Source organism: Anastrepha obliqua, chromosome 3, assembly GCF_027943255.1.
Source record: "Anastrepha obliqua isolate idAnaObli1 chromosome 3, idAnaObli1_1.0, whole genome shotgun sequence".
NCBI classification, from domain to species: domain Eukaryota; kingdom Metazoa; phylum Arthropoda; class Insecta; order Diptera; family Tephritidae; genus Anastrepha; species Anastrepha obliqua.
In genome coordinates this window covers 38,477,745-38,736,927 of record NC_072894.1, presented here as the reverse complement: position 1 = coordinate 38,736,927, position 259,183 = coordinate 38,477,745, and the positions used below count along the sequence as shown (strand labels likewise).

The window sequence follows — 259,183 nt, the reverse complement described above, 5'->3', positions numbered from 1 at the left end:
AAGCAACTGTCATAAATGAACATATCTTGGCAACGCGCGAATAGCGCGGGCCTAAAATTTGATGTGTTTGTGAGACAGTGAGTTATACCAGTCGAATGAGCCATAGCCATGCTCACTACCGGCGAATCTTGCTCGATAACTTTGTAGTTGCTTTCGCGTGCAAATTTTTCGTCAAGCTAGCCGAACAGAGAGATAGCGAGCAAAGAAGTGGAGAAAAGAAGAGCCCTAATGTTTTTGAACAGTGTTATTATTACAGCAATAATGATTAGTTAATGTGCACACGCCTGCTCATTAACACAAATACACACACACAAACATACATACACACATGTGGACACATATTCTTTGAGACAATGAAATATGTAGGCTTACTCTTGGGAAAATTGAAAGTTCTAAATCGATTGAGAAATAAAAAAGCGAAGTACATAAAGAAATCTAAAAAAATTAAGGCGTTGACTTGAAGTTATGGCTTAATAACCAGCACATGTTAGTCTTAGAAAATAACTTTATATACCCTTTAACCTATATATGTATGTATTTGTATAAATACCCAAGCGCAAATGAACAATATCCCCATATACTCGTAATATTTACGTGTTGAAAATTGAAACCAAATGAAAACAAAATGTATGTATATATACCTATATATGTATGAGACAGTACTAAACCAATTACTTTACAACCAACTGACAATGAGTATGTGTAGGTATGTGTGTCCTACATGTGCTACAAGCTATGAACGTATGACCTAATGCAATCCTATTAGCAAAAAATAAAAAATAAAACACAACAAAAAACTAAAAAAAAAAAAAATACGATAGAACTCGCTAACTAAAACTTTATTTCAATTCATTTCATGCAAATACCAAAGCAGTTGCAGTAAGTAGGCATATAAAGCGTTTGAAAAATTAATAAATAAATTTAAATAAAATAAAAAATGTTAACTGAGATGTATTTGCTGTAACTGTTTACAGATTTGTATGAATTGATATTTCTGCACACATACATACACCAAATATATACGGATAAAAGTATTTTAAATCACTTTTATAGCACCAACCATGGCTTGAATGTACATATACTATTTTATATAACGAAAAAAAAAAATGCATTAAAAATAGAAACGAAAACGAAACAGTACTGTAGTAGCATAAAATAGTAAAATAAAAAATAAACTCTCTTACACTGTTGTAAAAAGATTAAAAAGATATAAAAAATGTCATGTTTAAAAACAAGTGAAGTAAGTAGAATATTTCACAATGAATACTAGATGAATATATAGACAAAAAAAGTCCTGTAAAAAGGAATCTCTGGACTAAATAAAACTGCCTACACATATACAAATAAAGAAAAAAAAAATTATAAAGTACTAGAAAAAAAATTATAATAATAATAAAGATTTATGGTAATATATGAGATTTATAAATTTTAGTATGTGTACAAACAAGTAGTAAATCCAGAACCCTACACAAATGAATACGTAATAACATTCATCTGCAAAAGTATGATTGGAGAAGAGCAAACGAAAGAAATTACTACTGCCGCCGAAAAAAATGTCTACTCACATTCGGAGAAATGTTATACAGCGCTGAGCAGCATCGCATAGGCGGCTAGGAAATGTCCGTGAAGCGAATAGAAGAGGCCATTTTCATCAGCATCATCACATCACTACTACTACTACTACTTGATATATCACGAATTCCAATGACGTAGTTACAGTTTTACAGTGTTACAGTGCTACGGTGCTACATAAATATGTGTAAGTAAGCCAGAACTGGAAAAAAGTTTAACTAACTAAGAAATAAAAAATTAAACACTATAAGTACAGAAAAACATGAGTAGGAGCAAAACTTCGCAACTAAACACATATTTACGTATATGTAATATAAAACTATAAGTTTTACAATAAAATAGAAATAATGTGTATACATACATAGTTATTGAAATACGAAAAAGTAACATTTTAGTAATTTATTTCAATTCTTTGTTATTATTATTGTCCAACCGTGCTTTGTTTTTTTTTGTTTTTTTTTTTTGTAACAGAAATTAGAGCTCGTTTCGCCGAAACATTCAATCACTTAGTTCTGAATTTTAATTAAAAGTAATTTTCCTATTTACGTGTAAATAGAAATGTGAATAATTTCATTGTTTCGAGTCTGTTCTTACCATCCAACTTTAATGCCCCAATTCCCATGTAATTGTTGCTTTATCAAAACTCATAAACTCTCCGTCAGAACGATGTTAACCAAACATTATTGACTTAGTAGAAAATATGCTGTTAACAGTAAAAGCCGCACTACATAAAAATGTATGCGTTTTTGAAGAGATGATTTCAGGCGCCACCAGTGACTATCTAGCAAAATAATACTCTAAATTTAAGTTTTGTATTGGAAATCAAATATACTTAAATTCCTTTCTCCTCAATAATTATAATAAGTATATATTTTCTGTAATAAATATTCTATTTTCATTGTAACTTAGATAAACATTTCTAAATTTAATAATTCGACTAAGTAAATTATATTTTGCGTATAACTTAGCAAACTGTTTCATTTGACCTTTACGCATTTATAATTTGCAAGGATTAGTATGCATATTAACTATTTCTCGAAGTCAGCGTGTAATCACAATTTTGCGGCTGTCTGTATTTGACTAAAAGCTTGGCTAAAAAGCGTGAAACTAGGTTTGTTTAGGTGAGGTTTTTATGGTTTTAGAATAACCAACTCATTTAGACCATGTGGGTCAGTTGTAGTACCACTGTGTCTCACGAGAACCTTAGTGTTTATTTATCATGGAACCATTTACACGCCCTTATGAAGCATAATATAGATTTTATACCAATACCGGATAGTTCCATGGGAGAGTCAAAATAATATTCCTAGCTAAAGCGCGGTAATTACAGAGGAAGTGTTCTACTGTTTCGTCCTCTTCCTCTTGACTCTATGAGCAAGTCGATGTTGATATGAATGATGTATGGTGTACTATCATACAATTCTTCTTTCTAAACGCTTCTAGATATATCGTTCAAATATCTATCACATCGAGAAGTCCAATATTCAATCACTCTGTTTCTCCTTAATGCTTCTGCAGAGCAAATTCCCAAGTTGTATTGCCCTTTCGGAAAACTAAGCAAAGCAGACTAGCGGAGGGATGATTATAGCCTCAAATTCGTTCGGAATAAATTCGATTGTTTAGCAACATTAACTTCATAATAAATAAACGATTTGGTAGGTGCCACCAAAACAAAATTGCCAGAGCAAAAACCTATCAGAAAACCGTATTCATATGTAAAAGGAGTCAAAAATAATGGAAGAGGAACTATCAATACGAATTAAGGAGTGTAAACAGGCCAAATTATAATTGCAACTTACTGAGACCAGTTAACCCTAGATCACTAAATTGAAATTAGTGCTACTAACCACTCGACAGACTACAAATAAAGAGCAAACATATTTTTATATTTCGCTCTGTATTTCAAACAAATGAGTGTAAATTAATAGAAGTATTGTAGTTTTTCCATTTAACTATTTATGAAAGTTCTGTAAAGTGGTTTGACGAGAATATATCGAATTCGGAAAACTGTAGGCGGGTTTGGTTTATGAGATGAATGTTTAGTGATCCAAGTTTTAAAAATCGGACTACTTGGAATTATTTTATTGGGGCATATCACAAAATATAATTATTATTATTTTTAAACACGCTCATGCAACGGAATCCCCGCATAGAAATATTTCAGGGCTAAAATTTTCAATATTTTCTATTGAACGGACAAATGACGGAGGAAACAATGGAAATGATTCAAAAAGTAAATTTAAAATTTCAAAAAATCCAATATGGTTTTACTGCGGCATTTAAATGTTTTTTCCAAAGTGGACGGGGCTTAGGTGCCACTCTCGCCCAAGTACTGCATGTAATAATCAACTTTTCAGAGCCTATTTATTTATTTTACTATTCTATTTCACTTTATTTTTTTAATCGAAGTAGCATGAGGCTTTTTTCGGACTCAGGTTCTTTTGCCTTCATATTGATGATCTCACATAGACCAGAGAATTGGTTTCTAGTGTTGTCAAGGAAATGGAAGATTGGTAGGCGAAGGCTTCATGTGATTGATGGGTGGTGCGCAGAATGTGCTTATATTTTACAAGAGAGAATTATTGGCTTTAGTGGGGTCATAGTCTTCTTGGTTGAAGTTTCATTCCTGGTATTAGTCTAATTTTTAGGTTTCTGTGCTCTAGTAGGCACATGACATGCTCATTGCTGCTGCTCTTTACTGTTTCAGTGACTCTGTCCTTGCCGAAGTGGTGGTGATTATCGTCATTTCTTATGTACCAATTTGCGTTTGTTATTGTTCTTAGTATCTTAGATTGACTTTTCCGTATAATTTGAGGTTTAGTTTACTGACAGTCCCCCATATTTCTAGTGCGTATGCCCATGACGATCTTATTATTGATTTATGCATTAATTTAGCGTATAAAGTTCCATATATTAATATAAATAATTTAAAATTCGGTAGTGAATTATTCGTTTAGGGCAACCGTAATGAAGAAATATGCTACTTGAAAAGTTATACATAAGTTTCTTATACATTTTATTGCACATACATACAGAGTTATACACATTTGGGTAACTTTTGCTACATGTAAGTTGTAAATATAAGAAGTTTTTTATATACGCTTAGCCAAATTTAGTATAATGCGACATTGAGGTGGCGCAACAACTGTACATAGATTACGTTAAAAATAGTTATTTGGAAAATTTGTAGATAAATAAGCATTTATGTTTAAGCAGTTATCCCAAATGCGCTTGTATATTTATTAAGAATGTTGAGTAACTTCACTTTTATAGCGGTCGTTTTGCACAAATACATATGCGTACGTAATGAAATCTACTTATTTACAACACAGATGTATGCAGGTACTTAATAATAGACCTAAATGCAAGTTCGCAGTGAGAAATATGTTAGGGATCCGAACTTCAGTGGAAACAATAAATGCACCTACATATTCACGCTATAATTTTATCTTTCATGAGTTTTGGAGAACTTTGGGAACTATCTGAAAATTAATTTTTTGATACTTCGTTTTTATGTACAAGTAGGTCAAATTTTGAACCTTTAGCGGCCAGTAAAATTATTTTGTATATCTTTTAAGTACATGCAGGAGCGGCAATTACTTTAAAATCGAAGAAATTCTAAAAAAACCAACAACACTTACACAAATTTCGTAAATTTAAATAAAAATCGCAGTAAGATTTAATAAGCAATACCTTCGATTAACTTTTTTATGATAGATTTGATGTTAAGAGAACAAGATTTTGATTATAGGATGCGGTAAATATACTTTCTGAAAATGTACAGTTTGCGATAATAAAAACATAACGCACCAAGGATAAGGCTATCTCTAATTTTAAACAAAAAAAAAAAAAAAAACAGGCTTCCTTTAAAGACCACGAGTGTTTTAGTTGAAGAAGCGGAATAGAAAAATTTTACAAGAATTGCATAATACATACATTTTGTATATTGAAACACTCACACATTTATTTAAATTAATTTATCCAAACAAACCGTCAACACGGCGCCAGAAATGCTACTTGAAACATCAAAAGACAGTAATTGTGGATATTGCAAGAAGTTATATTCATACAAAGAGTAGTTAATCGAAATACGCAAATACTAACAAAAATAATAAAAACCACTTAAAAAATGAAGTGTTTGATATAACAAAAAACAATATTAGGTTATGTGGTTTCTTCCGAGTAGGTCGAAAAATAACCAACAAAAAAAAAACACTTTTGCATGCAAACTAGCAACCCAGTCGCTTTGCAAATACATACACAAATACATATGTACTACACATCTAATTACCGCTTATATGTACGATATGAAAACCTTAAACCAAATATTACGCCGGTACTCGAGCTGTTCCACAATATAATCCATACTAAGGAAAAGAGAGTAAAATTGTTAATATTAAAAAAAAAAAAATTAAATTAAGGATAGTTATGAAAATAGTGAAATTGGTGATAAAATTTGTTTATTATACATATGATAAGTAACATATAAGATATTAAATTAGATTATAAGTGAAAATCAATTAAAAAGTTTATTAAAATGAAATTTTTAGATAAAAAGAAGTGAGTAATGGAAAACAAAAACACAAACGCTTAGACATTTCACAAAATTAACAAAAATTGTGGAAAACATTTTATTACAAGTAAATTGCAACAGCGATGGAAAAAATCAAATATATGTAAGAACAAAGCACGCAGCTCATCGGTTTCGGAGCCCTGTTTCTAAAGCATTTTTCATATTTTAATAGAAGTACTTGTTTTAGGGAAATAAAACTTCAGTAAATTTATTTTACTCAAACCATTCAACTAGTTTGAGGGTATTTACAAATTATTTAAAAAAAAAAAAAATTAAATTCTTTGAGAATATTTTTATGTTCTTTAATAAAAAAAAAAATAAAAATTTTTGTTGAAATTATTTTTACTGTTTTACATTTTTTACTCGTATTTAATTAACAAATCTTTTTTTTCAATTTTTTCATATTTACTTTTACTGTTTTTTATTTTTTTACTGTTTAAATTGAGTTAATATTTAATTAGCACATTTTTTTATTTAAATTTTTTTCATATTTACTTTTCTTTTTAAGAACAAATGTTTTTTTCTGAATAAAAATAAAATACGTTTTTTTATCAATGTAAGATTAACAGTTTTTTAGAAATAATATAATAAATATAATACAAGTTTGGACAAGTTTGAAAGGAAAGAAAAATATTATTTTTTTATATTAAAAAAAATGAAACGATAAGTTTTGTTATTTTCACAATTTGCTTTAATAAGACATTTTTTTTCTTTTATAATACCAAGAGTTTTTATAAAAAATTAAAACAAATACGCTACATTTTTTTCCAAAATCGAGGTTTATTTAACCTATCACCTGTCAATTTTATTTATCTCCTGTCCTTACCAAACCATTCATTTACATACATATATGGAATTAAAAATTCTAAACAAAAATATTCTTCTAATTTATATATTTTTTAGTGTTTTCAGAAGAGCGAGACCCGCTTTTTATGTTTTACGTATATGATTTTGAGTTTCAAGTTCATGCGAGATGAACCTTTCAAAACAAGCATTTAAATTTGAGCTTCAAAAATATAGGTTAAAATTTCGAGCTCAAGTTTCAGAGTTCAAGAAATGCTGTCTCAAACAACTGTGAGCTTGCACTCACAAAATAGATCTAAGTCTGATGTTTAACTATCGGGTGTTCTTAGCTGCAGGATATCGATAGAGATAACTATGGTTTGTCAGCTGAGAATCTGCAAGTCCTCATGAATTGTTTATTGCCAAACCAAATTCCAATTGCTTCCAAATTGTGGAAATTTACTTTGACAAAAAAAAAACATCTGTGCGCAAACTTCACAAACTACTTCGTCGATTTTAAGACTGTTTTACACGCTGGCAGCATCATCGGTTCTTATTTATTTCGAAGTGAGGAGATGCCGTTATGGTCAATGGTGGGCGCTATCGAGCGATGTTGACTCAATTTTTATTGTTAAAAATTAATCAGCTAATTATGGAGGACATTTGGCTCGAACAAGACTGCGCAACTTGCCGTACAGTGCACTTAACAATTTATATATTGCAATATTGAAGCAATATTGAAGCGACATATGAATTGGATTCCAGATTACCTTGTAACTCGTAACAGCGGTGGACATATACCGGATATCAAATTCGAAAAATAAATGCCATAAAATGTACTACCAGATTATAATAAAACAAAACTCATGCCAAAAATATTTCTAATCTTTATTACCATTTTGAAATCGTAAGGTTTTAAAAATCACCCGATACATATGCGTATTGTTCAGAAATTCACCGTCACAGGATACGAAGCGTTGGAACAAGTTTAAGAATTGGTGCTCGAATTATTTATAAATATCAAATCGAGCATTAGTTCCCTTTTCATGCATACAGGCCACTGCATACGATGAAGTAACTCTTCGTCAATGTATAAGCATAGCATTATGAATATGTATGGTATATATAGTAAAGAGTGATCAATTTAGAGGAGTTCTAAATTGAAATAAAATAATGAAAATTCGAATTGATTGCGCAATCTTTATTATTTTTGCGTAGAACCATTCATGACATTTATTTTTTAAAGATAATTCCTTTCAAATGTTGACCGTAACTGCGCTATAATATGGCCATAAATTTTGAATGACTCGCTGAAGGACTTCGGTCGGTATCTCGTGAATAACTTTAGTATTGTTGGTTTCCAACGCCTTAACCGAAAATGGTTTATCCAAAAAGCTTTTGGACTTTACATACTCCCACAAACAAAGGCCCAAAGGTATGATATCACATCGATCTTGGTGGCCAATGCACTGGCCCGAGACGAGAAATAAATTCTTCACCGAAACGACGATGCCGTAAAACCATTGTTTCACAGGGACTGTATAGCAAGTAGCTTCGTCTTGTTCCGACATTGGTTCCAATATTGTGGAGATTAAAAAGACTCGTCTTTGAAGAAATATGGGTCCATAATTCCTCCAACGCAGAGACCGCACGAAACGATTGTTTTCAATAGATGGAATGGCTGTTCTTGAATGGGTTTGACTCTTGAGCCCAAATACGGCAATTTTGCTTATTGACATAGCCATTAAGTCAGAAATGGCTATAAGCCATAATTTGGCGTGAGCGCGCGATGAACACTTTTCACAGAGCGTCGATTTTTGTAATAAAATTGTACGACTTTTAAACGTGGTTGAGGCTTAAATCCTTCCATGATGAAATGTCAATGAAAACTGAAAGTAATGATTCACTTAGTTTGACAGTACTCGCGCGTGATCTGTCGAAAAGCAAGGAGAAAAGTACCTCCAATCTGATCACCCTTTATAACTATTTATTTACGTTTGTTTTCTTGATGATGTCAGCCGGAGCTAACTTTTATTTATTACAAAAAAGGAGGTGAGGTAAGGTTGGCATACATGTAAAAGTTTTGCTGTGATAATTGTTTCACTTTAGTTTATTTACATATAATTTAGTACTAAAATATTATAAGACTATTCCGACTTGAAAATTCATCCAAACTTGTTTCCCATAAAACTTAATAAATATATATTTTAATAACGTATTTACTTATGAATTTATTTACTTAATTTATTTAATAATTCGTCTTTTATTTCCACATTTTTCTAAAGTTTTACAAAATTACATGTAAGAAAAAACGGATATTAGAGCATTTCTGGGGTCTTGATTTAGATAAAAGCTCCAACGGTTTTACAAGCAAAATTATATACATATAAATAATACAAAAAATATATTTATCGTCAAGTAAATGCTATATTACATATATAGCTATATTATAGCATGTATACATACGTACATAAATACATATATTAATTATGTGCAATAACAAAAAAAAAAATGTATAAAAAAATGAACCAACTGTAAGCTATAGGTTACACTAGAAGTAATAAGTATTATTAATAAATATGATTACAGACACAATGAAATTCTAAAGAAACTAGCAATGTAAGGCCGCAGTTATATAAGCCCCATGTGAGAGTAAAACTAAGCAAAAAATTAATAGAAAATAAACTCCAAAAATAAATTAATTAAATGATGTTAGATATTTTAAAATGCACGAATGTTTTAATAAAACTATAACAACACATAAAAATAAAGAAAATTAATGCAATTTAATAAAAAGAACAAAAAAAGAAACAAAAAACATGAAGTCACAACTTAAGCGACTCAAGTTATCTTTGAGGCGTTTTTAATGAGAAACGCCTGACGCTTAGTACATTGCATAGGTACTTGTTAAAGTTGAGTAAGAGAGTTTGAGAACATGCACAGCCATAGGAGAAGAAATGTCGGGCTCTAGAGAGTAAAATAATGCAAAAACTGAAAAATAAAATAAAAAACTTAAAAATGAATTTATAAATAGAGATTATTGCCGGCGAAAAAGAAAACTAGCAAAATTTCATTCTATTACCTATGTACATACACTTTATGCAACAGACAGACAGACACGCTGACTTACACACAGCCAATGATAGGCCAGTAAAAAATAAATAAATAAACAAACAAACAAAACATTTATGGTTGTATGCTAATATACTTTGTTTCTTTTTATATGCATATTGCAGCAAAATAATTAAGAAATATACGTATGTGCAATTATTTATTTATTTGAACAAGAACTCAAATCATACTTAAGTTTACATCAAACAAAATATATCAAACTTGAATTGACTTAGCATTAAACTTAAATGAAACTACAATTAATCAAACTTAGCAAAAATATGTGAGTAATAGAAAAAAATTCAACAAGTGATATTTCAAAATAAGGTTTGTTTTTCTTAATTAATTTTGGTAATTAAAATTACGACCATTTTTTGTTTCGACAGCTTCTTTAGTTCAACTCTTTATTTACTTTGAAATCGCAGGCACTTAGACTATTGCACATATTTACACATTGTATCTCGGTTTGTCCCTCACATTTCAACCAAGTAAGATAGATGAAGCTAATGTACCTAAAAAAATCCTCTTCCGGAGGAACGAAGGAAAGGTGTTAATCACACCTCACCCAGTGCCGCTAGGTTCTTATAATATGCTCTAACACTCTGACACTTGGCTATATGGGAAGTTACTCTAATAACACATTTACCACATGAGATGTTACGATCTCAAATACCCTGCGAATACTTTCCCAGAAGCAAATATGTACATACATACATATGTATCGAACAACACATAATGGAAAGCTTCGGCCTTCAGCATCAAGCAAATGCCATACAGAGCCTAATCTTCAACCATAATAAATCCAGTGATTAAGTCAGAAATCTCGCTTGCTCAAGTTAAACACAAATTTGACTCGGAGTAAGTCAGGAGCGCCTAGGAACATTTAAGATTGCCGCCAGGAGCCAAGACCTTCTCTGTAATGGTAGTATTTCTATGAAAATAGGCAGATTTTTAAAAAAATTCCAAATGATATTGAATAACTCTTTGTATGAGAGCTGCTAACAAAAGCTAAAGGTGTTTATTTATGGCATTGCTGCTTGTCAAAGTTAATCGACACCCCAAATATTATATTTTCAATTTAGGTTAAGTACTTGTTTGCTCCCTTCTGCCATGATCAGGAAAGATGCACGGTTAGTTCCTGATTTTAGCATTTCTTTTACGTCTTTCGATTCTCTGAAAAATGGCAAGAGTTTTCTTGTTTAATAAACCTTAAAAATTCAAGGCCAACTACCCACTTAGGTAAAAGGCTTAGCCATCAGAGCCGCTGGATATGTAAGATCAGAGCATACTTACCTTTTTAGTGTTGCTTCAGTATTTGCAATAAGTATTTAATTCTAAATAATACAACTGTAAGAAGTCAAAATCACCAATTAATTTTCATTTTATTCTTATACAACTGGATTAATTTGATACTTCGCATAACTAGGCCTGTGAAAAAGTTTAAAACCACCCTGCCGTCTTGAAATAAACTTTATTAACTTAAAAATTTAGTGAATCACCCGATAGCAGATTGGCTACAATCAGGAGAGAGTTGACGAGATATTGTGGAGAAGTGGATAAAAAATTATTAGATATAATAAGCACACTTCGTAAGGTAGTAATTTTTGGGCAAGTTTTCCTGTTTTATAACTCACTGACCTCAGATTTCTGACTCTGCATAAACAACTTATTTTTCCAAATTGGGATCTGTGCTTAAAAACCCCCATCCACGGTGGCCACCGAAAGTTATAATATAAATTTATATATATATAATTGGCGTTTACACTCTTTTTGGGTGTTTGGCTGAGCTCTTCCTTCTATTTTTGACGTGCGTCTTTATGTTGTTTCACAAATGGAGGAACCTACAATTTTAGGCTTTCCATGACAGAAATACACTCAAAATTGCACCCAATGCCCCCTACCTGCGAGATTACTGTTTAGGGATGCTATCTCTTAGTGAAGATATGAAAAAAATACTGACACTCTGTACAGTTTGCGCCGTATGTTAAAGAGGATATACCTTTGCAAGTAATATTATTCCCACAGGAGAATGTAAGACCACAAACGTCTGCTTATAATCAAAACTGGTTAAGATATTAAGACTTGAAATTCACTCTCATGTCCGGAGCTTAATATTCCAGAGGATTGCTGAATAGTTTTAGTTGAATATACAGCGGCAAATTTTAACCGACGTGTGGAAGGGAATGACCCAAAAAAAAGGGTGCAAGTTTAGTAAATTTCATTCAGCAACGAATAAAATCGTGTTCGAAGCAAAATTACTTTATTTTAAATAATACAAAAAAGATAAAGTTACTGATAATCGAACGCGCTTGCTATCATTATTGGAGTCAGTCGGCGTTGCTTTGGAGTTAAGATTGCAGGCGAAAAGTTCGTTTTATTTTGTATGCTGTCTCGGGCAGTAAAAGAACCACCAGTATTTCAGCTGATTAGTCCGCTTTACGCTTCTTACTTGAACGAATACGTGCTTAGGACTAAAATTATTAAGTATCCATTTGTTCTAGGATTCAACTACCTATCAATAGAAGTATAATACTTCCCAGCTATGCAACTAGTCAGTAATACACTAGATTATGTCTTTAGAATATCAACCAGTTTTGAAGTGGATCCGCCTGGTTATGCTTCGTCTTACAAATATAAGTTGAACAGTTGATATGGTCTCGTATGTTAAAGTTTCAAGGAGAATTTTAATAAACTGTACTCAACTCCACTAGTGGGAGACAGCTCAATGCTAATTTAAATGAAAGACATAATAACTTCCTGCTTTAACTATAGTCTGGAGAATGCTGGAGGTGGTAATATTTAAGTAAATTATTTTTTGAGTTATTTTGGACACATTTTAGAAGAGATAACATCTCTCCTAGTCATAATCAAACTGTTAAAAAATTCTTAAACCGTTGGTAAATAAAATTTCCGGCTCTCCTATCGTCTTGTAGCTTCAACAGAAGTCGTTGTGGCGAATTTTCAGCTTTATCGCATGTCTCATTAAACATTTCGCTGTGTTTTAGATAAATACTACACTATATACTTCGATTGATAGACTACAAGGTACATTCAGCAACTGGATTAAGCTGATGCTTCCCATTTCAATTCAAACGGGCTATTCGGGACATATTCTTCGATTTCGATGTAACTCAAGTATGTTGCTCTCTGGTCAAAATAATGAGACACGCATTTTTTTTTCAAGATTTATCGGAAATTTTGTTTTTCGGCTCAAAATCGAATTTTTTTATTTTATAAGAAATTTTTTTTCTTTTTAATTGCTCATAACTTAGTCAATAATAAATCGATTTTAATGATTTTGGGTTCAAAATGATCGTCATTACTTGCACGAGCGACTTTATGTACAAACTATAGCAAAAAAGTAATTGAAAATTTTTTATTTTGCAAAAAACAAAAAGGGCGAAACAGGTTTTAACTAAAAAACTCATTATTCAAAAACAACTGATTTTAGCAACTAGGAATTCAGCACAATTGAAGTTTGAGGTGTCCTCTTGATTTGGAAAAAGTTAAAAAAACATGAACTTTTTGAAATATTGAATTTCGAAAAAATTTCGCACTTTTTGTTGTTTTGCAAAATAAAAAATTTTCAACTCCTTTTCTGCTACTGTTTGTACATGAAGTCGCTCGTGCAAGTAATGACGATCATTTGTACTAAGTTATAAGCAGCTAAAAAAAAATATTCTTATTTAATTAAAAAAAATCGATTTTGAGCCGAAAAGCAAAATTGCCGATAATATTGCGGTGTCTAGACATCAGATCAATCACTAATGTACTCGTACAAATGGAGTTATTGTAGTTTGCACTATAAAATGTAAAGCCTTTCTTTCTGCAGTTATCATGTACTTCATATACTTAAAGATTCCTATAGATCTGAAAATAGGAGGTGTAATTATGCCGAAAGTTATGTTAGGGATTTATAGAAATTTTACTGGTGTTTTCAACTCTCATAATATTGTAATTACTTAGTTGCCATTTTATCTCAAGCATACCACAGCATCGATACTTTATGTGCGGAGTTGGATATCAGTAAAGCGGTAAAGAACCAACGACAGTTTAAATGCGAGTAATTAGTTCATATTTCTACCCCACATAGTTACATATTTAAAAGTCCCGGACTTTCGACGGAAGTGAATAAAAAATGTATTCTACATAAATTCATAACCTCAAAAATGCGTCTATAAGATATCGCTTCGAAGTCAGAGTATACTACGAGTTGGACTCTGCTACATCTCACACTGTACAGTTATTTTCCTAGTTTTCTTGTATACTGAGAAGATCGAGAAAGATAACGAGCGCACTGGGAAAAATTATTCCTAAAGTATAATGTCTCAAATTTTTTTTAAATGTTTTTTGATTTTATTATTAAATCATGATTTATATTTGTAAATATTTTTATTAGTGACAATACAAACAAAGTCACTATTAATTTATATCATCTGCATAGGAAGCTTTGACTCCAAGCACACCATAAATTGTTTATCACTTTCCAACTTTTAAATTATATAAAATCAAACAATATTAAATACACTAAAAAATAGACCAATTAATGAAAGAAAAATTGTTCAAAGTGAGATATGTTTATACACTTTTAGAAAATATTTGATCAAGGATCACAATTTTCGACTGCATTAATTCATTATAAAACTCCAAAATATTAGAATATTTAGTTAAAAAAAAACACATACACATACAAAAAATATGCACTAATACCGTAGTGTATATTTTTAATTGGACAAATGTAGATATATATGTACATATACATATATGTACGTAAGTGTTAAAATAAATCTAACAAACGTTGCGAAATTTGCAACACAGTTGAAAATAAAAAATACCGAATTGAAACAAAAGTAACAAAATTTAATTAAAATTAATTACTAAATAACTAAGAACTGTTCATTTGTCGATTGTGCGTTGATGAATGCAGTTGAATAACTAAAAACATATATACATACATACAAATATAAGTTGATAACGGGAAATGCATAACTTATGCAAAATTGTGAAACTTAAAAGTGTAAGAAAAAAATAACAAAAAAGTGAAAAAAATAAATAAATAAAAGCTAAATTATTGACTTAATGTAAACTAAATAAAAAATTATTCACAAAAATGCCCTCGGTAAAATTTAATGAATAAAAATAAACTGAAATAAACGTATTTCTAAAAAAAAACAGCATACAACTTTATGTCAGAACGAAAAAACGTAAATATTTCATAAATCAATTGACAAGAGTATGAAGTGAAATAAAACTTATGTAAAAATTAAAAAAAATAATTTACGCACTCTTTTTTCTCAATGCCAGCCAATCGTAAGTATACGAATATATTAAATTGATTTTCAAGGGGGTAGTGCAATCTTTCAGCTTTTGTTGCGGTTGTTATTATTCATAAATCATTACCTATAACTCTACTTGAGTGACAGTTCTTGGCCGGATCTACGTATGTACATACATAAGTGTGGGTCGAGCTAATAACGTAGAACAGACTGTCGAGAGAACGATGCCGTATCGACCAAATTAATGAGCTGCTTTAGAAATCATTACGTATTGTTTTATATATCTATAAGTACAGTGTGGACCAAATAAGACCTACTAATGTTAAATACAAATAACTTTTGCAATAATCATTTATTTTGGTTAATTGTTTTAATACATTGAATATATTTTATGGAAATTATGTATGAAATATTACATCAGACAAATGTCCACCATTTTTCTCGATACAAAGATTGGCTCTTTTTACGAGTAACGCGTTTTCCATTACACCACATAATGTTTCTGGTTGAAGGCTCAGTATTTCGTCTCGAATATTTTGCTTCAGCTGTCTAATAGTCTCTAGTTTATTAAGATACACTTTGTCTTTTACATATCTTCATAAAAAGAAATCGGGCGCAGTCAAATCTGGCGAACGAGGTGGCCAAGGGAAAGCTGAACTTTTGGAAATCAGACGTTCGCAAAAAATTTCACGCAACAGGTCCGTGGTTTGCCTAGCAGTATGCGCAGTTGCTCCATCTTGTTGAAACCACAAGTTAGGATACTGCTCAATCAATGTTCTGTAAGAAGCTCCTGAAATCGATTGCGGCGTTCCATCCTCATTTTCGAAGAAATATGGACCGATATCTCTAGTGGCCATAACACCGCACCAAACAGTACATTTAGATGGGTACAACTGATGTTGGTTTGTTGCCCTTGGATTTTCAGAGCCCCAGAATCTACAGCTTTGGTTGTTAACATAACCATTTAAATGGAAATGCGCTTCATCCGACATCAAAACATTATTTGCCGATATTTACGCTGCGTTAAAACAATTGATCGTTGACAAGAATAGAAAAACTCGATAATTTTAACGCGTTGTGTTGTACTGTAGTGTTCCATAATAAATTTCCAACAATTCAATTATAAGCTACAAAACGAGAAAAATAAATATGTCAAAAAATAAAAAAGTTATTAGTGTTTAACATTAGTAGGTCTTATTTGGCCCACCTTGCACAATATACTTGTATATGTCCACAATACTATCGGATGTTTTTTAGCTGCATGAGAACGAACAATATCGGAAACTATGATTGGACAACTGAAAATGGCAAACTTTATTGAAATTTCTATTTAGTAAGGTTTCACAATATGCGGCCACCGTACCCGAATGGATTGGTGCATGATTACCATTCGGAATTGAGAGAGAGAACGTCGGTTCGAATCTCGGTGAAAGATCAAAATTAAGAAAAAGTTTTTTTTAATAGCGGTCGCCCCTCGGCAGGCAATGGCAAACCTCCGAGTGTATTTCTGCCATGAAAAAGCTCTTCATAAAATCATTTACCGTTCGGAGTCGGCTTGAAACTGTAGGTCCCTCCATTTGTGGAACAACATCAAGACGCCACAAATAGGAGGAGGAGCTCGGCCAAACACCCAAAAAGGGTGTACGCGCCAATTATATATATATATATATATATATAAGGTTTCGCAATTCATCATCAATCCTTTATTGCCAGAAAAAATTCCAATTGCTTCCAAATTGTGGAAATTTATTAAAAAAAATTCTCTTCGTCAAATTCATAGAGCAGTGGCGGCATCATAGGTATTTATTTACTTCGAAATGAGGAAGGTGAATGGTGAAAGATATCAAGCCAAGCTCACTGAATTTTTGTTCTTAAAACTTAATCAGCTAAACATCGAGGACATTTGATTCGAACAAGATCGCGCAACTTTTAACACAGCACGCTTAACAACCAATTTATTGCAATATTCAAGCCACCATTGACACTATGCGGCCGAAATTGTACTGTTCGAATGGGCCATGCAACTCGATGGAGCATAATCAATGAAATTATCTACTAGATTATTGGAAAAACAAAAATCAATTAAAAAAATATTTCTGTTTTGTATTATCATTTTAAGTTCTCAGCTTAAAAAGAAACACCCGATATAAAGGAAAGTTTGGCATACTTGGCAAAAAAATTGTAATTAAATTGTTAACATTTTCGTGCGTTTTTCACAATTTTCGACGTGGATTAACTAAAATCATCACACGGTAAGCAAGCGTCATACCTTAGCAGCGTGAAAAACTGGTGCAATTAATTTTGTCGTGGTTGCTGTTTGCCCGCCGGTGAATGCCGGGAATGTCGTCCAAAGTCAGTTGTTGTGCCAGAAAAGTTGTTGTGTAAAAATTCGAAGTATTCAGCGCGAACCAATTTTTTCATGTGCAAATGTTCCTGTAAAACTGTACTCCTATAAATATCTTATTTCCTAATCTAAGGGTACGATATGAATGGGCCACTATTATCATACGATTTGAGCGGTTGAATTTCCACTTCCGCCTTCCTAAGCAGATGCATGCATAATGCGTTCAGCCTAAAAAGTTCAAAAAGCTCTCAGATTTATAGAAAGTTATTTGTCATTGCTTATATCGCATTAAGCTTCTCAAAAAATATTGAAAGCTCATGGTATATAAGTCCTAATATCAGTGAAGCAAACTTAGTGCCAAGTTTTATTACAGTTAACATGCCGCTGAGCTTTCATACAAGTGAAGCATTACTAAGCTAAAAATTTCTAAAAAGCGTGGTTACAAGAACAAAATACTGGTTTGACTAATGCTAACACAACTTACTAGTGTTTGAAGAAAACCTTGCAAAAGCTCATTGTGTCCGCCTAAAAAGCTCTTGAGCCAGTGAGATTATTTAAATTTTGACTTTTGAAAATTGTACACTGCAAAATGGAATGCTAAAACTTGGATGGTAAGCAAATTAAATAAATTCCATTTCTTCAGCTGAATACAAAGGGTAGTCCGTTCGCTATATCATTCGGTTTATTCGACGCAAATTATGACCCATTTTTTCATCTTAACCTAACCTTAACCTTAACCTTTTTATTTTCTCAGGTTCTTAATTTGTACTAAATTGGAGATAATTTTCTTTATTATTAATAAAGATGCCACCTTTTTTTCTTTTTTGAAACTTGTCATTATATAAAAGTGGATGTGGTTATTCACCGGTTTCACTCGATTTCAATAACAAACTACCTTGGACAAGGAGTGATATGAGTACCAAGTGAAATATGTTAAAGATTGGTTGAGTTATCGTGCAAACGAACGGACAGACAATGCTAAGTCCGATTTCTCACATCATAATCTTAATGGGCGAGTCGTGTTAGGTAATTTAGGGCATTATTATTTAGATAATTTCTAATTATTTTGATTACTTGCCAATAAATTAACCATTTTCGCAATATTAGATTTTAAAAATAATTAAGAGAAGGTGTTGTTTATTTGTACGTCCACTGTTTTAAATGCTAGTTCAAGAGCCCGATTTTTTCCATTTTTAGTTAAATGATATATAATACATCGGCGGAAAATCGCCCAACACGCAAACCACTTGTCCTAGTTATGCCCTTCGCAAACAAACTAAACATTATATTCCTAAAATCATGAACACATCTCCGAGACGAGTGTACTAACATATAAAAAAAATTATAATTGAAAGTCGAATGAACATAGTCCGCGAAAATTTAAAATTTACTTTATTTTTTGAACACCCTTCGTACTCTACTACTCTTAGTGGTTTTCGCAAGTGGTGGCAAAATTTCCGTTTATTAACTTTGTTGCTTTTTCTTATTTTCTCAAGAGAGTTATCGCTTATGCTCTTATTTTGTATTGATGGCTTATGATCAAGGTTAATAGGTTATAAGATTTGGCGATTTGCAGCAATGTGAGAGTAACTTCGGCTGCAAAGTCATATGGGATTCGACAGAGAAATTATCACCCTCATTTCACGCGTGTTCTTACATCGTTGTTGAAGTGGTAACGAAGTAACATAAGTAAGGAGCTGCGTTGATTCTATCTTGCAATCAGCAACACAATCTCAGCTTTGTCGTAAACAAACCGTTACCACATCCCCTGTTACATCAGCAAATCAGCTGATTTCTTCAAAATCGCTAATATCCGAATAAAGGACTGAAGTTGGCTACACTTTCTGAACTATTTCCACCGCGGCTTGTGATAATCAATTTTATTAATGAATGCAATGAATGAGAGCAGGGATATCTTTGTACAGATAAGCAAAAAGGCAAATAAATTGTATGATCTTGTGATTCCAAATACTCGAATCGGATCAAGAAACATATTATATTAATATCAGCTACTATGAATATTGCCAGATTCGCAATATGTATGCCATTAGTACATACAGGGTGCATATAGTATTTGAAAATTAGCCACATCCCGAAACCATTATTTTTCTTTTCACTCTTTTTCAGATAAGACCTAGAGGACTACAGCTTAACTGAAGAAATAAAGGGACATTCAGTTATCTTCGCTGTGTGTTCACTGATTTTATTACATACAATTGGTTCTTACATCCTATATTGGCCATTTGGCCGAGCTACTCTTTTAATTTGTGGTGTGCACTTTCAAGTTTTTCTACAAATAGGGAGACCTACAGGTTTGAGCCTATTCCGAACGGAAAATGGTTTTTTATGAAGAACATTTCCATGGCAGAAATACTTGTATACACGAAGGATTTGCCATTGCCTGCGGAGAGGTGACCGCTATTAGAAAAGTATTTTTCTGTGATTTGGTGTTTCATAAATTAGGTTAAAGTGGTTATCTAATGGGACATACTCAGGCTTATTACCATTATGATGCCGCGCGGAGAACTTGTCCTTACCTCTCCTAAAACCAAAAAGTTTAGAATACTCCTGATTTCCGCAAAACTGAAATCTTCTAATTCATTGAAAAACTGTCTACGTAGAATAGTAAGCATACGTCTGGATAGAGCAGGACAATGGCACAGAAGGAACCATTTCTTTCTCTTTCTCATCTAGACAGCTTCTGCAGAAGATATGTATTTGCAACCCATCCTCTGGGCGTGCCTACCTATTAGGCATGCACAGAGATCATACCGCTAGAAATCTCTAATTTTCTAAGACAAAAATACCAAGACATATTAGCGCAGGGGCAGATTGCTATGTTCCAATTCTACAGATGTTTCTATTGACACGCACTCGAAGTTTCCAGCTATTCTTATAGTTTTAGTTATTGTGAGCAACAAAGGGCATGCCATGTCACCAAACTTCTTTGCTCAAAGATTTCGAGTGAATTCTGCTGCATATATCCAGATTCTAATGACAGTAGTGAAACCCTGAATTGATGGTGTACGCTGAGACAGTCCATACATCTCATAAACCATTTCTTGAAAGGTGTGTAGAAAGGGTAATGGATGGGTTTGCTTTTGTGAAAAAACTAAGAACGTGTTAGAGATATCCGAAAAATATTAACGTAATGTCACTTCGTTGCTCTCCGAACAACGACAGATTTGACGAATGTATGAATATGAGTGAAATTATAGGCAGATTTCGAATACTCCCGTGACGTGGCAGCCGGAGTAATCTGTCATCCTTGATTAACACCGTTATTGGTGAATATGAATATGATTCGTGCATATAAATTTGATTTGTGCATGCCTAACCTGATCTCTGCAACCCAAAGGAGGCCTTCCTCTTCCTCTGCTACCACAAGCTGGTACCGCATCAAATACTTCGTTCCACCGTTTGCGATATTCGCCGTTGCCAACGTGCAAAGGTCCAAAAATCTTAAGCAGAATCCATCTCTCAAACACTCCAAACGTCGCTTCATCGGATGTTGTCATCGTCCAAGCTTCTACGCCTTACGTTAGGACGGGCATGATGAGAGCCTTCTAGAGTGTTAGTTTTGGTCGTCCAGAGAGGACTTTACTACTCAGTTGCCTACTTAGTCCAAAGTAGCACTTGTTGGCAAGACGTTCCGTATGATGCTCTCCAACATCAGGTTAAAGAAGTCACACGACAGCGAGTCACCCTGTCTGAAACCTCGTTTGGTATAAAACGGCTCGGAGAGGTCCTTTCCAATACTGACGGCGCTGGTGGTGTTGAGCAACGTCCTCTTGCATAGCCGTATTAGTTTAGTTGCGATACCAAATTCAGACATCGCGGCATACAGATAACATTCAGGCATTGCGGCATACAGATAACAGCATCACCCATCGTATCACATTAAAAATGACTTGCCCATATTTTTTTTACTCGTACTATTACTACGGTTTTACGTATCTATTAACAACCTGTGTATAATCCTTAAAAAGTGAAACACAGCTAATAATATTCTTTTATAAATTTAGCATTTATTTATTTTCTTTATTCTTTATTAGTTTCTCTGTTTTGTAGTTTATTATTATTGTTTATAATCATTATTGTAATTTTATTATTATAATTTAAAATTAATATATATATATAAAGTTTACGACAACAATATGCACCACCTCATTCCACAGTTTTGTTTTTCGAAAAACGTCTTAATAAATATATTTAAATCTAAATATATATCAAGTTTCAACTAAGCATCAAATAAAATTTTTGTATAAATTTTAACTACACACATATTTTAATCAAATATTTGTTTAATTGCCTTTTATATTATATATTTCTCATTTATAGTAATTTAGTATAAAAAAATAAGAACACACATCTTATTTCTACGAGTGTACGCTTAGAAGCAGACATTATGAGCTCGTATTTTGGTATTATGGTAAATATAAATATGCCATTGTCCACTTGATGTCTGTTTTAATTCCGGTTTTGATTATTGTTTTCTTGCGGCGCTTCATTTCTCCTAAAGCAGCAGTTTTGATTCAAGCAGTTTTATTTTGACATGGTTAAAGACGGTGACACATTTTTATTTTTTTATTGTTTATTTTTTAGTTGCATTTTGATTTAGCTGAGTTTCTTCACATTGTCATCCATTGATATAATTTAAATTCAACACAAGTTGGGTTAAGCTTCAAAAGACATTACTCGTACATGCCATTTTCAGTGGACTCACATATGTTGGATGCTGACCATTACTGTGAGTTGAAAGTACTCAATATGTCATATATGCAAATCTTATTTAAATGAACACACAACTCATTTGGAAGTTCAAGTTTAACAGTGAAATAAAATTGAATTGGAAAAGTAATAGTGTTTCATTTTATTCATTTACTTATTATTTAATTTTAATCTGTAAATTTTGATATGACTTAAGCATTTTAACTATGTGGATAGTACAATATTATTACCTAATAAATATCGTTTTAATTTGGCTTTATTCGGTCTGCACTTTTAATGCTTTTATGTAATAATAATATTTAAACTAGGGGACTAGGAAATATTTTTTACAGCACTGTTATTCTTAATTGTCTAGAAATTTATGTACTTATTTACTTTTAATAAATCTATAACTATAAATGCTTGTTACTCATTTTTAAAACATTTATATATTTTTTTGTTTTCTTTTTCTATTTTATTTTTGTTACTTTTATTATCGATATTAAGTTTTTTTCTTTAACACGGAAGTTATAGTTTGATGTAGTTTTTGATTTTACGTATTATTTTACTGAGAGAAATCAAAATAATTTAAAGTTAACAAAAGACACATGTCTAACTAAGTTACTTTTTTCTTGATTTGAAAAGTCTTATATATCATAACTAAAAATAATTAATCGAAAACACTTTGCTCATGAAAATATGTATGCTGCAGATGTCCGCTGTGCTGTTTGAACTACGTCAAATGGGTATATCTACCAAAATTGTTAATTTTGTCGCAAATATATACCGAAATACTAAAATGGCTGTGGGGACACGGCAAGAAGTGTCTGATTAATTTGAGACACAGGAGCGAAATACAGGTGTTTGTTATCATCCACTTATTTGCGGTGTACTTAAACGTGCTACAACACTTTTTGGAAAACGCCATAATAGTTGAAAATATTAAATCAAGGTAATCCCAGGGTCAAACAAGCTATGATACATACAGGGCTGCCCATATTCGACGGACCCATCTGGTAACCCTGAATCTTTTGACAGAGACGTCAGATCGCTTAATGACATATCGCGTTGGAAGCGTCAGCCCAAGCAGATTTTTACCATGGAACAGTACACGCCACGCGAGCGCTCCAAAATTGTTGAAATTTACATTCAACAAAAGAAGTCAATTGTGAAAAGAAGAAAAAGAAGAAGAAAAGAAGAAAATTGTGCCAAAAAATGCCAATTATTAGTCGAAAGCGTGTGAAGCAGTTCTGGTTTCAACAAGACGGCGCTCCACCACACACAGCTCGCACCACAATCGATTTTTTGAAGAAATTGTTTCCTCGTCGTTTGATGTCGAAAAATGGCGATTTTGACTGGCCACCGCGTTCGTCCGCCTTAACGTCACCTGACTTCTTTTTGTGAGGATATTTAAAATCAAAGGTTTATATTAATAAGCCAAAGACCATAGAAGAGCTCAAGAACAATATCCGTGAGGAAATAGCCGCTATTTCAGCCGAAATGTTAGCTAAAACTATGGAAAATGCTGCAAAACGGGCACAATACGCCGTACAGGCTCAAGGCGGCCATTTGAGAGGTATCATATTCAAAAAGTGATGTCAACAAATCTACTTGAACCAAATAAAATGATTATTATCGTCAACATCAAAAAAATTGTGTTTTTCTTCATAGACTAAAAAAATACTGCACCGGATGGAATATGGAAGTTAATCCAAGTGAATCGACAACTATAATTTTTAGAAAAGGCGGCCGGATATCGCAATTAGAAGAGTGTTGGCACAATGGGGAAGATGTAAGAGTTTTGGTGGCATATCGCTATTTTGGGTATCATGCTTGCACCATAAATAACAGTCAGAAAATATTTTGAAGTTAGAAGAAGCGCAGCCAAGGCAAGCATAAATTGCAACTGGAGGGCTTTTTTTTGCTAAATCGTCCGTATCGCTAAAATATAAACGGAAACTTTTTCAAGCTGTCTGCCTATCCATAAAATCTTATGCTGCTCAAGTGTGGGGTTATATATTATCGAATGAGGTCTACAAATTGCAAAATTATGTATTTCATAAAACAGATCCTAAGTTACTAGATTTCCCGCTAATTTTGCTGGAAGCAGCTGAAGAAAGCCACTTTTTTACATTGGGTCTTCATATGAAATATAGTTTGAAAAGTTTATATAAATACAAAGAAAGCAGACTTTCGCATAAATTGTGGCAGTGTGAGATACGAAGAAACATTTTCTAGTATAAAAATTTAAATGAAATGGCCTTTGAATTCGGATTAACTTTCGACGAATGCATTAATAGGGCGCAGTGGCGCAGCCGTTGCATACAGTTGCTGTCAGAATCAAAGGCCAAACACACCAGAAAAAATAGCGAAAAGGCACTTACTTGCGAGTGCACCACGCATATACAAGTACTTAGACCAAAAAAATGTTTGGTTCATTCTACATAAAAGAAGGAATTCAGATTTAAGATATCTCAATGATTTTGAAATGACGATGTGGCCTGCTTATGTTAAATGCCAATGAATTCGAAACCTTTTCAAAACTGTGCAGCCTCTATAATCTAAACGAAGAAGAAAATGTGAAGCATTTTATTGAGGACTTTTATTGACACTCGCAGATTTTAGAAATATTTGTTTATACAAATCAGAGTTCACAAAAGGAACTTATAAACGCATTAAATGGAGAAAACGATGAAAATTTGGAGAAAAATGTGAGGTTTCTGTATTCAGCTTAACGCTATAGAAATTATTTGAGAGCGGAGTTTAACTAATTGGGTATTTTATTTATATTTATATGTATAAGGAAAGTCACAGGCCACAAATTGTCATGCCTTATGAAGATATATATTTATTTTATAAACAAAACGAATTGTAAAGATTTTTTTAATTTCTCATTTGGCTGTAAATGATTATTAACCGTATGAAAGACAAAAAAAAAATACCTGGTGAAAATGGCATTACCGCTGAACTGTTTAAACCTCTAAACCAGGATAGAGTAGCAGTGATACTCAAGTTCATACCACGACTATATCTGAGGAATGGCTGGTAAAAAATTTTGTGGTATCATACTACTCAGCATCTGCTACAAATTATTGTCGAGTTTGCTGGCGAACCGCCTTTGATGTGTGGCGCAGAATATACTGGGAGAGTATCGTGTGATTTTGCTCCGGTCACTCTACAACTAATTAGAACTTTAATCTTATGCACACTCTTGAAAGGTGATACGAGTACAACAACGATGTGCACTTCATAGTTTTCAAACAAGCTTTTGATAGCGTCCTTAGAACCAAAATTTTGACCGACAAAGCGCGCCAGTCGTTTCTTTCTCGTACTAACTGGCGCCAGTTGGACACACCAAATGAAGCCAAGTCCTCCTCCACCTGATCCTTCCAACAGAAAGGAGACTTTCCTCTTCCTCTGCTACCACCAGTTGGTACCGCATCGAATACTTTCAGTGCCGGGGCGCTTTTTCTAGGATTGCGACATTTAAAAAAAAGTGAGTTCTGACTTTACTGAATTAGTTGATAACTACACCAGCATTTGGGTATTATTCTGTGCAAGATTTGTCTAAAAACAGTCTCCACAACACTTGAGTTTTTACAAAACTATCCTGGTTGGTTTTCGTAGATTATGACATCGAAACCGCAGTTACTTCCTATTTGAGCTTTGCGCCTTTGCGCCGTCTTCTTCATCTAATTTAATGGTATAAAATTTTTAAGATCAATTGAACAATGCTTGAAAGCATTGAAGTGCTTATAAACTACATCTGCCCGTATTGCAAGCGAAATAAACGAGGTATTTAATATCTTAGTTACTGCCATCTACAGCATCAATCAAAATAAATTATTTAAATGCATAAATTATACTTAATTGCTTAAAACTATGAAATGAACATAATAATGAAAATTATTAAAGCGAAAAAAAATATGATTTAGTAGACCAAATCCATACGTATGTATTCATGTGTGCGCCATTTCATATTAATGTATAATATGTATGTAAAAACTATATAATCTGTCAATGGCAATCATTACATACACACAACTATAACTAACGAGGACTGCAAATGTATACGTGTTTTATTTATTTATTTATTTTCTTTTTAGTACGCACTTATTTACTTTTTCACGAATTATTTATGCATTTTGCAAGAATTTCGCATTTGTTTGTTAATACTTACGTTACGATATTTTTTGCATATAATAATTAAAAATTGTTAATGTTCAGTCATTTCAATGCAATTAATTGCAGTTTTCATTTAACCTAAATGTTAATGTGTGTGTGTGTGTGTATACATATGCGTGTATGTGTATGAGTACGCTTACATTCGTATGTTGGTAATGTTCACGAGCGCATTTTTTACCTTTGTTCAGTTAACTTATTTATTTTATAAATATATGTATGTACGCACATATGTAAATGTGCTCGTTTTTATGCGTGGCAGCATTTCTGCCGTTATTTATAAATAATCAAATTGCCAGCAACACAAGACATACTTATATGTACTCGTATGGGTGATTATACGTACAGGTGTAAGTACATCTGCAATGCTGTTTAAAACGTTGCCTAGTTTGCGGCGTACAATTATTTAGTTACATTCAGGTTTCTTGACAGTAATGTGCGTTTTAGTTTCTAATACAGACATCCAAACGCAAACGCATAGTCGTGACATACTCATGTGACTGCTTGCATTTAGCAATTTTCTTATAGTTTTCTGGTAGTTGCCTTTAGCTTCCGTTTTCTTATATTTGCTATATCAACGCTTCCAAGCTGGCAGCATCACTTAAAATTTAATTCTTTTATAAGATTTCATTATTTTATTATTACATTTCTTAATTTTTTTATTTTTCACTTATTTCTTTATTTTTCAATTAATGTACCGTTTAATTTACTCTCACTGTTGATTTAATAATTTATATCTATGATTACTACCTAAGTCTTAACCAATATACATACATAACCGTAAGTGTGTTGTATGTACGTGTATACGTGTGGGTGTATATAAACACTTCTCACATTTTGTTCCTTATATTCGTTTAGTTTAAATTGTGTAAGTTGCTCGTGTAGTAGTGAACTAATTTGCACTTGCAACGCGTTTTTGTGCTGCAGTGAGCTGCTCCGCATTTCATGTAAGTGTAGGCGTGTATGCATATCCACGAATGCTTTTCTTGATCAAAAGTGAGAAATAAATTTAGAAAGAACATTTGTTTTATTATCATGTCAGTTAGACAGGCAAACGATTCAAATTCTAAGTGAATACCAATAGAAAGCAGTTAAGACAAAGTTCGCAAAGAGTTAGCATTGTTTGTCTGGCTGCATTGAGATAAGATGCAATAATTGCGCTAGTCTAACTTAGTTAGGTTAAGATATTTTAACGCACGCTTACATACTTTTAGGGTGTTTGACCGCGCTCCTCCTACTATTCCGAGGCTATAATAACGATGACTGACGCCATAGTTTTAAGCTGACTCAAATATTTTTGTGAAGAGGATTTTTTCATGGCAGGAAGCTTTTCTTGGCGACTGCTGTTAGAAAACACTTTTCATGCACGAAGGTTCGAATATACCATCGCTAAGAATATTTTCTGACAATGTCAAAATGTGATTTCGTCTTGTATATAAATATATAATTGCCGCGTACACCCTTTTTGGGTGTTTGGCCGAGCTCTTCCTCCTATTTGCGGCGTGCGTCTTGATGTTGTTCCGCAAATGAAGGACCCTAGAATTTCAAGCCGACTCCGAACGGCAGAAATAAACTCGAAGGTTTGCCATTGTCTGCCGAAGGGTGACCGCTATTAGAAAAATGTTTTTCCTAATTTTGATATTTGACCGAGAATCGAACGTACGTTCTCTCTGTGAATTCCGAATGGTAATCACGCACCAACCCATTCGTCTACAGCGTCCGGTTTAGTATTACGACTTTTAAAATTTGCGATTCACGAACGAGCTATGTTTGAAAATTATTAAAAATTCGTGCCAAAACTCTGAGTCAAAAGCTGTGAATTTAAGAGCGTTTATTCCAATTTTCCGTAACAGCAGACAGGCTGTGTGTATTCGAGTGAACAAATACGAGTCAGTACATTCACTTTTCAATATTTTTGTAATAGCGAGAAGGCCTCCTCTGCGCTGGAAATATCAAATGGAGATGGATTTAGCTTCATTTGGTGTGTCCAACTCGCGCTGGTTAGTACGCGAAAGAAAAGATTGGCGCGCTTTCTTAAACTCGGCTTAAGCCGTTTAAATGTTCCAGAAGAAGAAGAGACAACGCGTGAGTTGAATTACTGAAAATGTCACAACTCCAATTACATATGTATATAAACTTACACCCCTTGTTGGGTGCTAGGTCGCGTGCGGAAAGATCTACAGTTTTATGCCGCCTCCGAACAGCAGATGGTGGTTTTTATGAGGAAACATTTTAAGGCAGAAATACGCTCGGCGGTTTGTCATTGTCTGCGGGGAAGGAACACCTGTTGGGAAATACCTTTTTCTATCACCTGACGTTCCAGGCACATAGTGGGTTTTGAACCCGAATATCACCGAATCGTAGTCACGCATCAAACCATTAAGTTACGGTGGCCGCTACAACTCTAACTGTTTCAGTTTAAAATAAGCCAATCAGTCGGTTTTACGACATTGAGCGCGAAATTGAAAGATCTTTGCCTACCAAATAAAATCTGCTCAATTAGGAAGACTTTCTGATTATTTGAACTACCGAAACTTCTCCGATTGAGCTCTGTAAAATCTAAAATCTGTGTTATTTTATATATATACATAAATATTCCCGTGGTTTTTAGGTGAATCATAGGATCTCAAATATACGTGATAAACTTTTTAACTAAAACCAAATGTGGTACAGAAAATGTGTGGTAAGAGGTCTTGTATGTTACAAATCTTGCTTCGCAATGCTTCGTCATTCAAACACGAAATTTGAAATTTTTCTTATTTATTATCAGTATTATCATAATTTTTAAAGTGAGTTCAATGTTGCTCAATCTGTGTAAAAAAATTAAAAAATAATTTAGTTTTAATCTGCTTTCGTGTATACATAAATAGCTTTATAAAGTATACACAAATATGTTCAAAAGTTCTTTAGCATGCATTGTTTTATTTTACAAGTTGCACAAAATCTTGAAGAACATTGAAGTAATTTTTAATTTTATGTTTCAAGTGTTTCAAAGGTGACAATTTAAAATGGATACTTTTTTATGCTTCCTTCACATGCTGCTTTTATTTGATGATCAGATGTCCATATCGTATATTTTTATGTAACAGATTCAGATTGGTTTATTTAAAGGGAGATACAAACAAACACTTTGTGTTTTGTTTAAGTGGATAGAGTTATTTAGTGGCTCTATATTTCGCAAAAATAATTTGCCTTATGTAATTATTATATGATATAAAGAAAGTGGGACTATCGTGGGCATACTGGCAGACCACAATTTGCTAGCGGCACACGCATAGGAGATAGGGACTTCAAACAATCATATCTGCAGTTTTTGCAATGAAATGGAAGAGAGGGAAACTTTAGAACACCTTCTATGTTCGTACTCTGCATTAGCTAGAATACGAATGAAATGCTTAGGAGCTTCAAAATATGAGAAGATTGAATGTGTCTCAAGGTAAGAGCTTCAGCGTGTACTAATACTCGCAAAATACGCAGAGTACCACAAAGGGCCAATAGGTCTTTGTGATGGCTTTCAGCTAGCCAGGCCAACCTATCCTAACCTAATTAGTACCTATATTATTCTGAATATGAACCGAATGGGGTCATAATTACCACAACTCGTTTACAGCGCCAGCTAGCGAGTCTGTTTTTGTCAAAAGCATTGCCTTTCCGAACCCTGGACCATAATTACGATTTAGATAAATATGCAGTGCAAAAATTCTTTCGCACCCTGGTTAATGGCTTAGGAATTTATAAACTACAAAAAAAGTTCATATTTAGGATATAAATTAAGAATTCATAGATTTTGTGAATCTTGAGTTAGAAATGAAATTTTGAAGATCATTCTAACGAGCTGAAGGAAAATTAAAAAAATTCAGGCTTACTACAAGGTGGCTCAAAATTAATCATCCAATTTTGGGTTTTGAATAACATTTTTACTAAATAAAAAAAAATATTTTGAGTGATGGAAATCTTAATTTTGACCATAACCGGCTCCACTGCTTGATACTGCAGCTGTTTTGTTCACAACTATCAAAAATGCTTGACGTACGACGTCATTTTCAAGTATTATAAATTTTCCATAGGGGGATTAATTTTGCGCCCACCGACAACTGAGCTCGAGTATCTGGAAGCACTGTTCTGCTTTATATATTTTTAAATTGCAATAAATAAGTGTATTTTTAATGTTTACTGCTTTCGTATAACCTTGAAGCAGCAACTTCCAACTGATCTTTTATTTTTTATTTTGCAATTTTTATTATTTTCGTGAAAATTTGATAAAAATAATGATGTACCTTAACTCTTCCCACACAAACAGAACATTTCTAATGCGTTTTATAAAAGTCGTATGTACGTACTTCGTATATCGATATTTCACAAGCAAAAAATGATTTCGGCCTTTTGCCTTTTCTCAAAAGCTAAGCTTATAAGATGTGCTGTAGAATAAACTTATGAATTTGTTTTTCATTCAACACGAAAATTTGAAATGCTTATACGATTTGCCTTTGTAAAAGGCAAACGCTCAAATAATTACGCGCTACGCCTGATTATTTCATAGACTGCAGGCCAGTCTCTGTCACCTAACCTGTGTGTGTAAAATTAGTTTCTTTGCATTTATGTATGTGTGTGTGTATACGTATGTTGTTGGTTAGCGCACTTACTTATCATCATATGAGTTATTGCTAGCTTAATATGTGTACATATGTATGTGTGTAGGTATGCATGTTTACTTAGGTAAAACATTTATTTTATTTTCACTCTTATTGTTACAACTACACATACACACAACTTAGTGTTTTTTGCTCTTTTTCTGTTAATTATGTGTTGCTGTATTTTGTTTTTGTTTTTAGCTACCGCTATTAAATTTACTTAAGTACGACGTACATACATATATTTGTGTATATGTATATGTTTATTTGGCATAGGGATGATTTACATCGGGATTTCGCATTAGCGTACTATTCTGGCTGCCCGGCATTGTTGTGGCATTTTGATCATGATTGCTCAATATCTTTTCCGTCTCCTGCCGGCTATTGGCCATTATGCGGCGTATTGTTGGTGCGCAGGGTGTACGTCAAAGGCGCGATTCCTGCGCATGCTCATGTCAAACCTGACTGTGCGCATTCATGTGCATTGTTTCAGCCTCGGCTGCGGCACTCAATTGTCCAGCTGGATAATACTGCAAAGAGGCACAATTGAGGTACTGTTTGAACATTAATACAGGGTGTAAGCTAATGGTATTAATATTAAGAAAATATATTATTGTTATTAAAATATTTTAAAATCCAGTTTATGATTGCTTGTAATTGTTAAAATAAAAAATTAGATTACTTTCAATTTCTGCGTATGTACAGTCACTCACTCAGTACTCACACATTATATGATACATACGCATTTTTTTTGTAAAGTTTCTTATATTTCATTATAGTTTGCGAAATTGGGAAAAAAGAGTATGAGGATATTTTACTTATTTCGCTTTGTTTAATTTCTCAACATAAAATACGAAAAAATGTTTACTCATTTCATTTCAAATGCAAAAAACGAAAACATAGAAAACGAAACTCAACTCGCAGCCTAATTGATACAGTTAAGCACAGATATATGCGAAATACTCGATATACTAAAATGGAGCCGCAAAAGAAGACGAGATGGGATCCACAGAATGACCGACGATCGGTTGGCAAGACTGGTGATGATCGGGAAACCAAGCACTATACGCCTGCGAGGAAGACCACGGGGATCAGCATCCGATCATTAATAACAGTGATTTTTATATTGTATATTAATATGTATATAGGATTTTGTTAGAAACAGGATAATAATCTTAAATAAAGATGAAGAAAAAGAAGAAAAATAGCAACTATTTATTTTGAATTTTTAAAATTTTAAGGTATGTAATATAGTATTCTGTTGGGTATCCTTTATCATCAATTTCAGCTTAAAGTCTACGTGGCATGGGGTCAACCATTTTTTTGTGTATTCTGGACAAATTCCCTTCCAGTCGTAAAGAATATCGCCTTGTTAAGATTGGATTTGTTATGGATGCCATATTTTCTTATATTTGTCTTCAAAATGTGCACTGGGTCTAATACCCTAGACTGCAGTTAGTTAAGGGAACGAAAGTTATTGGATTTGCAGATTGCATAGTACTAGTGATGGTGGTCAAATTTATAAGAAATTAAACAGAAATTACAATCTGAAGTAGAAATTCGTGGTTGGGAGAAGCAGGCTGTCTTGATAAGCTGTAGGAACATTAAAGAAGTGGCTATTTTAAATATTGGTGGTCGCGAAATAAATTTTAAATCGGACTTACTGTGACTAGGCATCATATTCGATGTGAACCTGACATTCAAAAAGCACAGAAAGTACGAAAACTCAAAAAGCTGCGTATGCACTGATAAGGGTCATTTTGAGAGGTCCCAAATAATAACATAATCAAGTGTATGTAAGTATCATGGACATCTGCAACATAGCGTCTTCCTATATGAGGCATAAATCTGGTATCTTAAAAAACGTGAAGTTAGGCCACTGTATCGATTCTGCGCTGTTAAAGTATACACCACGTTCCAAAAAACCTTTGAAGAAGCAGCACTCGGGTTCGGTTGCCTTTGTCTCATTGATATACTGCAAAATGGCAAACAGTACAAAAACCGATAGCAAAAGCGTTGGGTCTCGCACATAGCAATTGGCAAATGTATCTTTTGATTACTTTTATGACGAGGAAAGTGGATTTCCACCTGACCCAAATTCAGACAGGATATGAAGGCTTTAAAATTTAAACACGAGTACGACCTGTACTGTACCTTCTGTGAAGAGAAATTTGTTCAACGCGGCTAATACTGTTTATTGTCCATACGATGCTTGCAACCGAAAGAAACGAATCAAGTATTAAGGCGTATAGGCCATTTGGGGTAGAAAACCTTGTGGATTTGTTTGTACTTATTTATTAAAAATTAGTTGCAAGTAAAATTTAGAACTAATAATTTAAAAGGGAAACTACGCCTTCAGGCTTTTGTCCTAATTAAATGGCGTATATGGAAATAAATATTTGGCAGATGTTTATTCCTTCAACCCTTTCGCGATATTGCCATATGGCAACAGTAAATCTTTGCATTTTTAGATTTTTGAGGCATTTTGGGCAAATGTTTTCAACAATTTTTGAATAAAGTATATAGAAAAATGTTCAGTCTGTTATTTGGCATATAAATATTTTTTCGCTCGCAGCTTTAAAAGCTGTGCTAATTTTTAAAACTAAGCTTGTTGCCATATGGCAAAAAATTTCTCGTAAGGTGTTAACTTGCATTAGATTGCAGAGGAAGTTTATTTGCGATTGAAACCAATACAAAACATTTGTTGCCAACATTAAAAAAAAACACAAAAAAAATATAAAAAGATATGTATTTGTATTATTATTGGTCCTAAAATAAATACTCAGACAAAAATTTGGATTTTTTGGATGGCGCAATAAAAAGATGTAGCGAAAGGGTTAAATTTGAATATTAAAGCATTCCTTTTAATATTCCGTATTTCAGAGTCGCTATAGATGTTTGAGATGTGCCATCATAACAGCTAATAAAACGTTGCATTTTAAAGGTGTCTTTTATGCACTAAAGAATTGACGGTATTCCCAAATAGTTTGATCAGAAGAATGGACGAAGACTCGGCGCATAAAATTGAACAGTACCAAGTCAGTTCATGTAAACTTCACCCAATAAAAAAGTAAATCACTATCCAGTAGTACTGCTAGCAATACCACATGCAAACACTACAAAATACCTTGGCATAACGTTCGACCCTAAACTTTGATGGAAGTAGCAAAACTTAAACGGCATTAAATCCATCTGCGGTTAAAAAGAATGAAATGGCTAATTCGACGAAGATCAAAGTCTCCATATAAATGATGATTAAATAAGGGCCGATGTTGAATGTGAACCACACAAAAAACTTGATGTTTATTTGCATTTGATTTAAGATCGAGCAACACGTTAAAGTTATTCAGGCTTATTATGAAAACAGGCGTTCAAATCAATATGCACATCGCGCACTTCATCTTCAGTAATGAGGCACATTTTCACCTCAGTGGATTCGTCAATAAGCAGAATTGTCGCATTTGAGCGAATGGTAATCCAAGAGTGATTGCCGCAAAATCAATGCACCCACAAAGAGTGACTGTTTGGTGCGGTTTATGGGCCGGCGGCATCATTGGGCCGTATTTTTTCCAAAATGAGACCGGTCAGGCTATTACTGTGAATAGTGTTCGCTATCGTGAGATGATAACGAAATTTGTATGGCCGGAATTGGAAGATATGGATGTGGACGATATGTGGTTTCAACAGGACGGTGCCACTTGTCACACAGCTAACGAAACAATGGTTCTTTTGCACGAAAACTTTGATGGCCGAATAATTTCACGTCGCGGCGATGTCAATTGGCCGCCAAGATCATGTGATTTGACACCGTTGGACTTCTTTCTTTGAGGTTATTTGAAAGAAAAGGTGTACGTCGATAAGCCAGCAACAATTCAAGAGCTAAAGGATGAGATGATTCGGCACATTAACGGCATAGAACCTCAATTATGTCTCAGCGTCATCGAAAATTTGAACCATCGGATGGAGGTGTGCTGCCGAGGCCGCGGCGGCCATTTGACCAATATTTTGTTCTATACGTAATTCAGCTATACCAGTATTATCATAATAAAGAGAAATGACAATAATTTCTTAAAAAAATTGTATTTTATTCAAAATCAACACCGGCCCTTGAAACTTAACCACCCTTTATATTAATGCAGTGTATACTAATTATAAAACCTGTGCGGTCCTATGGTGCGCAATTAGGTCATATAAATATACTTCATCGATATCAGTTTAAAAACCATTCAGATATTCTCAACCCAACCTGTTTCGTTCTCAATGGCGATATTCACCGTAACCTCAAAATCTCTACGGTCGTTGAAGAAATTAAAAAAAGCAAACAGAAGCTCACTCCATGAGGCTTCAACAACTCGCTAGTTTATTTGTACTTAGTTGCAGTGCCAACAAATATTACAGAATTACTGCGGCATAGCGCTGGTGGATCTCTTGTTATGAGATGTCCATGAGTTAAGATTGAAATCGCGAAAGAACTTCCATCCTATTTGATATCAACAGAATACCATTCCAGCCATGTTTTTTTCCAGATTTGTACTTCTTCAAAAAGTGTTTCCTTTTCACGTCCTCTTTGTGCTGTTTGTGATGTAAGCGCTGGTTATGAATATGCCATCTATTAATCTTTAGTTAGCTAATTATACTTCAATCGAGAGAAAATTGGGCAGTTGTTATTTCCATGACAAGCACAATTCTAACTTAGCAGTGCCCTGCGGAATAGCTCCGAGAATTTCATAGAGCAGCAATAGACCACTGCCCATCCGAGAAGTAATAACTCAAGGCAGTTTCACGAAAAGGAAAAGTTGGGTTTATTGTGCAGTGAGCCGAAAAGTAGGTCCCACACTTTCGGCTTTCAATGTTTTGTGCCACTTCTGAAGCAAGAAAAATATTAACGAACAACAAAAAACATCCTCAAATATGAAAGCCTTCCTCAGTTCAGTTTAAAAAAATGTACATTACATTTCTTCGAATGCCTATCTAAAGCAGATTCTATTCACTCTCCAAGTTAAAGCATTTCGTCGGCGCTTTACATTGCCTATGCGAAATCTGGAATTAATCAGCACCAACACAGCTACCAAAAGCTGTTCTTCTACCAACCATATTAAAACAAGCCACTATATGCATACATACATACATCATTACATACCAAATACCTGCTCTAACATGTAATTAGAACTCAAATATTGAACAACTACTCTTGGCTATACATGCAACAAATTTGTACGTACGGCGCTGCATTATCACCATTAAGTAGAAATGCTGTAGGGTTGTGTGAAATATGAAGCAAATGAAGTAAGGTGTAGATATCATTGGGAGATTACTTGCTTTGCTTCATATGCATGTGCATAGAGGTTCGATCATGAGTACATGCAGTCAGGGATGTATGCGGCTATGTATTCGTCGCTTACTGCTAGTCAACTTATTAATATGTAATGTGGGCTCTCTGAATATACCACACTGTGCTTTTAATGGCGTGGTGAAAATTCATATTAATTTCAGTAATAGAAAACAGTTTGCTTCATAAGACATACATATGTAAGTACAGGGTGTTTCGGTAAGATGTGGCATTTGAGAACTTTGAATAGCTTTGAACAGATGCTCGACTTGTTTCTTCTATGTATAGCCTATTCAAAATTTCTATGAAGTACAATGTTGACCATGTAGCGGAACGAACAGAAGTTGTGTAAATTTGTTTAGAAATTAACTCAACAATAACAAGATTTTTGGAATAGACTTATCATGAGTGGTGAGGCACATTTCATATCAAGGAGAGGGGTAAATAAACAAAATTGGCGGCCATGAACATTATCCATAGTCACTCAATCGTGACCGATATCGGTCCATGATCACCGAATTGTCAAAGAAATATCGGTAATTGTTCATTTAAAAAGCGCGCGTTACAGATACGTCTAAATTTTTTTTTTTTTTTGCTGGAATGTTGGTACAACTATCCTCTATAGTGACGCAGAGTTTGAGCGTGCTCTGTCAATTAGCTTGTTTTGGGCATTTAATTATATTAGCCAACCGCAGGTGTGCTCTGCGGTTTTCCCTATGGGTAAAAATATCGCACAGAGAACGAGATTTCGTACGCGGAGTCTTTGAAAATGTTGCAGAAAACCTGAGGCGAGTGTGCTTTATCAAACACGCAAAGCACGGCTCTACGATTGGTATGTATAAGGTTTTTGTAGAGGGCCGAGGAGTCGTGGAAGATTTGCCTTGATCTGGCCGCCCATCAACGTTTTCAACGGATTAAAACGTTTTCAACGAATGAAGTCAAGAAAATGGTGATGGAAAAGCATCATTTAAATTTAAAAGAGGTAGTTCGTGACCTTAGCTTGTCTCACGAATCAATTCGCAGCATTTTACACCATCATTTGGGCATGAGCCGCGTGGCTGCTCAACTCGTTCCAAGAGAGTTGAATTTCAAAAAATGCATCGGAAGAAGTTGGTTGAAGACATGCTTGAGCAAGTGAATTCGGACCCAACGTTTATACAGGACCCAACGTAACAGGTGATGAGACATGGGGATATGAGTTTGACATGCAAACCAGCCAGGCGGCTGAATGACGCTATCCACATGAGCCGAAACCACGTCCATGTCGGTCAATAATGAAAGTCATGCTACTCGTTTTCTTTGATTATTATGGTTTTGTGCACTCAGAATGCAATTCGAATGCTTCTACGGTAAATAAAAAATATAATATAATTTAGAAGTTATGCGACATTTGAGAGAGAATGTGGGTAGGAAACGATTCAATTTGTGGAAAGAAAACTCATGGATCTTGCACCATGATAGTGCACCGCTTCACAAGGCTCATTTTGTGAACACTTTTTTGACCAAAAACTCGACAAATATAATCGAAGAACCACCGTATTCATCGGAATTAGCCCCCTGTGACTTTTTCCTTTTTCAAAAACTTAAACTGCGAACGTCGCTTTCAGTCGATAGATTAGTCTATTAAGTAGTATTCGCTGAAGGAGCTAAAGAATATCTCTTCAAACGCGTTTAAAAGGTGCTTTGAGACTAATCGTTGGCTTATGTGTATTGCTTCGAATGGAGACTATGTAGAGGACGAAAAAATAAATTTTAATGATTAAACAATTATTTTGCGCTTTATTGAATAATTCTCGGTAATTTTTTGACAGAGTTAACAGCGTTGTGCTTTAGATTTGTTGTTATTTGTTGTTGGCGATATCGTTAGGCTTAGCCAAAATAGTATAGTAGCAATATTATCCCGCCCGCCATTGTGATCTGAGCGATTGTTTACTGGATCCGATTTACTTTACTTAAAGAGCCCACATCCAAAACTTCATCACTATTAAAGCTATGCAAATTTTGCGGCGGCGGTGCAATACTAGGAGTCTGTAATGATAAGTCATTTAATGATGTTACCGGTGATGTTGCCGGTTGCAACTGATGTCTTATGATTGTGGCACGTTCTTATTTTGTAAAGAAATCACTTTCGACTTCACTATGAGTCGCTTCTCTGTTCAGTCCAGTTCAAATCTTAGGGGTCTTTTCTGAAAGTGTCACTTTCTTGGCAGTTAAGTAACGGCTACGCTTTATAGCTGCACGTACCGAAAAGTCAGCTACAAATATCTGAATAGATCCACGTAGTTGCTGAATTGGGTAAATCAACAAGCACATTTGGTTGAAGTGCCGCGGTGCCGAAATAAGTAAATGCAGCACTTTTGAGGAGTAAGTTCTCTTTGCGGACGGAGAGTAAGTTCTCTTTCTACACGAGATTCTAAAATAAATACGAAAAATTCCATGGCCTTGCTTCTTGATAAATAAGCAAACGAAGATCGTCCTTGCTTTTGATGGCATTTACTCTTTTGACTTGATGGTATTTACTCACGAAAATGTTCCTTTTGCGACTTGTCTCCAAAAACTATGATTCCGACTTATCTCCTCGCTCACCCGATTTCGGATTTCCTCCCATGGGGCTATTTTGAGGGAAAATTGTACATTAATATACCTAGCAGACCTGATTCTTTGAAAGCTAATATTCAAGGGGAATCGTCGCCAGAACCAGAAGTGCCCCAAATTGTTATGAAAAAATGCGAGTTGCTCCAATATTGTTTGGGTCCCGGCCCAATAATTTGCATTATACCGAATAAAATTTTAACCGCAGCATATCGAAATTGTTGCACCCTGTAAATGTGTACAAATTTGTATATGGGTAAAATCACCCATCACCTTTGCTCTTTGCCCTCGCCCCCTCTCATGGTAGTTGTGTGCACAAGCTCACTGTGGTATAAGTAGTATTTACTGGGCGAGGATGATACACCAAAATACATAGTAGACAAACGTGGTAACCAAGCGACAGATATGCCCATGCTCGTCATTAGTTTAACGTTGCATCCACTGCCGCAGCCGTGATCGTGCCAGAAAGCAAGGCTGGTATTAATGAAAGCGATGATTATTCAACCATGCGAAGTATGAAAGCAAACAGGCGCACCAGGTTACAAGTGCAAACACATACATATGTACATCCTACTTCTACATACCCGTTCATGCACATTTCGTTGGCTCAACTGCACTGAAGCATTCATGCGAAAGTGTGCAGCAGACTTGTGCCAACGTATGTAAATGTATGCGTGCGAGTGGTCGCTTTTCCTCGTTTTATCTTGGTGGCTGTATTGCCACTGCCATTGCCAAAGACGAGGTGTGCATGTATGTGTATGTTCCTAAATAGCTGCTGAATAAGCTAGAACACCATACGTATGTGCATTGTTGCTGATTTGTTTGTATTTGTCAGTTGCTCATTTGACTGTCAGCCATATCTTACTTTATATGCAAACTTAGATGTTAGTGGGTTAGGCACCCACAGCCGACTGTAGAGCAATCTAGTAATACTGCCTCGCTGTAGGCAGGTTGTGGTCGCAAACGAGAAGATGATTCCGTATTTGAATCCCAATTATGGAGAATGGTTAAATGTATACGGACTGGCACTGCTTTGCACCTTTCAGTGGATATGGGGTTGTGTGTACAATCTCTGTCAGAAAAAAGGAACCACGATTATTCTGAATTATAAAAGATATATGTATATGAAAGTATGCACACAACCACGAGTCGCAATTACTCAATAAGCCGAGTAGTCTCCATTGTTGTCGAGTATAGCTTGGCATCTTCTTTATGCTTTGAACCAGATTTTCTACATAGCTAGTCGACAAACAAGAGTAGATTTTGCGAAATTGACGCACGAGTTGCTTTCAGTCATGGACTGGCCTTCCAGCAAGATGCGTTATTATAATTTCCCACACATTTTTACTGGGGTTGGCGTCTGGGGACTGAGAAGGTCAGTCCAATTTCTTGTTTTGTTGTTTCTTAATGTGTTTTTCTGAGAGCAGTGGTTTTGATGATGTGGGACAGTAGGATATGTTCCCCTACTTCAGTCGACGTTCGATGATGGTGATACTCACATCTATTTCATTTTTAGCAAGAACTGATCATGCTTAGCGTAGTCACAAAAAAAGGGTCCCGCTTAAAAAGTTTTATACTGCTTTTTTATCGTCACTCGCTTCAAGCCGCGCTCGGAAAAGCGCACTCAACATTTTTGTACTCCTTATACCGTTGATTCCACATCACAACAAAGTTTTTTGATTTTTAATCACTTTTGCAGCCGCGGCGTAAGATAATTTCGGCCCTTTCAAATGCGTGTATAAAAATACCGCCTCAAAACAATTCGCGTATTTCTCACCCATTTTGGTTTGGTTGCGTTTACGGGAAAGTTTCGAACGACACTAATTTGAGTTAGCACTGGCGTCGTAGCCCTTGAGTGGGACTATTACGCAGAAAAAAGCCGAACGAAGTATATCTTGAAGTTACAAGAAAAAACCGGTTATTTTATTTTAACACAGACTGTATACTTTCGCGCAACTGAAATTTGGTTTTAGGGTGGTTTTTTATAAAACCCCCTCAATATTTAAATATATCCGAGAAGTAAATATTTATGGGGTTTCTTGAAATACGTTAAGATAAACGTCAAAATAGACACACACATACAGGAGCATTACCACATACTAGGTTGTTCAATAATTTTGCGGTAGATTGTTCATAGGTATGAATGTATGCAAAGTTCAATTTGATTCTTTCAACTAATTCTTCGTTTACAAGAAAATATATGAGCAAATGTGCAAAGTCTTTAAGAACTTTTCGCCATCATTAGTACAATAGAAAGATGGGTTGCTGTATTTAAACGTCATTGCACAAGCCTTCAAGACGATCCACGATCCACGTCAAGGGCGTCAAAAAAACAAGAAAACCAGAAAAGCTAGAAAAAATATTGGATATCGTATTGGAAAACTATCGAGTGACTGAAGGAGATTTAGGAGAAGCCCGAAGCATCTCATTGGACAGTGAAAGCAATATTTTTTCACTAAAGTTTGGATTTCAGAAAGCAGCATGCACAATGGGTGTCGCATTCGCTAACAATGGAACAAATGAAAATTCGAATGCGACTTTCTCTGCAAAATTTGGAGTGTTTTCGAAAGGATAAAGTAGATTTTGGGCGTCAATCCATCACTATGGGCAAGATTTAATGATTCTAAATTGAAACAAGAGGCTAAAGAGTTCGTGTCCAGAAATCGATCAAGAAGGTGTTACCACCAGGAAGGAATTTGTTTGTACATTACTTACAATCTGGTAAAGAAATAAATTCTGTATGTTATTGTAACCTTTTAGACTAGCTGAACGAAAAAAAATCTTGAAAAAAGAACCAGTTTGCAAAAGAAAAACATTATTTCCCATCAGGACAAAGCACCGCGTTACAAGAGCATTTTCGACTTGATTGAATTAAAGTTCACCAGATTTGGATCCTTGCGATTTCCTTCTGGTCCAGACTTAAAAAAACTCAAGCGATGGGATGGGAAAAAAGAAACACGTTAAAAACCAAAAATTAAACGCAAATTCCAGTGGAAAATATAAAAACATTGTTAAATAAAAATATAAATAGTAATACAAATTGTTTAGTAATAAAAAACCTTCTCTTTGATTTCAACTCGTAGCTTGCTTTCAGCACGTTTTTTCTTCCACCTAAATCTCTATAGATGTAAATATGTGCTCATGATACATTCTGAGTCGTCGTATGTAGTAGTGGAAACTATCTTGATGCTTTCTATTTCAATTCAACCGGGCTATTCGGGTCATGTTCTTCGATTTCGATGTAACTGAAATATGTTGCTCTCTGGTCAAAATAACACGTATTTTTTTGTTCGCCCGAAAAAAATTTTTTCAAGAGTTATCGGCAATTTTGTTTTTCGCCTCAAACTCGATTTTTTTTTATTATATAAGAAACAAATTTTTTTAAATGCCCATAATTTAGTCAAAAATTAACCGATTTTAATAATTCTGGGTTCAAAATGATCGTAATTACTTACAATTGCAAAAAAGTAGTTGAAAATTTTTTATTTAGCAAAACAGAAAAAAAATTTAAATTTTTTCGAAATTCAATATTTCAAAAAGTGTATTTTTTTTTATAACTTTTTTCAAATCAAAAGGACATCTCAAACTTTAATTGAGCTGAATGCCTAGTAGCTAAAAGGAGTTGTTCTTGAGTGATGCATTTTTGAGTAAAAATCCTGTTTCGCACTTTTTGTTTTTTGCAAAATAAAACATTTTCAACTACTCTTTTGCAATTGTTTCTGCATGAAGTCGCTCGAGTAAGTAATTACGATTATTTTGAACCCAGAATCATTCAAATCGGCTTATTTTTGACAAATTATGGGCGTTTAAAAAAATTTTTTTCTTATATAATTAAAAAAAATCGAGTTTGAGCCGAAAAACAAAATTGCCGATAACTCTTGAAAAAAATTTTTTTCGGGCGAACAAAAAAATACGTATCTCATTATTTTGACCAGAGAGCAACATATTTCAGTTACATCGAAATCGAAGAACATGACCCGAATAGCCCGGTTGAATTGAAATGGAAAGCATCTCTTTCATTATCATACATTCTTATTGGAAGAGTTGATAAAATAGTTCTTAAATTAAATACATACGGCAGTATGTCGTTTCGGCAGATCGTAGTGGCTTTGATGTTGGGACTGATTCTAACCTTTTTTCGGACTTTTTGTCGCAAAGATGTAGTTACATTCAAACTTCCTCAAAATCTCTTTCTAATTGATGGCTATAAAAATTAACACTTTGAGCCCAGCGTGTCCCACCGGTGGACATTTATGTTTTGACATTTATCATTGAAATAAAATTAGTTCGGTCTCAGAACTTGGACTTTGTAATTTGGTCTGCCAAAGCCTAAAAAATAGTGAATTATATTTAGGTAAGAAAAATTCATTATAGGATATAAAAAGTAAGAAATATATTATATATTTTAGATAAATATATTTTATTTTGCTTATAGAGCATTACAAAAAAAAATTTCTGAACGAAAACAAGTCCAATTCAAAATATAACTATCCCAAAAATTCATTTTAGGACTTAAAAAGTAAGATATATATTATATAAAAAAACAGATGTATAACTATTCCAAAGCTATTGAGAAAAAAAAATAAATTTAATAATGATTTATCTGTGGCTTTGAAAACACACTAAACACATGCTTCTTCACATTGCTCACAAATTGTGTTCATCCTTTTGGCATTTTTCGCGCATACGCCGCGTTGTGTTTCTTTGACATTGCTTTATAGCATGTAAAACATCTCTTTGTGGTCACTCTCTTTTGACCCTCCACTTCTTTTAATATGTGTCTTTGGGGATCGCTAGATGTCCATGGTCGTATCATATGCGCATCTGAATTTAAAAGGCCTGAAACAATTATTTCCTTGAATCGCGTTATATTCATCCTCTTTCCATTCAATGTATTAAATAGATGTAAGGCGTTTCCATTTGTGGTAGCAGTTATAAGATGGAACGTTTATAACAGTTTACTGTGAGGCAACAGTAGGGAGCATACGCTGCCATCTAATCTGGTAAGTCGATAAATGTTTTACCTTTGTTGTAGTCTAACACTACAGCTGGTTAGATGCATTCTCTTCCTTTGTGCAAAAAAGTTGTAAACGAATCGTTATGTTTTGTAATATAGTAAGCGTCTGTCTTTCCACTTAAGTACTATTGTTTTATTTTCATTCTGTTGGCAAATTATTTCGCCCTTTTTTAATGCTGGTTTTATTACTTCTGGAGAATTCTGTTTTCGATTGGCTTTTAGATCTCCAACGAGATGGGTCTTAATTTGAATCATCTTGTCTGCTAACGAAACACTTGTATACCAATTGTCAGTGAAGAGAGTTCTTCCTGAATTTAAGAGTCTATCCATATCAGCTCAGTTACAACTGTCTCCGAAATTGGTGTATCGTCCTGTTTCACTGTGCCTGTATAGACTTTGAATGACCGGGTGTAATCTCCTGCTACATAAAGTTTAAAAACTTTAGTGCCGTACCTATGCCGCTTATTAGGTATGTATTGCCGGAAATGTATTCTTCTACGGAATGGAATGTTACTGTCGTCAATACATACGACATTTTCTTAAACGTGCACCTCTTTGAACTTGGACTGGAGCATATTTAGAACGTCAGATATTGTGCGAAGACGATCATTTGCTTGGCTCTCGATATCAGAAGTATGAAACGTGGTTAATAAATGTTCCAATCTTTTTCTGCTCATGAATGTAGGAATTTAATTTTTATACAGCATATTCCTGGACCAATAATCCGTTAGTGGTGGTACTTGAAGTAGGTCCATCCAAACAATAATCTACCCATTTTCTAGCTTTTTTGTCTGTGATCTATTGGAGGAGTTTTCTGCTGCAATAATATGTTGCGCAGCAACAGATATAAAATAGTTAAAAAAATCTGCAGGAGTTTTTCCAGTTAAGGCGTCAGCAACATCAGGACTCACACCTGTACACATCGGAGACTCAGCAAACGTCAATCGATCTCCACCAACAGGCCCCCATGTTGGACTAATTATCAAGTTTGCAAGAGGAACTTCTTCGTCAGGATCTTCATCCAAGTCCATTGCTACATCTACATCACTATCTTCGAAATCTTCTCCAGAACTTTCAGAATATGGCTTAAAGTCATTATCAACAAATGAATCAACAGAAAATCCTGTAATTTCGTCTACACTCGATTTTCCGAGCTCGGCAGCAATGTCATCACGTGTTAACAGTTTTCTAGACATCTTAAATTAAATCTGTAAAACAAATAAATGAAAAAAAAAAAAATATAAAAATAAAAAAGATAAATACATAAAAATATAAAATTAGAGTATGTCCACTGGTGGCCACTTGGGTCCAATATGTATATTGACATTCTGGGACAACGTGACCACGGTGGTCACAAAAAGAAATAGGAAGCAAACAACAAAAATACATTTGGCTTATCAAAAATGAATATCACAAAGTCACCCTAATTGCAAAGAATCAATAAAACTATGTAAACAAATTTTGGTCCCAGCTTGTCAACGAAAGCACAACCCTTTGTCAGCACGCGGTCCATCGGTGCGGAAAAAAATGACCACGGGGCTCAAAGTGTTAAAATTTTATAACTTTACCTGTTACCGTGAAAATGTATTGCAAGCCAAGAGCTTTACTTGGTGATTGAGAAGAAATGAATCTAAGAATAATTAATCCAGGATTATGAGCATCAACGCTTGGTATTTCAGAAATCATACGCCTGGGTTTTTTAAATAATGCCTTTACTTTCAGTTTGCTTCTCAGTGTGGCTGACAAAGTAATGCCGATGGTATCGATAGTGCGTGTTATTTTATGACATATCAACAGTTTTGTGACTATTGATACTATCGTTACAGATTTGTTTAGTTTTTTCAAGCCTATTGACATACATTTTTGAATGCATGCATCCAAAGCCAGATGATCATCAGCTTATTTATTGGAAGGAATATTTATTTATATTTGTAATTAGCGTTTATTCTGATTGTTTCGCCGCGCCTCTCCCCCTAATTGTGTCCGATTCCGAACCGAAGATATTTTTATGAGAAGCTTTGTCATGGCAGAAATAGACTCACAGGTTTGCCATTGTCTAGAGGAGACCACTATTATCGCTTTGCTGTTTCTTGCACGGATACTCCAGCCTACGCACTTCCGAACGGTAATCACGCACCAACCCGTTCGGCTACGGCGGGCATTCGAGGAAAGTTATAGAAGTTATGCACTACAATGATTCTGAAGATGTTATAGCTTTATCAGCACGTCAACAACTATTGATGATTTTAACTATCGCTAGTTTGACAGCTCTACTTCCCAGCATCATTGAATAAAGTATTTTGAGGTATAACTCTGAAGCACTTTGACTGATTATAGGATAGCAAGGAATCAACATTCAAACAACATTTTTACAGTGGCAACCAAAACCCAAAATCCCTTTAATAAGTGAGCTCCCTTTAATAAGTAAGCTCAGCAGCTGAATGCAAGAGTACCGTTAATGCCCCAGGCAAAATGTGGCATGCACACAATGCAGTTGCATTGCATCCTGCAAGTATGCTACCATGCTGAGAATTAAATACTCAACGTAACGATCCCTAAAGTGCACTGAATGTCAGATTTGTTGCTTGGCTACTTTGATTCCTTTTGTTCGTATCGAATTTTCACCAATACAGCTGCAGCGGTACGCTTGCAGCATGTTGACGACTTTATAAATGCGATTACTGTTGTGCTAATGAGATTGCGCAAAAATGGCAGACTTTTAAAACTTTTTTTTTTTTTTTTTCTGTACTCACACATTTCGCCTGCCTATTTCGGCAGTATCAACCATTGCGTAGCTCGGCTATTCTCGTTTTAAATTTAACTGGTTAATGAATTTTCCCTTTCACATTGAGATTTTGATAGCTTGGTATTTTTGCAAAAGCATTCATTATCAAATAATCTCAATTGGGAAGAAACCGGTGAACACCACAATTAAGTCATAAATAAAAATAGGTATTACAAATCAGGAAATAAGTAAGGAAGTGCAAACTTCGGTGCGTTCTAAACTTTATACTTAATATCTATGCATATTTCAGTAAAATTAAATTTGGGTTGGTTGGATTCCACACGGGCAGATGCAAATTTAATCGTAGCATATAAAACGTGGGCGTAGTATTTCTTTGATGTCAACAGTATATCTGTCAGATCGAAATAAGATGGCCAGCAATATATGTTATAATTTTAGACGCTTTTTATTAAACAGGCATTTATCCAAAAATATGCGTGGCACCGCTCATTTTTCGAGATTTTAATTCCGTTGTATTTATTTTTCAGGTTCATCGTTTCTAGCAAATTTGAGTAATTTTGCTTTAATTATAACAGAGATATTGCGCTTTTTCTTTCTTCATAATTACCTTTATGTAGCAGGTGGGCGTGGCTATTGACCAATTTTACCCATTTCCAATACCAATCCACCTTGGAGAAATATTATCAAGAATTCCAAGCCTAAAGATTCGCCTAAATGTTGTCTTAAAATAAAACATGTAAAAACTTAGATTCTCTCCAGTTTCATTAGTATGTTTAAAATTATATGTATATATATATATATATATATATACAATTAGTTGCGTGCGTGTTGAATGGAGGGACCTACAGTTTTAAGCCGACTCCGAACAGCAAATATTTTTTATGAGGAGCTTTTCCATGGCAGAAATAAACTCGGAGGTTTGCCATTGCCTACCTGGGAAAAATTAAATCATCTAAATATCCACCATGAGTACGTGAATTGTGGGCATAAATGGTTAACCGTGTAGAACTTCGGGATGAATAGTATTTGGTCTTCTAGTACTATTTTCGAGAGAAAGAGTATCTTGAAAGTTTTTTATCAAACTTTGAATTGTTGATTTGAATTTGAAGATCATTTCTACCAAAAAAAAAAAAAAACAAATTTTGTGATATGTTGCTCCTAAATGGTCGATCATTTCCATAGTATTGAAAAATGTCACAGATGACATAAAAACAGACTTGGCTAAATCAACGGACGGACTGGCAGGCATATCGAAATCAACCCTTTTTTTATTTAAAGGTGCTCCAATAAGCATTTTGCATACGAATGGGACTGAACAAATTAAATGCATCTTCCACCAAATTCTGTTAAAGGAATCAAACATCTAAGTGCTGGTTTTGATGTGTGTTTTACATTTCCAAGTCACATAGATGTATTCTATCTAAGCGTACTCCGTAATTTGCTATTCACCGCTTTTGTCAGAGGCGAACTATTAATATGGAGGATGATACCATATGTAGGAGTCCACGTAAGTAGGAAAAGTCACTAATTGCCATTCACTTGGAAGTGACCAGGAAGATTCTTCTACACATGATTCAAGCAGCTCACAACGTCCGGGATTAGCCCACGTATCCTCTGGGTAGCTTCCGAACACCCGGAAGTATTCCAGGATAGCTGGTTGTGCGCTGGGTTTGGGATCCGCCACTTAAAAATCCCCCAAATGAAAACAGCAACAAACCCTCGGATAAGAACTTCCTATACCGGTGACGACCCGTGCAAATGAACCAAGGACTATGATTTGAGGGCACTTGGGCACTTTCCTTAATGGCGAAGGTGCTTCTGCACGGCTGGTTGATGTCCTCGTGAGAGTAACGGCTGACATCATTGCCTTTCAAGAGATGCGATGGATGGGGCAAGGCAAGAAAAACATAGGATCTTGCGACGTTTACTATAGCTGCCATGTAAAGAAGCCCAAATTCGGTGTCGGATTTGTTATGGGAGAGAGACTTCGTCACGAAGTACTGTCGTTTAATCCGGTGGACGAGCGCTTCGCAATAATTCGCATCGAATCGACCGATTTTCTAACATCGATAGAAGAGAACGACGATGCGACCATTCAAGACTTCAACGCCCCGAACAAGAGAGCAAACTGCGTGTATAATACCCGAATTACTAGTTCTCTTTATGAGCTCCATGACAGCTTGAATTCTATTTAACTTATCTTAATAATGCTTCTCTACTCAATTAAGCTGTGCATTGTAGTTTAATTTAACTTTTTGTTAACGATACTTTTGAAGTAAGCTTAAAAAAGTAAACAATCAGATTTGTATAGTTAACTAGAAAGTTGTGATTAATATTAATATTAGATATACCTTTGCTTTCAAATTTTTTATGTTTTTCTATACTATAATTATGTATCCTAGAATCGCCCGCGGTCGATCCTTCAACGAATAACAATCCTCACTCTTAGTAGCAGCTTTTACCCAGTTTCGATTGAACTATACATATCATAAAATGGGACTGTATAATAGCTATGAGATATAATAGTTGTAAGATTTTGAAAATTCTATTGGTTCATGAGATTTAAGTTTGTTTGGGAGGTGGCATGCCCCCTTTTCCAATACCTGATGCGTCTACCTGTGTGAATTTTCAAAAAGAAATTTCATAAAGCAATTTCAGTACCACAGCATAAACGCTTTCAGAGAAAATCCATAAGTATATTGAACTTCAGTTTGTATCTAAAATTTTTCACCATATGACAGGTATTGGCAATTTGCATAAAAGTAATTTAAATTTTCAGTTCAATTATTTTTTGGAACACCCTCTATACTAAACGTGCACCCAAAATCACACTTTTACATACAAACATGTACATACATATATATTCCTTGAGTTATTCACAAACAATTTTCTCGCAGCATACCAACGCACATCCACAGTAAATCGTATATTAATTATGTATGTATGTTATTATGTATTATCGAATGTGCCAATTCAGATGGTAACCAACACATTGTTAACTTACCCCAACGCGTCCATTATCGTATTCTCTGCTCGCTTGAATAGTCAATTTCGCTTTGGAATGCATGGCATCTGTTAGAGAATTTCTTTGATGTGAACCACCACCGGACGCTGAACTTAACATGGAGCCATTCGCCTTTTGCGCTGACGTTTTGCTACGAAAGCAAAACTCAATGATAGCCACAAAAACGGCCACTAAGAGGCCACCAATCAATATATAAAATATGCCAGCTACATTACTCAACGACAATTCACTGCGCGATGTCTCTTGATTGTCCTTGTTGAGGTTGCATTCCGTTTTGTCATACCACCATTTATTGCGTAGCTTTATCAATTCACCATTTTCTTTCAGCGATAATACAGCCAAATTAATCGGATCTCTGTGTGGATTGATATTAAAGCAAATAAATTTATATAATATACGAATGCGAAAAGTTGGTCAATGGTTAACGTTGAAATCATTCAGTTGGTCAGCAGTTGGCAGTTGGCCAGTTCAATTGTGAGGTTGTTTCGTATGAAAAAGTTTACACGAGGTCAGTGGGATCAAAGAAATCGGTTGGTTAGTTGTTTTGCAATGTTTTTCAGTTATGATGATTTAGTTTTTTTTTTTTTTTGTGTTTTTATTGTACACATTTGAGTTCCAAGCAGCGACGGACGACGAGCGTTCATGTTGATATTCGTGTTGTTGTATAAAGTTGCATGTCCATATTATTTCAATCGACAGCAGTAGAGAACGAGAAAACAGAAAACAACATAATGAATAACCAGAATAAGCAAGCAGACAAGGTTTAATTGCGCTGAAAATGTCGGGTGTTAAATTATGAGCAGTTTCGTTGAAAGGTTGGGAGGTTACATTTGCATATGGAGATCTGCCTACGTACATATATTTACCTACACGCATTTTCTGGTTTGTAGAGTTTCAGACAAGCATTGCCGAGCAGACAAGCATTTATTACACATCATATAGTGTATACCTTTATGCACATACATGTGTGCTTATATATGAAAAAGGAAAATTTTAATAAAGAAATTCCTATGGGAGATTGTGAGTATTGTACATTGCTATTGGCCGTTGCTGGCAGCCACCTATGCATACATATTAGGGCGGGTCGATTTAAAGATCGCTCATTGCTCTGTGAAAATCGTATTCTAGGGATCAAAATAAGAAACTTTGCCGAAGGAACCATACCTCTAAAACGTATTCTGATGTCCCCCAATTTGGGTCGAACGAAAAATCCCACTTTGACCCATTTAGAGTGCTCCAATCGAGTCCAAATGTATGACCGAACCCCACTAACTTTGGATGGCCGATCCACCCATGCCAGTGGCACAGCCCCTGGAACTCCCCTGGGGGTTCCCCATACAATCATATCAAAATATCACCATTTTTGGCCTTTACATGAGAAAAGAAACTAAAAAGGTCGACCCAAATTGGGGGACATCAGAATTCGTTTTAGAGGTATGATTCCTTCGGCAAAGTTTCTTATTTTGATCCCTAGAATATGATTTTTACAGAGTAATGGGCGATTTTTTTGCCTCCCCACAAAAGACCCTAAAAGTTCGACCCAAATTGGGGGACATCAGAATTCGTTTTAGAGGTATGGTTCCTTCGGCAAAGTTTCTTATTTTGATCCCTAGAATATGATTTTCACAGAGCAATGGGCGATTTTTTTGCCTCCTCACAAATCGACCCGGCCTAATATATATGTATAGTTACGCCAAAAGATACGCTTGACGAAGGCGTCTGTCTGTCTTACTACATATGTATGGGCACCCCATTCTTTCCTGCGTACAAAAAAGTGTCTAAAAATATACATACGACATATGATAAATTTGGGGATATATTTCACAACTTTAAAAAAGCGTGTAATAGTCTAGACAGCCGGCGGCGCTAATCGGGATTACCGGCATTGTTAATTTTGATTAAAATAGTAGTGTGAAAGACGGTTGTTACGCGGATTAATGAACAGCTGATTTGCTTGTTGGAAAGTTTTGCCAGTAAAAGGTGGACCGCAGGCAACAAATCTGGGTATTAGATGCCGTGGCACTAAGAAATAATTATTCATTTAAAAAATTAATTAATTTGAAATTTCTCCAATTTTCTTTTTCTCCGAAATATCAAATCTATTAAAGTAATTTCGAACGTTTTAGTGCAAACTAGCATTGCATTCAGTCTTTCTTGTTATTCTCTTTAAAAGTTTCATTATTTTTCATTCACAATAAATATTAGCTGTCATTTTTCTGCAATGTTGCCATGAAAAATTCCGCTAATGCGCTTAAATCAGGAGAATTAAGTTTAGTTATCAATCGGCATGTGGTGCACTTAATTCCTGAGATAACTCCGAAGGGAATGAAAGAAACGCCAATGAATAAGTAATAAAACCGCTTTAGTTTTATACAAAAATTGTGAATATATTTTTTTAAGAGGAATGGAATACTAAATGGAACTTTATTAAAGATGGTAGCGCTCACATAAGACGAAAAGTCCATATATTCAATTATTAACAAATCATTATCAATCGAACTAAGAATTTTCGTTTCCCTTTTGAGCAAAATTTACATACAAACGAAGGGACATTGACACGAAGTGAAAAGTCAAACTACGTTCAGCAAGCATTTTAGTTCATAAACTGGTACTTGATGGAGGCAGTTATACTAGTTCCAGAGTGACCGGAATTGGACCAGTAGCAAAGTGACAAAGCAGAGTTACTATAGAGCTGGAGCTATGAATGCATACAAATGTTTTAAATGTTATTATCTGCTATTTTTGTCCAGCATGAACTGGTTCAATGCTAATGCAGAGGCTGACTATATGGGTTGTTCGCTAGATGGTAATATGATGATGAATGGGCTGACCATTGACATTTCGTATACCAATATAAAAAAGTAGGCATCAACTTTAGCTGCAAAGAAAACTGGTAGTAAGATAGCTCAGAACTGGTAGGTTGAGTCGCAAGAGCGCTTTGGACACGCTATAGCTATGATATATTACTGCGGTACTATCACTCTTGCACTCATATAAATGGCGGAAGAACTTCGTATGCTCCTAGTCGCTTTTCATCTCTACTACATCCGCTTCTGTTATAGGGAATAATACTATGCTTCTATACACTCACCTCAATGGCGATCCGATGGGAGTTGCGATGCCAAATCCTTTCGTATCCAGATTACGGCCGACTTTCATCGTATCGCAGGGTTCCCTAGCATTCACGTATTCATTCTTTGGTGATTCCATCAGTAGCGCATATTTGCCTTTCGATGTTCGCACGCGTCGTATGCCTTCATCGTATGTGCTCACAAAGACATGCTTGCGCGAATTCATGTACTCCCACATTTTGTTATGTAAGCCGATTTGGGATCTCTGAAAAAAAAAAACACACACACACAGACGTAGTAATTCATTATAAATACATTATGTTTACAAATATATGCACATACATACATATATACAAGCACCTAGATGGTATTAAATATATTATACGTATGCAGGATGTACGTGCGTTTGCAAGTGTGTATAACGGCGTGCTCTTAAAATGCTCCTATACCCCTATTCACGCATGCAAAGATTTCATAGGCTCGTTGCTTAGCGTGTGGGGTGGCAGAATGGTTGCTGAAAATTGCTTTCGTGACGCCATTGCTTTTGCTAAAAAGGACTGCTGTTGTAAAGAATTTGTGAATGAATCTTGAAAGTTTTCGTGGACCAAAGAGCAACTCACTTGTGGCATCACGAAAATATTTAAATATTTTCGGAGAATTTTAATAAATCGCACAACAATTGTGTGTGGGGGGGGGGGGTGAAATTTTTCAAAAGCCGTTATATGAGCGAACCTTCTATGATGTAGGAAATTCAATTAAATTAATAAATTTTCTACTACGATAAAATATGTGAAATCGTCGCAAATAGATTGCAACCGAAGTTACACACACACAAATATAAAAATTTGTGGAAAATATGATTCAGTGTATGACAGTATGTACGTGCATGAAGCAAGCCCATTTTATTGATGGAATTTATTAGAATTCATTCGATATTTTTATAAAACTTTTTTGATTGTGATGACTAAAATTCTTCTAAATTCTTTTAGGAATATGCAAAATATGTAGCAATTTCTGTATATCTTTGCTCCAGCATTTAACAACCACGCACTTTAGGTTAGAGTAGAGGATGAAGAAGGCTATTGCTGATATTGGAATGAAGAAAAGTTTGCAGAGCAAAATAGAAGGTGCAGACACCAAATATTATGCACAAAATTGATTATTTGTTGAAGCGTACTTTTTTAGCAGAATCTTTTTAGGTTTTGAAAGACGTATTACTGGTTTTCGCAGTGACTCTGCAACCACACAGCAATAATTTGAATTACTTAAGGGGTTATATACCTTGTGTTGGACTAAAAAATCGAAATTTTATGCCATATTTTAAAAGTACATCATACTAAAAATATAGATTGAAAAAATAATAAAGATCGGAGCATTAGAACGAAAATTACAGACCGTGGAAGCGCGCGACCTTTCTTGGAACGAGGCTTAGCGCAAAAATTTAGACGCGATTATCTCGAAGTCGTGTTTTTTGAAAATCACCGTCGCGGTGATCATTATTCATCAAAAACAATTTGACCGATTTGCATAAACTTTTTTTTAATTATTCGAAGTTACAACCTCGTAAATCTGAATGTTTCCCTTTTTATAAATATTTGCATAGTTCGCTGGAATTAATTTTTTTTAATTTTTCAAGCCCTCAAGAATCGTTTTTGGTGCAAAGCGGTTTTCATATCGAGACAATTTTTTTTTGGGTGAATAAACCTTTCAGATTCACTAAAAAACATTTTTCTACAATAATCATTCAATATTTTTGATTTCAGTTAAGCTCCTCATGCCCTACCGTGATCACCGCAAGACTCTTCTTCTTCGGCGTTTCGGGGGAGGGGCGATATCAACAATAAATAGTAACATTTTTTAAAATAAAAACATCAAAATGTATTCTTCGATAGTTACCCTTCAGTATGATATATGCCCCATTTGAATAAAAGTTCTAAAACATATTAAAAAAAATTATGACAATTGTTGATTTTTTCGGGTTTACAAGGTATATAACCCTTTAAACAGTCAAAATGAAGACAAAGAAACATTTTCGCACCGAATATGTATGTGAAGTTCCTGCCAAATAGCAAAAGAGCAATCAGAGTGTGGCTCAGCAAATCCCTGGAAAATGAAATAAAGTAAACCATCTAAGGCAAAATATACTTATATTGGGTATAGGAATAAGTTTCCGCCGTCGTAAAAGAGGTGTCGGTACTGATACTATTTTTGTTTTCGCTCTAATAATATACTGGTGATTTGAAGCTGTATTGAATATGTGAGGTCTCGATAGCAGTAGTTGACATTCATTTGAAGCGTAAAGATCCTTTTTTATCTGACGCCAAAAATGTCGACGTTCAGGTAACTGGGTGCTACATCAATTGAAGGAGAGGTATATCGAGAGACGTTTGGTGACGTGTGAGATGCTTCTTGAATGGTAGAAAATGTATGGTTTTCTGCATTGCATCGTCACTTGCGATGAAAAACGGATCTATTGTGAAAACTCTAAGCAGCGAAAATGTTGGAGCCTGCTAGGTGAACCAGGTCCATCGACAGCGAAAAAAAATATTCATCTGGCGGGATCAGAAGGGTTTCATTTATTATGAACTCTTTAAATCATCTAAAACCATCACTGTCGATCGTTACCGATTGCGGCTAATGCGTTTGAATCAAGCTTTCAAAGAAAAGTAGTCGGATGGGACGGTAGATATGACAAATTGATTTTGCTGCATGGCAACGCCAAGTCGCACGGCGCTTAACCGGTCCAGAAATATTTAGAGTAACTGAATTGGAAAATTTTGCCCCACCCGCCGCATTCCCTAGACAATGCACCATCGGACTACCATCTGTTGCGATTAATGCAGTCAGTCCTTATTGGAGAACGCTTCCTTTCATACGAGATGGAGTAAAGCTGTAGCTTCCCATGTCACATATCATGTATTATTTATGGTAATTGTTTAAATAATTCGTAACTTTGACTAAGAAAGGGCGGAAACTTATTCCCAATGCCATGACATTTGTTTATTTATTTTTTTCAAATGGTGATCGCACCTGCGCTGTAATTCGGCCATCTGCAAATACCAATTTGCAATGACTCGCTGGAGGACTTCGGTCATTATATTGTGCATAACTTTAATAATGTTGACTTTGAATGGCTCAATCAAAGATGTTTTATCCACAAAGCAATTAGAATTTAAATAATCCATAAATAAAATTCCAAAAGTGTGATTTCACATGATTTTGGTGGCCGAGAGATAAATTGCTCACCGAAATGACGACATAGGACATCCATTGTTTCACGGGATGTATGGCAAGTGGTGCCGTCTTGTTGGAACCAAATATTGTAAAGATCCGGGGTTTAAATTTCAAGTATCAAAAAGTGGCGTATCATGGCACGATAGCATTCGAAATTCACTATTACATTGGCGCCAGCCTCATCTTTGAAGAAGTATGGGCCGATGATTTCTCCTGTCAATAGGCCGTACCAAAGGTTGTTTCCATTGAATGTGATGAAAGAAAGAGTGCGTAAGTTAAGGAAACATAAACTTATTTCAACGTTTTCTCTGTATTTTTTGCATTACAAATATTAAAGATTGCAAAAAGTTAGCTGCACTTCTATTGTGTATACCTATTCGTATTTCCCGGTAGAAGTATTCAGTACTTTTCCAAAAAAATGCTTCGACTTCATCAAATACTGAACTGCCATGCACAGTTATTGCAGCAAAGTTCGAGTAACAACAACAATTTAAAAGGCTCCACATAAGGGTGAAGGCTGGGCAATCGACTGTGTCTACAAAAAAAAAACAACTGTAAATCAACAAGCATCAAACTGAAACTGGCTACAAAGTCATTGACGATATTGACGATTGAGTGACGTGCAGTACAATTATTTTTGACAGTCCACAACTGAAAATGCAACCGATTGCAGCGCTATCAATGAGCCAATTTGCCGATTTTACAGAAGAGCCTAGCTATTAACTAACAAGCCTTGCAGTGAATGCAAGTGAATGCATATGTAGAAACCAATAAGACACAATTTTGGAGTATATGGCTAGAGGTTGAATACGTGCAATTGGATGGGAAAAATTTTTCACCCTTCACCAGAAAGTATCCCGTAAGTGATCTCTTGCTTCGGTCAAGTAAATTCTGGGTAACTGGTAAGCGTTCGTCGCCTGTTGTGTTGGTGCACAAAATGCGGCTGCATGACAGCGTCTGTGTTTGTGTGTGCAGGAGCTTGACTCAGTTGACACAGGTATTTCTAGCTTCCTTAGACTATGAAAATATGCATTGCTTTGTAGCGGGTTAGCGAATGCTGTATCAAAACGCTCTTAGAAATCTGCATACCTTGAACTTCGAGAGAAAGTATAAGGTGGACAAGTGGACATTTAATTAAAAAAAAAAAACTCTTAAGTTTCGGCAAATATACAAAGCTGGCTTGAGAGAAGTAAAATACCAATAATTTCGAAAAATTTTAAGAAATTTAAGCACAAAATATTTTTTGGAAAAATTAAATTTTTTCATTTGAACATTTAAAATGGTTGCCCTTAGCGGAATCAATGGAATCACGTTACCGTTCAATGCTATATTATAAGTAAATGTTGCGAAAGAACGTCAAAAGATGTATGCAAGAAATAAAGAGGAGAGCAATATTCAGTATTTGGCAACACAATAGAACTAAATATACTATATTAATTTTCAGTCAAATGAGTTACTTAACCTTTGGTAAAGATATTATTCAAGAAAAAATATAAAATACTTAAAAAAAAATTGCGTCTCGTGCCCTGATCAAGTGCCACAGGGAAAACAATGATTGAAGCAATGTAGAGAGTCAACTTAGGTGACGTGCTGAAACATCGCAGAAAAGTCTAAATTTATTTATTCTGAAAGATGCACGTTTGAAAAAGAAACCATAGCCAATAATAGTTGGAATGCCATCATAAAAATTTAGAACAACCGGCATTTGTCTACGGTTCGAGGATGCGCACACTACTGCTGCTTCATGGAAGTTTTTGAATCTGTTTGATCGTTATTGATATAAAAATTTGGGCTTTCAATTTTAATTTTTTTCTTAACGAGGTGTAAAAGCAATCGAAAGCCTTAGTTAGTGTGGGGTTTTAACGCCACTAAGCAGCACTAAACAAAATTTTAATTGAAATAGGAGTCCATGAAGTGACACATCGTAGCAATTAAAGTTTTTAATACTTCCCTTTATTCTGGTCGATTTTGTACAATAAAGACAAAAAATATGCTGCTTCAGACAACATAATTTCGTTTCTACTCATCTAAATGCATGGATGTCCTGATTAGATACACATTTTAAAAATGCTCCTTACCTCTGTAGTCAACGGTCTCCAAGAAAATCATAGTTCAGTGTTCGCTGTATGAAAATATTTACATGTATGTGTGTACGAATAGTGCTACTACCAAATACAAATTCCTAATGAGCCACTTGAATCTACCATAGGTACTTGCATCATGTTGCAAGCTACATAATGCCAATTATATACCATTCAACACTAACACAGCTGTAATCTCACTGCCTTCTCCACATACCATTGCTGCTTTCACATGCCTCTGCTGTATAACCAATGTATGCACTTTATATGGGCCACGCCATTTGCCTGTCAATCCACAACCAATTCAGCTAGTTTGCTGCTGTCTATCTCAGCTTGTCTGGCGCATTGTCATTTGTACTGAAAACGAGGCTCAGCTCACTTTCAACGAGTCTTATAATTCATATTTTTTTGCAACGTTATTGATTTCAGGCAATTACACATCATGACAGCGTAAATCAATCAAATAAACATTTTGTTACTGGAATGTTCACAACAGAGAATGAGAAGCTGGAATTTTAAATTTATTTTTTGAAAATTCTGCAAAAAGTGGTATCGTCATGGTAATATGAGTGAATAGCAGTTTGCAGCCAAAATGAGGAATATTACAACTCGTATGTGGAAAGCTTTTGAAAAATTACTCAAACGTGTTGGAATATCAAAGCAGGCAAATGAATCAGTGGTAGAATTCAATTATAAAACATTGGTAGATATGTACGAAGGCATAATTTCTTTTATTCTTTTATTATACTTGCTCACACTTGTATACAAGAGGACATAATGTAGGGTCCTGATTGAATTTAGCATTTCCTTATTTTTTTCGGTTTGTATTTTCTTGATATATCAAATTTAAGAATTTAATGGAAATGCATTATCTAATGTGAATATGTCGCTTTTTATCAGATCACAAGGAAAAGTTATAGTACAAATATATTCATGTCGAAATTCAAAATGGTGCAAAATTAATCACCATAACGACCAACATATTTGACACTTACGAGCTAAATAGCTACAGTATACAAACAAACAAGCAATGGGGCGCGCAAAGCTCAAATTAAAGATTTACTTCACTTAAATTAAATTTTTTATTTAGTAAAAAATGTGATACAAAAACTAAACTGGATGATTAATTTTGCTCCACCTTGTATCTACGCTTTTACTTTTTAGTATATGTATAATCAAGTATATTCATTAAAGCTTACATGAGTAAATCTTTATTTAGGTCATGCACTTATGGACCTTTCAAAAGTGGCGTTTGAATGTCAGTAGTGAATAATTCCTAGACTATAACTTTTTTCATGTCGTCTCTTACATGTTTTAATTTAAAGTAGATAGATGTACAGTTTAACGAAGTTATTATCAAAATGGTCCTTGTTTAAAAACAACATATTATAAAATTCGTTACATTTTTTTGGTGGAAATAATTGTTCCTGAATCAGTCGATAATTCAAAGATTGGTGAACAAGTTTCCAGAAACTGGTTCACTTGAGCATGAAAAAAATACTTGCAGACCAAAAACTAGTTGCTGTAGCGCAAGGTGTTGCTGAACAACCTTAACCAACACCTGAACGTTCTCAACAATTAGACATTCATAAATTGGCAGTTTGCCGGATTTTGGCGGATGTAATTTTTGGCACAAAATTATTAGGAGACATATTGTGAATAGAAATAGTGAAACCTGACAGAATCTTAATGATCACATGTTTTATTTTAAAATAACATCTAGGCGCTTCTTTAGAACGACCCTTTACTTATGCGAGGGGAGATCAAATTTCTTAGGTGTGCTCATAATATTTCCCTAATTTGGGTTCCAGGATCTAGGAATATCGAGGGAAGTGAAATTGCTGATGAGCTTGGAAGAAAGACGACTCAGAAATCTCCCAACTTATTTCTCAAGAGAGCACAGAAGAGATGGGGAAGTTTTGTAGAACATTTTATAAGGTTCATTTTTCAAAAAACGCTTCAATTGAGTTTTTAGCCAAGAGACAGATTCACCCGCGGTATTTTTGTTTCTTTCTGTTATTAATTCTTCTAGTGACTTCGTCGAAATAAGAACCAACTGCGACGTTCGATTCACCGAAAATGACTTTTTCGTTCTACAAGTTTGAGAGAGAAGTTTTTCATGCCAGAAATATACTCGGAGTTTTACAGTCGTCAGTCGAGGAGCAACCACTCTAAGAACAAATATTTATTATCATTTGATGGTTCATGCCCACGGTGCATTTCGAACGCGAAATCTACCAGATTGTAGTTGCTCACAAACCTATTCGGCTGCGGCAAGGCGGTAGCCATATGTGTTGAAGTAAGAATTCAGATCGATAGCCACAAAAAAACTTATCGTGGTCAAATGGCTGTGAGTCGGCTTAAAGTCTAGCCCGGATATATGGGTTTGGGTTTGGCTGTGTCTTAGTTCGATTCGGTCGGCAGATGTTCATAATGAGCTGCTCCCACGGTTGAAACGTTCAATGCGGACTGTTAATAACTGACTAGATTGCAGCAGGCGATTGGCTAGAAATGACGTTGTGTCACATTTTTAGGTTGTTATGTTCTATCCAGACAACGGTAAGCCGCACACTTCCTTAGTAATGCGCCAAAAACTCCGAGAGCTTTGTATTGATATTCTTTTACATCAGTCGTATAATTCCGACCTCGATCCAAGTGCTTATCATATTTTCAGGAGACTAAACCTATTTTCAAAACTCTTTTAGAATTTTGAGGAGAACTATCGTAGGTACTCAAAATCATTTACAATTACAATAAAGGTACTCAAGGTTGAAGGTCGTCAAGCGCGCTGAAATTAACAGGAATTTTAGAAGTGAAACTTCTTAGGCGTCGAGGGAGGAGCGAGAATGGAGAGTCAAATTTCAAGGCCATGCAACGTCTTCGGCATTTTCGTTCCGTTAGAGAGAAAAAAAATATAACGTAGAAGAAAAGGAGAGAGAGAGCTATACCTTATATATGTATGTTATCGTTTGTATAGAAATAATTTCAAAATTCGATGACTACTTTAGTTCTACATGCATATATACTTACACCACGGTGCTCTAGAAGGGGGCTTAAATAAAAATGAGTTGGCACTTCGAAATTCCTTTTGATTATGATTCTTGGGTTAGTAGGGAATGTTTTAATATAGAATTTAAAATCAGTTCACGTGGCCGATTTTAAATAATTTGAGTTTGAAATTAGAAATAGCGCTATTATTACTATATTATATTTTATTCAATACTTTTTCGAAATCTCAAAACTGTTTTGAAAATTGGGATCGAAAGCCCTCGTTGTCTTCTATTTTATGCAATTTATTTGAAAAGAATCCGATCATAAATGGCAAAGTTATTAGCATTTGAATGTCCACCACAAGCGCACATTGTTCATTGCTTCAAATTGCTTGCTTTTAATGCGTATTGGAATTGATTTAATGCATAAATGTAATCATAAAGAAACAAAATAATGTTCATGAAATATTTTATTAAACTAATTTTATTAAATATAAATTAAAACTAATACATATAATATACTGCTCACAAAGCTATATACACATATATATATACATGTGTACTATTGTAGCTACGTACAGCTCGAAGTAGTTTTGCAAAGTAATTTTCATTAATTTTTGCTACCTTAAAGTTTTTCCACTTTTCGTTGAAATCGTGATGTACCGATTCTGTGGCTTGTTCTGCAAAAAATCCTAGACCTTTCTGAAATTTTGAGCAAAACTGTGGAACGTGGTTATAAATTGTGTGAACTTTTGGTGTTACCGAAATTCCTAAAAGTTCATAACTTTTCTGAAATTCGGTAACATGTTGTTGAAGCTTTGGCCGTAATTTAAAAGAAAAACAATCGTCAACAACTGTTTTAAACTTTCTAAAAGTATCTACGTACGCAATGCAACCTGATAGACCACCAAAATTAACTTCGCATAACCGTTGAAGTTTGTCAACATTATTAAGTAAGATCTTACAAGCATTCCCTTCAAACGAAAAATTGCCACCATTTGTACAACTTTTTTGAACATGACATTCCTGCGCCCACTTTTCTGCAATATTAGGATGTAGTTTAAGCATGCTACTGTAAAGAGTGTTAACACATCCTAACAATAGATGCAGTTCAGGAGGAGGGATCACATCCAAAATTAATTGATCCTTATCTGAGCAAAACAAAGGTGGATGTATGCAATTTTTGAAATCCTTCACTTTATTTTTCACACTTCCTTGATGACACCAATTATTGTAATTAGACAGGCAGCTTGCAGTTGTCCTTAAAGTACCACAGGAACTTAAATCAGATTTTGTGACGTCACACCAAATGCATGGGCAAAAACTTGCGTTACTTGTCAAACCCGTAATAATATTTGCAAGTTTCAAGTCCGTCGTTACTGTTCCAGGATATTCAATCAAACATTTATTTATTTCCAATTTTGACCACAGAAGTTTAACATTATTGTAATTTTCTTGGGTATCTGGGGCAAGAGCAATGATAAATATTTTTTTCACTCCAGTATCCTTCCATTTTTCACTGTTTTTTTTAGTTTTCTGGTTTAAATCATCATTTTCTTGACTTGATTGTATAGACAAGGTGAATTTCAGGGAACCTCCGCCACCGTCGAGACCAAAATTTAAGTGAAAATCAAAAATTTCCCGTTTATCAATAATGTGCCTTACAAAGAGCATCAAGTCAACACAAACAACAGCAAAGTTTGTAGCTTTTGTCATTACGTCTTTTTTTGTTGTTTCAAAATCAAATGACTGCACTTCAAAAAAATGATCCAAGTTGTGGGACGTAAAAACAAATTTTTCTTGAGCATAAGGTTCAATAATATCTCTTGTACTCGTTTTTTTTCTTATCAATTTAGAAACATTCTTTACCTGACGATTCGATAAATTTAGATCTGTTTGTAACTCACATAAATCATTAGATGATATCTGACGTACTACTTTTTTCGGATTTGCATTAATGAGTAAATCTAAGGGTTTACCATGCTGCTGCGATAGGGATGCTGGAATGGTTGTGCTTCCTTCTTTGACATTTAATTTGTCTTTAAGTATGTTCTTTTTTAACAGTCCAGATAATAATTGTTCGGCTTGCTTTGGCGATTGGACGCATTCATGAATATTTGTCAACGTTGAAGTTGCATAACATTTATGACTAACACCTTTAGCAATTAAAGTAAGACACTTTGAGCAGCGCCTACTATTAGTAGTAGTAGTCTTTAAAGATTTAGATTTTTTTTTAGCATTTACGGCATCCAAATTTCCTTGTCTTGATCTAATTTCGTTGCACAAAGTACACTCACATTCTTTTTCTGACACTGATGTACGGGTTTTTATTTTAAAATGGTATTTTGAGTAATCTGGCATTTGAAGGGAACCTTTCAAACTTGGATTTGCACTAGCTCTTATAATTTTGTGCCTACAAGCACAACAAACCACATCAGGAAGCCTTGAATCCTTTTCATTAAAATCAGGAAATAGTAGTTTGATTTGAGCTCCAATTGCGCCTGTAGTTTTAAAATACTGTTTCTGCGGCTTCCTTTTGCAAATCAAACACATTCTATGACGATTTTGTTCATGATTTTTGGAAGATTTACCTTGTGACTGCATGTCTAATGATTGCTATTTAAAAATGAATAATAATAATAATGTAATAGATTAAATAAACACTTTGCGTCAATAGTTAAAGTTTAAAATTTCGAAAAATTGACTTACCTAATCTAATTAATTTTTACAAATAATGAACATAATTATTCTCTGTTCTTGCTCTACTGCGCATTTTATTTTAGTGACTATAGGCTCCTGTGTAAAACTACGACGCAATTATTTTTCTACTATGACTATGACTCTGACTCCGATTGTTGCGCAGTTAGATTCGTGAAATATATGTAATTATTTTGATGTTTACCGTTATAATTTCGCATTGGAATGTGATGCCGCAAGGGTCGTCCACCAGTACAAATCCTATACGTCCTATACAATGAACAATGTGCGCTTGTGGTGGACATTCAAATGCGAATAACTTTGCCATTTATGATCGGATTCTTTTCAAATAAATTGCATAAAATAGAAGACAGCGAGGGCTTTCGATCCCAATTTTCAAAACAGTTTTGAGATTTCGAAAAAGTATTGAATAAAATATAATATAGTAATAATAGCGCTATTTCTAATTTCAAACTCAAATTATTTAAAATCGGCCACGTGAACTGATTTTAAATTCTATATTAAAACATTCCCTACTAACCCAAGAATCATAATCAAAAGGAATTTCGAAGTGCCAACTCATTTTTATTTAAGCCCCCTTCTAGAGCACCGTGACACATCTACACGTAGGTTATACTGTAAAGCTAGAGTACAAAAACAATTGTTCATTCTCATAATTTAAGCTTGAATACGCTCAGCTGCTGTTGTTTTTTTTGTAAATTTTTTCTATTTTTATTCTCTGCAAATGTTGTGAATTTACTTAGATATATATTCTTTCTCTCTCTCTCTCTCTCTCATTCGCTTTCTAGGGTCTCTCCCTCTTTCTTTGTCTGCCTTGAAAGTTTCACTGCTGTTATGTGTACTACGCTACACGCACTTTGTTTAGTTTTCTTTAAATGGCAAGTCTGGTCTGAAAGACAATATATATATATATATACATGTTGTGTATATATCATATATTTAAACGTCATAAGTGTATTTTAAAAGGGGCAGGAGGGAGCATCTGAGGATGCAACATTTCACCCATTACTTCACTCATCATTCCATCCTTCATTTAATAATTTTATATGCCCTTTTATACATATACACAGAATATAAATAATGATAATTTCCCAACTTTGTTTTAATTATTCGAAGATATATTCAATATTCAAAGATATTGCCAAGTGAAAAATAGAATTTGCGATTACTGTTCTCAAATATCTTAAATCTAACACGGCTTACGTTGCTCATTCGCTACTTCCGTTACTCCTTTATTGATACGCATGTAACAATTTATGTATGTATGGGAATTTACTATAACAGTACATGTTAAGCATTCGCTATGCGCTGCAATGTACTTACCCGGAAAAAGTCCCATGTGGAGCCATGCAACAGCATACCATACTGAACTTCCGTTTGCATAGCTAAGTCTTCGGGTGAATTGATTGGTGTCACCATCCGTTCGACTGTGAGAAATGCTGCCAAATTGGCTGTATATGATGAAATTAGTATGAGCGTGAAAAACCACCAAGCGGCACCAACTATGCGACCGGAGATGGAACGCGGTGATATGTCGCAGCCCTGTTGCATGAAAGCGGCCAAGGCAAACCAAAATGAATTCAAAATGCTAAACTCGTTGGCCGCTGCGGTGGCGGATGAGCCGAGGCCAACACTTCCGGCGACACCGCCACCACCGCCTATGCCAATATTCGCCGGACTGGCAGTAGCGCTGGTCCCACCGGCCATCGGGCCAGGCACAGGTACACCACCAATAATGCCAGGCGGTTGTTGATTGGCCATTTGATCGTGATGTGCATGTGAATCTGCCGGAAAAGAGAAAATGAGGAGAAAACTAAGATACGGGCAAGCAATAATGGATAAAACGATAAAGTTGACCACTTGTACGAATATATGGACATGCACGAGTACGTACGTATAAGTATGTACATATAAAAATACACATACATACATACGAGTATAAAAGTAAATATGTGTTAGTCTGTTTATTAGTGTAAAGTATATTTATATGTGTTGCTCTTGTTGTTGTTGCTGGCATTATCTGCAGATTGTAGGCTTAGAATTTGGCAGGCATTCATTCACGAATTATATTTAAACAAGTATGCCTGTGTTGGTCAATGTGTCTGCCTCATTGGGTATGTGCTAACAAAAGGCCTGTCTGTCACTATTAAATTGGCTGCCTATGAATGCCGCATATCGCACGCTGGATGAATCACAAAGTCAAGCGCTGCATACTCGTATTAGGCACATGCCACATTTCACAGACCGCTATGTGCTACGTACGTGCACGGTATGCCATATGTGGCATGGAATGTGGGGCACCTCGCATTCTCTTTCGCTTTAGTTCTGAAGGAATTTTCGCCTTTTTTACTTTATACCATTATCATTCTTTCTTCTTTTTCCTTTTTTGGTTGCTCGAATGCTTTTTTCCGTTTTTGTTTCCTGGGGTCCTTTGAGGCGCGTTGGTATTCCTTTTTAGGGCTTTTACTGTAACTCGAGCTCATACGCATACTTGCACATACATAAATACGTTTTAAGTATAACTTGCAATTACCCAGCAGGTAATTTGTGGACTAGATACAGAAGGAAAATTTTGAGCAGCTGGAAATGCAGTCCAAACCATTGAATGAAGAGGCTCGCTGCTGACTCAGTGGCTTTTTGAACATCCAAAAATGGGGAGCTCCACTATTAACTATTGACTCCCACACTACTGCATTGCGGGTTGCGGTTCAAATTGAGCCATACTTTGCCAAATATTAATAAAAAACGAAAGAGTCATGCGCCAATATTTTTTCTATTTTTCGTTTCCAAAGTTGTGTGAAAATAGTGGGGACGACCATTCGTTTCAATAAGAGGGTGCCACATGTTATACTTTTCACGAGACTATCGTTTTATTGCAGAAAATGATTAGTTATAATATTATATTCAGAAAGTAACTTGTGCACATAATCTTCAATAACACGTAATTTGACGCTTCTGGACCATTTTTGTGAGCCATTTAAAGTCATTGGATTAGAAATAGATGCTATAAACTAGTCAAGTCTTGGAAAGTAATATCGAGCCTCTTATTCGTGACATACTCGTACTTCCTCAAATTCCATAAAAGATATTTAGAAATGAAATACCCGCAGTGGAGTGGTGTGACCGAAATCAGTCTATAGAGCTAGGAAAATAACTATTGAATAAAAAAATTGATTTTCCTAATAAATTATTTTCACCGTTGCATTCACCTTACTGTCGATTTTCTTTAGTATTCCTAGTGCGTGCTTGCAGCCATGAGTGTGCACCAAGTAGTGATACAAGGTTGATCCAAGATTAAGGAGATTTCAAAATCCCGCCCCTCAGAGAGGCGCGACATCACACTGGAGGAAAATTTGAAAATGCGCACAAGAATAACAGAATAAGAAGAAATCTCACACCAGATACGAATAAACTGAAGGCTGACGCTCCGCATACAGAGATTACATACTTCAAATTCACTGAGAGCGGAATAACGTTATGAGATGCGCGCCACCTTTGCATTCTCTACATGGTAAATGAAAACAGATCTATAGGGTTATAAAATTGTCTTCATGACGATCACTTTTGCAACGGTCTGAACCAATTTTCGAGGCACTTGTTCCAGTCGCGGTTTTTAAATTGTTTGGGGTGTAACCCGAACACACCTTTTTACGACACGGTGATCATGCAAAATCTTATTCATAAATCTTATTCATAATGCCCATGGCTGCCTCAATATCACGTTATGGAACATGACGATGCTGCTTAATCACTTCGCGCACAACATCGATATTTTCAGACAAAACAACTAGTTTTGAACGGCCTTCGCGGACCTCGTCGGCGAACGAACATCGACCTCGAGAAAATTTACTGCACCAGTTTTTAACGGCACTAAAGGATGGTGCTTGCTTGCCGTATCATAATTCTAGTGCATCGATGTATTCATGTCGTGTTAAAAGTTATGTAATTATATCAATTATAAACAGGCATGGAAATGTTCATATTTGAGTTCCATTTTCTTTTTGCAGAGTTGCATTTTTAAGGCAACTGTAAGCAATACTACATAATATGGCTCATACGTCAAAACGTTTTGAATGCGTTGTTGGTAAATATGTCAAACACGTCTTTGGAAATGTTACATGCGGCTCGATAACATTGGAAGTGTTTAAGGTCAAAAATATAAATTGTAACACTCGTTTATCGAAAACTTATCTTTCTTGTAATAAAACCATGCTCACTCAATACTACGTTATGTTACTACACCTTAGGCTGTAGGTAATGAATAACACACATATTTTCATAGTATTTGTTTCTGAGGGAAAACTGAATCCGAACTCAAGACCGAGTGAATTCCAATATATTAGAACTTGATCACAACCTAAAAAACAAAGAAAAACACACACCAAAATCTACTAGAACCATTTTACTCGATAACCTCAAATAAATCTAAAACCTGGTAACTTCAGCTCTTCAAATAAATTAAGTACCCAAAACCGTGAAGGACTAGGATTAAAATAACTCTAGATTCTGTAACCCCATAAACCTAAGTATACACGAAAGCCAGACCTCCAAATCGATTTTTGTTTGTTTTTGTGGCTTTGTAAAATATTAAACTGGCATCATGCGGATCTGCCTCAGGCTACTTCATGAAAAATATTTTAAAGTTATGCCCTAAAGTGATTAGGAAACCAATGTTGGTAGTAAAAAGTGAGCAATTTTGCCAATATCAGCAAAAAAATAAAAATTTAGGCCCAGGTTTACGCGCCTATTACAGCCGAATAAATTCAATTTTATTTATAAAAAGTGGCGCAAACTAAATCACCTTATCGGGTGATTTCTTATTTTTGCAATTGCATATTTGGTACTTGTAAACTCGACAACCTTAAAATACAACGTAGAATCTTTTTTGTCAACAAGTGCTACTTTGGACTAAGTAGGGAAATGAGTAGTAAAGTCCTCTCTCGACGAGCAAAACTAACACTTTATAAGGCTCTCATGGACGATGACAATTTTCAGTACTGCCGGTTCTACGTTATCGAAATGACTCGTGTTTTTCCGCCCAGTAAACTGACCCGTCTAGTGAATCGTATGACAAAATCTGATGTGGCGTCCTTGGAGTTATTGAGAGAAAGATTTTCCAGAATATTTTTGAACGACGAAGAGTATCGTAGGCGCTGGAAAAATTATGTATAAACCTTATGACGTTATATACATAGTGCAATGGATAAAGTTGCAGCGGCTTCATTCGCTGAGTCATGCCATCCAAACGGATGCAAACGCTCCTTCTGAAAGTATGTTATGCGGTAACAGCTGATAGTAGCAGGGGAAGATGAAGAGAACTCCCGAGGAGGAGCTCTTGGAGGACTTAGCTTCACTTTGTGTATCCAACTGGCGTGCTTTGTTTAACTCGGTCAAAATCACGTAAGCGGTTATCGCCAATCAAGAAGAAGAAGAAACTATACAGCTGCAGTATACAAACAGACAGACAGTAGAGCTCGTAAAAATCAAAATAAAGATTTTCATCACTTTAAATATTTTTTTTTATTTAGTAAAAAAGTTATTCAAAAACATAATTCAAGGATTAGTATTTTTTCTATTTGTACATATCGAATACTTTGATGCACGACTACGATTCGGAAGTGCACGAAGCACCAAATGTTAGAAAACGATTTTTCTAAGAGCGATTATACCTTGGTAGACAATGCATTTATAAAAAACCTATTTGCGGTTCGGAGGCGGCATAAAATTGTAGGTTCTTCCATTTTTGGAAAAATCATCAAGGCATACATCACAAATAAGAGGAGGAGCTCGGATGTGGACACTTAACGTACTTTTTAAAGAAATAAATTTTGGTTCCAACATTTGAATTCAACAAGTCAAACTAAAAATGAAAAACTTTTGTTACAAAAGAACTTTTTCGCTATCATGGGGAATAGTAATGCCAGTGAGTTTCCCAGCAGGGCGCGAAAAGGCTGTAAATCTATGTGTAGTGGTAGTGACTTATGCGGCTGCCCCGCCAGAGTGCCATGTGTTGACTAGAGCGAGGATGGAAAAATTTCGTTAGCAACATATATGGATATTTTTGTTGGCCATTTTCATATACGACTATGTATGTATGGTATATATGCAAGTATGTGTGTATTTGAGGTTATAAACATACGCATAAAAGTGTATGTGCATATATGCGCAAGCTTTTAGAAATTAAATTAAGGCACAGCTTTCATCTGATATGTAGATGCCCAGCTGCTGGCACACAGCAACAACACAGAAATGCTTCAGAAGTCAGGCAATTCGTTGGCATTTGTATGAGTAGGTGTGAGTGCTTCTACACATACACACAATCGCACATATAGGTATAGTATGCATATATGTTTATGGTGGTAACGCTAGTTTTTCTATGACTCCTGACAGCCAGCTCACCCTGCATTCTGTGTCACTGTAATTTGTGACTTTGACGTAGAGCAAGATTAGAACGAGTGAATTAAATGAACGCATCCTAATTGAAAGGATTTGTGATTTGTGGCCAGGATTGCTGCTAAATTGCCAATCGAATTCCCACACACATACATATGCACGAACGTTTTCGGTGTAGCAACTAGGTGAATTTGATTGGTGGGAGGGGAAATCGATTGCCAAATAGTAAAATGAGAGGGAATAAAGAATGAGTTGGAAAATTTAAGTAAAGTGCCAAACTTAAGTACACAAAATGAAAGTTGATTGCATTGTCATTATTTAAAACCGATTTAATTTCATTTGATTGAAAAATTATGTGTTTTTCATACTATTTGGCAGTGGAAAACTTGGGTGAAAACTAAATAACCGAATAACGGATTTAAATCTTATGACATGAAGTATATAACTATCACACTTATTTTTTAATAATCAGTGATATCTTTTATAACACACTTGTAAAAGTCCGTATAAGTCTTCTAAATTGGAATTTAAATGTAGAAGACAGAGTGAGGAAAGCTTCAACACCACTTTACTGCTGCAAGAAAACCATTGGGTTAACTTGGGGTTTATCTCCAAAGATAGTAGACTGGTTGTTCTTAACAGTGTTAAGGGGGGAGGTCCAAAAATCATTTTTTTTTTCGTTTTAAGCTAATATATTCGTTTCGTTTTTCCTAATATATTTCAGAATATTCACACAAAGTTACAGAACCTAATTCTCAATATTTCCGTAGATACAAAGCCAAAGGTAGGCGAGCGTTAGATAGTTACGCTGTGACCGGACAGCTATAGTACAAACTTTATCTTCTTTTCTCGACTTTTCATTTTTATGATTTCTTTGAATTGGCGTACATAAATGAAAAAAACTAATGAAACTTTTGAAATGAATCATAGCTTGTTCCCTTCAGTATTAAATTCTTTTCTATTTGATCTAACAAAATAGATAAACAAAAATTTTTCAAGATTTTTATACCAAGCTGAAGTGAATTTTTTTTTTATAGAAAGGCATTTTTTCTTTAAAACCTCCAAAAAGTTGAAATTTTGGAAATTCTCTAAGTTTTCTTCTTCTAGAATAAAAAATCATGATAATTAGAAATCCATTTGAATTTTTTGCTTTATATAATAATTACGAGCTGTATCTTGTACGCCAGTTGCAGCGCTCTACTAATTTCTATGTTACACATTTTTTTCAACTTATTTTAACCAGTACAAAAATTTTTATACTTTTTAAATGTTCATTAAAAGATAGAAAAAACTTTGCAGTGCTAAATTAATTTTTTCCTTAAAAAAAAAAAAATCGCAAAGAGATGCAATTTTTAGACCTCATAAACCAGGCTCCCCCCTTAACACCGATTTAACTATACGGTATTAGCATGGTGGCCAGCACTTGATAAAACTATTATTATGATCAGATTGGGACCTGATATGTACTCCTATAATTGCAGCTTTAGAACCACTCCAATAGAAGCACTAAACGCAATTTTATACTTATTGCCAATTTCAATAAACGTCATTCGACTATATTAGAAAGATTTTTCACTATTTTAGCTACTACAGATTTTTGAAAATAGAAATAGTGTAGAGCTAATTTTAATAAACTTTTTACCACAATATTTCCTTCAAACGAGGACGGGTCAGTGGTACAGTATATGATGAAAATAGCGTCCGTGTATTTTTTTATTATTATACTTACAGGCATTCTTTATAAAATAACAGTAGAAACATCAGATTTCTGTAACCGTACAAAAAATAAGCATTGCATGTATATATGTACATATAATATTGTAATCATATTTGTTTTTCTATCTGTATTTTTCGTTAAGCTAACAGTGCCTGCTTTGCAGATTCGATACTATAAATGAGGTTGAGAAAATACATTGTACCCACTTCTACTTGGTGCGTGATCAAATCAGCACATTGTTTCAATCGAAAAAAAAAATTCACAAGGATTAAGAAAATACTTAACTCCTCATAACAAGGGTTTTGACTTCCAACAACTTTATTAATAACTGTTTACAAAGAAAGTATTAGCTTCCTTACGCTAACTCACGAAGATTTCTATGTACAGGGTGGCGCACGAATCGTGCTACAAAAACAAAACGTAATAACTTTTTTTCTGTGTGAGTAATCGGCTTTTGTTTTTTTTTTGCAGATTAGTATTTAGATTTACAAAAAAAGGAGGCTTGGGATACCGAAAAGAGGATTTGGATAGTGCAGCGGTACCATGCTTTGCAGTCCATCATTTCCGTCCAAAGGGAATTTAGGCGGGAGTTTGGCGGCACTCCCCCGAGCAGATGGACCATTATGAGGCTGGTGAACATGTTTGCTGAATCTGGAAGCATCGCACGCAGACCGTACCATCGAGATCCCCATGTTCGGGTCGAAGCCACAATCGCGGCTGTAGCATCGTCAATTCAGGCAAATCCAAGAGTTTCGACTCGTAACTTGTCGGCGCAAATTGGAGTTAGCAGACGGTCATTGCAGCGGATAGTTCATGATGACTTAAACTTGTTTCCGTACAAAGTTCAAATCACAAGCAAATTAAACCCTCTGGATTTGCCTATTCGCCTGGAATTTCGCCAAAAAATTATTGAAATGGCCGAAGAAGACAACAACTTCATAAATTGCTTGTTTATGTCTGATGAGGCCCATTTTGATCTAAACGGCAATGTAAACAAGCAAAATTGCCGTATATGGAGTCAATCAAATCCGAAAATACTCCATGAGATGGAACTGCACCCAGAACGAGTCACAGTGTGGTGCGCAGTTTCATCAAGGTGCATTGTCGGGCCATACTTCTTCGAAGAAAACGGTGTAACAGCGACTGTAAATGGGGACCGTTATTTAAACATGTTGAAGGAGTTGTTTTATCCAGAACTGCGGCGAAGACGTATCCCTTTTAACAGCATTTGGTTCCAGCAAGATGGAGCAACTGCACATATAGCCAGACCGGTTATGGAGGAGCTCCAACGAAAATTTAGAAATAAATTGATATCCAGAAATTCCACTTTCCGCTGGCCCCCAAGGTCACCTGACCTCCTGCACCAGATTTTTTTTTATGGGATTATCTCAAACAAGAGGTGTATAAAGCAAAACCAAGTAATTTGACTGAATTGAAGCAGTCCATCACAACAATAATTGAGGCGATCCCGACTTCAACCCTTCAGTGCGCAATGAACAATTTTCTCATCAGGTGTCGCATATGCGTGAATGAGCATGGAGGTCATTTACGTTCTATTATTTTCAAAACTAATTAGTTACATAAAATAAAATTGAATTATCTATACAATAAAAAAACAAAAAGTGAAATACATTGATTAGAAAAAAAGTTATTACGTTTTGTTTTTGTAGCACGATTCGTGCGCCACCCTGTATTTAAAACAAAACTAACCAATCGAAGAATGCAAACTATTTAAATTTATTGCACTATTCGTTGAAAGAAAGTTGAAAGTAAAAATTGGATTCTTCTCTTATTCTTTAATCTTTTATGGCTTTAATTTATAAATAATAAGTTAAATATAAGTTAAAAAAAATGGTTTCACAGTGCAAATAGCTTTATTTAATTGCCAATAAGACATGTTATATAATATTAAAAGAAAAGTAATGAACAAATTTTATATTTTCGTTTTTTTTATTAAGTTGTAAAGTATAGAAAACAGTTGAAAAGCCGAAATATTATTATTCACCGAGAAAGATGAGTATATCGATTCCATGGAGATACTTCAGTTTTATAAGTTTTACTCTGTTATCGTTTTTTGAAAATGAATCACTCGCACTTCTGCTTTTTCACCACTTTCACAGAAGTGAGGTTACTTCGAAATGTCATAAAATCTAAGAAATTATTTTTGCGATTTATTATTGCTTAATATATTTGATGGAGTGGAATAGTTTCAATTATTCTACAATACAAAATTTGGAAACAAATTGAGTCCAAAATGCGATCGCATATATTGGCCCATATGCGATAAAGGGTTCTCCTATCTCCGGGCTGAGACAAAGAAAATGACAGATACCTGTAAAATTTCGAAAAAAAATTTTTTTGTCATAAAATGTTAATATGATATAATCCTTTAAGAATATGTCAAAACATTTTGAGAACGTAAATTTAAGTATTTGTTATATTATAGATCGTCAACCGTGACGACTTTATTCTTTGCGTTCGAGCACTGGGAGAGGAATTTTCATGTGTTCAAACTTTAGACGCGTTTTTCTCAAAACCATATTTTTCAAATTGGCGTACACGTTAACACGAAAAGTTCTTGACCGATCTCCCTGAAATTCTGCACACGTCTTTTCTATGATATCACTTTCTATGTGAATTTACAGTTTTGAAAATTTTTCGAAAGAAAAATTTTTTCGAAGCAAAAATAGTAGTAAAAATTCGCCTCAAAATTCTTTTTTTCTTTTGCAGCAATTTATTCCGCGAATTTTTTTCCCCATTTGTTTTTAATTCATATAGAAATTATGACATTAATAAACAAACAAATTTTTGGTTTTTTGCATTCAGGTCACTGACGCCGCTACTACAATGCCCGCCGTTTGAGAAGTCCCGCTGCGACCTTCCTGGAAGAATTGAGTGCACATCCGCCATTTTTAATGATTAAAATATAAAAAAAAGTTATATTATTTTGATGTATAAATAAACTGTATGCTAATTTTGAAAAAAATATATTCATTTCTTCATTTTTAATGAAAATCAGGGAAAATATGGCGGTTTACAGGTATCTGCCCCCTTAAGTAAGATTTGGCCATATTCTGTATTTTAATATTCAAATGAACACAGACGAGTAAATATCATATTAGCAGACCAATTCTAATTTTTTAAGAATTTTGATTAAAAAAAAAAGCCACCGTATCTAACTCCCGACTTGTTTTTATTAATAAAAGTTTATTAAAATTTGCTCAAGCACATTTCGCGTATTTTTAGGAGAAATAATTAATTATTAGTTCTTTGTTTAAGCAAAGAGATTAAGCAAATATGTAAAAAAATATATTGAATAAATTAAAAAAAAAAATACTTTTCTAAGTTGGCCGAAAAATATGTTTTGTATTTATTTGCACAGTAACATGCATATATATTGTACTTATATGTATGTGTGAAAAATAAAAATTTTCCTTTCCATACACGCATTGCACTCTAGCACTTGTCATTTGCTGGCAATACGAACATTTATACATACTTATATATACACTTGTGTTCAAAATAGTAGAAATACGACGAATTTCCAAGTTTTTGCCAATTTTTCGTGTTGATTTTTTTTAATGTTTATTAGAGTATAATTTCATTTATACCCCTTATACATTATGCAATAAAAAACATATAGGCCAAACATTGTAGAAAATTAAAAAAAATTAAGAAATTTAAAAAAAAATCCATCAATTTTGGCAGAATTTTAATTAGAAAATTTCAAGATAGGACAAGACTGAGTTTTTGATGCCAACGTGAGCTCTTACTTACATACCTTTCTACGACGACATTAATGTCAAACTTTAAGTTTATATACAAGGGAGGTTCAATAAGTGTCCGTGTTAGAAATGATAACACCATTTTTTCAAATTTTTTATTTTTTTATTTTTCAACATAATTCCCTTTTAGAAAGAGACACTTCTCTCAACGCTCAGGCGATTTTTGCCAAAAAATAGGATTTGCCGAACTCTTCAAAATACGTTTTTGTCGCTGCGATGACTTCCTCGTTTGAACTAATTTTTTTCCGCGGGTCATTTTTTCATTAGGGAACAAGAAAAAGTCGCAAGGAGCTTGGTGGGGTGAATACGGGGTGTGCGGCAGCAATTCATAACGCAATTCATGCAGTTTGGCGGCAACACATTTGGATGAAGGTGCTGGTGCATTATCGTGGTGAAACAACACCTTCTTTTTCGCTAAATGTATATATGTAGCATCATTTTTAAAATTCCTTTATCAGTAATAATATTATATACATCACACGCATATTAGTTTTATAGCCCATTTTATTCAAGTATATATAACAAAGACGGTCAAAAATCAAAATTTTTTTCTCTTAAGATGTTGTGAATTTTCATCCAGAAAGAACCCATGCTCGTGAGCCTTTTACAAAGAAGAAATGCTCAAAAAGGAGAAGTTTTGAGTTACTGTGAACTTTCACTTTGCTTTAAATGGGCTATAATATCGCATGTTTTCGAAATATTCTGCTTAAAAAGTTGGAAATTTTGACGATTTTTTTTTTAATTTCTTAAATTTTGTAACTTTGTACAAAGTATTTAGATATAACTCATATAGTTTTTTTGTAGAATGAAAACGAAAAAAAAAAATTATATACAGAGAAATAACTTAAAATCTGGTATTTAGTCGGGTTTCTATTATTTTGAGCACAGGTGTTCGTACTTGCATGTACCTTCTTAAACGTGTAAGCTTCTGACAAATCTATTTAACAGTTTTCCGCAGCATCCACTTACCTGTCTGATATTGCACGATGCGCCATTCATACGGTGAGAAACGGGACACAAAGAAGAGCACGATACTAACACCGATGTAACTGAAGATGACGCTCATCTGCCGACAAGAGGTGTAGAAAGTAAGAAACAGCGACATGGAAACAGGAAATAGCATTCACATGTAAAGAAAAAAATAAATCGGTTTACATTATTAAAAATAAAATTTAGTACAATTGTACAATAACTGAAAGGAAATGTAGGTATGAGTTTGTGTAACTAAATAAAATTTTTCGATCGAAGTTCTCAGTTTCGCACTTTTGCACTAGCAAAATTACTTGGATGTAAATCAGACATAGTATGTGAAATAGGAAGTGTTTTAGAGTTGTGGTATACCAGTTGTATAAATGTACTTATATTCCTATATCTACTTTAAATATATCAAAAGGAGCGCCGCAACTGTACATTGGAAATGTTAACAAAACGAAAAAAAAGAAATGATTGTAGATGGGGTTGACGTAGGAAGTATAACAGATACTTTTTAAAAACGGCTTTGCCGTTCTGGAGATTTACGCTTGTTGGTTTGAGGGACCATGGTGAAAGGGGCACTCATCGATAGCTTGAGGAATTTTCCGCACAAAATACTGATTATAAGTATGCACATTTCGACTTTATTTTTCTCTTCGCTTGTTAGCTTTGCAGACATTTGGATTTTGCTACTATTAAATAGGCACGCTTTATTAACTTCACAACTTCTGACACCTGCAAAGCTTTGAAAATGAAAAAAAAACTCATATGCATGTCGAATGCGCACACAATTCGTTCGCTCCAAGCGTGTAAACATGTTCATACGCACAAAAAATATAAGCATACAGTGAGTCAAACAAGTATTGGCACACTCGAAAAATCAAAGTCAAAAAATTAATTTTGACTTTGGGTTACAAGCTCAACCTTGAAAGGTAAAATAAGGCACAAATTCACATCAAAAAAGTATTGGCACAGGTAGCGTAATCAGCTTGCTCCATTGCAGCTATAACGCACTAGTACTTTATGGGTTCTCCTTTAGACTGCAACGCCTCCTCATACTATTTACGAGATTTGAAGTTTCGGACGATGTTATTTTATTCCATTCAGCAATTCATTCAGTTTTAAGCTGTTTGCAATGGTACATCAACCACTCCGAGCTTTCCGATTCCAGATGCCGCGAAACACTCCCAAACCATCACATATCCTCCACCGTGTTTAACTGTTTTGAGCAGGTTGTTCTCCTGAAGCTCTTTATTTGGCTTTCGCCAAATCTTTTGTGCTCCATCTGACGCAAATAAATTAAATTTTGATTTATCACTAAATATGGTGGTGTGCCAAAAAACGTCGGGCTTATTTAAATTCTATTTAGCAAATTCTAGCCTCTTTTTCTTATTTACCTTCGAAATGAAGGGTTTGCGTCGAGGAACCCGGTCATGATACATAGCCTTATATAGGGTATTCCGAACAGTTGCTACTGAAGTAAAACTTGTAACCTGATATACAAATATGTTGCTTTCATAAAAATGTAACATCAAAATGAGATGGTGTGGAATTCGAGGGAATGTAATTAGGTTCGAATCTCAGTAAGAGCCTAAAATGAATAGAAAGTTTTTTCAAACACGTAACAGAAGTGTAAGCACTTACAAATTATTAAAAAAGGTGCTGTGCAAACTATTCCTCCTCCATCTCCTTTTTTAAGAGTTGTAAAAGTCGGTGAAAAGCAATTGGACAAATTTGATCGTTTTGGCAAAACTAAAATTAAAAATTATAATATCCTTGGCCGCAAGTCCACGGATATAAAAATGTATTTCACGGTGACTTAGTTAAGGGTTGGACTGCACTAAAGATTGAAAAAGTATCGGTTTTGAATTTATATTCACTTAATTATACAGGATTTTCCACTAAGAGTTGTTATTTTGAAATTCAAAGAAAAATGCTATTTATATAAATGATCGGATGTTTATTTCAATTTAAAGAGGAGGGTATGCCGTTAATAGTGGAAAATAACATCAGGCAAATGACCACCACGACCACGCTTACAGGACAACATCCTTTTCATGAATTTTTCCATAACCGAACTCCAAAGTGGCTGCCCTATGTCCTCGATAGCCTCACGAATTCCATCTTTGAGGTCCTGAATCGACCCTGGACTGTTGGCGTAGACCTTCTCTTTCACATGGCCCCACTAATTTGAATAACATTTTATTGATTTGGAAGACTAAATTAACAAATTAAACTTCCTATCTGTGTAATCTTCCGCTTTGGAGATTTGAAATATGTTAGCTCGACAGACCACAAACCTCCTGAAAATTTTCCAAAATTGCAATTAAACAAACTTAAATCTATCATAGATTAGGATATCATAATCTTGTCCATATACCTCTTAAAATTTTATGCCACACATTTTTTACCTTTAAGTAAAGTTTCCTTGAGGGCAGAGAAATTTTATTTTTAATTTCAGTCAGTTAAAATTTTGATAATGTATACTCGTATACTCATATAATGTAGGTCCTTCCATTTGTGGAACAACATCAAGGCGGACGCCACAAGTTGGAGAAGAACTCGGCCCACCAACATCTTATGCCGCCTACTAGCGGCAGACGGTTTATTTTATGAAGTGCTGCTTCAAGCCAGAAATACACGCGGAGAACACTGCTTGCCGAGGGATGAGCGTATTTTCTATAATTTGGTGGTACATGCACCCAATTGCTTTCGAACCCGGGCCTTTCGATAAGTCACGCACAAAGCCACTTGGCTATAGCGGTCACTGTATTACTTTTGTATATTTTATATTATATATCCAAAAGTCTCTAAAAACCGTGCCCCTAATTTATCCAGTATGTGTTACCTGGCTTAAAATATTGTATGTAAGTGTGTACGTACTTCAATGTGCGGGTAATCAGCTAAACATTTCCCAGTTCAATACGCGTGGTAGCGATTGGCTTTGCGTAATAATATTTAGCACGTACTGAAGTCAATTGCCACCACAGCATTACATGTTGATAGCAAAATACGTGCTGCGGGCTTATCGCCCTCTGTTGACGAGTGGAAGGCAAGGAAAAATAAGTATTGCTTTTGGTCTGAATCAAACTTTATATAGCTGCGCACATTTTAGTAAAATTTAATTTCAAACAAATTCATGGATAATGAGATTTTTAGCGTCTATCATCAGACGAACAGAACGAAATTAAGTCTTAGCATACAAAAAGTGGGTTTTGATTTTTGCTCGATATCAAAAATATTTCAGCCAGAACTTAATCAGGTGATGATCCATAAGTGTACTAAATTTGGGTAAGTTTTATTAAGTCGTTATCGAGATATTCACAGCAGATTTACCCCAGAAGAGATATCGGGTTTTTTGAATTTTTTCTGGAAAATTAGCGTTAGTTGAGAGATGGGCGTAACTATAAACCGATTTCGCATATTTCCAATAAAAAACTACTTTGGATAAAGAGTTATATGTGTGGCTAGTTTCATTGAAATATATTAATGTTGTATCATGTTATCGAGCGCACGGATGGTTAGTCATGCCGAAATCGGCTTCTCCTTTTATTCTAAGCAATTTCGCACATGTGTAGTACTTTTATCGAGTAGTTTCAATAATTATTTCATGAGTTTCCAGATGACACACCTCGAATTTCATGGGAGCAAACATTTAAACAGAGGTATTTGCTTCCAAAGTTTCCATTTATTTCAAAGTTAGCCAAATTATCGTAAATGCTGCGGCATATAGCGCATTCCAAAGCTGGCATATAGCGCATTCCACTGGCTGAGTTCCATACTTTTGCGAGCTGCAACAGTAGCAACGGCAACGGTAGCTGCCACATTTACTTCGACTTCTTCTTTGACATGAGATTGTACATAGATGCTTTTTAAAATTACTTAGTTATTTGAAGAATTTTTGACAGATAGCACAGGAGTAAGGTTTCGCATTTATATGGCTCTTTATGTATTATTTAAGATTGACGCGCTGAGAGAAATATCGACTGCATCGTTTGCAATGGAATGGTTTTTCACCAGTAGGAGTTAGTTGTTGGCGATGTACGTTACTTTGTTGAAAAAAATAAAAAAAGTGCATAGGTATGCTCGCTCTCCATTTTGCACCGAGAAGTGTGGTTGTGACGGCTTGATGCAATGCCATATGTGTATATGCCTTGATCTAACTGTATGTTGATTCATCATGCTCCTACAAATAACCATTATGTAACCAAATTATATATACAACAAAGTATTATATGTCATAAGAGAGTGGTCTGACTAATGTAAGGACAAAATCTTTCGTCTATTTTTTGACAAATAGTCCGGGAGCCAGGGGTCATTTTGACCTCATCATTTAATGCCGACTGTTTTTAATACTGAAGGCAAACGCCATCCAATGGATGACGAAACCGACCATCAGCTGGTCCAGTAGCGGTGGGTACGTGCGTGGAATGCTGCGAAACGTGTCGAAAAAAAAATTTTAACAACTCATTTAATACCGACTGGAATTTTTTTAGTGTATTGTTGACATTTAGTACAATGAAAAAAAAAGTCAGCTGCGCCGTAGAGAGGGGAAAATACATCACCTGAGCAGGCGAACTTGTAAAATAAATTAAAAAGTAAAACTACTTTATGCCGATTGAAATTTTCTTACATAATTTTGGACGCATATGAAAATATAATAATGATAGTCGGCTGCGCTTATAGCGGTGGGAAGATCATCAGCCGAAGCAGGAATGTATCATTGCGTTCAGCTGCTGTATTTTTCCCCCTCTACGGTGCAGCTGACTATTTTTTTCTATTCTACTAAATGTCAAAAATACATGAAAAAAATTTCAGCCGGTATAAAATGAGTTGGTGGAAATTTTTTTCCACACGTTTCGTACCCTCTCACAATCACACCCATCGCGGGGGCGCCAGCTGTCGTTCACTTTCGTTATTCATGAAAGCTAAGTCACAAGTATAGTCAAGAATTTAACGGTATATAAACGCAGTTCAAAATCGACCCCTGGCTCCCGGACTAAAACATCTCTGTAGTCACCTGCTTATTTTGAGAGTACCGAACGCCAGAAATACTAGAAACAGAAATGAAGCTGTCGATTTTCTTTCTGCCACTCATATGGGCATCAGCGAGATGAAAGCTATGATTAGTGTGTGTTGCTGGTGGCCAACGCAGAGCAAACAGCTAGAAGACGTCGTGTTACCCTTATTTAATGATGTATGCAAATCAAGTTAAGAAGAGCCTTGGAATGCCCAAAAAAGCTTCCTAAAAAGTGTTCCATAGATATTTGTGGTCAATGCGCGGCGAGGTGGTGCTTGTTTATAGTAGACAGTGCAGCATGTGAACATAGGGTTTTGATATGGTACGAAATTATAATTCAAATGTCAGTAAAATAACTCCTAAATGTCCTTCAATCAGTATTTGCGCCTTTTGAGTGCCGGATACAATCATATATGCTTTCGTGGTGAACGAATCTTAAAATTTAAAAAATACTCGTATAAATTCATCTATTCATAAATATTATCTATTCATAAATAATATAGTTAGAAAACCAACGATTTCTATCATTCCTATTTGATTTTTACTTAATTGTAATATGCATTACATATTTATTTTGACTTGATTTAAATTATTTATAAACTGTGGCCCTCAACGGAGGGTGAAATGGTATGCACTTACGAAAAGTGGTGAAAGGTCGTTTTTATTTTGCGAGGTTCTTTTAACTTTAATTCACGCCCTCTTTTTTATATTGAGTCCACATATATATGTGTATACATGCAAGAACTTCCCATTTCTTGTATGTACACATACATATGCACATAGTACATATTCATATATGGAGTACAAAATGTTTACTTCGCCACTTTAAACATTTGAAGCTGTTTAGAAATAGGATTTAATTTGCATGATTGTGGTAGAATGCTCCAGTTTGAACGGACACGAGCGCAAATAACTAAATTATTCCATTTTTGCATGTATATAAACTATTTCACGCATACATATGTACATACATTTAGAGCAAATATCTGCGTGAGTGTGTGAATAAACCCGCGACTGTTCGAGTTTTTCGTAATTCGTTTGCTATCAAGCTAACAATTTCATTTTGCTAATGCAATTCGAATTACTTTGGCCTCATTTTTTAACGTGCGTACACACTTGTGTGTGCATACACACATACATTCTCATATTAGTTGGCACATGAGGTAGTGTGAAGTAGCGAAAAATGGCAAATTTTAATTTAAATAAATAAATTTGTTTGTATATGAGTATATGTGCATATGTATGTGTGCATTTTTGTACATTGGCATGGCGCGTGAATAGATTCAAAATGACGCACATATGCAGGAAAGCGAATAAAACTTCTATTCAAAAAGTTCTCGGAATTTGTCAATAAAATGGAAACTTTTCAACTATTCACTAACGGGTTTTTTCATAACATTAAATTATTCTACATGATTACAAATACAAGTATTGTCATACTTCATTTAATCTCCAAGGTATATACATTTTATGGGCTGATTCTTTCAATCTTCAGTATACCGATTTTGGTATCGCTCCTTCCTTTTCTTAATATTCCAATGATTGCAAGGGCTTCATAATCAATTTTTGTTATCTTATTAAACAACTAAAGAGTGATTTTCAAGAGCTTGAGAAACTTAAAATGATAATACAAAACAGGAATGTTGCTGAAATGATTTTGTTTTTGTTAAAACCCGGTAGATAATTTCATGGCATTGATTTTTTGCCGGATGCATATATCCACCGCAGTTACGAGTGATATGGTCCATTAGATCAGTTCAATTGACTATTTCTTCGAATAAATCCGAACGAAGGTCATTTGGCGGCAATTTTTGCACGAGCTGTATGCTATAGACACGTAAGCCACCGTAGGCGTGCGGGGCTATCATTCGGAAGTGCGTCGGTTCCAATTTACATACATGCAACACCAAAATGATAGAAACACTTTTTTCTAATAGCGGCTGCCCTTCGGCAGGCCACGCCAAATCTCCGAGTATATTTTTGCCATGAAACATATCCTCATAAAACCATTTGCCGTTTGGAGTCGGCTTAAAACTTTTTTTTTTGGGTTGAGGGGGCACAAAGCATTGAAAATCAAAGAGACGGAGACTTCCCTATCAGCTCACCCAATAAAAACCTAAGCCAGCTCTGCTTTCCTCCCATGGCGCGACAACCGATCACTTCACGGGAGGGAGAGCGGCCTATTACCAATTCATGAAGATTTAAGCTTTTATTCAGCGCGACCGTCAACCGTCAAATAGAACTTCACGGCAGGGAGGGCTGCCTATTTCCGATTGATGAAGGTCTTCGCTGTTGTTCAACGCTACGCAATTTTATGATAATATTGTACTTCTTTCCATATTACAGACACTGAAGAAATAATCTTCCGAGTCAAGCACAATATCAACCAGGTTAAGGACTGTAATTGGTTTCCCCGCCCTAGTGCTTAAATACTCCCTTTTGAAATCAAATCGAGCACAGCCAAACAAAACATGCTGCGTGCTTAAACCTATATAGATAGGATTTAAAACACCCATGGGTCAGATGAAAGTCTAACTGTCAATGTTTTCGGTTAATCCATTTTGGAGATTATGGAAATCAAGCTGTACGTCCAACGGCCCTTGCGGGAAGAACTCCATTTTTCCTCTCAAGTACGAATACTACATTCTCTTGCTTCCTTACTTGCTGTGCCAGCTTTGTTCTTTTAAAATTTAGCGCAATCAGCCCCGCAATAACTATAATAGCGTCCTCTGATACGGTGCGAAATGCGCATCACACTTTTAGAGATTACATACACCTTACATATAAGAGGTAGTTTGTGGCTTCCGCCCCTGTTGGTATGCAGCATGCAGCAAAATCGATGAAACAACGGTGTTAAATAACCTCCTTCAGTTTTTTCTAGAATCTCTGATGCTAATCATTATGCGTGTTAGCGCCGTTACTGCCTCCGTTGCTTTCTTGCTCTTTGAAATTAAGCTTAGGGTCAATTATTATGCCCAGGTATTTAATATACGGCTTCGATTCTACAGTTTAAAACTGTAGGCCCTTCTATTGGAAGTGTACGCGCCTGTTATTTATTTATTTCTTTAAGATAATATTCTTACCTAGAATTTTCAACATAGTCAAAGGATAAACGTCGGAAACGACATTACGCCCTATGAACTGCGCGAATAAATGTATTTTTCGTCCCCTTAGTATAACAATAGCCTATGTGCTCATAGGCTATTATTTTTTTATTGAATTTTTGGATGCTCCATCGTCGATTTTATATGTGGTAAAAATTTTGTCAAATTCTAGTTCCACAAAGTGGGTCAAAACGTCAGTCAAAAAATAATAAATATTTACAGACATAACGAGATTTGAGTGAGAGCTACTTTCGACAAAAAGTTTGAAATTCATTTTCTCAAAACATCAAAAAATTTATAGGCTATTTTAATACTAAGGGGACGTTTTGTCAAAGTTAATTTCACCAATTTGGAAGCTTTTTTCTGGCGTGAAACGATTCACGATGGCTTACCAAACTTTACTGAATAGAAATGTCAGCACCTTTTGCCATTCTCAGCTATCAAACAGTAGTTATCGATATCTATTGTTCTCATGAAGCTAAACAAACACTTTTTAGTACAAAATGCTCAGAATATTTTTAAAAAGTTGTAAGACAATTATAATAATAGAAGGGAGAGTTTGTGATTGTTTCATTCATTAGGAAAAATCAGTGTGCGAAAAATGTTGAACTCATTCTCTCAAAAACTTACAGCTAAAAACTTATTGCTAACAAACAGCTAAAGTATTATAATATTGTTATTGATATAAATACCATTTTAAATTAAGAAATTTTACAAGGCTTGATTCAGAATTCCAACTAGCAATAATATGTAGTTTTCCTCATAGAAAGGGTAAACATTTTGAAGGCTCCCCTGCGGAATATTAACACGTATCTGCTCGAGTTATACCAGACAATGATAACTTTAATTATGTTGAAAGTCAAAATACAGCTGTTCTGTTCTTCAGAGTACAGATTAAGTGGCATAAGTCGAGAATCGTAAGATGGAACAGGAGTTTGAAATCGTAAGGAACGTAAAGTATGTTTAAGAGATATTTTTTGAACACGTTCAGTTCTACTTGTTGACAGATAGTCATAAAGTCCACTTTTTCTAGAAGTTGTTATGGTGTCAACGCAACTATGTACATATGTATAGAGTATGTGCTGAACTAAAGTGAGTCGTCAATTCTTTAAATTTTGATTTCAAGCAATCAAGTCCATGTCTTGAAATAAATGAAAATACCCCAATACTAAAATAAAAAGTTAATAGGTATAATCACTGAAAGAAAATTTAGTGTCGAATGTAGTCACAAAATCCTTGAACTCTGTTACATTTAGTAATTCATGGTTAGCAATAGTGTAGGATGTGTTAAAATATATACTTGCGCCTCGAAAACGTTTTTAATATTTAGACAGGGACCTCAAGCAGCATCGATGTAGATTATTCAAATTATGTACATATATTGAAATTTAAGAGCATCTGGTGACTTCTTAACAGAAAAAGTTTTCGAACCATCGAGATAGAACAAAACCTTCTGAGTAATATATTTGCCAATGTCGTTATAAAAGCAAATTATTAACAAAAATAATGACTTTTAGTGCACAACTCTGTTAGAAATTCAATTTTTTTTCCTTTGCTCGAACCAAGGTAAATACTCCTATTTCCGGCATATTAAGATACAATCATTTGCAATAAAACTTCCACTGCATTCAATCTTAATTCAAATGAACTCCAAATTTGTGTTACATGAATACTTAAAATTATATACAATTTATAAATAATCAATTTGTAAACATGTTTTTTTTTTGTAATTTATAAGTTTAGCTAAAGTTTTCCCCATTTCCATGCTAATTTTCTGTTTAGACCCTTAATTTATTCTAACAATTTTACTATAAAAACTTAATAAAAAATCTAGTTTTAGTAATAAATATTTTCGTTAATTTTTGGACTTCTCAAGTTATATTCTTAAAGTCACAACTTTCTTGGCTAAACGTTTTGTTTGAGAAAGGCATTAAGGCACTAAGCACTCTCTGCTCCAGTGCTTACTTTTTTTATTTGCCTTTCTTAAATGCAATCTCTGAGCTTTTGACCTTTTTTTATTCACCTAAATGTCGTCGATATTCAATATGTGCTGATGCAATCGCCATAGTTGGTGTTTTTTCGATTCGTTTGGAGGTGGTTCGGGTAAATAATGCGCGTTTTTAAATACTCTAAAGAATGCCGAGTTCTTTGGTTTTTTATGTAACATTTAATTTATCAGCTGTTGGTTTAAGCGTGCTTAGAAATTCAAGTAATCCGAACTATACTTAATAGTTTGCCTTGCGGCGACGTGCGACATAAATCGAGGAAAAATTCACGTGCACATGAAACTAAGAGCGAGATTTTATGTATGTAGTAACGCTGCATAGTTAGTTGTTGCTACTTATGTTGTTGTTGTTGTAGCAGCATAAACATTTCCCGTACTTACATACTGGGAATGCTGCTGGAGTGACAGTCCTTGGCCGGATATAAATCCGGGTCGTTTCGTTAACGTAGAACCGACTGTCGTGGAAACGTTCTTGTTACTTATCTTTTGCATCAATTAAATTTTTTAAAGCAATGTAAACTTTTAAAGCGGAATCGTAAACAGGGGGGCGTATGCATTACTGCATAGAAAGAAAGTTCATCTATTGGTTTTGCGTTTCTATAAAACTGTAACTAAAACCAAATTGAGGTATGTGTTACTACTTTTAACATAATTTCTTTCAAAATAACTCATTAGGAAATTTTACGGATATTACTAGAAATAGTTGTATTCTGGCGAATAAAAGTCTTTGTTTAAAACAAGTAGCTGAATACATTTTCTATCGTTTTATATCCATTTTAATATCATAGATTGAGTGAAAGTATTTAAAACCATTTTTTGAAAATTTAGTTCTCTGAAACTTTAAGTTCTTAGAAAAATCTATCTATCTATTTTATTATGAAATTTTTCTTGGATAACTTTTACTGTCGCATGGTGACATTCTGAAGTTGGTATGAAGGTGCTTAAATCGGCTATTTCGGGTGTTTCTAACGCAACAGCTGCCTAATGTCGTACTTAGCAAATTGATTCTCATGCTTCAATATCAAATGGTATGTAATGGTTGCCGGCTGCGTAATATTGTGGTTGTCTATACTGGAATTTAAGGCATTTGATAAATTTTAGAATTTTTTGAAAACTGTTCTAAGTTTTCGTACCTCCTTTCTTCACTGCATTCCTCGTTGCTTTCAATTTCTCTGCTGATAATCTTGCTTCAAATACTATTGTTTAATCAAGTAATGCATACTCCGCGACGGTTTTTGTTTAATTCATAGAGAAACCACCATTTTACGGTCCCGACCTAACCATCTTCTGACGCTGGTGTCCATGCGTGATAGTTAAATCCCAATAGGACTTAGCTCGACAATTACAATGTTCTTTTGTTTTTTCCACAGTAAGTTTAAGTTTTAAATTTTCGTCAGAAACCCCGACTGAAGTATTGCGTATAAATCGCCTCCAATCATAATTCCTATAAGATCCTTAATAAAATTGACCTTTGATTGAATTTAATGAAATATTTTTTGTAGAAAATTTTGAACACTAAACTCGTATCATAATGGCCCTCTTTAAAATATGTTTCATAAGGTTTTATTTTAAAAGGCAGTGAGAGAATTAAAACGCTCTACAGAAATTGTGTGAGTACGCAAGAAAACTTAATAGGAGCTTTTTATGTATGCAAAGTTGGGGTTGAATCATTGCAGTGATCAAATTTTTCCGATTTCAACTTACATAAGTTTCATATATTATAACGAATACAGTTTTTATAATGCTAACATAAAATACTCCATCCAGGTTAAAAAAACAGTTACCACAAGCTATAAAGCCACTTCTTATTATTTCCGTAGCTGCCGCCATAATCACATTTGGCCTGAAAAGTGCCGGGCCTAACAAAGGAAACACTCTCCTTTTTGTCCAAAGTCACCTTTATTCTTTGTTTTCGGCGCTTTAGACGAGGTTCACCAGTTGCGGTCAATCGTTTTGATTCCAGCATGAAGCGATGGATCCATGTTTCATCCATTGTCACATATTGATGCGAAATTACGTTTAAAAATGGCCAAACTCTGCTCCGAATCATGAACACGTTGTTGTTTTTGGTCAACAGTGAGGACGTGCGGCTTTGAAGAGAGGTTTCTCATAGTAAAGTGCTCATGAAATATAAAGCCAACACCTTCTTTTGATATCTTTACGATGTCAGCAAATTCACGCAACTTCACTTTTCGATCATTCAAAACAATTTTGTGGATTTTTTTATATTTTTTTGTTGTGTATCATCGGTGTTTGTACAACCACGTTTGAAGCCAGAAAACCATCGTTTTATTATTGTTTCTGATGGAGGGGAGCCTCCATAATACTTTTGAAGCCATTGCTTTGCTTGAACGGAGTTTTACCCTATCATGAAGCAGTGAAAAATTAAAACCCGAAATTCTTTTTTGTTCATTATTTTGAAAATAATAGAAGTAGTGCACTCTTAGCACAATAACTGACGAACTAATAAATAAAATATCATGAAATTTTAACAGCTGTATTTCTAAGGTTAGTTTTAACTGAAAAAGAGGTGAGTGCATTAAAACTATATATAAACTTCAGCCCATGTGTTATATCTAAGCTTCAAGCTTTGAGCAAATTAAAAAAAACAAGTGCAAATTCTTCCGTATGAAAAAAATTGTTGATGCTGAAATTGCACTCAAAATTGGCAAATGGTATTTTTGTATTTCTCAGAATTAATTGCAATAACGTCCAGAGACAAAATTCAAATTTGAAAAATCATTGCGGTCATGGTGACCACGGTCGGCGGATAAGGGTAAAATCATTTAATTGACCTGCACTATTTCCACCTTCATTGAGAGCTTGATGCTAGCAGATAGATAAAATCAAGTATTTAAATATGCAGGTAAAATAAGCAAATCATCGATTTTTTTTTTTGTTTAAAATGTCACACATTCTAAATAGGTTACAATAAAAAATATATATAAAAATCAAACCATTTTCTCATTTTTTCAGTTTATAGATTTGCAAATAAAATCCAACGGAAATATATATAAACCAGCCCATAAATGGGTGCACTTAGCTCATGCACATACACAGTATGTTCAATAAATAACATAACTTTTCAGATGTAGAATAAAACACGTATCGTACTGTGTTTGAAAGTTATTTTTTATTCAAAATAGTCTCCATTTAACTCGATACAACGTTCAGAACGATAAACCAATTTCTGCATGGACTTTTTTATGTCATCTAAGGGAATGTTCTTTAACACCCGTGTCACGGCTGCTTGAATGGCTGGAATATCATCATAAAACGCACTTTTCATGGCAGTTTTCAATTTAGGGAACAAATAGTCGCATGGTGATAGATCAGGAGAATACGGAGCGTGGTCGATGACACAAATATGTGTTTGCATCAAAAATTCACGAACATATTTCGTTTTGTGAGGTGGTGCATTATCATGCAATAAAAACTGCTGTTTCCCCTCTGGATATTCAGGTCTTACACGAATAATTCTTGACCACAAACGATGTAAAACTTGTAAATAGTATTCTCTATTAATAGTTTGACCGTCTATAACAAATTCTTTGTGTACAATACCCTTGGATTCGTAGAACGTGATCAACATTTTTTTTGATTCTTGACTTCTGGAAACGCAATTTCTTTGCTTTTGGCTCCTCTTTCGTCTTCCATTCTGCAGATTGACGCTTTGTTTCAGGGTCATATTTAAAGCCCATGTTTCGTCAGCAGTTATGATCGAATCAAGAAAATCTGGCTCGTTTTCAGCTGTTGAAATGATGTCTTTACAATGCTCTCAATGCAAATCGTCAGTTAAAATTTTCCAAATAGTACCAGTAGAAGAATTTAATTCTTCAGCCAACATTCTTACAGTGAAATTTCCGTCAACAGCAATGATTTTGCGGACTTTTTCCACCAATTCAGCACGATTACTTGCTTATGGACGACCAGATCTTTCATCATCATTCAAATCTTCACGACCATTTTTAAATCGTTTAAACCAATTATATACATTTGAACGAGCTAAGCAATCATCACCATAAACTTTTTGCATCAATTCGTACGTCTCACTAAATGTTTTTCCAAGTTTAACACAGAATTTAATATTTGCTCTTTGCTCTGTCAGTAAAAGGCGCGCAACTTTTTAACCTGTCAAATGATTTACATGAAGTTGGGTGCGGTTGAAAGCTGACGCTTGTACCTTTTCAATATGATCAAAGTTTAATAGATAGCTCTACGGGTTCCATGATTTAAATAAAAAGTTCTGTTATTTATTGAACATACTGTGTACATACCTACATGCGTTTTTCTTCCAATATATATAAATGGATAATTTAGTTGTTTTAGTTCTTTTTTTCTGACAATGCCAAAGTTCGGTTTATCGTGATTCACGATTCGTGAACGAACGTAGAATTTAAGCCGCAATGGCCAAATTCCTAAAATTTCGGAAAGTATTTGCAAAATGCTAGTGGAAATGTAAAAATATTATTTTCATTTGTATTCGTGTTAGAAAAAATGTACTGAATCGTCTCAAGTCTCGTTTTCAAACTCAATCTTTACTCGGGGAAACACAAAAAAGTAAAATGGGGTTTTTAAGGCTTTGTCATTGTTTTTTAGGGTTTGACTAATTTGAATGTATTATTCCGCTAATTTCACTGGTAGTAAAGTCTTCGATAATGGCTTGGCCCAAAGAAAGCATTTTTTACCAACTTCACAACTCTGTTCATTCCAAAACACTGTAAATAATCCTCTGAACTAGTCCGAGAGAGACACTAACACAGATAGATTTCTCCTTGAAACTCGCACGGCGCGCGATTTTTCCAACGATTTTCGATGTTTTTGAACATTTGGTTTTGGAACGAAGCAAACCTTTTGCTCATATGCCCGCATTTTCCAAGTTTTTGAATTCTTATTTGCAGTACCTCCGAAAATTAAATCCTCTGTGAAACCCAACATTTTCGACAAACCCTTTACTCAACTAAATTAAAAATAGCAAAATTCCCATATAACAGGAACTTTGCAAAAAAATATTTGTGACAACCTCTCAACCATAGAAAACAGCAGCAAATCCGGTTACTTTTGGAACAGATGTTACATGTGTGTGTGTGTGCGTGCCCATTTTTTGGCGCTGGTTATCTAGATTAATACTTTTTGTATGAGTAATTTGGTGTGTATGCAATTGTAATGAAAATTTATGGCAGTAAGTTCTTTATGCCACACATTTGAAATGGTCCTTAAATTTTTAATGTTTTCATGTGTAAAATATATTAAGCTTTTAATGCTGAAATATCATGTGATTTCTGCCAAGTGCAAATGTTGTTTATGTAGCTGTTACATGTTTTTCTACCTTTCTTTACTATATATGTAAGTACAACAGAAATTTATTTGTACTTCAGATTTTATAAACGGCTATAGTTTCGCACGCGGTACGTGAGAGATGAGCTTGTTAAAGAAGTACGGCACTCTGGCAAGAATTTAAAAGTCTGCTGCAAAAGTATAAAGAGTAGTGCAAAAATATAGCAACACACAAATTGAGGTGGTTTCCACAGAGACAGAAGAAAATTATGTGTGTCCTGTCGCCCTTCCTAATGGTTTTTACAACTGAATATTTTTCCCGTTTTCCTTCATAACTCACCGCTTTCAAGACGATTTGGGATGATGAAAAGGATTAATATATCGATAAAAAATAGCAAATAAAAAACAAAATGAGAAATATGAAAAGTAAAATAATAAATAGTAAATAATAAATAATAAAGAAGAAGTAAATAAAATCAGCACTTTCTCCTGGATATCTTCCATTTCGCTTTTCACCCAAATAATCTCCTTTAGAGCTTGACAACTTCTGACGAAACCTTTCTTTTCTTTGCACCTGAAGCTGCAATTGAATTTCTAATGAGGAAGTCCATATGTGTGCAGCATATGCGATTTGAGTGGCATGTTACGCCCCGTACTCTTGTACCCTAATAACAATGCCTCAACATGAGCGACATATTGGGACTCAGGACATCAGGAATTCGTAAAAATGGTTGCAAAATAAACGTCGGAGATCAAGATCAAATAGGTTCAGGCACTGAAGCCTTCTTATAATTTGGAGCGCCAAAACTTTTGGAAAAAAATTCTAAACTTCCTCGAAAAATTATCTGCAGTCGTAATGTAAATTTTTGTTTCTAAGGCTTTGTTAGTAAGAAAAAGACCCGTTACTGGATAACGGCAAGAAGCAAAGTGCAATCACAAAGTGGACTCTTATATTGATTTTGCGCCAAATCTAAGACTGGAACGTATTTGTTTGCCATTGAAAATTATGACCTTGCTGCTATGATCACTGAAACGTCCCTGACGAAGGCATATTTTTGGCCACAACTCGATGGACTCGATATCCGTTATACCACATAGCTCAAATCAGATGGTATTACAGCGAGACAGCTGGTCAAACTATTGATCTATTGAAGTGAAAATTCGATATATGTGCAATCTTAAGTAAAAAGCGGAATATTCACGGCCAATAAACTATACAAACGTGCAAGCGGTGTTAATTTCGAATTCTATACTTTAAACGGACTATACTCGTATGAGGCCTCGGTAGTCTAGCCTGCCATCCCAGAGGTTCTGGGTTCGACTCCCACGAAAAGCACGGTCCTCGCACTTTTTGAAATTTCTAAAAAAAGGTCAAACTCAAAACTTATCCTCCATCTATCCTTACTCCCGTCAACAGTCAGCGCATTATTTGCATTGTGGCTACTAAAACAAACAAAAAACAAAGAAAAACAGACAGATACAAGTTAATCTCCAACCAGATTAAAACTTTAAAAAAAATATTTTTTAGGTGCTCATAGGCACATCTTTACTTTATTGAGTCTGAAACGAACTAACTTAAATTTGACAATTTGTTCTTAACCTAAGCTTGCGGCGGAAATGTTATCACATGCATCAAACATGTGCCATAACTGTTTCCCACGATTTCTGACTTTGGGTGATATGACACCCAAAGTTAGCAGACATAGCGTCAGCAGAAATAGCCTCGCGCGTGTGAACGTCAACTTCAGCTTTTGTGGTATTAACTCTTCCCCCTTTAGGTTCAACAGTGTCCTCACTGTTGTGATGCGAGGTACTGGGAATGTCTTCTTTATTATTTTTTGTTCGTATGTTTATCTTATAGTTCCTTCTGTTGGAGTATGTTTTATAGGATAGTAGACCAATAATTATGGCAAAGATGATGAAATTAGTGGTTAGACTTGCGCCGTATTTGTCCTTGATTCCTCTCAACTCTTGGGTATTAGTGATTTGTAATTCTTTCAACATCTGTAAGGATAAGGCTTCCTCGAAGACATTTGTTGCATTTGAAATTTGTGCTATTGCAGGTAATGGTTTAGCGGCTGAAAGTTGTTTGCTCTTAAATGTTTGATTCTGTACCATGATAGTGGAGTTACTATGGTGAATTAGGAAGGTTCCTTGTAGTGACACGGATCTATTATCGATAGTTAATTCTCCGCTGTGATCATTCAGTAAAAGAATATTGGATGTGATTTCTTCAATCGTCGGCAAATGTTGATTGTTCGTAGTGATGCATGTCGAAGGCAAGCTTTTTATTAGATTAGGGATACAACTAGAGCTAGTAATATTAACAAAATTTGATGTTTTACAAATTGATATTTCATTTAAGGTATTACAATCCTTTTTAATTCCTAATATTTCATTTTCGCACAATATTATATTTTCAAATTCCAACTTAATACTAACATTTTTGATTTTTACAGGTTTTAATAACAATTTTTTGCAACTATTTTTTTCTGTTAATGGCAACAATACAATGTACAACAAAGTTGACTGGTTTGAAGCTATTTTTACTTCGCTAAATTCCAAGGCTTCTATTAAGTTTACAAAAGGCATCTTTTGTTCTTCAAAAATATTTTTAGTAATGTTAATTTCAAAATTTGATAAAATAAAGGAATTGATAATACCTGCTTTGGCCCACTGTATTGAGTAATCTATCTGAACCAATTCCTCTTTAATTATCTTAAGTTTGTGTTCTAAATTTCGGATAACCTCTTTTTTTGCTATTTCACTTGACTGGACTGTGTTTAAAAGGGTATTTGTTATTTTTGAAATTTCGTTTAATCGATTAATGGTTAGCCTATTTATTATAACTTGCTTGTCGTTGTTGTTCAATAAATTGTTTGTCTGATCGGATATTAATTGGAAATCGTCGTGGTCTGGTGTAAGGTGGACATTTGAATATTTCTATATTTAATTGATCTTCTAAGAGATGCGTTATCGAGGCTGATCCTAATGATTTTTCGTTGTCAATAACTATTTTTTCCGGTATCCCGAAACACATCAATAACCTTCTAAGAGGTTCTTTAATATGTTGCGTAGCTCTTGATTTAACTAATTTCACCTGCGCATATCATATTTTTGAGTCTTACAAATTTTACATTGTTTTACTATGGAGTCTATTTTTGCTTGCATTTTAGGAAAGTAGTAGGATCGTAGAAGCTGTTGTTTATTTTCGCGTGAGCTGCGATGTGCTCGTTTGTGTTCGTTTAGGATCTCATTCTCTTGCTGAGCTTCATCTGTCAAGTCAGTTAAAAACCTGCGCGTGAATCTGATTTTATAATTACTGAAGTGTAAAGGGTAAATTTCTTGTATTTTGCCAAGAGTGGGTTCGTCTGTGCTTAAGCCATTTACGACTGATGGATTTAAATATCGTTTTAATATTTCGATAAGTTTCTCTTGAGAGTAATCAATTTCAGTTATATTATGTCTATGATATGTGGGGAAAATTATATTGAATCGATAAGAAGAAATTACATCGACATTTAAAAATATTTGATTTTTAAATGCATTTATAGGTGCTTCCGTTATGGGTATTAGGTTATGATTGGAACTTTCATCGCTATGTATAGTTGCTGTCAGTGTATTTATTTGGGGCGGCCGTGAAAGTGCATCAGCAACCACATTTGCCTTTCCTGGTTTATATTGGAGTTCGTAATCATATTCCTCCAGGATGGCTTTCCACCTTTTCATTTTATTATTGTTATTCTTTGTACTAAGTGCGTACGTCAGCGGTTGGTGGTCAGTAAATATTTTAATTTTGGTTGATCCGTAAAGGAAGTTTCGTAAGTTGTTTAAGGCCCAGATAATGGCCAACATTTCTTTCTCGTTCGTTGCGTAATGTTCTTCTGACTTACTTAGGGTTCGTGAAATGAATGCAATAGGTTTATCGTTTTGCGAGAGTACTGCTCCGACTGCGTAGTCAGACGCATCTGTTGTTAATTGGAATTCCTTTGAATAGTCGGGGTATATGAGCATCACCTCATTTGCAGTGAGAGACAATTTTATATTGTTAAAGGCATCTATTGCTTTTTCGTCTAGAGATATGAGTGTTTTTTTCGAAATGTTTTTGGGCACACGGCCATCCTCCCCTCTTAAAAGGACTGTAAGGGATTTTGCCAGCTTCGCGTAGTCTTTGATAAAGCGGCGATAGTACCCTGAAAGTCCCAGAAAGGAACGAAGATCTTTTAACGTTCGGGGTTCTGGAAAGTTCATTATTGCTTCGGTTTTCTTCGGATTTGTTTTGAGGCCTTTCTCGGAGATAATGAATCCTAAAAACTCAACCTCGGTTTTTAGAAATTCGCTCTTATCTAATTGTATTTTTAGGTTGGCTTTCTCTAGAGTCTCGAAAATAATTTTAATGTCATTGAAATGAGTTTCTAGGTCTTTACTGAAGATAATGATATCATCTATGTAAACATAGCATCGCTTACCGATATGGTCCCTGAGAATGTCATCGAGGGCCCTTTGAAATATAGAGGGGGCATTTTTCAGCCCAAAAGGCAATCGAGTAAACTCATACTTGCCGTTGTTAATAGAAAATGCTGTTTTTTCAACATCCGATTCTTTAAGTGGAATTTGATGAAATCCGCTCTTTAAATCGATTGTTGAAAAGTATTTGTTTTTGCCAAGTTGTGACAATACATCATTTATCTCAGGAATGGGATATTTGTCGGGCACCGTCACTAGATTCAACTTCCTATAGTCAACTACCATTCGATATTTCTTTTCTCCCGATGCGTCCAATTTCTTGGGTACGACCCATACGGGGGCATTATAGGGCGATCTAGATTGTCGAATGATTCCATCACGTAAGTATTCTTTAATTTGTTTTTCTACTTGCTCTTTTAAGCACATTGGGTAGGGATAACTTTTGGAATAAACTGGTCTGTCTGTTGTAGTGCGAATCTCGCCTTTTACTGTGGTAGTAAAAGTTAATTTTTCTTCGGGGTCGGCAAATAACGTCTTAAAATCATTCACTAAGTCATGCAGTTTCGCTTTTTGAATTTTATTTAAATGTTCTGTTCTAATATTGATAAGATTTACGTCTTGTGAGGATTGTTGTTTCAATTTAATTTTTAATTTCTTGCCTATTGACATGTAGTTATCCTTTGCGTGTATTACGGCGTCTAATTCTTTTAATGAATCATTCCCTATAATAGCGTGAAATGATTTTAATGTTGGTAGCAAAAAAAATTTTACGGTGGTGTTTTCCAATCCGAAAACATTTGCAAAAGTATGATGTGTGATAGATATATTTCCTCCTACAGAGGTTGCGAAGAATGGATTCTTATTTTTAACAGGTTTTTTTGCAAACTGGGGCTGCACATAATTTTTATTAGACCCAGTGTCTATTAGTATTTTCATTAACTCTCCATTACTTGTTTTGCAATCTATGTAAGGCAATGAAGAGTTATTCATCCTAAAAAATGAATATCTGTAAAATCAATATTTTCTGAGGGGTCGCATTCTGTTGGATAGTTCTCTTCAGGATTTTCGGAAGGATAAATATAGTCGTGTAAGAATTCATCGTTGTCCATAGCGTTTTCATAGTCTTGGGTTTCTATGTTGAAATTGCGCTGCCTTTTGTCTGTGAAAAGCTGTGTGGATGCTGGTCTTTTTCTCATATAATTATTATTTTGCGACGGTCGATTCATATAATTTACGTTACGTGTTTGCGCGCTTTGGTCTATTTCCATTTGCTCTGGTTTTTTTTGTGGCTTAGGCTCAGAAGGACGAGGAGGTGGTACAGGATTATTTCTAAAATTATTAGGACTGTAGTGATAATTATATCCGAAACCAGGGTTTGCGGCAGTATAAAGATTTCTTGGAGGCTGTGGGAGATATGCTAATTCTGGATAAAAATTTCGGGTTCCTCTATTATTTGGATTGATACGATTAATAGGATTTCTAGGAGGAATTACAGGATGATTTTGATGAGGGTTTTGAAGATTTTTTGTTAGTCCATGAGCGTAATTTGTCCTGAAATATTGATTTTCCAATTTCAGACAAAGATGTAAGGCTTGAGGGAGATCAGCTGGCTCTCTCATTCCTAGCAACTTGGGTAAATCTCCGTTCAAACCACGAATAAATGTATCGAGAGCTTTATTTCTATATGTTTGGGTCATGATGCATAGTGTTTCGTGACCCATGTCCATACAGGATATCTTATTTAAAATTAGGGATAAATGTGAGTAAACATTTTGGTAGAATTGTTGTGTGGTCAACTGTCCTTGAAGAAGTGAATTCATTTGGTACTCAAGTGTACCGAGGTCTCTTTGATCCGCATAGTGGAGGGTGAGACACTTGCAAATTGCCTTCCAATTTAAAGGCGTATTATAAGATTCTAGAGCTGCGTCCGCTTGACCTGTGATTTTATTACGAATTACGCTTAAAATACCGAAGTATTTTGGGCTACCGCAGAGGGGCTCGTAAATCTGCATTATTCTTTCTACACTCTTTTTCCAAGAGCTAAATTCCTTTGGTTCGCCAGAGAATTCTCGAAGGCTTCGAACCACGTCGGGAATTTTGTCTAGTTCCCCTATATTGTTTGAGTTGGTCATGGTAATTGTCTGATCAACTTCTATTGTTGGGGTTTGCCTTTGTCCTAATCTAGCCTCAACTAATCTATTCACTAATTCTGCAATTTGGGTACTCATTTCCCTTGGCATTTCTGTATTTGGTTGTGATTGACCAGTCAATACAGGTGGCCTAATTATGTTATTATTTGTAGCCATTTTATGCTATTTTTTTCTTTTATTTTTGAAGTAAAAAAGAGAGAGAAAAAAAATATTTATCCTGTTTTTTTTCTTCTTCCCGAAATTAGGGTATCGTTAAAATTGCAGCAAGAATTTATCGATTTAAGGATTGCTTTATGTCCAACTTTATTGTATTTTGTTTTTATTATCCTATTAATTAACTAAATTTTAACGTTCTTGTTTAAACAAAGTTACACTTAATTATTTTCACAAATTTTAGTTTTTGTTTTATTCTTTTGGTTTTTTAACAATTTTGCGTAATATTATTATTAAATTATTCTCACAAACTTTTTTTTTTTTTTTTTTTTTTTTAATTCTTATTTCTAGTTTCTTACTTTTACTCCCTCGCTGCTCCTGGCGGAGTTGTCCTTTTTGAGCGTTTTATTCGTTCTACTGGGGGTCCTGGACAGGAGACGACGTTGCGAGGTTGCCTGCGGACGGACACGACAGGCTTGGTTCGTTCCGGTTAATTTTTTGGCGGGATGTACTGCAGCTCGGCCACTTCTCTTTCTTTATGTTTGTTTTTTTTTTTTTCGCGGGCTGGCTTAATTTCGCGAACTGACCGAAATAAATTTAAATTTTTATTTTATTTTTTGCACTGGTACTCTGCTCCTTTTAGGCAATTGACCAAAACTTTTAATTACTTTTTCCGCACTTTAACCGAAACACGTTGGGCGCCAGTTAATCTTCAACCAGATTAAAACTTTAAAAAAAATATTTTTTAGGTGCTCATAGGCACATCTTTACTTTATTGAGTCTGAAACGAACTAACTTAAATTTGACAATTTGTTCTTAACCTAAGCTTGCGGCGGAAATGTTATCACATGCATCAAACATGTGCCATAACTGTTTCCCACGATTTCTGACTTTGGGTGATATGACACCCAAAGTTAGCAGACATAGCGTCAGCAGAAATAGCCTCGCGCGTGTGAACGTCAACTTCAGCTTTTGTGGTATTAACTTACACATTGTATCAGTGGCGCCAGCAAGAGGAAGCGAGCAACCGTGGTAATAGCACAGACACACCAAATTTAGCGAAAGCCTCAACCATCTGTACATTCCTTCTGGCAAAAAAATTTAAAACACAGAAGGCGCTCCAAGCTGTAACAAGTGGTTGGGCGTTGTTCCTAAACAACGACAGGTGGACACTCCCACTATTTAGGACTGGTAACGGCAGGCTAATCACCTACCCTGTCAGAAATCAAAATAGATTAACAAAACCAACGCAAGACTAAGTCTTGTCGAGGACCTATGCTCCTGAGAGGAGTGAAGAAGAAAGCAAAAAAAAAAAAAACATTTGATTGATTAATAAGCCGACAGAACTATTTTCTTCATACTTACAGGCGAGAAGAAGATTTAAGGCTACTGGCTTTTTTGCTAATGGCTAAAATTCTAGGGCATTAATCTAGCATTAATGAGGTAACTGAGTGATAAGGCAAAATATGACTACTTTTAGAGAAATCTATACTTTTCCGGTAGCCAAGAGGCGACTAAATTTCTTGGTGGTGTTGCCACTAACTCCATCCTTGCTCGCAAATGCCGCGCATGGCTTAGTGAGATGGCGGAATATTTCCGTTTCCATTTCATTTGGGTGCCAGAGCATAAAGGCATATCAGTGAATTGTAAGGCAGACAAATTAGCGAGAGAAGGCAATACCACTCGCTTTCCCCTACAAACTGCGTTGTAAAGCAGCATTGTCACTTCAGCTAATACGAGACGGGTCAATAATCTGACGTGTAATGCTATAAAAAGAATTTTGCCAAACTGGGACGTCAGGCGCTCAAAGCCGCTACTTAGTCGGAAAGGACGGGAAATAAAAATGTATCTATGTTAGTTGCTTTGCTCACAGGCTTTGCTAAGTCGATTGCACATTTCGACTATTGTAGAAGCTGAGGAGGACGAAGAGTCTGTCAGACATCTTCTCTCTTACTGTACCACGTGGCACGTCTATAGGTTTAGTTACTTAGGCTCATCGTTCTTGAAAGATATTGATGACCTTAGGGATATAAGTGTTGGCCAGATCAGTGGGTTTGCATATAAAACAAATTGGTTTATTGGGGTGTAGCAGATAAACTGTTACTGCCGTATCACAATGGAGCGGCAACAGTCTATGTGCCACTTCTATGTACCAGGCTGCAATACAAAATTTTTTTTATGATGTAAGGTACGAAAGACTTGATGATTTTTATTAATTGGCATCTCCTTTAATTAAAAATCGAAAACAAATCATCCCTTAAACTAACATTTAAAAAATAAATCGGCATACAAAAAAAATATGTCATATATATGTATTTTTGAAATAATCTTTAAGGTCAAATACCTCGAAGACGGTGAAGTTTTGGAGATAATGTCATATAACCAAGTTAAACTGAAATTGCCTTAAAGTAATGACCTTAAATATCCCGCATAACTGTCTTGGTAACCCTGCATAATATATTGTTAAATATTGCCAGCGAACTATAACAGCTCTTTTGCATGTCTGCTATTTTCCAAAACATAATGGAGTTTGTTCGCTTTATTATTAATAAACGTTCTTTTACGTTTTTTCAACTCTACGTAATTTGGTTTTCAAACTCCTCGAGTATGCAAAGTTGCAACTGTCTGCTATTTTCCAAAACATAATGGAGTTTGTTCGCTTTATTATTAATAAACGTTCTTTTACGTTTTTTCAACTCTACGTAATTTGGTTTTCAAACTCCTCGAGTATGCAAAGTTGCAACTCATTAGTATGCAGAAGTGGCTGCAACAACAACAGCAGCAATCGACATGCTGTTGGGACATTTTAATTTCGCACAAAATTACTTAGTCCACTTGCCATGGAATGCAATAAAAAAATCCAAGCAAAGTATTTGACTTTGTAGACAGATTTTACAAATCGTTACTGCAATTTTCCCACTCACTGGAGTGCAAACGAACTTTTTCCCAGTTTACAAAGAAATCCTTTTCACTACTTTACGATGTATGTACGTTTTGGGCACTTTTCGAGCATTTCTCTCTGAGCGTATTTGCTTAGTCTAATGTCACTATTTTTGAATGGGGAAAAAAAGTTTGATGAACTAAACGAGAAAAGGAAAATGCAGACGCAACAAAGGAAATAAACTGTGACGCAAACTGTAAGGCTGAAGCAGGGAATACAAAAATACTGCAGAAGTTGGTGAGGATATGAACAAGGAAATCCGAAATGCAAGAGAGGCCAGCATCTAGTTTATGACAGCTGATGTGGGTAGCTAGGAAGTGTGTGGGTAATTCGGCTGCAATATGTTGGGGGGCTAAGCGAACGCTTTGGTAAACAGAAAACTTCAATTTTCTAACAACAAAACTTTTCGCCAGTTTACTACATTAAACTTTATAAGCTTTCTACATTTTGGGCAAATAGAAAACTTGCCAAATAGCCAAAAATGAAAGAATGAACGAACAATTCAAAGCATCGATGTCGTGGTTATTACGGGTATTTTTACTGTTGCTGTTGTTGTTTCTGTTTCTGCTGCTGTTAGTTGCCACAGTTGCTACAGTTGCCATTTGCTCTTGGCGTTGTTTAATGTTGATGGGGTGGAAAACTTTAAATTTTGTGAACGCAGAGTTATACAAAGTACATACACTTACCTAAACATATACACATACATATATAGAGACTAAACAAAGCCCAGTATGTAAAACAAAAAAAAAAAAAACAAAAATAAGAAAAAATCAAATCATGTAAGTTTTACCGAAGTTTTCTCATTTATATGCAGCGTAATTTCTGCTACATTAATTTTTACAAAATTTTTCGAGGAAAGCTCGTGCCACTGTAACTGTATGTAAAATTGGACAGCGGAAACTGAAACAATAACAACAACTAAATATTTGGTTCTTGCGCACAAAACATTTGGCTGCGTACATCAACGACGAGTTCAAAGCGGGCTTATAAATATATGCGGTGAACTGTAATAGGAGAGAATTGTATTTAAGTTAAATTTTAGTACTACCAGAAGAGTGTAAGAGTGTTAGGATTTATATAGTCACTTTGCGACGTACATAGCTCCCTTTAAAGCCTGACATAAGTAACGTACGAGAATATGTATGAGCGAGGTATTCTGTTGTAATATCGATAGAATACTAATGTGTGAAGGTCTGCTTCAAAGTTGTAGCTAACAACAACAAAAAGTGTCTAAGTCGAGGTAGAACCCCTTTTAATGCATTTTTAGAAAGCGCGAACAAGATGAAGCGCGCAGTTTCTTTGTGTACTATTTCGAGAACCCCTTGGCGCCAGTACAATAGACGGAGAACTTAGAAAGACCTTTGAACTCTACAAAAAACATAAAATGTCTAAACTAGTAGCTGTGTTTACCGGTCTTTGGACGATTGGGATTAATGCAAAAAAGCTAGGTTTACCATTTAACCCCATTGTAGAAGCTGTGGGCACCTTTCAGAGAAGGAGAGTGTTGAGCATCGGGCTTGGTAGCTAGACGATTAAAGCCACTGGGTGTTTCTTTCTTCGACAGCCTGGTTCAATGCGCCGACCTAAATTCCATAAATATTTTCCACTACATAAACAGCTCTGCCTGGCTGTAGATATCTGTCTGTTTAAGGTCTCCTAATGGTATCAAAACGGCGCTTTGTGCAACTTGGGGAGTGCCAACCATTTCACCGATCTGTCTACCGGGTAGATACAGAAATAAAGCATACCTTTCGATTATATAAATGGCAGTGACAGAAAAATGCCTTGTCAAGATCAGAAATTCTACCAAGTTTAAAATATTATTGTTATTCGGCATTATGCATACTCTCTCTAAGGTGCGCTGCCTGAGTTTGGTGTTTTCGCAGAACTAAAAAGCAAGCTACCGCAGGACTTCTTTAACCCAAGATAACTAAACATAAATCATTGCTATTTTGTCCCTAATCATTCGCCTCACAGAGTACAAATGAAAAACAAGTAAATTTTTATAATTCCTTTTTTATTATTTTTTATTTCAAGGAAATTTAGATAAATATTACATTATTTATATTTAGCTATTCATGAAAGTTTTGTTAGTGGGGTAGTGGGACGCGAATATGTCGAATATACAAAACTGGAGACGTGCGTATTCTGTTGGATGAATGTTTAGTGATTCAGGGTTAATATGATGCTGGATAATATTTTTTGAATTAAAAGGCTTTCGATACCGTCGACTTCAATAATTTGGAGGCCTTGATACAAACAATCACTGTACTCGAGTTTTGGCATCTATTAAGGATAGTTATAACTTAAAAGGATTAGAATATTTATTCTTACTGGCAATCAGGAAAATTTGAATGCGAATTAACGAACTGAAATTCATCAGACTCAAATTCAGGTTACGGGACCACTGCAGTGTGTTCCAGGTAGAGGTAGCCGCAATCAAGGAGGCAGCTGATTGGCTACTCACTTGCGTACTAACAGTCAGAAAAGTAAATATTTACTCTGACAGCCAAGCGGCAATAAGGGCCCTCGGGACAGTGACGGTGCATTCGAAACTGGTTAGGGAATATAATGACATGAGCCTCATCTAAGTTTCTGGTCACAGCAACATTGCGGAAAACTGTGAGACGGATGAGCTAGCCAGACAAGGGACATGTTTTGTGATTTCCCGGCGAAGGGAGAGAATTGGGATCCCCCTGACTACTTGCACTCTGCTCCTGGAAAGATAGGTTTCGCGCTAACTAAGCCAGCATTGGGCAAGTACATAAACTTGTAAGGTCGCGAAATCCTTTTGGTTAGGTGTGGACTGGGGGCGCTCGGGACAGCTTCTGAGGCTGACAAAATATCAGCTTTCGAATCTCGTGAGTTTTCTCACAGGACACTATGCGCGAGAAATGCATGCTGTGAGGCTTGGAATTACCTCGAGGTCTCTTTGCGCTGATTGTATGGAGGATGAGGTGGAATCATTTCAGCACCTTCTTCTTAGCTGCCCTGCTCTAGCGGGGTTAAGATTCAGGCATCTAGGCTCTTACTTCTGTGCTACGTCTGCGGATATAGCTGGCGTTGATATTAAAAATCCGATGAATTTCATCAGCAGCACAAAGCGGTTGACGCAAACACAGCACAATCATCGTCCGTAATCTACACACTCCAAACCCACCTTCCTAACAGTCCCACCACCACCTCTCCCCACCGTCTCCTTGCAACCCATCGGTTATTCTCTTTCACCTCACCTCGTTAATAATGAAATCCAAAGGACGAATCCGTTTATCTTCGTTCAAGTGTGCTCATTCATTGGGCAACCATTTCAATCTAATCTGACGAAGAAAAAAACAAAATATTGATATTCAGATCGTACTTAGTATAATCAAAATCGGGGCATATGAATTAGAAGCGGTGAAAACTTTCAAGTATTTAGAGCTTAAACTAAGCCACGACAACCCAATGAGCATCACAATCGACGAGATAATAGAAGCAGCACAGTATATAGCTTTCTACTCATTAAGTAAACTTTTTTAAATCGAAGCTGTTGAATAAACCTTGCGAAATGTGTCTGTATAAATCTATAGTCCGACCATTTCTTTGTTACGGATCGGATTCTTGGAGAAAAAGTGATAAAGACAAAAAGAAACTCCAAGTATTCGAGAGAAAAATTCTGAGGTGCAGTCAAAAACAATGGCGAGTGGCTATGAAATGGAGCCATGAACTGGATCAACTTATAAGAGGGTAAAATGTTGTGCGGTCCATCTAAACTCAGAGACTAAAATGGCTGGGCCATACCATGAGAATGGACTCTACCAGTGCTCAACGAAAAATAATTGACGCTAAAACATTTGCAACGAAAGCAAAAGGCAGACCGAGATCAAGATGGTTTGGCGAACTAGAAGACGACAAAGCTCACACAGAGCTATAGCGCCAAATGATGATGGGAATGGCAACCAGGACTAACACACTTCTTAATATCAGCTTTAAAAACCAATTACAAAATCTTCCTTATCAACAATTGTAACTTTAGACTAAGTAGGCAGTGAAGCAGTACCAAAATCTGCTAAAGCTAAGTTCCTGATCAGGCTCGTTAAAATCAATGCGCAGAAGTTTGGGGTATGTGAAAGAAAGGCATATGCAGAATATGTAACGAACATTACAAGAACTATGACAGAGTGTAGGAATGGTCAATGGCTTTGCTGTTTAGGTAATTTTGCATGAATTAGTTGTTGAGGTATCGGCTGCTGCCCTGAACTAAAAACATAGTAACTTGTTTACTAACTAAAAAAATTGTTTTGTGTGATGATAAAGATTTACATGCTTGAAATGTATTCTTTTAAGCGGAAAATATGATATCCCAAGTGGATTCCTCCCGTTTTAACGCATTTTCTATGACTTATAAGATTTCCAGACCTAACTGTTCACCCAGCGCGCGCTGAGTTGACGCGATACCCACCTTTATAGAATCAGATCACTAGTTTTTTACGAGGCCTTAATCCTCTCTTTATGCGCGTAAATTACCTCGAGGGTCTCCTGTTTATGTATCAAATCCACTCAACAGTTTTGTTCAATATTCCTAGAACCAGGAAGCCAAATGAGCCTAATATCCAAGTATTATATATATATTCTGATTCGGTCGAGAGCGAAGTCAAGCATTTCTCTGCCGCTTGCTTGTCAGAGTAATTGTTTACCTTTCGAACGTTGGTTACATAAGTAAGCAACAAATCAACTGTTTCTTTGAAGGCTACTACTTCTACTAAATTAGAATGATACGGTAAATTCGAGTTCGGTGGGGAGCTTCTTGCAAAATACTCCTTCACCAAACTTTCCGCACAGTTTCGAGATATCCGTGAAAAGATTTACTATGATCTGTCTCCAAATGCTACACGCCGCTCACTTTTCGATATTCTTTCAGTGTTTCGGAAAGTTTCGCATTTATGATGATATCTGTCTTTATATCTTGTGTTCTAATTAATGAATATGCAGTTTTTCTTACTAAATAAATAAATATATCATAATCATAAAAACACTATAGTGGGTGTAAATGTCCATTACGTATTATGTACATTAGACCGTACAGAAAAATAAAAGTTCGCCGGAAATGCCTTAGTATTTTTGCAAGGTTGGTTGGCTGGTAGGGGTGCTGTGTCTCCCAGGCTCTAATAGCACAAAAGATGCCATATTAACCACTCCCGGTATTTAGTCAAACCATATTGATATGACTGCCTAGGTCATCAATTTTCTTTCCTGCAATTGCTACAAAGTTGCACATTGAGAAATCCCCCGCATTCTATGTTGTAGCACTCAGACTTTGGCACTCATACAGAAAGTCGAAGTCTCCCTAGAATCTTCTTTATTGCAGTTTGCACATCTATCGTTATACGGCCACTGCATTTTATAAGGTAATTTAGATTTTTTTAGCGAAAATGGGGGTCACCTTTTTACATTTTTCGTCATGTCTTCAGCATTTCTAATCGGACTTTAAGGTCTGATATATTGATAACTCGTTGTTGAAAATACCCATTAGTGAAATTTCACATGCTCCTGTATTGCATTGTCTTATATTGACATCTGTTAGATCCTTTATTGCATATAATAAGGCTTGATCTTGAGCTATAATTTATGTTCGACTATTCCTTGCGTCATTTTTTATGAAGTCAATTTTTTGTTTTAATTGGCGCGTACACCCTTTTCGGGTGGTTGGCCGAGCTATTTGTGGTGTGCGTCTTGATGTTGTTCCACAAACGGAGGGACCTACAGTTTTAAGCCGAACGGCAGATATTTTATGAGGAGCTTTTTCATGGCACAAATACACTCGGAGGTTTGCCATTGCCTGCCGAGGGGCGGCCGCTATTAGAAAAATGTTTTTCTTAATTTTGGTGTTTCACCAAGATTCTAATCTACGTTCTCTTTGTGAATTCCGAATGGTAGTCACGCACCAACCCATTCGGCTACAGCGGCCGCACGTCAATTTTGCTCAGCACAATAATCGTCTAAAGCTCATCAATTTATCCTAATCTCGCTAGTAGTAAAAAAATCCAAGAAATAATAAATATTCATAGTTAAACTGCTCACAGGGTTAGTTTTGAGCTCATTTTTTTTGGCTGAAGTTAGCCGTAATATTCCATCCTGAGTGTCAAGACACTTACGAACTTAATGAACAATCTCGATATTTTAGTATCGAGCTTGCCCTTCACTGTTAAGAAAACGTTGTTAGCCTATCCCAATAATTGATTGTCCATGCTATAACTTTTCTTTCGATTGTGCCATTTCTTTCAGCGGAGTCCTATTACAGAACTCCGAGTCTAGCGTATTGCAAAAAAAAATATGTACTTATGTATAAACCTGTCATATGTTACGCCATCAAAACATCCCAATGCCATAAAATGATAAAAAAAAATTTTTCGCGTCCATCCAATGCCACTACAATTCTTAACAAACAATGCGGCTCATACAATTTTAATATCAGCAGACTACAGTGAGACTGTAGCAGAGAAATGTATTGGGTGTTGTCTGTTCGTTATAACGAAGAGCTTTTGCATACTCACCCAAATTTCCTGCGATAAAGGATCCATGAAACTGAATACGCCCGGTGTTTGCTTCACTGGCTTCTTAATCATTATCGAAATGCCCAGCGACATGAATGGCTTGCTGAAATCGATGACACGCTCCCGTTCGGCGGTAATAGTCATAGCAGCGATTGCAATATCCGCTTCCTGCTTCAGCACACACAGTTACAATAAAAGCCCGTACTCGACAGGACAGCGATGAAGTTGTTATTTTTTATTGTTTTTGTTTGTGGTTGTAGGCGCAATGGAAAATTCGGCATGCAATAAAACCGTCCAATGATAACCGTTGATAATCGTTGCCGAGATAAAAGCAGGCAGCGGTCGTTTAATGCGCGGTAACGGCATTGGAAAATGAAAAAAAAAGAAAACTTCATGAATGCGTTGCAAAATGAAAGTGTTCATGCAATCGGAAAAAATTCGTGTGCACCCAATGTGACGGTCAACACGTGCCCCAACCGATATGGCTTGTTTTGTTTTTGTACTCACCCTGCGCACCAGTTCACCGACCATACCATCCCAGCCACCGCGCACTGCTGGATTCTCTGAACCGTATGTACCATCTTTGACCAAGCGTAATTCATCTGTATGGGCAGCAAATGCATGGCAACCGGCCAGACCAACAATGAGCAACAGCAACAGCAATAGGGGCCCAAGCAATAGTGGCGGCAGCAAATTGCAGAATGCAAAATAAGAGAAGAAAAAGTAAAAATTGGAGTGAAGTCGAAATATGTAAACTTATTGAATAGCTGCTACTGTACATACTATAACTGCAGCAGCCACTACAGCTAATATCGGGTGTTTTTTAAAAGCATGACAAATTAAAATGATAATACAAAACAGAAATATTGTTGGTATGAATTTTTTTTAATGTAATTTGGTAGATAATTTCATGGTTTTTTTTCCAATATTATATTCGGCATAACTACGCCGCGGTTACGAGTTACATCTCCCATTCGATCAGTGCAATTTTTAACGAATTTTTTTTAATAAATCTGGACATATGGAACCAATGGTGGCCTGAATATTGCCATCAATCGATTTTTAAACGCGTCATCTTGTTGGAGCCCAATGTCGTGGACGGTTGGCTGATTAATTCAGTCCGCATTCATCGTAACATTTCGAAAGAAATAAGAACGGCTGATGTCGACAGCGTGTAACCCGCACGTAAAATGGACGCAGTGCTTTATGAATCTCGCTAACAGATTTAGTTTTTTCACAGTAAATCTCTGCAATTTGAAAGCGTTGTTCTGGCGTTAACGTTACACGTTTCATAAATATAAGATCTCGCACGTTGGAGTTTAATTTTAGCAGTGTTTTGTTTTGACAACTGTCATAGCTTGGTGACATAGAAAACTACAATCTTTTACAATTGGTTAGATTTGGCTCGAAAATTGTACAAAATAATTAAAATGAACTACAAAACTAATAAATCAGGGAAAATGTTACCTATTTTATGGCATTATTATCATTCAGAACAGTCCGACATAAAAAAGTAAACAAGAACAAGTAAGAAAAGGGCAAATTTGCTCCGTGCCGAACTTTATATACTGCGTGCATTAATAATAAGTAACATTAAATTTGAGCTGGCTGTTAATTTTTGGAAATACACAAGCTCAGACACAATGAACGCTACCGATTCTAACATTGGATAAACCGACGGACTTTTGTATTAATGATATTTAGGATCTGAAAATCTCAATACTATTTAGGATCTGAATGAGTTGACGAGTACATCTACCAAGAATGGGGTCGTTTTATTAAGCTTTTTCGAAATACCCGCATTTACCCAAAAGTAGGCATGGTATCGCCTGTTTTGTCACAAATTTACTTGCGTTATAATTATTTCCTTGGGCTCATTATTTGAGTAATTTTGTTTATAATAAAAACATCAGGTGGTTTTTCCTTTTGAGAACTACCGTTATATAGTAGGTGGGCGTGGTTATAGGTAGACTTCGCCCACCTTCAATACAATGCCTATTAAGTAAAGAGGCTGCCGTATCCGAATGGGCTATGTGTGACTCTGATTGATGGACTCCGAGTTCGAAACCCATTGTGGACTTGAAATAGTAAACGATAAGTACAGAGTTCACAAATAAATGAAATTACGGATCAAAGGTCATTACGAGCGACGAATATTTTTAGTATATACGTAAGCATCTTCTTCGTCAAGTAGCAAATAATGAAAAGCGGGTATGTTTTGGGAAAAAGTTGATTAAATATCCAAAAATTAAGCATTAAAAATCACTAATAACAAGAAGAAATAAGGGGTAAAGAGTTTTTAAATGCCAATTCAAATTCCAAGTTTGCCCACTTAAGACATATTATGTGTTTTTTCTCATTAACACGCTTACCACATATTGAAGACGGAGCTTTTTTTAATTCATTCATACTTCATCATGAAAAGACTCACGCCGACGTTTACATTTCGTACACTTGTATTACGAAAATCGACGCTATGTTATGGTTTATATATATATGGATGATGCTCGACGGATTAGACTCGTACAGCCCGAAGTAAAAAGAATATTGCGAATCTAAGTAAGAATTTTGCCGAATACCCGGCAGAATCGTTTTGGCGCCGATCTCAATAACTTGGCTTATCTTATGGCCCTACTTGGGCGGTTTTACGCAAAGATCTTGGTTTGCAAGCGTATAGAATACAGCTAGTCTAAGGTTTGAAGCCGGCCGATCTTGAAAACGCATTTTGGGAGCCCAATTTCGCTCGGTCAAGGGGCCCATTTTTAGCTTAATGGCAAAATTGCCATATTTGAGCTGATTAACAACCCAAATCCATTCAAGAACGGATTACATCTATTAAAAATAGCCGTTGGGTACGTCCTATGGGCTCGAGGAATCATCGGCACATATTTCTTCAAAGACGAGGCTGGCAGCACAGTAAGAGTGAACAGAGAACACTATCGCGCCATGAGAATCACTTTTTGGATGCCGAAAATTGAAGCCCGTGATTGGTTCTACACAAAAATAATAAAGATTGCCCAGTCAATTGGAATTTTCGTTGTTTTATTTAAATTTAAAATCCTATACCTCTATGTTGATCACCCTTTATATGCGTATCTATAAACATATATGTATTTATATTTATATATTAAGTTAATAAAACTTTGATAATAGATAACTTTCATACACACAAACCAACTACATAACTACAAGTACTTATTATTATACTCACAAATGATGCCCAACTTCTTCGCCAGTAAATCGGCTAAATCTTTGCAGTAACCCTCAAAGCGATCATTTCCATCCAATTGCTCACCAATATTGGGACGTTTCAACATGATATACGGCTCTTCGAGTAATGTGGTAACGACGTATGTACGATTTTTCTCGATTTCGGCATGAGGTCGCAGGCGCACGTACTTGGCAGATAAAGGTTGGAGGCCAGCATCGTCACTCCATTCAGCCACTTTCACCATGGCGCTGTTGACAGTCATTTCGACAACGTGCAATGTGTAGTTTATACGACGGCCATCATCGTTGAATTTAATGTCACCCGTGAGACCTTCGATTTCCACCTGTCGGCGAATGTATGGAGACATCCAACCGAAAAAGGAAAAAAGAAAACAAAGAAACAAACGAGGGAAAGACGTGAAAGAAAGCAAATAATGAGTTTTCAGCTGAATTGAGTAAGTATGGTAATAGTACGTTGTTAGGTATATATGAGTGGGTGTGTATGTATGAATGTCTCCTGTATACAAAGCTACTTGTTCTAAATTGTCTCAACACCAGTTCACTTAGTTCGTGTTCTACCAGTTTTCAATGCTAGTGAGTAGTAACGAGTGAGCCTCTGCATAATGACTACTTAGTTTATGCTTTATCCTTATACTGCTCATTGAACTAGTTGGCCTATGTATCATCATTATACTAGTTTGTGAACTAGTGAATTTTAGCCATAAATGCTTCTAGTCCAATTTGTGCAGAAAAGCAACAATTATGGACTAGTTGGAAAGTTAGTAAATATATTAATGTATTAACTGTTAAAACTTGTTTTTGTTTTTTGGAAATTTGTTGTTAGCCTTATCATTGTTTTTGTAATTTTAAAAATTTGATTAAATTCAGATTTGTGTTCTGTTAAAATAAGTATATACATTTTCTCTATTGCCAAAAATTTTTTTTAATCTTCTTGCTGATTGATTGCATAGACAATCTTTGTAGTACCGATAATTTGGGTAGACTCCATCAGCACTTATTTTCGTCCAGTGGTCATACCGTGCGCGGTCATTTGAAGCACATACAGTAAAACCTCTCGTAGGCGGACACACACTTTTAGCTAGTTTTGCCCGTCTAAGAGAGGTGACTCTTCAAAAGAGGGTAACTTCTTCCAATATATTTGATTTGGTATAGAAAGAAATGTCCGCTCAAAGAAGTTGGCGGGCTAATAGAGGTATCCGTTAAGAGAGGTTACACTGTACATACTTATATATTTAAAACTCGTAAGTAGAAAAATATTTGTTTTGCTTCCAACTCTAATTGGTCATTTTCCAACTGAAACAATTGCAGTCAACCGCGAACTAGTATGACTTTTTCCATGAAATACCAGAAAATTGGTCTTTCACCTTAGAGTAGGTACATAGGTATGCATGTATATATAATATGTGAATGTGTGAGGGCAAAGGGCACCTTTGCACGTTTGAGCGAGTGAGTACTTCATTTACAGCGAATCTGAACTACCGGCCTTCGATTTGTAAGCTTGTTTGTCGAAAACGGCTTAATGATGCAGAATTTAATTACTGATTTAAATTGCGCAGCAGTATAAAATTTAATTGCAGCACGGACGTGAGCAAAAAATTATCATCGGCGAGTGAAAGTTTGTACTGTATGTGTAAAGTACCTTTGTGTTCATGAAATAATGATGTGATATCCAATTAAATGGTGTTTTTGTTGGCAATTGCTCAAAGCTTATCCGTTACACATTGACTTTGCGGTGTATTTGGTTCAACAAGTACGATGGATGTCACAACAGGATGTGGACTTTATTGTTGTAATATTGCGTTTTTGAGCAGTGAATGTATAAGTAAGTATAATTTATGGTTTTCCACTGATATGCTCAAATTTTTGCTCATTATTGTAGAGTGTCCCATTGTGATGACGAACCACTTCAATGTTAAATGACTGATAATAAATTTTTAATGACTAATTTTCGATGCAAATATTTTTCAATTCAGTAATAAATATTGTCTTTGAATCAGTTGCAGTAAAATTAAAACGTTAACGCACTGACTGATGAGGTAGTGAACTGTGAAAACACTACTCAACCAATGAGACCAGAAGCAGTTACAGATCTAGAGTTTACAGGAACTCTTAGGTTGATTTGAAACATCATTTAGGAAATATACAGAACACCATCGGGTAAAATTATGCCTAGCATAGACAACATTCACAAAATATGTCTCCTGTCGGAAGGTGGTGGATACTACATAACACTTTATTTGCTTTTGGTCGGCTTTAGTTAGACTAAAGAGGATATGTGGATAGTTTCAGAATTTAATTAATACAAGGTGAAGTCCAAAATAAACAAGACTGGCGTTATAAAAATGTTTTTGATGGCACCATCTTTTTAATGAGTTAGTGCGTTGGAACCTACATCCCTACCTGACTTCCAGTGAAAGCGGGGTGACATTCGGTTCTGTGGAAACGAGTCAGTATGTTTGTGCCATCAGTACAAAAATGAGTTTCGAACAAAGAGCTAATATCAAATTTTGTTTTAAAATCGGTAAAATGTTTACCGAAACATTTGAATTGATGAAAATAGTTTATGGCGTTGATTGTCTATCTCGTGCCAGTTCATGGGTCATTTACACGTTTCAGAAATGGTTGTACGGACATAAATGACGTTGAACATACGGCCCGCTTAAAATCAGTAATCATCGAAAATTCCATCGAAATCGTTTATAAATATATCAAAGATGAACCGACTAAGCGTCAGAGTGCCGAATGGAAGCCCCAGACGAGCCACCACCTAAAAAACCTAGTTTGGAGAAGTTAAAAATCAAGTTGATGCTGATTTGTTTTTACGATTCCAATGGAATAGGCCACAAGGAGTTCGTTCCCAACGTTTTAAAGCGTTTGTTGCATCGCATTCGTCGAATTCGCCCTGAATACCATGAAGGAGGAAGCTGGCGCTTTTGCATGATAGTTTTTGAGTTTTTGACTAGAGATCGCTCCCTGTGACTTCGACCTATTCAGAAAATTGCATTTGACCATGATCCAAAAGGTGTATACCGTCATCCTGAAGGACATTCCGGTCAATGACCCGAAACACTCTTTCAAAAAGCTTTTAGATCACAGTGCATCGAGACCATAGGGGACTATTTTGAAGAAATAAGCTCGAAGTTATCAGAACAAAGCTCCTGTCGTTTCTATTTTAGCTCAGTCATGCTTATTTTGGGCTTCACCTTGTAAAATTAACAAAAGTAGGTATACGAGGTGTGTTCAAAAAGTATCGCGAATTTTGTGTTTTTTCATAAATTATTTCTTTATTCATTAACATCTATTTGGTTCCCTTCAAAGTAGTCCCCATGAGATATTATGCACTTGTGCCAACATTTTCTCCAATCGTCTAACCACTTCAAAAAATCATTTTTTTTATCTTGTTCAGCTCCTCCTTCGATGCCGTCTTTATCTCGTCAATCGTAGCGTAGCGCCGTCCTTTCATGAGCCTTTTCAGTTTCAGGAACAAGAAAAAGTCACACGGGGCCAGATCTGGAAAATACGGTGGATGTGGCATCATTAGTGTGTGTTTTTGGAGAAAAAGTCGCGCACAAGCAACGACGTGTGAGTAGGGGCATTATCGTGATGCAAGAGAATATTTTTGTCCTTCCACAAGTCCGGGCGTTTCTGGCGGATTGTTTCGCGCAAATTGCGCATAACTTTCAGATAATATTCCTTATTGACCGATTTACCCTGTGGCAAGAACTTACGATGCACAACGCCCCTGCAATCGAAGAAAACGGTAAGCAAAACTTTCACATTTGACCGAACTTGGCGCGCTTTTCTCGGTCTTGGCTCGTGCGGCAGTTTCAATTGAGATGATTGAGCTTTGGTTTCCCCGTCCTAACTATAAACCCAGTTATCACCCTCTGGTGCAAATATGGTCATCGCGGACAGAGTCCAACATTTCATTAGCAATGTTCATGCGATGTTGCTTTTGGTCGGAATTGAGCAGTTTTGGTAAGAATTTTGCGGCGACCCGTCTCATGCCAAAATCATTCAAAAAAAAAAAAATGAAATGGCACGAGCCAATCGATATGTCTAGGTGATTCGACGATTGGCCAATACCATTTACTTCACTTCATCAATTTTTTCGTCTGTTGTTGAAGTGCTCGGCATGCCAGCGTCCGGCACGCCTTTCGTCGTTCACATCTTCTCGGCCTTCTGAGAACATTTTGTACCACCGGTAAACGTTGCTTTGGTCCAAAGTAGCTTCTCCGTATGACATAGTCAACATTTGGAATGCACCCACCCACTCAATTTCGTTTTTTAAACAAAATTTGATGCATGTTCTTTGATCCATCTTTTTGAATAGGTAAAAACCGAAGACGAGCCGAAACACGTGCAAGCAAAGCAGCTGTCAACAATTAACTGAACATTCAAACGGCCGAACTCGTCGGCATGAGTACCAACATATCGCCACAAAAAAATCGAAATTCGAATATACTTAACCTGCGAAAACAGCTAATTAACATTCAAGAATGATAAATTTACAAGGTTTGGTGAAAAACAAATTTGTGAGATGAACTTCGGTTGCAACGACTCAGGGGATTCGGCAGCCGAATTTTGGATAATTATTTCACATGAGTTCACAAATTCGGTCAATCAGCCTTTATTTGGACGGATTCTTGTGTTGATTTTTTTCGTAACACAACCCATCAGCTAATTCTGCCAAATTCACCGCGAGCCGGACAGTCTATTATTGGCCACACCTTCTCAATTATTTTCACCAAGGTTAACATTCTTTAAGCTTATTATGAAAATGGTCGATTTTTAGGAAGAACATATTACAAAATTCATCATATTTTTGTTGGTAATAATCATCCGATTAAAAGGCTGGTAAAAAATGTAAAAAAACGGCTTCTGTCGAGGATAGAAAAGAGACTGGGAAACCTAAAAATGATCTTTTTTGGTGAGAATATTGCTGCTGTAGCACAAAGCGTTGTTGAGCAACCAACTGAACAACAACAACAATATCAATATCTCGAAGTTCTCAATATTTAGGCATTCATGAAATGACTGTTTGGAGAATTTTACCTATATGCGTACTTATGCTGGATATTAAAATTATGTACAATAATTTTTCACATATAATTGTTAAGAGCCGTATTTTCAATACAAATGAAATCTGAAGGAAACTAAATTTATGCGCGTTTTATTTTAAAACACCACCTAGACGCGTTTTTGAAAACCCCTCTACTTATGGCTTTGCGCCTAAAGCAATTAAACAGTTAATAAAGTTTTATTTAAATGCGGATATAATTTGTTTTTAATTCAAAAAACTCTTTTTATTCTTTACTTTAACTAGCACTGAAGCTCAACTCAAAAAAATAAACAACCTTTATACTTATCCGTATCGCATTAAATGTTCCATTCAATTCATTGTAGATTTCGCGAACTCTGCTTTGTTGTGCTATATATAGTTTTCTCAACAAAACATATTACAAGTTCTGTTCCCATGACAAATACGGTTCAATGCACTAAACAGCTTACTCCGCATATTTCTGCCCAACTCTAGGCTTACTCACTGATTTAACCTCTGGCTGTGTGTAAAGTTCACAACCACAAAGACTCTTAACACATACAATGAGTCCTCCAGCTGCTTAACTGTCAGGTAACCCTCTGCCATGGCTTTTCTAAATATTTACCAACTTTATTTGTACCTTAGCGGTTGGTGTTGGCAAGCACACATACCCACACATATACACCCACACATGATTTAACACCCACACTTGTTTCAATATCGAATCATGCACATCATCCACTCGCTTACCTTTCTCAAATAGCGCGAAATTTTATCACCATGCTCCCATGGGTTTACCCAACCCTTCGATGTGTTGCAGTCGAGTGCTCGTGGCGTGTTGCCGCCATTACCTCCACTACCACCGCCAGTGCTACCACCTCCGCTGCCGCCACCACCAATACTGCTACCAATGCCACCAGCATTCCCGCCACCAGCCATGCCCATTGTACCGTTAATGGACGTGGAGGCTGCTGCCATAAGTGTTTGTTGACCTCGTCGTTGTATGTTGTTGCGGAATTGATCAGGTTTCTTTCGCAATATTTTGTTGAAGGCTTCGACCAGAACAAAAACGGCATCGTACATGAGGGCGGCCTGTGCCTGTGTGGATTGAAAGAAAGGATAGGGTAAATAAGGGTAAGAATGGTAAAGTAGAGTATTGTGGTTTTTGTAATTCGTGGTAGTATTTGGTTGTTGTTATTCTTGTTGGTTGATGTACCGGAAACTGTAGGAAATGTTAACATACTCGGAGGTACATATAATGAGAACATTACATGACGCTTTTGTCTCACTGGACAGCATGACACATAAGGTGCACAAATGTAAAGTATATAAGTGTATTCAGATAAATATGTATGTATATGGTGTATACATATATCTATATATGCGCAAGTGCGAATGTTTTTGAAACCAAACCATACAAATATGTTAATTGGTGATGGAGCTCACGGCCGGTGTGTGACCATTTTATTCTACATTTAAAGCGGCTTTTTAAAATCTGTTTTTATGTTTACACTTATATGCATATGTAGGGTACTTAAGGGCACATATTAGAGCATATCTGCGTGTTTACAGTGGCTCAAAGTCATAAAGGGAGCAGTATGAAATCACACAGTTCATCAATAATACTAAGTTATCCCATAAAAATTCTATTAACCCAGTTATTTATTCTAAGAAGTATATTTTATATACTTAGTATGGCCATAAATTCTGTGCCAAAGTGTACAATGCATACGGCCAGAACAAATTCGCAGAAAAAAGTTCCGTTATTTTTGCTTTTGTTCGTATTCATTTCTCTCTCTCTCTAAGCTTCACAGTCGGTGGTAGACCATAGCTTCATCAACAATCCTCCTCAAATTCAGTCTCTCTCTTGCCTCATTTCTCCATTTAGGAATGTTCGTCGTTTTTAAGTCAGCTTCAATGTCATTAAGCCACCTCTTTCTTGGTCGGATTCTCCTTCTACCCCCTATTGGACGCAAAGTAAACACAATTTTTTGGATTCTTTCGTTGGGCTCAACATTTCTCTGATCTGGGTTCCAGGACATAGGAACATAGAGGGAAATGAAATTACTGAATTGCTCCCCCTGGCAGTTGTTAAAGGGGAACTGCACAAATTATTTCTCAGAAAAGCGCAGAAAAGATGGAGCTCCATTTATTCATGTGCTATTCTGGAAACCCTTTGGCCTCAGTACAATATACGAAGGACTCGGAAAGTCCTTGGGACTCCTCGCCATTCAATTTCCAAACTCCCATCAATCATCTCCATTATATCAAGAGCTCTGGCTGGCTGAAGATATCTGCGTGTTTGAGGTCTCATAATGGTATCAGAACGGAGGTTTTGTGCAACTTGTGTAGTGCCAGACTCGCACTCCAACCATTTCACCTACCTACCTACCTTCGTTGGTGCAGTTTTCATTATGGTTCTTTCAAATCGCAATAGCTGGTTTATATCATTAACTTTCAATGTCTAGATTTCAGTACTCAGTTTCGTAGAAAATTTCCATTTAACAATGGAGTGGGGAGCTAAGGAAAATCGCATTGCATTACAGAAATGTCGTAAAAGTGCAAGTGAGACCTACGAATTGCTGAAAAAACTTATTACTTCGAGACTGTTTGTTTACCGCACGGTCAATCGTTTTTCCCAAGCATCTGAAGTGACAGACAGAAAAAAAAAGTGGTCGTCCTCGCGTGGTTCGAACCAGTCCAACCATAAAACCCGTTTGAGAAAGAATTCGCAAAATCCGTTTAGAAAGCAGACAATCGTTTTCAGGGAAATGAATTTATCGATCAGATCTATGTCAAGATGAACTAAAAATGAGATCCAGCCTTCCGTCGCTCAACTAGTCATCTTTTGACGAGGCGCTTGAAGAAAATTAGACTAGACAGATGCAAGCAACTTCTTTGGTGGCACGCGGTCTATGACCATGAAAATATTCTTTTCACAAAATCGAAAGTTTTTATTGTTGAAGAAGTTTTTAATAAGCAAAATGGCAAAATGTTTTACAGACGCAAAAAATGTTGTTTCAAGGGTTCAACGTAATGGTTTGATGGGGAGTGTCTTGTAAAGCCGTTACATCTTTTCATTTCTGCGAAAAAGTGGTTAAGATCGGGCAAGTTGTACGAGGATGTTTTGGAAGTTGAGCAGAATTCTCTTCAATGAGGAGCGTTGGATCTTCCAGCCGAATTCCGCTCCAACTCATAGACAAAAACCACCGAGCAGTGGCTAAAAAACAATATTCCTGGGTTCATAATCGTAGATGATTGGGCATCTGGAAGTCCAGATCAGAATCTATTAGACTACAGTTTGTGGTCAGAATTAGAGAACATTGCTTGTCGAAGACCTCACAGAAACTTGGAGAGTCTCAAACAATCTTTCGTTCGAGCAGCGAAGTCAAAATCCATGAAAACCGTGGGTGCTGCAATAACTGAATGGCACAACCGTTTGAAGGCTTTGTTTAGACAAATGGTTACCGTTGCGGATGAAGTTTTAAAATTGTTTTGATTAAATAAAACTAATTTCATTAAAATAAGTGTTATAGGTTCTTAGCTTTAACGGACTTTTACGGACTACATTAATTATCTGCTAACAAAAAACATAAACAAAATTTTGTACTAAAAAAAAAGATATTTAGTACAAAACATAATCAACTAGAATATAATGAATGGACTCAAAGTGATAATAGAACACAATAAAAAAAAAAAATAAAACTTAACTCATGTTGGTCTTAATATTCTCAACTGGGTTCGCATCCGCTCCGCCAGCTGTTGAATTTTGCTCCATGCAATTTTTAAAGCTACCACCAATTCTGTTTTATTATGTATACGGTAATTTTTAAATTTTTGTCCCAAATAACTTCAGACGTGGTAGTGATTGTGGTGGCGTTGCAATCACTTGAGAACAATTGCAAATCAACTTACAGCACACAACGTGAGCCTTGCACTTCGAGTTTTTAGTAAAAAATAAAATCATTTTTTTATTCCAAGTTTTCTAGCGTTCTTCCTCATATTTGTTTTTAAAAGGTTAAAATTATACATATTGTACATATTGCCCACGATAGTATGAAAATTACCTGGTCTAGCTGCAGATATTGCACCTCATACCATTGATTTGTATCTCATGGTAGAGTTTTCTTGGTGACATAGACTAGACTTCTGAAGCATTAAAAATTAGGGAGATTCTTGCGAATCTGCAAAATTGAGCCTGCAAAAATTGAGCCTAAAACTTAAAATAAGTAAACCAACGAAAATCAACTGTTCGAGGAATTCCGCAACTCAAACGGCGCGATTTCAAACCGAAAATGAAGTTGGGGGTAGTTTTTAGCGCAGAATATGTCAACATTTCATAGGGTGTCCCATTATTATTTTGGGGCTTAAAGTGTGTATTTTTATTAATATGAGCCCTATTTTTTTTTAATATTAAACATTTTTCTAAACCACAAATTATTTTAGTTGCATATATTTTTATTATTTTACTACTAAGTTATAAATTTATAAATCCATACTGTTCCAATATTTCTTTGAACCACTGTAGATATGTTTTGAGTACTGGTTAAGGTTGTGTCGCATTTAGCTGGTCAAATATCGCGCAATTTTTGCTTAAGTACCTCATTTGTAATGAATAGATTGTGGCTTGGAAGGAAAACATAGAACACACACACATGCCAGGTGTGGTAAATAAGTTTCGGGAATTTAATTACCCAACATTAATTTGAATGGCACCTCGACAATTTTTTTGTGTTTAACTTAAATCGACCGAGGGTGTGCAATGATATGAGGCTTAAAATTACTTTCCTCTAACGTAGCAGTATAATAACGGGTATTTTCACCGGAGGTGACGCAGGCAAACTGCTGTCAAAACACACAATTTTCACGCTCATGCTGGTGCAATATTTACGTTTTTATTAAAAGCAAGATAAACTTCAATTAAAAAAGAGAATTTTGAGTTATTTCAATAATTTAAAACTGAAGCCGTAGTTATGTCTACCTAGTATGGAAAGTATAATATATTGTAACAAATGAAACAGCCTTTGACGGTTGGAGGCATTGGAAGCATAATAGAGTAAAAAATATAGTCAAAGAGGCAAGCTCGACAAATACTGAAATGTGTTGGACGCTTTTTTTAAGTATTCTAGAACGGGTCGGTTACCACACAAAATACAAAAAAGGTGAAAAAGTCCAGTTATTCAGTGTTATATTTTTGATCGAATTTCAACATTTCTCCTGCCTTATTAACTGTTTATAAGAATAATTGGAGAACTGAATATGAACGTAATGCCCTAATTGCGCTATAATTGAAATAAACAAGATATTCGATTTTGTCCTAATTTATTTCTCCTTCAACACAATACAAAAAGTCGCAAAATTAGTCAACCAATTTCGTCTTAAATAATTTTTTTACTAAATAAAATAAAGTTAGTTTTTACGAAATAAAAATACAGAGATGGAAGTCTTTATTTTGGCTTTTACGAGCTCTACTGCTTATCTGGATGTATCATATACTGCGCATGTGTAATTTACAAGTGTCCAACATGATTACGTAGGATGCCACTTGCAAAAATTATACATCTTCCGATAGAGTGCTTAATTTCGCGCCACTTTGTATATATCTTTCTAAATATTTTCACCTCTTATTTCTAATGAAAATGTTTTCTTCATTCAGTTTCGTTCATTTCTAGTATTTAGAAATAAGTTTTAATGATTTAATATTCTACAGATGCTTGTATTTTATAGGCTAAAATAAAAAAACTAAATGATGGCGTACAATACAACACAATATTAAAGCTGACAGCGAGTTACGCCACAATACTGCTATAAAAGGGCACCACGCACATTAGAGAAACACGCACGGTGGCAAGTGTAGCATCGGAAGAAAGAAGTGGATGATCAGCACAGAGCGACAACACCAAACAGTTAGAACTATTCTTCGTAATTTTTGGACACTTAACCGCACACGTGTGGCGTTAGTCCATTATACCCGAAATATTTTACCCTGATTTTTTTATGCTTTTATTTACTTCAATAATTAATCAGATGTTTTGGTTTTTTTGGTTGTGTACGTGTCAAGAGGCGGCGTAGCCGAATGCGTTGGTGCGTAACTAAAATTCGGGAGTGCACAGGGTCCAATCTCCGTGAAACACCGAAATAAAGAAACTATTTATTCTAACAGCGGTCGCCCCTCGGCAAGCAATGGCAAATCTCCGAGTGTATTTCTTCCATGAAAAGGTCCTCATTAAAAACCATTTGCTGTTCGAAGTTGACATTAAACTGTATGTCCCTCCATTTGAGAAACAACATCAAGACGCACGCCACAAACAGAAGTGTACGCGCTAATAACTTATTTATTCATTTCGGTGTCAGTAACAAAACCGTATACAGGCGAGCACAAGTTTAGTTTAATGGGAGAAAAAAAATTTGCAAAACAAGATAATGCAATAGATGGAACTCTGGATGAGATATTACGAGTAAATATTACGAGTTTCATAGATTGAGAAATATCTATATAAAATTGTGTGCATTTTAAGGTAGTTCATAAATCTTCAACTATTCTGCTAAACTTTTTTGAATAAATAGTTAGATTATCTACCTGAATTAAATTTGATAAGCTTAGCATTAGATTTGAGCATTTCATATTAAAATATAATCACACTCTTCTATGACTTTCCCTTGTAGTTAGTGCCGCAAACTCATGAGATTTCACATTGTGAAGCATTGAAACTGTCTATTGTAAAAATCTCCAGATGTAATTAGATGAAAGAAAATTTCTCAACGTTTCTTCGCTTTATTTCGGCGACGAAAAAAATGGAGTTATAATTATCTTTATGCAAGTGGTTCAAAATAGTTCACATCCAGGTTCAACTCGACGTCTTATATGACTTTCGTCGACGGAATTAGTGCAAGGTAATCGTTGGACTCACAGCTTTATTTTATTTATTTTTTTGCGCTATTTTAGAGAGCAAGATCCGAACTACAAGATTCACCAGTCCTGAGGCGCTGTCATTGTCCGCGAGAGGGCCAAAATACCAACAAGTCTCATTCGGGCAGCTTGCGATTCGTTTCTGGACCGTATCAAGGCCATAGTGAAAACAAAAGATGGTCATATCGAGCAAATGTAAATTGATTCTTAATTTTGTATTATTTTCACCTTTTTTTTACTTTCAATTGAATAAAAGTAATTTTCCAAACTAAGTGTATGGCTTTTTAATTAGTTCGAGTGCTAAACCCTGTAATGTATAAGTTCAAGGCCTCGATTAACTCATTATAAAACCTCTACGTTAGAAACCAGATCGGCCCACGAACTTTTCAAAATTCGCTTGATCATGTCAGCCACATAGCATTTCATTAGATGAACTTTAAGATTCAAATTGAAGGCATAACAACTTAAGATCTTTCTAAACTTACAGAATATAGATGTAGACATTCATATTCTAGTTCTTATTTCGGCTGAGCTATCCCAAATTTCATTAAACCAGCAACCAAACTATTTCTAGCTGTGCATTGTGAACCATCAGTGTACGATTAGTAGCTGCGCTTGCGTCACTGCTTCTGACATGCATGAATTCCGTTTTGATGGTGTTATTTTCAAGACCGTTATTTTCTTTTTGATGATCAATTTTATTTAGTATCATTTGCAAGTAATTCATCATTCAGTTTATGAATAAAGAGTGTGGTATCGTCAGCGTTTTGTTTCCTTGTTCACTCCTCTCGGGAGCATGGGGCCTCGACAAGACTTGCTTTGGTTTCGTTAATCTATTTGATTTCTGACAGAGTAGGTGTTTAGCATACCACTGTCGGCGTATCTAATATCATTTATAACCAGCGCATTAAATTGTATGCCCTCATGTGAATTTCAAAGATCTTCTTGAATGATTTTCTCAGGTTTTTCAATTGGCGCGGGTCGATTTTGGCGCCCTGTGGCAGCCATTTTGTTTTGGTGACATCTGTCAAATCTTTTGTTTATTATTCAGTTGCTTATGCCAAATCATCATGGCAAGTTACACGATTGAACAGCACGTTAAAATGATAAAACTTTATTATCAAAATGAGTGTCCATTTTTCTATAGACGTGGTGGCCCTTCCAATTTCTTATGGCCCATATTGAACCATATGGACCTAGACGACATGTGGTTCCAGCAGGACGGCGCTACGTGCCACACAGCAAACGCCATTTTATTCCATTTCAACATCTACCCGCCCTTATTGAAAAACCCTTTATAAATCCTTGCTAACGACTTCAAGAATGAGGATTTCTTGCGATTTTTCTTTGTCAAAATTAATTTCAGCCATTAGGTTCCAATAAAGGTTCGTTAAATATCAAAACACCTTTATGTCGGTTGCATAAAGCTTGACGTATTATCGGTCATTACTTCTTTCTAAATGAGAAAACACCTCTCGTTACGGTGAATGCCAATGACATCGATGATATTTAATTTCAACAAGAAGGCGCTACTTGCAACATAATTCATTGCAATACCCAAGTCACCATTGAAGACAGATTTATTCTAAAAAATTGTCAAAAAATTCGAAATTCCGAAAATCACATTAAAAAAATAAATGCTTGAACCTTGACACTTTAACCTCGATTATAACAAAAAAAATCATGGCACCAATATTTCTCTTTTATATTATCATTTTAATTCTGAAGTTCTTAAAAAATACCCGTTACATCATATCTCACTAAAGATTTAGCGTAAAACCTTCAGCTCTCATTACATCACACAACACATAGAGAGTTTTGGAAATACCGAATAAGTCTTGTCAAAAATTCTGAATCCTTATTTGAGCATCATAACCAATGACTTCCATTATTCAAGTAAATTATGGAATATCAATAACACCCACTTCCTTTGATAAGGTTTATCGATATATCCATCGGATTCTACTTACGTTTGTGTGTGAGGAAGTATGAAAAGTTGGCTTAACGCACATTTGCCTGAGAAAATTGCGTTTTTGGCGCATGTAAATGGAATATCCAAAAGCCAATGGCAGTTTCGTTTTGTAAAAGAAATATTTGAAAGGCTTAGGCTTAAACAAAAATATTGAATGCATATAAATATTTATGTATGTATGTATACATATATGTAAATACAGCTCAATGCCAACATGAATTCATCTGGCTTATATTTCGAACATCATTTCACTGTATCGTTTTCCGCACACGCTTTTATGATTATGGTGTTTGGAGTGAAAGTAATACGGAGGTCATATACGATTTACATATCGTTTGGTATGTCATCAAAATGCGATGCTTTCTGAAAGCTAAATAAAGAGTTTCTTCCTTGAGGGAAACTTTCACATATTCCACTTTATTTTTATACCCGCGCATTTGTGCCCAGCGGTATTTTAATGTTGTTCACATAAAGTTGAAAGAAGTCCCACTAGATATATACATATACTATACACGTCCACTTTTTATATGACCCTCTTTATATTATATGTCTGTCCCTCTGATATCACAAGCAATGCCTATGAGGTTGTTTTATCCAAAAAATCAACAGTCAATCCAAATAATATTTCACTAAAATGTGCGCGGGCATATGAAGCTCCGTCCGTACCGAATTCAGCACTTTCTTACTTATTTTAACTCATTTTTGCACCGTTCGGACTGTGATTGTGTGCGTGCGCCATTATCTGAATGTTACATCGACATTATCGCAACATTTTCGACGTCAAACTGTGCAAAGAACAAAATAATAACAAAGGGAAATAATAATAATAACAAGAGCGCAACATTGACAGTAAAATAACAAAACACGGAGTTGAAAAACAAAAAAATACCACAACTGCAAACACAATCAGTACACCGTATGAACATACACATACATATAACTTTATGAAGCAAAAATGGAGTGAGTTGGTTCACTGACCCGAGGGCGGCTTATGATATGCCTTATGAAGATGTACCTAGGACAAAGCGTGTGTTGTCTTCAAACTTACAATAATGGAGGATCTGAGCGCCAATAAATTCATATATGTTGTTGAAAATATGGTTTTGGTTATTATATTAAAAATTAAAAAAAAATAATTGATATTTTGATAGGAACAAAAAAACTACTACATGTACATATATACTTATAGATATATTCTACTATGTAATTGACACTTACACCCTTTATTGGTTATTTGGCCTATTGGCCTACTTTACAATCCTGAATTTATATAGTAAAGAGGTATAGATTAGAGGTACATTTTCCAATAGGATTTTTTTGACAAACGACTTTTGATAATAAACGACTTTTTGATGTCGGATATTGAAGCCCGTGATCTTCACAATATTTGGTTCCAATAAAACGTGCTATTATTTGCGCTACAATTAGCAATTCCGTCTCGGACCAGTGGATTTGCCATTAAGATCATATGATACCACACCTTTGAACTTTTATTTGTGGAGGTATGTAAAGCCTAAATGCTTTGTGGAAAACCACTTCGATTGAGACATTCAAGTTATTTACGAGTGAACGACCAAAGTCCTCCAGCGAGCCATTCCAAATTGGTGTTTGCAGATTGCCGAATTACGGCACAGTTGCGAATTTGCGGCCAACATTTGAAGGGAGGATTATCTTTAAAAATAATTGTTGTGAATGGTTCTACAAAAAATAATAAAGATTGGTCAATCAATTCGGCGAGGCTTGGGAGTTTGTTTGGACCCATTAGGTGGCGTTGGGATATTAAAAAAATTCTATTGATGACCCTTTGGAATATATCTTTTATATACACCTGAAAATAGAAACCAGAATATAATCATGCCCAGTGGCGCTACCAACGAAATATTCCAAAAAGTCGTACCTATGGTCCCATTTAGCTCATAATCGGGATCTATTTTAACAACTTAATAATAAATTGAAAAATCCCGGGCCCAACCCATAGATGACACTAGTTTTATTATATTCACCTCTTTTTCAGTTAGTACTAACCTCTTTTTCAGTTAGTACTAGCTGTTAAAATTTCATGATATTGTATTGATTATTACGCGAGTTATTGGGCTAAGAGTGACGTTACTTTTGTTATTTTCAAAACAATCGACAAAAAAGAATTTCGTGTTTTAATTTTCCACTGCTTTTTGATGAAGAAAAATACCGTTCAAGCAAGGCAATGACTTGCAAAGTGTTATGGGGACTTCGTTCCATCAGAAAAAACAATAAAACAATAGTTTTCTGGCTTCAAACGTGGTGTAGAGACACCGATGATGCACAATGCAGTGGACGTTCAAATGAGGCGGTAACACCAGAAAACATCAAAGAAATCCACAAAAGCGTTTTCAATGCTCGAAAAGTGAAGTTGCGTGAATTAGCTGACATCATAAAGATATCAAAAGAACGTCTTGGCTTTATATTGTATGAGCATTTGACTATGAGAAAGTTCCGTTTAAAGTGGGTGTCTGGTTTCATCAACGTTGAAGGCAACGCGCCTTGTCACAAGGCAATCAAAACAGTGGCAAAACTGTTCGCTGACCTAAAAAAAATGCTCGGCGCTAGAATGATTGTGTTGCTCTTGATGAAAATTACTTTGATGAATAAAGCTATGTTTATAAAGCTCAATGTTTGTGGGAAAACTGTGCCCACCACGAAAAATTATTGTCGGAAGTGAAGAATATTATTGAAATTTTATTATATTAATATATATATATATAATAATTCAAAATTTGTATTCTGTTCATAGGTTTTACAATTAGAGTTTACTTGTTTATAAGGGAATCGTATATAGGGATTATTTATGCACTCACGACAAGATTAATTAAAATGCTTTACTAGAGAGTAAAAACTTTTAATGAAAAATATTTAGAATAAGAATTTAAGAATAATAGGAAAAAGAATTTTCGTTTACATAATATATACAAGATAAGACTCCAATCACGCCAACAACAAAAGTTTTGGGTGCGGGAATTATATTTAGAACGACGAAAGCCTGGGCACTTTCAGGTTTATGCAAACTTGCAAGAGACAGGGAACAAATCAAGAATGATGTATGGGTATGTACATATATGTGCGTCTACGCTTTTCAACGGGATTTATTAAACTTTCTTCGACATATTGGGTACTCGAAAAAGCCTTTTCGTATTTTGTCAATAGATGTCGTTGGAGTCAGCTATCTCCAGTGCTACCAATCACATTGTGTCATGTCATATGGTGTTAGAAAGGTGACATTTTAAGCTTCATTTAACCAAAAAAAATTAAATTCGGAGAAGTTGAAAAAAAGTTATAGCTGTTCAAAAATGAGTGAAAATAATGAAGAAATTCGCTATATTTTGAAATTTTTGTATAAAAAAAGGGAAGAATGCCACGCAAGCCACCAATGAAATTTGTGAAGTTTACTAAGACGATGCTGTATCAGTTCGTGTACCACAAAAATGGTTCGCTTGCTTCATTTCTGGATATTTCGATGTGAAAGATGCACCTCGCTCCGGTCGACCTATCGTTGAAAAAGTCGATGAAAATATGGAAAAGATTAACCAGGACCGTCACATAAGCTGCCATGACATCGACAAGGCACTAAACATTCATCATCAAACGGTTTTGAACCATTTAAAAAAGGCTGGTTACAAAGAGAAGCTCGATGTTTGGGTACCACATGAATTGTCGGTGAAAAATTTAATGGACCGAATTAACATCTGCGATTCTTTGCTGAAACGAAATAAAATCGAACCATTTCTGAAGTGAATGGTAACAGGAAACGAAAAGTTTTTTTTTTCCATTTTTCTTTATTTATTGAATCTTTCTTGTATAAGAAACTAACTAACTAAGTTTACAAATCTTATATATATTACTAGAGTAATATGTTTCCTTGCCAGTGCTAAGAAACGAATTATTTGCTCAAATGAACATATATTTACGTATATGATTAAATCGGTTGTGAATCTCCAATTCTTCATAGCTGGGAGCTGGAAAGGACGGGTTTCCAGTCTCCGATTCTTCCTAGCTGGGAGCCGGAAAGGCTTAGTTTCCAGTCTCCCTTAGAGCTTCCGTTGTCCCTCATGTCGATTGTGAAAATGATGTTGGTTTTTTTTTCGAATGTGATAGATGTGGTTGGAGGAAGTTGTCGACGGACTCTCGTGTGAGATGAGATCATTAAGATAGTGCAGACTTGAAGATGTCTCTTTTTTCAATCGTGTGTGACCTTCATCTAAAAGTAGATTTCGCGCTAGTTTATTGGGATGGTCTTCTAGCTTTTGTAGGTATTTTTTGCTCAACCGTGCTATTTCATCGGCTACACGAGGTATGCAAATATCTCTGTGAATGTTAGCGTTCTTTATATACCATGGAGCTCCCGTGATTATCCGCAAGGCTTTAGATTGCACTCTCTGAAGTTTTTCGATATTTGAGGGCGTAGCCGTTCCCCATATTTCTATACCATATGTCCATATTGGTTTTAGCATGGCTTTATATAGTAGCACTTTGTATTCTAGAGGTAATGCTGATTTCGAATTAAGTATCCAATATAGGCTTTTCATTTTAAGCTTGATATTCGACACTTTCCTTTCAATATGATTCCGCCATGTGAGTCTTCTATCTATGTGAATTCCGAGATATTTTATTTCGTTTTGCTGTGGTATATTCTGGCCATTTATTGTAACTGCAGGGCAAGTTTCTTTTCTTAGAGTAAAAGTAATATGCACGCATTTGGTTTCATTAACCTTTATTCTCCAGTTTTTAAGCCATACTTCTGTTTCAAGTATATGCCTTTGTAATATAGACGTTGCTACTTTTGGGTCTGTGTGAGTGCAAAGTATTGCAGTATCATCGGCAAATGTTGATGTCATTGTTTGGCTCGTCGTTGGCATATCAGATGTGTATAATACATATAAAATAGGGCCCAGAACGCTGCCTTGTGGAACTCCAGCGTCTATTCTACAATGCCGAGAGAAAAAATCTTTTTGCTTTACAACAAATTCTCTATTGGTGATATAGTTTTGCAGCAAGAGGTGTACATTCGTAGGCAGTAAACTAGTAATTTTGTGAATTAGGCCGCGGTGCCATACCTTATCGAATGCTTGTGCTACGTCTAAGAACAGTGCAGTGCAGTACTGTTTTTTCTCAACGGACTTTCGTATAAATGACACAATGCGATGAACTTGCTCAGTTGTACTATGTTTTGCTCTGAATCCAAATTGGTGTTGAGGAATAATATTGTTATCTTGAATAAAGGGCATTATTTTCTGCAAGAGCAACTTTTCAAATAGCTTTAAAAGTATGGACAATAGACTAATTGGCCGATATGAGGATGCTTGGCTTAAGTCTTTCCCAGGTTTACCAATCATAATGATTTGAGATAATTTCCAAGCTTTTGGGTAGTAGGCAGTACGAGAGATGGCGTTAAATATGTGCCTGATATGAAGAACGGCAATATTGGGAAGTTGATTAATTTAAGTTGATTAATAACTGAGACTATGTTATTTTTTTTAAACTTTATTGGCTTTTTTGGTGGTTGCAATATGTCTAGTGGTAAACAAGTAGTTGCAGAAGACTGATTGGGAGTGAAGACAGATTGCAGATATTCAGCAAATACACATCCTTTTTCAGAATCCGTACGTGCCCAATTACCATTTCCTAGCCGAATTGGTGATTCGTACTGTATGGGCCGATTTATATTTTTTGTGGCCTTCCACAATGCGTAATCTGTTTGGTCCGTCGGAGTAAGATTAGAAAGGAAATCAGTAAGATGCCTCTCCTTTTCTTTTTTAAGGGCGCAACGCAACTTAACTGTGTATTCATACAACAGTTTCTTGTATTTTGGAGAACGATATTGTTGCCAAGACCTTCTCAGCTCTCGTTTCTTTTTAACTAAATCTTCTATAGTCTCACCAATGTTTCGCTGAGAGTTAACACGACTTTTATTATTTGTGGCCACTGCTGCCCTAGTGGCTCTATGCATTAGTTCAGTCAATGTATATATCTGCCTATCGAAACGAAAAGTGGATCAAATACCACAATAATGTACGAAAAAAATCATGATGCAAGGGTGGTCGCAAAGCCAGGATTGTCGCCTCGAAAAGTTATGCTGTGTGTTTGGTGGAATTGGAAAGGAATCATCTACCACTATGAGCTGCTCCAGCCTGCTCGAACGATTGATTCTACACTTTACTGTCAACAACTAATGAGATTGAAGCAAGCAATCGAAAAAAACGGCCAGAACTGATCAGCGGAAAGGGCGTCGTTTTCCATCAGGACAACGCTAGGCCACACACATCTTTGATGACTCGGCAAAAACTGGGAGAGCTTGGCTGGGAAGTTTTGATGCATCCACCATATATCCCTGACCTTACACCATCGGACTACCATTTGTTTCGGTCAATGCAGAACTCCGTTAATGGAGTAAAGTTGGCTTCAAGAGAAGCCTGTGAAAATTACTTGTCGCAGTTTTTCGCTAAGAAACCACAAAAGTTTTACACTGATGGAATAATGTATCTAGAAGAAAAATGGCAAATGTGGTCGACCAAAATGGTACATATTTGGTGTAATAAAGTTCATTATAAATATAAAAAAAAAATGAGTTGAAGTTTGATTAGAAATACGAAAAGACTTTTTCGACTACCCAATATAATCTCTATAATATGTTTAATCGAAATGCATAAATGAACGACAGCGGTGTTCATTTCCTAATATCCCAAGCGCTGCAAATAGAGCACTGAAGCTTCGCCATACTTCAAGCCCTTGAAGTCAATCTGCCATTTGGTCTCATTTCATATATTTCCGAATTGCTTTATTCATTTTGGACAGGCCAAGCAAGCAAAGCCAGTCTGCTTTGGGCCAGCACCTTTATATATATAGGTATATAATTGGCGCGTACACCCTTTTTGTGTACGAGTATTTGGCCGAAGCTCCTCCTCCTATTTGTGGTGTGCGTCTTGATGTTATTCCACAAATGGAGGGACCTACAGTTTCAAGCCGATTCCGAACGGCAGATATTTTTATGAGGATCTTTCTTCATGGCAGAAATACACTCGGCACCTTTAGCCTTAGAAATAATCGCTTGAGTGAACAAACCTCAACTAACAAAACCAATTATTCAATGCATGAATCTGCCACATGCCTGACTGTGTAATAATTACAACAATATTAGAAATTTTAATGCTGATATTAAGAAATTAAAACTTTATCTTTGGGAAATTTAACTAATTGTATTAGTCTGTAAGTCATCTCACTGTTGACTGAAATAAATAAATAGTATGCGATATATAATCATACTTTTAAATTAGGTCATAAAGAAGGCATTTGAAAAAACGCGAATTTGGTTCTTAGAAAGTCGCCCGAAGTAAGCTTTCAAATTAGGGTGGCGATAACAAACTTTTTGTCTTGCTACTCCGTCTAATATAAAAGTATACCCATACATAGGTATACATATTTCTATGTGAATTAACCGACACACATATTTCTTTATGCATGCAAAAGTAAACAGATATGGCTAAAAGTTTGTTGAATCGAAATTAATGTGACTTGCATACATAGATATGTATTTATGATTCCATTGACATGAGTTTACATACAATTATTGCATGACTCGCTTACGATTGGACTATTCAGACCAATAGTTTTGTATATTCAACAAAAAGTAAATGTTTGTAAGTGAGTTTATAATACACATCTACATATAACGACATAATAAATATGAATGTTGCTTATATTTACTATATGTACGTACCGAAATTGATTCCCTGCCCGCACCAATCGATGTTGCTGGATCCAAGCGCTTCCAACTGTCAAGGAAATCACGTACAAAACGCCGATTAGTGTCAACAATACGGAATCCGGTTATATTGATAGCACCAAATTCGATGATTTCACTTTCCCAACGATCATCCATTACCTGAAAGAGATCCAATCAACGCAGTTATATGAAAAACAAAAAAAAAGAAAACAACGCTTCAATAAAGTCACAAAAAATATCCTCACAATCGCATGAGCACACAAATCGGATAAATACTCGCCACAAAACAAAGATATATTTATATATGCATGTATTGTATGTATATATGTGCACATGTATGTGTGCTTTTCGAATCGGCATGACTTTTGGCAGTTTGCTAAGCAAAAATTGGCACGTAGTGCTCGGTCCAATGGCAACACGTACAACATGGATAATTGGTTATTAATGTGGTTTCAAACATCAAAACCGCTGAACAAACCAAAAAAGCCACACAAATCGTTTTGTGGGTGCCCTTACAAATAAAACCGAGCCATAAAAACAAACGAAACTAATATAGACCAAACTATACACATCCGCACATCATGCCACATGCCAACTTTTGCTTTCGCTAAACGAATATGTGTGTATGTATGTATATAATTGGGTGAGTCAGCATGTTCCGCGCACACATTCACCTTTGTTCATTTGTGGTTTGGCAGTAATGCACAACGATTTATTTACTTGGCTTTAAATCTAGGAGCGTGCCTTGAAATGAATATACGTTTGTATGTATGCATTTATACACACATAAATACATATATTGATTGCTAGCGCGCGCATGGGTGTATGGGTATATACACACATGTGTGTGTGCATATATGAATGTATGCCAAAATATCGCTTACCAAACCGCTTAGCAAATAGTGATACGTTCTCCGTCCCAGCGATATATCGCGCACATGTTGAATGAGTATCTGCTTGGCCATTTCCGTTGGGCAATCTAGCACGATATATTTGTTAGTGAAACGTCGCAAGTCCTCGAGCGTATGCAGGAAGTCGATGGCCATTGTGATATTTGCAATGCGCTTTACCATTTCCACTTGAAATGACTCGTTGCCTGGCTTGAGCCCTTGGTAAATTTGCTGCAGCCGTAAGAGTCCTGAAAAATGAGAAATTAAATATGAATTTTTTTTTTATTATACACTTTTTTTATATACATTTTTCTTCAAATCTACTCATATCATAGTTCGAACATTCTATTTTTGTTTATTGTTTTTAATTCAATGGATGTTCGAATTCAATAAGTCAAATTACCAATGGCATACAAGATGTGGCTCTTGAATAACTAAACTTAGGCAGTATAATATTTTTCACATATCTATATTATTATTATTATTATTATTATTTATTGTTCGACTTTTTTAAAATAAACATTACATTTCATTTTTAATCATTAACATTAGAACGTACGACAGTGACACTAGGTCGTTTGTCGGAAGAAAAAAGAAAAAAAAAAAACAAAATCTTACATTTTACATATGTTACTATGGTACCATGTATTGAATTCGTTTAAAATTAATTTTCTATTGTATATTCTATAGCACCAGTGATGAACTTAAATAAGTTATTATATCCAGAAGAGCCAATACCATTTAAAATGTCTATGATTTCATCTCGGTTTAAACTACAATATATTTTCCAAAAAATCTTTGACGAATTCTTTTAAGTATCGGGCATTTTCCTAAGAAATGTGTGATGTCTTCTAATTCATTTAAGTTACATAAAGTGCAGTTTAAATCCCTTTGGCTTCCCAAGTATATTAAATCACATCTGGCTTTCATAATCCAAATAATTTTATAGATTCCAGTATTATCATTTAAATAGCTTCTGGCGTTGTTATGGTCTAATTTCTTATATAATCGGGTGCTTTGGTGTGCCCTTTCCCATAAAGTTCGAATATTCGAATCATGAAGATTTTCTATTATTGAAATTATATTTCTATTCCACTCTCTTTTATTTGAAGTGCCCCAGTTACATGTTATATTTAACGTTTGTGCCAGATTACTAATTTCTTCAACCCAAAATATCTGTTTTTGTATATGAGGCAATCTATTATCATCATATTCAAATAACGGTTTGAATAATATATATATTTTAAATGAAGCTGCAGTGTATACAAATGAAAACTTGGAACATTTGTCTCCAAGAGAATGCAATAAGATGGCGTATTACTCAGGAGATGAAGTACCCTTTTTAAAAAATAAAGTTGAATTTTGTCTACTTCTTCCAACAACGAGTTTCCCCATACCTGAGCAGCATAACTCTGGTTTGCAAACGCTATATGGCCCACCCTGTAGATACTTATATACATCTGCAATTAGTCAAACTTTGCCAGTGTTGATAAACCTGAACCTTAATGGAAGTGAGAAACACAAAAATACTGGTGAGTTTCAGCACTGCCCCTAACTAAAATGTTAGAAAACCTCTATTAACGGCTTCCACATAAAAGCTAAGTCTGCTGCATATATTATTTATGAAATTTGGTGCAACTCGCTTTTTCTTTTTTTCCTTGCTCATTCCTCTCGGGAGCATAGGGCCTCGACAAGACTCTTGCATCGTACACGGTTCTGTGCTGTTGTTTTTGCACCGTCCCATGAGATGTCAGCATCTGTTAGTTCGCGCAGCGCAACACCGACCTTCTCCAAGTGTTTTTTGGTCGACCGTGACCTCTGCTCCCTCCAGTCCAGTGCCATTCTCGGGATGCTAATTCGTGGTTTTCTCAACATTTGACCTATCCATCGCCACTTTCTGCATATAATTTGTCCTCATTCGTTAATCTCCACAGTGCATCGTTACTGATGGTGTTTGGCCAGAATATTCTGCAGATGATGCGGAGGTATTTGTTGACGAAGGATTATAGCCTCTGCGTGATGGTGTGGGAGACCAGTCTTGTTTAGCTTCTGTGCAATAATACAGATTTCACATTAGCCGAATCTTCGTAGGTTAGTGCGCCTAGAGGTTTGCGAACTCCCCATACAGTGTGCATTCACCCGAATGCCGCCCTAGCCTGCAGTTGACATCTTTATCTGCTCCACCATCTGCCGTGATGATGCAGCCGAGGTAGCAAAAGCTTTCTACAAATTCCACTGGGCATTCGTCAACCAATATCTGCCTTGCGTTATTGTGGTTATGTCTCACAGCCTTGGTCTTGGCGATGTTGACCTCCAGTCCGACAGTGCGTGTCAACGTGACTAGTCTGTCCGCCTTCGCTTGCATGTCAGATGTTTTCGGCGAAGTCCAAGTCCTTAAGATGTCTGGTGAAACTCCATGCGATGTCTTTTTTGTGCAGGGTCAGTTGGCTCATGACGTCATCAAGGACGATGGCGAAGAGAAGGGGCGACTGGGGACAACCTTGCCTTACGCCTGCGCTGGTAGCGAATGGATCGCTGATATCGCCTTTGTGAAGCACTGCCAGTTCGGAGGTCACGTCGAGGTCTGTGATGAGGTGGATTATCTTGTTGGGAACTTCCTTTCTATTCAGTGCCAGTGCCACGTAGTCCAACTAACTTAACTAATGAGAATTTGAACTTCCAGAAAAGAAAATGAAAGTGAAGAAAAAAAGGTACCTACATGCCTTACATATGTATTCATCCCCATCCGTGATTAGAAGGCATTATCACTTAAGTTATCTGATTGTAAAATCTAAACAAATGAAATATAGGGTGGGCCATGTAAAATTTGCTTTTTGAATCGGATATAAAAAAAAACTAATCAATATTTTTTCAAACTTTTTTTTATTTTGAAGATTGAACATTGTCATTTATGAATAAAAAATAATATCGTTCAAATGACTGCCACGACTGGCTTTACGGTAGGCCATTCGATCAACCCAATTTTTAAGCACATTTTCGATTGTTTGGGCTCCAATTTCATGAATGGCAACTTCGATTTCGTGTTTTAAAGCATCAATCGTCTCTGGCTGGTTCGCATAGCGTTTGTCCTTAACGGCTCCCCACAAAAAATAGTCTAAAGGGCTTAAATCACAGCTCCGAGGTGGCCAATTGATATCGGAATTCAAAAACGGTAGCCGAGTTCGAGTGTAACTTTGGCAGTGTGACAAGTTGCACCGTCCTGTTGAAACCAAATGTCGTCCATGTCATCCTCTTCAATTTTTGGAAACAAAAACTTGTTGAGCATGTCACGGTAACGCTCGCCATTTACTGTAACCGCGGAAGAAGAAGAAGACTCACCACTTTGGAAATAGGTTTTCAATATTTCCCAATTTTGTTCAAACGTATAGCGTCCCATTTCGTAAATGTCAAACCTTTAAGTAAATTATGAACACATTTGACATGTCATTTGTGTTACCATTCTCATAAAAATAGATGGTTCAATAAGCAAACGCTATATAGCCCACCCTGTATGTAAAAAAACTGCATCGGGAATCTCTAACAAAATCAGCTTTACATCCGAAATAATTTTGAAAATTCTTTTCAGAAAATGTATGAAAATAAAGAATCAGAATGAAATGTTCACAGAGTAGGAGTTTTGGAGTTTGCAATAAGGCTATAGAATTCTATAGAAATAAAAAAAGTAATACAATTTTGATGCTATTTTTAAAATTAGCAAACTTCCCATTTTAAACCGAAAATTATCAATTTTTTGCTTGAGGAAAATTTCGGAAATTTTAAAATCAAATTGTCAGGTCTATCAATATTTTCAGTTAAGTTCATTGTGTAGACTTTTTAGTAATAAGACATTGAAATTATAAAATAGAAATAGTTTCTTCAAGCAAAAGGCCATCGCACGTGTTTTGCAAGAAGAATTCCGTGAATAGTTTTCGTTTACCCACAGACGTTTCCTTGAAAAATGTTTGCCTTGGGAAGGCAATAAAATCCTATGCTCTTAGAATCTGATCAAAAAATTTTTATAGAAAGTAACAGGAGTAGTTTCTAAATATGGGCGAATTCAATGTACCAGCGGAAAAAGGAGTTTATAATATAATTTTATGAGGTTAAACGCGAGCATGGTAACATTTGTCAATGCTGTATTTTTGAAAATTGAAGTAAAACGTGCGGCATCCACATACATACCTAGTAATTGGAGAAGAAACAATATTATGTTGAAATATGGTAAAATTTCCACATTCACGTAAACTTTACAAGCAAACAAACAAAAAACAGCAAAATAATTTTTTTAGTGTGAAATATCACCTTGAGAACAAGCATAAATTTTAAATTGTTTAATCGATGCCTCGTAAAGTATCGATCACTACAGCCATCTACTGAGAAACGAATGGATTTCATTTTCATATATTTCAAACTAATATTGCTCTCTCAAATCCGTGTAATAGCCGCGCATATATAGAATACCAATGAGTTAAGTCAAATGTCATGTAACAAACAGGAACCCAGCATCTCAATAAAGTGTAATAATATTATGCATCATCAATTCGAGTGAATCCGAGTATCTTTCAAAGCATTCACAGTACAAGTAAAAATCAAAGTGAAAATAGAAATGAACATAAAATAAAATTTAAATCCGAAAATCTTATCGTCAGTCATATTACAAAGTGAATCACATTTTTTTATATTCATGCACTATATTTATTTTTAACAACGGTGGTGCCCGCAAATGTCAGTAATGTAAAAGAGCAGGGGGGCCAAACGTACTGAACATACGGGATGTACATTCACGTACTTGAATTTTTGAATCCAACAACAAATTTTGTGAAATAGTAGGTAAGAAAAGCAAGAAGTATGGAAAGATTCCAACAAATTGGATTTACGATAAAAAAGATATAAAATGGAGTGGCGTGAAACATGAATGCGAGTATGAAGAACACAAAGTTGCGTCTAAGTAACTTGACGGAGCTGTTGGGAAAATTTCATATCAAATGTATGTATGCATGGTGTAAAACAACAATGCTCTTATAGCAAAGCAACCAGACAAATGACTTAGTATACGGCCATGGTGGGTAAATAAATAAATTCTTATACATATGTACATTTGCAGTCGCTTCCACAAACGCAGCAATTACATTTTGGATTTCATTTCCAAGCGATGCGGAAGCATGACGGAAAATCCTATTTGATTGCAAGTCAAGTGCTGATTGACGATTGCTGATCACTAAGATTAGCATGGATGTGCACGGATATGTGTAATTGCCAGCAATGAATGGAAAATCAAAAGTCAATGTTAAATAAATAAGAGTCTGCACTGAAGTAAGAAAAAATATATGCAAGTATATAAATAAAAATTGTAGACGTACATATATACACATATGATAGTTAAAAAAAATTCCAAAAACGTATATTAAAAAAAACAAATTGCATATGTTTTTGATATTGTATGTATGTATATGTACATAACTGTATCCAAATAAAGCATGTAAATTAAACAAATGAAATATTAGGCAATAACGCTTTAAGCGAAACCAAAAATACTCGTAATTTGTATTGATTGAAAATGGCCCGCAGCCTTGCTTCTTTACTTAGTTTTGATCCTTGACATGTGAATGGCTTCGCAATCGAAAGCGAAACGTCGAATGAAGGTAAAGCCATACTAAGTTGAAGTGTGGCTGCTTGAGTGTGAGTCTATTGGCAGTGGGTCTTTCAAGTTCGAGTTACTCTTTTATATTTTATAAATATTTGTGCAATAATAAATTATGAATAAATTACGAATAATTACTTAGCAATGCTAGTAACAAAGGCCATCGGCTGTAAAAAAAAGAAAAAAAAAAATATCAGTCTATTAGCATATGAAGTAGTGGGTCTACAAATTTTCGGAACACTGCATCAAAAATTTTAAATACCGCTGAAACATTGGAAAATACAACGCAGCAAGTTTAGTGTGAAAAGATGTACCCTGACAATTTTTATCGCATTTTTTCTTATATAAATGAGAGAAGTAACACAAACTTCAACTTGCGACAAAAATAACACAAAATTAATAATCTTCAATATCTGAAATCAAAAAATTGTAAATAAAGCAGGAAAAAATGTATGTCCATCAATAATTAAAAAGTTGCTAATAGGATGCATAATACAACATTTTGCTTGAATTACACTTTAAACACGAAATTTGGCCATACTTCTAACATACTCCGCTTCAATTGCTCTCTATTATTCGACAAATGTTCCAAGATATTCCACAAATGCCGAGACCCAGTTTTTTTTTGGCACTTGGCTGTAAATAAGCTTTTAAAATGAATAAATATTGAAATATAGTATACCTATAGTATAGTACTTTTTACAAATGCAAAATTTCCTACTCCGTTCGCTGCCATTGTGCCTCAAACCAATATACTACCCCCACCGTGTTTGATCCTAAGAATGAGATTTTATAGGGGGCTATCGGCAAACCTCAGCAAGACTGGTATTGTCCTCTTTACCAGAAGCAGGAAGCTTGATGGATTCGTTCTGCCTAAGCTAAAACGGAGTCAAAATCCAGCTAACTAAAGATATCAAATATCATAAAGTAATCCTCGATAGTAAACTTCTTTGGAAGTCACACGTTGAAACAAAACCAAACAAAGCTTTGGCAGCTTTCTGGCGGCACAAGGGTGTATTTGGGGAAGCAAGATCCTATGGATTTCCACGGCTATGATAAGACCTATTATCACCTTGGCATCAGTGGTCTGGATGAGTAGACTCCCTCTCGGCCATCCGCACTGTGGCCATCTGTCGCACCGGAGTTTTTCCGACTACTTCAGCCCCAGCATTAGATGCTCTGGTTAGTCTACCACCATTTGATGTTTTCATCCAAGGAGACGCCTTGAAAGCCATCTGCAGACTGAATCACAATGGAAATTGGAACGACCTCCGTCCGGTATTGGACAGCAGAGAACGTATGCGAATCAACAATCCCCGCCATGTCCCTTGGCTCCATGCCATCAGGAGCCGTACTTGAAAAGAGATATAATGTGGTTCAATTGTGTTTTCGCTTTTTCACGGATGGCTCCAGGACCGAGCATGGTTCCATCACTGGGGTCTACGTGGAATCCAGCGGAACAAAACTGCATTTTGCTCTTGGAATGCATGCATTTATATATCAAGCGGAGGTATATGCTGTTCAAGAAGCGATGAACGTTGTTGTGGAAAACAGATAAAGAGGCAGATCTATAAGTGTCTGCAGCGACAGCAAAGCTGCGATCATGGCCTCAGACAATTCTTCAACCACTTCAAGGGTAGTTAAGTACTGCAAATACAGGTTGAACTATGTCGGTAGACTTAATATTCTGACGCTTACATGGGTCCCGGGACACGTGGGTATCGCGGGTAACGAGATCTCTCACTCTTTCGTTAGGATGAGCTCTGAGCCCAACTTCATTGGCCCGTAGCTCATTCTGTCATTCCACCCAAAGAACTGGAGCCACAACTGAAGCCCCAAAGCCACGGTTAGCAAACTGAAAGAGGCTGCAGATAAAACTGATGTTACCTGTTATGCCCGACCGACTGTAGCAGATCTCCTATCATTAAGCAGAAGGCACTGTCAACACCTGGTTAGACTGATGAAGAATCCATTCTATGGGCAAAGCACATGGAAAAGGTAGGCATCTGTGACAGTGCACTCTGCCCAGCATGTGGAGAGGAGGATGAGTCGGTGGACCACTTTCTGTGTGTCTGCCCGGCCTTCGCTCGAATCAGGCTTGAGATCTTTGGCACTGATGTGTTAAGAAGCGACCACCTTGGCTCCTTGGTTTGTAACCAATTTATATATTTCACCGGAACTTTTTTCTTTGGTTTTTAACATAACATTTAAGTTATTTATATCAACCAGCACTCCGAAGTGTCGCCTGACTCTCCATGTTGAGGTGTTTATTCTTGAAAAGTGAAAAATGCTCTGAATGACAAAGATAGAAACTTCCAACAAGTGCACACGAGTTGCAATAATATGTACCGTTATTCACTGAAACAAGCATTGAATAATTTCTGCAGAATTTGTTTGCTGTATGTCCAATTATTTGGGCTTGATTTGAACGTAAGACAAGATTTGCTCAAATTAAAAAGGAAACTCTTGGTGCTTTCCATTTCAATTCAACCGGGCTAAGAACCTGACCCAGGTTCTTCGATTTCGATGTAACTCAAATATGTTGCTCTCTGGTCAAAATAATGAGACACGTATTTTTTTGTTCGCCCGAAAAAAAATTTTTCAAGATTTATCGGCAATTTTATTTTTCGGCTCAAAATCGATTTTTTTTAATTATATAAGAATTTTTTTTTTTTAATGCTCATAACTTAGTCAAAAATGAACCCATTTTAATGATTATATGGGTTCAAAATGATCATCATTACTGGCATGAGCGACTTCATGTAGAAACAATTGCAAAAAAGTAGTTGAAGACTTTTTATTTTATTTCTTATATAATTAAAAAAACTCGATTTTGAGCCGAAAAATAAAATTGCCGATAAATCTGGAAAAATTTTTTTTCGGGCGAACAAAAAAATACGTGTCTCATTATTTTGACCAGAGAGCAACATATTTGAGTTACATCGAAATCGAAGAACATGACCCGAATAGCCTGGTTGAATTGAAATGGAAAGCATCTGTTAGAAAACGTCACAGGTTTTTATTGCCATTTGATCTTAAAGGATGACTATTAATTGTGAAAAAATATTTTCGTTTGTATTCCTTAATGCCACAGATATCATACTTTCTATTTTGAAGGAGGTTAGTTGGTTGGATGAAGTGGTGATTGATTCAGAACGCGGAATGAACGTGCGCTGGTGTTTGCAGTGCGGTCATAATGACCTAAAATATCGAAAACTTTAAAAAATTGCGAATTTTCACATATCTACCGTTTTTGTAGTGCCTTTCAAATATTTTTATGCGGTTCTCGAACTAATTTTAGTAAACTATAGGTCACTACCCCATCAAACTGCAAAAGCTGTCAAAACAACATATTGCTCAAGAAGCTAACCGCATTGGAAGACCCTGCATATTTGACAGTACATACATACATACATATGTAAATATATGTACACTCCTATGTATTTTCGTTCATATGTAAGCAGAAAATCCCTTTTGGGACTTAACCATAAATTGCGGCTTAGATTGAAATGGAAATTTGAGCATACAGAATTTTGTAATCGAAAAATCACAGGCAATATTCTCACATCGTTTTTACCTATGCTATTGTGAGTGTGTGTGCGGGCATGCGCTTGTGTGACATATATGCGTACTTGTGCTGCTATGTATAAAATCATGTGTGTATATTGGTAGATGCTATTTGATTGTAGCTCAAAAAGGACATACAATGTTGACGAACTGGAAATCGCTGTCAGGGCCACATAGTCAGCATGTCATAGTACATCCATTCTTATGTTTGTGTGTTAGTATGAAAAGCGACACACTTAATGTGTGCGGAAAAGTATACGAGTTGGTACGCATCCATGCAAGTTCGTTGTTATTTACACCAATGCATGGCGGCCGTTGTAGCCGAATGGGCTTGTACGTAACTGCCATTCGGTAGAATCCAGTTTCGAAACCCTTTGTGGGCATGAAACACCAAAGGATAGAAATTGTTATCTTACCTTGAATGGTGGTCGTCTTTCGGCAGGCAATGGCAAGCGTGCGAGTATATTTCTGCCATGAAAAAACTCTTCATAAAAATCATCTATTCCTCGGGGGTAGAATATAAATTTTCGGAAGCACCATCTAGACAGACATCATAACAAAGGATAAGTGTGTGATATATGTATAGGCACCTCGATGCGGCACTTCTCTGCTTGTTATCTCTAGACTCTGCTAACTTGAAGAAAAAATGTCTATTTCATAAAACTCGTATAACGCATGTGCCACAAGAAATCGTTAGACGAGGCAACACATTCCAGAAACTTTGCAAACATTTAATCACACACTGACACAAAATCCAAAAGTGGGGCTACTCCTCGTTCACTTTCCATGTTGAGTCACTGATTTCTTCCTCTTCACATATTTTTTTTTTGTTCGTTTGTATGTTCTCTCGAGCATAAGATAACAAATAGTTTGCATTGGCAATTGTTGAAGTGCACCATGCCATCACAAGCACACCAAGAGCGGCATCCCATATTCTTCAGTTGTTTATTCTGTGAAGGCTTTTAAACGAGATAATTATTTGGTCTTTGAAGAGAGTTAGCGTCAGATGAAATGTAGATATGTGTGCATATATATGGATATGCGAGTACAAATATATAGCGATGCAAAGGAAAACTCATAGCACAGACGAAGTAGTTAAAGCTTAAATAGTTAGAGAGAAATGGGTAAAGAATTTTTGTTTTATGTAGCCAAGGTTAGAATGAGATATTTCGCTGCGGGCGAAATTTCTCCGTATCATCATTGACTGCATAGATTGCAATAAGAATGGGCAAGTACTCTATTGGAAGATTTATACTTTTTGCAAATGGCGTCGTACGTCACTCGGATTTGACACTTGTGAACTAGAAGGTGCAGTATAAAAACAGACCAGCAATTGAGCGCGTAAAAGTCAAATAAAGATTTTCATCACATCAACCAATTTTTTTGTATTTAGTAAAAAAGTTATTCAAAAGCAACTTTTCGTGATAAATTTGCGCCGCCTGTGATTTTTGATTATTTATAATTATTTTATTATTTGATTAAGTTTACTAAGCCTACAGTCCTCTACGATGTTGTTTTACCAAGATTACAACCATTTCTCAATAATAATTATTTACTTCTTATGAGGGTTTAAATGTTGGAAACAATATTTGATGTATTTTGAATTGCAGTCAAGCACAAACTCCTTGGTTAGTATACATCATACAATCGAAAATTTTAATGCAAGGTAGGTTAGGTTATGGTGGTAGTCGGTCTGCACGACCAACTCACTTAGACCTTACAGGTCCGTTGTGATACCACTGTGCTACACGGGAACCTCATTTATCTTCCTTCGTGGAACCATTTCATGGCTCTTATGAAGCGTAGTATTGATGCCAACCCTACGCCAGACAGTTCTGTAAGAGAATTAAAAAAGTATTTACCTAGACAACCTGCTCTGATTTTAGCTGGGGCTGGACAATTGCAGAGGAAGTGCTCAACTGTTTCTTCCTCTTCCTCATCTCTGCAACTTCTGCAATATTCATGGGAGAAGACTCCTAGCCTCGAGGAATGCCTGCCAAATAGCCAGTGACCGGTTAAACAAGCCACGACCTTCGAGATATTGTCTCTTGAGAGACTAAGCAATTCCTCTGTTCTTTTCTTGTTTATTTGCGGCCATAGTAGCCTAGCTGTTAGACACGTATCTTCATTTCTCCATGACCTATTGGCCTCTTGGATAAAGTGGTTTTTTATTATTAGTTTACTCGTGGCCATGGGTATTCCAATGGTACTTTTATCACTCAGCAGTTGGAGAGCGGTACCCTTTCTGGCTAGCTCATCTGCTTTACAGTTTCCCTCAATATCTCTATGTCCCGGAACCCAAATAAGGCTGACCTTGAATACGTCACTAATATCATTTAGAGCTGCCCGGCATTCCTGTGCAACCTTCGATCTTAGCATAGCCGCATTCATTGATTTAATGGCCGCCTGGCTATCCGAGAATATATTTATAGTCGTTTTTGTTAGGGCGTGCGTATTTAGGTAAGTAGCCACTTCTTTTATAGCTAATACCTCTGCCTGATAGACGCTGCAGTAGTCTGGTAGTCGAACGGATAATTCCAGTCCTAATTCCTTCGAGAAAACTCCGTAGCCAACCTTATCGTCTAGCTTGGAGCCGTCTGTATAAAAATTTAATTCCCCCCTTCTCCATGGCCTTCTTGTATGCCACTCCCTTCTTGACGGTATACTCGTCTTGAAGAGTCTTTCAAAGGTGAGTCTAGGGATAGAGTAGTCTATTTCTTGTTTATGACTATTCACAGAGTGCAAAATGGAAGCGTGGCCAAAGCGCCGGTCTTTCCATAGCGCCATACTTTTTAATCTGAGCGCCGAGGCAGCGGCCACGTGTTTTCCTACCAGATTTAGGGCAGGTAAGTTGATTAGCACTTCCAGCGCTTTGTTTGGAGTAGTCCTTAAAGCGCCAAAGATGCATAAAAAAGCTGTTCTTTGGACCTTACTCATGATTTTAGCGTAAGTCGCCTTTTGAGCAGATGGCCACCATACAAGTATTCCGTACATTAAGATTGGCCTAACTACCGAAGTATAGAGCCAGTGCGTAATACGGGGTGTAAGTCCCCATTTGTTACCGACCGCTTTTTTGCAAGTGTATAATGCAACGTTGGCCTTCTTTACTCTTTCCTCAATATTAGATTTCCACGTGAGTTTCCTGTCTAATATGAGTCCTAGGTACTTGACGTTCTCTTTCAAAGGAATCTCCACACCCTTAAAAGTTAGCGGGGAGATTATAGGGAGCCTGTGTTTCTTTGTAAAGAGAATTATTTGAGTTTTTGAGGGGTTTATATCGAGTCCCCTACTCTCAGTCCAGCTTCTAAGCGTGGCCATGTTAGAGCGCATAATATCCATAAGGGTGTTAGGATATTTGCCCTTAACGGCGATTGCTACGTCATCTGCGTAAGCTGTGACGTGGCAACCCCCTCTTTCCAGGGTCAGCAACAGAGAGTTTACTGCCAAAGTCCAAAGAAGAGGGGAGAGGACTCCACCTTGCGGTGTGCCCCTGCAGACCTTTCTGCTTAGAGTAGTGCTTCCTAATTTAGCCGTTACCTTTCTTTTGATGAGTATATCTTCTATCAGGGCTACGACATGTGGTTCAACTCCAAAGTCTTCTAATGAATCTACTATAGCGTTTGCATTTATATTGTTGAAGGCGCCTTCTATGTCTACGAAAGCAACCAATGCAAACTCTTTGTCTGATAAGCTTTTTTCCACCAACCCGACTAGTGAGTGTAAGGCGGTTTCTGTGGACTTCCCTTTAGTATAGGCATGTTGCGCCGAAGAGAGCCTATTTAAAGGCACGACACCCCGTATGTATTCATCTATTATTCTCTCCAGGATCTTGAGAAGAAATGACGTTAGACTGATGGGTCTGAAGTCTTTAGGGTTAGTGTGTGAGGACCTACCTGCCTTGGGTATGATGCAAGGTAGCTATGACTCGTTTTTCTCTAAAAAATCAAATAATGTCCAGTAAAGACTTCATTCCAGTTCATATATTTGCTTGGATCAACCTTCAATATACCACCTCAGATGCCCTACGTATTTTAAATCAATTGCTTTAAGTAAAATTTGCTTGCTGAAGGAAGGCGCCCTGCAGTGACTCTCAAAGAAATCAATAAAATTAATCTGTTTGCGATAGACACAAGTAAGCACACATTAGTGTCAAAAAGGCAAGAAATGGCAAAGCACAATTAAACACAAGATATGCTAAACAAATAAAAGAGTAAAACGAAGCACTCGTAGTCCCAAAAGAAAATGAACCCAACAACTAGCAGAAGAAGCTCAGAAAACAGCCGATACTGACCGAATAAAAGATCTGTGTAACTTCACGAAGAGGGTAACCACCAAAAAATTCACTACAAATGAACCTCTGTAGCATAAAATAAGAATAAGAAGAACAAATTAATAGACGGACGAAACATTAAAGAGACATGGTATCTTGCGTTACAAAAGAGAACATCAAAGTATGCGAGAAAGGGAAGGCATCAACATAGATAGCCCAGAAGAAACAGAAATTGAAGCAGCAATAAAAAATCTACGTATAAACAAATCAGTATACTCCGACGGCATTCCCCTTGATCTTCTCAGAGCTGAGCCCTCTCATAGTGCAACATTTATGAAGCCGCTAGTGGATGAGTTCTGGCAGAATGAAACATTGCATGACGAGCTTAAAGATGGCTTGATCGTTAGCCTTCCCAAAAAAGATGATCTGACCAAATGCAATAACTGGAGAGGTATCACCCTTCCAAATATAGCACCAAAGTAATCGCGCGTATAATAAACAACGAAGGTAAATATAAGAAACGGGCAGGCAGGCTTTAGACAGAATAAACAAGCGTGGATCATATAAATAGGATACGGATATTCTTTGAACGATGAAATTAATGGCGATCCCCATTCTATTTTATAGTTATTGACTTTGAAAAAGCTTTTGATCGCGTAGCATGCAGCGCTATTTGGGAAGCGATGAGATGCAGGGGCGTACCATCAAAATTAATATGGTTAGTAAAGTCATCCACGAAGAGATGGCAGGCGAAATAGTCCGGGCTGAAAAGGCATACGCCGGGGTTGCGTACTTGTCCCCCCACTATTTAACATTGCTCTTGATGTGACTCTGATATCGATTATCAAACAGAAGAAAGGTATTCGCTGGGGTCTAACATATCCTCTAGAAGATTTAGAATACGCTAACGATTTATCCTTACTAGAGCATAATCATACTTATATACGAACGAATTTTAAAGCAGTTTTACGATATGCAAGCAAAGCGGGTTTGAAAATAAATATCGCAAAAACCAAGGCTATGAAGGTTATGGTGCACCCCGCCAACGCCACCATAAATGGATCTCCGATCGCGGAAGAGAGCTCCATTACTTATCTTGACAGTGTCATCGTGGCGAATAGAAAATCCAGTACTGATATTAAAGAGCGAATAAAGAAAACACAGATGGTGTTCAGCAAGCTTAGTTCAATAAGGCGCTCGCATCAGATAAGTAGAAATACAAACTACTGATTTTTGAGACTAACGTAAAGTCGGTTCTCCGTTGCGCCCGTGAAATGTGGAATCTGTCGCAAAAATATGCGCAAACACTTCAAAGTTTTGCTAATCGCTGCGTAAAATCATGCGCATATTCTGGCCGAATACTACACAAACCACTTTGCGTTGGCAAGTCACAAAGCCGAAATCTATTGTAAGAGAAATTACCAAATGGAAATGTAATTGGTTTGGCCACACACTACGCCGGCATAATAACGACGTCACCAGAACTGCTGTTGAATGGATCCTGCAGGGTGGTTGCCGTAGAAGAAGATCATCTAACACTTTGAGAAGGATTATTGAGGCGGAGAAAGAAACGACGAACAAAACAGAGACCCTATGTTCCATATAGGAATAAAGAGATCAAATATATATATTGGCTATGATGGGATATGAGCGGCCGCCGTAGAAGAATGGGTTGGTGCGTGAATTCACAGAGAGGACGTAGATTTGAATCTCGGTGAAACCACAAATTAAAAAAAAACATTTTTCTAATAGCGGTCGCCCCTCGGCAGGCAATGGCAAACCTCCGAGTGTATTTCTGTCATGAAAGAAGCTCCTCATAAAAATATTTGCCGTTCGGAGTCGGCTTGAAACTGTAGATCTCTGTGGAACAATATCAAGACGCACACCACAAATAGGAGGAGGAGCTCGGCCAAACACCCGAAAAGGGTGTAAGCGCCAAATATATATTATATATATATAATTAGATATAGATATGAAATACCATCACCATAAACAATTTTATAGCCATCACAAGTTAGCATTTTCATTACATAACTGATGCCTATATACAAAACCATAGTTGCCTATGTATATAATTAGCCATTTATTGGTTGTCTGGCCGAACTTCTCCTTCTATTTTTAGTGTGCTTGATGTTGCTCGACACAATACTATCAGATCCTCCAGCACTTTAAAATTTTCCTTTTTTATATTTTTTACTTAAAAAATTCGTAATATCTAATAATAATATTTTTCAATGTTTTAAGCTTACTTCTGCTCAAATATGAACGAGACGTTATCAATAAAACGGTCCGCGTATGACATATGGCAAAAATAAATTTTTTGTTTTTTGGTAGGACTGTTATAAGCTTACATGGCAAATTTCAGCGTGATATGTCACATAGTTTGTTTTCTGTGCTACTGTAAACAAGTCAAGCTCGAGTGTGTTCTTCGAATTCTCTTTTATGACTTCAATTGTCTCAAAATAATTTCCACGGAGCGGCAACTTGAGCTTGGGAAACAGGAAAAAGTCACATGGAGCCATATCAGGCGAATACGGTGCTTGCGGAACGATATTAACATTATTTTTGTTCAAATAATCGCGAACAAGACGTGATGTGTGAGCTGGTGCATTATCGTGATGCAAGAACCATGACTTGTTGTCCCACAATTCCTTCCTTTTAAGACGAATGTTCTCGCGCAAACGCTTTAAAACGTCTAAATAATATTCAGCGTTAACCGATCGGCCTTGCGGAAGGAACTCCGAGTGCACCACACCTTCGTAATCGAAAAAAACAGTCAGCATAACCTTAATTTTTGAGCGACTTTGGCGTGGTTTTTTGGGTTGATGTGCGGCCCTCTTTGAACGATTTGTACCACTGGAAAACACCTGCACGCGATAGAGCAGAGTCCCCATAGGTTGTCTGCAACATTTTTAAGGCGTCTGAAGCCGAAATTTTGTTGGAATAACAAAATTTCAAACAAATTCTTTGCTCAACTTGAATTTCCATCGTTAAATTCGAAGAACACACTCGAGCTTGACTTGTTTACAGTAGTACAGAAAACAAACTATGTGACATATCACGCTGAAATTTGCCATGTATATTTGAGTAGAAGGTATATTGTCTTAAGATAATAAATACTTTCAGTTTTTCGCACAAAAAACTCGTTGTCTGGCGGAACTGATCCCCTTAAACCAACTCACTTAAAACGTTGCCGATCCATTGTGATACCGCAGCATCAGTTTATCTGCTACGCCTCGTTTCACCATTTTGTTTTAAGGGCAAACTCATCTGGCTCGCACTTATATCCCTAAGGTTATCAGTATCATTCAACAACGCTGAGCCAAAGTATCCTATTGGCATTAGCAGAGAAGATGTCTGACCGATCCTCCTCATTCTTTCAACTTCTGCAAATGTCGAAATGAGGTACGTGCAATCTTTGAGCTTGTCGATCAAGGAGTCAACGGCCTGTGACCAAATCAATTGACACAGAGACATGTTTTTTTGACCGATTCAGTGGTGCTTTTAAGTCCCTTACGTCACATTTTGACCAAATTCTTTTTATAGCGTTACTTGCCAGATTGTCAACCCATCTCCATCTCTACTTGTAAAAAATTGTTTGTAGGTCCCCACTGGCAGGGAAAATTGCTATAAAATATCAATAAGAATTCTGAACGACTTGCAGCTTATTAAAGTAAAATTTGATGGACTACTAAACTGCCTACACAATTTTTTAGTGTGAATTGGGGCTAATTGAAAACATAAAATGTTTAGTTTTGCATGCCGTCTATCTCACCCTACTTCTTGTTGCCTAGAAGAACCCTCAAAGACAACATCAAAGTAAATTCAGATGAGCAGAATGAGATACAGCAATTTTTAACTATGCAGCCTGCTTGTAGAGTAAAATGATATTAAAAGGGTAAAAGTCATTACATTCCAATACAACCTACTACTCGTTTTAATCGAATTCTATATGAATCAATTAGAAAATCGGTTTATAAAACCATAACACTTTAATTAGCTCTTTAAATGCACCCACTCAATGAGACACTCTGAGTTCAGGAAGTAAAAGCTTAACCAAGAATTGAAGCAGATAGACTGCTTCGTGCTAGTGGCATATTGTCCTTGTCCACATTCGCTCTTGGTGGCCAATAGCAGACATCAAATGAAATTGTATTTAGACATTTGTATGTAGTAGTAGTTCTATTGTAATTGACTTTCGTAAGCAATCCTCTGTTTATTTATATGTACCTACATAAGTATGTATTTGCATTATTTACATAGAAGCTTTTTTGCTAGTGCCTTTTGTTTTTTTTTATTTTCACTCTTTATTTTAATCTTTCTTCCGAGTTGGCAAATTTCAAATGGGAAATTTTCGCCATTCAAAACCATTTCATTTCTTTTCTCTTTTGCTTCTGTCTTTCCGATCAAGCAAAGTAGCGATTTATTCGATTTATTCAATGCAGCACAGATTACAAACATATGTGACAGCTGCTTCTGTTATCGCCTTGGTGCTCATAGCGAACCCATTTTGAGGATTGTGCTTCAGCAGCTGGAATAACAACAATAACAATAATATCAACTGGTAAACAGAGAGCAGACAAAGCAGAAGAGGCAATGAAGCACACACTCCTAGATACAGATATATATACATACTTATCTATGTATGTATGTGCATCCGCTTCTGTCCGACATTAGTCCCAAAGCACTTAAAATCTGCTACCTCTGCTTCCATGGCTTGCAGGCTTACAGCCACTATCTATCTATTTCTACCCTCTAATTTTTCTCTTCCTTAGTTTTTCGTACCGATTGGTTTTATTTGTTGCCTATTCAATACACAGCAGCTTTTATTGTTGCTATTTATAGTAGTTTTGTTTTCCTATTATGTTGCACTCTGTTAGTTAGTAAGTATTTTTGTGTGCCCGTGTGTCTGTGAGTCCGTGTTGTCATGAATTGCCTTTTGCTAGCTCCACTACTCGCTATCATCTGTTGTTGTTGTTACTTGAGTGTTGATGGTAATACGGTAGTACTGAGGCTGCAACTGTTGTCAATGTTATTATTTGTGTTGATGCGTTTTGTGGCACTCCCATTGCTGCTGGTACTTCAACTATTATACAGTTGTTGCTACTATTTCTACCGTTCGAATTGGCATTGCTTCAAGGGTCGCTGTTCTTCGCATTTCTTGTTGTTTTGTGATTTGCTTGATGAGATTTATGTTGACTGTGCAGATTTGTTTTCCCCAATGCACTTCATTGCTTCACTGAACTCCACTCGTATTGATGTTTTTCTTTTTGCAATAATTTTCTTTACCTCTCGTTCATTGGTTGTGAGTGGTTTTTCGTGCAATTATGTTTGCACGTCGCACAGTTGATGGATAGTGGGTATGAATAAGCAAATTTAGATCGTTAATTGAGATTTTAAGCTCAGCTACGACAACGAGATTTTGTGTAACTTAAACGAGTTCCGTAAAATATTCAAGCGGACTATGTGTCATAGAAATATTAAATGGAATTTGGTAAACTTAATATTAACGATTCACTGCAGTGTAGGTCTCATGTAATAATAGTACACCACTTTCCATGAATATGTAATGAACAGGGCATGGCAAAATTTGCACAAAAAATCAATATTAAATATAAGTACTAACAACTGCTTTATAAAAGTGAAGAAAAAATTTAACATGTTGCCAATTAGACTGGAAAGTATAAAAAGTTCTTTAATGAAATAAAAAAAAACATAACGCTTTATTATCATATTCACATGTATACACTTCTACCATAAATAAGCAAAAAGTTACTAAAAAGAAACATAAATTCAATTTATATTATTGCTATCATTATTATTGCTATCGATAACAATAGCTTGACAACCGAGAATGGGAAACTGTATTGACATTTATGTTTAGTACATTTGGCAAGTCATCATAAATTGTTTAACGCCAGAACAACGCTTCCAAATTCTACAAGTTTACTTTGAAGCAAAAAAAAAACTGTTCGCGAAGTTCATGGGGGAGGAAATGAGGAAGGAGCTGCAATTATGATGAATGGCGCGCATTATCGAGCCACGCTGACTGAATTCGACGTTATTTGGTTCTAACAAGATGGTGCAACTTGCCATACAGCGCGCTTAATATTCGATTTATTGCAATATCCAAGCCCCCTTTGACGCCATATGATCAGATTTATTGAAAAAAGTAGTCTAAAGTTGGACTGATCGAATGGACCATGTAACTTGTAGCCGCGGCGGACATATGCCAGAAATTACATAAAAAAATATGCGTCATAAAATTATATACCAACTTATAATAAAAAGTTCATTCCAATAATATTTTAAGTCTTACGGGTGCATCTTTGTGGTTCTCGTAATAGATGCATACCTCAAAGATGAGAACTCTAAAACAGTCATGTTTGTATGCTTTTAAATTGGAATCTCTATAGAAATTAACTTCCCTGGTCCCGTAGTTCTCGGTTTTCCCATCATTGCAGATTTAGCCAACCTTTAGTAAGGAATTACTAATGTTTTTAATACTTCATAGTGTCACACGATAACTAAATAACCACGACAGTTGCATCACCTCGTTGCTTAGTTTGCTGGCTTGCTAGCGCCGCACACGCCGCCAAGTAGGTCCATAAACATCTGGCAGCACTCTACAGGCTAGTGGAGTCAACTCAGGCTAGTGGAGTCTTCAAAAAAAAAAAACAACGTCCTAGTTCGGGAGGCAGTCGTCACTCTTTCTCTCTCCAATTAACAGTTTAAAAATGGTACCAGACTATTTCTCACGTCGCTAGTGCAGCCGCTACTTATACAAAAAAAATGTATTGCATAAAATAAAAAATTTGTAAAATTGTGTTATCGTAAATTTGTTAATTTAATTTGTGAAACAAGAAAATATTAAATGGTACTTTGCTTAAAACAAAAATGGATTACAGAAATAACTTTGTATAACCTGACAATAGCCATCATTTTTCAGCCCCTTCTTGGACACTAAAACCTTACCGCAGTAAAAGGGCTTGTGTGCATCAATGAGGAGTTAGGCTATGCCGACAGAATGGATAGCCATAATTTTGGCAAGGTCACCCATGAGGGATAGGGTAACTTTAAGGTGCCAGACTAAGATTGGTACAGGACCGTAAGCTAAAGTGTTGAGGTACCCGTGCTGAGAGCTTCATGGCTGGTAGTGCCTAAAGAACCAGACGGTCCCCTCCGACGCCCGGGTAAGGTTGGTTCTACTACGTGACTTCTCTACACATGCTGGCTCTGCGGACGAGTGAGGAAAACTACACCATTTAGGAGTGACAAGCCGAAAGATTATTATCGATTGACAACAAAGAAATATCATTGCTACTTAAATTATCTTCAGTTTCCCAATATCATTTCTCGCACTCTCAGTATACAAAAAGCTTCAGACTTTCCAATAAAGGCTAAAATGTTCTTGGTTGCCATATTCCTAACCTATGGCTACCAGCTACACATAGATTGAATAAAATTAATCCAGATCCAGCCAGGGAAGCCAGGGCAAGGTGTAAAACCAACAAGCGACCAAAAGTTGGAACAGATAATTGAGCACACACGGCACGTACTCTTCTACTGTTGAAGATGCGCAAGAGAACGTGGGAAGTCAGCCACGATCTTTGGAAGACTGCGAAGTAAAACAAATTTGGCGGGCAGTATGGACAATTCAAAACATTTCCGGGACGTTACACGCAAGTTTGCCAAGGAGGCGTTGCGTACGCGCTGCTAGCAGGACCAAGAAAGGCAAAGAGTAGAGCTGTTTCAGCCGCGGAAGCTAGAGCTAAATAATATCAACGCCCTGGGCCGCATCTGATCACACCAAACTTTCAGACAAATTCTGAATTGGACATGAAACAATGTTCCAGAGGAGGTCAACTGAGACGTATCAACGACAACTGCAGACGCTCACGACTAGATCATACACAGACAAGACAGAAATACACATGACATTTTCGCATCCGTTTGAAGTTTCATCTGACAGAATACAGAGAAGTGTGTGCTTGGGTATCACAGGTGCTATAAGTACGACATATGGCGATACCGTTAATGCCATCCTTAACTTTGAACCTCTAGATCTTCAAATACGAAAGAGCGCGATGAAGGCGGCGTACAGGCTCAAGTTAAACGGAGTCTGCGGAAACAAAGAAAACACTACCTACTGTCAGGTATGACACCAGTTGTCGGAGTGTAGCGCGCTGTTCTCGATGCTAGCAGACAATCGGGTGCCTTGCCATAGCTGCGGTAGGAAGTATGATGCCCTTATCCCTGATGGAGATCAATGGTTAAGTCCAGATAACCTATTGACGGGATTTCAGCACACTTTCTACATCGAAGGATCCAAAACCAGTGATGGTAGCTTATCTGGATGGTACTTAGATGAAGACACTAAGTATTCCAACGTAACGCGACAGATGGCTACCGTTTTCTTAAGGGAAGTCTGGGCCATCTTGAATGTTGCATTATGTCTAATTGAGAAAAAGTGGCGGGGTAGTAGTATTGGAGTTTGCGGTGACAGTTAAGCTGGACTAAGAGTTCTTGTTAACCAGCATTAGTCGGTAAATTTAAGGCAAAACTGAACGTGTTGCAAAAAACAACAAAGTTTGTCTTCTTTGCCTGAACAATGTGATATTACAGGTAACGTGTTGGCTGATAAACTAGATAATGAAGTCTCTGCAAGCATACCACTAGACCCTGAACCCTTTCTATGTGTCGATTCCACATCGATTCAACTATGGGTTGAAGACTTCATGAGGGCTACCCATAGAAAACGTTGGACTCCTGCAGAGTACCCAAGCGCTTTGTGAAAGAATCAAAGGAAAGACCCGTGAGTACTGCTGGGTGAAATCACAAGGCAAATAATTTCTGTCATAAGAGAGCTGGTCATAAAAAAACAGTTTTCAGTTCAGAGGCAGCATAAACTGTAGCTCTCTCTATTTCGTGGAAAAATATCAAGACGCACGCCACAAGTTGGAGGAGGAGCTTGGCCAAATAACTAACAAAAGGATGTAACCACCATTTATATTTATCAACGATATTTTATGGTTTAAAACTTTTTCAGTTGAACTTTAAGTTGAATTTTTTACATGAATTTCCCTTAGCGTTTGGTAACAAATGGGCAACATATCATTTTTCAGAATGCGATAGAGCTATTACTTAAACAAAAAAAAAATTATTTATATACATGGAAGTTTGTTCGTTTATGTATGCACTTATGCATAAATGCGAATGTGCAAGCCAACAGAATTAAATGGCTGAAATGCAAGATTTACGCAACAAAAGCTATATCTGTCCATAACATGAAAGTTTGTAGCGCCGCTATCCATGTGATGGCATAGGTATCAATACTTATTGACCCAATTAAGTGGCATGGCTGTGTACACACGCAAATATGTATAGTCAGCGCATACATATATAAATGCATGTGCATTCGCAATGTAGATGTGTGGGTAAACAAAATCATATACCATATATAAGCTCTCGCATTCAATTAAAATTGACAAACGACAGTATGGAATTTCAACACTTTCACTTTGTTGTTAGTGGCCACCGTAGCCGAATGAGCTTCTGCGTAGGGTCCGGTAAGTAAAAAACTGCGTACAGAAAATCTTTATAGGCATTATAGTCAAAAATCATGGAACTGGGATTAAAGGTATGTGGACTTTTTCAAATTTTGGGCTGTACTTTTATACGAAAATAATGGATATTCGAAAAAAAAAGAATAGCCGAAATTGTTCAAAATGTAGATGTGTGCCATTTTAGTAAATTCGTATGTGGATATAAGTATGTACTATAGACTTTTAGAGCTTTGAAGCTTCCACTTGGAGAATAAAAGAATCGTATCACGAATTACAAAGTAAACCATGTAGTCGAAACAAGTTAAACTTAGGGTAACAGTTTTTGTGATTTTTTGTTGAGTGTCTCCAATGAAAGAACTTTTTGTCATATCGGTTCAATACTAAAATTTTCTTACATCTATCTTGTTTTCTTTTTCTGTAGTATATTTAGGGAAACTGAATAAATGCATAACTGGATACTCTTAACAGATTTCCATCGAACCCAATGCACTCGTATGTATTAAAATACTGGCAGCGGGAGAAATAAACATTTTTATTGAGTTGTATTTAGGAACGGCAAATGGTTTTTCCTAAGGAGCTTTTTCATGGTAGGAAAACAATCGGACGATATACCATTGTCTACTGAGATGCAACCACTATTAACGTAACCTTTTTCTATTATTTGGTGTTTTATTTGAACCTGTGCACCTCCGAATGGTACAGAGTTGCTATATTTCTAACAAGTGCTACTTTGGACTAAGTAGCAAGTGAGTAGTTAATTCCTCTCTCGACGAACAAAGCTAACTCTCAATAAGGCTCTCATCATGCCCGTCTTAACGTATGGCGCAGAAGCGTGCGTGTCCGAATGGAAACAAACTCTTCGGCTCTGAAAGTATTCGATGCGTTCCCAGCTGGTGGTAGCAGAGGAAGAGAAAAGCCTCCACTGCATTGGAAAGATCAGGTGGAGAAGGACTTGACTTCACTTGAAGGAAGAAACGACTGGTGCACTTTGTTAAACTCGACCGAAATCGCGTAAGCGGTTATCACGCCAATCAAGAAGAAGATATTTCCTAAAAGCGAGAGAAACATTGAAAGCTAAAATTCAAAATTCAAAAATATATATATGTGAACATGTACGCCTTCTGGCTGAGTATGCCAGCTGAGTCCTCGACTTTCATATATCCCTTACTTTTCACAATGTTTTGTTTTGTTTATCTGTTCAATGCTTTATTTAAAATATTTATGAAAGTAATGAAGTAATGTAAAACTTTTGTCAGTATCACGAGTCTCATGGTTCTGCCGTTTCGTTTCCTTAACTTAGTTATATACTTTGGTCTTTATTGGGCTATAGTTCACAACGACCTCTGACGTGTTTTTTGTGCTCGACCGCATGCCTTCTTCTGCTGCATTTGACCACTTCCTTGGGATTTTGTGTTCCATATGAGCAATGACTTTGCAGTCAGCCCATCTAAATGAGAAAGTTTTCCTCTTGCGAAAGCTACACATTCGCAGAGGATGTAGTTATTCTGGTATCTCATTATCCAGTTCGCAAAAAGGCTTGTTTCTACTAGGCTTAGTTTTGCGAAGTGATAACAAATAATACAATTCCCCGACTAGTTATGTATACATTTTCTATCCTTAAAAAATCTTGGACCCTTAAATGTTGTTTTCTAAATTCAAAGTATGGTATACTACTAAAGGAGTCTCCTTAAGCCTCTGCATCCAACAAAAGTCGCTGTGGGTGATTCTAAACTTTCCGCATGCTATCCTGCCTACTGTTAGCAGTTCAATAGCTATTTCCTTCTACTCAGTAAGAGAATCTCCTGCGAAGGTTTTGTTGTGGTCCTTTTAAGTTTTGTTGTGTGGCCGTGCCATTTTATATCCGATTTGTTAGGTAACTTTTCCATTGCAATACACTTGAGAAGGCATTTTTGGATTACGAACGCAGACTAATTTATGGCTGTGTTAGCTGCTTTATACTGTTGATGAAGTTCATCAGATTTGTGAAGAAGTGAGAACCAAGATGCCTCAATCTTATTCCCGCGAGAGCGGAGCAGCTAAGCAGCAGGTCCTGAGATGATTCCACCTCATCCTCCACACAGCTGCTGTGAAAAGGAATCGAAGTAGTTCCGAGTCTCATCGCATGTATAGCCCGCGGATAGTGCCCCGTGAGGACGTCCACGAAATTTGATAGCTGCGATCTTGTCATCCTCAGAATATCCCTCAAGCGCCTCCGACGCACTCAGATTTCGGCCACCCAGAAGGATTTTCCGTTTGTGTACTTGCCTAACGCTCGCTGAATTTACGCGAAGCACATGTTTCCAGGAGTAGAGCGCAGGTTGTCAAGGAATCACGATTATCTCCTTTCGCGGGGATAATACCTCACAAGTCCATTGTCTGACCAGCTCGTCCGCTTCGCAGTTTCCCGCAATGTCACTATTATCAGGAGACCAGGTTAACCTTAAGTTTTGGAAACCTTATGCAAGATTTACTGGAGTTTATCCGAAGATCACTCTATTATTTCAAGGTTCAGTTTTAGTCAGAGTATTCTACGCTGGTGTAAAGCTTCTCCAAAAGAACTTTTTTGAATTTTCTCGTGGTTTCGGACAGTCTAAAGGTTGTGATATATATTCCGAATCGCAGCTCGTTATTTGTAGCTGTAGCAAAATTAACGACATTTCACCAGTACTGCATATTTCAATACCATTGTCCATGAACTAACTGAGTTACTTTCGAGTTCCAATTGGTTTTGTGTGAATTATAATTGCGCTGACAGCTTGCCTGTCAATAATTGTATCTTGTTTTAAGGCCCTAGCCTCATTTGAAATGGTGTTTTTTGGGTGTTTCTTTAAAAGTGTGTAAAACGGAAATGAAAACCGATTTTTTATTTTTATTTTTAGTATTTTATTTCTTAATCTATTGTTACAAGACAAATATTTTTGTTTGGCGATATAAGGTTGCCAACCTTCAAAAAATGGTCTTCACACTGACGATTTTGATGAAATAAAATTCAAATGACGTAGAATTGTTGTCGTTATCGTATGAACTACGATCGAAAAATTTGTAGTATTTTTCTCGAACCTTTAAAGTAAAAAAAAAAATGTCAGAAAAAGCTTTTCATTTTTGAACGTCCGCCATTTTTTCAAATTTTATTATATTTTAAAGATCGTAGTTCACACGACAACAACATTCATACTGAACCAGAACCTTTTTAACTGTTTGATTTCAGACATTTGAGAGTCCCGGAATACGTGTCGCCAGCGACATACATGTTTTGGAATACCATTTCATGAAGGCTGACAACTTTTTGAATGAATCTCGTATGGTAAAAAAAAAATTATTTTTTAACAATAGATCAAAAAATAAAATACTAAAAACAAAATTAAAAAATCTTTTTTCGTTTCTGTTTTACTCGTTTTTAAACAAACACCCAAAAAACACCATTTTAAATGAGGCGAGGGCATTCATGAATTATTTTTTCAAAAAAGTTAAACTCAAATAATGGATTCTTAATTTTCACAAGTGGTGCACACATTTAAAACTTGGCCTTATTCGGTCCGAAAAATGTCAAAATTCATAAAAGTTCTATACGAAATATGTAACATTTGGTGGGCTATTTCTGTTTAGCACCTTATTCAGCTCGTTTTCATATTCCTGGTATTTATTGGCAATGCCTCAGGCGCTTAAGGACGCATATGCTTTATAAATGCCTGGCTCATAAAATTTATTAAAAATCTACCACAGGGAGACATTATATTTTTCTCTCATTTCCTAGACGAAGCGTATACCGATGCATTAAATTTACTACTGGGTTTGCGGCATACATATGTATATACAGGGTCCGCCATATAACTTTACGGAATTAAAAATGGTATAAAAGAGAAACTACTCAATATTTTTCCAAACTGTTTTTTTTATTTTGAAGTACAATCCCATACGATCGGTCCAATTTTTTAACACATTTTCGATTGTATGCGGCTGTATTTCAGCTATGACATCGCGTATGTTGGTCTTCAGTGCATCAATTGTTGCTGGTTTGTTGGCATAACACTGGTCTTTGACGGCACCCCAAAGATAATAATCCAACGGCGTCAAATTGGAAATGAGCTTCATCCGAAAAGATGATTTTTCAGTAAAAGTCTTCATCTTCTTCAAGTCGCTCCGAAGCCCATGAAGCGAAGAGAAAACGCATTGGGTGGTCGGTTTGCTTCAGCTGCCGAGTTTGTACGTATACACAACCATTTTCATTCAGCGGAAGAATATAACTAATTTTCTGTCAAATCAGATTACAGCTAAGTGTTACCATTCTTCAAATAATACCTAGTTCAAATTCGTAACGATAGATGGCGGACCCTTTATACACATATATATATATATATCTATATATATATATACCATGTATATATTGCATAAGTAGAATATTTAAAAGGATTTTGCGCCAAAATGTCATAGTGTGTGCATACTTACAGACACATATATATGTATATGTATTTCTATTTGTTCGATTGTATACGAGCAGTATGGCTAACAAGGCCAAATCCAACCGCTATGGTACGTTGATTACTCGTTGACAGCGGATTCAGATTTTGTTGCGGTTGCGGATGTGGATACCAATTTCAAGGGGCTGTAGTGTACAAAGTGTAAATAGTGGAAGTTTAACTGCCTTATTGCTCTACCATTGCGCCGAATGGACTCATTCCAATTTGACATCCACAGAATCTCTCCATTGCTACTACGACTGTATTTTTTTTTTGTTTCTGCTTTTGTCTTAACCATTATAATTCTCATTGTGGGTGAACTGTTTATAACACTGCGAGTATGTATGTAAGTATTGTCACCATGTTTTGTTTACGTTGACAATTTTCGTAGAGCATAACTGATGGTTCATTTAAATAGTAGGCAGCAAAAGCTGGACATTCGGTTAGATGGGACTGTGCAGATAAGAGTTTGATATGGCACAATACTACAATTATTTGCAGATATTTATGTACGTATATGTGACTGTGGGACTATATACATATATTTATATGCAATAAAGTGTGATTGTTTTCTCTTGTTCACGGCCTGATTGACAATGCCAAAGCACAAAAAATATGTAACAAATAACACAAACAGACCTCAGAGCAATAGCAGTGTAACAAATGGCACATAAAGGCGAAATAGCACTGCCAACATAATGGCAATAACAACCAGCAGTAAGGGAAGTAGTTCATGAAAAGTAATCATAACTTTTGCTGGAGATTTGATATTCGTTTTTGTCATACTTCTATTAATGTTTGCTTATCTTGTTGATTTGTGCTCAATACATTTGCAAGAGAGCAAGAGATTGTGTACAATGTTGCAGTAGACAGGTCTAGAATTATTCATCAACTGATAAATACATGAAATATACTTTTATTATAAGTAAAATGTTTTGTAGCTACAAAAGAACTTTTAGTGTTTTTAAAAATGTAGGCTGATTTAAAATAATAATTTTTTTTCCTCAATTCAATAAAATAATATTTCTACAAGTTGAGTAAAGAAATAATTTAACGCAAGAGTGCTACAAAAATTATATATACACACATGTTTGAAGGGGTTTTCTATAAGAATATCGTATTTTTGGTTTTTGATTATTGTGGTTAATATGCTTGCAATGCACATACATATATTCCTTACTAAAAATGCATTATAAAAATATAATAAATAATAGGCAAAATATAAAATATATTTACAATTGTCACCGACAGTTTGCATGTGAGAGGGCACTCGCTGGTTGACGTTCGAAAAGAGTGGTCGTCGGTTCGTTGAAGGTGCGAGTGGATGTTCCTGACACCTGTGTATTTCTTTTAATTAATTATACAATAAGTTTTTTTAAATATAAATTTTAACCAGAATAAATATAAATTGGCTATTCTTGACACAATTTTACTTACTTAGTATTTAAGGGAAATATGCTTGTGTCAATAATACTCTTATTGCATTTTTAGTTCTAATATTTTGAAGGTATTTTTGAAAACTTGGAAAAACATGGTTTTATTTACAAATGTTTACAAAGACACTTACCTATGTAATCACATTTTCGATTTACATACATATATATGCAACTCTTTTCTATTCGTCAGGATCTACAGCTAAATTATTTCATTTATCAGAAATTAAATGTATGTATGTATATGCGTATGTTTTTTGTACGCTGCAATAATCTATTTTGTAAAATATTTAAACACTAAAAATGGAAACAAAATTAATATTGTTATAAAATACAATAAATGTTGTTGCAAAATGTAACCATTGCATAGGAATTTTATGCCTGAAAATTATCGTATGGAGTAGCTTACTTCTAACACCACATCTAGTGCCAGTAAAGCCAGAGTAATTGCAAAAATCTCAACACCTAAAAATACTGGTTCTCTCGTAAATACTTCTTATTCGCAGCACACCTGTCTCAATCGTGATAGGTCGTAGACATTACCTTTTTTGCCGCGAGCGATCGCGAGGAAAAGCGCATTTCAATCGAACTCCGCACCCTGAAACATTTTATATTATTTAATAGCCAGGAGGTAGGGTTATAACACCCAAAATAATTGAACAAAGTGCTAGTATTGGCTCGGCTGGTGACTTCCATCAGGCCGTTTAGTTTCCCAAAGCGACAAGATGGTGATCTACTTGCTATGTTCTGCTTACTTTTAAACACTCCTAGTATTCCGTAACTCTTTCGTTAAACAATTTTATGACTTTTCTTGTAGACATCTGCTTCTAGTGGATGCACAAGGAACTAACACAAAGGTCTAAGAGCGTGCGCTCTTTCGAAATGTATTTCTTGTTAAGTAAAATATTGGATTAGAGGTGCGAAAGAAATGCGCTCTAGTTTTCAAAAACTTACTGACTGCCTCGTGTAAAAATATGAAAATCTCGCACCCCTCAGCAGGGGATTAAACACTTTAGAGTGCTTTTTGATTCTAATAAGAACTGATTACAAACTTCGTTTAACACGAATGGGCTTGTGCGTGCATCCCAATTCGGAATTTATTGGTTTGAATCCCCGTGAAACACCAAAATAAAGAAAAAGTGTTTTCCAAGGTTTTTTCGGTGTTTTCGCAGGTTTGCCATTGTCTCCAGCATTTCTGCCATAAAAGAAGCTCTTCATAAAAAGTATCTGCCGTTCGAAGTCGTCTTAAAACTGTAGGCCCCTTCATTTGTGAAACAAAACCAAGACGCAAGAGCTCGGCCAAATATCCAAAAAGGGTGTAAGCGCCAATTATACATATACATATATATAGTATGTATATAACTGTGCAGAGTACGTACAGTATTTGAGGACAACTTGAGAGAAAAACCAATTAGCTTTTATTTTCAAAATAATTTAATGAAACTTCAAGCATTTTTCACACCACCATAACTTATTATATATCTCTAAAATCATGGAATAAAATTTCCATTAGCTGCAATATCCTACTCGATTCGGATCCGGATCCTTATTCATCTTGACGATAACGACATTAATTGCAGCTTTCAGAGAAAAAATGTTGCACTGGAAAAGCTGATTGCTTTGACGCTAACTACGCCCCATACGTAATAATCCTGGGGATTATTGTCTGAGAGTTTTATATTTTGCTATGAACTACCAATCCAGGGTTTCCCTACTGGTTCTGGAGCGCCTAAATATGCAGCAGAATTAACGCGAAATCCTTGAGTAAAGAATTGTGGTGGAATGAGAAGTCTTTTGTTGCTCACAACACTTCAGACCCTACCAGTGACTGAAAACTTCGTGTGCATGACAACAGGAACCTCAGTAAGACTGAAAGATTGTTATCTGTCCTTGTGATAATTTTTGCTGCTGGTTTTTTGGCCTTGATCATTTTTTTGTGTCAGAAAAGAACCATAAATTCGCAGGCGTCCTGTGAGAATGCGATAGCTGGAGTTGACTTGCAAACGCCCATGATGTTGGCACAATTACGTTGTGGATACTTCTTCTTCTTCTAAATTGACACAATAACTGCTTAAGAAACGCAGATTTAGGCGATCTCTAAACCTACACTTGTATGCTTTTATAAAACGTTTTGCCTGAGCGATTAAGTTTCGCGGTGGATAGGTGCTTCCCAATTCTGACAGCACTGCTGGTATTGTACAACACCATTTTGCATAGCCGTATTAGTTTCGCGAGGATACCAGATTCAGACATCGCGGCGTATGGGCAACTCCTTTTCGTGCTGTCGAATGCAGTTCTAAACTCGACAAAAATATGGTATGGATGGATTCTCCTTTCACAGGTGTTTTCCAAGCCTTGGTGTACTGCGAATATCTGTAAAAGTTTGAAGACCACATCAAATTTAAGTCCTGTGAAGTATTTGGTATCTGGAGAAAGCCCATGCGTTATAATTTTTTCACATAACTTTTAAACCAATTCATACACTTTAACGCGTCTTTCTTTGTTTAGCTTCATTGCTGTGGTTGGTTTGGTTTCCATTTTCAAGATCTCGATTACAAGAATTAATGGGCTCAACTATTTACCGGACCTAGTCATACCGAGTTAGCAACAAAGAATAATAAATTTATTTAAAGCTTATATTAAATCGCAATAAAAAGACATTTTTTCTTTCAGCATCGATAAAATCTCTGCAACAACATGAGCGCTATTATTTCGAAATTTCACCACGGAAGTGAACAAAAATTTATTGCGGTAAATGAATTGTAAACGATGGCGTGAAAAATATTTTCCGGCAATGACACACCATACAGACACATACATACCTCGTGCAGCGAACAACAGTAGTAAACAATACAGGCGGCAACAATCGAAGCAACAACAATGTGAGACATAAATAATCATGCAACAAAAGAAGACACCAACTACGGGGACGGGAACACGCAACCATAAAATCAATGGCGCCGAACGCTACCAACAAGACGAAAAATATTGTGCGAATATTCAAAAGTGACGCGACGGGTGGCGAAAATTGGAGACGCTCGTATGTATCAAATGGATTGTATGAGATGTAAAATTGTATTAACCCTGTCAGGAAAAGCCGAAATTATACAATGAACTTCTGAAATTTCGCTATTGTAAGAGCTTTAAAGACGAAACGAAAACACAAATCGTAGCACTGGAGGGTAAAATGTAAAATTTGTTTATTCCTTTAGAAGTGCTGAAGTCAATGGAATTTTTTTGCTTTAATTATTTTATTTACTTTTTCAAAAAGTCAACCGGTTTATCGCCTAACTCAAAAACTATTGTATGTACCTGCAAAAAAGGTATTTTGGTCTTTTGTAATGTTAAGTGAAATTTTCTGAAGAAATTGTTCTCTTATTAACCAAAAACATGGAGAACAAATCTATTCATCACAATTCTACAAAACTATTCATGAAATTATGTCATCCAAAACAATTTATCGGGTGTTTATTTAGAGGTTAAGAACTTAAAACGATAATACAGAACAGAAATATTTTTGAAATGAATTTATTATATTATATAATATATAATTTCATAGTATGTATTTTTTTAATATGTCCGTTGCAACTATGAGTTACACGCCCCTTTGATCAGTCCAATTTTTGACTACCTTTCCAATAAATCTGGTCGTATGACGTCAATGGTGGCTTGAATATTGGCTTCCAATGCTTCAACAGTTGCTGGTTTATCGGCATAAACCAATGATTTAACAAAGTCCCATGAAAAGTAATCCAGAAGCGTTAAGTCACACGATTCAGGTGGCCAGTCATCAGGACCACTTCTGGAAGGAAAGTTGTTATTAAACTGATTTCGCAATAAATCGAGTGTTAAGCGCGCCGTAAGGCAAGTGCTCTATAAACTTCGCGAACAGACTTATTGTTTTCAAAAGTAAATTTTCAAAATTTGGAAATGTTGTTCTCGCATTAAACGATTCATGATGACTTACAAAACCTTATTGAACAGAAATGTGAACCTATCAAGCGTTATTTTTGGAAAGGACACCTATAAAACTCGAGAGTTACGGCTTTGTTAGCCTTAGAAGTTCATTCAGGCGCTTTCGGTCTACTCGTGGTCAGAAGGATCTCGCGATTTTGCACATTTGTGCACTAACCCAGCGCTCACTCAGTTAGCGCGAATGCCAACTTCCCAGGAGTAGATCACATATTTCCAAGGGTGCCCCAAACGTTTAATTTCACGTGTAACTCGAGGGTTATCTGTCAAGCTGGACCATCTGCTCAGCAGTTCACTGCTATTTCCCTTTGACCAGGAACCCGAATGAGCCTATTTTCGAAGTATTCGGATTCGGTCGATAGAGAAGTCAGACAAACCGCGACACATTTTGAGCAGTCTAACAATGAGTCCAGAATCCTTATTGCCGCTTACAGCAGTTACATAAGTAAGTAACCAATAAACTGCTTAACTGATTGCTCAGCAAATTTATTTGCTCAAATAGTTTGTTGAGTAAAGGAACAAGTGAATTATTTAACTACATTCTCCAGCTCAGCTCTGGCTAAAATATTTCGCTCCTTACCTTCTTGCTCCTTTGTTCCGCTCCGGAGTTCTGTTTGATAGAAAATTAGTCAATTCAGCCCATGTGCTGAAAGCTCACACGAAAAGAGTCTCATCACAGCTAAAGAGTCTCGTCACTACCGTCGCCGCTATAGAAAAACATGTTTAAATGAGCTTTCACGCGCAAAGATAATTGTGCATAAATGCTTCCCATTACGGCATGGCTTTTATACATATGTGTGTACATACTTATTTAAGTATATTCAAATATATGCCCGCTTTTTCGCGCTTGAGTGCCCGAGCAACTTGTAATGGCATGGGCGCAAAAAAAGTTATAATGTGCAAAATTATTGCTTTATCACACTTTACTTTTTCTTTGGCTTTCTCATAACCACATCTACGCATTCAAAGTTAGGTGAGCATTGCTAGGCTTATGCAGCAGTGCGTACTTTATTGGTTCGAAGATGGTAGCGCTCCTGTTTGCTGTTGTTAGCTGCAAGGGGGAAATCGGGGAGAAAAGCTTACTTTGCTTTTAGCATCACTTCATGCGTTTGGCTTTTAAATGAAGCTTATTTTGTATTATCACGCTTTGTTAGTGAAACACTTCTTTTGTGAGCTGAGATTTTTTAAGGTTTTCTACTTTGTAAGCTGTTGATATATTTTCGGAATATTTCTTGCTTACTTATAGTCTGCAAAAAAAGTACCGGTAATTCGTCAGTAAAATATTAAATATATATTATTTATCAAAATTTATTGTACTGATTTCAAAGAGGGTCCATTCTGAAATAATAGATTAGTGCCAAGTAAAAAATGTTTGAAATACATTTTTGTAAACTGTCCTTAGTTCTCGACGCAAATTCTTTTGACGTATTCTATTGACTGAAACCGGTTGTCTCAAAGCAGCAATTTGAGTTTTGCAAAGAAATCAAGCCATTTCAAAGTACGGCGGTCATAAAACTATAAGAGGGCGATTCGATAAGTACTTGTGTTTGATGACAGAGGGTCTTCCTGAGAGAAGTTAGTATTAGCATCGCGTGCTGCCATATATTAGACGACGGCTAAACAATTTTCAGACTAACTAATAAGTTAGCTTGGATTTAACAGCTTTTTGAGTAAGACGTGTTTCGTGATTTTCGTCAGGATGGAAAAAGAACTGTATCGTTCGGTAATTCGCTTTTTGTTTTTGGATGGGAAAAATGCGAAGATATAAAAGCATCCAAGTATATGGGGACGCTTCGCCATCTATGACCACAGTTAGACATTAGTTCAATGAATTCAAACGTGGGCGAGCATCCGTTTTTAATGAGGAGCGAGCAGGACGCCCGGCAGACGTGGTTACCGAGGGAATCATTCCAGAAATCCATGACATCTTTCTTGCTGATCGACGAACAAAAGTACACGAAGTAACAGAGGCCAAGGGTGTGTCGACTGGAATGGCAATTAATATTTTACATGAAAAGTTGGCGATGAAAATATTGTCGGCCTAATAGGTGCCGTGATTGCTCACAAGCAACAACAAACGGATGCGGCTGTTAACTATGAAACGGTGTTTGGATCAATTTAAGCGAGATCCGAATGAATTTTTGTATCGAGTTGTCACCGTTAATGAAACCTGGATTCATCATTACACACCAGAAACTAAGCAACAATCGAAACAAGGGATTTCTACCGGTGAATATGGTCCAAATAGGGCGTAGACAGTTCTATCTGGCAATTTTTTGGGATGCGAACGGCAGACAAACATGGCCGAAATGGAACAGCGGTCGATCAAAAAGCTTGTTAAGATTTAACAGAGAAGCTATAAGAAAAATGATAGGTGTATTAACTGGTCATTGTGTAATAGGCAGCCACGCTAGAAGGTTAGGACTCCCGTACTTCAATTTCTGCAGAAGTTGTCTTAATACAGAAGAAAAGGAAACAGCTGAGTGTGAAAGCTTAGCTACAAGGAGGCATCGCACTCTTGATACGGCATTTTTAACTGATTTAGAGGACATAGCGCATCTAAAACTAACGAAGCATTGCTCGTTTATTAAAGCTACCGGATGGTTTGAAAAGGAACCAATGGGATAAAGATAAGTTCCAGTGGTATTACAATGAACCTATGAAAGGTCTAAGTGTGCCCTTGCGACAGCCACCCAACCTAGCCCAACCACTAAGCCCAAAAATGAATTTTCGCTAAGTATACTTTGTTTCCAAGTGGCTTTAAGAGTAGTCCTAATTTCTTGAGTAGGTAAGTGATTAATTTGGGTTGAGTCGGTTTGAAAAATTTTTAAAAGTAATGAGAAAAAACAGAGACCAATTGCTTATTTTCTTTTCCACCATCACTGTAACCAACGCGAGGAAAACTTTTTGCGGAATTGTCTTTTTCTTGACAGCGTTGTTTCCTTTTTAAAATTTATTTGTTGCCATGACAATATAAACGAATTGAGCACTCAAACTGAGATTCCACTTATACGAACAGTATTTCGATGTTCATGTAAACCGAATTTAAAACGAGGCTGCTCTATAAGTTTGTAGTAACTGCTTCAATTATTATTTGAAGCTTTTATGCACAAAGTAATACAAAAAACCGGATGCGAAACTGAATAATTTCAATCCGAGCTACAAACTTGGTTTTGATTTATTTTAAATAACACACGTATACACATTCATACATACATATGTATTTACAGCAACACGCAAAAAAAGTACACAATTTATATTCAGTGTTATATGAAATAGAGTTAAGTTTATAAAAATTTCTGCCGGATGTAACCAATCATTAAAAAATATAGCGAAATGAAAGCAATAAATAATTGTATGACATTTGGACAGAGCTTATTGCAATCCGTGCCATGAAGCTGAATCAATTTATAGTGATTCTTTTATTGTGGAAAAAATATGAAACGAGCATATCTGCATTCAACGGCGTATATGCCCATATTCGTATGTGTACTTTTATACATATAAATTCAGTTGGGCCAATTTTTTATTGGTCATGTATCCGTGCATGTTTGGTGAAGCGACTTAAATTGCCACAGGGGGACGCTGAGAATAACATAAAGGGAAGCTAACATATGTACATACATCTATTTATATAATACAGTACATCAATATAGCACCACGATGTGATCGTATAAAAATCCGTTTAAGGGGATTCTAGAATTATAAAAATGTAAGGAAGCGCTAAGTTCGGTCCCGAATGAACTTTATTTACCCGCGCACATTTTAGTAAACTTCACTTTGAACTGACTGTTAATTTTCAGAATGCAACAAACTCATTGACAATGAAGGTTATTGGTTAGGTACAATTAAATTTACAAATAATTTTTCATCGCGGAAATTGGCTGCTAAGCATATGGAAATCTGCGGAGAATGTATACAAAAAATTGACAAATTTAAATACTTAGGTCTCATCAGCAGTAATTCTAACACTTACACAAATAATAAATTATGACAAATAAATCATTCATTTCACACATTAAATTATTCAAGTCTCGATTGCTATTAAGGCTCAAAAGATGGTAATGTCTTAAGTTCTTGTAAGAACCTTACTAACATACAGCAGCGAGGTATGAGTACTTAGAACAAATACTGAGGTTTGAAACAAAGATACTGCAAACAATATATGATCCCTTCCGAGCTCGACGCATTGATACATAATGGAAGCGCAATACACTTTATTAAAAGTCAACGAATCAGATAGCTAGGGCACATGGACAGAATACCCAAATGGAGAGGTGCCAGTATGGCGTGCCATAGACAACCAACTTCTCGACGGAGAGGTCGAGAGAGACCAAATAAACGCTGGGTTGATGAGGTCACCGCTAAGGATCACAAATTGGAAAAGTGTAGGATGGATTGGAATGGAGAATCGTAGTTGTGAAAGTAATGGTGTGCACAAGACTGTAGTACTCATGATGGTGATTGTAATTAAAATGGCAAAACATTCAGTTTGTAACTAAATGGTCTTCCAATAACAGGTATTATTGGTGAAAAGATTGCACTATCGAGAGAATATTAACGATTTTTTATGACCGGAATTGGATGATATTGATCTGGACAACGTTTATTTTCAACAAGATGGCGCTACGTGTCACACAAGCAAATAAACCATTGATCTTTTACGGGAAAAGTTTCCGGACCATGTTATCTCTCGAAGAGATGATCACAATTGGCCACCGAGATCTTATGATTTAACACCTTGTGACTGTTTTCTTTGGATCCACGTGAAAGAGAAGGTCTACGCCAACAGCCCAGGGTCGATTCAAGACCTCAAAGATGGAATTCGTGAGGCTATCGAGGACATAGGACAGCCACTTTTCGGTTATGGAAAATTTCATGAAAAGGATATTGTCCTGTAAGCGTGGTCGTGGTGGTCATTTGCCTGATGTTATTTGCCACAATTAACGGCATACCTTCCTCTTTATAATAAAATAAACATCCTTACATATATTAAAAAATAGCAGTTTTCTTTGAATATCAAAATAACACCTCTGTTTGGAAAACTCTATATATTCGTAATTGGACTTAAAAGTGATGGTTAAAAATTCGATGTGGTCTCTTGCGCTTGGTAAGCTACGAATGTCGAATTCTCGAAGCTTCTCGAAAAGACACAAGGTTACAAAAGCAACGTTCGAAAATGAGAGAAATGAGAGAATTCGAATTGAGAAACCTACATATAATATTTTTACTCAATGGCAGCAAACATTTGATATTACTGAGTCGAGTCAAATTTTGATGCTGTGGATGGTGTTCACGGACTTTACAGTGAAGGGTATTCATGCATCTCATCAACAAAGATGATGAAGTTTTCATATTTCATAGCGGGTGGGTACTTCGAGTTAGGAAATCGTGAAATGCGTTAAGGTTGTTGATAATAGTATTTTTTATTTTGCACATAAAATTACTATTAAAAAATAAATAATTGGCGCGTACACTTCTGTTAGGTGTTTGGCCGAGCTCCTCCTACTATTTGTGGTGTGCGTCTCGATGTTGTTCCACAAATGGAGGGACCTGCAGTTTCAAGCCGACTCCGAACGGCAGATATTTTTATGAGGAGCTTTTTCATAGCAGAAATACACTCGGAGGTTTGCCATTGCCTGCCGAGGGGCGACCGCTATTAGAAAAATGTTTTTATTAATTTTGCTTTCACCGAGATTCGAACCAACGACCTCTCTGTGAATTCCGAATGGTAATCACGCACCAACCCATTCGGCTTTTATACAGAATTAGGTACTTTGAGAAATGCAATGAAGTAATATTTTTTCTTTCTTTTTTTCGAAATTTAAAACATATATCTGGAGGATCAGAAACTATGCCCACTTACCTTAAGAATGTGGAAAAGTGTGAAAATTTTGTTTCCCCTGAAAACAATTGAGACATAAACTTCAAATCGCCGATATACCTATATTTTCTCCGCCCCTCCTTTACCATAATCCATCCAGAACTTTTTTTATGTTGTACAGTGTAATTAGGCGATTTAGTTGTGTTGTGTCTTCTCTATTTTAATGAGCCACCATTTCATCCTCTTAAATATAAATAATATAAATTCTCTATTATGCCTTGGAAAAGTTGAAAGCAAGTCAACCACGGACGTGAACTGCCCACAGTTGGATTAGTGTGAAGGTTTGCAGGTTGTAACTGATGCTATGCTCTCTAGCATATGTTGATTCCTTCTACCGTCTGAAGCTAAGTACCTCAAATATCACATACATAGAGTTTCTTCTAAAAATGTATAACAAAATTAAAAAAAAAAATTACTGAAGATTAATAATTGAAATTAAAAATAAAGAGACCCAAAATCCATATCTATTTACGAGTAAAAATTTAAAACCCTGTGCTCATCGGGTATTTTTTGTTGTATGAACAAAGTCAATTATATTTTTAAGAACAAATTGACGCAACCTAATGTACTTAAGTGTACATAATATAGGTATAACTTTTAGATTTATTATTACAGTGATTTATTTTAGTTCACGTGTGTTTTCTGGCCTATAAAAGCTATGGAAGCCTTCCTCCTCTAAATCGAATGCATCAAGGTATTTCTTAAATATTTTTGTTATTCTAAATACCTTTCAATTTGTTTAAAATAGTACATATTCACTCTTTTCATAATCACATTCACACCTTCAGTGCACACAAATTGAATCTTACTTTTTAGTGTTGATAAGTTTAGCTCCAACTTTCGAGTTAACTCAAAAAAAGAACCGACTCTAACTCGGCTAAGAGTCTAAGGCTATTTCAAAAGTGACGCCCAAATGTCAGTTGTGTATAAATTCCAGACTGTACCTGTTATTTATGTCAACATTGACATTTGTTAACGAGTTAAAATTATTAAAACTTATTATCAAGATAGTCGATCTTTAAGAACAACGTAGATCAGCCCTACAAAAAACTTCACAATTCCATACAGTGTGTCTTTTTTGATACATACTGAATTATTATTAAAAATGAAACAAACCAATGAGTTTTTAACTAGATTTTGAGATAGTTATAAAATTAAGCTTTATTGACGCATTTTGTACAAATATTTTCCATATGTTTGTCTTTACAATAAGGTTTTTTGCATTTGCTGCAATATAAAGAGGTCCATTTGTTTTTATTTTCTCCGGAACTATAACACATACAACATCTTGCTCGATTCTTTTTTTCCATTTTTCCTTTTTTGATGATCCAGCTTCGTTTTCGTCTGCACTGTTGACGACGCCAATAAAGAAAATCGACGAAAGCATGCCATTTTCAGTACGTTGGGATTGTTTTTCAACATAAGGTTTAGCTAATGAAATGGCAAGTTCATGAAGAAAACACTTGTGTTTTGTGTGCTTCCATGTAGACTTCCAGTTTGGATCTATTTCATTATATATAATATATGAGTTTAATGCTGAGATGTCAATCATATTGGAAGAAACTGCCATAGTCCAACGATTGTTTTTTCACTTGCAACTGTAACAGCTTAACATTTTGTCCACCGTATCAACTCCTCCTTTCGTCGAGTTATAAAAGGAAATTAATTCTGGCAATTTTTTTGAGTTACCTAGAACATTCGCGTCGTAGTGCAATGTGTTCATAACAATTGTGCATTTGTTTTTATGGCTCATATACGAAACAAGAGTAGTGTCCGGAGTAAATGCAAAAGTTGAATTAAAACTAGGAATGTTTTTGCACTGAAGTAACTTTGGAGGAATGGATCTCTTATTTTTGCGCATTGTTCCAACCATTGTTAGATTTCGTTTTAAAAGTTTTTGATCCAAAGTATGCGACGAGAAAAAGTTGTCCATGGTAACGTTGTGACCTTTCAATCCTTCCACTAAATCAAGTACGACCCGCTCGCCTTGGTTGCGCTCTGGAACTCCAGTAATTCCTTTTCCCAAATAAGGCTGTATTTTCCAAACATAACATGTTTCGGAATCAACGGCCAACCAAAACTTTATACCGTACTTCTCGGGTTTCGACGGAATGTTCAGGCGAAACTTACAGCGGCCGTGAAAACCCAATAATTGTTCGTCTACTGTGATGCAATCATGAGGATTATAGAACGTAGGGAGTAGTTTTACCCACCGTTCCCAAATATCGCGAATTGGTGCAAATTTATCTTCACTTCTTCTCTCTCGTCGACTAAGTACGTCATCAAAGCGTATAACGTTCAATACATATAAAAATGTTTTTTCGGTCATAATTGTGCGAAATATAGGTCGCCCATATGTAGTATCGAATAAATCATGCAAAGTTTCATTTTTAGATCTATATAAGTATTCCAAAAAAACAATGTTTTATTTATGATATTTTAGTTTTTGAATATATGTATTAACGTACCAGCCAATATCAAAACAGCCAGAAAAGCCAGAAGTAGATCTTCATCAATTTCTAAATGTTTAACTCCATGCAGTTCTTTCCCATAATTATTCGAATTTTCAATTATTATTTTCGTAATCGATGTAGGGAAAAATAATAGCATGGAATCTCGGATGTTTCCAACTTGGCTAGATGCGTTTCTTGTTACTCCTAAAAGAAGTAAGTCAGTATGTAATTTGAAAAAATCGTAATATAAAAAAGCACAGTTAGTAAACTGGTCTCAAACTAATGACGTTTTCCGCCCTTGAACGACTGATGGTGTATGGCTCTGGATTCCATATGGTACCATCTTTTGTAGTATATAACGGATCAATATCAAAGTTGAGACCAATATTCTCAGAAATATCTGATAAAAAACTTTCATTTGAGTCATTTTCAAACACATAGTCCTCCGCCACAGTTTCTGAATTGGAAAAATTTCCATTTTCAGATTCATCGTTTGAACTGTTATCCAGAACTTCATTCACCAGCTCCTCTAAAGTTAAATATTGCGGACGCGACATTTTTGAACCAAACTTCACTAACAATCACTTATTCACAAAAAAACCTCCGAATAATGTCAAAACAAGGATGAAACTAAAACTATTCGCACGAAAAATCATTAAAAATTTCATATGTATCAAATATGATACAATGAGTAGAATTATGAAGTTTTTCGTTTTTCTCGCGGCCTACTCGATTTTAAAATTTGAAACTCAGTTTAAAATTCCTATATCAACGGAACAAACAAAGTCATAAAAGTTGAGGTAAGTGTTGCCAACGTGGTCGAATTTATTGGCTTCTAAAATATGAAATGTATCATTTTTGATACAAAGAACGATCTACGGTTAAAATGAATTTTATTGAGCAGATAGATCAAGGCAAAAATTATCGACAACAGAATACGCCTAGACTCTAAGGTCATGAGATTTATTGGTAAGCAACGAGAGCGACGGATTGTGTTTAACAGATTCCATCGAGTGCAAAGCAAAGCGCACATAAGCACATTATTTAATTTATTATACGCACGTTGAGTTTTCACAATTGACTCTTTTTGTTGAATGTAAATTTCAATAATTTGGGAGCGCTTCCGTGGCGTGTACTGTTCCATGGTAAAAATTTGCTTGGACTGACGCTTCCAACGCGGTTGTTATATTATTAAGCGATCTGACGTCTCTGTCAAAAGATACAGGGTTACCAGATGGGTCCGTCGAATTTGAGCAATCCTGTATTAATATACACAAAGACTGCATGACACGGTCACCAAACGAATGCCGCGTATTCTAACCTGGGCCGAACTAAGGACGAGTTCAACAGTTTGAGAATATAGCGAGAAAAAAACGAAGAACTATTTCGACGAATAAAGGCCAATATTGGGAACGACTTAGAATGTATAGAATTTATGTGAGTAGTGAGGTTGAGCTTGGAGTCAAAATATACACCCAGATCTTTAATTTTCTAATTCTAGCTGTAGCGCAAAGTGTTGCTGAACAATCTTCAATATCGATATCTCTCGTCTCTTATTGTTAAGAGCAAGTGTATTTTGAATAAAAATAAGTAAGTAATAGTAAGTAAGTTAGTCAACTCATTGAAATTATGCCTTATTTCTTTTAGATCCGACTTTAACTTGGCTGTGATTATGCGCCAGTATTTTTCAACATGAGTATGACCGTATAAATAAAATTTATTACCGTCTGAGTCGACCGAAATATGCACCTACTTTTGTATATATACATACACATTAATATATGTAAGTGTTCAACACCAGCATAAATCCAATAAGTACATTTTTCCCTAAACCCTCATTCACTGTGGAATCTCGCGCCTTTCGAAAATGTAATATGAAATAAAGCAAACAGAAAGCGCAGCAGTGGTGGGTGAAGTAAAAATGTACACACAAATTTTTTACATAAAATAAATAAGAACTTGGCTCTGGGCTGTGGCAGAGAATAAACAATAAAATTAAATTGGCAAAGTCTTATTTGCCTTTTTAGGTACTTGTTGTTTTAACACTGGAGTAGCGGCGTACAAAACCCGAGGTGAAATTTTATTGCTGTCCTATTTGTTCTGTATTTTTATGATTTATTCCTTTTATTAATAATTTGTTTTGTAAATATTTTGACTTGGTTTATAAGCGCAGTAGATGCTATCATAATTTAACTGTGAGTAAATTCATATATTTGCCTTCGAATTAAGTAAAAAATACTGAAAAATATTTATTAAAAAATTATATGAAACACTTCATTTAAACACATCTTCTTGCCGGCGTTGGGTTTAGCTATCTACTCTCATTTGATTTGATTCGAAAAATTTAAAAATTTACAAAGCAGTTTAATATTTTGCAGTGCAAATAATTCAAATTGCTATGGATATGTATGGATGCACACACATACATTTTATTTGAGTTAGAGCATCTTAAAATTCTATTCGTTCATTTTATTCGTTTCCCAAATGTAGTTGAAAATCATAACTTAAAGCTGATAACTTAATAAATCATTTTATGAATTACTTTCTATCTGCTTGTGTGTATCTTTTCGCCATATTCTCAACTAGCCAAACTTGTGGCAACATCAGCAGCGCCATATATTACGCATACAAGAATTTCATAAATAGAAAAATAGAGCCATTTGTAATTTATGATGCTTGAGCTTCATCTCTAGAAGCTATGTAAGTCCCTGAAGTGGCTGCGGGCGTAAAATAATAATAAATACATACGCATTAATATACTGCATTAATGCCCCATTGAATACTCGTGTGCTATGCATATACGCAAGTTCCTTTTATTAAAATGCCAATATAAGTTTCTATAAATTCCTTTTAGTTGAAATATATGTAGGTATGTATCAACGTACTTAAGTGAAATGTGACTCCACTCGAATGTCGATATATCGACAAAAGTACCCTCTACGAAAAACTAGAGGCAGAGTAGAAAAATCTATTAGTGCATAAGTGCGTGAATTGTGTTTTTAAATGTTGCCCAATTCCTTTTGGCGCACACAAATATTTAAAAAGCTCCACTCGTGGTCAACACTGAACTTTCTTATAAGGAATAAATTTCGGGCTTCGTAGAATATTGAAGTGCTGAGGGCGAAGGACGCAATATTTTTTATTTTTCGCTTGTCATTTGTAAACTTCATTAGTATATATTTCATCATGGAACGCTACACACTTGAGCAACGATTGCAAATCGTGCAAATTTTTTATGAAAATAATCGTTCTGTTGCTGCTACTTTAAGATCATTACGGCCATTTTACGGTCCATTTAACAAGCCGTCCCGTTTTGGGGTTATGTGAAGTCATTGGTCTACAGTAACAAGCCGGCGACGATTTGCGAGCTCAGAGCCAATATTGAACGCGAAATTGCTGGAATTTTGGCCGTTTTATGCAAAAAAGTGGTCGAAAATTGGGTTCAGCGATTGGACTTCGTAAAACGTGCACGCGGTGATCATGCAAAAGAAATCGAATTTCATACTTAAATGTATATGTTCAAACTCGATAATAAAAAAAAAATAGTTAAAATAGTCAAACCGTTTGTGTTTTATTCAAAAAAGTTCAAAAGTTGAAGCGCTCTTACTGAAAAACCCTATACTAAGAAAATTGTATCCGAGGCGGATTGTTTCGCATATTGTGTTTAAGGTGGGTGGGCTGTTTTAAGCAAGTAGGTTGCTAGCCTTCCTCCCTAGCTTGGTAAACTATTCGCAGCTCCAAGCTGGTGATTGTCTGTTTTGGTTCGCGAGTGGTATTTTATTTCCCACTTACCCTGCATAATGCCGAGCCTTCGTCAATTCGCCTGGATACGTGCCCGATGGGAATGAGAGGCTCCTCTATATACATACTTATAAGTAAGTTTGAGTAAATAATCTACCGATATCAGCCTTCTCTATAAGGTTATGCTGAGAGTTTTATATGAAATGTCTGTTTCCTAAAAACCAAAAAAGAGTAAGTAAGGAAGCCCTAAATTCGGTCCGAACCGAACTTTTTATTAAAATTTAGAGAGAGTTGTAACTTGTAACATCACATTGGCGGACGAAAAATTAATTTTGGAATATTAAAAAGTCAACGTTCCTTTTATCCGGTCTTAACAATATTTATATCGGATTTAAATATCGTGGATAGTACGTGTACTGGGTTGAGGCGAGATGTCTTGAATATTTAGGCAAAATAAATTAAAATGTTTACCTTTAAAAATCGATTCTGTTATATCAAAAGAATTTGGATGTTTATAAAAATCCTGGCGTAGAGATAGAACTAGGGATTAAGTTCATAACTGGTTGTGTAAAGGTAATGAGAAATATTATTTTAATTACAAATTTCATTTTGTTTCTTAAAATAAAACTTTTTCCCTATAAAACATTCAACATAAATATGTTTTCTCATGGTATTGTAATTTTTTCTAATAAAAATTTTAAATGAACTTTGTAATATCATTCGTCATAAATCTTAATATGAAAAGGACATCAATCGATTTCTCAGCCTTAATATAATAACAGTATAAATGTCATTTTCCAATGAAAAACCATACAGACTAAAAACCAATAAGAAACCAAAATACACAACAATGCTACCTGTCGTACATTGGTTTTAGATAAAAATCACAAATGAAGTCCTCGACCGAAATTATTTCGTCGAATTTTACTAAATTTTAAAATTTCTAAAAAACACCATCTTTACATACATATGAAAAAAAACCATTTCTATAGTTCAAAAAATTTTATTTAGATTTAGTTATGAAAAACGTGAGCTGTCTCTAATTTTGGTTTCTTCAAATTCGGATACACAAACCTCCATTTTCTATCACAGTGTACATGTAGTGAAGTGAGAATATTATATAACATGTATAAGTTTCAGAAAATCTTCATGATGTTTTATTGTTATAAGGAAATTCCTCTCTGCAACCTGAAAGGTTTATTGTGTCCCCTTCATGGACTAATCTTATATATAAAATAAAGTCAACTTTTTGTGTGTGTTCGCTAACCGTCCGTGTCTTTGCACCGAATTAAACCAAACTTACACACATTGTTAAGTAGGTATTGAAGATGGTTTACGTATAGTTTGGATGCCTATTGGTGGATAGGGCTCGAGATATAGGTCAAAACGTGGACCCTGGTAACCTTCGGATGTGTATGTACAATCTGGATATCAAATGGAAGCTGTTGGTGAATGCTTTAGTTCAGAGTATTTTTCATGCCGCTCCGTGACTAGGGTCTCGAGATAGAGACCAAAACGTGGAGCCTAGAATGTGTATGTACAATATGGGTATCAAATGGAAGCTAATGGTGAATGCTTTAGTTCAGAGTATTTTTCATGCCGCTCCGTGACTAGGGTCTCGAGATAGAGACCAAAACGTGGAGCCTAGAATGTGTTTGTATAATATGGGTATCAAATGGAAGCTGTTGGTGAATGCTTTATTTCAGAGTATTTTTCATGCCGCTCCGTGACTAGGGTCTCGAGATAGAGACCAAAACGTGGAGCCTAGAATGTGTATGTACAATATGGGTATCAAATGGAAGCTGTTGAAGAATGCTTTAGTTCAGAGTATTTTTCATGCCGCTCCGTGACTAGGGTCTCGAGATAGAGATCAAAACGTGGAGCCTAGAATGTGTATGTACAATATGGATATCAGATGGAAGCTGTTGGTGAATGCTTTAGTTCAGAGTATTTTTCATGCAGCTCCGTGACTAGGGTCTCGAGATAGAGACCAAAACGTGGAGCCTAGAATGTGTATGTACAATATGGGTATCAAATGGAAGCTGTTGGTGAATGCTTTAGTTCAGAGTATTTTTCATGCCGCTCCGTGACTGGGATCTTGAGATATAGGTCAAAACGTGGACCCGAGTAACCTTTGGTTGTGTATGTACAATATGGGCATCAAATGAAGACGTTCTAATACCGAGAATTCCAATGATTCCACCTGAATTGCCATTTGAATTCAAGCGTTTGCAACTGCCCATTCGCTTAACATTTGCAATAACTATCAATAAATCACAAGGGCGAACTTTAGAAATATGCGGGATGAATTTAGAAGAACCAGTATTCACCCATGGTCAACTATACGTTGGCTGTTCACGTGTTGGGAAGCCAACAGCATTATATATTTACTCAAAAACAAATAGAAAAACAAAAAATATTGTGTATGCCAAAGCGCTGGAATAAAGAATAAAGAAATAAATAATATGAAAACCATATCTTTTCTGTTCTATTTTAGTGTGCCCAGCGAAGCGGGCGGGGTTTGCTAGTATAATATATATTTGAGCCTAACTTTCACTATAAATTTTAGTATTTGATCCCAAAATTATTCTCACTTATATCTATGCAGATGAGATTAAAACTACCTATCATTCATTGTGATTGCGATAAATCTAGTGGATCATATTCGCTTTTCCTCTACATTCTGAACGAGGGAGGATAAATAAACCTTTAGCATATAATGTATTAATTGGCGCCCTTTTGGGTGTTTGGCCAAGTTCGTTCTCTTATTGGTGGCGTGCGTCTTGATGTTGTTCCACAAATGGAGAAAGCTTTAATATACCACTAAATAAATGCTCGGGCTCAATAAATGGGAGGCAACGCCTTTCCTTATTATCTTATTTGCCATCATCGTTCCCAGCAATTTCTCTGTGCCCTGTAACATATACATAGAATGCGTATCTGGTTGGTCTGCCCTTTCTTTCTATTCTATTGCGTAGACTTCCGCTTGAAAGATACTTGTAGTCTTAACCGTGTACCATGTCATCATGGTTTGCTTCGTATTGTACTTCGTATTTACATAGAAAAACCCTTCCCTAGCCTCTATATTGCCCTGACTAGTCTTGAAGCGTTTGACAAAACTGACCATCGGTAGCATTATGTCCCTTAACATTGAGATGTCAGAGGTTAGTTCAGCAAGAATATCAAACTTTCTGTGATTTTGAATAATGGCTGATCTCGCTTGGAATTCTATATGAATGTAAAATGATGATAGTTCTAGAAGAGCCTCCATTGATGTCGTAGAACATGTACGCATGCAAATCTGTGTGACTTTAACAGTGAGTTTATTATTATTCATTCAATTCTCTCAGACTACTAACCCATGGGAAATCATGTGACTAAGGCCGTGTAGATTTGTCTAAATAATTTTGTATATACCCACTTTTCCTGTAATCGAATTACGTGTAATGTTTACTATGTACAATGACCTTTCGCGTCATCTCTTCTATGTGTGCCTTCCATAGTTATTTATTTCTTTGGATCGTTACCTTAATTCCATCTAAGCAAATTGGTTTAAGATGCTTGAGTTTGTATTTACTATGGAATGTCAATGGTCGTTTTTTCTGTTCAATGCACCCTTGGAATGATAAGCCGTTGCTGTCTAATTTCGTTCATCTGCTACTAAGCTCCTCATTAGTGGTAGTACATCATCATGCGGGCACCCTCTGTCTACTTACGGTCATGCTCCCCGAGGTGGTTGGTAGCTCCACCTTTCTCGTACATATCATTTTGCCCGTTCATGGAATGATAGTATTATTAACTAACTAGAGCACTATTTGTGGCATTGGTGCAAGCCGAAGTAAATTTGTGTTTTTGAGTGATTGCCATTAGGTAGAGTCCGAAACATGATAGATTAGAGCTTTATTACTAAATTAGATTGACCTTACAGGTCTGCATTGTGTTTAGTTTTATTTTTTTTTTGGTGAAACTAGTTTCCTATGCACACGATTCTGAGGTCCAAAAGTGCAAACCACGTAATGAGTTTGATAAAAGCGAAAAAAAATTGTTCTTCAGAAGTTTTTCCCTTACCTTTCTCAAAAACCTGACTTAAACAAGCTTGAAAAAAACTTATTAAAGCTTGAATTTTATACTACATGGAATATATGTATATGAAGTTCACAAAAAGAAAAAATGTTTTCAATAAAATGGGAACATGTGCTGAACCATTTACTACTCCGAATTTTTTGTGTTGCTGGTGATGATGACCGGCACACGGTCGTGCCAAAGTGCCAAATCCAGGATTGTGGACGCACAATCAAAAATTACAGATCTTTTGCCAATTTTTTCATATTCCGCCCACCCAAAACTGGAATAGAAAAGGCGCACATTGATGGTATTCGTATCATCGGGATAAAGAACTGAAGCGAATAGGCCTGAAACGAATTACCTCCCTATATGTATAATTTCGAAGTAGTATGGAACTTTGTTCGATGATGCTCGCTTGAAACGAAAATTCTGTCGAAGATATATAGCCATAGATGGAAGAAGAATTGGTGTTTTCCAATTATTGTTACACCCGGCCAAAATTATTCTAGCGGATACTGCAGAAATAAAGAGAAATATTCTGGAGCTTGTACAAAATAATGGAATACACTTCTTTCTCCTTTTCATAGAATAGTTGAATCAACTGAAAATTAATCTTTAATTTGCAGAAATTGCAGAAAATATTAACCAAGTGGCACATTCCCCTTACCCAGTTTTATTTGAAAGAGGTTGTTGAATACGTCAGTTATCGCAGACTACTTACGAATGTGAATGCAGTGGGAACTGTGAAAGGGAAGCTTAACTCCCTACTCTAACGTAACTCAAATGTGCAGCACGGGTAACAACTGAAACTGAAATATCGTACATTTTACAACAAAAACACAACCAAAAATCCCTTTTTGGATCAAGAAATGAAGGTTGGTGCGCAACCGAAAATATGCAGAGTGCTGCGAGTGGGGAGGAGGAGGTAATACGGTGATAAAAGTGCTACTTGTAGTGGAAAAAAGACGGTCGAAAGAGATCGCAATTAAATTGTAATGGGAGAGTTCTCGCTAACATAGGAGCGTGCACGGGACACACAACTTTGCGCTGAATCGTTTTTTTTTCACCTATTTTATCCAACACAACATTAAACAGTAGCAATGAAAATTTGCTATAGCAACACACGCCAGCACAAACAACAACAAGAGTATGCAACTTTAGCGATTGCGTTACTGCCATCCGCTATGCATACACATACATACACATAGCTGCTGCTGTGGATGGCAGCTTGTCGCCTGGCATTTGCGCTTACTGGTGTTGCTTCGGTTGCTTCGCCTGCACTCAGTGGGTGTAAGACTTTGAAATTGCATGCACCGTTGCGTGCAACATTAAACGCGTACATACACAAATGTGATATTAAGCTGATATACATTTATACTACACGAGTATTGCCTTAAAAATTCCGGAATATTATACACTGGTATACACAACAACAAGCTGCAGATTTGTAATGAAGTAAGTAAGTAGGTCCTTACGCTACTCAATGCTTCAGCTTTGCTATACTAACGTTGCAAGTATGTGTGCATGTACGTATGTGCATATAGAGAATATAAATAAATACTTCCACGAAGGCGCACAAGCAGTTCATAGCCGGTAACAGTGAAAGCTACGCTGAGCTGAGTTGAGTCTAAGATCGCTGCATGGCAGGATGGGTAGGAGTCTCTAAATGCGTTGCTTCACACTTAAATTGTCACACTATATATTTTAAATGCAAATTGATATAAAATTACAAGTGCACTTAAGTTCATACATACATGTAAGCGAAATGTAACGAGGCAGTCGAATTTACTCAATGCAAGCGAGAGTGTGTTTATGTGCGAAATTGCAGCTACTACAAATAATAAGAATAGTGCGCAATAGAAAAGACATTTATTTCGAATTTAAAGGGAAAGCAGTTCAATGATATATGTATGGAATTTTGCATAAACAATAATATATATGTATGTATATCTGCACAGTCCGTTTCTCTTAATTAGAGCCAATAATTTTTGACGAAGAAAAGGATAAGAAAGAAAGTAACCGTAACACAAGGGTAATCTAATAACACAAGACTTCTGATAATTCCAGTGAAGACTGTGCTGCTCTCGAAAATAAAACTGCATCAAAATTTTATTCTTTCTAAATGTTTTTCGCAGCTGTAAAACTTCAGCACTAGAAGTATTGTGCTTGATTTATTGTTTCACTTGAATAGAGGCCCTAACAAAAAATAATAATAAGAATAGGGCATTTTGCTTTTATTTTACATTTATTATTATATTTAAATCCTAATAGTTGCGCTGCCATCTTGTTTATAAATACGTTGATGAATGGATTTGTACAAACTCTCCAGATAACCTAAGGAAATTTCAGGCCAGGCTGTTTTAACTATTCGAATTACGAAACTTTACAAGCAAGCCATTGCCATGATTTTTCATAAATGTTCAGATCTGAAGAGTATGGTGGTCATGCTAAAGTTTCAACATTTTGGGCCCCAATCCAAGTTTTGATTGCATTTTCCTGTTGAAAAATCCAATTAATAGGTTCAAATGTTTCACAAATTGAACTTCCTTTCCTCACTAAATACTAGTTTTTTCCATTCACCAAGATCGTTATTTGTAACCCAACTCCAAGCCATGTGGTCCATTGCAAAATTAATGCGCTTTTTGCGAAATTTAATCAAAGATGTTTTTTGTTTTTTTTTTTGCTTAAGATGTGGTGCGATATTCTAAATCCCTTCAAGTGGCGGGTTTGCTGGTTTCAATGCTTGCCATTACTTAAATTTTTGTTGGAGGAAGAGCGGAATGTGATGGATTTGAGGATTTTGCGGATGCCATCACAGTTCTGTCGTCGTTTCTCTTTGTCGTTTTTACCATTAGAGGCGCCTTGTTTCACGTAAAGGTTTACAAATTTGGACTTGGACAAACTTTTCTGGCAATTTGTCTTTTATCTGTTAAATGATCTGTTGAACCTTTCTGCTTTTTCATTTTAATAGATTTAACAAGTTTTCTAGCAAACACAATGAACACTTAAAAACACGATCCCTTTTCACAGCTTTAATGCACAAATAATGTAGGCAAACTGAGTGCCTCTATTCAAGTTAACCAATAAATCAAGCACAATATTTCAACTGCTGCGAAATAAAATTAGAAATAATAATATTTTGATGTATTTTTAATTTCGAGAACAACACAGCTTTCAACCAGAAATGCTTGTGTTACTAGATCAAATAAGGTTGCGTTAATAACCATTTTCTTCCACAAAAACGATTGGCTCTAATCAAGTGAACCGAACTGTGTATTGAGACTCGACCGCTATTAGAAAAAGGCTTTCCATTACTTGATGTTTTTGTACCTATGCACTTTGGAATGGTAGTCAGTCATCAACCCATTCGGCTACGGCGGCGAAGCTAGGAAGCTGTGAGGTATGACACGGGCCAAATACTTGCAGTGGTTAGTAATTTTAATTTTAGAAGTAAATAGATGCCATGCTTTTGCTGATCTTTTTGTGATTTCAGTTTTGTTCATAGCTTGTTTTGGTGTGCATTTTCGAATATGGTAGCAATGTTTCTCTAACGGTTTTTGCTTTTGAACTGCAGCTTGTTGTTTTGACGGACACTAAAAAAATGTTTCTCTTCTGTTAAATGTGTGTTTTGTAATATTTGTTTAATATTTGTAATGTATCGATGTCTTTGAAAAATATCGAAAATCTGAATATATCAAACTTCCTAAAATCTTCGAATTTACACTGCTTTAAAATATGAAATCAAGACAAGGCATGCGTACCTCAAATTGTGGGACAGAATTATGTTGTCTGTGTTTGCGAAAATGCTCCACTAGAAAAATAAATGCAATAAAGTTCGAGACACCTAAGATTTGGTAATTATTGCTTTTTCTGCGCTGAATTAATCTCGCAAACCGTAATAAGTGGTCCTATTCTAACTTAACTTCTGTTCAAGGATCCAGGAATGTTCAATCTTAACGATTTAATTGAAATGAACTAAACGACTTAGAAATAGACCTGAACTTATCGAAAAAACTTTTGAAATTTGAAAAATTTAAATTTCAAAAAAAAAAATTGCTTTAGTCTGTAAACCAACACCAGAATTTAGTCTTTTATAGTGATTGTTAGAGGTATTTTATAACACTTGGGTGTAAAGAAAAACCAATCTAGTGAATGGCGTATTTTTATAAACGTCAGTAAAAGAAGTTTAAAATTTGTTTTGTTTCATAAGGGTCATAGGTTACCTATTGCACATTCGTCAACTTTGAAAGAAGAGTAAACAAATATTTCTAATGTAATGAGAAAAATTTAGTATTAAAACCGTAAATGTGCCATTTGTGTTGACTAGAAAATGATTAGATTTATTTACGCCAACAAAGGCAATACACAAAGTTTCTCTGTTTTATGTATCACTGTGACGGACAAGACAAGCAACCCGATTGGTCTTAAAGATAGAAGAGTTAAAAGTTGGCCCAACTAATTTTTTAAACTACTTCATATTCAACTCGGTATAATAAGCCGGTCTCTAAAGGCCCTTGGCAAAAGTGACGTGTGTTTACGATTTTTCTCACGCACGTTTCGATGACTTCATACCGAGAAATTAAAAACAATTACATTTGATGAACCACAAATTAAGTAAAAAAATGGTGTTGGCCAGTGTTATTAACCGGGAAAATTTTGTAAAAATATGTTTAAATGGTAAAATGCGTACATTCCTAGGAATATTAAATTGAATGCTGTAAGTGATTAGATGGGATTAGGAGGAATCTAAAATGCAAATTAGAGAGGTATTCCTATAAATTATACAAAAGTTCTATTGTATATAAAATCTATAAGGGGATAAGCAGTCTAAGAAGGACTGCAATGATTGCTTATTCGGTACGGGCTCTCATATTTAAAAAAAATTAAGTGAATTAAGTATTTACATTTTACATTGACGGTCTATCGTACATCTTGCAAGGATTTTCAATTTTGCCCTTGTTAACGGGACCAAATTACAAAATAAAAAAGAGATTTCATCACTTCTCATAATAATGTATGAGTGTATGAGATACTGTCTATTTTGCTAAAGCACTGAATAGTATTAATAATTAGTAGTTTCTTTCCTATTAAACTTATTTTTCATACAACCATAGCTTTTTTCCTCATTGTAAAACTTCTTTTTTATAACATTTATATTCAAAATAAGCAAAAACATATACAAGGAAAGAGCGTTTAATCAGCTTAGGTTAGGTTGAAGCGGTTGTCCACTGGTGGACACACTCAGATTCATAGCCCATTGTGACGCCGCGTGGGGAACTTGTCCTTATCACTCCTAAAACCAGTGTGTACTTTTCAAAAATTTTAGAAGATCCTTGATTTCGACGAAACTGAGAACTTTTAATTCTTTCAAGTATTGTTTACCTAAAATGGCGAGTCTATGTCTGAATAGAACAGGGCAGTGGCACAAGAGGAGTGGGAAGTCTCTTCCTTTTCCTCATCTAGACAGCTTTTGCAGAAGTCATGTGTTTGTAGGCCCATCCTCGGGGCATGCCCGCCGATTGGACAATGCCCCGTAACTACTGAGATCAGTGTCCTAAGACTGTGCTTATCTCGTCTTAACAGAAATTCTGTGCGTTTAGCACTGAGAGTCGGCTACAAATGTCCGGCGATTCTGCATGTGGTGGTCGGCTGCTTTGTGAGGGATTTTAACGCTGCCTGACTATCAGTGAAAATGTATATATCATTTCCAGATAGACGGGAAGCCGAAAACTGAAGGAGATCTCCAGATGTTCGGAATATACACCTCACCTCACCCTCGTACTCTTAGCCATCTATGTATACATAGATGGACTCGCGCTGACTTACCTCGTTCTGTTCGCACTCTCTTCTCGAGGGTAGGAGGGTCGTGAACATTGTGATGGCAAGTGTAGGCGGGGCTGCCTAGTCCACCTGTCCGGGAAGCTCCGTGCTCGGGCGTATTGCCGCCCTGCACACGATATATCATACTTGAAGGTCTACCGGAAGGAAGTTTAATGTCACATATAATTGTTTTGATGGTGTGGTTTATATCGCACCGGTTATAAGAACTAATGTGAGTTTTAAGAGCTTATCAGCTCTTTTAATGATCTCGCCCTTCTCAGGGGCATTCCACTATATTGCAATATTAGAGTAGAGAATTGGTCTAACTACTGCTGGGTAGAGCTAGTGCATCATACTGGATTTCAATACCCATTTTTTCCCATTAACTTTGCTTTGTGTACTCTTCGTGCAACCGTGGACCCCAAATTTAGCTTCATATTCAGTACAAGTCCTGAATATATAACCCTTTCTCTTACTCTAAATGGTTCCCCATAGGAATTTAATCACTTTGCAGGAACAAAAATTTTTTAAAATAAAGTTTTAAATATTTCGAAAATCCGATTTTTGACCCCTAATGGGACCTGTAAGAAAATCTTGTCCGAAAAGTTTTGAGTGATATTTAAATTAATGAAATAAGCGAATCAGGATCAAATTTTTATGTTTTTTAGTTATTTTCGCATATTAATTTTAAATGATTTTTTACTAAAGCCCCTATTTTGAACTTTAAAGGCCCATATCCCGACTTCGGAGGCTAACTTCGAAGATCGGATAAACCACTTGTTTACTTATGACTAAATCTTAAAAAAAAACGAAAAAAAAATAGTTTGGTCCAGTACCTAGCCGAGTGCTGTACAGTGTAATGGGTATTGCTAATATAATCTTTTTAGAGGGAATTAAGCTTTGGATGATAGGTAATAGTAGTTTTTATGCGGTAGACAAAGGTTATTGTCACTCACGTTTTCTGCTCACTACTTACTATGCAAATAACTATAAAAGGTATTATAGAGTGTGTACCACTATTCTCGACCTAATATTTACCTACAATAATTTTCAGCTCAGAAAAAAATTTCATATATTTAAAGAAAGTTTTGACCCTATACTTTATAATACTCAGTGAAATCCCTTTTGTTTTTGTGAGCTTAATATATGGTATATTTAATGTGAGTGTGTTTGTGTCATTTTACACTTCCAGCAAGCCACCCCAGGAGTGCGTATTCCGCATACATAAATTTGATGGTACGAGTATGAGGATTCGCCGATGGCACTTGGTACACACATACGAGTATGCACTAACTAGTCTACCCAAACACAGAGAAACACACACAAAAAATTAGACCAATAATACCCTCGAAACGTTATATTTTCCTTTGAATGTGATACAGAAATGTGCCACTAAATCGTGTATGTGTGTGTACGTATACTCAGGACTCTCAGGAAACAGTATAAAACTTTCACGCTTGACAGTTGACACATACAGCAAGCCAACCATCAACCAACAGACCATCCAACCGAACAGCCAGCCAGCCCAGCCAGCTAGGGAATATAGCAAGTGAGCGAATAAAAAGCAGAATTCTAAAATAAATGAGGTTGGTATTTCCGCTTGCATTCATTCGAAGAAAGAATGACTGCGCTTTGTAGTTGTTGGGTATGCAGGTTGAATTGTATGCTAGCCCGCATACACACACACATCCGCATACGCATACACAGCTACTAGGCGGTGAAAACGACTGCACTGGCATGCAAATAAGTCATATATGCCCTCGTGTATGCAGCTGTGAATGGCATTAAAACTGAGAGAATAAAAGGCAAAGTGTCGAGCGCGGACGATTGTGCACATAGTTGGCTTGAAATGCCCGCATCGTCACAACAAAAATGCCCATACTTTGTTCTATTTGCGCTGAGTGTTTGCTTGCGGTTAATGTGAGTGGATATGTTGGTATTCACACACATTGATGTGTATATTATATAGGAGCATTTATGTGTGTGTAAGTAGCACATAACCTTACGTAATTGTTCTAACATTCAGTAATAAAGTATTTATTTTACTAATAAGTTACCCATTAACTAAGAAACTTTTTCTGATTTTCAACAAACATACCAGGGCTTATAACATTTGTATTTGAATAAAAGCTCCCACTTAAATTTCTATTTTTTGCTTGATGTGGTTCTGTTATATTAAACGCCTACGATTCGCCACTTCTCTGCTCGCTATCGCTGGACTATGTTCGCTTGGTGAAGAATTTTCATGTGAAATCGACAACAAAGTTATCAAGCAGGACTCCCCCGAGAGAGAGTACGGTTATAGCTGATAAAACTAGGAAAATCCACTATTTTCACAAATACATCTAAATTTTCTAAAGCTCTTTTATATTTATGCAACAAAATATGTTGTTGTACCAGATGCTTCATCTATTTGCCACTTGCTAACGCTGGGCGAAACGAAGAGGCAGAGGTAAACTTGCGAACGAAATGTTATTACCAAAATTTTGAGTCGGTGGTTGCCAGATAAAGAGGAATCTATCGCTTGATATTGTGAAAAATTTCGTTTATTTTGCCCGGAGTTTTACTTAAATCCTTCTTCTTCTGTGATTTTAACCGAGCTGAATATAGTGCCCTAGTTCTTTTTTCTCGCGCTAGGCGGCGCTAACTAGACAAGCCATTCTCCACTTAATCTTTCCAACACAGAAGGTGCATTCCTCTTCATCTGCCACCGCGAGAAGGTATCACATGGGACACTTTCTAGGCTTGAGCGTTTGTGCCATTCATAAGACATTAAAGATTATACTTTTGATATTAAATTTAGATTTAGATATGTAAATTTACCATAACCCATGCACATAAGCCCATAAATCTTCCACTGAACCTTTCTCTCCAACCAACCAAAGCCTGTCTTATTGAGTGCTGCCATTGTATAGGTTTCTACATCATACATCAAGACGAGTTCGATGAGAGACTTAGAAAGTGCGATTTACATTCATTGTGTTCCGTGAAGTAGCTTAATGAAAAACTTACGCCATTTTTCAGAATGGTAAAAAGAAATTATATCCATAATTTAATTAAACTCATATCTCAGTATCCATTAAACTTTATGAAAAAATATCCTAGTACTTCTTGAAATACAAATATATGTACTATTACCAAAATAGATCGTCAAAGTTAGGTTTACTTTCTACCGCTGGAGCGGCCCCCGTTTAGAAGAGTGATTGTCTTCTTTAGCTCACATGATTATAAATATGAATGCTATGAGTACGATTTGTTATCCAAAAATTATGTTAATCCAAATGGACTTCTGTAGTATTGTAGTTCACTGGCCGTTACGATTAAAGCTTCGTATCGGAAATTTTTTAATTGCACTTTTCCAGTTACAGTTTTACGAAAGTTTGCGAGAACAAATTTGAATACAAATTCAGATATGTAAACAAACAGTTGGTGAGTGTGTAAGTAGCACATAACCTTACGTAATTGTTCTAACATTCAGTAATAAAGTATTTATTTTACTAATAAGTTACCCATTAACTAAGAAACTTTTTCTGATTTTCAACAAACATACCAGGGCTTATAACATTTGTATTTGAATAAAAGCTCCCACTTAAATTTCTATTTTTTGCTTGATGTGGTTCTGTTATATTAAACGCCTACGATTCGCCACTTCTCTGCTCGCTATCGCTGGACTATGTTCGCTTGGTGAAGAATTTTCATGTGAAATCGACAACAAAGTTATCAAGCAGGACTCCCCCGAGAGAGAGTACGGTTATAGCTGATAAAACTAGGAAAATCCACTATTTTCACAAATACATCTAAATTTTCTAAAGCTCTTTTATATTTATGCAACAAAATATGTTGTTGTACCAGATGCTTCATCTATTTGCCACTTGCTAACGCTGGGCGAAACGAAGAGGCAGAGGTAAACTTGCGAACGAAATGTTATTACCAAAATTTTGAGTCGGTGGTTGCCAGATAAAGAGGAATCTATCGCTTGATATTGTGAAAAATTTCGTTTATTTTGCCCGGAGTTTTACTTAAATCCTTCTTCTTCTGTGATTTTAACCGAGCTGAATATAGTGCCCTAGTTCTTTTTTCTCGCGCTAGGCGGCGCTAACTAGACAAGCCATTCTCCACTTAATCTTTCCAACACAGAAGGTGCATTCCTCTTCATCTGCCACCGCGAGAAGGTATCACATGGGACACTTTCTAGGCTTGAGCGTTTGTGCCATTCATAAGACATTAAAGATTATACTTTTGATATTAAATTTAGATTTAGATATGTAAATTTACCATAACCCATGCACATAAGCCCATAAATCTTCCACTGAACCTTTCTCTCCAACCAACCAAAGCCTGTCTTATTGAGTGCTGCCATTGTATAGGTTTCTACATCATACATCAAGACGAGTTCGATGAGAGACTTAGAAAGTGCGATTTACATTCATTGTGTTCCGTGAAGTAGCTTAATGAAAAACTTACGCCATTTTTCAGAATGGTAAAAAGAAATTATATCCATAATTTAATTAAACTCATATCTCAGTATCCATTAAACTTTATGAAAAAATATCCTAGTACTTCTTGAAATACAAATATATGTACTATTACCAAAATAGATCGTCAAAGTTAGGTTTACTTTCTACCGCTGGAGCGGCCCCCGTTTAGAAGAGTGATTGTCTTCTTTAGCTCACATGATTATAAATATGAATGCTATGAGTACGATTTGTTATCCAAAAATTATGTTAATCCAAATGGACTTCTGTAGTATTGTAGTTCACTGGCCGTTACGATTAAAGCTTCGTATCGGAAATTTTTTAATTGCACTTTTCCAGTTACAGTTTTACGAAAGTTTGCGAGAACAAATTTGAATACAAATTCAGATATGTAAACAAACAGTTGGTGAGGGACGGTGGAATAAAAAGTGCTGGCATGAATAGGAGCGTCCGGAAAGGTATGCAGGTTACAATAAATGATATTCTGTTGGCTCGATCCCTTTAAAAAAACAGAAACGCCGAATAAAGGAAATATTCCAGGGATCAGTAGAGCTAAGATTAGCAGTTTTTATGCATTCTGTGTTTTCTATAATAATATCTGTGTATGTATTTGCTTTAAGTCACTAAGGGACAATTAACTCCGAAAAGCTAAAACTAAAAGAGAATTATTACAAAAATCGATTCTTGCCATGAATTTAAAATGAGTAAAACTTAATGTCGCCTTCTTCTAGGAAATGAAATATTCGTTGAATTGGCCAACTGCGGATCAGCGGTTACCCTACAGGGACCAAAGCCAATAATCGGAATCAGTTCTACAGAAATCTTGAACTGGATCAGCGAGTATGTATGCAATTTACATCAAGACCGATGGTCCAGACTAGAACGCTGCAGAACTGCAAAGTGTTTTGTGACAATCCCAAATATAAAACTGTCGAAATTTCTTCGGTATTATTACAATGCACAACCCATGCAGTCAGACCCGATTTGGTTGTCTTGTTCAGAGGAGTCGGATAGTACTGAGCATTTTCTTCGTGTCATGAGAATGAGTAAAATTCGTTCTCCCAATTTGGAGGATATTTTCAGATTTGCCAAAGAATCTGGAAAATTTTCACATGCCTAGCTTTATCTGTCTCTTTTTCTATTCTATCCTATCTCCTTCTCCCTGTCACTTTTCTCCTTTCCCCCTTGACTATCAACCCTTTTACTTTTCACAGCTTCGGATGCAATGGAATTTTCAGCCTGAGTGTTTTAGGAGTTACCAAATCTCTCGGTGCTTCATCTAATTCTTAAAAGAATGATTTATTAAGTAAACAATTTTGGTGTAAGATAAAGTAAAGATACAATAAATATAATAAATGTGCATATACAGGGCCGTAGAGAGCATATTCGGGCCCCGGGGGAAAATTGCAAATGCGGGTCCTTTCCAATTATGTCTAATTCATATAATTCGAATTACTCTCGAGTCCGGGCCCCTCTGAGAACTCCGGGCCCGGGATAAAAAGTTCCCGATCCTCCCCCTCTCGTCGGGCCTGTGCATATGTCTGTTCCTTAAAAAACGTTGCAATATGCAGGTTTCGGAACTAAATAGATTGACTGTGCATTAAAAATTCAACGTAATTTTTTTGATCGCGTATAGCTGAATATCAAGTATTATAAAGGGTGGTTAAGTTTCAAGGGCCGGTGTTGATTTTGAATAAAATAGAATTTTTTTCTGGAAATTATTGTCATTTCTCTTTATTATGATAAATCATAGAATAATAAAATAGAATTTTTTTCTGGAAATTATTGTCATTTCTCTTTATTATGATAAATCAACACCGGCCCTTGAAACTTAACCACCATTTATAATACTTGATATTCAGCTATACGCGATCAAAAAAATTACGTTGAATTTTTAATGCACAGTCAATCTATTTAGTTCCGAAGCAAAAAACATTAACTAATAACAGACTTTATTACAACGCAAAAGCCATCAGAAGCCGTTAATAATTTGACATCACGACAGATGGGCTGGACATATCTGACACATCTACTGATGATAGCATTTTTGGCTTAATCCGTAATAAACGCACACGTTTCTTATCAAAATTGATTTTTTCTAAATTCAATTGGAATTTTTATATGTTTTTTACTTCTGGCTTGAATTTTCACTGGACATTAATTTAAACTTTTTTTTAATAAAAAATGAATAGTTTTTTTCTATAAAAACTTATCTAATCTGGATTTCATTATTAATTCTTTTACACGGTTTTATAGGAAAATATTTAGTGTTTTTTATCTTACCCGAATTTTTCGTGTTGTGGAACATATCCACAAATCTTATATATAAAATAAAGTCAACTTTTTGTGTGTGTTCGCTAACCGGCCGTGTCTTTGTACCGAATTAAACCAAACTTACACACATTGTTAAGTAGGTGTTGAAGATGGTTTACGTATAGTTTGGATGTCTATTGGTGGATAGGGCTCGAGATATAGGTCAAAACGTGGACCCGGGTAACCTTTGGTTGTGTATGTACAATGTGGACATCAAATGAAAGCTTTCGATAAGTGCTTTAATTGGCAAATTCAAGAATGAAGACGTTCTAATACCGAGAATTCCAATGATTCCACCTGAATTGCCATTTGAATTCAAGCGTTTGCAACTGCACATTCGTTTAGCATTTGCAATAACTATCAATAAATCACAAGGGCAAACTTTAGAAATATACGGGATGAATTTAGAAGAACCAGTATTCACCCATGGTCAACTATACGTTGGCTGTTCACGTGTTGGGAAGCCAACAACATTATATATTTACTCAAAAACAAATAGAAAAACAAAAAATATTGTTTATGCCAAAGCGCTTGAATAAAGAAATAAATAATATGAAAACCATATCTTTTCTGTTCTAAACCATATCTATTCTATTTTAGTGTGCCCAGCGAAGCGGGCGGGGTTTGCTAGTTTATGATAAAGTCTCATGCATTTTTTTACTCGAGTGTTTTTTTTTTGCATGCTTTTCTAAGGAACATATCTACCGTATAAAACTAGAGTTGAGTGTATTTTGCTTTGCGGGCGAATTGGTCGAATAAAGAACACCAATAATAAAGAAACGTGATTAAAGTCTTTCGAGTATCTCGTCTAAATTGTTCGAAGTAAATTGGACTTATTTTTAGTAAAATTTTTTCCGCCTGCTAAGCGATGAGCAAGAAGTAAAGTTGGAGCTTATATTTTGCAACGTCGGAGGATATGGAAACCATCCTGCAACAAATATTTACTTCCGCCACAGGTAATAATATCTAAAGGCCTGAAGTAATCTGTTCATATAGTATTCTCTCTTTTTCTGTAAATTCCTTGCATTAAGGTTTGCTCCACACCAAATGTGTGGATACTTGAAAGAAGTACTCATTATACCTTCCATTTTTTTTACGCACAAAACACATTTGACCAGTTTCTAAAAGTGAAATAGCGACTTGAGCGAAATCGGCGACGAAGTACCATCAAATGGGGATAGAACTGAAAATATCTAGACGTGGCATCCGCCGCATACTAAAAAATATACTCAAAGTCAAGCCTTACAAGATCCAAAGACGCATGATGTCATGTCATCCAAAGCAGCAACAAGTCAAACTTCGCTGAGCGAAGGAGTTGCTTCGTTTGGTCGAAAGCGGTCAATTTCCGAGCGTTTGCTGGCGAGAAAATTTTTGAATTGAGCACTTTGTAAACTCCCAAAACGGCAGGGTTTATTTGAGTCATCGATTGGCCATCAGGAGGTAGCACCCGCCACAGGTAATGGTTTGGGGCGCTGTAACCGCAGATGGGTGCTCTGCGAAATATTAACGGAAAAGTCTTCTGGACGTTGCTTTGAAGCCGTGGACCGAAAAACATTTCGTTGGTAGACCATGGACGTTTCAGCAGGACTTGACGCCGTCTCACAAAGCTCGAGTGAACCAAGAATTACTAAAAAACAACGTTCTGAACTTCATAACGTCCACACAATGGCTCTCAAATTTAACAGACGCGAATCCGACGCTGAAAAAAACCATTGTCCGCGAGTGGGCTAAAATATCTGCAAGTCATATTCGGGCAGCCTGTGATTCGTTTCTGGACCGTCTCAAGGTAGTCAAGGCAAAATATGGAGCAAAAGTAAATTTATTCTTAATTTTGTATTATTTTCACACAATTTTTTACTTTGAGCTATTCACCTTCAGTGCTTTTCCCAACTGAATTTATAGCTTTTATGGCGGACCTTCGAGTGCCGGACACTGTACACTATAATTTAATATTAAAGTTTGGAAAACTCAATTTCCAAATTATTTTGTGATTTTAATGCAATTAATACAGATTTTAATGTTTTGCAATAATTTGAGCTTTTTTAGAGCGACAAATATAAACTTATATGAAATAACATAATATGTTTTTCGTTTCAATTAAAGCTTTTTCTATGGTGAAATTCCATGCGGAAGTATATTATTAAATATGTGCGTATATTATAATTATTTCTCAGCTGTTATTTTATTTCACTTGCCTTAAATTGATGGGTATAGATACTCGTACATACATTTAGGCAGCGAAATTTGAATAGGCATGCCAATGTTTGTTTATTTGTGATTTGATGGTGCTTGCGGCCGTAATTGTGGGCGTACACCGCACACCCACAATGAAGTATATTTTACTTGTACGAACATTTTTATGTAAATATACTATGTGCGTATATTTGTACGCACAAAGCGAGTGTTTAGCCATGTGTTGGAGTGTAATAAAAAGTAACAGTACAAACTTTACTGGCATGAACTTTTCCGCTATTATAATACACATTGTATAACACTGCAAGCCATTTTATACCACATTTCCAATATGCTTGAAGAGCGAACAAAAAACAAAAACGAAAAGATTATAATAAAAAAAGATAATAACAACTATACAAGAGTAATATTGGTAACTACAACTATTCCAAGCACTCCGCCTTATTTGCGAGCGTGAATGCGAAAAATGGATGCACTCACCCTGCAGGGAAAAGCCAAACTAGATTGTAAACATTTTAGTTCAAGTACTGGTAATTTAATCATGAGCAACTAGTCATTGACTAAAATAATATTATTTTTTTATTAGAATTAGTTGATATCTTTTTTAGATAAAAATATTTAAGACTCACCTTTTGATACACCAAAGCACCGCGATAATTTGAGGATTATTTAGCATATACAAAAATAGATACTGATTTGAAAAACTCTATATCCCAACGTATTGCATCAAGGCAACAATCAGCTTGTTAAGTTTTTTCGAAAAAGGTCGATTAAACCCAGTTTTCTCTGAACGCTATATGCATGCACACTTCGCACTCGAGTGGCCGAAGTGTTAACTCAATAGTGTCGATTCTAAGTGTGAACTCGAGCAGCGCTGCGTGAAGTTGCGAGTGATTTGAAGTCTTATAGTAAATCGAGCAATGCGACTATGGCGCCAAAAGAAGCGAATATATACTTAGCCATTTACGATTCCTAAAAACACGTGAGCCGAACAATTGAAAGAGTCTACGTTACATTCTGGTGAAATACTTAAAGGGCCGAAAAGGGACTGCAAGGTTTACTCTGACCGTAATATGCCTGGAGGTTGGCGCCAAATTTTGAATTACTATGATACGTGTCCTAATAAAATTAGCACCAAAACTAAATACAAAGTGTAATATTTATCAAAGATTGCTGTTATCGACATATAAGTGAAAAAAGTTGTGGAAATTGTATATTATTTATTTGTATACGCTTATTTGTTTATAAATGTTTTTATAGTACCTGTAAAAATGTACTTAACGCCAAAAAACCCCTCGAGTGCAAAGGGTTAAAATGAATGTAAAGGGCGTGCCAGGATTATCCTCGATCCGAAAAATAAAAAATAGAAAAAAAATACAGATGTAAAGTTTAAATCTTCCTTTGAATCTACTAAGAAGTCTGTTTCAATATTCTATCAGGAAAAATCTCGAGTTTATTTTAGACTAGGCCTAAGGAACATACAAATTTCTATGCGCTTTTCTTGGCTAATGAACTTTTATCTAACATGCAAATATGTATTTTGTTTCAGAGTTGAATAAGTTTTACCAGCGCCAATAAACCAGAAATGAAGCTAAAAAAATATGAATCCAAAATTAATGTAGCAATAATATTTTACATGTGCCTATATTAAATAACTTAAATTTTTATTTCTTCATTAGTATTTTTAAAGAATTCGTTCTTATTTTTTGGCCTTTACTGATAGTGTAAAGCAAACACATGGGCACAAAAAGTAAACCAAATTTACCAAAAGTGCATCAGACCAATTATTATGTTGTTCAATAAGTTTTGCAGTTCGATAAAATCAGACGTTCTAAATTTTCTTTGTCATGTTGATACACTCTTCATACATATTAACCCTTTCGCGATATTGTTGCCATATGTCAACAGTAAACTTTAAAAGGCCGTCAACACTCTCTTGTAAAAAATATCAACTTTTTTGTTACATATTTTTAAAAATTGAAGTTTAGTGGTTAAACAGAAATAAAATAAATAATAACCGCCCATTATATATCGGTAATACAACATTTTTAAAGAAAGCCTTCTGGCATATAGCACTTCACTCTGAAATTTGTATTTTGCATTTTTAGATTTTTAAGGCATTTTGGGCAAATGTTTTCAACAATTTTTGAATAAAATATATAGAAAAATGTTCAATCTGTCATTTGGCATATAAATATTTTTTCGCTCGCAGCTTTAAAAGCTGTGCTAATTTTTAAAACTAAGCTTGTTGCCATATTTCTCGTAAGGTGTTAACTTGCATTAGATTGCAGAAGAAGTTTATTTGCGATTGAAACTGGTAGCAGAGAGACGTGTTGTTGTTTGCTGAATATTATTTTCAAATATGGCAAGAAAAATTAGCGGCAGTGTTAAAGAAAGATTTTGGAGAATTTCGAGGACTCAGATCCCTCAGACTTTGATAATTCGGAATCCGAAGAAATATTAGAGGATTTATTTGAGACATTTGACAATAATGAAACTTTTATGATGGAGGAGCTTAGTCGTCAAGGTCCGTATGATATAAGCATTACAAATATCAACGGGGAATGTAATGACGAACTAGTTTTGGATGAAAATGGCTCTAACTCAGAAGCTGGTACTTCGAACTATCAACCAAAACAAGTAAATGAATTTCGATGGAAAAAGACTTCGTGGGCTCCTCCTCAAGCTGAGTTTTCTGTGTGTTATTCAAGTAACGCTGTAAAACTTCCAGTACAGTACTTTTTGGAGTATTTTACTGTAGAATTTTTTGAAGAAGTAGTGCAGGCGACAAACCAAGCCTCTCTTTTAAAAGACGGTCGATAATTTAACTTAACGAAAGAAGAATTTTTTAAGTTTCTTGCTTTGGAGGTTATGATTGGGACAATTGGTTATCCCAGGATGTCTATGTATTGGACAGCGCCCACAGATATTCCGGCATTTCGTCAAAATATGACAAAGAATAGATTTCATTCTTGCGGAACAACTTGAAGTTCACAACAAGTGATCCAGGCAATGACAAACTTTTCAGGATTCGTCCATTAATAAATATCTCTACTAAAAAGTTGTATACTATCCCCAAAGAAGAGAATCTTTGTGTGGATGAAATGATGGTACCTTTCAAAGGAAAGACTGTCCTTAGACAATACATGCCTAAAAAGCCAATAAAATGGGGAATTAAATTATTTTGTCTATGTAGTTCAAATGGCATGTTGTATGACTTTGAAATATATCAAGGAAAAAATACCGTTATTTCTGGACCAAAACTAGGATTTTGGTCCGATATTGTAGTTCATCTCACAAGAACTATTCCCGAAAACAAAAACTTCAAGCTATTTTTTGACAACTATTTTTCTACACTTAATTTGATATTGTACTTACAGAAAAAAGGTATTTGAGCTACGGGTATAATTAGAAGAAATAGGTGTAGTAAAGTGCCTATGCAATCTGAAAAAGAACTAAAAAAGGAAGGTAGAGGTAGGTTTGATTACTGCATCCAAAGGGAGGACAATCTTTATGTCATAAGATGGCTTGATGGAGGTGTTGTCCAATTGATTTCATCAATATATGGCGAAGAGCCGCTTAAAAATTTGCAAAGATTTTTAGTTGAAAAAAAGACGAAAGTTGAAATAACTCAGCCCTACATTGTGGCTGTGTACAACAAGAATATGGGAGGAGTTGATAAAATAGACTTCCTTCTTTCATTGTATAGAATATCGATACGGTCAAGAAAATGGACACTTAAAATATTCGACCACTTTATTGACCTGGCCATATGCAACTCATGGCTGGAGTACAGGAAGGATCATGAGGGTAATAATAAAGGCCAAAAGCAGAAACACATGGATCTTACGTAATTTTTATAGCTATAGTTTTCTATAATACTTTTTATGCTAATATTTTATGTCTTTAGTTTATATCCTTGTTCACTTTTTAATATGTATGTACGTGTATATTTATAGTATTGAATGGATTTTTTTATTTTAAATATTTTGTTATTGTTGGAACTTTAGTTTAGAAATCTTGATTTATAAATAAATTGAAATTTTGATGTCAAACCAAATTTTATTAAATGTACGAACCTTTATGCAAAATCCAAAAATAAACTGTTTTTCTTTAACATACAAAACATTTGTTGCCATATGGCAACATTAAAAAAAAGCACTTAACAAAAAAAAAAAAAAAAAAAGTTATTTGTATTGTTATGGTCCTAAAATAAATACTCAGACAAAAATTTCGATTTTTTGGATCGCGCAATAAAAAGATGTAGCGAAAGGGATAACGTATGTGAAGTTTGGTTTTAATCTTTCAATCCATTATTTGGTTACAAGCCATTTGCATCGACGTATCACAGTATTTTCTACAATTGAAAAAAATCAAATATAGGGCAGTGATTTAATTTTTATTTTTTGAATGCTTAAAAGCAAAGCAAACGAATGTAGAAAGTGTATAAAAACTTTTCGCCACCAATTAGTAGAGTAGAAGATGGGTTGCTGAATTTAAACGGCGTCGTACAAGCGTTGAAGACGATCCATGAAGAACGTCAAAAAACAGCAACAACACCAGAAATCATAGAAATAATAATCGTAGTTGAAAATCATCGAGTGACCGAAAGAGATTTAGGAGAAGACTTAGGTACCTTATCGGGGTAGTGTAAGTAATATTTTGAAAGCTGTGTGCACAATGGGCGGCAATTTCGTTGCCAATAGAGCAAAAACACATTCGAGGGCGACTTTCTCAGCATTCTTTAAAGCCTTTGAGAAAGGAAAAAATGGATTTTGTGCATCGATTCATCAATATGGATAAGGCTTGGGTCTATTACTATGATCCTTAGTTAAAGCACTAGGCTAAAGAGTGGTGTGAACATGGTTTTCCGGCTCCGAAACGAGTTTGTGTCCAGAAATCGGCCAAGAAGATGCGAATAAATTTTGTTTGTGGATTACTTCCAAATTGTTAAAACAATAAATTTTGAATATTTCGGTGGCGTTTTCATTTAGTTCAAGGAAAAATTCTTGAAAAATACCCAATTTGCAAAAAAACAAATGGGTTTGAAAATTTACATCAAGACGACGCGGTGTATTGTCAAGAGTATTTTGACAATGGGTAAAATCCATGAACTAAAGTTTGAATCGTTGAAGCATCTACCGTATTTGGACTTCAGTGGCTCCCATATGTTTCCAGACTTAAAAGATGGCATACGTGAAATGCGTTTTTAATCAAATGACGAAGTCATAACAGCTGTGGAACATCTCATTGGAACAAGTGTATTGATGCTCAGGGTGATTATGCTGAATAATAAAGCGGTTTTTAAAACATCAAATTGTGTTTTTCTTATCCAACTGCAAAACTTATTGAACAACCTCATATGAAGAAATTCGAGCAGACACTTCCGCCACGTAACGAATTATGAACAGTACAGAGATGCAAATTTTATGTGCAATATTAGAGTACACAAGACTCGATCTCCAGCGAAACGAAAAGTCACGACACATACACGAAATAGAAGATGTAGCTAAGTGGAGCTAACAACGCCGAAAAGAGAGGAGCTGACATGTCAAAAGAATGACTGATGGGTGACTTGTGAAAAGAGTCATGCTATGGATACTGAATATGCCGAGACCGCCTTGGGGTCTACCCAAGTATCATAAATGACATTAGTGCGGCTTACAATCCGAATAGAACGAATATACATATTAAAATAATGTATGATTTTTATTGGTAATAAAACTTTGTATTAAAACAGTCCTAAATAGAGTGGAAAAAAATACCATAGACTTATAGTGTAAATTTGAACCAATTTTTGAATGCTATCCAATAGTTGTACCTGAAAGAAGTTTCATTTAATTTTGAGAAAAAACAACTATGTACACTATCAATGCATTTCGGAATGGATTTGATTCGTTATTTTAGAAACATGTTGGACCAGAACTTTCCTACGCTTGTGTAAACTGTATCCAGAATGGTTCTTGCTGATGCATAACTGAGCAATTGCCATGTCCAATTGATAGCATAAAAAAATAGAACAGGAATTGGTTGAGCTGAAAAGTAGGTTGACAGTATTTTAGTTCGCAATTTGTAATTTTCCCTGTCGGGTATGTAAGTCTATATATCCATATATGCACTCACACACACTGGCGCCAACATACATACACATATAGCCAAAGGCATGTAAGTTTGCATAAATATTATTAGCTATATGTTGTGTAACTCGCGCATATGTACATGAGTATGTGGGTAAGATTTGCTTGTTGGCATGTGAGACATTTTCACATACCCAACATTTAGCCTATAAATTATGCTGCAAATTTTATTGGCATGAAAAGTTGGTAACAAGGATAAGGCTAGATGCCAAGTACGTTCATACATACATACATCCATTTTGTATGTGCGTATGTGTGTCTATGTAACATTGAAAACTATGTTGTATTGTCTTCGCAACAAACAATGGTTGTCTGTGATTCCTAAATATGGTCAAATGCTCAAAGCTCACATACGAGTATACTTATATGTATATGTGCGTGCATACATATGCATACAAAGTTGCTTGCATATTTCTGCGCAAATATAGATGTAGTATAGCAAAACAAATAAAATAAAATTTGTGTAGGCAGATATTTGTGTTTTTGCTGCCAACAGCTTCCTCAACTTGGCATGTGTTATATGCACACATACACACACATGTACTTCATATATGTATACACAAATATTTAAATAATCTGATCCTACTAGTGTTGTTGGAGGACTACAAAAATATGCAGCATAATTGCAAAATATCGACCAATCTGATTTATTTTTGCTTCTTCCAAAATAGCAAGCATTTTTCATCGTAATTGCTAAGAAAATTCTTATGTTTGTTTGCCTGAAGCTGCCAAAGATTGCTGCTCTTATTTATTTATTTATTTTTTTCTTTTCGTAACGTTTTTTTTATCAACCATTAATATTTCTATATTTATTTATTTAACTAAGGCATACAAGTATATTTTTACTAGCTATGCACTTGCAATGGCTTTGTGTGCTACATAGCATATAATTGCTTTTCCAACGACAAAACACGGGGTAGATATTTTTACAATCTTAACAAAAACTGAAACACTGAAACTCTATTGCAAATATTCTTACAGATAAAAAATTTATAATAAAAGACACGTGAAAATATATACCAAATTGTTTTTAGTGTGGTATATAACTCATTTATGTTTACATTAATATTTCGAAATTACTCTCAGTGGCTCCTAGGAACATTTAAAACACGTATATCTTGAAAAATGGAGCCAATATGATAAAAGGGAGGACGCCATTGAAGTTACCCGAATTTTGAACTGGCTCAGAACAATTTCGTGTTAATAATGTTTTGGAAATGTCGTCGAACGTCAATCATATTTGACAATTGTGAACTAGACAACCGTAGTATACAAACAGAGCAATGGAGCGTGTAAAGGTTAAAATAAAGGTTCCCTTCACTTAAATTAATTTCTTTATTTTTCTATTCGAAAAATCATTCAAAAGCACTTTTGTATTATTTTATTTGACTCTCAGACTTCAAAGACGGAATTCGTGAGGCTATCGAGAACATACGGCAGCCACTTTACAATTCGGTTATGGAAAATTTCATGAAAAGTATATTGTCCTGTAAGCGTGGTCGTGATGGTCATTTGCGTGATATTATTTTCCACTATTAACGGCATGAAATGATGAATGAAATAATGAAAAAATCATCCGATCATTTATATTGAAAAATAGCATTTTTCTTCGAATATAGGTAATACATACCTATGAAACGAGACCTTCAGTTATTAATCCATAAATGTCGCTAGGAGTATTTTTAAACCTTCCCAAGTGTCTTGTTTTTTTCGTCTGTCATCTGTTAAAAATACTCAGTTCATTGTTTGTTACGTTTCATACAACAATGCATTTTTGTCGTTCTTAAAAATGTCGAATTTCGTGCTTTCAAACTATGATTTGCGGACATCGTTCATTTTCTGTTATCAATTGAAGAAAAACGCTTTTCAAGCTCAATGCTCTAAGTAGAGCACAGTGCTTCAGGTGGTTTGGAAAACTCCGAAGTGGTGATTTTAGAGTGGAGAACGAGGACCGTGGCCGGCAACCGAAAAAGTTTGAGGACGCCGAAGTGCAAGCATTGTGGGATGAAGATGATGGTCACACGCAAGAAATGATGGCAGAGCAGTTGAAAGTGACCCAAAAAACCATTTTCAAACGTCTGAGGTGCTTTCCATTTCAATCCAACTGGGCTATTCGGGTCATGTTCTTCGATTTCGATGTAACTCAAATATGTTGCTTTCTGGTCAAAATAACGAGACACATATTTTTTTGTTCGCCCGAAACAATTTTTTTTAAGTTTTATCGACAATTTTGTTTTTCGGCTCGAAATCAATTTTTTTAATATAATTATAGAAGAAACATTTTTTTAATGCTCATAACTTAGTCAAAAATGAACCGATTTTAATGATTATGGGTTCAAAATGATCAACATTACTTACACAAGCGACTTCATGTAGAAAAAATTGCAAACAGGTAGTTAAAAATTGTTTATTATGCAGAGAGCAACATATTTGAGTTACATCGAAATCGAAGAACATGATCCGAATAGCCCGGTTGAATTGAAATGGAAAGCATCTTGAAAGACATGGGCATGATTTTAAAGGTCGAAAGATGGGTGCCGCATGAACTGGCTGAAAGGCAGCAAGATAACCGAAAAACCACTTGTGAATGCTGCTCTCCCGGTTCAAAAGGAAGTCTTTTTTGTATGGGTGATGAAAAATGGGTGTATTTCTCCAATCCCAAGCGTAAACGATCGTATGGTCCGCCCGGCCACAAGCCAAAAACAACGGCCAAACCAAATCGCTTCGGCCGCAAGGCAATTCTGTGTGTTTTCTGGGATCAGAGTGGTATGATTTGGTACGAGCTATTAAAACCAGGTGAACCAGTTGACGGTGCACTCTACCAATGACAATTGGCCGATTTGAACAGCGCTATACACCGAAAATGCCCAGAGTATGCCGACCGGCGTCACAAAGTAATTTTTCTTGATGACAATGCACCGCCACATCGAACTAGAGCGACCCGGGAATCGGTGTAGACGTACGATTGGGAACCGCTGGTGCATGCGGCTTACTCACCAGACTTGGCGCCTTCCGATTATCATTTGTTTGCATCAATGGGCCTCGCACTTTCCGAGCAGCGCTTCAAATCTCACAAAGAAGCCAAAAAATAATTAGTTTGCGGCCAAAGACGGCCAATTTGTTTGGCGCGGCATCCACAAATTACCTGAGAGATGAGAAAAATGTGTCGCTAGCGATGACTATTATTTTGAAGAGTACATTTGTAACCATTTTTTGTTAATAAACGTTTGAAATTGAAAAAAAGTCTCATTTCATAGGTGTCTATGGAAAAGCTTATAGTTCTAGCAGTCTTGAAATTATTCGCTTAAACTTTTGCATAAGAAGTGATTTATAAAAAGAAAAGCTTAAATTTATGTAAACTTACTAAACAAAAAAATAAAAGAAAAACCTTGTGAAACAAGTTCCATTGAACCGCACTACTTATTAACTGGCACATTTTAGTAAAATTTAGACCGACTGTGTAAATTTCTGAATCAATCATGCAGTGATTGATTAGTAAATAGCAAGGCAGTGATTGCTATAGTTTGTAACGCCAGAAGGATGGATGGAAATTTACTGTTACAATGTTTAAAGTGAGCGTGGTTATTGTGACAACGTTGTGTGGGCTCTAAATGAGGTGAGAAAGACAAAGTCACCACTAAGTCTGGTGATTTTCATTAATTCATTATCCCAAATGTGGAAATGACAAAGAGCATTTTTCAGTTATTTTTTGTCGTATTGCGGTTTTTTGGGCTTAGCATCATAGTAAATGTAAGTTCATAGTAAATGTAAGTAATTTTGATTTATTGTATATATAACACTGATGTCCGGGTTTTTTTCTTGTTTAAAAATTGCCGTTATTTGAGAAGTGGGCGTTGGTTTCGGTCGATTTATCCATTGTTCTTGGAGAAAAAGTAATATGTGTATCAAGTGTTATTAAAATAATTTAATTTTTATTCGAGTTGTCGTGTGCACTGATGGGTGGAGGAATGGACAGGCATACGTTTTTTCCTCAAGATTGAAGGCATTATTTTATTATTTTATTTATTTATTAATTTATTTATTATAAATTATAAATAATTTTCAAGAGGGCACTTGATGCGCAACTATTTTATCTAAGCTAACCTATATATTACTTAAGATTATTATTTTAATGCAGTATTTGCCGTCTCGTTTATTAACTCGTTCAGATTTTTATAAAATCTTTAGACATGTTTTCCACACAATATAAATAATCGTATTTAATAAGATATACGATTTCGACAAATCGAGAAAATTCATTCGGTCTAGGAAATATATGATACAATACTCTTCCACGCCGGAGAGTATGAGTAACAACTCTTAATCAACGCAAGCGAATGAAGTTCGACATATTTGCAGTTTTGGCACTGTGAAAGCATTTTACTCACTATATATACATTAGGATAAAGATAAATATTTTTTTTTGTTTTTATTTTAAACGGGGCTCCTATAAAAAATAGTTAATTGTAATATATTTAAAATAAAACTTATTATTTAGTAATATAAAGAATACAAAAGAGGAAATTAACAAATATGGACCTGTAAACGTTTTATAGTAAAATTACGGAATTTCGTACTTTTCCATGGGAATTCAATTTTAACTTTGTCTGCATAAGTAAATATCAAATATTAAAACTCTGGGGGTTGCAACAAGATAAACACTTAATTTTAGACATCCTAATGTGCCTACATCTACAGGATGGCCCATATTGTACATTCTTTTTAAAATTGGAAAAAAACGATTTATTTTGTATATTATTAGATGTTTTTTGTTTTCGTTTTGAAAGAGTAACCATCACCATTATTTATGGAATACAATAGCTTGTTTTGGATACCGCTTTTAATAGCTTGAATTATTATTGAATTGTTCTTACAAATCAGTTATTCAAAACGTCTTACAAGAAAGCCTGATGGCGTTAAATCGCAGCTCTGAGGTGACCAATTGACATCGCCGAGAAAGCTGATAGGACGATTACTGAAATTAGCAAGCAATCAATTGATCTCGGCATGGTCTGTATGGCATCCGTTCATGGTTTTCATTCCATGGCACGCTATCCTGATGCAAGCGAAGATTGTCCAAGATACATGTCGGCAATCTCCTGCCACAAAAAAAAATGTTTATCAGACCTCCGTAGTGTTGCCGTTCACCGAATTGGCATTTCCAATAGCATTTAAAAACCAAAATGGGGCAATGATGCCAATGCCTCAAAATCAGCGCAAAACTATTATTCTTTTAGGATGCGTTAGGTATTCAATGATCAGGAGCGGGTTTTCGGATTTCCAGATGTGGAATTTTTGCTCTTTCACATAGCCGCGGAGATTAAAACACATTTCATCAGAGATATACTTTTTTGGAAAACTCACTCTTTGGGATACATAATATTGATTTTAAAAATAGTTTTGTGTTGGCTTTCGGTGAAGTTTTCCAGAACTGTCACGGTCAAAATATATATGATTAAAAATTACAACATAAACCACCCTGTATACATAAGTAAATATGCTCGAATATAACGTAAATCACTCCGTAGGGGCACAATACATTTATTCATTCATTTACATTTATTCATAAATTTACTAACAAACAAGAAAATTTGTGTACGCTGTTGTTGCAGGCTTGACAAATTACTATCAATAATAAATATTATGGAGAAATATTTGACATAAAAAAGCTTTGAGTGAGCGCTGGCAGTGAGTAAACTGAATGTGAAATTTTATTTCACTTCATATAAAGGAGGCAGGCTTACAAATATAGCAAAAATATACCTATTGATAAACATACAAATATATATATAAATGGCTATGTGTATATACATATATATTTTTACACATCTTACTTACCATCATGCGAATCGTAGAGATAAATTATTTTACGCCAACCATAAAATTGTATTGTATCGATAATCGCCTGATGATAATCCGGACGCATACTTATGGCATAGTCGAGGAAGCCGGAAGAGGGTGTCAGCACCTAACGAGCGCGCAAAAATGAATGCGAATTCATGGAAATAGAGGTGTAGCAAAATGAAAAGCACAAATGAAACAAAAACATATTCTGGTGTAAATTGAAATCATCGTGACAGTGGCGAGTGTTGAATGTGTACATTGCGGTGGTACATAAAAGTTGTGACAGCGCAGCCAGTGAGCGGGTGAGTGACTGGAGTGAAGTGAAAAATGTGTATAGCTTTTTAAGAGACCACAGCATGAATCAGTTTTGCGCACATGCACAGTCACACAAATACAGAAAGTACCCAGTTGCCAATTGCAAAAGGGCTACTCCAACAAAGTCCTTCCGACATGACTTTCCCTAAAAGAGTTGTACCTATGTTGCTCTCTTCAAGCTCAATTGGAAGTTTTATGCTCAAATGCATTCCTGTACACGCTGCAGAGGTAGTCACTGTTGTCATTATTTTTACGAATTTTATAAGTTTGTAAATCTTTCTTACTTAAACTCTTCTTAAAATACATTCTTTTTGTTGTTACTTTAGTTAATTAAAAAAAACATTTGCAATACAACTATTCAGGAGCAATTAGACGATTGCATGGAAGCCCTTCACAGAGAAAGGAAAGGCTCCACCAAGTGGGCCATCACATATAAAAAAGAAAATAAAACAACAGGCTTGCGGTCACCAAAGGAAGAACTAGAAGTGTTCTCAGAAGGGGCTTCAGCCCTTGCCAGCTGGGTGGTGTTTCTTTGCATTCTCGTTTTTTGCTTAAGTTGTATTCCTTCATCTATTTCATATATACTTTTGTATCTAGTTCACTTGACGCATTTGTTGCTTTATGTTTAGAAGAATGATTTATGGTGATTGAAATCACAGTAGCCTATGGCAGCCGCTGTAGTCGATTGTGCTTGTGAGTGGTTTAACAAGCGTTAGTGCAAAGATTATGCCGATTTAACTTCTTGTAAGAGATATACAAAAATTTGTAAAAGCCTACTAGTGCATTTCTTGTATGAAAAAACTTTTTGCAAAATGCATTCATAACTCGGAGCTGGCAGTTCTACTCAGGTATTTGCAAAAACTAAAGAGTGTATAAAAAGAAGTAAAGAATCTCGGCCTAAATCTATGAACGTGGTGACCGCCACACCATTAGAATATATATAAATACAGCTTCGTTTTCACACCAAATGCGGGTATATGATAACTTGCAGCTGGGAAATACTACTACTACTCTTCCCACAAATTTAAAGTTTTAGGTCAACAGTTCCCTATACAGTTGGTTGAATGTTATGCCCTTTAAACACATCACTGGTTCGTTAGTTCCTGCGTGTATTAGATAGAAGGCTATGGGGTAGAGTGTCGAAATAAAATACGAAATTATTATGATTTGTTTCTTGTGTACATTTTTGGACATTTATAACTTTATTAAGCATTTCATAAATTGTCGGAAATGGCTTTTTGTTGTTGCATGCCTTTTGTATGCTGTGGTTTTGATATTATTTGTTGTTGTTATTATTGTTTCAGCTGCCATGCGGCAGTTCTGCGCTATTATTGTTCAAAGCAAACTGTCTGCTACTTCAACAAATGGGGCCATCTCTGCTGTATTTGTAAAAATATGTTTCATTACCACTGGGGCGTATGATTAACATTTAATAAAAATGTGATTAAATAAAATTTATGGCAATGACATAAATTAATGCAATAAAACAGAGCAGCACAAGTATATTAAGATGCGAACGCTGGGCGGGGTATGCGTTTAAAATTATCTGAAGAAATCTCTGCCTTTGTTTTAGTGATTATTTATTACGAAAAAAAAAGAAACCTGTTTTATATGAGCAAAATTTGAAGATACTAATATTACTTGGATTATATTTCAGGCCATATCTTTTTATTTACGAGGGAGTTACAGTTTTTATGATTACCAAGAGGATTAGGAGAATGATTTTGGATCGTCAAATGTATTTATGTATTTAACAAGGATTGTTGAAATTGCATTTACTTCAGGCCGGTGAGTCCTGTGCTGCTTTTAGCCTCATACCTGCCCCAAGAACCTATTGGGAACAAGTTTTATTATAGAAAACCTATCTATTTATCTGTCATATGCATGAAAGGGTATATATTTTACAGCAGTGCTGGCTAAATCTCATAGTACTCGTATGAATACTTCTTTTGCTTTGAATTGTCAGAGTTCCAGTACCTACCCCTTGTAAGGAAATGGGAATCGAACCAAGAGACAATTTCACGTATATCTAAGATTGGTAAAACTTTAAATAAAACATTTCATTTGATTAACCCAGTTCACTGCAAAAATTAATAAATATTTTGTAGTTGCAAACGATGTTATTGTTTTTTAAAATATTCTTCTAGATGATGAGGATAAACTTTGTATCCGTTTGAACCATTTTCGAAGCACTTTGACCAGTCGCGTTTCCAAGGCGTTTTTTAAATTGTATGGGATCCAATGTGAACAAAATTGCTTTACAGCTAGAAGGTTATGCGAAATCTTATTGCTACTCGGAATATGAAAATCTTGCTCAATCATTTCACACAGAGCATCGGTATAATCTGGCACAGCAACTAATGTGAACAACCTTCACGGAGTTCATCGGTGAGCGAGTGGAGACCATGGTAAAATTCATTGTACCAGTTACCTACGATGCTTAGGAATAGTTCTTGCACGTCGCATAATGATTTTAGTTCAGTGATGTATTCCTGTATTATAAGCCTTTCAACGTAGGGTGGCGTGAAAATTCTCACTGTTTAACTAATTTTTTTTGCAGAGATAAATAACTTTAGAAGAATTTAATATTGACAAGGTCTTATAATCAAATTCTCAAAATATTCCTACTTGTCTTCAACAAGTTTGTTCTTCATCAATGCTGTGAGTCTCGGTAACTCAACTGCTGAATATGTCAAGGCAGTGATCGGTAGGAGTAACTATAGAGCCGTAATACGCGATTACTTTAATTCTATTTAATGAATATCGATGTGATTGAACTGCCAACATTTTACTGTCTCACTAATTCCGTTTATTAATCTTCATCTTGTATGTTTCTGACTATTCTGACTCTTCCTGTATTTTCCTCAAATTTTATTTCGATTTCAGTTAAATTTTATATAACCAGATTTTCTGAATTATTAGTTTTATGTTTGCGTTGTATAGAAATAATAAAAATAAACCCGGCTCGCACAGCTCATATAGTATGCGTATATTTAATAATAATATTTATACCGATTTTCAAGCTCCATATTCAACACACAGTTATTACGCTGTGCCAGTTTTTTCCGTTTCAGTAATTCCAGTTACCATTTAGTGGAAATCATTTGTGTCGGAGTTCGTGAAATCGTCCAGAAAAAAAATTACCGCGCATTTTAAATCAGTAGCCATATGAAGGTCGTACTTTTTCTTATACTCATTTAAAAAAAAATTAAGTTTCTTTCAAAACAGAAGTTTTGTGAAGCTCTTAGTTCAAATTAAGATATCACGAAAATACAAATATTTTTGTATTTATTTATTAGGTATTTATAAGCCTTCATAACTTTTTATTATATTAGGACAGAGAAGATAATAAAAAATAGTATTCTCTGTCCTGGTAAAGAAATCTCTTCTATGGATGATTAAGAAGAATTAGTGCAGTTTTTCAAATTTTCTTTCGCGAATAAGGCCGAAGTGAATTTCAAAGTCGATCTAAATTTTCTAAACTATGCGCATAAAAATAAAACACAAAATGAAAAATATAAATAAAATTAATAAAATGCAGGTTGCTGTAGCCGAATGGATTTTGTGCGTGACTACCATTCAGAATACGCAGGTTCGAACCTTCGTGTATGAAACACCAAAGTGCAGAAAAACATTTTTTCGAAGCGGTCACCCCTTCGTGTGTATTTCTGACGTGAAGAAGGGGGTTAGAAAAAGGCAATCATGCAGTTTTTGTGCATTCGTTATCATTGAGATTACGTTGAAGGAATTAAAACAAATATTACTGAAAAATTGAACAGCTTACATTTCATTGACAATTTCGAGGTATTTTCTGACCATAAGACACAGTCTCTTTTAAAAAGAAACACGTTTTGTTCTCAAACTGAATATTCATCACATAATTCAGTTAACTACCCATTATACTTTTGCTTAGGTAACATAGGTAGATAGACTATTTTGTTTTAAGTCCAAATCCATTGAACTGGCTAACATTTGTATCCCTAAGGTCATCGGCATCATTCAAGAACGATGAGCCAAAGTATCTAAATCTATTGGCAAGCCGCGCGATACCTTAACAGAGGAGATGTCTGACAGGTCCTTCCTCCTCCACATTCTTGCAGTTTCTGCAATAGTCGAAATGAGGTACGTTCAATCTTTCTGCATGATCGCTTAGGAGACACGGCCTGTGATCAAAGCAACTAACGTAGAGATCTTCTTCACTGAGCGATTAAGGAGCGTCTTTGCTCGCTTAACGTCCCAGTTTGACCAAATTCTTTTTGTAGCCCTACATGCCAGACTAACAAGCCATCTCGTTGGCTGAAGTGACAATGCTACTTGGTACCACGCAGTTTATAGGGCGTGAGGGGTATACCTACAATCTCTATACCAATAAGTGGGCAAGTGGTAGTGCCCTCGCTCACTAATTTGCCTGCGTACAATTCTCTGGTATATTACTATGCCTTGGCACCATACCTTTTACCTAGAAAACCAATAAGCTGCCGTACTTTGATTATGAGAGATGTCCTATTGAACAGGAATCATCCTGAGTGTTTATTTGTCGTTGACTGCCGGCCCTAAATCCGAAGTTTTTTTATAACAATACATTGTTTTTATTATCGCGGTACACAGAAATTTTTAATTGGTCTCTAAAGTAGTTGGGGCTTATATTGCGTACTGTATCGTAAAAAATCGAAGCAGTATACAAAAATATATTTAAATCGGTGTAAAAATGATTTAGAATCGGAAATTTAAACATAAGTTTGCGCAGCATACTTTTTACTGCAATGTAGTAAGTGGAAAAACGTACATAAATACGTACATATAACCGTTATTTTTCATTTACCATACACGTACACTGCACGAACCACTGCACACTTAACACACTTTGGGGGCGACAATATGCAGCATAAAACTCACAAAGAGAAAAAAACCAAAAATCGAACTAGTACAAAAACCCAAATATAACAGAACTTGCAACAAAGAGTAGTAAAATTAATGGCAGCAAGTCAAGTGCGTAGGAAAAATGGCACGATACCACTGCGCCTGGCTATCGATATTTACATGAAAATTCCATGTGTATTATTTATTTGCATATGTGTGTGTGTTTATTTATATGGAAGTGTTATAAAAGTTATTTGCGCTCGCTGCTGTCACACTTTTTGCCACTTCCCATACACTCTCACATTCCGTTATTTTCATGTTTAAGTACATAAGTCTGTGTTGTTTGCATGTTTTTTTTCTATATTTTTTGTTTCTTTTTTGCTTTTGTATGTTAGCTTAGGAATTTTGGCTTACTTTCTCTGGAAACCATGGTGTCACGAATGGCATTTGAAATGTATTGCTGTACGAGTGTAATGTATCAAATGAATCCGGCGATACAGCACCCAACATGGAATAAACGCCACGCGAAAATTGATTGCATACTGCAAGGCGAGTAAGCACGCATACATATTTTATTGAACCGAATGGGAGTTTCAAAGTTCAGCAATGCAGCAGTAGATATGAAGAAGAAGAAAGAGAAAAATTCAAAATAATTAAAAATCGTAAATGTATTGTAGTACTTGAAAGTATGCGTGTATATATAAGTGTGTGTGTGTGTGTGGAATTTGTCAGCTATGTTAAATAAATGAGTACGAGCAGTGGTATTTAAATCGGGAAAACGTGCATAATTTATGTGCACTACAACGGTGAGCAGCAGCAATGCGCTGGTGGAAATCAAGCAGCAATTGACAAACAACGGCTCATTTGCCACATCCGCACTCGCCACACAAGGCTACATTGCTGCCGTCACGCGCGCAACGTCGCCTGCACATTCCCGAAGTGTAGACCACATGTGAATATGTATGTATTTGTGTAGACATGTTTTCCAATGGCACTTTTGCCTTTGCTTGTTTTTTGTGCTTTTGACTGATATATGCGCGTGTTCGTGTTCGGGCGCCTCGACGTACTTAAGCGTGACAGTTTAAATGCATCTGCTGTGTTGATCACATCCACGTACGCTTGCAGCTCGAAGCGGCGTGACGATACATTGAGGTTGTGATTGAGCATTGCGTATTTAAACGCTGATTGCACTTCATCGGTGCCCTGCTCGAATATAGCGCCTGCAATGAAAGAGGGAGAAATAGTGCGATATTAATTCGTGTTTGCTTATTTAGTTTCGCTATTTTATGCAAAAATTCAAAATATATTTATGTATTTGCAGCAGCTATTAAATTTCTGGCATAAACTGGTTTAAGAACTTAAGGCTGTAAGTTATTTAGCACCGCGTGCACTATCAACCCAAAGCTTCACTGCTGTGTCTGGAACCTAGATATTTATTTATTCATTAATGCCTAACGAAATACCGAAGAGACATATTAATTCAAAACTACATTACACGCTTTTTTGAATATTTAATATTAAAAGATTGTAGTACAATTAAACTATCAACATAAGAAACCATTAAATTTCTAATAATTTGTAGAAGCTAAAATTAAATTTTACCAAATTTAATAATTATAAAACTAAAATAACAAATACTTTTGAAGTATTACTTTAATTTGTTACGTAGAAAGGAATTTTTTATGTGCATTTGAAATACCTGTTTGGCCCCAGAAAGGTTCAAATCCAAAAAGGCGCATTAGCACTATACTACTGTGGGCAAAATGTAAGGTGAATTTTGTTGTAAAATGAAAAATCTTTATTTATTCTTGTAAATCAATTTCATCCCCTTCAAAATAGTCCCCTCTCGATGAAATACACTTATGCCAACGATTTTTCCAATCCCCGAAACATGCCAAATAGTCCATTTCCGGTATAGCCATCAGCACCTTCTTCGATTCAGCTTTAATCTCCTCAATCGACTCGAAACGCGTTCCCCGGAGTGGTCTCTTGAGTTTTGGGAATAGCCAGAAGTCCCACGGAGCCAAATCAGGCGAATACGGTAGTTGCGGAATGATATGCGTGGAATTTTTAGCGAAATGGTCACGAAGAACGAGTGCAGTGTGAGACGGTGCATTATCGTGATGCAAAAACCAAGAGTTGTTGGCCCATAATTCTGTTCCTTTTAGACGAATTGCTTCACGTAAACGACGCATAACGCTCAAATAATATTCCTTATTAACAGCTTGGCCAGGTGGAAGGAATTCATAGTGCACCACACCACGAAAATCGAAAAAAACTGTCATCATGACCTTTATTTTTGAACGACTTTGACGTGCTCTTTTCGGTCTGTCCTCGCCTTTAGCACGATATTCGCTTGATTGGTCGGTTGTTTCAGGGTCGTAAGCATAAATCCAAGTCTCATCTCCCGTAATGATGCATTTAAGCTTGTACTGATAGTCTGAAAGCATTGTTTCACACACATCAACGCAACGAATTTTTTCCAAGAAATTGAGAGTTTTCGGTACCAAACGAGATTTGACTTTTCGTAGGCCCAAATGGTCTTTCAAAATGGTTTTCACAGATCCTTCTGATATTCCGATCATATCAGTAAGGTCTTTAACAGTCAACCGACGAATTTTGAGCACTAACTCCTTCACTTTATTGACGTGTTGGTCATCTGTTGACGTCGATGGTCGTCCGGAGCGCTCCAAGTCATCAACACGTTCTCGATCCTCTTTGAAGTCTTTGTACCTCTTATAAACATTTTTCTGCGACATGGTCGAATCCCAAAATGCCTTCTGCAACATGCTAAACGTTTCCGCAGCCGAAATTTCATTCCGCAAACAAAATTTGATGGCACTTCTCTGCTCAATCAAATCAGACATTGTAAAAATCGAAAAATGCACTATTGATCGTTTGGTAAACACAAGCGTAAATATATTACTGATAATGACATTCACATGAAATTTGGCCCAGATGTTACTAACAGTGCTGCCAACTCATGAAAGAAATAACTGGAGCGAAGTTTTAATCCCGCGAAGTTTGACAAATATCGATATCGCAGCAGTCAGCACAGTTCGAAACCTTGAAGAAGCTCGCAATTTTTGACTCACTTTAAACTTACAATTATTGCTTTGTTTTTAATTAGCGCTTGCACTTTTATTAAGTGCTTGGTCAAACTCCTCCGTGCAGCTTCATGTTTTTGCACAAATGGAGCGAGTTACCGAGTTTTATGCCGCCTTCAAGCTGTATAGCAGATTTTTTTATGAGAAGCTTTTCATGGCTGAAATGAACTCTCATTTGATGCTTCACTCCAACAAATTCTACTTTCTCCGATTTATCCGATGCATGACTTATCACAAATTCTTTAGTAGAGGCCGATTCGCATTTAATCGTCCTTTACATTATTCATCAATTCTCTGGATTAGATGATGATTGTCTATCGTTTACACTATTGAGCAGTGATGAGGGAGTTGACGGTAATCTCTCACGTGGTCATCACTTCCTTCTAATATTCTACACAATTTCTCGCTCGAATATTTTTGTGAACTTATGTTCTTCTTCTTCTTCTTTATTAGCGGGATAACCGGTTATGCGATTTTGGGCGAGTTTAACAAAGCGCGCCAGTCGTTTCGTTCTCGTCGCCAATTGGAAACACCAAGTGAAACCAAGTTCTTCTTTATCTGATTTTATGTCTAGGTTGGGTTTTTCGGGCAGTCGGCTAGGCCTAGTATGTCCGTTTCAGTATTTACGTTTGTCGAATTCAAGCGAAAATATTCCAAGTCTGGAAGAGTGCCTGCATAAACAACCAATGCTCGGTGACACAAGCAACGACTTTCGAGATATTTTCCTTGAGAGATTAAGCAATTCTGCTGATCTTTTCTTATGTATTTGAGACCAAATTAGCCTGGTTGTAACACATGCATTCTTCTCTCTCGATGACTTATTGGCTTCCTTGATAATATAATTTTGTATTCGTAATTTGCAAGTTGCCATAGGAATTCCAAAATTGTGTATGTTCTCAAGCAGTGAAGCTTAGTACCCTTTCCGGCTAGCTTATCGGCCTTGCAACTTCGTTCAATATCTTTATGTTCCGCAACCCATATAAGGCTGTTCACAGTCAGCAGATGGTGCTAATATCATTTCGAGCTGCCAGGCATTCCTGAGCATGTTGATTTGAGGGCTTATTGGCGTCGGAGAAGAAATTTTTATCGTAGTTTTTGTTAGGGCGTGTATGTTAAGCTACACAGTTATCTCCTTTAATGCTAAGACTGCTGGAGTAGTCCGGAAGTCGGACAGATAATTCTAATCCTAATTCTGTGAAAGGCTTCTCTGTACATAATATATAGCCTACTTTATTTTGTAGCTTCGATCCATCCGTATAGAAATTTAATTCCTCTCTTCTCCATGCTTTTCAGGTTGCCACTCACTTATTGACGGGATGCTAATCTTGAAGAGCCTGTCGAGGTCGGATTTGGGGAAGGAGTATTTACTGATTATAACTGGAGAGCACCCCTCCCTGTGGAGTACCTCTGCAGACCTGTCTGCTTATTATTGTGTTGCCTCATCTTGAAGTTACCTTTCTTCTGATAAGTAGCAACATTTGATTCGACTCCAAAGTCTTCTAGAGGACCCTCCTTCAATATATACGAAAGCTATTAAAGCAATCCTCTCTAAAATCTTTTAGGAGGAAAGACGTGAGACTGATAGGTCTGATAGGATTAGTGTGTGAGAAACTGCCTGCTTTGGGTATGACGGAGACTTTCGTCTCCCTGCAATTTAGCGGAACGTAGACCCTATTCAAGCAGCTTCCAACAATGACAATAGTGATTGCAGTAACTCTGCCGAATAAATGCCATCTTGTCCCGGTGATTTATATGGACCAAAAGTGCTAATAGACCCTTCAATTTTCTCATTTGAAACCATTTGATTTCCTAGATTTGATTGCTTCCCATTTTTAGCAGACTCTACTCTTTGCTCTACTGGCTTGTTGCCTGGGAAGTGTGCGTCTAGGAGGAGCCCTACACATTCCTTACTTGACGTGGTCCATGTATTTTCCGTACCCTTCAGATAGCCTAACATACATGGTGGCTTTGTAAGACTTCTTACACTTAACAAAAAAATTTCAATTCTCAAAAAACAAATTCTCATTTGTATCAGCTTTTAATCAATATCGGCTGTATCATCTACAAATTGCTATTGACATTTACTCATAGAAAGTAAACACTTGTGGGATCATTGGTGAAATGATGTATGTATGTACTTATAGATATAAAAAATAGGCATATGATGTACGTATTTGTGTTATATCACATCGTAATATGAAACGTCCTTCTTGAAAAAGATATGCAACATCCATACATTTTTTGCTTACACATTTTATTTACAAAATTTTAATAGCTACTTTATAAATTTTGTCAAACTTCAGTAGAATTCACCAAATAAAAAGTTGATTTTATTAATGTATCGCAAATATTTTTTTACTTTTTCATTCACATCTAATTTTCCACATAATAAATGATTATTCAACATGAATTTCATTCATATCATATCACATTTTGATTAATTCTCTATTTGTTATTTTGTGGCATTGGATTTCTGGAAATCCAATTATTGTATTTTTAAATGAATTCATATATATGTACCTATAAGCGATTAAATTGCCAAATTGGATGGAAATAATATCTTTTAATTTGTTTTTCATTGGCTTTATTATTAAAAGATAGTCAGTACAAAAAAAGCATTTCTTTTTTTTTGAATAATAAGATGCGCTGAAACAATGTATGATATGGTGACTAATATCAATACAGAATATGAATACTTAAGCAACTATAAATAAATAATGAAGTACTAAATTCTGTACACCGAACTTTACATTCACGCGTATATTTTAATGGAATTTAATTTAGACTGGGGATCGATTTCTGGAATGAAAGCAATTCATAGATAACACTGTGTGACAAAAAAAAAATTAAATATAATAGGACTATGGTTAAGTTCGTGCGGTTTTTTTTCGAAATTTGAAACTTTATTGACGTAAAATGGTTACAAATTTAATATTCGAAGTATTGTCCATCGCTTGCTACTACTTTTTCCCATCTTTCTGGCAATTCACGGATTCCCTTTGTGAAAAATTCGGTCGGTTTTGCCGCAATCCACGAATCGATCCATTTTTTGACTTCATCGTAATTACGGAAGTGCTGGTCAGCCAGGCCATGTTGCATCGATCGGAAGAGATAGTAATCGGATGGCGCAAGGTCTGGACTATACGGCGGGTGGGGTAGGACATCCCATTTGAGCGTATCTAAGTATGTTTTGACCACTTGTGCAACATGTGGCCGAGCATTGTCATGTTGCAAAATAACTTTGTCGTGTCTATCGGCGTATTGCGGCCGTTTTTCTCGCAGTGCTCGGCTCAAACGCATCAATTGTCGTCGGTAGACATCCCCGTAATCGTTTCATTCGGTTTCAGTAGCTCATAATACACAACACCCAGCTGGTCCCACCAGATACACAGCATAACCTTCAGGCCATGAATATTCTGCGCCGACGTCGATGTTGAAGCATGGCCAGGGTATCCATACGTTGCCCGACGTTTTGGATTGTCGTAATGGACCCACTTTTCATCGCCAGTCACAATTCGATGCAAAAAACCCTTTCTTTTGTGCCGTTGAAGCAGTTGTTCGCATGCCATAAAACGGCGTTCAACGTCTCTTGGCTTCAATTCATACGGCACCCAATGGCCTACCTTTCGGATCATTCCCATGGCTTTTAAACGTTTGGAAATGGTTGATTGATCAACTCCCAAAGTTTTTGCAACCTCTTCTTGCGTTTGAGCCGGATCTTGATCGAGCAATTCCTCCAATTCGGTATCCATGAACTTTGGCGGCGCACCCTCGCGTTCTTCGTCTTCCAAGCCAAAATCACCACTTTTAAAGCGTGCAAACCACTTCTGGCACGTTCGCTCAGCTAGAGCATGCTCACCATAAACTTCCACCAAGATACGATGACTTTCGGCTGCTTTTTTCTTCATATTAAAAAATTCCCCGCAAAAACACATTATTTGGCACGAAATTCGACATTTTCAAGTGTGGTAAAAATATTGTTGTTTACGCTTCAAATAAAAAACTTATACTGACGTTTGTGCCTTACGACAGTAGCTCTCCAATGAATGTTTGGAAATGTGGATCGATGGAATAATAATCAAGTTACGCCATCTGTTGTAAAACCGCAAGGAACTTATTCATAGTCCTATTACTTTTATGGAGACCTAGCACAACTTGTGGCTATAGAAAAACTAAACAAAATGGTACAGGAGAAATTTCCAATACACCCCCCAAAGTCTCGTTTTATGGCCATAAAACCGTTTTTCAGTAGGTTGATGTGAAGAATCACTCCTAACTTCGCCAATTTCCATCCGATTTCGAATTTGTTTTTTTAGTTCAAAAGAACAAAAACAAGCCTTTTTGACAGTGTGTTGACAATTTTTCTGAAATGACAACTGACGAGACTGTAGGCGGAAGTATTTGGATTTTTTTTATTTTTTCTCTATTTTTTAAACTTTGACATAATTTTTACGATATTATCCGATATTGACGATTTTTTTTAGTACACTACTGTTATAGTAAATTTAATTTTGAATTGTAATTGAATTAAAATTAATAGAGTTGTGTGAGTTTTAAGATTTTTTTTTTTTTTTTTACTAATTTGGTACGGTGCGGTACGGTGCAGTACACAACGGAACTGGTTCCAAACTTAAAAATGCATTGGAAACGGCCCTTTGGAGTTTAGTATTGTACGGTACATTTGTCATTCTCTTCATCAGTTTTGAATACTTCTCTGTAAGAAATTCGATCATCATCATTCATCTGAAGTCGTCATCAACTAAATTCCATTGTTTAAATCGAGAAGCGAGCGTTTCAGATTGTCTTCCCGATAGAAGTAAATCACGAGAAAGATCTGAAAATCTGAATTTGATACAATGTGTCGTTCAGAAGACTTAGAACCAGACGGAAAGTAGTCTTCATCATCAGGTTTTTGGTTATCAGTTTGATCATCATCAGCAATGAGTTGAACTTCCTTGAGTTCCTGCAGTTGAGTCAATCATACCATCCAAGACTACGGGGTTCTTAACAGTTGCAACATCAGCATACTTTATGTGCTTTCGAGTTTTATAATGATGACCGTTTACGTCCGTTTTATAAAAATAACAATCATCTGGTTTATGATAAGGCTGATGATGCCACACCATCGGAGAATATTGAGAAATTCGACTTTTCTGGCAACGTTTTGATTTATATCTCTTGAATTTCAATGAAACAAACAATACAACTTTGATGTTTTAATAAGGTTAAATTATAATAACAAACTTCTTTTGTTAATCCATGTACAGTGTGAACTTTGGTACACTTGGGAGCTTTTTCATATTTCTATTGAAAAAAAAAATGTGTGATAATATGTCAGATATTTTCGTAAGTTTTAACCAGTTCTGCTGTAAGCAGTACAGTACATATATACTCCAATAAATATTACGTATCTATAACAACCCATCAAAACACGTCCTTATTTCCATTTAGCGTAAGTTATACCTACATACCAAATTAGTAAAAAAAAAATTAAAATCTTAAAACTCACACAACTCTATTAATTTTAATTCAATTACAGTCGAATATAGCTCATTCGACGCAAATTTAAATTTACTATAACAGTAATGTACTAAAAAAAATCTTCAATATCGGATAATATCGTAAGAATTATGTCAAAGTTGAAAAAATAGAGAAAAAATAAAAAAAATCCAAATACTTCCGCCTACAGTCTCGTCAGTTGTCATTTCAGAAAAATTGTCAACACACTGTCACAAAAGGCTTGTTTTTGTTCTTTCGAACTAAAAAAACAAATTCGAAATCGGATGGAAATTGGCGAAGTTAGGAGTGATTCTTCACATCAACCTACTGAAAAACGGTTTTATGGGCATAAAACGAGATTTTGGGGGTGTATTGGAAATTTCTCCTATACCATTTTTCTTAGTTTTACTATACCTACAAGTTGAACTAGGTCTCCATAAAAGTATAAAATCACTGTCGCACAGTGTAATAAGAGTTGTTAGGTGGACGGATCGAAATTTAGTCTTATGATATCAATAATATTTAACATTAGAAAGATATATGTATTGTCGCGGCAAAGTAAAGCGATAATTCGGTATAATAAAAACTTATAGATGAGGAAAATATGGGAATTATAGTTAAGATATTTAATACAATCTACGATTATGGTGCATATTCAAAGGAGTGGCTGCAGTCGACATTCGTGCCGTTGCCTAAGAAATCCAGAGCTAATAAATGCGATGATTATTGACTCACTAGTTGAATGAGTCTTGGCTTGAAAATATTTCTTAGGATCCTTTACAAAATTTTATTTACAAAATGTGAATAATGAAAAGGTCGCACATAATTTGGATTCAAAATGTTAAGGGAACGTGCCAAACGTTGTTCTGAGTTCAAGTCCTAGTACAAAGCTGTAAAGACGTCGAGAAAGATATTTTTGCATACTTTTTTGACTATGAAAAGACTTTCGATAAGGTACTGCACACAAAACTATTTAACATTTGTAGATAAATGGATTTGATAAAAAGAAATAAGGTGCATTTCCAATTTATGTAGGGGCCAAACTGCGAACGTGGAACTACAAAATGATGTGACGTTTGACGTGTGATGTTACAATCAATCAGCAGCGGCTACAAGCACGCATTTCCCGTATGCGGTCACGAACTTATCGAGATTGAAGAAACGAAAAAAGAATAGGTTTGATAAACAAATTCTAACATCAAACACTTTTTGATTGCTTATTACCTCAGTATCCCGCTTACAGTATCCCTCAATGCTGCATTAACAGTTCTTATCCAAACTGAAATTTTAATGTTCCTTGTCCAAAAATATTGGATTTGCATTCCTAGAAAATTCTATGCAAATTCAATAAAAATACTGCAATGAGGGTGAAATATATCGAAGTTTAGCTAAAAAAAAAATTGAGAGAATTATATTTTAGGATTTGAGAAAGGGAAATCATTTAAATAGCTTTACGCTGAGTATTCATAGATTATTTTTGGCGGATGCCAATCATTTGCAAATAAATACCAACACAAATTTTGAAGTCGTTCTTTCTTCACGAGAATTTCAGGTTTTATTAAACGTTAAAATAAAAAAAAATTAAATAGAAATACAATGTGGCGCACAATTGTTCATACAAAATAAAAAATAATGAATTTGAGTGATGACAATCTCGATTTTGACCTTTACGCGCTCCATTGGGTGTCTGTTTCCATTCAGACCTGCCACAAGTTCTGCTACAAGTTAAGTATCATACGTTATATGTAGATATGAAATTATAAAACTATTTTTAATGAAGTTAGTTTTATTTAATCATATAAATATTAAAAAAAAAATATTTTCATTAAAAATGGTTACCATTTGCATTTACACAAGCCTTTAAATGATTAGGCCATTCAGCTACTGCAGCACGCACAGTTTCCATGGATATTGGCGTCGCTGCTCAAGCCAAAGATTGTTTGAGACGCTCTAAATTTCTGTGAGGTCTCCGACAGGTCATGTTCTCTAATTCTGACCACAAATTGTGATCCAATGGATTCAGATCTGAATTTACAGATGGCAAATCTTCTGCGTCTATGAACGCAGGAATATGGTTTTTTTAGTCACTGTTGAGTGGAGCGGAATCTGGCTGAAAGATCTAACTCTCTCCATAGAAGAGAGTATTGTCCAACTGCTTCATCAAGCCTTCTAAAACATCTTCCAAGTATACTTTTGCCACGGCCTTAACCACTTTTTCGCAGAAATGAAGAGATGTTACGCCTCTACAAGACAGTCCCTACCAAACCATTACGGAGACTGGATGGTGGCCACGTTGAACCCTTGGAATTACATCTTTTGCGCCTTTAGAAGTTTTCGCATAGTTTTCGTCGTTTTTGCTTATTAAAAACTGCTTCAACAGTGAAGATTTTCTCATCTGTATGGAAATATTTTTATAGTTGTTGAGCGCGTGTCACAGAAGAAGCTACTTGCATCTGTCGGGTCTAATTTTCTTCACGCGCGTTGTCAAGTTGTGCGACGCAAGGCTTCCGTTGGAGATCATCTTTAACTAGTCTTGACATTACGGATCTGGTTGATACATTAATTTCCCTGGACGTAATTTTTGCTATTTTAGAGATTTCTGTGAATCCTCTCTCGAACGGCTTTTATGGCTGCACTGGTTTCGAACCACGCGAGGACAACTTCTTCTTTTTCTGTCTGTCACTTCAGACATTTAGAAAATCGATTGATAGTGCAAACGTTCTCGAATTATTAATTTTTTTCAGCAACCACATTTATGTAATGCAATCACTGTAAAGCGATTTTCCTTAGCCCTCACTCGATTGTTAACAAAACGAAACTGAGTATAATATATAAAATAACGGAACTTTTTTCTGCGAAATTATTCTTACCGTATGCATAATAAAATTTGTCATAGAATTTGTGTCAAGGCTAAGTCTACCGTAGCTGTCTAATTCACAAGTGTCAAATATGATTGAAATACGATGCCATTTGCAGGCGGGTTAATTTGGGCCAAGTTATTAGTAAATGCAGATGAATTAAAATACGATATTTTGTTTAGTTTTCTATGGAGTATTTAGGACGACGGAGAACAATCATATACAAGATGAAGAAGAAAAGCTTATCATATTTCCTGCTTCAACTTTGATCCGGGTTATGGAGAGTACAGGGTTTGATTGAAAAGTAATGAGCCTTATTTTTTTAAGCAGTTTTATTAAACCTTTTGGCTTATACAACTAATATTCTTCAAAATAGGACAATTGAGCGTCAATACATCGCTGGTAGCGGTCCTTCCACTGCAGGAAATATTTTTTAAACTCATCCGCCGGAATCGCGTTCAATTCGGCTGTCACAGTTTTTTGGATCGTCTCGATGGAGTCGCATCTCAAGTTTTCCGGTCACGATTTCCCGCACATTGTAATAAGTGAAATTTTAATCTTCACTGATCTCACGTAGACTAGCACGACGGTCAATGTTCAAAATTCACGAACCCGGTTCACATTTTCGTCTGTTTGCGTCGTCGAAGGCCTTCCAGATCGCTGTTCGTCTTCGACGTCGTCTCGGCCTTCCTTGAACGACTTGTGCCACCGTTTTACCTGGGCACTGGACAGAGATTGGTCCCCGTAAGCCTCCTTGAGTAGCCCAAAGGTTTCGGTAATCGTTTTGTTTAGCTTTACGCAAAATTTGATCGAGTAACGTTGCTCCACCGATCGCTGCATTTTCGCCACTGCAAAATCCTAACACACTTTTAAAAGAGCTTTCACGCGCGGAGCGGTGTTGACTGCACCGCTGTTGCCAGCGAACTGGGACCGGTTTCTAGTGGAAGGGGAATGCACAACGATCATTTCCCCCACCAGCCGATTCGGTTGATCGGCAGAAGCTCCGCGCGGGAAGACTCATTACTTTTCAATAAAACTCTGTAGGTCATACAAAAAATAAAAAATATTGTTTTTAGTATCCTCATACTAAAGTTTCAGAATAAATAGAAAAAAAATAATAAAATAAAAATTGACGAGAGAACGGAAAACCATATTAAATCATCGAGGAGTAAATGCGACTGTAGAGAAAGACATTTTGGTGCAAATTTTAGAATATTAGAGTAGCATCTTAATCGAAAAATTGCTCGCGAAACGTTATTTCGGTTGCTGTTTGGGTTTTATGCTTTTACATTTTTACTCCTTTTAACTTTCTTGTACGATTAAACTTTCGAAGTTCTGGATAGTTGAGAGGAAAATGTTGTTCGGGCCATTCGTGAACTAAAGCTAGAAACTGGAAAAAGTTTTTTTGAAAATCTAGTTGTTAGAATGCGTATGATTTTGTTCCATGGGTAATGAGATTTATTTTTTGTTTTGTTTCTACTGAAGCCATAAATTATCCATTAAACGAAATTTAGTGTTATTAATTCTTTTGTTTTATTTTTTTTTCAAGAGAAACTTTTATTCGATATATGTATGTATATGTAGCCATGTATTTTTGTTATTTTAATTCTGAACTCCTAAGGGCTGAATTAAACTCACGTAACTATTGCCTTGGGTATTATCTCATTGCCATTAAAAGCACAAGCATCAATACCCAAAACCGCATCCATGTAAGTCATTCACAAATATTGATTTAAATTAATTTAAGCAAATAAGAACAATTGCCATGTGAAAGTCCTTCGTAAATGATGTGAGTGGAAGCAGGCCTTTGCAACACTGCGTTGCATGCGAACTACTGCGTTATGTGTGTGCTTATGTACATACATACAGTGCTCTCTTCATTAATGGGTTCAGGCAGTTTAAAATTCCAATACTTTTTTAATTAAAGAATAAGTTGCAGGGCCATTCAAAAAATATTTTTTAATTGTAGTGATAATTTGCGTGATGTGCCATTCTAATATTCACATTTTTCGACTTAAAAATTAGATAGCAACGATATATAAGTAAACAAGTTGGGTATCGACTGATGTGTGTGTCAAATATCCTAACATTGAAATTCAACCACAAACAAGAGAGACATCCAAGATACTTATATTTATTTATTTCACTCAGTCTACAGAGAGATGCCGTACAGGCTGATACAATTAGTTAAATTTCACAAAACGATTAAGCTTAAATTTCTTAATATTGGCATTAAAATCTGTAATATTTCTGGAATTATTGCACAATCGAGCACATCGCATAATAGGCTCATTCATTTTTACCCAAAAACCAAGTTGAAACATAAGAAAACTCGTAAAAATTAATATCATGACTTTAATTCTGCAGAATACTGTAAGTGTATGCCGTATGTAAAGGGTTTTCCAATAACAGATGTTATTGGTGAATGGATTGCGCTATCGATAGAGGATTCACGATTTTTTCTGGCCGGAATTGGATGGTATTGATCTAAACAACGTTTGTTTCCAACAAGACGGCGCTACGTGCCACACAAGCAACGAAACCATTGATCTTTTACGGGAAACGTTTCCGGACCGTGTTATCTCTCGAAGAGGTAATCACAATTGGCCACCGACACTTGTGATTTAACACCTTGTGACTTTTTTCTCTGTAGCCACGTGAAAGAGAAGGTCTACGCCAACAGCCCGGGGCCGATTCAAGACCTCAAAGATGAAATTCGTGAGGCTATCGAGGACATAGGGCAGCCACTTCGCAAATGGTTATGGCAAATTTCATAAAAAGGATATTGTCCTGTAAGCGTAGTCATGGTGGTCATTTGCCTGATGTTATTTTCCACTATTAACGACATACCTTCCTCTTTATAATAAAATAAACATCCGACCATTTATATAAAAAAATAGCATTTTTCTTTGAATGTCAAAATAACACCTCAGTGGAAAACCCTTTAGTTTTATGCACGCATAGGTGGTTAAACCGTGTCATTTAAATCTGTGGCTGTTAAAAGTAATTACAACAAAAAAGGTAATTTAATGACAACAGCAGCGACCTGCTTGCTACCAAATAAGCACTACAGAAATCTATATTGGCGGGCAATTATATATATATACCTTCTACTCAAATATAAACGAGACGTTATCAATAAAACGGTCCGCGGATGCCATATGGCAAAAATCAATTTTTTGTTTTTTGGTAGGACTGTTATAAGCTTACATGGCAAATTTCAGCGTGATATGTCACATAGTTTGTTTTCTGTGCTACTGTAAACAAGTCAAGCTTGAGTGTGTTCTTCGAATTTAACGATGGAAATTCAAGTTGAACAAAGAATTTGTTTGAAATTTTGTTATTCCAACAAAATTTCGGCTTCAGACGCCTTAAAAATGTTGCAGACAACATATGGGGACTCTGTTCTATCGCGTGCACGTGTTTTCCAGTGGTACAAATCGTTCAAAGAGGGCCGTACATCAACCCAAAAACCACGCCAAAGTCGCTCAAAAATTAAGGTTATGCTGACTGTTTTTTTTCGATTAGGAAGGTGTGGTGCACTCGGAGTTTCTGCCGCAAGGCCGATCGGTTAACGCTGAATATTATTTAGAAGGTTTAAAACGTTTGCGCGAGAACATTCGTCTTAAAAGGAAGGAATTGTGGGACAAGAAGTCATGGTTCTTGCATCACGATAATGCACCAGCTCACACATCACGTCTTGTTCGTGATTATTTGAACAAAAATAATGTTAATATCGTTCCGCAAGCACCGTATTCGCCTGATATGGTTCCATGTGACTTTTTCCTGTTTCCCAAGCTCAAGTTGCCGCTCCGTGGAAAACATTTTGAGACAATTGAAGTCATAAAAGAGAATTCGAAGAACACACTCGAGCTGGACTTGTTTACAGTAGCACAGAAAACAAACTATGTGACATATCACGCTGAAATTTGCCATGTAAACTTATAGCAGTCCTACCAAAAAATAAAAAATTTATTTTTGCGATATGTCATCCGCGGACCGTTTTATTGATAACGTCTCGTTCATATTTGAGCAGAAGGTATATACTATATATATATATATATATATATATATATAAATCGCATACATGCATATGTATACCGTTAGCGTGCGACAGCGAAGCAGGGACAACGCCTGTTATGACTGAAAAAGCGTTTGTGGCAGCGAGAGTAGCGCCAACGAAACAGCAAAACTAGTTAGTGAAATCTTCCTGCTGCGTTGGCAGTCAGTCGGTGTTGGCGAATGGCAGCTTCCGCAAGTAATGGTGGCAGCATTTGTCGGCCGTTAACAAAACGCGTGGAGCAACACAAGCAAAAACTTCAAATAACAATAGCGAATGTGTGCAAAATGGCAAAAGGGAAGAATAAATAAACTTGCTATTAAGTTTACCGAAGGCAAAGCAATTGTAAACAAAACAATATTCAGAGAAATGAGTTAAACGTATATACGAAAACAAAGTACTGGCACATATGCACACAAATGCATACATACAAACACACATAGGTATGTACCACTGTATGCATTTATATGCGTGTGCGTGTCACCACAAAGAGCTCTGAACGCAAGCTGGCTCTAGTTGTCTAAAAGTTGTGGCGGTCGCATTGAATCTAAATATTCTTAAGTTTTGGCCTAGAAACTCATAAGTCTTGTGCTTAACTATTCGAGTAAATGAATGTGGAGTTGTGACACATATCAAAGAAAAGTGTACTGACCCACGTAACATATAACTTTAGCCAGGGAAAACATCTGAAAGGACATTAGATATAAATATATTTTTATACGGGGGTTAAGTGCGGGGTGACGTATAATTAAGCACCCAGTTTTGTTTTCGAATAACTTTTTTACTAAATAAAAAACAAAATTATTTTATTTTTTTATTTTAAGTGGAAAATATGATATCCGTGGCTGATACGTTTGTACCCATTATTTTTGCATTTGCATGACTTTCCGTAAGATTTGCGGCGATAACCTTCGAATATTCTCCTTAAGGACTATAATTGTCTGAGACTTATCGGTATAAGCCCGTGACGTCCAGTAGCCTCAAAAAGAAAAGTCCGGGATGATTAAATCGGACGATTTTGCTGGCCCTGCTAGATCACTGAAACTAGAGATTAGATGACCAGGAACGCTTTTTTCACCGTATCTACTGTGGCCCGTACTGTGTGTTTGGTTACACTGTCTTTTTGTAATTACATGTCCACCAAGCTCCGCTCATCCAATTCCGGCAGTAAGAAGTCATTTATCATTGCCTGTACCATTCGCTAGTAATAGTGACCATATTGCCGATAACGTCCTCAAAAAAATACGTCCCAATCACTCCTCTATGCATTGATTTTACCACTAACCATTACATTCAGCTCATCTTGCATCACTCGAATTTGCAGGGCCCCAAAAAAAGACCATTTACTTGTAGACGTAACCGTTTAAGTGGAAATACGCCCCATCGCTCATGATGATTTTCGACACAAAGTTTGAGAATGGCTTGATTATAATTCATACCCGACTTACGGTCAGCTGGTATTAACTAATATGTTGTTTGCTCTTTGTATCGGAACTTGTGAAAGTCTTTTACTGAAATTTCCTGCAGGGCCCGTTTATTAATGCCCAATTGCGTGGCTTGTCATCTGGTTGGAGTTCAATATTCTCGACCGAATGAATCTTTCCCAGCCGCAATATTCTCGACCGAACGACCCTTCCAGTGGCGGATATAACTTGTAAGGACTGGTGTGGTTCCAGTCTCTTTGAGTCGAGCAGCTAAGCACCTTAAAGATTGGGAAGTCGACATCGACATTCACGCTGCATCAATACCACCGACCGATTATCGATAAAAAAATCGACACAATTATTTCTCTCCCTTGTGAAGTATAGCCCTTTAGGGTTTGTAATCTAATGCTGTTTAGTTCACAAGGGTCAAATATGATTGACGTCCGACGTCATATGCAAAAAGTATAACATTTTCCAATAGGGCGATTCATTTTGCGCCACCTTGTATATCAAGGACATAGGTACCCACATTGACTAGCACTTTCACATAGTAGGACCATGCTCTAAAGGCATATAAAAAGTATAAACCCCGAGTTAACACAAACCAAAAGCGACACAACTTTTACCACATTTATGGCTCTGCTCAAAAGGATTGTCGTCCAAATGATCTCGAAGAATTCTTCCAATATGTATTAAAACAAACTGACATGGCAAACAAAGACTTGCCATTTTATTGAATTTTAAATAATGTTTTCGTTCTTAATAATACTTAAAACCCTTATTGATGATTGGTAAGTCTGTTACTCTCAAAAGTTTCTGAGAATCTCTCTACACTTTCTTATATATTTAACATAATTTAACATAAAGAGTTAGTGAGTGACTACGATTCGGAATTCGGAGAACGTGGATTCGAATCTCCGTGAAAAAAAAGTTTAAAATAGTTATGAATAAAAAGTGTTTTCTAATAGCGGTCGCCTCTCGGCAGACAATGGTTAGCCTCTGAGTATATTTCTGGCACGAAAAATCCGCTCATAAACAATATTTGCCGTTTGGAGTCGTCTTAAATTGGCCCTTCATTTATGGAAAAACATCAACAAAAGCCAAGCATCCTAAAAGCGTGTAAGCGCCAATTATATATACAGGGTGAACGATATGAAGTTCAAAATACCATAACCTTTTTGTGTGAAATTAGTTTTTATTGATTTCAAATACAAAATTGTCCACAAATGATTACAATTTTAACAAATATTCACTTTAGCTCGATATGACCACCTTTTGCCTTGACTATAGCCTTGAAACGGTCAAAAAATGAGTTGCATGCTGCACGAATGTGATCTTGAGGTATTTTGGCCCATTCTCGTATAATCACTTTTTTCACTTTTTTGTCCTCACCTTGCTCTCCAAAATGGACCAAATGTCATAGTCCATCACACTTGCTTCTGGCGAATTCGAAAGCCATTGTGTGGACGAAATGAAGTGTGGAACATGAGTTTTTAACCATTCTTGGTTCACACGAGCTTTATGAGACGGTGCCGAGTCCCGTTGGAACGTCCATGGTCTACGACCGAAATGTTTGTGTGTTCACGGCTCTACAGCAGCTTCTAAAACATTTTCACGATAATAAGTCGCATTCACTTTGACACCAGGCTCGATAAAAACGATTGGAGAGCGTCCATCAGCGGTCACTGTGGCCCAAACCATTACTTGCGATGGGAAATTCGAGTGGCAATACGTGGGTTCAGATTCTCGAATGAGCGTCCGGTCAAGTAAACACGATCGTTTTGAGTGTTTATGAACTGCTCAATTAGGAAATCTTTCTCATCAGAAAACACAATGTTAGGAAATTCGCCACGTTCGTGCAAGCGCAACAACTCCTTTGCACTTTCGCACCGAACTTTGTTTTGCTGGGGTCGTGTGCCTTTTGGAACTTGTAAGCCTTGACCTTCAGCTCATTTTTCAATATGCGTCGAATGCTGTCTTGCGATATTTTCAGTTCTTTGGCCATTTTTCTTCCACTTCGACGTGGATTTCGTTTAAGTCGAGCCTTCACTTTCCGAACCACCTCCACCACCTTTTTTGGTCCACCTCCATAGCGTTTTGCAATACTACCAGTATCATTGTAACGTTTTATAGTGCGATACACAAACATTTTTTTCACTGTGAGGGGACTGGGCTCACGAACAATGGCTGGTTGTGATTTTCCAGCCAAATATAACGCAATCGCACTATTACGTTTGAATTCCATCACAGAAAAAAAATTCGACAAAACTGAGACACAAATGCTTTTGATGGCTTATAAAGAATATATTGAGCTGTCATTAGAACAATTTTGACGTTGATGTCATGAGCTGTTTTACAGATACAAGCAGTGTGAAGTTGGTAACACTTCATATCGTTCACCCTGTACGGGCTACATAGTAAAATTGAAATTTTTCGTCAAAAATAACTCCTAAGCTCAAAGATTCACGGATCGATCTCAGACAATTGGAGATAAAATAACATTTGTTTTTGATGAAAATAATGTGGTAGCATTTCGATACATTTAAAAGCAGTAGATTGTTAGTACTCGTACATCAAGAAAGAAATTTATCACATTCTTTTGTGTAACGAATGAGTTTCTTAGAATGGATCTTAAAATCACCATCATGAACTGAAAACTTTGCTTAATCATGTCATTGATAAACAAGACGATTTACAAAGAACCCAAAATACTACTTTGGAGAACTCCGAATGGCACGATAAAAAAATGTGATTGATGATTGTCAACGACAACCACACGCCAACGATTCAAGAGATAGGACTCCAAGCAGCGAGGAAATATGGAGTGAAGCCAAAGCACGCTAATTTCGTAACAAGGATTGAATGCGGAATTCTGTCAAAGGCCTTAAAGAAATCAGTGTATAAAAAATCGACTTGAAAGCTTTTCTGAAAAATTGAAAGGTTAGCTGAGGAAACTGGCTAGTTTAAAACGGTAGATCTACCAGGGATGAAGGTGGTGAAGGACAAATTAAGCATTTGACTACAATAATATCTTATCTTTTGCAGTGAATTCAAAGAACTTTAGGTCCATAACTACTCACATTATTCTTATTTCTGGTGGGGCTAAAAAGTTAATGGAGATAATGGAGTCAGCTGGAGTCAGCTGGAGCAAATAAAAAAACGAAATGCAATTTTTGACAGAATCGCCGAAATAACATCGGGGATATGTGAACAGTTTTTTAGTTTGTCAAAGCTTTGGCAACTTCATGGAAAGTTGACAAAATGGAGCCAACAAACGAGTTCCATTGTACTCAAATTGAAAATTACTAATAGATAAAAGAATAAAATTTGATTTTAAAAAATTGGTGAAGAGGGTAGCCGCTTTATTGACAGAATTCACACATTTCTGATTAAAAAATAAGGCCGTTGGAAGGCTAGAGCACATTTTTCTAGATTTTATGAAGCTCCAAAGAGCTTTTGGTTGGATTTTTATAGTGGATTCATATGACAATTCCAAATTTATTGTAGTTAATACCTAAAAGCTTAGCTAAACGGTTATATTTTCCATAATATTGTTTGAACTTCAAAAAATGAATAGATCCTTAATTTTTTTGAATTTACTAAATAATTTATTCATTAGATTCCTTAATATCTTCAAATTTTAGTATGTTAGGATATTAGATACTAGTTTTTTATAATACTTAATTTATTTATGTATACATTTTACTGAATACCAAATGCATTCGATTTGGCCATCCTTGCCCTGAATCATGGTCGGAAGCCATAGCACTTAGCAAGTGTATATGGAATGTAAGTTAACCCATGTTATTGACCAACAACGTCTTGCAAGCTAAACATTCGCTTTATTAAGTTTTGTAGGCAATGAGTATAACTGGGATTACCAAGAATTGAGCCAGCATATTTAATTTTTATTAAACTGTAAGCAGATCATAAACATCAAGCTGCCATAAACGACTGGAACAGAAATAACAATTTTATATACAGGGTTGGCCATATTAAACTGACCCATGTGATTATTAAAAAAATATGGAAAAAGAAACATTTTTTTGTGTTTCATTGTGAAAAACATTTAATTTAGTTCAAGGAAATTCGTTTACATCACTTTTTGAATATGATATCGCGCAAGTGGTCGCCCTTAGCTCGTATAGCGTAATGTGCCCGTTTTTCGGCGTTTTCCATAGTTTTGGCCAGCGTCTCGGCCGATATGGCGGCTATTTCCCGTCGGATATTGGCCTTAAGTGCGCCTAGTGTCTTTGGCTTGTTGACGTAAACCTTAGATTTCAAATAGCCTCAAAGAAAAAAGTCCGGTGGCTTCAAATCCGGTGATCGTGGCGGCCAGTCAAAATCGACGCTTTTTGATATCAAACGGCCAGGGAACAAAGTCTTCAATAAGTTGACGGTGGCTCGTGCTGTGTGTGGTGGTGCGCCATCTTGCTGAAACCAGAAGTGCTCCATACCATTTTCACGAACAATCGGCATCACAAAATCGGTTATCATGGCCCGATAACGCTCTTGATTGACGGTCAATGGTTGGTGTTGACCATTTTCAAAGAAGAACGGCCCAATGACCATATCAGCGCAAATGCCACACCAGGCTGTAACTTTTTGGTCGTGGAGAGGTATCTCTTCAATAATTTGAGGGTTTTCAGTGGCGTAGAAACGGCAATTTTGCTTATTTACGGTTCCGTTCAAGGAGAAATGGGCCTCATCACTCATAATGATTTGATGCCAAAAATCCTCATCAGTTTGGGCCATTCGGACGACAAAATTGGCATATTCCAAGCGACGAGGCTTATCGGCCGGCAACAGTTGTTGATTTAGTTGTATTTTGTACGGGAATATCCCCAAATCCAAACGAATGATACGTCGTAGAGTGGTCCGAGGGATGTCCAACTGAGCAGAACGACGATTACCTGACGTTCGCGGCGATGACTCGATACTGGCTCGTACGGCCGCGATATTTTCGTTAGATCGTCTTGGCCGCTTTTTATTTGGACGTCGGGTATTAGCGACAGTGCCGGAAGACAAAAATCTTTTGTGCATTTGCTTGATTGCGTTCTTTGACGGCGCACTTTTCACTTTATTTTTTTTTCTCCACGCACGTTGCGTTTTTACAATCGAGAAGGAATTTTGAATGTACAGCTGCACAATTTCAGCGCGTTCTATTGGGGTGTACTGTTTCATGGTATAAATCTCCTTCGACTGACGCTTCCAACGCGGTATGTCATTAGCTGATCTGAAATTACAGTAAAAAGTTATAGGGTTACTCAATGGGTCAGTTTAATATGGCCAACCCTGTACATATGTTTGTATGTATATTGCGCGCGCAATAGCAACAACAAACACAAAGCTAACAATAGGCAATAGATTACCAGGGCAATAGCACCACACAAAAATGTCTCCACCGAATTATTAATAAAAAACAAATTTTAATTCATCTAATATTCTGAAAAGTATAGGGATTAGGTTACGGTGTTACGCTGAAAAACACAACAGTAAATAATTATATACGGAGTTTGAGTTTCACTGTGGGAACAATACCCTCGAAGGCTTGTCATTGCTTGCCGAGGGGCGACAGCTATAAGAAAAATCTTTTTCTGTAATTTAGTGGTTGTGCGTCTCGGGCTTGCCAATTCATAGTCACGCATAAACTCTCGGTGCACTTTTGGCCTTCCCCGCTGAGTCCCATGTTTGATGTGATTTGCACTTAGTGATTTTTTGACTTCCCAAGACTTCTCTTTAAATTATCACAAACACAAGATTCTAGCGTTTTTTCATCAGTAGAATTTTGAAAAACTAAGTTTGAAACGTTGTGTTTGAGCTATTCCTCTTTGATGTCCGCTTTGTATGACATTCGTTTTGGAATGACCAAGATTTGCAGTCGAAACTTTTGTCCAACTATATTTTTGCACAGCCCAGCCAAGAAAAAACGTAAATATTTTTCTCCAAATAGAATTTAAAGATTTTATTGATTTTATGTTTTTCAAATTTAGTCTCATAATAAATGGACAACCGCCGTAGCCGAATGGATTGGTGCATGGCCACAATTCGGAAATGAACAGGTTCAAACTATCAGGCATAAAACACCACACATAGAAACAGTTTTTTCTAATGGCGCCGAGCGTATTTCTGCCATGAAAAACCATCTCTGCCCAAACAACCATTTGTCGTTCGGAGGCGACATAAAACTGTAAGTTCCTCCATTTGTGGAAAACGCCCACCCCAATAGTAGGTGGAGCTCGCCCAAACATCCAAGAAGGTTGTAAGCACCAATTATATATAAACCAAACTATCCTTTTGCATGGTAGAAAGCCTGCACGAAAAAAATCATTTAAAAAAATAATCTGACATATGGTAAAAACCCTTTAAAATGAACAAACTCTAAATATTTTCCCAAAAAACCGTGCAAGCGAAGTAATAATGAAATTCATATTAGATACATACACATGGTAGAAAAAGTCTGCGTTCACCCACTGTTATAAAGTATTAAAATAATTTAACGTGTTTATCTTAAAACTCTCAGTTATTTCTTTTCACTTATTTCAAAGAAAATTATTCGTAGAGGGTATGAACAAAATTTTTTGGAGTTTGAGCTGCGTCGTGTTCAGATAACGGGATTGTAGTATAGTTACTTTAATAGGCTGAGCAGAAAAAGTGTGCGTTCATTTCGAATAGTGACGATTATTTGCATGGCAATTATGTTAAATTTAATTTTAAATCGTTCATGTAGTTGACGCGGTTAAGAACAAATCTAAAAAGGGAAAAATTGATATTAGAAATAAATTTTTTGTTACTATGGACCAAAGGCGAAAAGAAATAGATATTGGTGAAAAAAAAAATCATTGTAAGTTTGTGGCAAAATAGTAAGAGCTATCGGGAAATCGCGAAAATTGTTGGGAGGCAATACTCCTCGGTCCAAAGAGTGATAAACAACTTCAAGCAAACGAATTGTTTGGAGTCTAAGCCTCGTTCCGGGCGTCCAAAAAAATTGATGGAAAGAGAAGAACGCAACATAACTATTCTTGTGACGTCTAATCCACGATTAACAGCAAGCCAAATTTCAAAAGACATAGAAGTAAAATACCAAAAGAAAGTACATCCAGATACAGTAAGAAAAATTCTAAAAAGAATCGAATTTCACGGCAGAGTGGCCCGAAAAAAACCCTTCATATCGCGAGTAAATCGACTTAAGCGGATGGCTTTCGCCAAGGAATACGTAAACAAGCCACCTGAGTTTTGGAATAGTGTGATATTTTCAGATGAGAGCAAGTTTTGCATTTTCGGGATAAAAGGTCGTAAAATTATTTGGAGGAAAAACGGAACGGCACTTGGAAAGCAAAATCTGGTACCTACGGTAAAGCATGGGGGAGGAGGTGCCATGATATGGGGGTGTATGGCTAGTTCGGGCGTTAGAAATATACAGTTTATTGAGTCGATAATGAACAGACATGATTATCTCGATATTTTAAAAACGAATTTGAGAGAAAGTGCAATCAAACTGGGACTCGGTGAAAGATTTGTTTTCCAACAGGACAACGACCCGAAACACACAGCAGAGATTGTTAGGTTGTGGTTGTTGTATAATGTTCCAAAACAACTTCGCACACCCCCACAATCACCTGACCTTAACCCCATTGAGCACTTAAGGGACGTTCTAGAAAAACAAAAATACGAGAGCGTACAATAACTAGCAAGGAAATCCTTAAGAACGCGCTTAAAGAGGAATGGGAAGCCATAAGTCCAGAAATAACAGCCAAACTAGTTGGATCAATGAAAAGACGCCTTCTAGAAGTCATAAAAAGGCGTGGATACCCAACTAGCTATTAATTTTAAAACATTTCTATGATCTTAAGCCTTTTATTTTATTATTATTGAAGTGAACGCAAACTTTTTCCGTTTAGTTTGAATGGCCTTTTTAATTTTATGTGATCTCATTTTAAATTTGATTTTGTTATTGGTAGCGAAATATATGTGATAGTTACGTTTAAGTGAACTAAATAAAACTCATTAAAAAAATTTTCTGAAATATTTATTGTTTTGAACTTTTTCTAATGCAAAGAATATTTGCACAGGTGAACGCAGACTTTTTCTACTATGTTTAGGTATTTACCAAAAAAAAAACAATTCCTTTCTTTTACAAACACCATTCGTATTTTATTAAAGAAAAATTTAATTAGTGTACAGTGAAAATTCAATCCAGAAGTACAAACCATACAAAAATTTAAATTGAAATTAAGGGAAAAAATCGACTTTGCAACTAATCATCGCTGCCTGATAACAAGCATGCACATTTATTAAATTATTATTATACGTTATTCAATAACGATTATTATTCAACGACTTCTGTTGGTTTTTCATTGGCTGTTTTTGTCCGTTTTTTGCTTTTTCGAGTTATGTATTTATGCAATAAGGCAAAAAATTAATCATCCTATCGAAAAATTTATGATTCTTGTTTGACGCCAGGAGTAACAAGAATATTGCTGTAATAAGGAATCACATTTTAGTTATTTAAGTTGTATTGTTATAAGCTATTTAGGATTTTAGATTTAGAAAATGGATTTTTTTTTTAATTTTTCAATTTAAGTGGCTTGGAATTCAGAAAGAGAAATTATTTTCAATACATAGATTATGGAAGATCAAATAGTTAAGAAATTCATATTATTTAGGACCAAAATTACCCACCATGAATTTCGAACGCAGGCTCACTTGAATGGTAGTTACGTGCAAAGCCATTCGTTACGGCGACCGAGGTTGAATGGGAACTATTTAGAACTGTATTTATAACAGTAAAGTAGTATCCACATCTCGATTGCAATAATATTTTTAATTAATATATAAAAATTAAAACGTGTTTGTCTTTTGTGGAAAAATTTTAATGTATTATTGCAGATATTCCAATGATAGTTGATACGGTCATTTAAGAAACAGTTTCAGTCCGTCTTGCTTTTTCCATGGCAGTAAATAAAGCATAATGGCAATCATGGAGGATTGAATATCGAAAACCATATTTTTGAATGGCCAGCATTTGGTATGTGCAGGTAGAGGTTTGCTCCCGAGTGGGAATTTCAAAAACTGTAGTTATTTTTGCAGTAGATGAAAAAAAAATAAATTTAGTCTATCCCAAAGATAATATATTTTTCGTAATAATAGAGTTGCGCGTGATGCGTATTTGCTTGCTGTTTGCTATTGTCACGAATTTTTAGACACACTTTAGATATACAGATGCTTTGGCGAATATTCTAAGAAGATATTAATATAAGAATTAAACGGAACGATTTATTAGTTTGGGGAAAAATAAATTCAAAATTTTTGAGCAAGTGGCTTAAAATTGTTTTATGGTCGACTTTAAGATCCTGGGCTATGCTGCAACTACTAAAATATCGGTTAACTTTTATTCCCTTTCTGTATTCCTTTTGTTTAACATCAAAAATGCCTGAACGGAATCAACAAAAATAAAATGCACGCTGTTACGATATGGCAACCATAAACACTATTCACAATTTCAGCGGCCTGGCTTGCATTTTCGCCTTTATTAAAAAACAAAATGTGTAAAATGTACCGAATTTTATCTTTGTTGACATCCATTGTTAACCCCCTGTAACTCACAACTGAGTGGAATAAACCAAAAATAGCAAAATAATTAGTTTAGTGTGAAATATCACCTTGTCAACGAGCATAAATTTTAAATTGTTTGATCGAGACTTTACGAAATATCGTAGACTACAACCATCTACCGGAAAAATAACCTATACTTTGATAGCCGAGCAGCAATCAAGGCCTTAAGCTCACTGACAGAGTGAGTGATGGTGAATATTTCAATCGCTTTCGATCATCACAGAATACTTCGAATTATCACTGTTACGGATGCTAGACGATATTAGGACTGCACGCTGATAAGTTGTTAAGGCACTACACTCTTTAAGTGGATTTTGCGTTCTCAACGAGTGGGCTGGGCTCTGCTGGTTGCTTCGATTTGGTCTTGACGCGAGATCAAGTCAGTGAATGCTGGGCGAAAACTTTGAATTGCAGAGTTTCTAAGGTGATCTGAACTTGAACAAAGTTGTATCTCTCATTAGTGGTGCGGATCTTAATTGGACACATTCCGATGGAAATCTTTGCCAGCGGTCGAGCCACTCGACCAAGTGCTTTATAAAGAAGGAATATGAGATGGCACAATTTCAGCATTTATTTTTACGGTTTTGAGCTTTCGCATATTGCAATTTCCGTTGCCATTCGTCTTGAATCGTATATCCCATTGTATGCTAAAAATATTTAAATATTTGCATGTAAAATGAGGTTGAGTTAATATATATAAAATGCATTTGTATGTGTGTTTTGCCACCGCTTCTAGAGTCAAAGCAAACATGCTTGTCGAAAATGTCTCTTCCTCCACATAGTTTGTAAAGTATTTTCTATAAAAATAAATGGCACAACGGGAAAAGTACTAAAATGCGCTTTTGTGTTGATTTTACGACCCAAATTTCCTTCAGGCACAGAGACAAACACACACCCGGGCACACACACTCGCCTTTCGCGCATACAAATATTTAGAGTGCACTAAGCACTAAAGCGCAACTACCGCCGTTTGTGAATTAAGTGGCAGCACTGGTAACGAAACCAACAAAACCACATCTGACAATGCGACACAAACGACAGGTGAGCGAGCTGTAAAAGCTGGTGTGGCTGACAGCGGCACAGGTACAGGCAACCAACCCACCGACTCAACAGCGACCTAGTGTCAGCTTTTTAACGATTTTTTTTACGCGTCTCCTAGAGCGACTATGTATTTTGCAGCTAATGTCGTTTGCATAAAGAAGTGTTAATGCTGCAATTGTTATGGGAAAGCCTTTCACCAGCCAACGACTAACAACTGGTTAGTACTACTGGTTGCTACTGCAGCTAAAAGGCACAATCGCTAGAGGAATTTAATGACATGGATGTTGGTTGCTGCTATTGGCGCTGCTATTTTTCTAACGAGCATCGTTGTGGTGGAGCATAAAAATTTGTTGCAGACGTGTTGGCAAACAAAAGCAATGTTTTCACATGCGCATACGTACAATTGTATGTATGTATAAGTAATGGTAAAGCACAAAAATGCTGCATAATGGGTAGGGAATGAGGAGTATCCTTATATTCGGTTCAGTTAAAGTAACAAAGCGTTCGCACAAACACCAACTGACGTATGCAGGTGTGATTGCTTGCATTGTGGCATAAGCGTATTAACAGTGGCGGTCAAATAAATGCGAAAGGAAGTTATTGCCCACAAAGGACGTTCTCAAAAATCAACGCGAATCTCGTGCCACTCTAAGTCTGTACATTATTACACCGAATTTGGATGAGCTAAAGGGCTACATATCTGGAATTTTTCTTAAAATTCAGGCAAGCGAGTTTGTAATTTTGACGAAAATTTATATATGTTAAAAAGTTATAAACTTTAAGTTGGCACTCTCGCCGACAACACTGAATCTTAAAAAGACAAAATGTCTACTTGGATTCAACAGATAAACAACCAGCGTCCTCAATGCGCCAGGACGGGTCTCACAATGACTTCTGCACTAGTTGTGAAAAGTAAGAAGAAATTGATACAACACCTTCTGTGTATTGCTGGCATTTCAAAGAAACTGCGCCAAATATGTTGGCGATTATTTCCTTGAAGGCCTGGGATATTTTCAAAATGTCATACTGGAGGCACCAGTTAATAAATAAAAATAAATAATTGGCGCGTACACTTCTCTTAGGTGTTTGGCCGAGCTCCTCCTTCTATTTGTGGATTGCGTCTTTATGTTGTTCCACTAATTGAGAGGCCTACAGCTTTAAGCCAACTCCGAACGGCAGATATTTTTTATGAGAGACTTTTTCATGACATACCCTCGGAGGTTTGCCACTGCAGAGGGACGACCGTTATTAGAAAAAACTTTTTTAACTAATATCTTCTTAAAAAGATCTGAGTGGTTTAAGCAACTTAGTTAGGGGATGGAAATCAAATGCAGGTATCACAATAGGCCTTAGGACCCACCAAGTATTTTATCATAGACAAGCAGCCTGGCTAACCTAACCTAACCTAAGCTGTAGAATGAATACTCGTAGTACTGTAAATAATAGCAACACTATTTTATAAAACATGTAAACAAATATTGTAAATAGTCTGAACTTCGCATATTGCATCCCGTTGCTATTATTTCTCCCGCCACTCTACAAGCATAAGTATGTACATGGTTGTGTCAATGTACTTTCACTTTATCTATTTACGCATCTGTATAAATGTACATTTGTAGGTGCAGGTATTAAAATAACAGAGCTTGCAGAGAAACCCTCACAGGCGGACACTTTTGTGAGAATTTTCGCCTGCAGAAGAATGAGTGGCGGATGTGGCATTTGTGCTACAAAAGTGAGTCAGCGCTTGTGCTGTCCTATTTTTAAATGTTACCTACACAATCGTACGGATTTTTTTCAGATATTTCAAGAGTATACATGTGAAGAATTTCAAATATTCAGGTTGCTTCAGGTTACTACGCATTCAGAAGAATTTACTTATATTAGTTTTAATTTTATTTCATCTAAATCACAATGTTAAGAAAAATTCAAATGTATTTTATATAAGAAGTTTTCATAGAATCACAAAAATAAATTTGTGACATTGCTACTTTTAATTACAACAGGATGGAAAAGGTATAAAAGCCAGAGTTAAGGTTAACATTACGAAAAGTAATGCATGACAGGGTATTTCGAATGCCGCTCCCAGCCCAGGTAGGTATTATAGATTTTAACCTCAGATGCGGGTACTATCCTATGAAGTGTGTGAGAAGCACTAACCAAACCCCAATGTTTTGAGTTGTGTACGTTGAGAGACAAATTTATATACGCGCCAAAATAGAATTCTAATAATATTAAATTTGCGTTTTTTATATTAGATGAAGATGAAGTGTCCCTATCGGATCATCGGTATATTCTATTCGATCTAATGGGGAAGTTGAAGATATCTTTCAGATTAGAAATACCAGGAAGACTGATTGGTCGTTATATCAATTCCACTTGGGGCAAAATATTGGGGTTCTGAGCGGAAGGCTTACTAACTCTCAAAAACTTAATCTTGAAGTTAACATACTGGGGAACTTAATAACGGAAGTCAGATTATGTCATAGATCAACCAAAGGATGCCCCAAGAAAGGTGTTTAATCATCTTTCTTTTGGCTATTGGTCATTGACGAGCTTTTACAAACTCTGGGTGATCTCGGATACTAAGTTCAGGGCTTTGGTGATGAACTAGTTATTATGATTAGAGGCAAGTTTGACTCTAGTATAGACCATGCAACTACCTCTCGACATTACGCAAGATTGGTGGAAAAATCATTTATCGTATCAATACATATGACAAAGGTTTTACGAAAAACATTGACTCTGTGGCCAAAGATGATGACATAGTCTTATAAGACAATAATAGTGCCAATGATCACCTACGTCTCTTTGGTATGGTGGCCAAAAGTAGATCAAATTAAGATCTACATGACACTTAAGAAGGACAACAGAATAGCCTGTCTGAGCGTAACGGGAGCAATGAAAATTTGACCCATAACGGCTTTAGGAATGGCCACAGAACTCATTTCACTCCACGTTGTAACCAAAAACTTGGCAGCTAGTGCAGTTCTAAGGATTCCTAATCTATTTCATATGATTTCAATCCTTTACTCTCCGTGCCTGACCGTCTGTGACAACATGAATAGAAAATCAAGAATTTCAAGGTGATCATTAGTGATCGCTCAGCATATAGAAATAATGAAACATATTTAAAACAGGACGCATACAAGTGGTTTACTAATGAGACCAAATTGGAAGACGGTAATGCCGGGACTGGAATTTTCAGACCACATTTCAAGAAGGCTATCGTAATGTGAAAAACGACTTCCAATTTTCGGACAGAGGTTCACGCCATAGAGCTATGTGCCAGAAAATGTCTTTGCGGAGGCACGCTTGATGCCAATATCAACATTCTCTCTGACAGTCAAGCAGCTCTAAAATCGCTAGATAGCTTTTCATTCCCATAAAGGTTGGTCTGGGAATGTTTTAAAATTCTCGATACTCTAGCATCAGAAAACGTTGTTACTCTGTGGATATCGGGACATGAGTGGCACGAATGGAATGAAACTGCGGATACTGCAGCGAAAAAGGCTGCAAACGCTCTCTTCAGAAGTCTTGAACCTATCAGCGGGGTAAACAACAGTTTTAAAAGGACCTTTTTATGTGCCTAAAAGGGGAATGCAGACAGCGAAAAGGCTCATTGATCTAGAACGTATAAAGGTATGGGTAACCCGCAACCTTAGCAGAAAATATATACAAATGATTCTTCAACAGAACATATTCAGTGCGACTGTCCAGCATTAGCACAACGCAGACTAAATTAGCTGGTAAGCGGGGTTGTAGATTCAAACCTCCTGGTAGAAAATAAGCCCACATCAGTTTTAGGATTTATTAATAGCCCAAAACTGTTTGGGCAGGCTGGATGGCTGCACAATATATCTTTTCAGGTTCCAGTGCACAAATAGCCATTTTATAATAACCCCCAATGCAAATTTCATTTCTTTTGTTATACAGCTTAACTCCGCCTTTAAGAGAAATTTATCTAAGAACAAATTACACTGTATGAAATCTGGGCCGGAATGTGCTCCTCGATTTTTTCCAAGCGTATTTCTGTGATGTCAACCTATTTACAAAGGGAACTACTTTAACCAATACAGCGGGTGTTTTCTTGGCTGCATAGATATTTCTGTTTAATAAAGTTACGTCGTTTAAGGTTTAGTACAAACTGCAATTTTGCAATTTTTCAAGCTCTTAAGAGAACACCCGATATTAATAAACTATATATTTTATAATCTCTTTAGGTAAGATCTAATGAACTCTAGAGTTCATAGGAATATTGTACTTAAATAGGGCGTGCTATCACAGCTTCAGCTCCGGTGGAGTCTGGGTAATAAATACATTACCGGAGCGAGGAAGCTAGATTGGCTAGAGGGGGCATGAAAGCGGCGGAAATAGAACCCGAGCTTTTCTTGTGCTTGGACCTCACCATTAAAGAACAGCCCAGGAGAGAAGATAAATAATATTATCTGTTTATAGAACTACACTAATAAAATGCCTTATGAGTGAGTATAACCTGAAAGCCTCGAGAGCATACCTTACACCAATATTTATATAACAGAAATTAAACTAATACCAGAAATTGAGGCTGAGAATAAACTGCTATTGTGAAAGGAACCCAAAGTTTAGATAGCGTTTATCCAGCGAAGCATAAAAGGCAAAAGTGGCTGAGAAACCTTAGACCTAACGAAAACTTAAATTAACACTATGCCTTAACGATACTGAGTAGGGGGCAATGGCTATCATAAGTATAATAGTCGAAGATGTCTTGAACCTGAAATATTTAGAAGGAAACTTTTTAATGACAGAAATACACTCGAAGGCTTGTCATTGCTTGCTGGGGATCGGTCGCTTTAGAAAACAGTCCTATTTATTGCTTCATAAGCGAACAAGCGATCGCTATTTAAATGAAAACCATGCAGAAGGAAAAACTAATCCATCGACGTATACGTATAGAAATATAATATTTCCCACAACCGTATGAGCATGGGAAGCCACTGAGCTAATTAGCTCAGTGAAGAATTGTGGGATTGCTTCGGGCAGAGTATTTGTTAGCAGTTAGGTCCTTATGTACGCGGCTATGAGACAATAAGGCTGATTGTCATACATGGAACTACACACAAACGAGAGTTAAAAAAAGAAGACTGATGAATGACTAAAAATGGAGCTTACACTTCAACCTCGTATTTTTTGTACCCTCTACTCATCCCAGTACGCCATTCCCTTAATAAACCTAAGATAGAACTGGGTTGGACTGAGCATACATATTTGCTTTTCTTCCTGCCGCATCTGGTCACGATGTGGAAACCTTGTCTGTAGTATTACGTCAATTTCGAGAAGGAAGTGCGCTGTAGTCTCCGGAGATTGATCACAGAAATGACAGGAGTCAGTGGATAAACCCAAGTGAATATGCAATCTGCAGAGACTTGTGTCGTCAGTTTATCTTTAGGAAAGGTTATTAGTTGTCTGAATCTTCTTCGATTATACCATTATTACGGATTTAGCCTATCCATTTTTAGAACAACATCAAGACGCACGCCACAAATAGCAGGCGGAGCTTGGTCAAACACCTAACAGAAGTTTACACGCTAATTATTCATTTATTTTTACTTAAATACTAAACCTGGCCTAGGCACATTACATAGTGCCAGCTCACATCTCTTAGCCGTAGGTCATCACTTCTAAGCTTCTACCTGATGGAATCTTGTCATATAACAAAAAAGAGCTCTGGTTTGAGTAATAACGAGACCGCAGCCTCTCTAGCCACAGCATCCGCTTCTTCGTTCCCAGTTATACTACTGTACCTTTTGAAACTCATATGAGCCGGAAGCGAATATGTATTCCTAACAAGCTTAATTGCTCGATACACTCAAAATACACTTAGTAATAACAAGGATGACAAAGTCTTCAGTGCGGCCTATTGACGCTCATTCCAGGGGTTTATGTCTATGTCGATCTCTGCACATAGACAAATGGCATACATCTCCGCTTGGAAGATGATAGCAAAAATATTCATCAGCTGAAACAGCTTTCTGTTGGGGTTGTGCATTCCAGCGCCTATGTCTTCTGGTGCCTTCGAGCCATCTGTATACAAGTGCAAGGTACATTCTTGGAGTTTAGATGCAGATCTGTGGGGGTTGGAAAAGTCCAAGCACTCAGTCAGTAGACCATTGTACTACGGAGTTCTTGGAGCTTACTTTCAAATGCAGTTTACCTTGTGGTTCAGTTCAATACGGAACTTCCTCTCAAATTTCAGGACTTTAGTGATTTCGTCCCTGGGTAGCTGAGCAAGTAGGAGATGTAGGTTCAGCGATTCCATTTTCTTGGATGGCATCACTTTTGTTTTATCAAAACCTTCCCTAGTAATGTTCAACAGGGTACGCTGAGCTAGTTGCTGAATAACTATGCAAAGCGGTGTCAAATCGATTATCACCTCCATTGCAGCCGTAGGGCAGGTGCGCCCACACATACTAAGCGCTGAAGCTTAGTCAGTGAAGCACGCACTGTTGAAAAGGCGGTCCTTCATGCCTACATTGGTCTAATTATCACAATGTATTTATTTTTCTTGGGCTACAACCCCAGTATTTTTCTGCTAAGCATTGCAGACCTTTGCTGCTTCGGACAAGGGTACGTGAGCTAGAAAACAGATAATTTGAACACAAATGAGGATAACCGCACTGACATTACTATGTATACATTACCTCAACTTATCACCCCGATCATTGTATTACACTAAATACCAGCTCACTCATTTTCGCAAAATGTGTAAAAATTGGAAAAAACTAGTAAGGAAGTGCTAAATTCGATCCGTGCCAAACTTTATATCGCACACATTTTAGAAAAATTCCAGTTTTGCTGGTTGTTAATTTCTGAAACCAAGAAAACTCAAAAGCATTGCATTCTTAAAAATGTAGTCGGCGTGACTCGAAATGAGCTTGGGAGCTACGACATAGACACATTTATCCAATTTGGATGTGGTATCACCCAAGCTCCACAATTCGTTTAGCCTTCATATTTATTTATTTTTTTGATTTTGGTTCATCGCTTTTTCTAAATTTTAGAATATTTGCTTTGTTCATAATAGAAATGCCAGCATTTTTTTTTTTTTAAATTTAAAATGTAACATTGTAATGGAGTTGGGCGAGCTTATCGATTTCGCCTACTCAGAGAGTAACATTTGTATATTTATCTCGATCTGGATTTTTTTGTTCTGTTGCATATACTCGTTATGTGAACGAAATTTTAACACCCTTGTGCACAATTGCGTGGGGGTATAAAAGAGTTTGCAAAAGCGCATTGTTCAATTGTTCGACTCACCTAATGGAATTTTCTCGGTTAATGATGACGGCTGTGCTTGAACGCCGGTGAAATGCATCCAGTTGCTCGCCACGTGCGCCATCCATAAAAACATAAGAACTTTTAATCCGTTAAGCATTTTGAATGCTCGTTCACTGCCCTGCTACACTCTTTATTTCACGTGCACCGCATTTGCACATAATCACACGCGCACACAATCTAACTAACACACGTGCACGTTTACTGTCATGCTTTTCCGTTGCAGTGCTTAAAAGTATTGAAAATTGTTGTGTTTTGTTTTTGCTTTTTGATGATATTGATGCTGCTGGTGACGGTGATGGTGCCGCACAAAGTAGCTAAATACGTAGCTTATTTACATTTAGGTTATGGCAATGCCACAAGTCTCACTGCTAGTACCGTTTTTTGCACTGAATTACTGAATTTTTTTACATTTATTTATTTTTTTTTTTGCTTAAAACTGTCCAATCGGTTTTCATGGTACACTTTTTGTCATCTGCTATTTTTTGCTGTCAATACTGAGGGTGGTGCATGTGCTGATCTGACGAAATGTTGTAGTTTTTGTGTTGCATGTTTTTAGTTTATTTTGTATACATATATTTTTTTGCATTTTTAAGTAAGCACATTAATGTCGGTGTATGTGTGTGTGTGCGTAAACACATCTGCTTAGCATATACTGCACACTGACTCAGAAATATGCAGGCATTAATTATTTTATTTTTTATTTTTCTTTGACACAATAGAGCGCCCTTAAAAAAACAGGATGGAGAAAAGAAAAACAAAGCTCAATTGGGTATATTGACGAGGTGTTGATAATCATGATAATCATGTGGCATATAATGAGCGGTTTGGATGTGCTAATCTTGAAGTTTTGGTTTTTCCCAGCTCTTCGCTTAGTTTGTTATTCTTATTTCATTTATTTTGCTTTACAAAGAAGTAGATACGCAGTGTTTTTTATTACAGATTTTATTATGCTGCTTTTGTGCTCTTTACTGATGGCTTTGCATTTTATTTCCATTTAAAGTGATGTCCACGCTCCGGGATGTATGCTACAAAAAAAAAACAAAAATGGAATACGTAATTATTGAAGATATTTCCACATTTCTGTTCAAATTGGCAATTTTACTACACAAGTTTTATGAAAGCAAAAAAATGCAATAATAACAAAGTAAAAAGAAATACTATTACACAAAAGGCATGATTGCAAAAATAAGAATAAATAGCTTCTACTCAAATATGAACGAGACGTTATCAATAAAACGGTCCGCGGATGACATATGACAAAAATACATTTTTTGCTTTTTGGCAGGACTGTTATAAGCTTACATGGCAAATTTCAGCGTGATATGTTACATAGTTTGTTTTCTGTGCTACTGTAAATAAGTCAAGCTCGAATGTGTTCTTAGATTTAACGATGGAAATTCAAAGAATTTGTTTGAAATTTTGTTATTCCAACAAAATTTCGGCTTCAGACGCCTTAAAAATGTTGCAGGCAACCTATGGGGACTCTGATCTATCGCGTGCCCGTGTTTTCCAGTGGTACAAATCGTTCAAAGAGGGCCGCACATCAACCCAAAAAACCACGCCAAAGTCGCTCAAAAATTAAGGTTATGCTGACTGTTTTTTTCGATTACGAAGGTGTGGTGCACTCGGAGTTCCTTCCGCAAGGCCGATCGGTTAACGCTGAATATTATTTAGACGTTTTAAAGCGATTGTGCGAGAACATTCGTCTTAAAAGGAAGGAATTGTGAGACAACAAGTCATGGTTCTTGCATCACGATAATGCATCAGCTCACACATCACGTCTTGTTCGCGATTATTTGAACAAAAATAATATTAATATTGTTCCGCAAGCACCGTATTCGCCTGATATGGCTCCATGTGATTTTTTCCTGTTTCCCAAGCTCAAGTTGCCGCTCCGTGGAAAACATTTTGAGACAATTGAAGTCATAAAAGAGAATTCGAAGAACACACTCGAGCTGGACTTGTTTACAGTAGCACAGAAAACAAACTATGGGACATATCACGCTGAAATTTGCCATGTAAGCTTATAACAGTCCTACCAAAAAACAAAAAATGTATTTTTGCCATATGTCATCCGCGGACCGTTTTATTGATAACGTCTCGTTCATATTTGAGCATAAGGTATAATGGAAGATAAATCGCAGCTTTTAAACGTAATAAATTAATATTATCTCTTTGCCTTTACACTAAAATCAGAAAAAAATTAATTAGAATTAAGAATAAAAATAACAATAAAATATAATAGCATAATAATTAAATTGAGTTATGCTAAAATTTAACTTTAACGGTTTGTTCGAATATTCAATGTAAATGCTAATTCTAAGTTTAAGAGGAGAACATTTTAGATTTAGAATTCCTTACTGCTTGCACTAAAGAAGTAAGTACAGTAAGATTTGTATCCAATTCATAGACTAAAAGTTTACTGAAATACTGAATTTTTTTTAAATAAAATCTTAATTTTTATTTGGCGGAAAAGTTTAATAATGTAAGGAAAAGCGAATTTATAAAATCAATGTAATTTCTGAGACACTTTAGACCTTCACTTTATTATACTAAAATTACATGGGCTGTAAACTGCTTACCCAAACGTTTTCTTAACATTACGATTGAAAAGTGGAAAATTTTCATGAGAGTTTCACGAATTTTTCTGAATTTATTATAAAGTTAGAAACTTGTTTCATGTGGCTTATGCTAAGAAATTAACTATATTACAAATACCAAATGCATACAAAAAATATATAAATGCGAGAACTCATAATGCACAACGCCCCTGCAATCGAAGAAAACGGTACGCAACACTTTTACATTTGACCAAAATTGAGGCGCTTTTTTCGGTCTTGGTTCGTGCGACAGCTTCCATTGAGATGATTGAGCTTTGGTTTTCACGCCATAACCATAAACCCACGATTGGTCACAAGTTAAGACCCTCTGGAGCGAATTTGGGTCGTCGCAGACAGAGTCCAACATCTCATTAGCAATGTTCATGCGATGCTGCTTTTGGTCGAAATTGAGCAGTTTTGGTACGAATTTTGTGGCCACCCGTCTCATGCCCAAATCATTGAAAAAAATCGAATGGCAAGAGGCAATGGACATATCTAGGTCCTCAGCAACTTCTCGAACGGTGATTTGACGATTGGCCAGTACCATTTTCTTCACATCAAAAATTTTTTCGTCTGTTGTTGAAGTGCTCGGCATTGGCAGCGTCCGGCACTCTTTTCATCGTTCACATCTTCTCGGCCTTCTGAGAACATTTTGTACCACCGATAAATGTTGCTTTAGTCCAAAGTAGCTTCTCTGTATGACAGTCAACATTCGGAATGCATCCGCGCACTTAAAAAGAAATATTTTTGAAAAACTTAGGCGCTCTGAGGACGAAGTGCTCGATGGTTGAAAAATTCTGAAAACTTATATTTATGGTGCAATTTCGGACTTATTCGAAAATATATCAATTAGTCGCCTTTTTTAGGTAGTACTACCACTAGCGCTATGCACCGGCATTTAGTTTTGCCACCTAGTGCCGACTATAGTGGCACGCATAATAAGTTTTTAATAAAATTTTGTTCCATTGCTGAAAATTCTGCACATGTCTCGTGTCTTTTAGATCATTTCAGGAGATATTCTCTTCCCCTAATATTTCCTTGAATTGCTAACGTTTTGAACTAAAAATTGTTCGAAATTACTCCTTAACAAGTTGACTCATGTATTCCGATCCACATTTGCTCTTAACAGTGTATGTTTGGTTCTGTGGAATACCATAGCTTCAAATGAGAAAATTTTTCTTACTCACACACCCGCTGAGCCAAATTTTATCCTCATCAGTCAACCGTAATTATACTTATTTAATATATATAAATACTCAATTGACGCTTACACCTTTTACTAGGTATTTAGCCGAGTTCCTTCCCCAATTTGTGGCATGCGTCTTGATGTTGTTCCACAAATGAAGGGATCTACAGTTTTAAGCCGGTTCCAAACGGAAATGGTTTTTTTAGAAGCTTGGTGATGTTGGTCCCTGGCATCACACAAAAAAAAATTCTACGGAAATACTTCCTTCTCTTTCCATTAAAATCAACTCAGACTTCCATTCGCTATGAGTTAGACAGCCTTACGTGATCGGTCACTGTGTGCGCAAGAGTTTATCACAGTAATTCCAAATTTGTACAAGAAAGAGTCAATTTCACAAAAGTCGATTTCTACCAATAATGATGAGGAAATTATATTGAAACATTCTTCTTTAATACAGATAATAAATAGCGTGGAAATAAAAGACGATTACAGAAAAAATCAATTAAAATTAGCCTGGATTTCGTATCCCGGTTGCCAAAGAAAGTTTCTCTTCTGAATCCTTTTTAGCATTAAATTTTTTAAATCGCTTATATATATATTATATACTATATAATTGGCGCTTACACCCTTTTTGTGTGTTTTGCCGAGCTTCCTTCTCCTATTTGTGGCGCGCGTCTTGATGTTGTTCGATCAAATGGAGGGTCCAACAGTTTTGAACCGACTCCGAGCGGCAGCAAGCTTTCTTGTTATTGTTCCACGTCCCGAGCCTATTTTTCCGATGAAAAAGCTCCTCATCCCTCCAATTTCTAGAACGACATCTAGACGCACACCACAAATAAAAGTAAGAGCTCGGTCAAGCACCCAACAGAAGTGTACGCCTCAATTATTTATTTATTTATTTTTAGAGACTCCTATATTTATCCCATATTCTATTTAACATACATTTTTCTAATACAATGCGGTCCATCCACTCTATTTCGCTAATTAAATTATTTCGAATAAAATAATACGAAATTATTTTCTTGAGTTACACCTTTGGAATTGCTTTTTCCTAGCCATTATTAGATACCTTCGCATATTAAGGCCACCTGCTCATGTAGTTTTCATACTCCATTCATACGCTCAGTTATTTGAAAACCATTAGGTCTAATTTGGCATGCAAATTAATCTGTATTCAGTATGTGTTGGCCCTCTAAATTGCATTGCTGTTTATTTATTATCACGCACGAACACACACAAATACACCGCCCAGCTTCTTTGAACAAAATTATAAACATATGTACTCGTATGCTCATACATATAAACAGTGGTGTGGAAAATAATAACAGAGAGTGAAGTTTTAAAAAATTATATTATTTTTATTTTTACTCCATTTCATTCCAATATGTTTAAAGTCACGAACCCCACACTCACCCATCATTGCAGCTTTTAGTTTTTCAAATAAACAAAAAGTGTTAGGAGTAAAATGCGCACAACGTTTTAATTAAATCAATTTCTCAAAAGTCATAAAGTTATACAAACATGGGACAGTGGAAAATGTCTTCAATTACAATTTTTTGCGAATATTTTTATTTTTATTTTGAAATACCAAATGTAATTTCTTTCTAAGAGTCCATTTCGTGCGATTGAAGTAATTACAATTGTGGAAGAATTTAACCCTCATTCAAAATTCATTGCTTAAATTGGGTCACAACGAGTTACTGCTATTATTTCTCACGCAGTTGGATACGCATATTTACTTGCATCAACACAGCGAAGTCTTATTTACAACTAATATCAAATACATACACATACTTGTTTATAATATTTATACATATTTAACCCTCTAAGCACGTGCAAATCGCCACACGTTTCTGCTAAGTCATCCTTCCGTCGACACAGACACGCTTTCGTTACACCTCATTGCGTCACGCCCATTGACCCGTTGTACGCACACTTTGAGATACTACCGTCATTTATAGACGCCTGGTTACACATTTCATTTTATTTTTAGATTAACAAACGTATAGGGTTTGCCAATAAGAGCGCTCGAAGTAAAGTAAAACTAATGATTGAAGTCATAATCGCTGCAATTATTTTTCCATTTTTCATACTATATCTGTCCGTCCGTCTATAAAGTCTATTCGCAAGATAACTCGAGCAACAATTAATATATTTTACTGAAACTTGGTGCACATATACGGGATTACTCTTTGTCCAAGAGAGTATGGCGTTGAAAGTGGGCGAAGTTGGTTAATAACCGCGCACATGGGAGGTAATTTTCAAAAAATAAGAAAAATTTTATGTATCTCTGTTATACATAAGGAAATATTACTCACATCTTACACAGGTTATGAACCCAAAAAAAAAAAAAAACAACAAATGATGCAAGTAAAATTTTCATTATCAATTATCCAGTTTTGCCTAAACTCGGTACACATGCTACTCCCCACCTCATTTAAATCCGAAATAAATGTTTTTTTTTTATTTCAAATTTTTGGTCGACCGTCCGATGTTACAAGCTATAACTCTGATTGCCTGTGAGCACGTTTGGTCCCAAAAATTACGGGCCGGCGCAAATTGAATTACGCTAATAAGTGAGCGGTGTCAGTTCCCTTGAAATGCATTCCATAACTTTATGTGTGGGATATAATTTTGGGTGAATTGACGCCACTGCTAGGCTGTAGATGGTACATTCTAATGGATCACTTGCGAATGATAACCATTGGCAGTGAGCTCAATTTCATCTTGGAAGAAATTATGGCCAATAATACAGCCGATTCAAAATCCACGCCATACAGGAGTATAGAGACAACTTATGAATTCAAGCCTAAAACTATAAAAAAATATATTAAATTCATGGATGTTCGCATCTCAAAATTCGACAATTTCACTTGTTTACGAAGCCACTTGTTCGAAAGTCGGCTTCACAAACAATTGTCGAACAGTCGTCCGTTGTCCGTTGTGGAATTTCGAAGGATTCCATGGTTAAATGTCAAGTGTGGCCTTATATTAGCATTTCCACCAATCTTGACTGCTTTAACTGTACCAAGTCAGCCACTGTCGAAATTTCAGCGCACCTACTGAAAACCCCTTTACATACATTTTTATGCGTTTTGTTTTTTTTAATTTGTGTATGTTTTATTTTTGAACTACTTGTACTTTGAAACTTTGTTTACAACTCTCCACTTCCACCCTCTGCTGTCACACCCACTATTAATCACACACCTATGATATGTAATTGATAGAAACACATACATACACACATATATTGGCTGCATTGTGATCTGTTGCTTTATTGCCTTATCATCGTTTCATCGCTTGTCGTTTTCTACATATACACGCACACACCATTCACGCCAAATTTACCCCTCCTATGCAGGTAAATGAGCAGGCGGCACTCCTATTGTACATACCCGCATGTATGTATGTCAAAATAGAAGGGAATATCTGCATGCATATATACTCGTGTGTATAAGTACACTTGTATGTGTATTGTGAGCCCAGCGTTATCCTTTCACTCTCGGTTGCTCGCTCCACTTGAGTGGCTCCGTCATCAACTCAGCACGCGAAATGTGTGCCCTTATTTCATTCACAGCTACTCGTGCTGGCAGCGCATACATATGCACATACACACACATGTCACAAGTGTAATTTTTTGCTTCCTTTGTATTTTTGTTTATATTTTTGTCACTTCGTCTGAAGCTTGTTAATTATTCAAAATTCAATGGACTTGGCCCGGCTTACCAAAACACAAGAGAGTCAGTGTCAGCCTCGTTCTGTTGTCCTGTTGCGTCGGTCTGCGGGCCGTGATGCTAGTTTCCATTGCATTCGTAACTGAAACAATGCTTTTTGTTACGCTTAACATGTTAGTAATTCTCATAGTGCTTTGCTGTTGTTACTAAACTCTATGTCGCACTTGTTATCCTTTTTTCGGGGTTAGTTTGTTATGAAACCATTGCTGGAGGTTGTTCCTTTTGTATGAGTTTGCTTAGAAATTTTCTGTGTCAGCTTGCAATTATTTCAGCCTGCTTTCAGGATTTCCCTTTTTTGTCATCATGTGGACCATAGTTTTTAATGTTTTTTTTTTTTTTTTTTAATATTTTTAATTCTATGTCTAGTTTTAAGCTTGATATTTTTTATACAAAAGTATGTGTGTATTACACCACATTCATGCATGAACTTTCGTATTGTTTTGGCTTAAGTATTTGCTATTGAGTTTTGTGGAAAGCATAACGCTTCACCTTGCCACAGTTAGCAGCTTGGCCCTTATACACGCGCCACACACATTAAATATGTAAGTAGATGCATATGCGGTGGTACTTTGAAAAATGAAGTGGTAACACTTGAGGGAAGAAAATTTAAAGTCACTTGCATTTTATTCGTTTCACAATGTCGCGCAATGAAGGTTTATCAGTCAAGTAGTTATAATGGTACACTTTATAATATGAGTATAACCACTTTGGGACAATAAAATCCAACTGAGTTTCACGCCACGAAGGATATTATAATTTTGCTCACATAAACCAGCAGGAACGAGGCTCTGTGCAGAACAATGAATGAGGAGCCCATGCTATGACAAATCAAACGCAGAAAGTGGCGATGGATAGGTCACATACTTAGAAAACCACCAGATCGCATCACGAGAATACTACTGAACTGGAACCCGCTAGAGAGTAGAAATCGCGATCGACCAAAGCTCACTTGGTGAAGGTCGATGATGCGCGAACTTGGAGATGCCGACATTACATGGGATGGCGCAAAAATAACAGCCCAGAATGTGTACTCTCGAAGAGTCTTATCGAGGCCCTATGCTCCTAAGCGGATATACCCAAATACGTAGAACGATGAGAAAGTTCTGTTTAAACAAATCCGTTCTTCCATCGCATGATAACTCGAGCAAAAATGGATATATTCCAATGAAACTTGGTATTAAAAGTCGGTCATTAAGCACAAATGAACTTAGTGACGACCACTTGGTGGTGCCCGTCTAATGTGTTTAAAGTATTTGGACTTAAATTAAAACACCGAAGTTAATTTTTTTCACAATTTTTATTTTTAAACAAATTCAACCTTCTTGGTTGTTGTGAATCTACAGACTAACTTCAAATAATTTCCTTAATTCTAATAACACTTGTTTTCGCTCACTTTATGCAGTACTTTATGCTTATTGAGAGCATAACTGCATTGAGCGA

General features: G+C 36.0%; 1 protein-coding gene across 2 annotated transcripts; it reads right to left on the bottom strand.

The window, feature by feature from the left end:
• Window positions 1-31,418: 31,418 nt before the first annotated feature.
• LOC129242423 (glutamate receptor 1) lies at window positions 31,419-250,584 on the bottom strand. 2 transcript variants are annotated; one of them, XM_054879050.1, is made up of 15 exons: window positions 250,203-250,584; window positions 216,373-216,525; window positions 215,720-215,847; window positions 210,125-210,254; window positions 134,294-134,547; window positions 133,404-133,568; window positions 117,525-117,872; window positions 111,714-112,056; window positions 109,010-109,104; window positions 108,503-108,670; window positions 76,850-76,946; window positions 65,309-65,769; window positions 52,983-53,227; window positions 49,871-50,246; window positions 31,419-31,736 (listed from the first exon to the last, which is right to left on the bottom strand). In XM_054879050.1, the coding sequence occupies exons 1-15, from the start codon at window positions 250,318-250,320 to the stop codon at window positions 31,638-31,640; spliced, it is 3,180 nt and encodes a 1,059-aa protein (XP_054735025.1). In that variant the 5' UTR covers window positions 250,321-250,584; the 3' UTR covers window positions 31,419-31,637. The 2 variants fall into 2 exon arrangements, with proteins under 2 accessions (XP_054735025.1, XP_054735026.1); XM_054879051.1 differs by having other exon boundaries at window positions 31,419-31,712.
• Window positions 250,585-259,183: the final 8,599 nt, after the last annotated feature.

Bases quoted from the DNA above. Each gene is read 5' to 3' on its own strand.
- LOC129242423 (XM_054879050.1), bottom strand. From the start codon at position 250,320: ATGCTTAACGGATTAAAAGTTCTTATGTTTTTATGGATGGCGCACGTG. The intron at 133,569-134,293 runs GTAAGCGATATT...GATCTCTTTCAG, and splicing joins ACTATTTGCTAAGCGGTTTG to GTAATGGATGATCGTTGGGA. The intron at 109,105-111,713 runs GTGAGTATAATA...CTGCCCATACAG, and splicing joins GAAGAAGTTGGGCATCATTT to ATGAATTACGCTTGGTCAAA.